Consider the following 243793-nt stretch of genomic DNA (forward strand, 5'->3'; position numbering starts at 1 on the left):
TTATAGCTCATAATCTCTACTGTTACATCAATGTCTAAGCCTGTATAAGGTTATACCTACATCTCAAGCAAGAAATATAGATCTTCGCATAGTTTCCATAAAGAAAGGCAAGATCCAATGAGGCAGTGGGCAAATTGTATACCAGAACACTTGTAGTTGGATTGTGAAAGAATTTCAGGGTCAGATTTGGCAGATCACCTAGTAGGTGTTGGGAGGCACACCAACTTTCAATCCTAGCTAGGGTCAGAGAGCCTGTTCCTAGGTAGCACATATTTCCAAGCCCCATCACTGTTACCTTCCACCTCCTTTTAAAAAAACATTTGCCATAAGTAAAGCCAACAAGACACTCAAGAGAATCCAGGCATAAATGTTTATGCATTTGGCATTATTATACAAGTTTGGGAGAAAACAGAGTCAGAATTTAATTGAGGGTGTTTATATAACACAGCTGTACATGACCAAGTATGTTACCACAACATTCTACATTTAGCTTTCTGGAGCCCAAGGCAGAATTAAGATCTAGAATGGGCCTCTTCTCTGGAAAATCCTTCTCAAGATCTTTTATCTTTATCAAAGAGGATTATTTCCACCTCCATCCCATAGCTCTTATGGGTGCTAGATAACACAGGCCTACTCAAATAGGCTTCAGATATTTGGAATCTAGGCAAATGGGGCCTTAATTATCATTCAGTGGGCTTGAATTTTACTCTACTAATTTTGAGTGAATGAAGAGCATTCAGGAAAACTCTTGCCTGTTTCATTTTTGTGGTTTTCTTCTGTTTCTCCTTTCTGTTTCTTGAGCCCTGCCTTTCTTTTTATAGCAGGCAAGAGATTCACTTAAAGTGAAGGAAGGGAATAGTGAGAGAGACTATTTCTGCCCCAATTTCAACTTCTGGGTTCAGATATACTACCCTATGACCCACCACTTTAACACTAATTTATGCTTTAGCTTCCTAGTGAATAGCCAATTTGTAGCTCATCAAAATACTCTCTCCTCCTCCAAGACATAAACTCTACTATGAAGTTCTCAGCTACTAGTGGCTTAGAGGAGAAACTGCATTTCCCCCAAAATAGGCTCTTGCATACTCAAAACTAAACGGTATACAAATGTCTTGCATTGAGTTCCTAATATTGGCAGAATATTTGTTCTCGTTGTTGTTCTAGATACACGTGTTTGGTGAGTGAGGGGCGACAGAGGTGGAGATGGTGCTGTACGCACCTGGTATAAACTTTCAAGCTGAACGCCACACAGAGAGAAAGTCCTAACAGGGCAGGCCGGGCAGCATTCTGGGGCCTATAACACTGGGTTGGGTAGCGAGTCTGCGGGAGTCTCATCCAGGGCTGGCGGCGTCCAGCCACCCTGGAGGCTCGCTGGCCGGAGGTCCTGGGCGGCACCGGCAGCGGCGCCTGGGCTCAGCACACATCATTCAGGGCTTTGCGGGCAAACTCGGGGAGGACAAAGGGTGCCCGATGTACATCAGAGTTGTAGTATTTCAGCTGCATCTGTTCCACCTGCTTCTGCGTCAGCTGCTGCACGGGCTCCAGGAAGTTGGTGCTTGGATTTTTGCTACACAGTATGAAGCCAGTTTGGCAGCTGGGGTAGGTGGGGATGGTGCAGTAAGCGTAGCCCACCACCGGGAAGAGTGATTTGCAGAACTGCCGCATCACCTTGATGAGGTCCAGGTGCAGCCACTGACACTCGCCCTGGCAGCAGAGGATGCCACCCTCCTTCAGGGCCGTCTTCATGAGCCGGTAACAGGAATCCTTGAAGAGACTCTCAGCAGGGCCCAGGGGGTCTGAGGAGTCAGTGATAATGACAGCGAAAGCATCCTGGTTCTGTTTCATGAACTCAAAACCATTATCCACACGTAGGATGAGCTTTGAGCTCGAGTAGCCAACGGCCATGCCCGGCAGGAACTTCTTGGAGACTTGAACGACATCCTCGTCGATCTCGCACTGGACCACGGACTCCACGGAGGAATGCTTCACCACCTGCCGCAGGACACCCCCATCCCCGCCCCCGACGATCAGCACCTTGCGTGGATTGGGGTGGCTACAGAGGGGCAAGTTGGCTATATCATCTCCTGGTAGGAGAACTCGTCCCTCTCTGTGCACTGGACGACGCCATCCAACACCAGCACGTTGCCGTAGCTCTTACTGCGGAAGACAAGGATATCCTGGTACCGCCAGCGCTGATGGTGTAGCAGCTGCTCCGCCTGCAGCGACAGGGCCTGGCCGGGCCATGGGCTGCACGTCTAGCGGAACCAGATGGCGGCGGGGCCGTCGGGGCTGGGCTCCATGGCTGGCAGGCTGGGGGGCGGGCGGACTCGAGGCCCGGGGAGCGGGATTCCGGTCCGGACTGCAGGCAGCGCGGAGCCGCAGCACAACGGAACCAGCCCCACCCAGCGCCCACGCCTCGCCCTAACACCGCCCGCGCCCTACCGCCGCCGGCGGGGCGGAGCCTGCCGGCAGGGGCGAAACCCGAAACCTCTTTGCAGAGGCCTTTGGTATCTCTTTATCTCCTAGCCATTTCTTATCATTAACATTCTACCCCATGTCTCCAGATCACTGTGTCACTTCTGTATGGCATAATCCCCTCCCAGCACTTCTGGGAACATCCACTAGAGAGCACAAGATGTGCTGTGCCCACTTACCAAGCAAACACATTTAATACAAAATTATAAAAATGATATTTCATTACCAGAAAATACGCGTGTCCTAGAATAAAATTAGTTTTCACTCTGAAGGTGGAAAGCCTTGTGAACTTCCGTTCCCCATTGCATAGCTTGACAAACTCATAGCCAATGTCATGAAGACCAAATAGACCCAGGCCCATTTTGACCTGGATGGAGGACTTTGCCAGGATTTGGGACTCTCAGTGTTAAAACTGGGAAAGTCTCCGGCAAACCAGTAGGTTTGATCACCTGAAGACCAACTAAAAGTACTGGATAGCGCTACTGTCAAGAAAATCAAAGCCTCTTATCTGCTTTCTGCTGGAATGTACCTTTCTCATTAAACTTGAAGTCACTGATGATTTCCTCTCTTACTATATAACATTGTTTCCTACCTGGTGCTACCACCTTCTCCACAAAGACAAAATTCTGTGTCCTCTAGTCATCTTGTTATTGTGGTTGCTGTTTTGACAAAAAAGATATGAATTTCTTTTGAAATTGTCACCTTAAAGACTCTCATGATTGATAGTTTCTGGCATCATGGTACCATAATTCCATTTCCCCCTTCATCTCACCAATGAAAGTAGCTTGGGTTTTGCTGACTACCTCATGACACTTGCACGCGCATTACATTTATCTTGCCATCACAATAACAGATATTGTTCCCATTTCCTGATGAGAAAATAGAGGCTAAGTGCAATCAGGTGACTGGCATTGGTTGTAGAACTAGTCACAGGATAAGCCTACTCCGTCTCATGGCCTTGGCTTTCCATATTAATAATGATTCTCCTTTTTCTAGACTATCTGTCAAATATACCTAACACCCATAATCACAGAAGAAATGTGACCTAAAGCTTGTAGATTAAAAGATCTACTGGAAAATATTTTCTCAGCCCTGTCTTGTGTGTAGCTTAGATAGCTTCATGGTTGACTTTTCTAATTACTCTCATGAGACCATAAAATCCAACTCTCTGACAGAATGCTATTGAGTTGCTTTCTTTTATTTTTACCTTGAATATGCCGTTTGTGTTTTAAATGTTCATGGTAAACATTACTCAGACCGTATATTCCCATAATATTTCAAAAGAAAACCATATTCAAGAGCCTGAAAAATGAGGCGGGGAGAAAGAGCAGTCCTGAATTTTCATTTTACTCAAAGTACCCCTGATCAAAGATTGAATTTCAGGACACCAGACCAAGTAATTTTTCTTCAAAATTGAAGTTAAAATCCTCTTTATTTTTTTTATCCTATTTGCCATGCAAGGAAAAAAATATATATGCCAGTAATCCATAATTCACTTTATTGGAAGAAATTTCTTGGGAATTATAGTCTAGAAATGGCTATAGTCTGGCAATTCTAGAATCTATAATAAAGAAGTCATTTCAAAGGAGTTTTCCAAATAAAACCTTTTCACTTTGAAAAATGGCTCTGCTTTAGTCAAATTCACATAATGAAGGGAAAATAAAAGCCTAAAGTTAATTCTGTAAGAGTATAGGAATACATGCAAGCTTTGATACAAATTAATGGCATGGAATCAAAACACAAGCTTGAACAGTTTATCGGGCAGAATATCTGCAAAGTTAAAATATACACAGAGGCAGTAGTTATGAATGTGAAGAAAAATATCAAAACAAAGATCACTGAAAGACAGACTTATAGTTCAGCTTTAACTGCCCACAGGGAAGTTTTTATTTGAATTCGGTTCATCCTAGACGATTCCAAAATGGGAGTTCACTGAACCCTAACTTACAAAGAGAACTGACAGCCAGTCAGGTACATTTCACTCCAGTCAGTTAGAGCTGATGTTGCCTTCATGGATTTATGGTACTCCCAGGGATCTGTCTGTCTGTCTATCTATACAGCTCACCCCAACTTTAGGGAAATGAGTATAAACAATATAGACTTCCAATCTACAGGTATAATGTATAAATGATTAACAACCTTAACCCCCTCAATTTTATTTCTTATATTGTAATACTTGTGTGGCTCAGATTTACATAACAGAACTATACAACGTTTGTTGTAAGAAACATGCATGTCCCTAACAATTCTCGTAATATGCCTCTTTATTTAACACTGTTGCTTTAAGATTTACAAACTATATGTTGTTCAAACTAGTATCCTATTAAACTGTAACTTTAAAAGTACAAAACATAACTTACCATAATTTATAAATCAATGATAACCATTTGTATGGACAGTGCTTGGTAAACTGAATAAGATAAATAGGTGTTTAAACATCTACCTTTACACCTCTGGTACTTTATGATCAGTTTAGGAGGGAATGATATCACAATCACTTGTGAAATAGTGTCATCAAATCATTAAAGCCATCAGGTTCTAACATTCCCAGAAAAATGGCCTTATTAAAATAGACTGATGAACTACATTGTATCATGAACCTGGGTAGCCCCATTCTACATTTAATTTAACATATCCAAAAATATCATAGAGCTGAAAAGACATTCAAATGAAATAAATATATACTTTCCATTTGATTATTATAGTAATCTATCACATTGAAATAATGCAGTGTGTCCTATCAAAGCAAGGTTCCTGCTGTACTTCAAAGACTATAGCTGAGACAGTAAAATACCATTCATGTTTCACATATATTTCCTATCATCCACTAGGAACATCTATTTTTATAGGTTTACTTATATCTTTGGGGTAGAAGAGAGCAAAGTGGTATTATTAAAGTTGTAAGATTGTAAGAAAAGATTTGATAATTTTAGCACAGTATTGGGAACTATTTATTGGTTCTTTTAAAAATTATATCTCTTCAACTGTTAATGATGCATACTGAACTATTTATGGATGAAATATGATGAACTTGCTTTAAAATATTCCAGGCCAAAAAAAAATGGGTGGGATAGATGAAACAAGATTGGAAAGGTGTTAATAATCGTGTAAATTGGGTGATAGTTACATGGATTCGATTATATTATTCTACTTTTGTGTGTATGTGGAAATTTCTGTAATAAAATTTTTTAAATTATTATTATAATTCATCCTATCTTCATGGGACTTAACTCTAGTAAGTGTGATTTAGTGATGTATATGAACTTCATGTAAAAACACCATGTTTTATTCTTTTCTAAATCCAAACATGAAAAAAACTGACCTGTAAATGACATTCTACCACAAATACAGAACTGCTGAAAGTGTAAAATCAGCAAGATTTTGTGAGACTGATTCTTGAGGTGATTTAACTGATGCCTTTATGTCTCAAAAGTAGTAGGAAAAACAAAGGATCAAATTTAGGCATAGGTTCCCTGATATGAATCAATCAACTATTTAGTTAGAAACACACTAGAGGCTGTAAAACATACAATAAAATAGACAAGACATTGCCCCACCTGCCAAAAAGTTTCCAGATCAGCAGAAGAAACAACATTAGCACACACCAAACAGCAGGTAGTTGAAAGCTGAAATGCATGGTCCAAGTAGTAATTATAAAGGAATTTATCAAAAGGAGAGTTTTGTGAAAGTCCCATATTAAAGATCAGAATTGAAACAATCATTTTAAAATGGATAACATTTGGGGAAGCAGGATAAGGTATTATGCTGCATGTAGAGAGTTCAACACAAGCGAAAACATTAAAAGTCAGCATGCTATGTAGATATTCAAGAGAGCATGAACCCTAGAGCAAGGGACACATGTAAAGGAATAATAATAATGACAACAGTAATAATAATAATAGCAGACATTCTGTGCAAGGCACTATTAATAATACCCCAATTTTGCAAATGAGGGAACAGGCACAGAGAGATTAAAAAATGTGCCCGAGGTCATAGAGTTTATGTAATGATGGAGCAAGGTTTTGAACCCAGTCTAGTTTCAGGATATATGCGCTGACTCCCATGGCATACTACTCAGTAGGAAATAGGACTTGATAGGTAGTTTGGGAGCAGATAATAAAAGTCAGACAGAGGACTTTCCAATTGATGCTAACCATATTGGTGCCTGACAGGCAAATAACATGGGGACAGAATTGTGGCTGCACCATCCATTCATAGAGCTCATTTCTGATCCTAAAGCTGACTTCTCTCCCATCTTTACTTCAAATAACCACTACTTTTATGGACTGTGCAAAATTGTTCGGCCTAGAAGTTGAGAGCTAACTTTTGCTCTCTCAAGTCAAAGAATCATAAAAGCATGGTACTAAGTTTAAGCAACTTGGCTGAAAGCACATAACTGTGTTGGATCAAAGAACTAAAAATCCAAAGACTCTTGGTCTGAACCCCAGACTTCACATACAAATGTACACTTCTTCTCTCAGAACTATAATTCCATAGGCTGAAACTAGAAGTGCATATAACTGGATCCCAGCCATTTGTCTCACATCTAATGACACAATTTGGAAACTATTACACGATAATTCACAGCCTTTTGTGCTTTTGCACATCAAGCACATAAAAATAAGTAGTGCAAATATTTCTCATAATTCTTTCCATTATTATTAAGCTCAATATACAAACCCCACTGTTTAACACTTGGAATAGATCCTGGGACCCAGAATAAAGGTATAGAATCTAAGATTATGATTATTAATAGTCTCCTCTCCTCATACTTTTCCTGTTGCCTCTGACCTTGACACCTGACTTGTTCTCAGACCTGTTTACTGAATTATGATTTTCACTCCTTTATTATCTATGAGAAGTATTAAGCTATCTTACCAAATTTCCCCACCTTTAAGTCCAGAATTAACTCTTGAGGAGTAGAAAGCTTTTACATTGTCATATAGGAATGACTTTCCTGAACTCAGGTCACCAACCATGTTGGTTGGCCCCAGACTTTCCTGGTTTGGGCACTGAAAGTCCTGCATTCAAGGAAAAGCCCTCTGTCCCAGGCAAACCAGAACAGCTGGTCACCCTAGTGTCTGGCACACTGTCTAAAATGTTAGAAAAAGCAGGTGGGCCTGTCTCCATAGAGCTATTTGCGTATCTATGAGTTGTTTGATGAAACAAAAGGAATATGTGCAGGTGAAAAAAAAAATAGAATAAAAAGTGAAACACCCCCTCAGCCTTCTGGAGAGACATGTAATCCTAGCATGAGAACTCCTGCCACTTGGAAGAGAAGTGAGCCTTTTCCCTAAACCTGATATGATCTGTTGATAATCAGCTACAAGAAAGGTAAAAAGACTTCCTAGTAACTCTTCAAGTTGCAGTAATGCTGCTAACGTGCTGTGCTGGGGAAGTAGGATACCAATTTACCTGAAAATCGAACTAGCTCTTAATTAAAACTAATCATACAACACAGAATTTCTACATTGTAGTACACTGGCCCATGACCCAGTTTTCAGGAACTATAACAGTTTAGAAATGTTTTCTTTTATTGCAGCTGAAAACCCAGTATTAGCATTCAAGCAAAATGACTCACATTTATTATTAAGGTATTCTCTGTGAAAGTCACAATTTTACTGAAAGCAAAGCAGGGCAAAAAGAGGAAGCTGGTATTTGAGTAAAACCCCTTCTCCTTAGATCCTTACTGAGTGTGGGCATGGCTTCTCAACACACACTCTAGTCTCAAAAATGCTTGAGAAAGGATCTGCGAGTAAGAGTTCCCCTTCAGAAAACTTTAAGGGACCATTTTCCCCTCTCATAGACACTATGTTTGTGGAACAGCCAGGGATGAAATGAATTTTACGTTAAAAGCATCCAAAGATGTTTTGAAGACACTTCTCTTTTCATCGAAGAGAAGTTGTTTGGAGGACCTAATGATACACAGGAAATGTATTTTAAAATTACATCTCATTTACAAAATATGATATGTGATTAATTATGAATTCTCTTAAGAAGTTCCCCCACCCCACCAAATAGTTTGAATGAGTCTAATGAAAATAAAAATCCTGCCAGTCAGAACTGGATTTTACATTGGAATTAATAATTTATTTTATTTGCTCACTATAATACAGGGAAGATGACAAGAGAAGTTAGTATATTTATAAAGAAAACCAAGCGGAGGTAGTACATTTTATCATTACAGAACTTTCCTATAAAGCAAGCACATTTGAGATTAAAAACTTAAATTATACATCACACTTTTGTAAATGCAGAGCAGAAGGTAAAAACAGAAAACCTGGTTACTTTCAGATTTGTATGTCAAAATGGAGAGTTGATGTGTATTGTTGAGGTTTTGTGAGAGGCCTTAAGCTTAGAGGGCTGAGGTGATGGATAATTTTCTTAAGGGTATACAGAAAATCAACTGCTATACACATTCCCTTGCAAAATTTCACTACAGATATACTGAGAATAGCAGCTGAAAACAAACCCAAGCAAACAAACAACCAGAAAAGCTAGGAAACAAAAAAGTGGAGGGGGTGTGTTGGGGGGGAAGAGTTGCTTTGTTTTTGATAAGTTGGTATTTTCATGTATTTGACAATGAAAGCTATTACTAATAGAACTTAATGTTCCCTTCTTGCACCCTGTGTGCAGAGGGCAGTACTGCTAGATAGGGCAGTATCCTCCATGGGGGAACCTGCCCTGTGGCCCTTCAAGGACAACAGAATCAGGAAAAGAACTTATTGTGCTCGCAGTAGCAAGATAAAGGAAGGCTAGTACATCCAGAAGCTGCTGGATATATGGCCTGGCTTTGTTGTTTTCAGTATGTCATATCGCCAGTTTTGTTTCCCTTGCATGTGTCTTTAACACTGACTTGAAAGTTAGGGACCTGGGTTTTAAGTCTTGGCTCTGACACTAACCGGCTATCTAATCTTAGGCAAGCCGTTTCACCTCTCAGAGTCTTGGACAAGAATAGTCACCAGATGACCCCTATGGGCATCATTCAGTGACTTAAAGTCAAAGTCAAAAGTGAAGGCAATTTTTTGAACAATGTTATCTTAGATCAAATCACCCCAGCTGTTCCGAGGTATACTGAGAGGCCGTATAGAAAAGTATTTACTCATGTGGCTGTAGAACCAAACTGTCCAGATCCAGACCCTTCTTCTTATTACCTGTGTGATCTGTGGCAAATTTCTTCTCTGTGCCCCCAGCTCCTGAACTATGAAAACAAGAATGATAATAGAACCTAGCCCACAGGGTTATTATGAGGATTCACTGAAATAAGTCATATACAACCCTGAGAGCACTGCCTGTTTTACTTCTAATACAGTCAGGAAGAATTACTGAATTAATTAAGCTAGCTCCTCTCCAGTAGAAGATGAGTTCAAGGGCACACATGGACAAGTGAGGCTTTTTTATTTTTTTAACCTCTTTATTGGAGTACAATTGCTTTACAATTGTGTTTTAGTTTCTGCTGTATCACAGCGTGAACCAGCTATACATATACATATATCCCCAAATCCCCTCCTTCTTGCATCTCCCTCCCACCCTCCCTATCCCACCCCTCTAGGTGGTCACAAAGCACCGAGCTGATCTCCCTGTGCCATGTGGCTGCTTCCCACTAGCTATCTCTTTTACATTTGGTAGTATATATATATATGTCCATGCCATTCTCTCACTTCGTCCCAGCTTACCCTTCCCCCTCCCCGTGTCCTCAAGTCCATTCTCTCCTTCAGCATCTTTATTCCTGTCCTGCCCCTAGGTTCGTCAAAACCATTTTTTTTTTGGTTTTTTTTATATTCTATATATATGTGTTAGCATACGGTATTTGTTTTTCTCTTTCTGACTTACTTGACACTGTATGACAGACTCTAGGTCCATCCCCCTCACTACAAATAACTCAAATCCATTTCTTTTTATGGCTGAGTAATATTCCATTGTATACAGATGCCACATCTTCTTTATCCAATCATCTGTCAGTGGACACTTAGGTTGCTTCCATGTACTGGCTATTGTAAATAGTGCTACAATGAACACTGTGGTACATGACTCTTTTTGAATTATGGTTTTCTCAGGGTACATACCCAGTAGTGGGATTGCTGGGTCATATGGTAGTTCTATTTTTAGTTTTTTAAGGAACCTCCATACTGTTCTCCATAGTGGCTGTATCAATTTACATTCCCACCAACAGTGCAAGAGGGTTCCCTTTTCTCCACACCCTCTCCAGCATTTATTGTTGTAGACTTTTTGATGATGGCCATTCTGACCTGTGTGAGGTGATACCTCACTGTGGTTTTGATTTGCATTTCTCTAATGATTAGTGATGTTGACCATCCTTTCATGTGTTTATTGGCAATCTGTATATCTCCTTTGGAGAAATGTCTATTTAGGTCTTCTGCCCATTTTTGGATTGGGTTGTTTGTTTCTTTGATATTGAGCTGCATGAGCTGCTTGTATATTTTGGAGATTAATCCTTTGTCAGTTGCTTCATTTGCAAATATTTTCTCCCATTCTGAGGGTTGTCTTTTCATCTTGTTTATGGTTTCCCTTGCTGTGCAAAAGCTTTTAAGTTGCATTAGGTCCCATTTCTATATTTTTGTTTTTACTTCCATTTCTCTAGGATGTGGGTCAAAAAGGATCTTACTGTGATTTATGTCATAGAGTGTTCTGCCCATGCTTTCCTCTAAGAGGTTTATATTGTCTGGCCTTACATTTTGGTCTTTAATCCATTTTGAGTTTATTTTTGTGTATGGTGTTAGGAAGTGTTCTAATTTCATACTTTTACATGTAGCTGTCTGGTTTTGCCAGCACCACTATTTAAGAGGCTGTCTTTTCTCCATTGTATATTCTTGCCTCCTTTATCAAAGATAAGGTGACCATATGTGCGTGGGTTTATCTCTGGCTTTCTATCCTGTTCCACTGATCTATATTTCTGTTTTTGTGCCAGTATCATACTGTCTTGATTACTGTAGCTTTGTAGTATAGTCTGAAGTCAGGGAGCCTGATTCCTCCAGCTCTGTTTTTCTTTCTCAAGAGTGCTTTGGCTATTTGGGGTCTTTTGTGTTTCCATACAAATTGTGAAACTTTTTGTTCTAGTTCTGTGAAAAATGCCATTGGTAGTTGATAGGGATTGTACTGAACCTGTAGATTGCTTTGGGTAATATAGTCATTTTCACAATGTTGATTCTCCCAATCCAATAACATGGTATATCTCTCCATCTGTTTGTATCATCTTTAATTTCTTTCATCAGTGTCTTATAGTTTTCTGCATACAAGTCTTTTGTCTCCTTAGGTAGATTTATTCCTAGGTATTTTATTCTTTTTGTTGCAGTAGTAAATGGGAGTGTTTCCTTATTTCTCTTTCATATTGTTCATCATTAGTGTATAGGAATGCAAGAGATTTCTATGCATTAATTTTGTATCCTGCTACTTTACCAAATTCATTGATTAGCTCTAGTTGTTTTCTGGTAACATCCTTAGATTATCTATGTATAGTATCATGTCATCTGAAAACAGTGACAGTTTTACTTCTTCTTTTCCAATTTGGATTCCTTTTATTTCTTTTTCTTCTCTGATTGCTGTGACTAAAACTTCCAAAACCATGTTGAATAATAGTGGTGAGAGTGGGCAGCCTTGTCTTGTTCCTCATGTTAGAGGAAATGGTTTCAGTTTTTCACGATTGAGAACGATGTTGGCTGTGGGTTTGTCATATATGGCCTTTATTATGTTGAGGTAAATTCCCTCTATGCCTACTTTCTGGAGGGTTTCTATCATAAATGGGTGTTGAATTTTGTCAAAAGCATTTTCTGCATCTATTGAGATGATCATATAGATTTTATCCTTCAGTTTGTTAATACGGTGTATCACATTGATTGATTTGCATATATTAAAGAAACCTTCCATTCCTGGGATAAACCCCACTTGATCATAATGTATGATCCTTGTAATGTGCTGTTGGATTCTGCTTGCTAGAATTTTGTTGAGGAATTTTGCATCTATGTTCATCAGTGATATTGGCCTATAGTTTTCTTTTCTTGTGACATCTTTGTCTGGTTTTGGTCTCAGGGTGATGGTGGCCTCGTAGAATGAGTTTGGGAGTGCTCCTCCTTCTGCTATATTTTGGAAGAGTTTGAGAAGGATAGGTGTTAGCTCGTCTCTAAATGTTTGATAGAATTCGCTCGTGAAGCCATCTGGTCCTGGGCTTTTGTTTGTTGGAAGATTTTTAATCACAGTTTCAATTTCAGTGCTTGTGATTGTTCTGTTTATAACTTCTATTTCTTCCTGGTTTAGTCTCGGAAGGTTGTGCTTTTCTAAGAATTTGTCCATTTCTTCCAGGTTGTCCATTTTATTGGCATAAGGTTGCTTGTAGTAATCTCATGATCCTTTGTATTTCTGCAGTGTCAGTTGTTACTTCTCCTTTTTCATTTCTAATTCTATTGATTTGAGTCTTCTCCCTTTTTTTCTTGATGAGTCTGGCTAATGGTTTCTCAATTTTGTTTATCTTCTCAAAGAACCAGCTTTTAGTTTTATTGATATTTGCTATCATTTCCTTTATTTCTTTTTCATTTACTTTTGATCTGATCTTTATGATTTCTTTCCTTCTGCTAACTTTGGGGTTTTTTTTATTCTTCTTTCTCTAATTGCTTTAGGTATAAGGTTAGGTTGTTTATTTGAGACGTTTCTTGTTTCTTGAGGTAGGATTATATTGTTATACACTTCCCTCTTAGAACTGCTTTTGCTGCATCCCATAGGTTTTGGTTTGTTGTGTTTTCATTGTCTTTTGTTTCTAGGTATTTTTTTATTCCCTCTTTGATTTCTTTAGTGACCTCTTTGTTATTTAGTAGTGTATTGTTTAGTCTCCATGTGTTTGTATTTTGTACAGTTTTTTCCTATAATTGATATCTAGTCTTATAGCTTTGTACTCGGAAAAGATGTTTGATACGATTTCAGTTTTCTTAAATTTCCCAAGCTTGATTTGTGACCCAAGATATGATCTATCCTGGAGAATGTTCCATGAGCACTTGAGAAGAAAGTGTAGTCTGTTGTCTTTGGATGGAATGTCCTATAAATATCAATTAAGTCCATCTTGTTTAATGTATCATTTAAAGCTTGTTTTTCCTTATTTATTTTCATTTTGGATGATCTGTCCATTGGTGAAAGTGGGATGTTAAAGTCCCCTACTATTATTGTGTTACTGTCGATTTCCCCTTTTATGGCTGTTAGTATTTGCCTTATGTATGGAGGTGCTCCTATGTTGGGTGCATAAATATTTACAATTGTTATACTTCTTCTTGGATTGATCCCTTGATCATTATGTAGTGTCCTTCTCTGTCTGTTGTAATAGTCTTTATTTTAAAGTCTATTTTTTCTGATCTGAGAATTGCTACTCCAGCTTTCTTTTGATTTCCATTTCCATGGAACATCTTTTTCTATACCCTCACTCTCAGTCTGTGTGTGTCCCTAGGTCTGAAGTGAGTCTCTTGAAGGCAGCATAAATTCGGGTCTTGTTTTTCTATCCATTCAGCCAGTGTGTGTCTTTGGGTTGGAGTGTTTAATCCATTTACATTTAAGGTAATTATCGATACGTATGTTCCTATTACCATTTTCTTAATCGTTTTGGGTTTGTTATTGTCTTTTCCTTCTCTTGTGTTTCCTGCCTGGAGAAGTTCCTTTAGCATTCGTTGTAAAGCTGGTTTGGTAGTGCTAAATTCTCTTAGCTTTTGCTTGTCTGTAAAGGTTTTAATTTCTCCATTGAATCTGAATGAGATCCTTGCTGGGTAGAGTAATCTTGGTTGTAAGTTCCTCCCTTTCATCACTTTAAATATGTCCTGCCACTCCCTTCTGGCTTGCAGAGTTTCTGCTGAAAGATCAGCTGTTAACCTTACGGGGATTCCCTCGTATATTATTTGTTGTTTTTCCCTTGCTGCTTTTAATATATTTTCTTTGTATTTAATTTTTGATAGTTTGATTAATATGTGTCTTGGTATGTTTCTCCTTGGATTTATCCTGAATGGATAATCTCCACATCTTACTCCTCCACCATCTTGAAGGTCCTCCCAGGAGTGAGGCTTTTAAATGAAAAAAGATACTTCTTCCTGGCCACACCCACACTCCCAGTTATTTTCTAGCACAGTGATTCTCTCACTCTATCTGGCATCAGAATCGCCTAGACAGCTTATTAAAACACAGGCTCTTGGACCCCAGCCCCAGAGTTTCCGATTCGGTAGGTCTGGGCTGGGGTTGAGAACATACATTTCTAACAAATTTCCAGGTGATATTGATGTCACTGGCCCAGAGAACATATTTTGAGAACCACTGAACTAAATAATATCTCCCTGATTTTTCGTAATCAGAGAACCATCAGGACCTGCATAATTTGGATTGGACACCTGAGGACACCATCTCTTATCCAGTGAACTCAACAGTACAGCTTGCCAGCCAGTGGTATTAAGGTGTCTAAGCACAGTTAAGAACCACTGATCTATAAAATCACACTAATTGTTTGTTACCTTGCCCACTTATATTCCAGCCACACTGGCCTTTTTTTCTACTCTTAAAACCAGCCAAAGACCCTACCTCAAGGTTCTTGTGATTCCTATGGTTTACACTTGGATGTCTGCCCTTCTAGATCTTCATGTATCTATCTGGCTCCTCATCAGTTTAGTTATCACCTCCTCTTTATACAATATATCTATTTATAAAGAAAATCAAGGAGACGGGCTTCCCTGGTGGTGCAGTGGTTGAGAGTCTATCTGCCAATGCAGGGGACGTGGGTTCGAGCCCTGGTCCAGGAGGATCCCGCATGCCACGAAGCAACTAGGCCTGTGCGCTGCAACTACTGAGCCTGTCCTCTAGAGCCACAACTACTGAAGCCCACATGCCTAGAGGCCGTGCTCCACATCAAGAGAAGCCACCGCAAGGGCCCATGCGCAGCAATAGAGACCCAATGCGGCCAAAAATAAATTTTTAAAAATTTTTAAAAATTTAAAAAAAAAGAAAATCAAGGAGAGATCTTATGTTTTCTTACTATAAATTTCATTATAAACATATTTGCTATTAGCAACTTAAATTATAAATTGTACTTTTTCTATATTTATTTATTTGGCTGCATAGGGTCTTAGTTGCAGCACATGTGATCTTCGTTGCGGCCTGCAGGATCTTTCATTGCAGTGTGCGGACTCTTTGTTGTGGCGCCTGGGCTTCTGTCTAGTTGTGGCATGTGGGCTCTCTAGTTGTGGTGTGCAGGCTCTAGAGCGCATGGGCTCAGTAGTTGCGGCGCATGGGCTTAGTAGCTCTGTGGCATGTGGGATCTTAGTTCCCTGAACAAGGATCAAACCCGTGTCCCCTGCATTGGAAGGTAGATTCTTAACCTCTGGACCACCAGGGAAGTCCCATATTGCACTTCTTAAGTATAAAGAACTCCCCACTGCCCTTAGTCATTCTCCAGCTTATCACCTTGTTTTAGTTCCTTGATATTGATTATCCAATCTGTAAGCATATCATTTATTCATTAATGTATTTACCTGCCTATCTCCTTCCCCCATAAAATGTAAACTCCATGAGTTTGGAGATTTTTGTTAACTCTATTCCAAACATCTCAAAGGGTGCTAGGGATATAGTAAGCACTCAATAAATATTTATCAAATGGATAAACAGACCAAGAAAGAATGAGCCATTTGCATTAGAACCGATATTACTGCTCCACCCAGAGTGAAAGTTTCTCTAATTATGATGCCTACCAAACTATAAGAGGCCCAGCTTTCCTTCCAGAAATGATATCATTTTAGTCCTCCTTTATCCTAGGGTGTGAAGACTTAAAAAGGAAACTCGAGAAAAGAATGTTCTGTAAGGGCAGTGTTGTTTTGTACTATTTTTCTAAATATAAGTAAACTAACTTCTTAGAGTGACCTAAAACAAAAAATATGCAGGATTATGCTAGTTGCAATGTTACTTAAGCCAAGAACAGACTGTTACAGGGAGTAGAGAGACCACAAAAGATAACAAACACTAGTTCACAATGTGAACTGTTCTCTTCAACAGTGATGCTGCCTGCTGACAGAGTTTGTTGTTAACAAGTACTCCATTTTACATCCATATTCATCAAAGAACCGAGCCCTGGTCCCACTGGGTGAGCCTGTGAAATGGTTCTCATGGTCAAACACAGTAGGGAAACGCCGCATAGTCTAGCTTCTTCTTAAAGACTCACAAAGCACATGGGAACAGAATAAAGGTTTTGAGAATTCCTACATTCAAAAGCCTTTGAATTTGTTTCATCCCTGTTTCCTAAATTTTGACTGATCCATGTGTACAAAACACACTGTGGGAAAAACAACTTGGTGGTCCCCAGTACTGATTTGGTTGCTTGTTTTGTTTACAGTGAATGACAAACTCCTAGTGGGACGGTTAAATAGTACGCAAGCTCATTAAGACTGTGCCAGGATCTGGACCTTCACTGAATGAACAGTGGCTGGTTCATTTGACAAGATACTTATTATTCAAGTTTCTAGAATAATCTTCTAGCTCTTTAGCCCTCAAATTGCCTAGGGACTTAATGAGTTCCTTCATACCTAGTTTGCAGCTCTTAATCAAAGCCATCAGAGACAAGAAGTTGTTTTTAAAATATCAGAGAATTTGGCACAGCTTTAGGGGAGATATGCATGGAGCAAGGAGAAAGGAAGGCGACATGCCACCAGTCAGCCTGATCAGCTGTGTCACTCCTGAGGTCAATAGGTGACAAATATTGCTGTGAGACCACCCACACAATCAGATAATTGCTCTCCCCCTCCCCCCACCCAGAGAGGGACTTCTAAGGAACCCACAAATGACCAACTTCATGGAGTTTTCTCTTTAGAGAAGAACATGGTTTTCCTGTAAAGAATGCCAAAAGGATTAGTCTTTTGTCACTTGTGTTTATTTCTCAAGAGGCTTTTAAGCCCTTGCAGGTCTACAGCTCAGTGTAACAATAGTGCAGGATGCATTTACTTTTTTTTTTTTTTCAAGGGGAAGTCAGCCTTCAAAACAGTGACATCCTGGACAGTTTCCCGAGAGATTGCAAAACTTACACCTGTGGTACTAATAGACATCAATTTCCCTCTGGTGGTGGACTGCCAACTTAACTCACCAAATAAGCAAGGAGGAGAGCTCTTAAGCCTTTATTCTAGTGGCCATGACATTTGCTTTTAAATAAGTCAAGAAATGCTAAATAATACCTTTTATCAGTGGGAGATCGCTAAACTCTTAGACAATTGTAACGATTATTCTGAATATTGTTGGCACCTGAGGCTTGAGTTCTGGGATTTATGCTAATTTTGCTTGAAGCTAAAGAGAGTCTCTTATCTCAGGTCTGCCGGTGTGGTTCTATTGATGTCTCTAAGGCTTTGTTTCATGCAGAGTCCCACCTTCTATGGGCTAAATTGATGGTTTGGTCATTCCTTCAAATGTCTGAGGGGACTACTTCCTGCTGTACCCTGTCAACTTTAACTACTGATTCAGAGATTTCACTCCTTGTTCCGAACTCTTGTTTTTCATGAATGAACCTGATGTTTCCATACATAGTAAACATTACATCTCCGATGATGAACAGCACTATCATCTCTAAGTTACCTGGTTCCTCTAGTTTATGGAAAGAAAGGTTGCTACAACATTAATTCCCTTAACCAGAAAAGTGTGGATATCTAAATGTTATTAAGACAGGAAGGTTCAGAGGTCCAGTGGTGGATATGAGAGTTCATTCTCATCATTCATGGCAATCAGCATGTACAAGGAAGGTTGCTACAGTGCTTTGGGATTATAAGGTAGGTTCCTGCAATTAAGGAGCTATTGTGAGGGAAAATAATAGTGAGGGGAAGTAAGATCTAGAAACCATAATAAATGGGAGACATAAGACTGTGAAACATGGAGCATTTAAACTGGGCCTCAAAATATAGGTAGAAATGAGGTGTGAAAGGAAAATCAAAATGGAGTCAGTGTTGCTAAGAGAGTTCTCTAAAATGGAGCCAGGAGGCCATTGAGAGTGTGATTTATGCAGGTCTCAGCCCCGATGGAATCTGCACTTTGACCATTTCTTAACATAGGCATCCAGAACATCTGCCCAATGTTCCAGAAACTCAAGATACATATCAGACCCTTACCCTAAAATGAGTCAGGACAGACTATCCCTTAGACACAAATAGTTCCTTTCTTGCATCAGTGTCAATCATTATTCTTGAACAACCTTGTGTGTTTTGCCTTTATAAGCCCCTGACTCTCTCTTCCCTGGAACAGTCTTTTGGTTTTACCTGGATCTGTGTGTGCTGAATTACAATTCTTAAGACCCCCAAGTAAAATTCTTTGCTCTTTGCAGCCTCAACACTGATTATTGCTCAACCGAGGGATTGGATGGTTCAGGTGGAGAGTATTATAAGAGCACAAGCAGTGTCAATGGGAAAGGATCGACAGGAGTGTGTATGCATATGTATCTGTGTGTGTATGTGTGATGCGTAAAGTGTGTGAGTTTGCTTGAAACATAAGTCCACCCAAGGGAGTCACTAGTGACAGGCAAAGCTAGAAAGATGAATTGGAGCCAATTCATGGAGGGCCTTGAATGCCAGACCAAAGAGATTAGGCAGACAATGAAAGTTTCTTAGGAGGAAAGTGATATTATCCATTTAATGAATCTGAAAATGTATCTGGTCGTGATGTGCAGGGAAACTGAAGTTTAATAAAACACTACGACAGGTAGACTACCTAAGTGGTTATTGCAGGGAAAACTATAGGGAAAGAATTGAAATGTAATCCCATAGCAATTAAAATATAACCTGAATACCAACATGCAACATGTCACAATTGCCTCTTCCAGCTTAGCACCCTCTATGTGGAAGACTTATGAAGACCTAAAGCAAAAATATGATGCTTTGCAAGGTTATTTTTTAGAATGCAAAAGTGATTAATCACATGCATAAAAAGTACCATTTCATTTCATAAATTTTACTGCTTGGAACATTAATAATGGAGGGCATATAAAGAACTGAAATTAAGCATCTTTACTACACAATGTTAAAGATGCATGTGGTATCTTCCAAACGTTAAAAAAAATAAAGAAACCATTTTTTTCAGACTTCAAAGCTAGCATTTTTCTGTGACCCAGGTCATGAATAAAAACATAAAAACAGTCCTAAGTACTGCTGTTCCACTTTATTTGATAGAGAAATCTTAGTTAAACTCTAAAGCTTGCTCTTGAAACAAAGAAAAAAATGAAAAGAAAAAGAAAGGCAGGAAATATGTTTCTATTGTGCAGCAAGGCAGCTACACAATGCTGAAGAAAAAAAAGAATGACTTTAATATAAAAGCCTCGGATTCTGGCAAGCTTTGGATTATTCATAATGTTTGGTTTTGAGGGTCATAGATTGAACCATATGTCAGTAACAGCATGCTGAATGCCATTTTTTTCAAGCCTAAACAAAAATCCTCAAAATAATTACTTTCAAGTCTTCTTTGTTCCTTTTGCCTTTTGCTCCTCAGCTTTTGTTTTTTTTTGCTTTTTTTTAAACCAATTAGGTAAATATGAAGTATATGTTGAGTCTAGTCAACAGAAGGTATTTTCAGAACATAGTTCTTAGAAGTGATAATAAACAAGGCAATGTGTGTCAACTGAAAGAAAAAGCACAACGTAAAAGTTGTGAGTTAAGTTTTATTCGGGGACCTTACTGAGAACTATAGCCTGGGAGACAACCTCTCAGGCAGCTCTGAGGAACTGCTCCAAAGAGGTAAGGAAGGAGCCAGGATATATATGAATATTTTTGCTAGGAAAAAAAAAAAAAAAAACATGTAGTTGAACATCAAAAGATTACTGCTAATCACAAAGAAGACTCAAGTTAATGACTTTAGTGATTTTCTATGTATGGGAAGATGCAGGAATCTGGGGGTCATTGAAATTATTCCTTAGATATGCATCTTAACTATCTTGGGGCCAGTATATCCAAAACACAGAATGCTTCCTGTTTTTCTCCATCCTGAACTTCCCTCAGGGTGCACTGTCAGTGGGTGACTGCAGTGGTTCATGACTTGATCCTTGTAGAACCAGAATGGTGGGCAACATTCTTTTCTCTACACATGGTATATAAAAATAACATAAGAAGAGGAAAATAAACATCGTTTTAAAATTCTGGCATCTTTGTATGTTTATTTAACAGCATCCACTTTAAGAATCAAGTATTATCATTGTCTTTTGCTTTCCTGTTATGATTTTCAGCTCAATAAATTCCTGCTTCCTGATTTTGTCATACGAGGAATTCTGCTGCACTCACTCATCAGATCTATTTTTTGGCAGCTGTATCCTGTCTCCATCTCTAAGGGCATATTATCAAATTCTTCAAACTGACTCGGGGTCCCTGGTGACTTTTCAGACAGTTTGGGCAACTCAGTGGGACATTTAACGATTCCAATAACTATACCATAGGAGAACAAATTGTATCCTTATTTTCTGTCTGGAGGTTAGCATTACCAAAGTTATTGTGTATACATTTTCTTCTGTGGATGTTTATATCTTCCATGTTCACTAGATCCCTTTCCCCAAATTATTCCAAGCTCATGGGCTAATGTTCTTTTTCAGTGAAAAAGAAGCAAGATATCCTTCATGAAGGAGCAGGCCCTACCCTTTTTGTTGGGTTTTCCAGTAGTGGGAATGAGTTGTGCTGCATGGTCCCACATGTCTCTGCATATCTATCTAGATGCTAAAACATGAGCTCTCCCACCCAAACAGAAATACTGTTGTTGCATTTCTTATTTTTTTCATACAAATTTGTTCAACAAACATTTGTTGAGCAACTACTGTATACAACAGACTACATGCTATAGAGAGGATACAATGATGAATGGGTCACAGCCCCTTGCCCTCAAGAAACTTCTAGTTTTTCAGGACACAAAGGAGAGGAGTACAAGTTAAGTGTACAAATAACTGCAATACAAGGTAGAATATGATAAGGGCAATAAGGAAATGTTCTAGAGAGGGGCAGATTATAAACAGTGACTGGATCAGGGAAGGATTCAGGAAGAAGTAGCAGTGGAGCTATGGAATTTAATAGAGAGGGTCTCAACAGGCAGAGATAAGGGAGGAAATAATCCTGGTAGAGATAACAGCACTCACAAAGGCGTGGAGGCAGGAAAACACATAGCAAGTTTGGAGAAAGGCAAGTAATCCAGTTTGATGGGTCATAGAGTGGACATCCTTGGAAAGTGAACAATAAAACTGAAAAAGTGGGTGGAGGCCACATCAAGGAGGATATCAGCTAGATGTAGAGGTTCAGAGTTTATTTAGTGCACAAGAGAGAAAGCAATGAAAGCCTTTAAGAAGGAAAATGACTTGCATCTATTTGCACCTTTCCACATTCCAAACAGCACTTGACGCAACCAACAAAAATAAACACCATGTAATAAGATAAAAATGTGTAAAGAGACCAATAGTCAAATGACATCAGGAGTAGTTAGTGCACAAAAAAATGTGTAAAGAAGATCGTGCACAGTTATTAACAGTAGGGCTCACAGTCAGCCTTGGGTTTCCAATTTGCCAGAGTAATGGCAGAGATGTAACATGTGGGCCAAGGACACGATCAAAGCTGTGCTTCATAAAGGTCAATCTAGCAGTGGCATGAAGGATGGATTGGCAGATGTGGACAATGTCAGCAGACGGTAGACTGATTAGGAAGTTATTACAATATCAAGGATCTCAACAAGGTGATAAAAAGAGAGTTTCTTATGGAATTTGGTATTCCCTTAATACAAGTCTGGAAAAGAGGATAAACTATTGCTTTGGTATATCTATGGCCCAGAACATGTTGCCAATGACAAGCCCCAAAGATGTATAAAACTAATTTGGTGCTATTTTCTGTCTGTTAGAGGTGTTTTCCTTAGGGTGTGTATGTTGTGCAATTCATTTCTTTCAAGAGATTCTTCTTTAAGTGTCCCCAGGCGTTTGGCAGGTTCAAGTCCTCCGTGTCCTCTGTGTGCTACAGTGACATCTTTAACTGAGACTGTGTGGCACCTTTCAGAGTGGATTTCCCTTTTGCAGTCTGAACACTGGTAAGGCATTTAAGAGTAAATGTTCACTTAATAACATGTTTCTTTCAAAATAAATAAAGACTGCTTTTTTCTCCTTTGTGTGATTGTTCACTTTCAACATGGTGATATGTGATGCTAGCAGCAGGGAAAAGAGATAGCTTGCAAAGGCAACTGTAGCTCCAAAAAAAAACAAACAAAAAAAAGGGAGTCAAAGTAGTAATGATACAGATTCATTTCATTTTAGAAGGCCTGGCCAAGGCAGCAAGATTTATTTGAATAACAGCAGTTGAGTCCTGCGGTGAGAGTAAGTTATTCCCTGCTGGGTCTAAATTATTCAGAAGCAGGGGTAAGTAGAGAGGGGGAGTAATTATCTCTACCAATGGAACATGCTAACCTTTTCAAGCAAGGTATCATCCTAAGCGCACACAAACACACACACACATACACACACACAGGCGCACACAGATAGGTACGTATATTTCAAAGTGTACTCTATATATTTTCAACCACACTCTTTTCAAAACATACTAAAAAGGACCTCCTCTTATCTTACCTGCACCTTCCTCCATCATTTCACTCTTCTTTCCTTTCTCCCTACCATTTTCCCTCCTGACCAAATAGCCTGCAAAAAGAATTGCTCTCAAATAGCTCTATTATGTCCACAGCTCTTTACTTCTGGTTAGTTACTGCTCAGATGTTTTCATTGTATTTTGTATTATATAATATGAGAAAGAGACAGAGACAGAGAATGAGAGAGAGAAGTTTTGTGTTAGTTATAAAGCGTAATCCTCCAGCAGTGGTTCTCCAACATCAGAATCACCTACAGAGCTTGGTACAACACGATTGCTGGACACACCCCAGAGTTTCTGATTCAATAGAACTGGGTAGGACTTGAAAATGTGAATTTCTAACAAGATCTCAGGTGATGCTGATGCTGGCGGCTTTGAGAACCCCTGCAATGAAATATTATTAATAATGTTAAAGCTGCCCTGAGGCTTCTTTCTAATTCCATACCCCTCTCTCCCCTTAAGAGGTCATTACTCTTCTTATTTTTAAAAATCATTTCCTTTTTAAAAAGTGTCAGAAAGAGAAAAACAAATACCGTATGTTAACACATATATATGGAATCTAAAAAAAAAAAAAAAGGTTATGAAGAACCTAGGGTCAGGACAGGAATAAAGATGCAGACATAGAGAATGGACTTGAGGCACAGGGAGGGGGAAGGGTAAGCTGGGACAAAGTGAGAGAGTGGCATGGACGTATACACACTACCAAATGTAAAACCGATAGCTAGTGGGAAGCAGCTGCATAGCACAGGGAGATCAGCTCGGTGCTTTGTGACCACCTAGAGGGGTGGGATAGGGAGGGTGGGAGGGAGGCTCAAGAGGGAGGGGATATGGGGATATATGTATACATATAGCTGATTCACTTTGTTGTACAGCAGAAACTAACACAGCATTGTAAAGCAACTATACTCCAATAAGGATGTGAAAACAAATAAGAATATAAATATTCCAATTTTGTCACATATATATGTACCCCTAAACTGCAATAAAGAAATAGTGGTATAGTCAGACAATAGAATATTACATAGCAGTGAAAATGAATGAACTAGAGGTACACAGAATAACGTGATGAATCTTAGAAACATAATTCCAGGTGAAAAAATGTTGCTGAAGATTACATGTAGTAATTTAGCATTTTAAAATACTCCAATGCTTTTCATTCCCAGTTCTGGTTGATGATGTCCCCAGAAAAGCCTTTATAGTTTTTCACAAGTATATTGAATATACAACTTCCTTCTAAGGATCTCTATGCAAATCACACCTTCTTATTTAATCTAAATGTTGTAAGGTAGGTAGGAAAAGACATTCCCTTTTATATTTTAACAAATAAATGTGAAGTACAAAAAGGAGTCATCTAATGGGAATGTTGTTGGAAAAATAAAGCCTAAAATTCCATATTCTTGGAGACTTTTATTGAGGGCAATTGACTTTAGGTCCACAAGCAGTAGGAGAGCATAATAAATTTTAAAAGTTCTGGCTGGGATTTAGAAGAGGGAGATTCCAGTCCTGATTCTTCTCCAGACAAGTCAATTCATTCCTCTGGGTTTGATCCCTCATCTACGAAATGGTGAGGTTCATAGTTTAGAAACCATGCTCAAAGGAGCCCTAGGGATTCTTCACAGATGTTTCTGGAACTGCATCGGGCAATGAGGAAGATGTGCAGGTGTAGGGAGCAAGGATGATAATGTTTGAGGCTCAGGACCTTCTTTCCACCTCTTCCATCTGAGCCATTGAACTCTCTGATTTGCATATGCTAGACTTCTAGAAAGAATTCATTTGGAGAACTGGTTCTGCTGATTAAAAAATAAAAGTTTGAAAATCACAGAAGTAAGAGATTTGTAAAGGCCCTTCCAGCTTTACTGGATCCTTCTATTCCAAACCTTTGCCAACTTTCTCAAAGTTATCTGTACCACCACTACTGTCACAAAAACTCCCTTTTATCTCAGCCTTGCTTTTTCCTTTAAAGAAAATAAAATATCAACTCCCTCAACTTTCCATCTCAACACCCCAAAACCTGTTTATTACTCTACACCCTATAGTCTTTAATGCAGTCTCTGAAGAAAGGTCTCACTTCTCAGCTTCAAGACTAATCTTTCCACCCATGTTCTTGACCCCATTCCCTACAATTCTTAAGACCTTGCCTGTTTGTTATTCTCATTCACATTCTCTCTCTCTTTCTCTCTCTCTCTCATTCTCCTCCTCCATCTCCTCTCTTTCTCAGTTTCAAGATATTTCTCACAGGCTACACACATGCTCAAGAATCTCTCCTAAAAATAAACAAAGCATAAATCCTGCCTAGAGCCTGCATCCTCCTCTAGTTACTGGTCCCCTCTCCTTCCCTCTGGAAGAGTCTGGCATTGTTTCCAATTTTTTCCTATTTCATCACTTCTCAATCTACTATAGTTTGCCTTTTGCTCCCACCATTGCAATGAAAATGTTCTGGCAAAATCCTCCACCAATGGTCATCTAACTTCTCTATCTTTGCATCATTTAGTACTTGTTCTATGTCGGCTCAGTACCCTTAGCAACTTCTTTGCCACCTTCCACCTCAGCTGCAGGTGTTGTATGAAAGGCCCTGGTGGCTCTGCCCCAGCCCTCAGGGAACCTCCCCATGTGATGTCATCTATACTATTACACTCTGTTCACTGCCCTTGGTTTGTCGTAATCATTGTCTCACGCCCAGATTCTCTCTCTTTGCCTCACACCTTCAAATTGACCTTTTAGTTGGGATTATCTGAGTCTCTACTATTTCACTTTCATCCTTCGACACTGCTTCTCAGATCACTTTGAGCTCCATGCTCTGCGGTACATGGAACACTTCAGCCCAAACCCACACACACTCGGTGCGGGCATCTAGGAACACAGCATGCTGGTTCCTGGTTTGTTCAGAGGTGATGAGGGGCGTAGATCCAAGGAGCTTGTATTTCTTCTCATGCTGCAAGTTCTTCCTAGGTGATAGTATCCTCTCTCTTGAGTTCAACTACCACCTCTGTGCTGATAATTTTCAGTCTTCTTACTTCAGATTCAGACTTATGTATCACAATTGCAGCAAGATATTGCCACTTGGGGATCCAATAGTTACATCAGACTCAATACGCCCAAACTAAAGTCATCATCTTCCCTCTAATACTTGAGGCTTCTCCTGATTTCCCTATTTCAATGAATGATACTCCCTTCTAACCCATCATTCACATTGATGTCAAAGTTGTCTTGTAATAAAGCAGAATGAAAGAAGTAGAGGTACACAACTGACATAGAGTTGAGATCGTAGATATCTCTATGTCCCCTATTTATGCTGCTCATCCCCGTGAATCCCCATGAATCAAGCTGGAAGTTAAAGTTAAGTAATCAGTGATGTTATTAATTTGTTTTTGCTTACTTCGTGTAATAGTAAAGTAATTCATAAATGTATAACTGAATCACCTGCATGGGTATCTAGAGCATTCAGAACAGAGGAAACAGTAAGTGCAAAGGCCGTGAGGTGGGAAATTAATTAGCAGGTTTGAGGACAGCTAGAAGGTCAGTGTGGCTACTTGATCACATTACCTTCATTTGCATTCATTCCTTCTAGAACTCTTCATTGATGATCTACTATGTTTTAAGCACTGTTCTGGAGAATGGGGATGAAAGCCATGGTCTCTGCCTTCATGGAGCTAACAGAAACTGTAACAAAGTCCTTTTTCTCTACTTAAATTAGAAAAGAGGAAAAAGTATACTGTAGAATTTGGACTCCTGTAATGTACAAGGTCAGCCAGACACTTCCATGAACCTTGTTCTAATGTTTATACATCAAATTCAAGATCCACTCATTCATTAACTTATATATTCAACACAGTCACAGCTACTACAAAGTTTAAAGATGGTTGCCAAAAGGAAAATATAAATAAATACTTAATGCTATTCTAAAATAAAATTGCTACATTATGATAGCAAAGTATGCATATTGGTAACCAAGTTTGGAAAGGTTAAGAAGAAACTGGAGGATGTCTTTTAGAGACCTAAAATTTTTTTATTTTATGATGAAGTACAAACATAATAAAAGAGATAGAAAAGAAGTCCCACAACAAAAAGAACAAGAGGAAAGGGTATTGGAAGTAAGATATTAGACGAACCCCTTCATATTGAGAGTGACAAATATTAGAGTTGGCCATGGAAGCCTCGGTCTCCTGGTTTCCTTAAGAAAAGGCAATTATCTGTCCTGAATGAAATAGACATTGATGTGCATGAAGGAAACATAGATTCATCAGGTTATGCATTCATGCAAACAACATTGATCAACTATGTAGTAAGTACGTGCCACTCTGCCCAGCCTCTGGGGAATAGAAATGATAAGGGAGCTATGCTCACAGTCCTGAAAGCGCTTGTGAGGAGACAAGACAAATACACAAAAAGAATGATCAGATGCAAGAAAAAATCAGTCCAAGAAGGCACTATTCTCCGTCATCTAGCTCTTAACAAATTTTTAGTCAGGTAACGTCCATGAAGGACATTCCATTAATACTACACTTTAGAAAAAAATTAATAAAGGTAATGGGGAGGGGGTTACAGTCAGCATCCCTCACCTCACTTATTCCACATCTAATTCTCTAATCCTTTCCCTTTACTTTGAGTGTATTCCATACAGGGGCCAGAACAGAGAAGTCACCTTTAGGAAGTTTCAATCTATCAGTATGGCTGCGTTCATTCTGAAGAACTTTTTTCTACACGTTATCCAGCAGCTGATGAAATAGATTGAAAATATATAATGTCTCATGGGGTCTAAATTCTGTATGGCCAATATCTATAGTAAGAGTGAATGGCATTCAATATTCTTTGTGAAGAATTCCCAAATAGCTCACCCAGTTGACTGCTACAAACTGATGCAAATAAGGTTGGTAAATAACCTATGTTGTGAGAGGAACTTTCACAATGCCTAAGCTATTCGACATGAGCACAGAAGCACCTGGAATCTACTATATTATAGCTACGTGTTTTGCTTTTCATTCCATGCAGTTATTTCCTCCAGAAAGTCACCTTGCTGGTTATATTTTGTTGAATCTAGATACCCATCTAAGTGGAAGTTTCCAAAGACCACAAAACTGATAGAGGGAAAAGGTGAGGCTGGGTAACAAAGGAAAGCTAGCCAGTGATGAAATTTAAAATATGTCATGGGGTGTGAATTACTATACATAGATAATCAGAAACTGACTGTATCTTCCAAAATCCCTTTCATTCTGGGGCTTCCATAGCAGCTGTATATTTCTGTATCCTCCTCTACTCTGTACCACCAACCATAACTAACCAAAATAATTGTTATAGCCCTTCATTTATATCAGCAGATACCATTATACTAATTATCAAAAAAAATCTGGTGCTAGTTTGATCACAAACTAGTTAGAGTGATTATTTTCCACATTTTGGATATGTTCCTTTTAAGATATTACTATATCCCTAATGTTGGAAGCCTTCATTGATGCATTTTCAAAGTTATTTGAAAGTTATTTAAAAGTCATTTAAAAAGGAATTCATATCTCCATGAACTTACCAATGGCACCAATGATTTACATAATAAACAATATATCAAAGTGTACAAGTCACAGAACTCCTATATAGTGTTTCTACCAAGGAAAAATAACTTCCACACTTTTTATTGGATGCTAAATAGTTTTTCAAATATCCTTTGCCAATATAGAGGCTACCCAAGGACATTGATGAACATGTTGTTCCGATCATTTCTATTAAGCTCCTATAGTATACATAGCCATTTTCTAGACACTATAGAAAATGCAAAACATAAAAGAGAGAGAATGCCTTATTTAGAATGAGATCTAAGATAGACAATGTAAAAGAAAAGAATAAAAATATCTGATAATGCTTTCAAATTGTATGTAAGATGCTTCGGGATGCAAACAAGAGGAGAAATCAACTGGGATAATGATAATTAGGGAAACTCCTTGAAGTAGATGACTGTTGAGCTGGCTTTTTCCTTATTTGAGAAAATCTGGTCCAACCGTTTTTGAAAAAGTAAACTTTCAGCTTGGTGTGATTTGGGAACTGGGTGAAAACAACTGAATCTGTTCTTTTATAAGAAAAAAGAGGGGCAGAAGAGATCCATCACCTCTGCAAGGGGAAGAAAAACTATACTTCATCTTTAGGCACCCGCTCTTCTCCGAAATATGATTCATATCTTCCACCATGAATAGTCTGTTTTGCCTTGCATTGTTCTACTGAATGATGGAGTAAGATGATGAACATTTCATCTGAGGATGCAGAACAGCGACAGGTTAGATTATACATTGAGGTTATTGGGATACAAATGTGATTGCTCAGGGCACCCTTTTCAGGAAAAGAAAACTGATGATCTTTTATATTTCTTGTAGGAAGCAGCAATTTTGAACACATAAGTCTTCGCCAGCCCTAGTCAAAAGACACAGGGTCCCATTATAAAAAAAAAAAAAGTTTCTTGCCCAGTTCTTCTGGGGTCTGTTAACAAAGAAGATTCATCTCTGGCCTCGGCACACTGCTCCACTTTGAAGGTCTTTGAAAAAACGATTCTACGTGATATTCTTGACATTTCACAGAGGAAAAGGTCACGCAGCTGATTCAACCAACTATTTAATAATTAGAGCTGACTTGTTAGTCACTGTAAGATATGATTATGTCCAAAGGAATAGTTACCTTTCTGACAAACAATGACAATCTGCATTTATTTAAAGTCAGAGACATAGATCTGCTGTCCTTGGTATTATAGCAGGATTTTTCTTTGCTCCATCTTTATCCAGAGCCAGATTTCCCAAATTTAGAGAGAAGCTTAGACTCTGAGCCACAACATTATTTTTGAATTGCCAGAAGCTGCCTGTTAATTTTTCCCGTGTTCTTATAAATTCAATTAAAATCTGAAGCTTAGATCAAATTAAAATGACTTGCTTCGTTATCAAACATTCAGCCATCCAGCTGTTCACAATATTAACGTTAATACATTTCATGTACAATAGTATTTTTTAATGTTCTCTGTAGGTTCCCTCACGTCTGTAGTCAATTAATTATTTGTTATGCATGTGTTTACGGCAGCCTGGCTTCCTGTTTCCACTACCTCTTCCTCTCCCACAAAGCCCTAAAACACTTAAATCGTGACATTCATGAATCATAACTAAATGCAATATCCTTTCTTTTCTTTTCTCCGGAAACAGGTCTCATACTAGAAGGGAGTGAAGTCTGACATCTCTAAAAGACTTAAATAGAATTCTTGGCCATTATCAAACTTTATGACCACAGTCCATCTACCAATGTATGTCTATCATGGCAGATAACTGGCATCTTGACAAAAATTGTAGCACCAAATGTGAATAAGGAGATGGCAAGATATGCTGCTTCCTTGAGCTGAAGATTGAAAAGAAGTAGTGGTGATTGAAATAACTGCGAAGCATCGTGTTTTTATTTTCAGAAGGATTAAAAATAAGTGCTTCGACTGAAATCTGAAGATGTATGCCGACCTGGTAGAAAGAGCCATCCCATTCAGTCAGTAACCAGTAATCATTATTAATGCACAGTAAAGTACTATTGCTGAGACAGACCCATGCAGGTAGGAAAATTAATAAAAAATGAATGAAGTTATTACCAACACACAAGCAAAGTAGATTCAGTGATCAGCAAAATTCAATGAGGTGAAAAAAGAGTATCTTGGAATCAGCACAATTTCAGCTGCTTCTCTTCCTCATAGTAATACTTTCCTGGATCACCTGAGTCCTTCTGAACCTGCCATGGAATTTCAGGCTATCTTCATTTATTTAATTATTTTTTTTAACATCTTTATTCGAGTATAATTGCTTTACCATGGTGTATTAGTTTCTGCTTTATAACAAAGTGAATCAGCTATACATATACATATATCCCCATATCTCCTCCCTCTTGCGTCTCCCTCCCACCACCCCTATCCCACCCCTCTAGGTGGTCACAAAGCACCGAGCTGATCTCCCCGTGCTATGCGGCTGCTTCCCACTTGCTATCGGTTTTACATTTGGTAGTGTATATATGTCCATGACACTCTCTCACTTGGTCCCAGCTTACCCTTCCCCCTCCCTGTGCCTCAAGTCCATTCTCTATGTCTGCATCTTTATTCCTGTCCTGCCCCTAGGTTCTTCAGAACCTTTTTTTTTCAGATTCCATATATATGTGTTAGCATACGGTATTTGTTTTTCTCTTTCTGACTTACTTCACTCTGTAGGACAGTCTAGGTCCATCCACCTCACTACAAATAACTCAATTTTGTTCTCTTTTATGGCTGAGTAATATTCCATTGTATATATGTGCTACATCTTCTTTATCCATTCATCTGTCGATGGACACTTAGGTTGCTTCCATGTCCTGGCTATTGTAAATAGAGCTGCAATGAATATTGTGGTACATGACTCTTTTTGAATTATGGTTTTCTCAGGGTATATGCCCAGTAGTGGGATCGCTGGGTCATATGATAGTTCTATTTTTAGTTTTTTAAGGAACCTCCATACTGCTCTCCATAGTGGCTGTATCAATTTACATTCCCACCAACAGTGCAAGAGGGTTCCCTTTTCTCCACACCCTCTCCAGCATTTATTGTTTGTAGATTTTTTGATGATGGCCATTCTGATGGGTGTGAGGTGATACCTAATTGTAGTTTTGATTTGCATTTCTCTAATGATTAGTGATGTTGAGCATCCTTTCATGTGTTTGTTGGCCATCTGTATATCTTCTTTGGAGAAATGTCTATTTAGGTCTTCTGCCCATTTTTGGATTGGGTTGTTTGTTTTTTAGATATTGAGCTTCATGAGCTGCTTGTATATATTGGAGATTAATCCTTTGTCCATTGCTTCATTTGCAAATATTTTCTCCCATTCTGAGGGTTGTCTTTTCGTCTTGTTCATGGTTTCCTTTGCTGTGCAAAAGCTTTTAAATTTCATTAGGTCCCATTTGTTTATTTATTTATTTTTTTCCATTTCTCTAGGAGGTGGGTCAAAAGGATCTTGCTATGATTTATGTCATAGAGTGTTCTGCCTATGTTTTCCTCTAAGAGTTTGATAGTGTCTGGCCTTACATTTAGATCTTTAGTACTTGTTTCAGACTAACATACTATTCCTGTCCCAACAACTACACATCCGCATGTACTTTACTAGCCTCAATCATCACCCCTTTAGCTACATAAATGTTATGTCCATTCTAAAGAATCCATACACACTCATACTCAACAGAGAACAAATAGCATGGGAAGAAACAGGGAAAAAGACATTTCAGACAAGGGGAACAGCATGAGCAGAGACATGAAGCACATGATCAAAAGTGAAGATTACACAAATATTTTAAGGCAATAGGGAGTCAGTGAGTCCATGCTTGGCCTATGAGTATTAAAGATGATTAATATATGTCAAGTGAAAGTAGCATCTTTATCCATACCTAATTGCCCTTTTGTCAATAAATTTTCATAATGCCCCAGTCACAACAGGCAATATCAGTGTTATTCAATTTCTGGTTTCAAAGTTATATAATTAATTACATTAATCTTTTCTTATTTATTAATTGACCCAAGCTTTCTAATATGGTGTCTCTCAAAGTATCAGCTCCAGACACCTACATCAGAAGCCTCACTTGATGCTTGTTAACATGCAGATTCCTGTAACTCAGGCCAGATTTGCTGAATCAAAGTGCCGGCTAGGAATCTGAATTTTGACAAACATCCCTAGCTGATTCTGATGCACAATGAACTCTAACCACGTCATAGCATGACACCTATCTGTGGTGAATTAGACTAGAGTAACTGCTGACAGAAAGTCAGTACATACTGGCTTTTGTCTGCTGAACGCGCTGTCAGTGTTTGCCTAGGCATATTCCTTGGAGCCCTGCTCACTGGAGATGCTCTAGAACAAAATTTCTGTGGTCAAATGCATTTCTGATACCACCAAATTATATGTTTTTATTAGAGAGTCCCAGCGACTATTAACATATTAAAGCTTCCGAGAAGTCCTGCATTAAAGGAAAAACTTTAACCCAGCGCTTCCCAAATTTATTTGACTATGAAACCCTTTATTATCATAAACCTATTACTATACAATAGAATGAGTATGCTAATGTGAGTATACTTCTAAAATAATGCTCTAATGTTTCACTGTTAAATATGGAGTTGGTGTTTATCATATTATTGAATTATTTTCCATTTCCAGTTTATTAAGATTTTAAAAAATCAGGGGTATATTGGGATATATTTAAAAATCAGGGATATAACTGATGGTGGTGAAGGCTCAGTGCACTGATGAAAACTAACATACATTGAAATTCTGTGTGGTTTTTCAATAAATTGTTCAATTTATTAACTTGTTATTTATGATCTAAATATCTTTATAATAAGAAACCCACCAACAAAACTTAGTTGACAAATTGTGAGTCGGAAAACAGGGTAAAATATACCTCAGTTCTCCTGTTAGAATGTTAAAAAAATTTGGTTAGATAACTAAGTGAGAAATCATTTGGAGGCATTAGCAGATCAAACGTAACTTGCAAAGCAGACTTTAGCAGTTGTAGTTCAGATGGTTTTCAATGATTGCCTCGTTATAACGTGGCGTCTCCCTTCTTGTCACACACATGATGCGCTCTCCGTTATCTGACCGTGGGTTCACTGCAGTGTGGATTTATTTGTGAGATTCTGAGCACATCTTCATCACCTCACACCAGACTACTGAACAGCTCCCCCCCCAACCCCAGGACACTGGAAACACACTAAGAACATCTGACTCTGTCGCCTCAGATTTTACCCAATCAGCCTTCCTTCCACCTATTTACAAATTAGAGCCCAGAGAGCAAACTTCCACCTTTATAGAAATGATGTTTCCAGAAGGTACAGTTTACTATATTTATGTGTCAACTCACTTGACCCTACTGAGACCACTTTTACCTGTTTTTCTATCATAACTTCCGTATTCCCTTGGGAACCTCTAACTTCTCTCTAGAGCTTTAAATAAAATCAAGCCCATTTAGGAATGTACAGACATGGAATCTTTTTAAACCTGGGAACAAGTATGATACAAGCAGTAATAATATAAGGTTGAAATCATTTGCTTTAAAGACTGTATCAAATATTATAGAATGTCCCATTGTGAAAAGCAGTTTAGCACAGAATTAGCAATCAAAGCTTTTTGCCAGTCTCCTTAGCAGCTGTTAAAACGTGTCAGAGCCTCAGCATGAGAAAGGCTGCAGCAACTGTAAACTACAGTGGTCCATCTGAAATACATTTATGGTTATGAAAAGCACAGCAAAACATCTGCAAAGAAAAGCAAGCACTAGGAGGTTAGAAGGGCAAGTTAGTAAAGCTTCCCAGAATTATCTCAGGGCCTGTCAGGGAAGGTTAAAAAAGAGGCTTCCCCAGCAGCTGCCAGAGACAGAACTGAAGCTGCCAAGAGTTAAAGGAAGCGAACAAAGTGTAGAGGGACTCAAGGGATTTCTATCTAGGCTCAGTGTGAGGAAATGTAGAGAGGCGCTAACCTCCAAAATAGAGGAATATATGAAGAAATAGAATGGGTTGAGCCTTGTATGATCAACACAGTCTGTACACAAGCAAGAAGATAAATTCCATAAAGTGCAAAGTACTCATTACAGTGATTTCCAAAGAGTACCTTCTCTGCTGCTCCTTTAGATGGGATAAAACTGAATTTCCACTTGTGCTAATAAATTAGGAGCTTGATCAGAAAGATTCAAAACTGCATTTGCAAAAGAAAATAGAACATTTGAGTGGACAGTCAAAGAAGGCAGCATGGAGAATTCCAAGTAATTAATACTCTTAAAGATTGACAAGCATTTGAGTCAAGTTCACAATAAATTCAGAAAAGCATATTCAGGAACTTAAGAAGACATCAACTATTATCAGTGGGTTATTCTGGCCTCCATTTACACTGGCCAAGTGATTTACCCCCTCATTCCTCTTTCTTATAGTCTTCTAAGTCATTCCTAGGTCAAATCTATGTTAAATGGAAATTTATAGAGATTTATGTTAAAAACTTTCACAATAAAATGTAAATCTCTGTTGATTATCTTTCCATCATTAAGTGTTCAGTAGTAACCTTAGACATACTGTAGAAATAATGTACAGAATGTTCAATGCTTTTATTCTCTGAAGAGTTATAAATCTAAGATTGTACTGGGTAGCTGTCATGGTCTTCTAATGTATTACAAGACAGCGTTGGTGATTGCTGTGCATTTAAAAGATTGTTTTTCTACCAAAAAGCTGGATAAATGGATATTAGAGAGCTTACTTAAAGCCACACTCCTTGAAGTCAATAAAACATAGAAATATTTTTAAGTTGCCATATAGTTCATATTACTTTCTACATCTTACTGTTAGATTAAGTGGACTCCTAAGTTGAGTGATAATCTTAATAGGGTGATGATAATATGTTAACATTAGAATAATTATCCAAGAAGAAGTCAGAACAAAGTAAAAACTTTTGTGTTATACATTCTGTGTGTTTATACAGAACATTTCTTCAGGAGGTCCATCCTGTATTGATATAATATATAGCTTTCCTTAACATTAGGACCTCCACACTCCAAATCCCTCCATACCAGGTCAATCTACCATCAACTAAACTTCTCAGAGTCACTGCTATCTCTGCACCTTCATACATGAGGTCCCCCTACTTTAAATATTCTCAGTGCCTCCCCAATCAATCCCCCATCCTCCAATCTCTTTATAAATACTTTAGCTCAATTTTCGTGTCCTTTCTGAAGACTTCTGATGAGTCCCAGTCTATACTTAACTTTCCACAACTTCAAATTCCTCCAGCACTTATTAATAGTTTATATCGCAAGATCACAATCTTGCTCATATGTAGGAATTATTCTTGGGGACTGATGTAAAAAAATAAGGCATGTTCTTACAACTAGATCTCAAATTTCTTCAGGAGAGGGTTCAAACAGTGCAGTTGATCTTCCATAATATCTATTCATTGCTATCATTCAGCCAAAAGGACTTCATGGGCATTTCTTTATGTTCTTAGCACTGTCCAATGTATTACGTGTATAGAAGTGCGTAAAGATTATCGTCCATGCATAGAGTAGCCTGTGAATAAATGTTTCTTGTACAAATGAATACATGCAGTAATGGACTGTGTTTACCCACACTGTGGATCTTTCTTGGATTTGGGCATCTTTCCCCTGCGTTCTAGAATTTCTGTGGCAGGGCCACCTTTCCAAGCATACCCTTTTTAATACATCTTCCAATGCAAAGAGAAATTTGCAACTCTTACCTAAATTTAAGTTCAACAATTATAAGCACTTCAAACTTTGACTCATAAGCCAAATAATAAATAAACTCTGATCTTCAGAGTAGTTTGAAGGAATAGAAGGGGCACTAGGCTAAGAGCCAGGAATCTGGGCTTTATCATTAGTTTGTTGTGTGATATTTGACAGGCCATTTGGCCTCTTTAGACCTGTTTCTCACGTATTCACCCTCCAAATCCTTGTATCTCAAAGTGTGGTCCACCTGCGTGGGCATCACCTAACAGCTTGTTAGAAATGCAGACTCTCAGGCCCTGCCCTAAACTGACTGGATTATGCATTAAAGTCTACATTTTAACTGGCATTTCCCAGTTGATCTGTATACATATTAAAGTTTGAGAGGCACTGCCCTGGATTATGAGATTTTTGAGAACAGAGACTATTGTATTCACCATTATATCCCCTAACATCTATGAATGAGCCTGGCACATAATAGGCATTCAATAATTGGTCCAAAGGATGAATGAAAATATAAAAAGAAAAGGCTAAGATTGGTTGTTTCTCTGGTCTTTTCCAAATCTAATACTCTGTAACTGGAGACCAAGCTTAAAATAGTTGATTTTAACATAGGCACAATGGGAATTAGACTAAATCCTGCTTAGGGGCTAATGTTTCTGAACTATTTTTTCATCTACTAAATGATAAATTATATGCCAACTTATAACAGTATTCTCAATTAAATGAGATGAAAAACTCTGGAGACTAAAGGGCGTGTGTGTGTGTGTGTGTGTGTGTGTGTACCTTCTATAATCAATATTTGTATATATAGTCACTGAGATCCTGGATCTTGGCATTTAAAATGTTCAGTAAGTTTTTAGAAGTGAAAAAAAAAAAGTTTTCCTGGCCAGCTGTTTTTATAGCTCCTGTCTACTAGCTGGCTTTAAATAATAACAACAGAAAGAGAATGTATACCATTATTTACAGGTACTGTCAAACCGTGTGCACTGAATTTCTTGCCCTTCTTCCACTACTTGTCTCTTGCTTTCAGAGAGTTTAAATAATCTCATACCCACTCCTCCTGGGCTTCTGACTGTCACAACTCACATGGCTTTCACTTTTCTCTAAGTATAAATCGCATCAGTTCGTATCTTTTCTAACAAGACTCAGTTACTACAGTCACATTCTAAGTAAAACCAAAAAATGCAGAAATGTTCATATTGCAGTTACATCTTCTAATATGATTCTGCCATTGCAGTTTGAAAATATAGGTTTTATTATTCAATTAACAATAATGCCAAACAGAAAATATCTGTATCTGGAGACACTAGATGTCGGATTTGCAACCTTCTGAAATATATAGGTTTTAATTTATTTCTGCAAAATCCTAATAAATTACCTACTTTAATTCCTAGTTGTTTTTATTGAATAGATTCCCTACAAAAGTGAATGTAAATGTGCTACTAGCATAATTTCTACGACTAATTATCTCCAAAAATCTCCAGCAAATTCTCGTTCCCTGACTTTCTGAACCTTCTAACCCCTTATCATTTCTAAATGAGTGAAGCTCGCATCTTGGGAACACCTGGTGTTATGAGCAGTGATGGCCAGAGAAGCAGAGTAATGGAAATGGAGAAAAAAAAAAAAAAAAAAAAGCCCATATGTGTCCTACACCAAAACACAGTTGCTCCTGCAGGGCATAAGGCACTGCAAGTCAGGATATGACAAGGAGGTAATATTTCTGTAGGATGAGGCTTTACACTTTACATTTCTGTCTCTTTGTGTCCGCCAATAAAATGAAATTATGAAATTAACTACCATGTTCCCTACTACTATTCTAAGAGGTCTTAACATTTGTAATACAAGCGCCTCAACTGTTTATCTCTAATGTTATTATAAAGACTCCCATAATAGACCTTTCTAATTGAATGGTGAGCAAGTGATCACTGATATCAGACTGCTAATAAATCTACCATGGATGAAAACAATAATGCTTTTTTATTTACTAAGATTTTAGCAGAATCTGTGCTAGAATCTATAACAACTAATAGTTAAAACCCTTGCTGGGGGGAAGATATAGCCCAGATTGCCACAAATGGATTTGAAACCTGCTCAAAAGCAAACCAGCTAATTCCACACACAGCATTACTCCCACATTTTTAATCAGTTACTAATGAACATAACCAGAATGATTGAAAAGTCTGTCCCTCCTCTTTTGACACTTGAAACGTTTCTGAGATATACATAAACAAGAAATTAAAAACAAAAAGGAAAAAACAGTGGCTCCAAAAACCCAGTCATTCACCCAAGAAACATTATTAGGTGCCCTGAGTTATTCAAGTAGTTTTCCTGTACTTTTATGTGGTAGGTTAGGTCTCTGTGGCATCCCCACTCCCAGAAGCCAAACCCCCAAACTCAGCAGTAGCCAAAGATCTTAAAAACTGCCTGGTATGCTCTAAAATCTAATTGACCTTGTTTACATACAATCCTGACAAGAGATACAAAACAGTGTATTCATTTCCAAGGGCCGCTGTGAAGAAAAGCACTACTAACTGGGTGGCTTAAAACTACAGAATCTTATTCCCTCACAGTTCTGGAGCCAGAAGTCTGAAATCAAGGTGTTGGCAGTGTCATTCTCCCTCTGCAGCCTCTATGAGTGGATCCTTCCTTGCTCCTTCCACCTTCTGGTGGCCCCAGGCTTTCCTTGGCTTGTGGTAGCATAATTCCAATCTCGGCCTTTGTCTTCACATGGCCGCCTTCTTTGTGCCTGCATGTGTCCAATTACCCTCTTGTCAGGACCCCAGTCATCCATTATGACCTCATCTTAAGTTGATTACATCTGCAAAGACCTTATTTCCAAATAAGGTCACAGTCAGGTACAAGTCACAGGGATTAAGCTTGACATATCTTTTTTTTTCTGGGAGGGGAGGGCCACAATTCAACCCATAACACTGGGCAAAATGATGTCAGGATGCCCCCCTTCAGGTTCTATCTTTCCTTAACTCTTCTACTCAAACATTGAACAAGAAATCAAATTACATTCTATATTATTAATTTTGATATATTTTTTGTAAAACGCTGACTAAATGTGACACAGAGTAAATGCAAGCACAGAGATTCAATTTACTTATTTTTTTAAAATATCACTTTTTAACTATCTTCCAGATCCCACACTGGATAAATACACATCTCGAAACTAGAATCAAGTACACAGTCATTAAAGACCAAAAACCACAGATGTCACAGGCTCCATGTGGCCAATGCCTTTAAGGAGACAGCTGCTCCAATCTGTACCAACTGACACTTCCAGGTGGTGGACGAATGAACCCCCAGAGAAGCTACATTGCTTCAATCTAGCCTCGGGATAACTTATATCACAGAAATCAACTTTTATTATTTTTTTAAAATTTTCCCCCTTAGGTGATCTAGGTGATTCTCAATTGCCTTCCTTCTCCTTAAATTTGTCCTGGGGAAAAGTGAGTAGTACATAACTTCTGTCATTTGGTGAGACTCGAATCTTTATGTGATGAATGAAATCACTGCCCCTACTGTGGGATGACAACCAGTCACAGTGGCAGGATTGTATAGGGGTGTCTTAAGGAAAGTATAATATCTAGGACAAGCTCTATCATAGGCTAGTGATAAACTCTTGTAAAAGAAAATGATGAATCAATTCAACACTGTCAGAAAAATACTTTTCTTAAAGCATTTTTGAAATTTTTTGCTGCTAGACCTGATTAACTTAAATGCAAAAACAAAATAAACAGATGGCAATGACATTTGCCATCCTATAGGGAGGAATGGTGTACCAGGTCCCTTGCATCTAAACCTTTCTGAGCCTTTTAACTCTCGAATCTAGGTATAAAGCTCCCTCAAACTCTGAGATGGATGAGGCTCCTTGGCAGGAGGAAGAAAGGGAGTCCTAGGCCAGCCAATAGCTTACCTGCCTTGCTGGTGTCAAAATTAAGGTGCCTTGCTGGTGTCCCCATGCTGACCTGTACTCTGGTTCTCACCCTATTTTTTGTGTATCAGATTGCAATAGGTGGCCTAGTTCCTATAACTAGATCTTGGTCTTCTGCCTATCTAAGTCTCTGCCTGGATTTCTATACCATTCCTCCAGGTCTAGAATTCTGACTGATCACTGAGTCCTGGCAGAACCTCGGCTCCATCCTAAATCCCAGGTCCTATTGCTGGCTGAATAATGTCTACTTGGGGCTAATTTGCTGCTCTTTGTGTCTGTACTGTCTGTCAGAACCAAGTGGCAGACCTCCTTGGGTCTCATCTTATATTCTCATATCCCATATTCCTGTCCTGCCCTTCTAGCGATCAGTCAGCTATGGGTTCCAGTAAACCTTGGTCTGACCCATTCTAAACTCCAGTTATGAATTGGGATAATAGTTTGTTGAAAGTGATAACTCCAAATAAGCAATCAGTCAAAATATAAGCACCCTGTAGAAATAATAAGTATAGTCACATATTAACTTACTTCAGAGATTAACTGGGATACTTCTGACATTTTCCACTATTTCTTTTGTTGTGTATTTTGAAGGTTTGGGACTTCCATTTCCCCCTAGGTAATCTAGTTCCTTCTTTTTTTTTTTTTTTTGTGAATTTCATTATATTTATTTTTTATACAGCAGGTTCTTATAAGTCATCAGTTTTATACATATCAGTGTATACATGCCAATCCCAATTGCCCAATTCATCACACCAACATCCCGACCCCCCCACTGCTTTCCCCCCTTGGTGTCCATACGTTTGTTCTCTACATCTGTGTCTCAATTTCTGCCCTGCAAACAGGTTCATCTGTACCATTTTTCTAGATTCCACATATATGCGTTAATATACGATATTTGTTTTTCTCTTTCTGACTTATTTCACTCTGTATGACAGTCTCTAGATCCATCCACGTCTCAACAAATGACTCAATTTCGTTCCTTTTTATGGCTGAGTAATATTCCATTGTATATATGTACCACTTATTCTTTATCCATTCGTCTGTCGATGGGCATTTAGGTTGCTTCCATGACCTGGCTATTGTAAATAGTGCTGCAATGAACATTGGAGTGCATGTGTCTTTTTGAATTTTGGTTTTCTCTGGGTATATGCCCAGTAGTGGGATTGCTAGATCATATGGTAATTCTATTTTTATTTGTGTAAGGAACCTCCAAACCGTTCACCAGAGTGGCTGTATCAATTTACATTCCCACCAACAGTGCAAGATGGTTCCCTTTTCTCCACACCCTCTCCAGCATTTGTTGTTTGTAGATTTTCTGATGATGGCCATTCTAACTGGTGTGAGGTGATACCTCATTGTAGTTTTGATTTGCATTTCTCTAATAATGAGTGATGTTGAGCAGCTTTTCATGTGCTTCTTGGCCATCTGTATGTCTTCTTTGGAGAAGTGTCTATTCAGGTCTTCTGCCCATTTTTGGACTGGGTTGTTTGTTTTTTTAATATTGAGCTGCATGAGCTGTTTTTATATTTTGGAGATTAATCCTTTGTCCACTGATTTGTTTGCAAATATTTTCTCCCATTCTGAGGGTTGTCTTTTCGTCTTGGTTATGGTTTCCTTTGTTGTGCAAAAGCTTTTAAGTTTCATTAGGTCCCATTTGCTTATTTTTGTTTTTATTTCCATTACTCTAGGAGGTGGATCAAAAAAGATCTTGCTGTGATTTATGTCAAAGAGTGTTCTTCCTATGTTTTCCTCTAAGAGGTTTATAGTGTCCGGTCTTACATTTAGGTCTCTAATCCATTTTGAGTTTATTTTTGTGTATGGTGTTAGGGAGTGTTCTAATTTCATTCTTTTACATGTAGCTGTCCAGTTTTCCCAGCACCACTTATTGAAGAGACTGTCTTTTCTCCATTGTAAATCCTTGCCTCCTTTGTCATAGATTAGTTGACCATAGGTGTGTGGGTTTACCTCAGGGCTTTCTATCTTGTTCCATTGACCTATGTTTCTGTTTTTGTGCCAGTGCCATACTGTCTTGATTACTGTAGCTTTGTAGTATAGTCTGAAGTCAGGGAGTCTGATTCCTCCAGCTCCGTTTTTTTCCCTCAAGACTGCTTTGGCTATTCGGGGTCTTTTGTGTCTCCATACAAATTTTAAGATTTTTTGTTCTAGTTCTGTAAGAAATGCCATTGGTAATTTGATAGGGATTGCATTGAATCTGTAGATTGCTTTGGGTAGTATAGTCATTTTCACAATATTGATTCCTCCAATCAAAGAACATGGTATATCTCTCCATCTGTTGGTATCATCTTTAATTTCTTTCTCAGTGTCTTATAGTTTTCTGCATACAGGTCTTTTGTCTCCCTAGGTAGGTTTATTCCTAGGTATTTTATTCTTTTTGTTGCAGTGGTAAATGGGAGTGTTTCCATAATATCTCTTTTAGATGTTTCATCGTTAGTGTATAGGAATGCAAGAGATTTCTGTGCATTAATTTTGTATCCTGCAACTTTACCAAATTCATTGATTAGCTCTAGTAGTTTTCTGGTGGCATCTTTAGGATTCTCTACGTATAGTATCATGTCATCTGCAAACAGTGACAGCTTTACTTCTTCTTTTCCAATTTGTATTCCTTTTATTTCTTTTTCTTCTCTGATTGCCGTGGCTAGGACTTCCAAAACTATGTTGAATAATAGTGGTGAGAGTGGACATCCTTGTCTCGTTCCTGATCTTAGAGGAAATGCTTTCAGTTTTTCACCACTGAGAATGATGTTTGCTGTGGGTTTGTCATATATGGCCTTTATTATGTTGAGGTAGGTTCCCTCTATGCCCACTTTCTGGAGAGTTTTTATCATAAATGGGTGTTGAATTTTGTCAAAAGCTTTTTCTGCATCTATTGAGATGATCATATGGTTTTTCTTCTTCAATTTGTGAATATGGTGTATCACATTAATTGATTTGCATATATTGAAGAATCCTTGCATCCCTGGGATAAATCCCACTTGATCATGGTGCATGATCTTTCTAATGTGTTCTTGGATTCTGTTTGCTAGTATTTTCTTGAGGATTTTACCATCTATATTCATCAGTGATATTGTTCTGTAATTTTCATTTTTTGTAGAATCTTTGTCTGGTTTTGGTATCAGGGTGATGCTGGCCTCATAGAATGAGTTTGGAAGTGTTCCTTCCTCTGCAATTTTTTGGAAGAGTTTGAGAAGGATGGGTGTTAGCTCTTCTCTAAATGTTTGATAGAATTCACCTGTGAAGCCATCTGGTACTGGATTTTGTTTGTTGGAAGATTTTTAATCACAGTTTCAATTTCATTGCTTGTGATTGGTCTGTTCATATTTTCTATTTCTTCCTGGTTCAGTCTTGGAAGGTTATACCTTTCTAAGACTTTGTCCATTTCTTCCAGGTTGTCCATTTTATTGGCATAGAGTTGCTTGTAGTAGTCTCTTAGGATGCTTTGTATTTCTGTGGTGTCTGTTGTAACTTCTCCCTTCTCATTTCTAATTTTATTGATTTGAGTCCTCTCCCTCTTTTTCTTGATGAGTCTGGCTAATGCTTTATCAATTTTGTTTATCTTCTCAAAGAACCAGCTTTTAGTTTTATTGATCTTTGCTATTGTTTTCTTTGTTTCTGTTTCATTTATTTCTGCTCTGATCTTTATGATTTCTTTCCTTCTGCTGACTCTGGGTTTTGTTTGTTCTTCTTTCTCTAGTTCCTTTAGGTGTAAGGGTAGATTGTTTATTTGAGATTTTTCTTGTTTCTTGAGGTAGGATTGTATAGCTATAAACTTCCCTCTTAGAACTGCTTTTGCTGCATCCCATAGGTTTTGGATCGTAGTGTTTTCATTGTCATTTCTCTCTAGGTATCTTTTGATTTCCTCTTTGATTTCTTCAGTGATCTCTTGGTTATTTAGTAACGTATTGTTTAGCCTCCATGTGTTTGTGTGTTTTACGTTTTTTCCCTGTAATTGATTTGTAATCTCATAGCGTTGTGGTCAGAAAAGATGCTTGATATGATTTCAATTTTCTTAAATTTACTGAGGCTTGATTTGTGACCCAAGATGTGATCTATCCTGGAGAATGTTCCGTGCATACTTGAGAAGAAAGTGTAATCTGCTGTTTTGGGACAGAATGTCCTATAAATATCAATTAAATCTAGCTGGTCTATTGTGTCATTGAAAGCTTCTGTTTCCTTATTTATTTTCATTTTGGATAATTTGTCCATTGGTGTAAGTGAGGTGTTAAAGTCCCCCACTATTATTGTGTTACTGTCGATTTCCTCTTTTATACCTGTTAGCAGTTGCCTTATGTATTGAGGTGCTCCTATGTTGGGTGCATATATATTTATAATTGTTATATCTTCTTCTTGGATTGATCCCTTGATCATTATGTAGTGTCCTTCCTTGTCTCTTGTAACATTCTTTATTTTAAAGTCTATTTTATCTGATATGAGTATTGCTACTCCAGCTTTCTTTTGATTTCCGTTTGCATGGAATATCTTTTTCCATCCCCTCACTTTCAGTCTGAATGTGTCCCGAGGTCTGAAGTGGGTCTCTTGTAGACAGCATATATATGGGTCTTGTTTTTGTATCCATTCAGCAAGCCTGTGTCTTTTGGTTGGAGCATTTAATTCATTCACATTTAAGGTAATTATCGATATGTATGTTCCTATGACCATTTTCTTGATTGTTTTGGGTTTGTTTTTGTAGGTCCTTTTCTTCTCTTGTGTTTCCCACTTAGAGAAGTTCCTTTAGCATTTGTTGTAGAGCTGGTTTGGTGGTGCTGAATTCTCTTAACTTTTGCTTGTCTGTAAAGCTTTTGATTTCTGCATCGAATCTGAATGAGACCCTTGTGGGGTAATCTTGGCTGTAGGTTCTTCCCTTTCATCACTTTGAGTATATCATGTCACTCCCTTCTGGCTTGTAGAGTTTCTGCTGAGAAATCAGCTGTTAACCTTATGGGAGTTCCCTTGTATGTTATTTGTCATTTTTCCCTTGCTGCTTTCAATAATTTTTCTTTGTCTTTAATTTTTGCCCATTTGATTACTATGTGTCTTGGCGTGTTTCTCCTTGGGTTTATCCTGTATGGGACTCTCTGCACTTCTCGGACTTGGGTGGCTATTTCCTTTCCCATGTGAGGGAAGTTTTTGACTATAATCTCTTCAAATATTTTCTTGAGTCCTTTCTCTCTCTCTTCTCCTTCTGGGACCCCTATAATGCAAATGTTGTTGCGCTTAATGTTGTCCCAGAGGTCTCTTACGCTGTCTTCATTTCTTTTCATTCTTTTTTCTTTAGTCTGTTCCGCAGCAGTGAATTCCACCATTCTGTCTTCCAGGTCACTTATCCGTTCTTCTGCCTCAGTTATTCTGCTATTGATTCCTTCTAGTGTAGTTTTCACTTCAGTTATTGTATTGTTCATCTCTGTTTGTTTGTTCTGTAATTCTTCTAGGTCTTTGTTAAACATTTCTTGCATCTTCTTGATCTTCGCCTCAATTCTTTTTCCGAGGTCCTGGATCATCTTCACTATCATTATTCTGAATTCTTTTTCTGGAAGGTTGCCTATCTCCACTTCATTTAGTTGTTTTTCTGTGGTTTTATCTTCTTCCTTCATCTGGTACCTAGCCCTCTGCCTTTTCACCTTGTCTATCTTTCTTGAATGTGGTTTTTGTTCCACAGGCTGCATGATTGTAGTTCTTCTTGCTTCTGCTTAGGGCATGTTTTAATTGTTCTCTTTTGACCCTGCCATCCCACTTCCAGTAATCTATCCTGGAGAAAGGGCTGTAAACTCCAGAATTCCACAGTCCAGAGGCCTCTAGTTCCTTCTTAATTCCTTCTTTCTTCTTTTTTTTCTACCAATGGGTATAGGACCAATCCTCTGTCTATCTGTTTATTAGGACTCTTCATTTCAAAAATTGTTTCAAGCTTAAATCTTCATGGGCTTTCTCTGATTTTATACAGGGTTTCATACTGATGTTGGGAACTTTTAAAATTTGATTATAGCTCTCTGACCCATCAGATAAAGGAGCATTTGCTTAATAAGAAACCCCCTGTTGTGGACTGAATTATATCCATCCAAATGTCATATGTTGAAGTCCTATCCCCTGGTACCTCAGAATGTGATTATTTTTGGAAATAGGGCCTCTAAAGAGGCAATTAAGGTTAATGAGGTCATAAGGATGGGGCCCTAATCCAAATAGGATTGTTGTCCTTATAAGAAGAGTAAGGGACACCAGGGATGTGCACTCAGAGAAAAGGCCATGTGAGGACACAATGAGAAGACAGCCATTTGCCAGCCAAGGAGAGAAGCCTCAGGAGAGTGAACCCTGCCAACTCCTCAGTCTTGGACTTCTATCCTCCAGAACTGTGAGAAAGTAAAAATCTGTTGTTTAAGTCTCTTAGTTGGTGGGGTTTTGTTATGGCAACCCTAGCACACTAACACACACCCTTTAAAGTCACAGCCCTCAAATCAAGAACAAAAAGAAAAGAGGACGATCTTTGACACTTTGTAATATCTTGTTCTTGATATTTGTTGCTTTCTTAGAAAGTAAGCCATGGGCTTCTACAATTTGTGTTAAGAATAATATATTTTAACAATCTTTTTCAACCCCTAGTTATAGCTAGAATTTTTAGAAAGTTGATTAATAGTCAGAAAACCTGATTGTAACCTGTCTAGCCAATTTACCAGTCATGAGATATTGTTCAGGTCATTTAAGCTCTCTGAACCTTGCTTTATTTATCTAGATAAAGGAGATAACAAGCGCTGTCTTGATCACCACAAGAAGCATTGTGAGGATCAAAAGTGAAAGGGTATGAAAGTATTCTGAGGTTGCAGAGGTCTATAAAAATATAAGGTCTTTGTTTTAGTAAAGGGCAAGGATTGCTGAACATTTATAAAGAGACCTTTTTGTCCCCTCTCAACTTCACCTAATGTTGAAGGATAACTATAAGGTAATGTACTGTATACCCAACAAAAACTGCAGGGGAGAAAAGACGTAAGAAGCACATAGTCTTGATATACTTTGGTAATTAAAAGTACCAACTTTGGGGGAGGGGGAGGGATAAACTAGGAGTTTGGGATTAGCAGATACAAACTACTGTATATAAAATAGATAAACAACAAGGTTGTACTGTATAGCACAGGGAACTATATTCAATATCTTGTAATAAACTGTAATGGAAAAAATCTGAAAAAGTATCTATATATATGTATATATATATATGAATCACTTTGCTGTACATGGGAAACTAACACAACATTGTAAATCAACTATACCTCAAGAAAAAAATAGAAATAAAAGTAACAGTTTGGACCCAGAAAAACTTGAGTTTAAGCTCTGCTCTGTCACTTTCTTTCTGACTAATGCAATTCTTCCAACCTTAGTTTCCTCATCTGTAAAATGAAGAAAATAGTGTTTACCTCATAGGTTATTTACCACAGTAACTGAGATAAAAAATGAATGTAAAGGATGTAACAAAATATTAGTAAAATATACGGTAAGCACTGAATAAATGTTTTTATCATTATTGCTGATAATATTGTTATTGTTATTAAAAGCCTAGCACTATATTTTAACACCCTGAACCCTCACGGATAAGTCTTGCAGAATAACTACAGAAACGCAAAACCTAGAAAGTGATCATGGAAAGGAAGCTGGTTCAAAAGGAAAAAACACATGTGGTTTTAATTTTCCTGAAAGAGAAGCCAAAGTCTGAGTTGACAGTGTCAAGCCAAATTGAATGACACAACCCAAATTTGGATTCTACATGGGTAGGGCCAGGTGGCCAGGCATAGACTGCAGTGAATCTGATCAGATGGTCACAGGTCAGCATTTAAGCGTTGAGGTTCAAACTGGGTTTAAATAAGGAAACAGCAGAATTGAGGCCAGGAGATGAGGAATAGGAGAACAGATGGGGTGGTTCACACAAAAGCATAGCTAGGGTAGGACAGAACAGTTGCCTGTCTGATGGCCTGCTCTCTGTGCTGATTCAAGCATCCTTGTGAGTTCCAGTGATTAAGGACTAGCAGGTGTGCACAGTATCTGTGAACGAGGCAGTGACCTCCAGGTAATGGTGACTACAGAAAGGTTCTTGATCAACAAGAATTCCTAAGAGTTCTGAAAGTCCCCTTAGCTATTTTTCCATGTGTATGTGAGTCTGAAAAATTATCTTGTAGATGTCTAGGTAGTGTGTTGATCAGACAAAGTGATAGGAACTGGCCTGAGGTTCTAGACTTTCCTCATTTTGATCTTGGTATATGGTATCTATGCTAACTGTACCCATCATGCAGGTTACAGGTATTCTTTTCTGTTTATGTTAGGATTGGCTAGGGGAGAGAATATGCTGGAAAGGAAGAGAGAGGCCTTGATGAAAATAACGAGTAACATATAGAGTGTTTATCATATGTTGTTCTAAATGCTTTACACATGATTATCTCATTTAATCCTCCCAACATCCCTGTGAGGTAGGTATTGTTTATTGTCCTTATTTTCCAGATGGTGACCCAAGGCATGGTGGGGCTTAGTGACTACTAAGTAGTGAATCCAGGATTCATAACTAGCCAGTTGATCCCCAATTTCCCTCCACCAATATTGAGCATCTAGTAAGTGCCTCAATCAATGTTTCTCCAATCAATGAATAAATAAATGTTGAGTGTTAGAAAAGGTTGTAGTTGTATGTGTACACCCTGATCGCCTTAGTTTGCAAGTACACTGGCTGTAAAGAAAACGTTTTCTATGGTTCTTGTACCTACCACTTTCTCCCCTACAGTCAGTGCTTGCAGATCATTGGTACTGATGATGGAAATAAGAATTGGATTTGATGTCTAACAGACAATTACACCTACCATGTCCACAGCAGCAATCTTTATTTTATTCCCCAAACCTGCTCTACCTTCAGTCTTTCTGATCTCAATTAACCCTGTTGACTTTATCTTCAAAATATTTCCAAATCTGACCACTTCTCACTACTCCCCCTCCCACCACCAGTGATCTCCTGACCACCCTGCTTCTGTCCTGGCCTCTTTTCAGCAGCCATTATTATTTAATTAATAATTTAAGTCAGATCATGTCATTGCCCTGTTCACCTCAATGGCTCCCATCTCACTATGAGTAGAAGACAAGGGCCTTACAAATGGCCTCCAAGGCTCTACAGGACTATCTCTCTGACCGCATCCTCTGAATGCCTATTCTGCCCATGCTCACTCCCCTCCAGCCGCACTGGACTCTGCACTCCTTCTCTAACTCATGAGGAATGCTCTCTACATAAGGCCTGCATCTCTGTCTGAAATTTTTCTTCCATCATACCTGTATGGCTCACTCCTCACCTCCTCTAAGTCCTTTCTTGTATGTCACCTCAGTTCAATATATCCTGACCACCCTGTTTACACTCTCAACCTCTATATATCTGAAAAAAACCCCACTAACATGCTAATTCAAAAAGATACATGCACCCGAATGTTCATAGCAGCACTATTTATAATAGCCAGGACATGGACGCAACCTAAATGCCCATCAACAGATGAATGGTTAAAGGAGATGTGGTATATATATACAATGGAATATTACTCAACCATAAAAAAGAATGAAATTTTGCCATTGGCAGAAACATGGATGGACTTGGAGGGCATTTTGCTAAGTGAAATAAGTCAGACAGAGAAAGATAAATACTATATGATATCACTTATATGTGGAATCTAAAAAATAGTGAATATAACATAAAAGAAGCAGACTCACAGATATAGAGAACAAACTAGTGGCTACCAGTGGTGGGGGAACCACAATATAAGGGTGGGGGAGTGGGAGGTACAAACTATTGGGTGTAAGATAGGCTACAAGAATGTATTGTACAACACAGGGAATATAACCAATATTTTGTAATAACTGCATATGGAAAATAACCTTTAAAATTGTATAAAGATTAAAAACTTAAAGTAAAAAAAACCAAAAAATAAAGAAAATAAAATCTCACCCTCACCCCTGTACTTCAGATCCCCTTAGCCTGATTTATTTATTTTTTCTAATACCCTTAGCTGTAGAACATATAATAAAATGCACTGATACATTCTGTTCACTGTCTCCCTCCACTAGAATGTTAACTCCGTAATGGCAAGTATTTTTATCTGGTTTGTACACCGATGTATCCAAAGCACCTAGGATGGAGCCAGGCACCGAGTTAGCAGTCAATAAATATATGTTTATGAAATTAGATAGGAGATTCTCATGTGCAATATTGATGAACAGGCCTCAAATTAAAGAAAATCTATGTGGTTGCATTTAAAGCAATATTTCAAGATAATTCAAGTCAACGATAAGCTGCTTAAGCAGGCAAAACTCACCTCCAAACCCCCTAGTATAGGGTATATTCTAACTGTACTGGTATATTCTAATTATATTCAATAAGCACAAATGCATATATGTGGAGTCTAGAAAAACAGTACAGATGAATTGGTTTGCAAGGCAGAAATAGAGACACAGATGTAGAGAACAAACATATGGACACCAAGGTGGGGGGGGGATGAACTGGGAGATTGGCATTGACATATATACACTAATATGTATAAAACAGATAACTAATAAGAACCTGCTGTATAAAAATAAGAGAAATGCAAATCAAAACTACAGTGAGGTATCACCTCACACAGGTCAGAATGGCCATCATCAAAAAGTCTACAACAATAAATGCTGGAGAGGGTGTGGAGAAAAGGGAACCCTCTTGCACTGTTGGTGGGAATGTAAATTGATACAGCCACTATGGAGAACAGTATGGAGGTTCCTTAAAAAACTAAAAATAGAATTACCATATGATCTAGCAATCCCACTACTGGGCATATACCCAGAGAAAACCATAATTCAAAAAGACACATGCACCCCAATGTTCATTGCAGCACTATTTACAATAGCCAGGTCATGGAAGCAAGCTAAATGCCCATCAACAGACGAATGGATAAAGAATAAGTGGTACATATATACAATGGAATATTACTCAGCCATAAAAATGAACGAAATTGAGTCATTTGTTGAGACGTGGATGGATCTAGAGACTGTCATACAGAGTGAAGTAAGTCAGAAAGAGAAAAACAAATATCGTATATTAATGCATGTATGTGGAACCTAGAAAAATGGTACAGATGAACCGGTTTGCAGGGCAGAAGTTGAGACACAGATGTAGAGAACAAACGTATGGACACCAAGGGGGGAAAACCGCGGTGGGGTGGGGATGGTGGTGTGCTGAATTGGGCGATTGGGATTGACATGTATACACTGATGTGTATGAAACTGATGACTGATAAGAACCTGCAGTACAAAAAAACAAACAAACAAAAAAAAGCAACTAATACTAAACTTTCCTTGGGTTATTTGTATGGAAATATGTTCATATAAATGTTTCAGACATTACATGAAATTTCTAAAAATCTTATATGTTCTGGTATAATGTTGTAAGTCATAATTCTAGTTATTACTTTAAAATGTATATCTCAGAAATAACTGAATTTCCTTGTCAATTGCATTATTATGAACTCTCATCAAATCTTTAACCGTGGTCATTTTTAAGTCTTTTGTCATTTACAGACAGTTCTGGGTGTACTCTGATGCTTTTGCAAAAATGTTCCTATTAAAGGGTTTCATCTTCAAGGAATTCATGGAAAAGACTCTGACAAGTACAGGTTTCTGGTTACTGACTGTACTGCTGAACTGAATGAATAAGCATTTTCAGAACTCTAATGGAAAACTGATGAATTCATTAAAGTGCTAACAAAAGATCAAGATGAAAAAAAAATTAATTACATGGGACTGAGTGAACTGTTGAGGATGATTATAATTTTTGTGACTTTCTGTTTGAATAAAAAAAAAAAATCCCACAAGGACTCAGAGGCAAAAAATATACAAATCAATTTTCACTGCAAAGTAAAGGAGCTGTTACAGTGGAGGATTACTGGACTGAATGTCAATATTATGACATAGTATGAGTGTGTTTCGTGTTTGGTAATTGCAATTATTGTTGCTTTTGTTGTGGTCATCCATTTACAATGCTTGGTGTCAGTTTATTTATCTCTTGTAAAAATAAAATACAGTGTGTGTGTGTGAAAGAAATAAAAATAAAAATTAATTAATTAATTTAATTAAATTAAAACCAAAAAAAAAAGCACAAAGCAGACCCACCATCCAGAACAAACTGTAAATCAGCACACAAAAAAGTCAACATAAAACAGTACTTCTAAAAGTCTGCCCTGCAAATGAGCAAATGAAAATGGACCGTTCCAAATGTTAACAGCAAAACGGATACATTCATGAAAACCAACACATTTGCTAAACCCATAAAAACATTCTTTTACTTTGAGATTTTGTGTTTATTTTTTCATTGTTGGTAAAAAAAAACTAGATCATATCCTTCAATAGGTGAAAGGATAAATAAACTGTGGTACATCCAGACAATGGAATATTTTTCAGCATTAAAAAGAAATGAGCTATCAAACCATGAAAAGACATGGAGGAAACTAAAAGCATGTTGCTAAGTGAAAGAGGCCATTCTGAAAAGGCTACATATTGTATGACTGCAACTCTAAGACATTCTGCAAAAGACAAAACTATGGAAACTAAAAAAAAAACAGTGGTTGCCAGGGATTAGGGGGAAGGGATGAATAGAAAGAACACAGGATTTTTAAGGTGGTGAAAATACTCTGTGTGATACTACAATGGTGGCTACATGTCATTGTATATTTGTCCAAACCCATAGAATGTATAATAACACCAAGAGTGAACCCTAATGTAAACTGTGGACTTTGGGTGATAACGACATGTCAGTGTAGGTTCATCAATTGTAACAAATGTGGGGGAGTATATGGGAAAGGTCTGTACTTTCTCCTCAATTTTGCTATGAACCTAAAACAGCACTAAAAAAATTAAAGTCTGATTTAAAAAATGAGAAGCTAAAAGGCATAATATGTTCCATAAATTTCCATCTGTCATGAGTTTAAAAAATACCATTTATTATTACAGAAGTAGTATATATGCATTGTAGAATATATAGAAAATGCAAGTTAGCAAAAACTTAAAAACTAAGTCTTCACATTGCCAACTCCAGAGATCCCCTATGTTAACTCTAGTGCATATGCTTCTTAACTTTCTTTAAGCGTGTATATATACAATACATGGGCTTATATATTTTTGACCAAAACAACATTACTGTATACTGTTTAACACCTGCTTTTCATAAGTCAATGATCTTCATCTTTCCATTTCATTAAGATTTCATCTCATCTAATACCCAAGCTACATTGAAATCCCCCCACCCCACCAAGTGAATGAAGAATGGCATTTCTAGGTAGTTTGTCAAGACCAGTATCCAATCCAGGACAATATACTGAAAAATCACTTTTAAAGTAATAGTAACCCAAACTTCTTTAATTGTATTATTTTATTATTAAAGAAATGCAAATCAAAACTACAATGAGATATCACCTCATACAGATCAGAATGGCCATCATTAAAAAGTCTACAAATAATAAATGCTGCAGAGGGTGTGGAGAAAAAGGGACCCTCCTACACTGTTGATGGGAATGTAAATTGGTATAGCCACTATGGAGAACAGTATGGAGGTTCCTTAAAAAAACTAAAAATAGAGTTACCATATGATCCAGCAATCCCACTCCTGGGCATATATCCAGACAAAACTCTAAACCAAAAAGATACATGCACCCCAATGTTCACAACAGCACTAGTTACAATAGCCAAGACATGGAAGCAACCTAAATGTCCACTGACAGAGGAATGGATAAAGAAGATGTGGTACACATATACAATGGAATACTACTCACTCATAAAAAAAGAATGAAATAATACCTTTTGCAGCAACATGAATGGACCTAGAGATTATCATGCTAAGTGAAGTAAATCAGAAAAAGACAAATATCATATGATATCACTTATATACGGAATCTAAAATATGATACAAATGAATTTATTTACAAAACAGAAATAGACTCACAGACACAGAAAACAAACTTATGGTTACCAAAGGGGAAGGGGGGGAAAGGGATAAATTAGTAGTTTGGGATTAACATATTCACACTACTATATATAAAATAGATAAACAACAAGGTTCTACTGTATAGCACAGGGGACTATATTCAATATCTTGTAATAACCTATAATGGAAAAGAATCTGAAAAAGGATAGATAGATGATAGATAGATAGATAGATAGATGATAGCACTTTGCTGTACACCTGAAACTAACACAACATTGTAAATCAACTATACTTCAATTTTCTAAAAAAAGGAAAAAAAATATTTCCAACTATGGAAACACTCTCTTATCTGAAAATATTTATTTTTATTGCATTTGTCTGAATGTGATTTAAACTTTATTCAGTATAAACTCATCAGTGATTTGTTGAATAAAATTGTAGAATACATATTAAAATGTATAAGATATTCAAATATAAAAATGGGAGAAAACATTTAATTATAAGAAATGCTTTAGCTCATTGGAACTGTTCAAAATATACACAGTACCTTGAGACAACTCATTTTGGCTGAGTTTTTATTAGTGTGGTCATTACTCATTTGAAACTGATTTTTTTAATTGGCTTTTCTCTTTTTACTATATAATAAACTGCTCATATTCTGTGGCATTTTTTTAAGCTTTTTTAGTCAAAAAATGAATCTTATTTCTGTTACTCTTAGTGACAACAAAGGGTTATGTGATAAAATGACAAAGAGCCTAGAACTGATGGAAAATATAAATCACTTGTATTCAACAAATCTTTTTCGTCAGTATCCTTTAAATTTGAATATATATTTTCCTTAAAAACAATTAATGGTAGACTTACCATGGTGATTTTCTAAATGAATCCTCTTTCTGAATATAAAGTACAAGCACATAACATTTATAAACTTAATAAATCCATCCATCTGTACAGGCTTTAATGTGTCCTTGTGTGTTTGAGATTTGAGCATTATGTGAAGAGAACTGAAAACTCTCATTCAGCATAATGTTTTTAAAAATTCTGGAAATATGGTCTTGACATCTTTGTCAAACTAGAGGCATATCCCCAAAGATAAAAGTAACATGTGGTCAGTTTAAAGTGTTATTTACTGGAAAAGAGTCTGGCAATTTCTTATAAAACTAAAAATGTGACTATCATACAACTCAGCAATCACATCCCTTGGCATTTATCCCACAAAACTGAAAACCTATTTTTACACATAAAGTCTGTACACGAATGTTCATAGCTTAATTCATAATCATCAAAAAGTGGAAACCACCCAAATGTGCTCCACTGGGTGATTGTATAAACAAACTTTGGTTCCTCCATACAATGGAATACTATCAGCAATAAAAAGAAACAAACTACTGATACACAAAACAACCTGAATGCATCTCCAGAGAATCATACTGAGTGAAAATAGGCAATCCTAAAAGGCTATGTGCTATAGGATTCCCTTTGTACAATATTCTTGAAATGACAAAATTATACAGATGGAAAGCAGACTAGTGGTTGCCAGGATTTAGGGACAGGGCACGGTATGGGGAAAGTAGGAATTGTTACAAACAGGAGAGATTCATGTGGCAATGGAACAGTTTTATATCTTGTCTGTGACAGTGAATACAGGAACCTATCCATGGGATACAACTGTGTAGAAATAATACACACACACAAATGAGTAAAAGTGAAACTGGGGAAATCTGAATAATATCAACGGACTGTATCATGCCAAAATCCTGATTGTGATATTTTACTATAGTTTTACAAGATGTTACTATTCTACGAAACTGAGTAAAGTATACATGAGCTCTCTCTGTATTACTTCTTACAACCCCATGTGAATCTACAGTTATCTCAAAATATTCACAAGTGAATATTTACAACAAACTTTTTTCCACAACTGAAAAAACAAAAACAAAACAAAAGAAAAAGAAAAAAACGTGTCATTTATTGTCTCATGAATTTGCTTTAAACAAGCTTTCTGGGTAGACTAGAAGGGACCATTACATTCTGTATGAATAACTATATTCATTCCCTCAACCTCAAAGAATACATGAAAGTGAAAAGAATTTTTTTTTAATGACAAGAATAAAGTCAACCTTGATTTTATTTTTTATCTTCTTTAGGGATATTGGGAAAAAGAAAGTTACTTGGCTATACATTCTTTGAAATACAATTATTCAACTTACTCTTTTCATATGAATATTGCTTAGGTAGTCAGAGCTGGACCCACTTAGGGCCTGTGAACCAAGGGGAAATCAGAGTAGAGGTAATTGGTCTCAATTAATGTTGATTGAGGGAGAAATAAAATAGCACCCTCCCCTGGATGATCCTGCAAGGGTGACGGTATGAGCAAAGAACATTCTGGGAAAAGAAGAGTTCAGGCAGGCATGTCAGGAGGATCACTGGGCAGGCCCACCTCCTGGTCTTTACTTCTTCTGGAAAGTTGTGTCTCATAACCTCACTATATCAGACACATCCAGCTTAGATCAGTTCTCCTTCAACCAGTCATGCTTGGCTCTGCTTCCAGATCTTTACTTTGCCTAGAGTTTCTGTTCTCATTCCCCTTGCCTCCACCCTCATAGAAGCCTGAAGTGGAGACAGAGTATTTCTTCTAGAAAGTTCTGTGCTCATACTCTCACTTTATCAGAAATACCCAGGGAAACAAGCTTACCTCAGATCTCTTTCAACCAACAATGTTGCAAACTGCTCCCAGATATTTACTTTTGCCAGAATATTCTGTCCTTTTCCCAGCCCCAATACAGAAACCTTCTGCGAAGTGAGCTATTTAATTCATCGTTATCTAATCATGTTCTGAGCTGACCCAATGACCTTTACTTCTTCCAAATAGCTTTGTCTTTATCCCCTCACCCACTGTCACAGAAATCTCACTGGAGGAACTTAGTTGATTCAACCAATCACATTCTGTCTCCACCTTCTGACCTTTACATTTTCAGGAAACATCTGTCCTCATACCCTTACTGTATCAGGAACACCCAGGGTAGCAAGCTTACTTTAGTTTTCCTTCAAATAATATTTGGATCTGCTCCCAGACCTTTACTTCTTCCAGAAAGTTCTGTTTTTACCTCCCTCCTCACAAACTCACCCTTACAAAACCCCAGAGGAGGGATTTTAGTTCATTTCTCCTTCAACCAATCACTTGACTATACCTCCTGACCTTGATTTCTTCCAGAAAGTTCTGTTCTCATAACTTCACAATATCAGCAACCCCCAGGGTAAGGACTTTAGTTCAGTTCTCCTTCCATTAATCATGTTCTGACCCCCTCTTGTACTTTCATTTTCCCTAGAATATTCCCATCCTCATTCTCTCCACACTGGAAGTTTCTGTGAGGATGGGTGAATGAAGGTATAACAGTCTGGGAAAAGTACAAATCTGGGATGGTGTATGAACATGATTGCTTGAAGGAGAATTGAAATAAGTTCCCACTTCTTGGGGTTTCTTTGAATATGTCTGGGGTGGGCAGGGATTGAAGCAGATCTTTCTGGAAGGATTAAAGGTCAGAAGGAAGTCTCAGAACATAACTGGAAGAGGCAGGACTGAAAAAGTCCCCACTCCTGGGGTTTCTTTTAGATTGGTTAACATAAGAACTGAACACTCTAGGTCAGGTAAAGCTCTGGGGAGCAGAACATGATTGGTTGAACTGAACTAGAATTTCTACCCAGGGTGTTTCTGATATAGTGATGGTATGAGGATGAAATTTATGATGTCAGAATGTGACTGATGGAAGGAGTACTGAACTATGTTTCCTCCCGTGGGATTTTTGAAAGGGTCTATACTGGGGTGAAGAGTAATCAGAGAACTTGCTGGAAGAAAGACTCGCTCAGAATGTGATTTAATGGAAAAGAACTGAATAAGCCCACACCCCTGGGTATTTCTATGAGGATAGGTTTGAGAACAGAATATCCTGGCAAAAGTGATTGTCTTGGAGCAGATCTGAACGTTTTGGGTTTAAGGAAAATGGAACTAAGAACCTTCCTCTAGATGTTCCTGATATAGTGCCATTATGATCACAGAACTTTCTAGAAGAAGGAAATGCCAGGAGGTGGGTCAGAATGTGATTAGTTGAAAGACAACTGAACTAGGTTCCCTCCTCTGGGGGTTCTGTTAGGGTTTTTTGTGTGTCTGTGTGTGTAGCGGGGAGGAAGGGGTATAATGACAGAACTCTCTTAAAGAAGTAAAGTCAGGGGTGGGCTTAGTACATGATTGGATGAGGAAGAACTGAGTAAATCCATTCTTTTGGGAGTGTTCTATGAGGGTTGGGGGATAAGAACACAACTTTCTTGAAAAGAGCTATGTAATAGAAGACAGAGCCAATCAGAGATCATCACTACAAGGGGACAAACATTATTATATATGATAATGAGCTTCAAAGTTATAAATAGATTGGGGGACCAACTCCTTTAATTTTGTGAATTTTCTTGGTCTATTGTTTCAAAGTTGGCTCCCTTTGTTGACTTCTGATTTTTTTTTTTTTTTTTTTTTATGGCTGTGTTGGGTCTTCGTTTCTGTGCGATGGCTTTCTCTAGTTGTGGCAAGTGGGGGCCACTCTTCATCGCGGTGTGCGGACCCCTCACTGTCGCGGCCTCTCTTGTTGCGGAGCATAGGCTCCAGATGCGCAGGCTCAGTAATTGTGGCCCACGGTCTCAGCTGCTCCGCGGCATGTGGGATCTTCCCAGACCAGGGCTCGAACCCGTGTCCCCTGCATTGGCAGGCAGACCCTCAACCACTGCGCCACCAGGGAAGCCCCGACTTCTGATTTTAACCGCATTATGGGACCAGTTTCAATATACTTTCTTGCTCCTCTGCTTCGCTTTTCTGTCTTTATAGTTTTAAAATATTGACTATGTACATTAAGCCTCCACAATAAAGTACGTGGGGTTCAGACTCTTCTTAAACTAGACAGTCAAGTGATTTATGGAGGCCGTGTCCAAGAAGGTGTTCTTGCAGGGATGGAAATGGAAATAGGGCAGTAAAGGAAAAAATGGGAATGGAACTAGGTTTAGGGGAAGGATTCAGTTTGGGTTTGGACAAAGAAACTGTCAAAAAAAACAAAGCTCAAAATCAAAACCACAATGAGATATCACCTCACACCGGTCACAATGGCCATCATTTAGAAGTCTACAAATAATAAATGCTGGAGAGGGTGTGGAGAAACGGAACCCTCCTACACTGTTGGTGGGAATGTATTTAAACTGGTGCAGCCACTATGGAAAACAGTATGGAGGTTCTTTAAAAAACTAAAAATAGAGTTACCATATGATCCAGTAATCCCACTCCTGGATATATGTCCAAAGGGAACTCTAATTTGAAAAGATACATGTACCCCAAAGTTCATAGAAGCATTATTTACACTAGCCAAGACATGGAAGCAACCTAAATGTCCATTGAGAGATGAATGGATAAAGAAGATGTGGTATATATATACAGTGGAATATTACTCAGCCATAAAAAAAAGTATGAAATAATGCCATTTCCAGCAACATGGATGGACCTGGAGATTATCATATTAAGTGAAGTAAGTCAGACAGAGAAAGACAAATACCATATGATATCACTTATATGTGGAATCTAAAATGTGATACAGGGACTTCCCTGGTAGCACAGTGGTTAAGAATCTGCCTGCCAATACAGGGGACTGAGGTTCAATCCCTGGTCCGGGAAGATCCCACATGCCACGGAGCAACTAAGCCTGTGCACCGCAACTACTGAGCCTGCGCTCTAGAGCCCCTGAGCCACAACTACTGAGCTTGCGTAGCCTGCATGCCTAGAGCCCGTGCTCTGCAACAAGAGAAGCCACCACAATGAGAAGCCTGTGCACCGCAATGAAGAGTAGCCCCCCACTTGCCACAACTAGAGAAAGCCCGCACACAGCAACAAAAACCCAACGCAGCCAAAAATAAATAAATAAATTAATTAATTAATTGTGATACAAATTAACTTATTTACAAAACAGAAATATACTCACAGACATAGAAAACAAACTTATGGTTACCAAAGGGGAAAGGGGGGAAGGGATAAATTAGGAGTTTGGGATTAGCAAATACAAATTACTATATATAAAATAAACAAGGGCCTACTGTATAGCACGGGGAACTATATTCAGTATCTTGTAATAACCTATAATGGAAAAGAATATAAATATATATACCTGAAACTAACACAACATTGTAAACCAACTATACTTCAATTAAAAAAAAAATACACACAAACATACACACACACACACACACACACACACACACACACACACACACAAAGCTCAGGGGAAAATTGAGGCTCCAGATGAATATCAAGATTAATTCCACTGATATTTGATTCTGGTCAAAAGAATTATGTGGTCTGATCCATACAAATAAATATATATCCGAAGTACGACAAGAAAAAGTGTCACCATTAAAATTAATTCCTGTAATATTGGATCCTGGAAGAATTAAACAGTGGTCTGAACCATATGAGGAAAGTCTTACCTGAAAGCAGACAGCAAAAACCAAAGCCATCAAAATTAATTCCAGTGTTATTGGATTCTGGATGAGTTAATCTTGGGGTTATAATTTAAATAAATGAATACCTCTCTGAAGGAGGAGAAGAAAAATATTCACTTCCATAATTATATCCAAAGATGTTGGTTTCATGACTAGTTGTTTGTGTTGTCGAATCTACGTAAGTAAAAGTTTCCCTGAAACGAGGGGGACATATGCCACAACTAAAATTAATTTCAGTGATACTGAATCCTGGACAAATTAGTCATGGGGTCTGATCCATATAACTAAATGTCTATCTGAAGAAGGAGGGGCAAACTACTATCAAATGAATTCCAGTGGTATTAGATTCCAGACAAGTTAGTCATGAGTATAGTCTCTATAAGTAATCATATCTGAAGGGGGAGGGGAGAAGTCACCCCCAACATTAAATCCAAAGATGTTTGTTTCTAGACTAGGTAGTTGTGTTGTTTGATCCATATACGTAAATGCATCTCTGAAGGAGTACAGAGGACACTCCAGATGTCTATTGAAAAAACTCTGTGGCCACGACTGGTACTGGTTTTTGTCCTGAAGTACAATTGTGAAGAAAAATGCATAGGAGTGTGAGTCTCCTACTGCGAAGAAAACACCAGGGCATGAGAGAAGCAAGTTATAATAGACAGATGTGGTACAAGTCTCGTCTCAAAGGGGGCAGGAAACTTGAGAATAGTGACCAACAAACCAGTTATTCTGGGCTATAGTGAGAAATAAAGTGGGCTACTAAAGTGGGTGGGAAACTCCAAATATGGTGGTTAGCAACCAAGAAATCTGTCAGGAGATAGGATACTTGAACTATAATTAGAAAGCAAATTCACTATCTTAGTGGAAAGGAAAGTGAACAACTGTATAGCCAGGGAATCTATATCATGGACAAGCAACCAGAAAATTCACAGTGGAAAGGAACAAGGACAGCTAGGAGAGAGAAGGGAATTCCAGGTAGTCAGAAATTATTGAACAGGACTTGAAGTGAATAGATATATGTGCAGAAAGTGGTCAGCCAACCATGATCTGCAAGGTCTGCATATAGAGGCAGAGGTCCTGAAGACCGGACTACTGGCCTCTCCAGAGAAGTTCCAGTGAGTTCTGGAACCCTACTCCCTGCCCCCACCGCCAGGTGAAAGCAGCAACAGAAGGACTGGATGCTGAAGACTTTCCACAAATGAGCAAGATATCAAAATGTAAGTTGAATTTATTATAACGATCTTAGTGAGTATTTGGAGGGAATCAGGAGTCGCGTTTCATTGTTCTAAGCAGTTAGCTCCCGTGAGCTGGCAGTTGCAATGCACTAAAGGAAAGAAATCAGAGTGCCCTCAGTCATGCCATGCTCTAGACTTTTCTCATGGTGGTAGGAGGATGGGGTTTGAATATTAATAATGCAAACTAACAGGAAGCATTTTCAATCCAGAGAATTTTTTTCCTACTGGAAGCATTTTTTGTATTCAATAATTTTCTATAAATGACATTGCTAAGCATATAGAGGGTAAATATTGTTATTTCCTATGGTGACTTGTTAAGACCAGGGTGAAAATCTGACCCTGAAATTTATCTGAAAGTGAATTCTAGTTTAACACACTTCTTTGTTGAGCATTTCTTTATATAGCAAGTCAATGATTTTCCACCGCTTTAGAGAGCAATTTCTAGTTGTGTCTACATACATGTGCTAGAAAAATATCTCACAAAGAGCAGATTCTTGGAATAGTAGTGATAGTATATGTAGTTAAAATTTATATTTAAAAAAATTTCTTAAAGTGCCACTTTATCTTAACTTTAATCCTAGAGCACTTTTCAACTACAGTTAACTCTTTGTGAAGAGCACTTAAGCTTTACCTTCTAACTCCAACAGGAGAGAGTGCTACTCAAAGTCAATTTATTAAAGACTCAGATATAGAGCTTGAAGAAAATGGAGCTATGGCTGTCATCCTCCGGGGGAACAGGCTCAAAGTTTTAAGTGATGCACTTAAGGACACACTAAAGAAAATTAGCAAAACTGGGACAAACCTAAATCTCACTTTCAGGTCAATTCTCTTTCTGTTATCCATATGGATTGAACTTTAAAGGACAACTATAAGATTACAAACTTAAACTTTAGAAGATGTTAAGAATTTCCTGGATAGCATTGTTGCTTTCGTTAGCTTTGGTATCCCATAAGCATGGATGTTAACTGGTTTAAGGATGAAGTTGGAAACTTAAACTTTAGCAAGATATTAGACATTTTCTGGATAGAGGTGCAGGATTTTGCTGGATTTGCTCTCCTGTAGGCACTGGTGTCCTGGCAGGTTTTGGCTGGGTCTTTGTGTTTGCTGTTTTCTTCAAGGATTCTCTACTGCTGACTCTGTTGAAAGCATTTTTGGAATGAAAATAATATAATGTATAGACTTTTCTCCAAAATAATCTAGTGAGCAGGAGGATTGGACAGGTGTATAAATAAAACAAGATTGGCCACGTGTTGATAATTGTTGAGGTTGCATGATTAGTACCTGGAGGTCCATTATACTACTATATCTACTTCTGTATATACCTGAAATTTTCCATTATCAAAAGTTTAAAAAATATTATTTATATTATAAAAGACAAGCCTGATGGGTAATAGGAGCTAGCTAGTAATAAAGTAATGAAGCTAAGGGCTTTTTTTTGAAAGTCAGGCTGGATATAAAATCTTTGGCTCACATATCTTTCTTTAGCTATACTGAGTATGTTACTGCTTTTTCTGCTGGCATAAACTTTGCTATCAAAGTCTGACTATAATCTGATTTCCTTTCATTTATGAATGATCTTGATCCTTTTAGCTGAAAGGGTTTTGTTTCTTTTCCCCTTAAAGTCCAAGAAGTTTACTAGAATATGTCTCTCTGTTGGTTGATCTGGGTCAATTTCCTCAGAAATTTGTGAGATTTGTGCTCTTTTTTTTTTTATTGGAGTATAGTTGCTTTACAATATTGTGTTAGTTTATACTGTACAGGGAAATTTGTACTCTTTTAATATGCACTTTTAAATATTATTTCAGGGAATTTTTCTTGCATTATGCTTTTGAGAATTTGTTTTGCTTTGTAACCACAATTTTCTTCTTTGGGGATTGAGAACCTGTGGAAAGTAAAAAAGATTTCAAACAGCTGCTGAGGACATCATCACAGGGATGAGTGAAGAATTGCCAAGTAGTATTGAAGGCCCAATTGAGATTAAATGGCATAAATTTGTAATGGAGCCAATTGGCACTGTTCTCCAACTTTCTGTGGCAGAACTTAAAACAATCAAACAAAACAGATTTTTGGGTTTTCCAGTGCTATCTATTGGCAAGGCACAGATAGAGTGTAAGGTCAAGAGGATGAGGTAGGAGTTGAAATGTAGTTGAAATTAATTATCAAAATGTCAATTGTACAAATAAGACAGAAATACACCCTAGAATTTCTAGGACAGCTCCAATTATATGCTACTTTTTTCAATAAAGAGAATTTAAATGTATGACTAAAGATAATTTAATTCTTACTCTTTTGTAAGAATGTTTACAACACTATCAAATCAGAAAAAAAAGTAATGCTGATAAACCATGTGTCCCCAATTTTTATTTGGATAGAAATATTCCATATCTGTATGTCTTTGGTCATAAAAAATACACAAGGATTGTGTTGTGCAGCAATAATATCGATGAAAATAGTGCTTGAGAAAAAAAGACCCTTTAATTTGAAACCCATTTTTATCAGTCATGCAAAGCAGTGTCAGTAAGTTTCAGAGTCTTACTAATATTATTTCTGCTAAATTCTAGGCTTGTGGAGCTGAAGGTACCACCAACGGAGGAAATGAGGAAAGTTGATATTTGTCCATAGATTCCCTTTCTGAAATGGAAATCCATCAACGTTTGTATTTTCTGCATTTACACCCAGCTTAAGGTAATTCTAGACAACACTGTAACGATGAAAAAGATATCATTTTTTTGGTCTCTCTTTCCTTGTAGGAGTGGTAAAAATGCCCATTGATCAAATCCCTTCTTATTCTCCTTTAAGTTTCTCAGTGTTTCCTGCTCTTTACCTGTGATCCTGTCATATTTGACTTCACGTATGCTCATTGATTGGTAGGCTTTCTTGATCACTTTCCCTTATCTTCCTATTAATTGTTAAGGGGCAATGAATGAATAGAGCAAATGTTTATCTCCACATGGTGGTGGCCTCAATTCTTTTAAAGCTAGATATACAAGTCCCATTCATAAATCTCAAGAAATTCTGTGGTCAACTTTAGAATCTCACATGAGGTTTTATTACCTCTAGCTAACCTCTCTTTCCTCTTTTTGTCTCTAAAAAGCCCATCCTTCTTTCTTAGTGCCCTCCCTTGAAATCGTCTGGTCTATACCCATTTTATCATCTTTGTCCCACTTCTGTTCGCCCTAATATGATGAAATGTAGCTGGGATGCACTGGGATCAGCTAGTCAGGATCTTAGCATGAGCTTCTTGATCATTTACCCAGCTTGCAGCCCTTATAACAATCTCTTGTAAAATCTCACCCATTTCCTGTTTCCAACTACCTTTGCAGGACCAAGGCAATGTTACAGGTGCTGGGTCCTTCTTCATGACAGTGCTGCAGATGCCTACACTGAGATTACTCATTGTAATGGGTTGAATAATATCCTTCCCAAATTTCTATCCACCCAGAACCTCAGAATGTAATCTTATTTTGAAATAGGGTGCTTGAAGATGTAATTAAATTATGGATTGAGATGAGATCATAGTGGGATTGAGGTGGGCTCTAGATCCAATCAAAGTGTCATTATAATAGATAGAAAAGAACACACAGAGACACACAGAGGAGAAGGCCATGTGAAGATGGAGGCAGAGATCGGAGTTATGCTATCACAAACCAGGAAGTGCTAGGGGCCACCAGAAGCTGGAAGAGCCACCAAGTTTGGGGTAATTTGTTATGGTAGCCCTAGGAAACTGCACCAAAAATACCACATCGTATTACTGCCAAGACTGTTGGCACCAATGCTGCTGATTCTTTGACTTTGAATGTCTCAAGGAGATTTATTCTTTTAACTGTAGCCTCCTTGCTAAAAGATTCAGACTTAAGACTCTTGGGCCTGACCTAGAATATTATCTGATATCCACCATGTTATACTTCGAGTCTCCTTCCACTCTGTTCTCCAACACTGGTATATTTCCAGAGTTGAACTTGTTCATCTTGATTCTTCCCATATAACTCTTTATCAGAAAAATCCTTAGACTCTAGCGTAATATAAATGGATCTCTTGCTTTGTTGTTGGATCTCAACAACTCTGAAAATGTTCAAAATGTGCATGATATTCTTGCTATATTCTTCCCTTCTTCGTTACTTCTGAATACAACTTGCCCTGTCTATTTAAAGAGTCTATCTCTACCCAATAATGAGCCCTTCTTAGAAAGATGGAGAAATTGACACTCCTTCAGGTAATTCTAACTCAATACCAAGGCATGGGGAAAATGAAAAGGTGGAGCCATCTGGTTCTTGCTCATCAGTTCACATAGCTTGCCACTGTTAGTTGCTACTGTCCCTATCCGGTGGCCCATGGTAGGCAATGGGGTCCAGAAGAGAGCTGCTGTTCAGTGCCTACTTAGGCCACGGTAATCTTTCTACTGCTTCTATGCCACATTTGAGGCATGAGTATAATTTATGAGGTAGCTTATGGTCCCATATTGGACAACACAACCACAGCCACTTCCTCTCTGGAGTCATTAGACATCACCATCCACACCCCAAAGCATCAGGGTGGAGGACCCCTCTCTTCTTTGTTCTTATTATCTAATACTTCTTCCTTTTCATTTCTTCCCTCTGCAAGCTAAGGGGAATATCAAGACTGCAGGGAATGCCTCTTTCTCCTCACCACTCACTTACCCTTATGGCTTCATCTAATTCCACAGACTTCTCCATAGCGCCTGGCTGGGGAGCATGTGGAGGTGTGGTTAACAGAATCGTTTAAATATTTGTTAGAAAGCCTTAAGATAAGAAAAAATTCCACCATGAAATGCAGTCTTCCCCCTAAGCATAGCAGAAGGACAGGTACTTCCCTGTCTCTTATCTGTTGCCTAAGGAACATTCTGATTCCAAGGCTGGGGAGGGTCCTTTCTAGCACCCTGAAACACAGACCTACTGTGATCTTGACTGGATAGCACTGTGCGACAGCCTCAAGGGAAGTACTGGGCAGAATACTGGGTAATGAGGAAAATAAAAAAGGAGGGATGGTGTTTTATTGTATAATAAGACAAACCAAGGCTATCTGCTTAAGTTGCTCCCAGTTTTGTAATCATCAGTCATTGTAAATGAATCCAGTGTTAGCACAGAATTCCTGAACAGGAATCAAGAGCTCCTATGGCTCAGGGATAAAAATACCTTGGAATCTTGCTAGGGATACATAAAGAAGGACAGGAGATTGGCACCGTACAAGATACTAGACAGCTTTGAGAGTGGCCTGTTACTATTGTGGGCTACTCTCCTCTTTTGAGGGAGTAGAGTAGCCTATACCTGGAAGTGATTCCCAATAAGATTTAAAAAAAAAAAAAAAAAAAAAAGACACATTCTGATTTCAGGATAAGCCTGGAGTAGTGGGTTAAGTAATCAGTTCCCGTTAATACATTGGAACCACAAAGGCAAATATATGAAATCTGCCTTTGGGTGGGGTGGGCAGTGCTGCCATGAATGTTTCCTGTTATACAATGATGAAGTTGGCAGGACTGTCCTTTGTGATAATATGCAGCAATCACAAAATTCACATCTGGATTTAACACTTTTACATAGCGTAAGCTAAAAAGGAGGTCCATACTTTTTCTCCTACTTTGTAAGAAGATTCTTTTTTTTTTTTTAACTGTTTCTTCAACTTCATGGTTGGTTTTATTTTTTTTTTAATTTAATTTTTATTTTATATTGGGGTATAGTTGATTTACAATGTTATGTTAGTTTCAGGTGTACAGCAAAGTGGTTCAGTTATACATATACATATATCCATTCTTTTTCAGATTCTTTTCCCTTATAGGTTATTACAGAATATTGAGTGGAGTTCCCCGTGCTCTACAGTAGGTCCCTGTTGATTATCTATCTTATATACAGTAGTGTGTATATGTTAATCCCAAACTCCTAATTTATCCCTCCCCCTCAACCTTTTCCCTTTGGTAACCATAAATCTGTGTGTCTGTTTCTGTTTTGTAAAAAAGGAATAGAAGGTAGAGATCAATCCACTTATATTGAGACTTAGGTAAAAGAAACTCAGGCTCACATGTGTCCAGGTCCCCACAGAAGAATAAGGCATAGACCAAACTTCTATCTCAAAATAAAGTTCATGTCCCTTGAGTTTCTTCTGTGTATACATCCTTTCTGATTCTCATGAGTCAGATATGATAATATTCCTTTCATAAATTTAGGATAATAAAACACTAGCTTCCTACTGAACAGTCCTAAGGCACTTTATATTTGGGGTTCTGTGCAGTCTTAATATGTGACTTAAGAGCATATTAATCCACATGTGTTAGAATCTTTCCAGATTTCTTACTACTATGGTTACATTCATATCAACAGTGGGCTTCAGGAATGATCCTATTCTCCAAGATTTCTTTGATTATGATTCTCTAGCACAGCCTTCCTCCTAGATTATTCCCAGAATGGCCTTGAGTCATTCAACTTTACGATGTGCTGCTCCTTTTGCAGTCACTCCACATCCTAGGCAAATAGAGAAACACCCTGGTCCTCACCTGAAATTTCCTCTTCAACCTCTCCTACCCTCAATCCTGGAAAGTCTCCCAAATGCAAGTCATTTTGATTTATGTTTTGGTATTTCCTAGAATGATTGTCAGAGGGAATAAATTGGAATTGGGAATTACTTTCTTACTTGCTCCTATCTTATAAACTTTTGTGAAATGTGTGGAAGGCGTGCTGGTAAATAGCAATTCACAACCTACTGCTGGTATTCCTGTGCCAGGTATTTAAAGTGGCTAGAGATAGTCCCAAATCCTGCCACACTTCCTCCACGCCCGTCAAATTAGGATAATTCCAGTAGCCGGTTCACTTTAATTTCTACAACATCTTATAGAAATTCCAACCTGACAGTTAAGATACTAATTATCTTCCTAAAAGCCATTCTCTCCCCTCTTCTTCCTGAACAATAGAACTTGATTTTTTCAGGAAGTAGGCAGAGATCTCTTAATCTCGGGGTAGAGAGACCCCTAACCCAGCCCCAGGGGATAAACTAATTGCTCCAGTCACTTGAATTCTGTTTTCTTCCACAAGTGATTTGTCTAGGATTGGGCCCAGAGTTGAGTAACTTCTGACCACTGGGATATAAATGGGAGTCCGGTGGGCTGTTTCTGGGAAGTATTTTGCTTGCTGGTAAAGGGGACAGGGCATAAGAAGAGGGCTTGCTGACACTGTCTCTTCCCCCTTCTTCCAGCCATAAACTAAAAAGACAAGCCTGCAGCTCTGTCAGCCATCTTACAACCATGAGATGACAATCATGAGGATAAAAAGCCAATAGAACAGGAATGAAAAGAAAGAGTTTGGCAGAAAAAGACAAATACCACATCATATTCTCTCTTATATGTGGAATCCAAAAAAAAAAAAAAAAGCTGAACTCATAAAAACAGAGAGTGGAATGGTGGTTACTAGGGGTTGCGGGATGGGGGACTGGGAAAGATGTTGTTCAAGGGTACTCCCTTGCAACTAGTAGATAAATAGGTCCTGAAGATCTAGTATACAGTATAGGGATTACAGACAACAAACATATACTATAAGCATTAAACTTGCTAAGAAACTAGATCTTAATTGTTCCCACCACTAAAAGAAATAATTATGTGACACAACAGAATGGCAATCATATTGCAATATAAATGTATCAAATCAATATGTTGTATGCCTTAAAATTACACAGTGTTATATGTCAATTATATCCCAACAACAACAAAACAGAATCTGGGTCTTTGTTGAGCAGCTGAACCAATACTAGCAACTGCTTACCTGTAGACCAGCAGATCTCAAACTACTGTTCTCAGAACCCTTTCCAATTATACTCCCTATTGAGGAATGTTAATTTCTTACTTTTGATAAATGTGCTGTGGTTATGTAAGATGTTAATATTAGGGGAAGCTGGATAAGGGGTATACAGGAACTCTTTTATCTCTGCAACTCTTCTTTAAATCTATTTCAAAGTAAAAAGCTTAAAAAAAATTATTGAGGACCCCCAAAAAGCTTTCACTTCGGTGAAATATATCTATTGATATCTATCATGTTATAAATAAAAATGGAGTTTTAAAACAAATTTTAACTATTAATTTATTTAAACACTAAAAATAATATCTATTGCACATGACATAAGTAACATATTTTCATGAATGTTATATTTTCTGAAACAAAAGTAAATTTAGTGACAAGAGTAGCAATGTTTTATATGTCTGCAAAGTCCTTTAATGTCCGGCATGATAGAAGACAGCTGGAATCTCATCTTCTGCATTCAATCTGTTATGATATATAGTTCTGGTTCGATTATATGAAGAAAATCTAGGCTCACACATGCATTTCGTTTGAAAAAAAAAAAGTATTTCGATGGCCTTTCCAGATAATTGTAGACATTTCTCTTTGATACTTCACTGAAATTCAAGAAGTAGTAGCTCAAAAAAAAGTGAGTTGCAACACGGAATCAGAAACCATATCAATGAGCTTTTCATGCTCCCGCACATTAAAATCTATTTGTCTATGCTGCATTTTAATGGATCTTTTACCCACTCATGATTTTGTAACATGATGTATTCACTTGTCATTTGGAAAATAACTGGTTCACTGAGTTTTATACAGGACTTCCAAGTGGTGACACATTTCATTACAGAATATGAAAAAAATCATGTTTTTTTCTTAATACCACCATTGATCTCATCAGAAAAGTCTTTATGTTGGGAAGCTGACAAGCTCATGATGGCAGATACAAGTTTTCCAAAACTCTAATTTTCACTTGAAAGCACAAATGTTATTATTGGTAACAAATACTTTGAGTTGTTTTCCTTAAAATGACAGGCTCACTTTGTTCATTTTCAAGAAAATATCTGCCAAATACCCAAGTCTGTGTAACCATACTTTACCTGTCAGTCATTCCATCAAGTAAAAATGATGCTTCTTTAAAAGAGCAGCCAACTCAGCTCATTATTCGATTGTACAAACTCTTTTTCTGGAGACAACCATTCAACTCCAGTACTTAGCAGAAGTACTTCATGCAAACTCCCCATTTCATTCCGTAGAATATTAAGAAGATGAATACTCAGGGGTTGAGAGTCAATAAAATTCGCATTCTTTACTGCTTCTTCAAGAGCCTTCTAAAGTGAAACTGGCTTTTTTTTTTCTTCAAGTGCATGGCAATGAAGACTATAACGGCTAGTACTAGTACAGTTTGGTACCACTCCGTTGATCTGTGCTAAGAAGTTAGCAGTTTTAGCTTCTGTTGCTTTAGCACCAACAGTGCAAATGTCAGCAGAGTGGAAAAGGCAAATAATATCTCAGAATTATTATTAAAATTGCTTTGATCTTGCAGAAACCTGAAAGGTCTCAGGAACCCACAGGGGTCCCTGGGCCACACCTTGAGAACTATAGTTAGACTTATGTGGGAAAAATAAACCCTTATTTGCTTTATCCTCTCTTAATTAGGTTTTCTGTTAACGGCAACTGAAAACAACATATAATATATTCTTGGTTATTACTTTGAATTCAAAGCATCCATGCTTTCACTTCTTTTTCTTTTTTATCTTTATGTCTGTTTTACATGACTTTTTTTCAACTTTTTATTTTATATTGGAGTGTAGTTGATTAACAATGTTGTGTTAGTTTCAGGTGTACAGCAAAGTGATTCAGTTATACATATACATGTACCTATTCTTTTTGAAAGTCTTTTCCCATTTAGGTTGTTTCGTAATATTGAGCAGAGTTCCCTGTGCTATACAGTAGGTCCTTGTTGGTTATCTATTTTATTTTATTTCACTTTATTTTATTTTATTTTGTTTTTTTGGACTTGCCACATGGCATGCAGGATCCTAGTTCCCCAACCAGGGATCGAACCCACGCCCCCTGCAGTGGAAGTGCAGAGTCTTAACCCCTGCACTGCTAGGGAAGTCCCCGGTTAGCCATTTTACAATTTTTTTAAAAAATTAATTAATTAATTTATTTATGACTGTGTTGGGTCTTCGTTTCTGTGCGAGGGCTTTCTTTAGTTGCGGCAAGTGCGGGCCACTCTTCATCGCGGTGCGCGGGCCCCTCACTATCGCAGCCTCTCTTGTTGCGGAATACAGGCTCAGTAATTGTGGCTCACGGGCGCAGTTGCTCCGTGGCATGTGGGATCCTCCCAGACCAGGGCTCGAACCCATGTCCCCTGCATTGGCAGGCAGACTCTCCACCACTGCGCCACCAGGGAAGCCCCTATCCATTTTAAATATAGCAGTGTGTACATGTCAATCCCAAACTCCCTAACTATCCCTCCCCCCGACCCTTTCCCCCTGGTAACCATAAGTTCGCTCTCTAAGTCTGTCTTTCTCTTCTTCTTGAGGCAAAAAGGTTACCTTTTTGAGTTGAGTCTCTTCTTGTGTGGAGCCAGAGATAGTTCACTCCTCAACATCCTGTGGCTTTTTCCTGACTGGTCCATGAAGGCTATACTTCTCTAAGTATTGGAACAATGCTAAGCAACTCTCACACTGCATGTGGTCAGACAGCTTTGAAATATTTCCCATGACTTAATTTCTGGAATAGGAATCTTAAATGATTAAATTACTGAGCAGTAATTCTACTCATTTCCATAGCTGTAATTAGAAAATCTTCCTTGGCATTATTGCTGCCTCAGTCTAGAGAAGCTGCTTGTCCCAAGAGAGTTGAGTCAGAAACAGGGACAAGCCATTGCCAAAGGTGTGGCACTGGAGACCTTGGCAACAGGTACATGGCACTTTTCAAGATGAAGGAGAAAGAGAAAAGACCTAGGAATAAAGATAAGCTTCTGGGAATTCCCTGGTGGTCCAGTGGTTAGGACTCCACGCTCTCACTGCCGAGGGCCCAGGTTCAATCCCTGGTCGATCCCACAAGCCACGCAGCAAAAAAAAAGAAAAAAAGAGATAAGCTGCTCCCTGCTTCTATTTTGGGGACATATGAAGCAAGAATGTTGGTTCCATTCTAATTTATTTTATAGTTTGGTAGTGGTAAAGAAAGTCACTTAGTATTCTAAATCCTCCTTCACTGCAATATGTAATTATAACACTTTACATTTGAATATGTTGTATGCAATAAAACCAGTAAGTAACATAGGGAAGGGTTTTGAGAGATTTGAGAACAGAAAAATAAATTTGACCAGAGTTTAGCCACAGGCTAAAGGTTAGGAAAAAACTTTTAAAAAAGACTGATGTGTTAGTAATGGACAAATTGTATTTTATTTATGTATGTATGTATGTATTTATTTATTTATTTTTGGCCACACCGTGCAGCATGTGGGATCTTAGTTCCCCAACCAGGGATCGAACCTGAACCCCCTGCACTGGAAGCACGGAGTCTTAACCACTGGACCACCAGGGAAGTCCCGAGAAATCATATTTTTTAAAATGCCTAAATTTAATTGCATATATTTTTATCTAAAAGATATCATTTCTTAAGCCAGTCACAGAAAGACAAGTCCTGCATGATTCCACTTATATGAAGTAGTTTTTTAAAAATTTTATTGAAGTATAGTTCATGTACAATGTTGTGTTAGTTTCAGGTGTACAGCAAAGTGATTCAGTTATACATATACATATATCCACTCTTTTTTAGATTCTTTTCCCATAGAGGTCATTACAGAGTATTGAGTAGAGTTCCCTGTGCTATACAGTAGGTCCTTATTAGTTATCTATTTTATATATAGTTGTGTGTATATGTCAATCAGAATCTCCCAATTTATCCCTCCTCCCCCTTTTTCTCCCCTGTAAACCATAAGATTGTTTTCTACATCTGTAATATGAAGTATTTAAAATAGTCGAATTCATAGAATCAAAGAGTGGAATGGTGATTGCCAGGGACTGGTGGGAGGGAGAAATGGGGAATTACTAATCCATGGGTATAAAGGTTCAGTAAGCAAGATGAATAAACTCTAGAGATCTGCTATACAGCATTGTACCTATAGTCAACAATAGTATTGTACACTTAAAAATTTGCTGAGTGTAGATCTTATGTTGTGTTCTTACCACAATAAAATATGATTTTTAAATAAATAAATAAATATGTAAAATAAAAGATATAATTTCTTACTAGGAGTATAAGGGGACTTCCTGAACTAATAAAGGGCATCTATGAAAAATGCACAGCTAATATCACATTTAATGGTGAAATACTGGATGCTTTCATCCTAAGATCAGGAACAAGACAAGGATGTCCATTCTTGCCACTTGTACTTAACATTGTACTGGAGGTTGTAGCCAGGGCAATAAAATAAGAAAAATAAATAAAAGGCACTCATATTGGAAGAAAAGGAGAAAAACTATCTTTACTCATATATGACATGATCTCATATGTAGAAAATCCTAAGGAGTCTATTTTTTTTTTAAACTGTTAGAACTATTAGATCAGCAAGACTGCAGGAAACAAGATTAATATTTAAAAAATCAATTGTACTTCTATACACTTGCAGTGAAAAATCTGAAATGAAATGAAGAAAATGATTGAATTTACAATAGCATCAAAAACAATAAACTACTTAGGAATAAACTTAACAAAATAAATTCAAAATTTAAACTCTGAAAACTACAAAACACTGTTTAAAGAAACTACAGAAGATGTAAATAAATTGAAAAACATCTCTTGATCTTTGATTGGAAGACTTAATATTGTGAAAATGTGATACTCCCCAAATTGATCTACATATTCTATGCAATTCCTATCAGAATCCCAGCTGGCTTCTTTGTAGAAATTTATAAACTGATTCTAAAATTCATATGAAATTGCAAGGGACTCAGAATAGCCAAAATAATCTTGAAAAAGAAGAAAAAATGTTGGAGGACTCATACTTCCCACTATCAAAACTGCTATGAAACAACAGTAATCAAAACATTGTGGTACTGGTATAAGGACAGACATAGATGAATGGAATGAAATTGAGTGTCCAGAAATAAATCCATGTGTCTATGGTCAACTTATTTTCAATAAGGAAGCCAAAACCATTCAATCAGGAAAAAAATATTTTTAACAAATGGTGCTGGGACAAATGGATATCACATGCAAAAGAATGAAGTCAGAACCCTATCTCATACCATATACAAAAATTAATTCAAAATGGATCAGCAACCTAAATATAAGAGCTAAAACCATAGAACTCTTAGAAGAAAACACAAGGGTAAGTCTTGATGTCCTTGGATTTGGCAATAGATTCTTAGATATGAAATGTAAAGCACAATCAAGAAAAGAAAAAATAGATAAATTATACTTCACCAAAATTAAAAACTTCTGCATCAAAGAACATTATCAAGAAAGTGAAAAGACAGCCTATAGAAGGGGAGAAAATATTTGCAAATCATATATCTGATAAGGGTCTAGTATCCAGAATATATAAAGAACTCTTACAAATCAACAGAAGACAACCCAATTGAAAATGGGCAAATGACTTAAAGTAAACGTTTCTCCAAGTAAGGTGTACAAATGGCCAATAAGTACATGAAAAGATCCTCATCATCATTAGTCATTAGGGAGATTCAAATCAAAGCCACAATGAAGTGCTTGTTCACAGCCAGTAGGATGGCTGTAATTGAAAAAACAGACAGTAGCAAGTATTGGCAAGGATGTAAGGAAATTGGAATCCTTAGACATTGCTCCTGGGAATTTAAAATGGTTTAGCTGCTGCAGAAAAGTTTTTTTTCCCTCAAAAATTTAAACATAGAATTACTGTATGACCCTGAAATTCCATCCTTGGTTATATACCCAAAAGATTCAAAGCAGGTATTCAAACAAGTACATGTATTCTTATGTTCATTGCAGCACTATTCACAATAGCCAAAAAGTGGAAACAGCCCAAATATCCATCAATGGATGAATGGATAAACCAATTGCGGTGTATCCATATAATGAAATATTCATCCATAAAAAGGAATGAAGTACTGACACATGCTGCAATATGGATGAACCTTGAAAACATTATGCTAAGTGAAAGAAGCCAGTCACAAAAGACCACATATTATATGATTTCATTTATATTAAATGTCCAGAATAGGCAAATCTGGAGAAACAGTAGATTAGTGGTCACTTAGGGCTGGGGAGAATGAGAGGACAGAGGTGAAAGCTAAAGGGTATAGGGTTTTTTTGAGGTGATGAAAATGTTCTAAAATTGACTATGGTGACAATTGCACATCTCTGTCATTATACTAAAAAAGATTAGCACATACACTTTCAAAAGGGTGAAGTATATGGTTTGTGAATTATGCCTCAATAACACTATAAAATAAAAACGATATATTTTCCAGAAAAATACAAAAATGCAGTTCATATTTACTTTCTATTTCCTTAATGTCTCTCAAGCAAAACAGATTTTTTATCACTGTATTTGAGAGCCACTTCTCTACCAATTCTTGTCAGCCTCCTTGTGCTTACCATCCTAATACAGAGAGCTAAGAAACTAGGAAACTACTCATGAAAAGAGCACTTGGCAATGCTCATTACCAAAAGTATTTGAACTTGGGACAGAGTTGACAGCATTGAATAATCACAATACAGTGTGATAAGGGTTATAATGGTTGTATATAGTAAGATAGAAGTTGGATAGGTAGATTGAGAAAAAGGCATTGAAGATCACTATCTGATCAATGAGTCACAGAGGGCAAACATCATGGTTTGTATGGGAAGATTTCTGGGAGTTTCCATGGACTGAGTTAGTACAAGCAGTGGGGTTGGAGGTGGCCAGTATATATGGACTAAGAGAAACGACCAAGATAACTAGAAACAGGAATCACTAGGTGATCTAATTGCAGGAAGTGATTTTCTTTCTTTCAGTGAATCTTACACTTGCCAGCATCTTAAAGAGGCTGCTTGTCATTTGAAAAGAAAATTATGGGAGTCCCAATTTTAATCTGTGTGTGATTCACAAAGAATAGACGTATCTAGCACACTAGTCGAATGAACCCAATAAGTGTATGAGTTCTGAGGAGCCTCTTGGAAGAACTCTTCCTCAGGGAAGAAGGATCTGGGAGTACAGTCTTAGTCCTCTAAGGGGTGCAGTGATATTGAGCAGAAGATAGTGACTGTCATTTGTGTTGATCTCCTGATCCCAGCCCGAATATGACTCATAGTTAAGTCCTAAATTCTTAAGTCATTGGGGGTACAGGCAGAATTGCATGGGTTCCCTTATTAACAGAGAATAATGCTAGAGACATATAAGAACAAGGAATAGCAGCAGGTAGTCTGGTGGAGGTGCTGCTGCATTCGGTGGAAGCCAGCTTGATCTGGAATACACGAGGGATCCCTAGAAACCTTCCAGAAACACTTAGGGGAGGACCTTTGAAGAAACCGGAAGTCATGTGTCATGTAGATGGGGGCGTGAACAAATTGTTGGAGGTATTACTGTTTATGTCATACCCACAGGCTGGTGAGGACTGAAGAAATGGGAAACATGGAGAAAGCTCCTAATCCTTCTGGAACAGTTAAACGCGATCTTAAGGTGGAAGTGACCGTTGACCCATGCTTTGAAGGAGTACAACGTGTTTACCACACTGAGAGAGGGTCCGAAGGGCATTTCAGATTAAAGCAGAGGAGATGTACAAATACACAGATGCTCATTATGCCTATTCATGAGGAGTTGTTTTCATGGACCAAATGTTTTCCACTTTGTGGCTACACGTGTACATACTTAGTGAGGATCCTGCCATTTGACCACAGTCACCACTGAGAGCAGCTCAACTATTTCCTATAACTGTTGGAATTATTAAAATATTAGAATTAAAAGGAACCACAGATGCCATCTACTGTCACTCTCCCTCCCTGTCAAGTGCAAGGGATAATTGCAAAGCTATTAGCAAATTCCAAGGCTCGATAATCACCTTGCATGTATATACAACATCTGCTTTGTCATGTAAATTTAGAGGAGCTAAAAATTCCTATAAGGTTTAGAAGGCTGAAGGGATGCTAAAAATCTGGTCAGCAGGTCATTAAGTGTTTCTTTTGTTAATCGAATGGTCTAGTAATTCGACACACAATGGAAGGCAGAAAATTACCTCTAATTCTTTGAGGATCAGATAGCATTTATACTTATGAGACAAAAGAAAATGGCAGTGAGAGTGTTAATGCTTAATTGTTCGTGGATCACATTGTTTAACTCTAGCATCTAAATGTCATGATAGTGCTTACAAACTGAACATTGTGATTCTAATTTAAATTATTTTTGTGTCACTTTACAATATTTATTTCTTTCACTTTGTCTCAAATAAGTGGCTGCATTTATTCATCAGGAAATATACAAAGCAGAATTCACTTTATATCTTTCAAATAACCTAGAGTAAGCCCTGAATACAGTACCAAAAGTGATTTCTTTGAAAACCCAGGTCAAAAAAAAAAAAAAGTGCAACTCTAAAATTCAGTAAACAGATTACAATAAAAACGTAACATTTCCATAGCTTTTGCTTTCCAATACAACTGTGGCATTTTTTCAGAGACTATAAATGAAAACATTGGTAACATATACAAAACTTTAATGTAGTCGACCCTTGAACAATTGGGGGTTAGGAGCACTGACCCTCCACGTAATTGAAAATCCACATATAACTTTATAGTTGGCCTCTGTTTCCGAGGTTCTGCTTCTGGGGATCCAACCAAAGGTGGATGGTGTGGTACTGTAGAAAAAAATCCACATATAAGTGGACCCACACAGTTCAAACCCATGTTGTTGAAGGGTCAACCGTACTTATATATGAAGGTATGTGCATTATATTTAACCTTTCCATTGTGAGATGATCAAAACCACATTGTTATCAAAATTAAACACTAGGGGAGGGTGGAAGGAAGAAAAAAAAATTAAACACCAAAAAAAGTTCTGTGCCAAAGCTAAAATAGTCTCTAATATTTCATTTTTAGTAACTTTAACTTAAACAATGCATAGGTTCATAGTGTCATATTACCCAGATACTCTTTCATTATTGTCAGGCATTATAAGCAGTAAGATTACTTAAAATAAAATCTGTGTATTATGCACATTGCAGTAAAACTCTTAATTAGCACCACCTACACAAAGAATTGTTGGAGATGTAAAGTGTAAGGCCTTCCCCTTGAAGGATCTAGGATCTAGAAGAAAGGAGATACAAAATATTCAACATATGACAGTACCCCTGTGTCAAATGAGTGTGACAGTCAACAACAGCTATAAGAGTTCAGAGGAGGGCCTGAGATTCCTAGGTACATATGGCTTTGCAAGGCTAGAATTTCTAAAGTTTTCTTTGTGCTGGGCAGTTTGGCTGCAATTAGAGCTGAGATACTATTTGTTAGACTGTAGTGTACGGGTGATTGCCTCCTAAACCTGGGATGGTTAATTATATCAATTGCAATTGTTTCATACTACCATATATAACCATATATATTTCCAATGACAGTATTTTCAAAAAGTATATATATATTTGGAGCAAAGTTTAACCTTTTTTTTTTGGCTGTGTGACATGTGGGATCCTAGTTCCCTGAGCAGGGATCAAACCCGTGCCCCCTGCATTGGAAGCGTGGAGTCTTAACCACTGAACTGCCAGAGAAGTCCTGGAGCAAAGTTTAAAGAAATTAAAATACCTAAATATCATATAGTCTTAATTTCTTAACAGCTGCACATCATTTTTTCTCTCTGCTCTTTTTGGCACAAGGATTATCTTGAGCTGGTTATTTTTAAGAAACAGTAGACACAGGAAAAGCTCTGAAAACCGAGTAGAAGTTACTCTTTTGTAAGAGAGATTTACATTTATAAGGAAGATCTCCATTTGTAAGGGTGTCTCCCTCTCTGTACCAGGAAGAGGATGACTAAATCCCTAGAAACTCATCAACGGAGAAGGCAAGGCCTTAAATCTGTATAACAACCTTACCCTTGTTAACTGTGTTTTCCTGGTCACTTCCCTTAACTGGTTCCCCACCCTCAGCACCTTCTTTTGTCTTTAGCTTAAGATGGCATTTAAGGTGATGGCCTTGGTCATTTTGGAGAGTTACTCAGTTTTCCCATGTCTCTCCCATGTATACAAGAGGTATACAGGTTATTAGACTTCTGTTTGTTTTTCTCCTGTTAATCTGTCTTTTTATTACAGGGGTGTCTCATCCAAGAACTAGAAGGGTAAAGGGAAAATTGTTTTTCCTCCCCCACAGTACTTTTCTTGAAAAACTGGTTTTCTCTTAGTTCCATACAACAATTCATTGATTCACTAACCAGCCCCTCTCAGTCTCTTTGAAAACAAGCAGGACCCTGTGAGTCTTCCCAGTACAAAAGCATTTTCATGTCCCCCAATCCTTGTTTGAAGGAAAAAGGCTTTCAGCCTCTTAGACCTTCCCTGAGTTCCAAAGGGCAGTTATAATTAGAGGAGTGAGGGAATGCAGAAAAAAACAATAGTGCAGCAATGGAGCAGGGTCCTGGTTCCTCCTGGGGGATGTGCATAATTATCTGATACATATCTCTGAGTTCTTCTACAGGAACTAAGGCCCCCACCCAGGTGGAGGATGGTAACTTCAGGCTGAGCATAAGCCATGGACCCCAGACTGATTGGAACCAGAAGGCTGATGATTGAGATTCCTGGAACACCACCCTGTTACCTCCCCACCAACCAATCAGAAGAAAGTCACATATCTTGCAGCCCTCCCCCCCAAATTTTGCCTATAAAAACTGTTCCTTAAAAACCATCTGAGAATTCAGGCCTTTTGAGTACAAGCCACCCGTTCTCCTTGCTTGGCCCTGCAATAAACCTTTCTCTGCTCCAAACTCCAACATTTGGTTTGTTTGGCTTCACTGTGCGTCTGGCACACAAACCTGAGTTCGACTACATCTTTGTTTGTAGGAAAAAAATCTGCCTGTTATTTAAATAAATATGGCTTGACAGACACAATAAGAAAAATGATAACCAGATACAATCTTATCCTTTTATCTGTAATAACTGTGTTCTTCCAATCATAAGGAAGTTATTTTTCTTTTACTTCATTAATTCAACAAGCATTTACTGAGCACTTACTATGCACCTGGCACTATACTAGATACCAAGGATACAAAAAGGAAAAGGAAAAAAGTCTCCTTGATCATGTATGCAAATAATTGCAACAGAATGGGGATAAACAGAAGTGTTCAAACACCATACTATGGCCTCCAAGGCCCTTGCTTACCTTTCTAATCTCATCTTGGTCACTATGTTCCTGCCTCACTGGCCTTCTCTTTATTTCAAATACACTAAGTTCCTTTTCACCTCAGGCCTTTGCACTTATTTCCTCTTCCTGCACTGTTTTTTCCCCACATTCATCAGCTGGCTAAGTCCTATTCACCCTGTAGTAATCAATGTGAATATCATTTCCTCACAAAAACTTTAACTATCCCCTCAGATGAGGTTTTTTTCCTGTTGTATACTCTCAGTACCCCCTGTAATTTTAAGTTTTAGCTCTTGCAAACTAAAGAACGTCGCTCCACATCTGGTTCTACAAGAATGAAGTCACTAGCCACTGCAGTCACTGACCTTCAACACACACTGAAAGGAGTTCAGGGTGGAGATCAAGAATGAGACACCCTCCACTTTGCAAAAATCTGGCAGAACCGGCCTTCAGATAGTTAGATATTTTCAGGAGAAAATTTTATGAACCCAATTTCTTGCATCTTCTCATACCTAGAAAAGCTCTAAAATTATTAATGGAGACATCTACTCCTTGTGACTAGAAGCAACCTTCTACCAGGATGTGTGTGCTTGATTGCACATATCCCCTTCTCCAAAATCACTTATATACTGGCCTCCCCCCTCTACCTCTTCAGAGCAGTTCCTCAGAGCTATCTGAGAGTCTGTCTCCCGGGCTAAAGTCCTCAGTAAGCCCCAAATACACCTGAATTCACAGCTCTCATGTTGTGCCTTTTATTTTCAGTCTACACCCAAATCTCATTGTAATTAAATAATTATCCATGTAATTGGTTATTGTCTGTATCTTCCACTAAACTATATTATAAGCTTGATGAAGGCAGAACTACATCAGTGTTGTTCAGTAGTATATTCCTAATGGCCAGCACAGTGCCTGGAATATAGAAGTTTCTCAATGAACATTTGTGGAAGGAAGAGAGAACTAAAGGAGAAAGGAAGATGGAGAGGAAGGGAAGGAGGGAGGGAGGAAGGAAGGAAGGAAGGAAGGAAGACAAGAAGACTGAATGTGCATTAAGAAGAGAGTGGCTTATCCCTGTTAATGGGAGTCAGAGGCGCTAATTTTTGAGGTTTCTCTTTTCATCAGAGTTACTTATTCTTAGTTTCTTAATCACCCCCTTTCTTTTTTTTTTAAATTTTTATTGAAGTATAGTTGATTTACAATGTTGTGTTAATTTCTGCTGTAGAGCAAAGTGACTCAGTTATATGCATATATACATTCTTTTTATATTCTTTTCCATTATGGTTTATCCCAGGATATTGAATATAGTTCCCTGTGCTATACAGTAGGACATTGTTTTTTATCCATTTTATATATAATAGTTTGCATCTACTAATCCCAAACTCTCAATCCATCTCTCCCCCATTCTCTCTCCCCCTTGGCAACCACAAATCTGTTCTCTATGTCAGTGAGTCTGTTTCTGTTTCGTAGATAGGTTCATTTGTGGCATACTTTAGATTCCACATATAAGTGATATCATATGGTATTTGTCTTTCTCTTTCTGACTTACTTCACTTAGTATGATAATCTCTAGTTGCTGCAAATGGCATTATTTAATTCTTTTTTTATGGCTGAGTAGTATTCCATTTGTGTGTGTGTGTGTGTGTGTGTGTGTGTGTGTGTGTGTATACCACATCTTCTTTATCCATTCATCTGTCAATGGACATTTAGGTTGTTTTCATGTCTTGGCTATTGTGAATAGTGCTGCTATGAACATAGAGGTGCATGTATCTTTTTGAATTATGGTTTTGTCCAGATATATGCCCAGGAGTGTTTATCACCCTCTTTCTAATAACTTGTATCTCTACATTCCAGACCAGGAAGCTGTGCAAGCACCAACCACTTTCTGACAATGACTGTACCACTAGCATGAAGTTTTAAAGTGACCTCAATACAATACAACCCCAGTGGTTTTAATATGGGGCCTGCTGAATGCAGTTCCATACTCATCCCAAACTCCTTCCCTCTTTAGCTAAATCTTTTGTGTTATATCTGCATCTGTGTCTGTACCTCTATCTTGGTGATGCAGAAGTGGAAAAGAAACTTCAAAAATTAGATCCTTTAGGTCATTTGTAAAGCACTTTTTCACACAATCTGCCCTCCATTCCCACAGGTAATTATGAATTGATGGTAGAAAGTTATTGCCATCAGTCTTAGAGAGATTAATATGAGCAAAACTAACAGTTCCCTTCTCTCCTACTTAATGACTGCAGTCAGAGGTTTTTTACATTAATATAAAAGAGAAGGCAGACAAGATGAAATCAGTCTCTTTAGAAGCTTCAACAGCAATCTAGTCTCTTTCAAATATGAAACAGCAACTCCCCTCTCCATACTTCAAAAAATTAATATAGCATTTGAAATTATCTTTTCATTCTACTTTTATTATAATGCTCCAATTTTAAGTTACTATAGTAACCACTTTGGATTTGAGTGAAAAATTCATTATTGTCACTTTAATTGTTTGGTTTTTGTTTTCTACTCTAGCTACATTGGAGTTTAAAAATGGAAAATAGACTTATCTTGTACTATTCTCTAAATATTATGGAGCACAAAGACAATTCAGACAATGATTCTGTATGACTATTATTGGAACTATCTGTTTATATACCAATCATTGATGTCTGTTTTAGAAACATCAGATACTGTACTAAGGTAGACCTTTGTTCGGTATAATTAAATAAAAGAGTGTTAATAACTAATATTCAACACTCCACTAAAAAGCATACAACATGCAACTACTTCTGTGATACTTAATTATTAAAGAACATTTATTTGTTACTTATATTGAGGAATATAAAGATGGTGGTCATGATATTTACATCATAACACAATGTGTGCATTAGGAGAGAGGACCCCATAATGGATTAGTCTGATTTTGTCATAATATTCATCAAAATTACCAATTAATGTAATTTAAGTTGTCCATGTCTGATTTTTTTTTAATTTCCTAAGCGCCTAATTATCTTCAACTGTTTTACTGATTATTGCCCTTAATAAACTATTTGTGGACTTTGGGTCCAACATCTTAGCAAGGCAGCAGTGGTAGCAGCTGCTCTCTGAGTTTCGCTATGCTGTCCAAGGATGACAAAAAGAAGAAAGATGCCAGAAAGTCGGATAAGAAAGACTAAGACCCAGGAAACAAATCTAGGGGCAAGGCCAAAAAGAAGACGTGGTCTAAAGGCAAAGTTCGAGAGAAGCTCAATAATGTAGGCTTGTTTGACAAAGCAACATATGACAAACTCTGTAAGGAAGTTCCCAACTGTAAGCTTATAATCCCAGCTGTGGTCTCTGGGAAACAAGATTTGTGGTTCCTTGACCAGGGTAGCCCTTCAGGAGCTCCTTAGTAAAGGACTTCTTAAACTGGTTTCAAAGTACAGAGCTCAAGTAATTTACACCAGAAACACGAAGGGTGGAGATGCCCCAGCTGCTGGTGAAGATGCAGAACAGGTCCCACCAACTGTCCATTTTGAAAAATAAAACTGTATTAAATCAAAAACAATCATTTGTGGAGATTCCACAAGGCTTGTAATAAGTGCTTTCCTCCTTCTGGCTGTGTTTTGGGGGCTCTACAAGTCGGAGATCACATCAAACCAAATTCACTGACCATCTATGCTATCTGTTCCTAGGGTACAAATCTGTATGAGGGCAGATGTTCTCAGGTTTATTTTATCCCCCTTCCTTTCCCTTTTCCTGCTCTGCTTAGGTCCAGAGAAGCCTTCTCTCTGGGCCTGTGGGGTTGGTAGGATCAGGAGGTGACCGATTAGTTGTGGTTCATCTTAATCCTCACCCTTACCCCTCCAATGTCTTCAAGGCAAAAGCAACTTCGGCACTCAAATAATCCTCTAGCCTCTTTGGTCAAGCTTCCCCTCAAAATGGGTCTGCTAGGGCTGCATAATCTTTACAACCCTCAGTGTTTTTTTTTTTTTAGGGTTAGTTTTGTAATGCAGATTTATTTAATATTTATTTATTTATCTATTTATTTTTGGCCACACCAAGCGGCTTGAGGGATCTCAGTTCCCCGACCAGGGATTGAACCCAGGCCACGGCAGTGAAAACCTGGAATCCTAACCACTAGGCCACCAGGGAACTCCCACAACTCCTCAGTGCTTTTAAGGTGATTTACTCAGAGTTGTTTTCAGCCAGAGAGTTTGAGTCGAATAACCCACTACCTAACCTGCCCTTATGAGGAATAGCTATTACATTTTTATTGTATGAAATTATGCATTTATGTTTAACAACTGTGATACTTGCTTTTAGGAACTTCACAGTGCAAAAAGATGAAGGAAATGTAGTCCCACAGTTTTTATTTGTTTTGAGAGATTAGTAACCATATGGAAGACTGCTCTGTTGTAGACTTTTTGGGGAAAAAGTTGTGAGATTTTTGATGGGTTGTCCCATTAATGTTATAAAACTGAAGAGCCCATTTTGCTTGATGACACTTGTTCTTTCCTCAAGGGGTAACTTCAATTGGTTGGCCAATAAATTGCATCCTTGCCTTGAAGAAATAACCACCAAAGGAAAATCACTCCTAGCTGGTTTCCCAACCACCTCCACCTGGTCCTGAGCTGCCCTGTAGTGGCCAAGGTCCAGCCTCGTGAGGGGAAGCTGTGAGGGCAGCTAGCTGATTCAGACTGTAGAGACAGCATTTAGTCAACAGCCTTGTCTCTCATACCCTGATGCCTTCGAACTCCAACGTGTGTCTGTGAAAATGAAGGCAGATTCCTGACTCTGGCTACGGATAAGTGGATAAGCTTGGGCCAAGTTTGTGACTTCATAACTTTTTAACAACAGCTCCATTTATGGCTCAGTGCTTAACTAGCCAGAACAATGGATTTGATTCCTGAAAGGCCAAATCAGTAACATTGGACACCACAGCTTTGAGGGCAGGATTATGGTGAAAGTGGTATTTTAGATCTTACAGAGGAAAACTAAGTTCACATTTACTAAAGACACAATTTAGGTATTAACATACTTCCTAATATACACTTAAAACTTGTCTAAATTACCCAAGATTAACCAAAAGGAAGTATAGAAATGCATTGTAAATATGAAAAAACACTAAACTTAAAATCACAATATCATGCTATTCTTCTTTTAGCATATTAAAATAGAGGTCATCTGAAATTCATTGAGTATTAACTCATTGTTTTTGCATAAACATAAATAGCACATTTTACCTAAGACACTGGAGTTTTTATGAAAATAATTAGTCCATTAAAATTGGTTCAGTGCCTTTAGAAATGAATAGGCTGAAATGCAAAGCAAGATCTATTTATCCAAGAACAAATTGAACCAAGATTTTAATTTATTTGATAGTAAAACAAAATTGTTAATCTTCTATTAAAAATTATTTGTATTTGTATAATATCCCATGGTTTATAAAGTACTTACACACTCAACATCTTATTTAATCCTCTCAACAGCCCTGTGAGGTAAGCATTATCACCATTTTACAGATTAAAAAACAAACTCAAGACTCATTTAGAATATAGGTCTTCCTAAGTTCACAGAGTGAATCAGTGGCAAATAAGTCTTAAATTCAGTCATCTGACTTACAATCCAGTGCTTTTACCACTAAGTTCACAATTTACGTTTTTCTCATCATTGTAGAATCATTACTAGTTTCATCCTAGGAAAAAGACCAATCCTTACAACTCTAGGCCATGTGTGCAGATAAACAATGAAAAAGGACAAATTTCATGAACTTTCAGTTCAGGTTTGTCAATCAAAAGATTCTGTAACTACAGACAGAGGCATTCCCCAATGATGAACTCAATGCCTAGAAAATACTCTCCAAGTCTGAATGAACAATCTTTCAACTGTTTAATAAGGGAATTTCACCTTCTAACAAAAAGATTTTTTCCCTCCTTACGAGTAAAGTTAAATCCTAACTCAAGGCCAAATAAATAGTTAAATTATTTTTCTCATCCTTTAACCTAGAAGTCGCTTTTCTTAGCTAAATTCATGGAAGCAGTCTACATATTTTAAGAATTTTCATTTAGTGTTACATCGACTTCCACCTTTACTTTATGGTTGAAACTTTGAACAAGTGCCAATAAATCATGACTGAGATGAAACTGAGCAAGATCCTTAGAAGCAGAATAATCAACACATATGCATTTGAGAGACCTGTAAATGCCCCTTCAATTCTGTATGTATTAAATTTATATTCATTCTGCCTAAAATTATTTAAGACTTGCATTTGATATAATTCCTAAGTCATTAGTGCTTAAGATATCATACCATTTTTGAGGAAATATGTAAACATTATGTAAATATTGATCTATAAACTACACATATTTGTAAGAACTTCTCAATACAGTTAATAATTCTGTTAAATCCCAGTGCTTCTATTTTTTTATACAAACTATAACTTTCCAGTGACATAGATCTCTATTCTCAATATATTCATTAACAATTTGAGACATTTCATATTTGTAAATTAAAAGTTAATTTTACAGTACATATTCCAAGTTAGCAGGCCAAAAGGAATATTCTTCTCTAATTGACATTGAAACAAATGATTAGCATGCTACAGTACTTGTCCAACTCTTTTATATTCATTAATTATTCAGGATTAATTCTGCGAAAATCCAGAGAATGCTTATGATGATGAGTTTTTAAGATACACAACTGTTCTAGGAGATAAGAAGTGTTCATGAATTTATCATGTGTTGAAATATACTATGAAGATCTCGACTGCTAGAAATGTCTCCTACCTTTTTAAAAATACAATTACTAAATATTGGTGGAGAACACACATTAACATTTGCCGATTAAAACTGAATTACAATTTTCTGAACTATTAAGATTTATTAACCTTGTGCAAGGTTATATACAAATTATTCAGATGCTTTTTATTTGTGAAGTACTTTATATACATTACTTACTTCACATGCATTGTCTTATCTGGTCCTGTCAACAATCCTGGGAGATAGGGGGAGCAGTTAGTAAGCCCACTATAAGGGATGAGAAGACATGCCCATACTAGAAGCCAAGCAGAGGAAGTATCAACTCTATGCCAGGTACAGTACTAGATACTGAGGATATAATGAACAAGCTGCATAATCAGAAAGCTTCTGATCTAGCAGAGAAGACACACAAGCATTAAGAATGAGCTGTGGTGAACACTCTAATGGGGAAATCAAAGATGCTACGGAAGCTCAGAAAAGGGCAACCTAACTTCACCTTAGAGGAGTCAGGAAAGTGTCCTTGAAAGAAGATATATTTGGCAGGCACAAAATCAGAAACTTCCTTGCAAGATATGCTCATTGGTTTGTATCTTATTGTGAAGGCTGTGGGAGCAGTGGGAGAAAAATGAGGGGAAATGCTGGAAACATAGGTCTGAGATAGAAAAAAATTTTTTTTAATTATACTAGCACTCATTAACCACTTAATGGGGGGGGGCAGGAATTGTGGTGAATCTATTTCTGCAATCTATATTTTATTAAATCTTCACATTAACCCTAGGAGTTAGTTACTAATGGTATTGATATTGGTATTAGTGTTACTATTATTATTTCTAATAGCAGTAGTAATAGTCTAAGTAGTTGACGATTACTTAAATACCACATAACAAGACACTATACAGCAAACATGGTAAAATCCCATTTTATATAAAATGAAAGAGAAAATGTCACGCAAATGGCTAATGCTCAAAAAAGTAATGAGGTGATTGTTATGGATTGATCTGTGTCTCCCCCAAATTCATGTGTTGAAGCACTAACTCCCACTGTGACTGTATTTGGAGATAAGGCCTTTAAGGAGGTAAATGAGGTCCTAGGGCCTCATCCAGTCTGACTGGTGTCCTTCAAAGAAAAGGAAGAAACACCAGGGATATGGATGCACAAAGAAAAGGCCATGTGAGGACATGAGAAGATGGCCATCCACAAGCCCAGGAGAGAGGTCTCAGGAGAAACCAAACCTGCTGACATCTTGATCTTGGACTTCTAGCCTCCAGAACAGTAAGAAATACATTTCTGTCGTTTAAGACACCCGGTCTGTGGGATTTTGTTATGGTGGCCTGTTGCGCTGCACCCCGCAGTCCTGCAATCCTTGCAACTGCTCAGTTGTGAGACCGAAGGAAGAACCCAGAGCCAGTGACAGAGACATCAGTGATTTGTTGGACAGGGTATCTTACAAGTCAGAGGCAAAGGTCCTGGAGCCACACCCCACACCCCACCCTGTATGGGTGTACGGCCAAGGGCAGGTGGGACACAGCAGCAATCTTTGCTACACAGGGGCGGGGAGGAGGAGACTATCAGTTACAGGGGCCATGACTTCAGAAGAGCTCCCTCCTTGCCAGGGCGACTGGGGCAAGGGCTGCTGTTTTCCTGTTGATGACAGAATATACTGGAGCCTTTCTGGTCCCAGGGCTAGAAAAATTGTTAGCTGGGGGTTGGGCCAATCACACAGGTAGTTACTGATTAAAACTTTCAGCTTAGGAGGGGGAGGCAATCATGCTCAGAAGGGTGAGGCAGGGCCAGGTAGAGTAAGGGATGCACAGAGAGCAAGAGAGCAGCCATTTTATGGGGCTTAAACATACCTGGCCCGAGCAGACCAATACAGTTATACTATTTATTTTCAACCAAGTCATCATATTGACCAAACTACTTATAGCAAAAAGAAATTGTTTTGGTTTTGGGTAACATTTTGCTTATTTGTTTGCTTTGGTTTTGTATTTTCTAGTGAGAGGAGGGTGGATACTCTGCCCTAAGCTTCAGTAGAGTGTGATCCCACTGGTGCAGTTGTGGGAGCAAAGGGAACCAGACCTCTGTCCAAGGCAAGACAGCATAGTAAAGCAAGGGACCATCAGATCCTGGTTGGCACCAGGGTGGGGGATAGACATTGGTCATTGGCAAGAATCAGATCTGAGTTCCATATAGGAGGCACAAGATGGAGGGAGTAGGTTGAGAAGGTAAAGTTTGGTGAGATTGCCTGAAGCAAAAACCTACATAGGGGATATTTTATAAAGAATCAGCTATTGAGCCTGTGGGCTAGTAGAGGCCTTAAAAAAAATTGTCTGGAAAAAAACATGAGAACCCTTTCTGAGGAAGGAAGGAAGGAAGGGAGGAAGGAAGGGAGGAAGGGAGAAAGGAAGGAAGGGAGGAAGGAAGGGAGGAAGGGAGGAAGGAAGGAAGGGTTATTGTGATAACACATTTGAATTATCTATCCATAATTATTAGCTATCAACTGAAATGTAAAGAAAAGCTAAGACTGTTACTCATTACTTCACATTCTGCCCCAAGCTGCCACAGACAATATTTCAGATACTCTTACTTAACTGCATATTTATCCAACCAGAATGCCCCCTGCATCTCAGACCCATCTCCAGTTATATTATATAGTTACATCATTGGTCTTGATATTTTTTTGTCCATTGTTTTTTTCTTTTGTGATAAGGGCATAAGTACGGGGATTAAAACCCCAGGTTCTGTAACCAAACTGCATGGATTCAGATCCAGAATCTATTAATACTTTTATTTAGCTGTGTAACCTTGGAAAAGTTACTTAAACTCTCTGTGCCTCAGTTTCTGAGCAAAGGTTGTTGTGAGGTTTAAAGGAGTTAATACATATAAAACACTTATATTCATGCCAGAGACATGGTAATGCTCTATAACTCTTGGCTCTTATGATTGTTAATTGTGACATTAAACTGTGAAAGAAAGTTTAGCAAAGGAAGACTGGCATTGCTCAACCACATTCTATTTTACTAGAAGGCTTTATTTTTTTTTCAGGGATAAAACATAATCTAGTATGAGTTTGTTTCTATTTTTTTCATTTTAATAATATAATGAATATTGCATCCTAATTATAAAGCATAAAAAACATAGAAATAAAAAATATAATACATAGTGGGCTTCCCTGGTGGCGCAGTGGTTGAGAATCTGCCTGCTAATGCAGGGGACACGGGTTCGCGCCCTGGTTTGGGAAGATCCCACATGCCGCGGAGCAACTGGGCCCGTGAGCCACAACTACTGAGCCTGCGCGTCTGGAGACTGTGCTCCGCAACAAGAGAGGCCGCGATAGTGAGAGGCCCGCGCACCGCGTTGAAGAGTGGCCCCCGCCTGCCACAACTAGAGAAAGCCCTAGCACAGAAACGAAGACCCAACATAGCAATCAATCAATCAATCAATAAATCTTTAAAAAATATATATATATATAATACATAGTAATATAACTATAAATAGCTAATATAAAATTATAGAATATTTTGAAATACTATCAAGGATTTTTTAAAAATTAAAATAGTAGCTCCTATACTCAAAATAACCACTGTAATTTTTTTCAATTTTCCATGAATTCTTAAAACTATTGTACAAATTTTAAATCGTAAGAAGATATAAGTAATTTTTTAAATTTGCAATGCAATAGGAAGCTTTTCTGTCATAAAATATGATTTGTGAATGTAATTTTTTTTAAACATCTTTATTGGAGTATAAGTGCTTTACAGTGTTGTGTTAGTTTCTGCTGTATAACAAAGTGAATCAGCTGTATGCATACGTATATCCCCATATCTCCTCCCTTTTGCGTCTCCCTCCCACCCTCCTTACCTCACCCTTGTAGGTGGTCACAAAGCACCGAGCTGATCTCCCTGTGCCATGCAGCTGCTTCCCACTAGCTATCTGTTTTACATTTGGTAGTGTATATATGTCCATGCCACTCTCTCACTTCGTCCAAGCTTACCCTTCCCCCTCCCCGTGTCATCAAGTCCATTCTTTACACCTGTGTCTTTATTCCTGTCCTGCCCCTAGGTTCATCATAACCACTTTTTATTTTTAGATTCCATAAATATGTGTTAGCATACGGTATTTGTTTTTCACTTTCTGACTTACTTCACTCTGTATGACAAACTCTAGGTCCATCCACCTCACTACAAATAACTCAATTTTGTTTCTTTTTATGGCTCAGTAATATTCCATTGTATATAGGTGCCACATCTTCTTTATCCTTTCATTTGTCAATGGACACTTAGGTTGCTTCCATGTCCTGGCTATTGTAAATAGAGCTACAATGAACATTGTGGTACGTGACTCTTTTTGAATTATGGTTTTCTCAGGGTATATGCCCAGTAGGGGGATTGCTGGGTCATATGGTAGTTCTATTTTTAGTTTTTTAAGGAACCTCCATACTGTTCTCCATAGTGGCTGTATCAATTTACATTCCCACCAACAGTGCAAGAGGGTTCCCTTTTCTCCACACCCTCTCCAGCATTTGTTGTTTGCAGATTTTTTGATGATGGCCATTCTGACCGGTGTGAGGTGACACCTCATTGTAGTTTTGATTTGCATTTCTCTAATGATTAGTGATGTTGAGCAGCTTATCATGTGTTTGTTGGCAATCTGTATATCGTCTTTGAAGAAATATCTATTTAGGTCTTCTGCCCATCTTTGGATTGGGTTGTTTGTTTTTCTGATATTGAGCTACATGAGCTGCTTGTATATTTTGGAGATTAATCCTCTGTCAGTTGCTTCGTGTGCAAATATTTTCTCCCATTCTGAGGATTGTCTCTTCGTCTTTTTATGGTTGCCTTTGCTGTGCAAAGCTTTTAAGGTACATTAGGTCCCATTTGGTTATTTTTGTTTTTCATTTTATTTCCATTTCTCTAGGAGTGGGTCAAAAAGGATCTTGCTGTGATTTATGTCATAGAGTGTTCTACCTGTTTTCCTCTAAGAGTTTTATAGTGTCTGGCCTTACATTTAGGTCTTTAATCCATTTTGAGTTTATTTTTGTGTATGGTGTTAGGGAGTGTTCTAATTTCATTCTTTTACATGTAGCTGTCCAGTTTTCCCAGCACCACTTATTGAAGAGGCTGTCTTTTCTCCACTGTATACTCTTGCCTCCTTTATCAAAGATGAGGTGCCCATATGTATGTGGGTTTATCTCTGGGATTTCTATCCCACTCCATTGATCAATATTTCTGTGTTTGTGCCAGTACCATACTGTCTTGATTACTATAGCTTTGTAGTATAGTCTGAAGTCAGGGAGCCTGTTTCCTCCTATTCCGTTTTTCTTTCTCAAGATTGTTTTGGTTATTCGGGGTCTTCTTGGTATCCCTACAAATTGTGCAATTTTTTGTTCTTGTTTTGTGAAAAATGCCATTGGTAGCTTAATAGGGATTGCATTGAATCTGTAGATTGCTTAGGGTAGTATAGTCATTATCACAATGTTGATTCTTCCAATCCAAGAACATGGTATATCTCTCCAACTGTTTGTATCATCTTTAATTCTTTCATCAGTGTCTTATAGTTTTCTGCATACAGGTCTTTTGTCTCCTTAGGTAGGTTTATTCCTAGGTATTTTATTCTTTTTGTTGCAATGTTAAATGGCAGTGTTTCCTTAATTTCTCTTTCAGATTTTTCTTCATTAGTGTATCGGAATAAAAGAGATTTCTGTGCATTAATTTTATATCCTACTACTCTACCGAATTCACTGATTAGCTCTAGTAGTTTTCTGTAGCATCTTTAGGTTTCTCTAATGTAAAGTATCATGTCATCTGCAAACAGTGACAGTTTTATTTCTTTTCTGATTTGGATTCCTTTTATATCTTTTTTTTCTCTGACTGCTGTGGCTAAAACGTCAAAAACTATGTTGAATAATAGTGGTGAGAGTGGGCAACCTTGTCTTGTTCCTGATCTTATGGGAAATGGTTTCAGTTTTTCACCATTAACAACAATGTTGGCTGTGGGTTTGTCATATATGGCCTTTATTATGTTGAGGTAGATTCTCTCTATGTCTACTTTCTGGAGAGTTTTTATCATAAATGGGTGTTGAATTTTGTCAAAAGTTTTTTCTGCATCTACTGAGATGATCATATGGTTTTTCTTCTTCAATTTGTTAATATGGTGTATCACATTGATTGATTTGTGTATATTGAAGAAGCCTTGCATCCCTGGGATAAATCCCACTTGATCATGGTGTATGATCCTTTTAATGTGATGTTGGATTCTATTTGCTAGTATTTTGTTGAGGATTTTTGCACCTATGTTCATCGGAGGTACTGGCCTGTAGTTTTCTTTGTGACATCTTTGTCTGGTTTTGGTATCAGGGTGATGGCGGCCTCATAGGATGAGTTTGGGAGTGTTCCTCCCTCTGCTACATTTTGGAAGAGTTTGAGAAGGATAGGTGTTAGCTCGTCTCGAAATGTTTGATAGAACTCGCCTGTGAAGCCATCTGGTCCTGGGCTTTGTTTGTTGGAAGATTTTTAATCACAGTTTTAATTTCAGAGCTTGTGATTGGTCCGTTTATATTTTCTATTTCTTCCTGGTTCAGTCTCAGAAGGTTGTGCTTTTCTAAGAATTTGTCCATTTCTTCTAGGTTGTCCATTTTATTGGCATATAGTTGCTTGTAGTAATCTCTGATGATTCTTTGTATTTCTGCAGTGTCAGTTGTTACTTCTTTTTCATTTCTACTTCTATTGATTTGAGTCTTCTCCCTTTTTTTCTTGATGAGTCTGGCTAATGGTTTATCAATTTTTTTTTATCTTCTCAAAGAACCAGCTTTTAGTTTCATTGATCTTTGCTATTGCTTCCTTCATTTCTTTTTCATTTATTTCCAATCTGATCTTTATGATTTCTTTCCTTCTGCTAACTTTGGGGGTTTTTTGTTCTTCTTTCTCTAATTGTTTTAGGTGTAAGGTTAGGCCGTTTATTTGAGATTTTTCTTGTTTCTTGAGGTAAGATTGTATTGCTATCAGCTTCCCTCTTAGAACTGCTTTTGCTGCATCCCATAGGTTTTGGGTTGTCGTGTTTTCATTGTCATTTGTTTCTAGGTATTTTCTGATTTCCTCTTTGATTTCCTTGTGATCTATTTGTTATTTAGTAATGTATTGTTTAGCCTCCATGTGTTTGTATTTTTTACAGTTCTTTTCCTGTAATTGATAACTAGTCTCATAGAGTGTGGTTGGAAAATATACTTGATACAATTTCAATTTTCTTAAATTTACCAAGGCTTGATTTGTGACCCAAGATATGGTCTATCCTGTAGAATGTTCCATGAGTGCTTGAGAAGAAAGTGGATTCTGTTGTTTTTGGATGGAATGTCCTGCAAATATCAGTTAAGTCCATCTTGTTTAGTGTGTCATTTAAAGCTTGGGATTCCTTATTTATTTTCATTTTGGACGATCTGTCCATTGGTGAAAGTGGGGTGTTAAAGTCCCCTACTATGATTGTGTTACTGTCAATTTCCCCTTTTATGGCTCTTAGCATTTGCCTTATGTACTGAGGTGCTCCTATGTTGGGTGCATATATATTTAGAATTGTTATATCTTCTTCTTGGATTGATCCCTTGATCATTATGGAGTATCCTTCCTTGTCTCTTGTAACATTCTTTATTTTAAAGTCTATTTTATCTGATATGAGTATTGCTACTCCAGCTTTCTTTTGATTTCCATTTGCATGAAATACCTTTTTCCATCTCCTCACTTTCAGTCTGTATGTGTCCCTAGGTCTGAAGTGGGTCTCTTGTAGACAGCATATATATGGGTCTTGTTTTTGTATCCATTCAGCAAGCCTGTGTCTTTTGGTTGGAGCATTTAATCCATTCACATTTAAGGTAATTATCGATATGTATGTTCCTATGACCATTTTCTTAATTGTTATGGGTTTGTTTTTGTAGGTCCTTTTCTTCTCTTCTGTTTACCACTTAGAGAAGTTCCTTTAGTATTTGTTGTAGAGCTGGTTTTGTGGTGCTGAATTCTCTTAGCTTTTGCTTGTCTGTAAAGCTTTTGATTTCTCCATTGAATCTGCATGAGATCCTTGCTGGGTAGAGTAATCTTGATTGTAGGTTCTTCCCTTTCATCACTTTAAGTATACCATGCCACTCCTTTCTGGCTTGTAGAGTTTCTGCTGAGAAATCAGCTGTTAACCTTATGGGAGTTCCCTTGTATGTTATTTGTTGTTTTTCCCTTGCCGCTTTCAATCATTTTTCTTTGTCTTTAATTTTTGCCAATTTGATTACTATGTGTCTCAGCGTGTTTCTCCTTGAGTTTATCCTGTATGGGACTTGCTGCGCTTCCTGGACTTGGGTGGCTATTTCCTTTCCCATGTTAGGGAAGTTTTCGACTATAATCTCTTCAAATATTTTCTCGGGTCCTTTCTCTCTCTCTTCGCCTTCTGGGACCCCTATATTGCGAATGTTGTTGTGTTTAATATTGTCCCAGAGGTCTCTTAGGCTGTCTTCATTTCTTTTCGTTCTTTTTTCTTTAGTCTGTTCTGCAGCAGTGAATTCCACCATTCTGTCTTCCAGGTCACTTATCTGTTCTTCTGCCTCAGTTATTCTGCTATTGATTCCTTCTAGTGTAGTTTTCATTTCAGTTATTGTATTTTTCATCTCTGTTTGTTTGTTCTTTAATTCTTCTAGGTCTTTGTTAAACATTTCTTGCATCTTCTCAATCTTTGCCTCCATTGTTTTTCCGAGGTCCTGGATCATCTTCACTATCATTATTCTGAATTCTTTTTCTGGAAGGTTGCCTATCTCCACTTCATTTAGTTGTTTTTCTGGGGTTTTATCTTGTTCCTTCATCTGGTACCTAGCCCTCTGCCTTTTCATCTTGTCTATCTTTCTGTGAATGTGGTTTTTTTTTCCACAGGCAGCAGGATTGTAGTACTTCTTGCTTCTGCTGTCTGCCCTCTGGTGGATGAGGCTATCTAAGAGGCTTGTGCAAGTTACCTTATGGGAGGGACTGGTGGTGGGTAGAGCTGACTCTGCACTTCCTGGACCTGATTGACTATTTCCTTTCCCATGTTAGGGAAGTTTTTGACTATAATCTCTTCAAATATTTTTTCAGCCCGTTTTTTTTTTCTCTTCTTCTTCTGGGACCCCTATTATTCGAATGTTGGTGTGTCTAATATTGTCCCAGAGGTCTCTGAGACTGTCCTCAATTCTTTTCATTCTTTTTTCTTTACTCTGCTCCCTGGCTGTTATTTCCACCATTTTATCTTCCAGCTCACTTAAGCATTCTTCTGCCTCAGTTATTCTGTTATTGATTCCTTCTAGAGTATTTTTAATTTCAGTAATTTTGTTGTTCATCACTGTTTGTTTGCTCTTTAGTTCTTCTAGACCCTTGTTAAATGTTTCTTGTATTTTCTCCATTCTGTTTCTGAGATTTTGAATCATCTTTACTATCATTACCCTGAATTCTTTTTCAGGTAGGTTGCCTATTTCATCTTTATTTACTTGGTCTTGTAGGTTTTTACCTTGCTCCTTCATCTGTAACATATTTTTTTGTCGTTTCTTTTCTTTTTTTTTTTTTGATGGGTGGTGCTGTATTCCTTTCTTACTGGTTTTTTGGCCTGAGACGTCCAGCACTGGAGTTTGCAGGCAGTTGGATAGAGCTGGGTCTTGGTGCTGAGATGAGGACCTCCAGGAGGCCTCACTCCGATTGATATTCCCTGGGGTCTGAGGTTCTCTGTTAGCCCAGCGGTTTGGACTTGGAGCTCCCAGCACAGGAGCTCGGGCCCAATCTCTGGCCTGGGAACCAAGATCCTGCAAGTTTCATGGCCTGGTTAAAAAAAAAAAAAAAAAAGGAAGAAAGAAAGAAAAAAGAAGCAGTATAATATCAAAGAATAAAAAACAAAATAAAATTAGAAAGATAAAAAATATAGTAGGAAAAATAAAACTATAATTGAAACAACTGCACCAAGATAAAATAAAACCACAACAGAAAAAAGAAAAAAAAAAAAAAGGAGGGGGTAACAAGCCAAAAGGAGAGATCACTAACAAAATATAAAGAATAAAATAAAATTAGAAAAATAAAAGATTTATTAGGAAAAATAAAAATATAAAAGAATCAAGAATAATGAATCAACAAGGTGAAACAGAACCCCAATCTAAAAGAGGAAAAAAGGGGACTTCCCTGGTGGTGCAGTGATTAAGAATCCACCTGCCAATGCAGGGGACACGGGTTCAAACCCTTGTCCAGGAGGATCCCACATGCCATGGAGCAACTAATCCTGTGAGCCACAACTACTGAGCCTGCTCTCTAGAGTCCGCAAGCCACAACTACTGAGCCCACGTGCCACAACTACTGAAGCTCGCGCGCCTAGAGCCTGTGCTCCACAATAGGAGAAGCCACCACAATGAGGAGCCTGCGCACCGCAACGAAGAGTAGCCCCTGCTTGCTGCAACTAGAGAAAGTCTGTGTGCAGCAATGAAGACCCAATGCAACCAAAAATAAATAAATAAATAAAATTGATTCTTTAAAGAAATAAAAAATAAATAAAGAGGAAAAAAGAAAAGTAAAAAAAGCTTTGGCTATGGGGGTGGAGTTTAGGCGGGGGGTGGAACTTAGGCAGAGGTGGGGTTTAGGGTGGGGCGGGACCTAGGCAGGTGGGGGTGACGTTTTAGTTTGAGGTGGGGCCTAGGTGGGGCGACGTTCAAGCGTGGGGCGGGGCTTTTGCTTAGGACCTGCGCAGAAGGGGAGAGGCAGCATGTCAAAAGGAGGGCCTCTGGGGTGTGGAGTTCTGGAGTTTGGAGGTAGGGCCCTGAGTGAGGATGTGTGGGTGGGGTTTAGGCCCAGCTTTTTAGAGGGGGTCTCCAAGTGTAGGGGTAGGGCCCTGGGTGGGGGTGTAGGGGCAGGGCTTGGATTCTGCATAGCAGGAGGGAGGCTCCAAGGGCAGAGGATTAGGCCTGGGAGCCCAACAGGCTCCCCGGTGCCTAAGTGGACAGGGAAAGCACTGGTCCTGTTCCCTTTCATTCCTTCGTTCCCCTCCCCAACCGTCTCTCCCAGGTTCTCTCCCCTTCGCTGCTGGACCCCTAACCATAGGTGGGTCCCGCTGGGTGTAGGAACTCCTTCCCTCCCCCAGCCACCCCTCAGGGATGCCAGTCCTTGAGGTTCGCTCTTTCCCTTTGCTCCCACTTCCCTCCTTCCCACTCCCTCAGGACCCATGTGGCTGGAGGGGGCCTCAGTGGGCAGAAGACCAGGCCCAGGATCTCAGCAGATTTCTGGGGCCCCAAGTGGGCAGAGGAAACCTGGCCACACTCCCTTTTGGTCCTCTGTCCTCCCAGTGGTTCCCCAATTTCCCCCTTTGGGTGTGGGATCCCTTCCCCTCCCCCAGCCAACCTTCAGGGGCGCCAGTCCCGTCCCACCTCCACTTCTCCTCCCCCTTCACTCCCCCCCATGCCCCTCGTCCTACCCAGTCACTGGGGGTTCCTCCCGTCCCCTTAGGTGTCCATGATCCCCCACCAGTGCCTGGTAGGTGCCCTAGTTGTGAGGCGATGTGAATTCTGCATCCTCCTAGTACACCATCTTGACTCTGCCCCCCATGAATGTAATTTTAATTATTGTATAACATTCTATTGAATAAATGTACCACTACTTAGCCATTCATATTTTTAGGCATTTAGGCCGCATCCTCCTCCTCCTTCTCTTCCTCTTCCTTCTTTTCCTTCTTTGCTATTGTAGTTAACACTTAGATATGAATCCTGGTACCAAAATACAAATAAATATTTCAATAAATGAAAGGATGGATAGATAGGTAGATAGGTAGGTAGGTAGATAGATGATAGATAAATCTGCTTTGAACATCTTTAATACTAATATTTGTCATCATCTCTGATTATTACCTTAAGAAGAATTCCTAGAAATAGAATTCCTGGATCAAAAGTTTTAATATTATATTATCATTTTCCACCAAATATGTTGGGCCGATTCACCCACAGCATACAAGGGCTCTTATTTCCCTGCTTTACTAGTAACAGTGTATATTTCACTTCTTCATCTTTGCTAATTTTTATGGGCAAAAAGCATATGACATTGTTTTTTTAATTTGATTTTTTGATGACTAGTCAAATTCAAATATATGCATTGACCCTTTGTACCTACTTTATGGACTATCTTTTAATAACTTTAGATCACCTTTCATTTATTTATTATGTTTTATATGTATACACACATATTCAAGTTTGTATGTTATAAACAAAACCATATCATACACAGCTGTAGCTTTAATGAAGTTTTCCTTTTTTCTTCTTTCTCATTTTGCTTTACATACACCTATATCACCTTCACCCCCGTAGCCTACGTTAATAACTTAGCATGTATCCTTCCAGAGTTTTCTCCATGCTCATATAATCAAGCACCATAAGAGAGAGACAGAAAAAGACAAAGTGTGTGTGTGTGTGTGTGTGTGTGTGTGTGTAAGAGAGAAAGAAGAAGAAAGGAGAGGGAGAGAGGAGAGAGGAAGGGGAGAGGGAGGAGAATTGTTGGAACCATGAACACTAGAGCCAAAATGTCCATGTTGAAATCACATTTCTGCCATTTACTAGCTGTGTGAACTTGGACAAGTGACTTTACCTCTCTATACCTCAGTGTCCTCATTGGTAAAACAGGTATCATAGTAATACCCACCTAAATACATACATGTAAATTCCTTATAAGATTTCTGGCACATTGTATGTGTAGTATAAATATTAACCATCATTATATACAAGAGTTTGGGGTCATCATTTGTTTTACAAAAATGGTATTGTAACATACAAATCCTTTTGGAAGGAGGATCTCGTTTTCCTGATATGTGAGACATAATAATTAATATATTTCATTAAGTCTTAAAATGCATTTGATTGAAAGATGCATTATTACTTTATGCCCCACTAAGAAAGAAAAAGTGTTACCAGTTAAATACGACACAATGTTTTCTTATTATTTAGAGTCTTCATTCTTATTGAAAGAGTTCTTTGAGACATATTTATACATAAAATTTTATCGTATATTATTCTTGTGCATATGTTTTAAAAAACTATAAAAGAACTAAATTGGTTACAGTATTCCCTAAAAAAAAAAAAAAAAAAAAACTTTCCCACATGAGTCCAATTCTTCTGCACACTCTCAAGTCAGAGTTATTATCACCCATGGATTTGCACACATTTTTTTCTGTGTCATCCAGAACATTGGTGGTGAGGCATTTCTTTAAAAAGGGCTTTACTATCATCACCGGGATTTTATTTGAAGCCATGTACACCCATTCTGCAATTCTTGATGCTGGAGTCTTCTTGATCATATCAGAAAGTGTCAATACAAGGTTTTCAAAAAATAGGGGAATTCCCTGGCGGTCCAGTGGTTAGGACTCTGCACTTTCACTGCCAAGGGTCCAGATTCAATCCCTGGTCGGGGAACTAAGATCCCATAAGCTGCGCGGCACAGCCAAAACAAAAACAGAAACAAAAAACAGTTCAGGACTCATATTCTTTTCTCCAATGATTTGCTTGAGTGAAACATTGAGGGATCGTGACACTTTTCCAGCCATGGTATCGGGAGCAACAACCATATTTGTGCCAGTGCAGTGGGGGTAACTATGGCATGACTATTACCTGGCCCACAGCAACTACAGAATGTCATCAATTCTAAGGCACATCCTAATTTTAGAAATGAAAAACTGAGAGAAAAAATGTGTTTTGAACTAATGGGATATGGTAACCCATTATTTTGATTAAAAAGAAATTTTCCCTGACTGCCACCGAGCTTAGCATATTTACATTTTGCAGGGAGGATTTAGTCTTCTGTGATTTGCTTTTTTATATCCTTCATTTTTCTATTGGGGTATTTTCTTTTTCTTGTCATTTTGTAATAGTTCTTATATATATGATAGATATTAACTCTTAGTGATCATCAGTACCAGAATTTTCCCAAATCTATAATTTGTCTTTTGACTTACTGAATTTTTTCTCATACCAAATATTTTCATTTTTATATGGTCAAATACATTGCTTTTTTTAAATATAACTTTGGGTTCTCCTGCCTTGCCAATGTCTTTGTGATTTCTAAGCTGTAAACATAGTCTCTTTATTTTTCTTCCATGATTTTTATTTTTATTTGTTTATACTTAGTATTTAACTCATCTATCTGTTTTTGTGGTGTTTTTTTAATACAATTTGAGAAAGGAGTCTAACATTATTTTCTTCTATGTAGATAGCCAGTTGTCCCAGAACCATTTATCAAATATTTCATCCTTTTCCCACTGAACTTGAAATAACATTTTTGTAATATATTATCTTTTCATATACTTTAGGATCTATTATTTGGTAAATTTTATTCTTCAATTTATCTTGAATTTACTCTTGTGCAAATGGTTATTCAGGTGTTTAGAATTATTTATTGAATAATTATGCCTTCCCCACTGATTTGAAATGCTGTGTCTGTTCCATTCATCTTTCAACTTTGGCACTAGCATCACCCCATTTCAATTTTTGTAGCTCTATAATATGTTTTTATATCTGGTAGACAAATCAACTCCTTCCATTTTTTTTATTCTTCTTTATCAGAATTTAATTGGATATCTTCTCATGTTTATTCTTTCAGATGAACTATCAGATGCTCTGGTCACATCACATCTCTCTCCCCATACACATAGATACTAAATAAATAATAAATACAATGAAGTGGTTTTGATTGAGAGTGTGTTGCATGAATAGATGGATCTCTCCATAAAGATATACTTTCTATAATATGTTCCTCCATTTACTAAAGTGTTCTTTTATGTCTTTAGTAGAGTTCTGTAGTTGTCTTAATTTGGTGGTGCACATGTTTTTGTTAGCTTTATTATTGGGGGATTTTTTTTGGTTAGTATTGTGATTTTTTCCTTCATTTTATTGTCAAATGGATTATTGTTAAAATATTTAAAAATATTTATTTTAGTATATTAATGTCATAGTTTTGTACTTCATTTTCCTGGAGTTTGCATATAGAGAATTACACCACTTATGAATAATAAAATTTTTCTATTTTTTATTTATATTTGGTTTGTATATTTATATTTTAGAAACTCATTGACAAACATGTCCATATTATGTTAAATAATAGAGATAGTGGTGAACAATCCTATTCGTTTTGAATTTTAATAGGAATGCTTCTGGTATTTCCTCATTAAGTATGATGCTAGTTTGACTTACATTAGTTTTTTATCATGTGAAGAAATTCTCCTTCTATTTCTATTTTACCAGGGGTTTTCTTTAGGAATGTCTGTCGAATTCCTCCCCCCAAAAGATATTTAAGCATCTGTTGAAATATTTTTCTTCTTTGATTTATTTTGAATTACTATTAGTTTCTTAATATTGAGCCATCTATGAATTAATGGTATAACATTTACTTAATCAGCAAATATTAGTCTTTGAATATATCACTGGATTCAATTTGCTTTGTCATTTAGGATTTTTGCACCAATAGTTACAATTGGTATTGGACAGTTATTTGCTATTTTTGTGCTGTCAAATTTTGGCACCAGATTTATACTAGCTTTGTAGAATAATTTGTGGAACTTCCTTTCTTTCTCTATGATCTTTTATTTGGAAGACTGAAATAACTTACTATGAAATTGTCTTGGCAGGTGGCTTTCTACAAGGGGTTTTCTGTGAACAAGTCTCAATTTTAATAAAGTTTTCTACCTCTACTTGGGTTGATTTTAATAATTAATATTGCCCTAAATATTCATGCATTATGTTGAGATTTTCAGATTTTTTAATACTTTTTTTAAAAGTATATTTCTACCTGTAGTTATATCACGTACTTGCTATCTACTATTGCATATTTATGCTTTCTTTTTTTCTTGTTTGGCCTTGTTAAAAGTTTGTCCATTTTATTGCTGTCTTTGAAGAAAATAGCTCTGTAATTGTTCATCAATAAAACTGTATATTTTTTATTTAATAGACTTTTATTTTTAATTCATTTATCCAATTTTTCTCAGTTTTCCTTTTCTTTCTGTTCTTTTTGAGGGTAAGGGAGATTGCTCTTTTTTCCAACCTCTTGAGATGAATGTTATTTTCATTCTGTCCTGTTTAATAATAAATGCATTTAAAACTAGTAAGTTTCCTCTGAATACAGATTTGGCTTCAGAAATTTTGATAGTATTGTTTTCACTGGCAATATTTTCTGAATGGTGACTTAAGCTAAGCTTGATTTTCTCGTAGATCCAATAGTTATAGGAGAGTGATTTTTAGTAGCTTAATGGTTTGATTTTTTCAATTTATAACTCTGCTATTAATATCTGGTTTTATGCATTTTTGTCAAAGAATGATTTATATAATTTCCAATTTGGGGAAAGTAGTAAGATCCTTTATGACCGATTTTGGTAAGTGTTCTGTAGACACTTGAAAAAAAAAGAAAAGAAGTGTATTTTCTGTAGTATAAATGTGTGTCAAATTGATAGTATTATTAATCTTATTACTTTCTTCTATTTCTATTTAATTTGTCAAATATTATGAGAGACATGCTAAAATCTCTCCTGATGGTTGCGCTTTTGTCAACTTTCCCTTATAGTCAACAACTTTTGCATTATATATATTTTGATGTTGTCTTATTTAATACTTAAGCATTGTTTTATCCATAAAAATCGGTTTTCTCAATGTAGTTTTATCCTCTTTGCTTTTAATTCTACTTTGCCTGGTGTTGAAGTTGTGAATCTTTCTTTTCTCTCATTTTCATTTGCCTGGTATAGCTTTGCTCTTCACTTTATTTTTAACCTTTCTCTGATCTATTCTTAAAATATTGGTCTTGTATTAAGGGGGTTTAATCCATTCACATTTATCATGATAAGTGATATATTTGGTCTTAATTTTGGCATGCTATTTGATACTTTCAGTGTTTAATATGTCCAGATTTAATATGGTCATTGCTTTTTAAATTTGTTTCCTCATTTCTCCAGTTTTCCTGGTGCTTGTTTTCTGTCTTTCTCTTTTTAATCTAGTGATATGGAAGTTGTATATGGTAGTATTATTATGTGATGTTCTAGTAAATTGGTCTCCCCAAAAAGCTGTGATTTGTAGTGTTTTTGTAGTATTTGCCAATTGCTGATTTTGATGGTGTAAATACTCCCACTATGGCCAATTTCAAGTCACCAACATGATGTAACTGAATACAGAGATAGCTCCAGCCCACTACTGGATTTATGCTACAAATGCTTATGTTTACATGTTAAAAGTTGACCTCTATATCTCCACAAACATCAAAAATATGTGTGAATTGATCTCCTCTATACAGGATGTCTTAATATGTGTTTATTCCATCACCACCAATCCCCACCAACACTCATGTTTTATTAAAATAATCTGATCTCTTGAACTGAGATTATTCAGTCCTTTTTATTATGTAATTTATCCTTTAGTAGTTATTTGAAATTACTGTCATTTTATAACCATACCAATAATAATTATTTATTATTTATATAATAGCTGTGTGGTTTTCTAATTAAAGCACTCATAACCACATTTTATGATATTCATGGGGAATGATTCAAATGATATTCAGTTCCCTTATTTTTCTGGATATTTTAAATTCTGCTCTTGGATTAAGCTAGGCTATCAGGATGGTATGTCTAAGGCCTTTGCTACCTTAGCCCTTCAGAAATAACCTTCACCAAGTCAAATGTGTGTTAACATCAGGGTAATTTTCAAAGAACACAAAAAACAATAAGAATTTCACTACAAATTTTGATGTAGATGGAAATGGTTGTCCACTGTATCTCTCAGTATTCCTAACAGAAACCTCCATGTGTGTGGAATTTTGTTTAGAATCCAACTGGTACTTTAAAAACTTTTTTGAGGATCATGAAAATGACTATGTTTCTTTATTCCTTTTGATTTCCAGGAATCTCAGACCTAAATTTGAAGCTCAACTTCAGGAGTTATGCAAATTCTCATGGCCTGATTTTCCCCAATCTTGACTTTCTGTTCATGATTTTATTTTGGCCCTGATAGTTCCTATTTATATTTTCTCATTACTTTATTGTATGTGCTCCTCAACAGGCTGCTTTACATTCCTTGCAAACAAGGAGAGTAAAAAATAATAATAATAATAATAATTTCTCTATAGAAATTCTATCATTTTGTTTTGTGGTTCCTGATCATTAAAATGGAATTTAATGCTGTTTTTATTTCTTCAAGGTCCTTATATGAGTCAAAAGTTACCAAAAAAAATTTGTTTTGGATTATTGGTATTTGGGTGCTTGTCCATCAGCTGATTTCTTCAGTATATCAGTGGTCAAAAAGAGACAAAAGAGGCTCTTCATCCCTTATGTAATGTGTTTCTTTGACTGCTTCAAATAAAATTGGAATTTAGATTAATTTTGGTTTTGTTTTCATGCTGATGTTATAGTAGTTTGCCTGATAAACTACACTGAATTAAAACTTTATAGCTGGTACTGAAAGTCTTGTTTTTAGTGATTTGAGTAGTGGTACAATGTATTAGAATGATCTCGGGAATAAGAGTTAGGAGTCTTGTTCCCAGTTCTAGTTAAGGTTCAGCTACAAATTTGCCTTTTGATTTGTGGTAAATCACTTTACCTGAGTCTTAAAATTAAGGGATAAAATGATATGCATTTTAAGGTCTCATCCAGTTCTAATGTCTTATTATTTGAATTATGAAAAAATAGCTCGTGAATACTTACTGATAAAATATGTTCATTATACCTTTATTGTATCTACAGTATTCCACCTTTGGCCATGCCTTAAATTTATATGACTAAGTGTGCATATTAATATAGTGAAAATAAGAAGCAATAAAAAACGAACATCTCATTCATGCATGCATAATTCTTGTTCTTATGACATTTTTGAAATCCACGGTATTACTACAAGTACTCTTTTTCCTGTTTCCATAATGACAAAATAACATTAATAATACATGCCTGGAATATTAACTATGTTGTGCTAATGAAAAGTTTAACGGCTTAAAAAATGCTAACAAATAACTCATGATTGTGTTTTCTGAGTAGTTCATTCACCTTTGCTGCTGAGATCATCCCTGAAATGCTATGGGATCCTAATGGTTTGACTCCTACTTATAAGATTATCATTCCTACAATAAACAAAAGGAAAAGACAACCTATGGACTAGGAGAAAATATTTGCAAATGATGTGACCAACAAGGGCTTAATTTCCAAAATATATAAATAGCTCATACAACTCAACAGCACAAAACAAACAACCCAATTGAAAAATGGGCAGAAGATCTAAATAGACATTTCTCCAAAGAAGACATACAGATAGCCAGCAGGCCCATGAAAAGATGCTTAACATCGCTAATTATTAGAGAAATGCAAATCAAAACTACAATGAGGTACCACCTCACACCAGTCAGAATGGCCATCATTAAAAAATCCACAAATAGAACTACCGTATGACCCAGCAATCCCACTACTGGGCATATACTCCGAGAAAACCATAATTCAAAAAGAGTCATGTACCACAATGTTCACTGCAGCACTATTTACAATAGCCAGGACATGGAAGCAACCTAAATGTCCATCAATAGAGGAATGGATAAAGAAGATGTGGTACGTATATACAACAGAATACTACTCATCCATAAGAAGGAACAAAATTGTGCCATATGCAGAGATGTGGATGGAGCTAGAGTTTATCATACAGAGTGAAGTAAGTCAGAAAGAGAAAAATACCGTATGCTAACACACATACATGGAATCTAAAAAAACGGTACTGATGAACCTAGTGGCAGGGCAGGAATAAAGATGCACACATAGAGAACAGACTTGAGGACACAGGGGGGACGTGGAAGCTGGGACAAAGTGAGAGAGTAGTGTTGACATATATACACTACCAAATGTAAAATGGATGGCTAGTGGGAAGCTGCTGCATAGCACAGGGAGATCAGCTCGATGCACTGTGATGACCTAGAGGGGTGGGATAGGGAGGGTGGGATGGAGGCTCAAGAGGGAGGGGATATGGGGATATATGTATACATATAGCTGATTCACTTTGTTGTACAGCAGAAACTAACACAACATTGTAAAGTAATTATACTCCAATATTTTTTTAAAAAGTGAAAAGAAGAGGCAAGGGACAGAAATCAGAACTCACAGAGATTGAACCAGGTATATTGGACTCCTCCTCGCAATCCCTGCCCCCTCCCCACTTTCTGTTTGACGTCATCAATCCTCAGTATCCCCATCTGTAAAATGGAAATTGCAGTAGTAGCTACTGCGTATGGTTACCATGAAATCTAAGTAAAGTGGTTAACACAGAAAAAAAAAATCCACAAATAATGGACAGGATGTGGAGAAAAGGGAACCTTCCTACACTATTGGTGGGAATGTAAATTGGTGCAACCACTATGGAAAACAGTATGGAGGTTCCTCAAAAAACCAAAAATAGAGTTGCCATATGATCCAGCAATCCCAATCCTGAGCCTATATCCAGAGAAAACTATAATTCAAAAAGGATACATGCACCCCTATGTTCACAGCAGCACTATTCACAATAGCCAAGACATGGAAACAATCTAAATGTCCATCGACAGATGAATGGATAAAGAAGATGAGGTACATATATACAATGGAATATTACTCAGTCATAAAAAAGAATGAAATAATGCCATTTGCAACAACATGGATGGACCTAGAGATTATCATACTAAGTGAAGTAAGTCATAAAGTGAAAGACAAATACCATATGATATCACTTATGTGTGGAATCTAAAATATGGCACAAATGAACTTATCAACGAAACAGAAACAGACTCACAGACATAGAGAACAGACTTGTGGCTGCCAAGGGGCATGGGGGTGGGGGAGGGATGGACTGAGAGTTTCGGATTAGCAGATGCAAACTATTATATATAGAATGGATAAACAACAAGGTCCTACTGCACAGCACAGGGAACTAAATTCAATATCCTGTGATAAACCATAATGGAAAAGTATGAAAAAAATGTATATGCATGTATAACTGAATCACTTTGCTGTACAGCAGAGATTAACAAAACATTGTAAATCAACTATACTTCAATAAAATAGAATTTTTTAAAAAAAGATTATTATTCCTGGGACTACGTCATAGAAAAGCAGGCTTGTAGAGTTGGAAGGGTCCTTAGAGTTTATTGTTTCTTATATTGAAGACAGTTGCATCCTTTCACTAAGTACAGTGTCAGAAATGCTCATATGACAAAAAGTACTTTCCTACCATACATAAAATGTGAATGGAATTTGAAAACAAAGGTTTTCCATTAATACTGTCATATCAGTACCCTATCCTGGGGCCTACCGCAAGGAAAGAAATTACATTACTTCTAAGATCAGTGATAGAATGATAAGTCAATTTATTTCTTCTTTACTGCCCATTTAGGTAGCCAGCCACCAAGGTGGTCCCCAGTGTTGCTTACCTTCTGGTATTCACACTCCCCTCCCAGATTGTACCAGAGTTGGTCTGTATGACCAGTAGTATATCGCAGAAGTAATAGTATGCAGCTTTCAAGATCAGGTTACAAAAGACTATGACTTTTGTCTTAGCCACTTCCTCCTCAGAGCACTCATGCTGGGGAAGCCATGGATACATCCAGGTGGCAAGGAACTGTAACCTTCTACCAACAGCCATGTGACTGAGCCATCTTGGAAGAGAATCCTATAGCCCTAGTCAAGTCTTCAGAAGCTGCAGCCGTGACCAACGATTTGACCGCAACCTCCTGAGAGATCCTGAGCAAGCACCCAGCTGAGCTGCTTCCAAATTCCTGAACCCCTGAACCTGTAGGAGATAATATCCTTGTTGTTTTCACCTCATAAGTTTTAGACTGATGCACAATAATAAATAACTAATACAGCATAGTCTACTTTAATATTAAATGATAGGTTAAAAATTATTTTTCAGAGTGTTCCTTCCCAGGTCTTTCACAACCTATCTACACATTGAAAGACATTAAGCCCATTCTCCAGAAAATGTAATTGTTTCTAACTAATTTTGCAAATAAAATTGCTATGTCCTGTAATCGACTCAGAATTTTCAACAAATAAATGGCATGGGGGAGAAAAGGGTGAGGGGAAATTTTTATTGATTAAAATAGATCAAAGAGACATATCAACAACTTCAATGTGACCTTGATTGGATCCTGATTCAAACAAACCAATGGTAAAAAGACATGTTTGAGGTCATTGTGGAAAAGTAAACACAAACATATTAGATGATATTAACAAATTATTGTTACTTTTCTTGGGATGATAATGATATTGTGATTATAATTTTTAAAGTCTTTTCTGTTAAAGATATATTATGAAGCATATATGGTTGAAATGATATCATAGCTGAAATTTGTTTTGACATGCTCCAACACAAACAAGCAGAATGAAATGTTGGTGGAGAAGGGATAAATAAATCAAGCATAGCAGAATAGTGATAACAATTGAAGTTAGGTGATGGATACATGAGGATTCATTATACTAATATTTCTAACTTTTCTATCTGAAGATTTCTATAATAAGTTTTTTAAATATTGAGCATCTTATACTTTATTTAAAAGTAATATGAGAATATGAATATGACATTGTAATGTTTGTTGTTGGAAAATATGATACAGTTCAAAAGGTTCTCCAAATAAAAACTTATTTTAAGCTATTTCAAGAGTAAACAATTTTACAGTGGTTATCCAAAGTCCAGGAAGTTTTCTTTTATACGCTAAATAATTGTAATAATTTATTTAAAAAAAAAATAAGTAAAAGTAAAATTACAAATAGTCAAAAAAAAATTTTAAAGACTTCAGGTGAAGTGGCACAGGTCACAATTTGATGTATCTCCAATGCGCCAAACACATTGCAATTCTAGATAAAATACAGAAAAATAACACTAAGACACAACTAAGCTTAAAAGCAAAAACAAGACTGGGGATTAACCAAGATGGCGGAGTAGAAGGACGTGCTCTCACTCCCTCTTGCGAGAGCACCAGAATCACAACTGGCTGCTGGACAATCATTGACAGGAAGACCCTGGACTTCACCAAGGAGGATACCCCACGTCCAAGGACAGAGGAGAAGCCACAGTGAGACGGTAGGAGGGGCGCAATCAGAGTAAAATCTAATCCCATAACTGCTGGGTGGGTGACTCACAGACTGGCAAACGCTTATACCACAGAAGTCCACCCACTGGAGTGAAGGTTCTGAGCCCCACGTCAGGCTTCCCAACCTGGGGGTCCGGCAACGGGAGGAGGAATTCCTAGAGAATCAGACTTTGAAGCCTAGTGGGAATTGATTGCAGGACTTCGACAGGACTGGGGGAAACAGAGACCCCACTCTTGGAGGGCACACACAAAGTAGTGTGTGCATCGGAACCCAGGGGAAGAAGCAGTGACCCTGGGGGAGACTGAACCAGACCTACCTGCTGGTGTTGGGGGGTCTCCTGCAGAGGCGGGGCGTGGCTCTGTTTCACTGTGGGGACAAGGACTCTGGCAGCGGAGGTTCTGGGAAGTGCTCTTTGGCGTGAGCCCTCCCAGAGTCTGCCATTAACCCCACCAAAGAGCCCAGGTAGGCTCCAGTGTTGGGTTGCCTCAGGCAAAAAAACCAACAGGGAGGGAACCCAGCCCCACCCATCAACAGTCAAGTGGATTAAAGTTTTACTGAGCTCTGACCGCCACAGCAACAGTCAGCTCTACCCACCACCAGAGCCTCCCATCAAGCCTCTTAGATAGCCTCAACCACCAGAGGGCAGACAGCAGAAGCAAGAAAAACTACAATCCTGCAGCCTGTGGACCAAAAACCACAGTTAGAGAAAGATAGACAAGATGAAAAGGCAGAGGGCTATGTACCGGATGAAGGAACAAGATAAAACCCCAGAAAAACAACTAAACGAAGTGGAGATAGGCAACCTTCCAGAGAAAGAATTCAGAATAATGATAGTGAAGATGATCCAGGACCTCGGAAAAACAATGGAGGCAAAGATTGAGAAGATGCAAGAAATGATTAACAAAGACCTAGAAGAATTAAAGAACAAACAAACAGAGATGACCAATACAATAACTGAAATGAAAACTACACTAGAAGGAATCAATAGCAGAATAACTGAGGCAGAAGAACGGATAAGTGACCTGGAAGACAGAATGGTGGAATTCACTGCTGCGGAACAGACTAAAGAAAAAAGAATGAAAAGAAATGAAGACAGCCTAAGAGACCTCTGGGACAACATTAAACGCAACAACATTCGCATTATAGGGGTCCCAGAAGGAGAAGAGAGAGAGAAAGGACCCGAGAAAATATTTGAAGAGATTATAGTCGAAAACTTCCCTAACATGGGAAAGGAAATAGCCACCCAAGTCCAGGAAGCGCAGAGAGTCCCATACAGGATAAACCCAAGGAGAAACATGCCAAGACACATAGTAATCAAAATGGCAAAAATTAAAGACAAAGAAAAATTATTGAAAGCAGCAAGGGAAAAATGACAAATAACATACAAGGGAACTCCCATAAGGTTAACAGCTGATTTCGCAGCTGAAACTCTGCAAGCCAGAAGGGAGTGGCATGATATACTTAAAGTGATGAAAGAGAAGAACCTACAACCAAGATTACTCTACCCGGCAAGGATCTCATTTAGATTTGATGGAGAAATCAAAAGCTTTACAGACAAGCAAAAGCTAAGAGAATTCAGCACCACCAAACCAGCTCTACAACAAATGCTAAAGGAACTTCTCTAAGTGGGAAACACAAGAGAAGAAAAGGACCTACAAAAACAAACCCAAAACAATTAAGAAAATGGTCATAGGAACATACATATCGATAATTACCTTAAACGTGAATGGATTAAATGCCCCAACCAAAAGACATAGACTGGCTGAATGGATACAAAAACAAGACCCATATATATGCTGTCTACAGGAGACCCACTTTAGACCTAGGGACACATACAGACTGAAAGTGAGGGGATGGAAAAAGATATTCCATGCAAATGGAAATCAAAAGAAAGCTGGAGTAGCTATACTCATATCAGATAAAATAGACTTTAAAATAAAGAATGTTACAAGAGACAAGGAAGGACTACATAATGATCAGGGGATCAATCCAAGAAGAAGATATAACAATTATAAATATATATGCACCCAACATAGGAGCACCTCAATACATAAGGCAACTGCTAACAGCTATAAAAGAGGAAATCGACAGTAACACAATAATAGTGGGGGACTTTAACACCTCACTTACACCAATGGACAGATCATCCAAAAGGAAAATAAATAAGGAAACAGAAGCTTTAAATGACACAATAGACCAGATAGATTTAATTGATATATATAGGACATTCCATCTAAAAACAGCAGATTACACGTTCTTCTCAAGTGCGCACGGAACATTCTCCAGGATAGATCACATCTTGGGTCACAAATCAAGCCTCAGTAGATTTAAGAAAATTGAAATCATATCAAGCATCTTTTCTGACCACAACGCTATGAGATTAGAAATGAATTACAGGGAAAAAAACGTAAAAAAGACAAACACATGGAGGCTAAACAATACGTTACTAAATAACCAAGAGGTCACTGAAGAAATCAAACAGGAAATAAAAAAATACCTAGAGACAAATGACAATGAAAACACGACGACCCAAAACCTATGGGATGCAGCGAAAGCAGTTCTAAGAGGGAAGTTTATAGCTATACAAGCCTACCTAAAGAAACAAGAAAAATCTCAAGTAAACAATCTAACCTTACACCTAAAGAAACTAGAGAAAGAAGAACAAACAAAACCCAAAGTTAGCAGAAGGAAAGAAATCATAAAGATCAGAGCAGAAATAAATGAAATAGAAACAAAGAAAACAAGAGCAAAGATCAATAAAACTAAAAGCTGGTTCTTTGAGAAGATAAACAAAATTGATAAGCCAGACTCATCAAGAAAAAGAGGGAGAGGACTCAAATCAATAAAATCAGAAATGAAAAAGGAGAAGTTACAACAGACACCGCAGAAATACAAAGCATCCTAAGAGACTACTACAAGCAACTTTATGCCAATAAAATGGACAACCTGGAAGAAATGGACAAATTTTTAGTAAGGTATAACCTTCCAAGACTGAACCAGGAAGAAACAGAAAATATGAACAGACCAATCACAAGTAATGAAATTGAAACTGTGATTAAAAATCTTCCAACAAACAAAAGTCCAGGACCAGATGGCTTCACAGGTGAATTCTATCAAACATTTAGAGAACAGCTAACACCTATCCTTCTCAAACTCTTCCAAAAAATTGCAGAGGAAGGAACACTCCCAAACTCATTCTATGAGGCCACCATCACCCTGATACCAAAACCAGACAAAGACACTACAAAAAAAGAAAATTACAGACCAATATCACTGATGAATATAGATGCAAAAATCCTCCACAAAATATTAGCAAACAGAATCCAACAACACATTAAAAGGATCATACACCACGATCAAGTGGGATTTATCCCAGGGATGCAAGGATTCTTCAATATACACAAATCAATCAATGTGATACACCATATTCACAAATTGAAGAATAAAAACCATATGATCATCTCAATAGATGCAGAAAAAGCTTTTGACAAAATTCAACACCCATTTATGATAAAAACTCTCCAGAAAGTGGGCATAGAGGGAACCTACCTCAACATAATAAAGGCCATATATGACAAACCCACAGCAAACATCATTCTCAATGGTGAAAAACTGAAAGCACTTCCTCTAAGATCAGAAACGAGACAAGGATGGCCACTCTCACCACTATTATTCAACATAGTTCTGGAAGTCCTAGCCACGGCAATCAGAGAAGAAAAAGAAATAAAAGGAATACAAATTGGAAAAGAAGAAGTAAAACTGTCACTGTTTGCGGATGACATGATACTATACATAGAGAATCCTAAAGCTGCCACCAGAAAACTGCTAGAGCTAATTAATGAATATGGTAACGTTGCAGGATACAAAATTAATGCACAGAAATCTCTTGCATTCCTATACACTAATGATGAAAAATCTGAAAGAGAAATTATGGAAACACTCCCATTTACCATTGCAACAAAAAGAATAAAATACCTAGGAATAAACCTACCTAGGGAGACAAAAGACCTGTATGCAGAAAACTATAAGACACTGATGAAAGAGATTAAAGATGATACCAACAGATGGAGAGATATACCATGTTCCTGGATTGGAAGACTCAACATTGTGAAAATGACTATACTACCCAAAGCAATCTACAGATTCAATGCAATCCCTATCAAATTACCAATGGCATTTTTTACGGAGCTAGAACAAATCATCTTAAAATTTGTATGGAGACACAAAAGACTCCGAATAGCCAAAGCAGTCTTGAGGCAAAAAAATGGAGCTGGAGGAATCAGACTCCCTGACTTCAGACTATACTACAAAGCTACAGTAATCAACACAATATGGTACTGGCACAAAAACAGAAACATAGATCAATGGAACAAGATAGAAAGCCCAGAGATTAACCCACGCACCTATGGTCAACTAATCTATGACAAAGGAGGCAAAGATATACAATGGAGAAAAGACAGTCTCTTCAATAAGTGGTGCTGGGAAAACTGGACAGCTACATGTAAAAGAATGAAATTAGAATACTCCCTAACACCATACACAAAAATAAACTCAAAATGGATTAGAGACCTAAATATAAGACTGGACACTATAAAACTCTTAGAGGAAAACATAGGAAGAACACTCTTTGACATAAATCACAGCAAGATCTTTTTTGATCCACCTCCTAATGGAAATCAAAACAAAAATAAACAAATGGGACCTAATGAAACTTCAAAGCTTTTGCACAGCAAAGGAAACCATAAACAAGACGAAAAGACAACCCTCAGAATGGAAGAAAATATTTGCAAACGAATCAATGGACAAAGGATTAATCTCCAAAATATATAAACAGCTCATTCAGCTCAATATTAAAGAAACAAACACCCCAATCCAAAAATGGGCAGAAGACCTAAATAGACATTTCTCCAAAGAAGACATACAGACGGCCACGAAGCACATGAAAAGATGCTCAACATCACTAATTATTAGAGAAATGCAAATCAAAACTACAATGAGGTATCACCTCACTCCTGTTAGAATGGGCATCATCAGAAAATCTACAAACAACAAATGCTGGAGAGGGTGTGGAGAAAAGGGAACCCTCTTGCACTGTTGGTGGGAATGTAAATTGATACAGCCACTATGGAGAACAATATGGAGGCTCCTTAAAAAACTAAAAATAGAATTACCATATGACCCAGCAATCCCACTACTGGGCATATACCCAGAGAAAACCGTAATTCAAAAAGACATATGCACCCGAATGTTCATTGCAGCACTATTTACAATAGCCAGGTCATGGAAGCAACCTAAATGCCCATCAACAGACAAATGGATAAAGAAGAGGTGGTACATATATACAATGGAATATTACTCAGCCATAAAAAGGAACGAAATTGAGTCATTTGTTGAGAAGTGGATGGATCTAGAGACTGTCATACAGAGTGAAGTAAGTCAGAAAGAGAAAAACAAATATCGTATATTAATGCATGTATGTGGAACCTAGAAAAATGGTATAGATGAGCCGGTTTGCAGGGCAGAAATTGAGACACAGATGTAGAGAATGGACATATGGACACCAAGGGGGGAAAACTGCGTTGGGGTGGGGATGGTGGTGGGCTGAATTGGGCGATTGGGATTGACATGTATACACTGATGTGTATAAAATTGATGCCTAATAAGAACCTGCAGTATAAACAAACAAACAAACAAAACAACTAATACTAACCTTTCATTGGGTTATTTGTATGGAAATATGTTAATATAAATGTTTCAGACATTACATGAAATTTCTAAAAATCTTATATTTGTATTTGTATGGAAACATGTATGGAAATACGTTAATATAAATGTTTCAGACATTATATGAAATCTCTAAAAATCTTATATTTGTATTTGTATGGAAATATGTATGGAAATATGTTAATATAAATGTTTCAGACATTACATGAAATTTCTAAAAATCTTATATGTTCTGGTATAATGTTATAAGTAATAATCCTAGTTATTACTTTAAAATGTATATCTCAAAAATAACTAATTTTCTTGTCAACTGCATTATTATGAACTTTCATCAAATCTTTAACAGTGGTCATTTTTAAGTCTTTTGTCATTGACAGACAGTTCTGGGTGTACTCTGATGCTTTTGCAAATATGTTCCTATAAAAGGCTTTCATCTTCAAGAAATTCATGGAAAAGACTCTGACAAGTACAGGTATCTGGTAACTGACTGTACTGCTGAACTGAATGAATAAGCATTTTCAGAACTCTAATGAAAAACTGATGAACTCATAAAAGTGCTAACAAAAGATCAAGATAAAAAAAAATTAATTACATGGGACTGAGTGAACTGATGAGGATGAGTATAATTTTTGTGACTTTCTGTCTGAATTAAAATTAAAAAAAAAAAAATCCCACAAGGACTCAGAGGCAAAGAATATAGAAATCAATTTTCACTGCAAAGTAAAGGAGCTGTTACAGTGGAGGATTACTGGACTGAATGTCAATATTATGACATAGTATGAGTGTGTTTCATGTTTGGTAATTGCAATCATTGTTGCTTTTGTTGTGGTCATCCATGTACTATGCTTGGTGTCAGTCTATTTATCTCGTGTAAAAATAAAATACAGTGTGTGTGTGTGTGAAAAAAAAAAAAACTAAAAAAAAAAAAAAAAAGCAAAAACAAACAAATAAACAAAAACCATCTCTGTGGACCAGAAATTAAATAGAAATGAAAAGTGATAGGGAGTCCTGGAGCCACTGGCCTGCTGGTCCTAGGTCTTAGAAGCAAAGTAGGGATGGCTACGAGTTTACCTCCAATGGGGTAACATGGGTTAAAAGTGCTATAGAAATAAGAAAGGAAGTGAGCAAGGTTTATTGTTTAAATCCGGGATCTAGGATGGATTTATCATGATCTAGAAAGAAGGCTAGAAAAAATAAACTGCCTGCAGATAGAGCTCAAAAGAAGCTGCAAGTCTAGTGAGGTGAGGAGCAAATATGGCTGAATATTTGTCTATCCAAAAGACTTTTTCTTTTTACCAAGTAATTTTAGAGACGAGTTTGATAAATATTTTGAGGATGTTCAGAATACTAAAAATAATAATCATCATCATCATCAAGATTTCATATTGATTTAAAAAATACCCCAGCAAATTATGGAAAAAACCAAGTGGAAATGAAACATGAATAGGCAGATGTGGAAAAGAACCAACCAGAAATTCTAGAAATGAAACATCTAAACTTTAAAAACAAAAGAAACCCGATAAGTAGGATAAACAGTTGGATAATTAGTGAATTGGAAAGTGATACTGAAAATTTTACCTGGAATGAGACACAAAGACACAAAAAGAAGAAAATTGTGGCCAAGATATAGAGAATAGATTGGAAGACCACAGCATCCCTTTAATGGAAGTTCCAGAAGAAAAAAAAAAGTAAGGAGAGAATGATATAGAATCAATATTTGTAGAACTTATGATTAAGGTTTTTCCAAAATCTAAAGACACAAATCTTTAGATCTAAAGTATACTCTGAGTACTAAGATAAGTATAAATAAATCTGCATCTAGACACATAGTGATAAAAAAACAGCATAACACCAAATACAAAAATAAGATCATAAAAGCTACCAGTAAAAAAGACAGATTATCTGAAATGGGAACAAAAATTAGACTGAGCAGCTTCTTGTTTTTTTAGCAATATTAAGTACTAGGAAAAAAATAAAGTAATATTTTCAATGTGTTAAGAGTAAAGTGTTATTCCCCCTTAAGCTACCATTCAAGAGTGATAGCAAAGGAGGGAAGAAAAGGAGGAAAAAAGGAAAGGAGACAAGGAGGGAAGGAGGGAGAAAAAAAGAAGAAAGTCAGAAAGAAAGAAAGAAAGAAAAAGAAAGGAAGGAAGGAAGGAAAAAAGAAAGAAAGAAAGAAAGAGAAAAACAGAATCCAGAAGGAAAGCATTAGATAGAAAAAAACAAAGCTAAACAAAGACGTTGTCAGTAAAACAAATTACTTTTATATTATAAAAAAGAAATATCAACTGTCTTTAAGTTTTAGAAAAAAGCTTGATACAACAATAGCAAAAATGCACTTTAAAGTCCTTATTGTTGTCAAAAGGAAGAGAAAACCTGAATAACCTGTTAGAAAAAATATGTATTTTGAAAAATTTAAGGTCCAACTTACATTTCTACAAGTGTGGCAGACTAGATAACCTGCAAATTCCCCAACCACAAAACAGCTAGAAATGCTGGAATAATAAGATTTAACTGACATCCGTTTAAAAGCATAGCTGTGCTCTAATGAAAGGAAAGGAAATCACCAGTGGCAAAGAATGAAGAGGAAGCTGAAAGCCAGAGAAATAAGTTTCTGAGCTGATACTGCAGGAGTGTTGAGGAAAGTTGCTGGTCACAACAATTTAGAAGTTTGGATTTTAAAGTCCAAGTAGGGATAGGACATCAAACCTAGAGTATACATGAAGTGTGGAATTGAAATTGAGAAATTCCTCACAAAGAATGGGTCTCCAATGGCTACAATTTGAATAAAAGGAAGAAGTAGAAAAATGTAAACAACTGGCACAAGGAGAAAACAAAGACAGTTGTCTGTATTGTCTTGCTTGCTTTGTGGGGAGAGGGGTAGGCAGGGAGTCTCCTTTAAGAATTCCTAACCACAGGCCTGCCTTTAAACGATGAGTTTGTGGTTTGAACTTACATTACCTGTTTGACCTAATTTAAAGGAATTAGCTCATGTGATTATGAAGGTTGCCAAGTCCAAAATCTCCAGAGTGGGCAGGTAGGTTGGAGCCTCAGTGGAGAGCTAATGCTGCAGTTCAAGTCCAAAGGCCAATTGGCTGAAGACCCAGAAAAGAGCCAGGGTTACAGTTCAAGTCTAATGGTCATCTGCTGCAGAACTCCCTCTAGCTCAGGGGAGATGAGTGTATCTTCTATTCAGGCCTTCAACTGATTGGATAAGGCCCACTCATTATGGAGGGTAACCTGCCTTACCCTTAAATCCATTGATTTAAATGTTAATCTCATCTAAAAACACCTTCACAGAAACATCCAGAATGTTTGACTACATATCTGGGCACTGTGGCCCAGCCAAAATGACACATAAAATTAACCACTACAGTTAGCTAACTCAACAGCCATCTCTTGCTTTGTTCTCCCTTGCCTCTTACCCACAAACACTAGAGATGCTAGAGAAACTATATGCTTGCTTTTCCAGTCTCTGGGAATGGCTATATGACCCAGATCTGGTCACCGAGACTTAACTAGAAGTTGGTTATGGCAAAGGGAGTGGTTTCTTTATGGGGTAACAAAAAATGTTCTAAAATTATGGTTGCAGAATTCTGTAACACTTAAAATAGGTGAGTTGTATTATATCTGAATCATATCTCAATAAAGCTGTCACCAAAAAATATTTGTTTCTTCATATCATTTTCCACTTTCTTTACACTATGATAAAGGTATAGAAATCCCTGCTCAAAGAAAGGAAGAAAGAAAGAAGGAAAGAAAGAAAAGAAGAAAAGTCACCTCTGCCAACTCCTTTCAGGCCCTTGAGAGAGCAGAAATCTAAACCAGGCTATTTCCAGCTTTCTGTGTAATAGTGACTAACCCAACCATACAGTAGATCAGATTTGATTGCCCTGTATTTTTTTACACTTTACTGCCTAGCTCCTAGCTGAAATAATCTCTGACGCCCCTACCAATATGCTTGGCAAGTAACCCACTCTTAAGACAAAGAAAATCCTCTTTATTAAAAAAAAAGGGGGGGGGGTGGTCAATGGGCAAAAGGAAAGAAAGCCACCTGGCTTTGCCTTTCTTTGTGACAAATATATATTAGTAAAATGAGGTTCCTTCAATCCTTACACAGGTTCCAAAGATAGACATGTACAAAGCAATTTTAAAGATACAACAATAGATTTCAGAGAAATTCATTCTCCAGACTGGCCACTTTGGACTATGCTTCAAGAGTTACTAAAAGTGCATGTGTGACAGGCAGCTTCTAAAATGGCCCCCAGTGATCTCCACCTCTTGATATTCACAACTACTGTAGTTCCTTCCCCTTGGGTGTAAGCTGAATTTACCCACTTTCCTTCAACAAATAAAATATGCCAGAAGTGATGGGATGTCACTTCTAAGTCACAAAAAGACTACGGCTTCCATCTTGGGCTCCTTCTTTCACTCTTTTACTCTAAGGGAAGGCAGCTTTGTGAGTTGTGCTGTGGAGAGGCCAACGAGGCAATGACCCTGAAGCCTGCCAACAGCCATGTGAGTGAGCTTGGAAATGGACTCTTTCCCAGTTGAGCCTTGAGATGATGGCATCCCAAGCAGACACTGTGATGGCAGCCTTATAAGAGACATTGAGCCAGAGACACTCAAGTGAGCTGCACACGGACTCCTGACCCACAGAAACTGAGATAATATGTGTCTGTTGTTGTAAGGCTCTGAGGTTTGAGGTAATTTGTTAGGCACTAATAGATAACTGATATAGATGTAAAATAAATAACACCTCCCATCCAATTAGCTACAAAATAAACTATTAAGATCCTTGAAGTATAGTTGATTTACAATGTTGTGTTAATTACTGCTGTACAGCAAAGTGATTCAGTCATACATATATATATATATTCTTTTTCATATTCCTTTCCATTATGCTTTATCACAGGATATGGAATATAGTTCCCTGTGCTATACAGTAGGACCTTGTTGTTTATCCATCCTATATATAATAGTTTGCATCTGCTAATCCCAAACTCCCAGTCCTTCCCTCCCCCACGGCAACCACATGTCTGTTCTCTACGTGAGTCTGTTTCTGTTTCGTAGATAGGTTCATTTGTGCCATATTTTAGATTCCACATATAAGTGATATCATATGGTATTTGTCTTTCTTTTTCTGACTTACTTCACTCAGTATGACAATCTCTAGGTCCATCCATGTTGCTGCAAATGGCATTATTTCATTCTTGTTTATGGCTGAGTAATACTGCATTGTATTTATATACCACATAAGATCCCATACTTTTAAAGTTGAGTCAACGCAAAGGAAGTGGGGGTGGGAACTAGCTTACTTTAAGGATTTGGGGGATGTACTGTTACTTTCTGAACAACTGTAAATGTTTAGAAACCAAAAAAAGAGAGGTGTTTAACTCAGCCCTTTTTCCTCTCTTCCAGTTTTGGGGATGATCACCAGCCAATTATGAGCTCCTTACTGACTGATGACTAAAACATCCAATACAACCTTATCCCATGACAACCTTAATTTCCTCACATTTTCCAGGACTAGCCCATCACATTCCAGGGAATGCCCTGGAAAATACTGGCATTTTACTATGTTCGTCTCCATCCCTTTCAACAGAGGCAGTACAGAGCTGAGCCACAGTTTCTTTACTCTTATTACAACAATTTTCTTCCTTTTTCATACTTTATACTGTATAAAGCCATTTATGTAATGTTGGATATTGTTCTTAGAATTAAGCACTTTTGAACACCATATACACAAATCCTACCTTCCATAAAAGGGTCTGTGAACCTATGGGTACATAAATGTTAAAATTTCACTACATTGTAATAAGTAGAAAAAAAAGCCATCTCGTGTGGTGAAAAAGACCAAATTTTTAAGTATTTTTCAAAATACATGTTTTCTACCTTTAGGCACATCAATAAGAAATTAAGATACAAATGATAGTACATATCATGTAAAATACTCATGAAAAATTGACCATAGTCAACTACATTACATAACAGTGCATCATAAATATTGGCCTTCAGTTTCAGACCAAGAAGTGATTTCTTTCACATGCCTTAAGTTTTTGATACCATGGTTATATACACTACTGAATTCTAATTCCCCTTAATCTGTAGTTAAACCTTAAAGTTGTAAGTGGAGGAACTTTGGAAATTTTTCCTCAATTAAAAATTATGCTGAGCACAAATTATTAGAAAATTTAAAGTATAAGTGACATTTTATTAACACATAGGCTTAAAAGCTCTCACCCACAGCTGATTTTGTTCAGTTTCATCTGCTTTCCTTTTTTCCTTATTATCTCAATAAAATGGAGGAAAATGAGTGGTAGCACCTAAATTAATACAGAGTTTAAATTTGGGGAGCAGCAAATGAGCAGGCAGGGTACATAGTATAGGCTTAATGTGCTTGGTACAGCTTACTTAAGGAGAGTGATTATTGGACTCACAGACACAGCAAACCAAAGGGGAAATGGAGGGGGAGGAATAAATTAGGAGTATGGATTAACAGATACACACTACTACATATAAAATAGATAAACAACAAGGACCTACTGTATAGCACAGGGAATTATACTCAATATTTTGTAATAACCTATAATGGAAAAGAATCTGAAAAAGAATACATATATATATTATATATGTATAAATGTATAACTGAATCACTTTGCTGTATACCTGAAACTAACACAACATTGTAAATCAACTAGACTTCAATAAAATAAATAAAGATTAAAATTTTTTAAAAAATGAAGACTGGTTATTGTATGTCCAGGAATCCCTTTCATCCAGCTAGAGTTCTAGAACAGATGGCAATGTATTATAACTTATTGATGTATGCAGATACATCAACTATATAATTTATTATGTGCATCAGTCCCCTTTACACACTCCTTTACAAACCCATCCGTGATGGGAGCAGAATGGTGACGTTTACCCTGTAGTTTTACACAAGTCTGATGATCTTAGCATTGCTGTTTCACCCTCTCCCTCAGTTTGACATGCATACAACTAAGGGAGTGATTTTTCCGTTATTAAGAATTATATATAAACTGAATTTCTTTGGTACTGTAGATACTCCTAGTGAATTATGCATGGGTCTTCCAAGAAAGTTATAATTCTATCATTCCAAATACATTGTTCAACCAGGAGACCTGGACTGATTTAAAAGTATGCTGTGATTGTAAACCACTTTGGTATTCTTTGGGATGAAGCACAATGTATAATAATGTTATATCATATGAGAACGGGTAGGAACAAGAATGACAGAACATATGAGGTGTTAATCATTTAATATTATTTCTAAATTATTCAAAGTGATTCCCAAGACAAATGTTATCTTCATTTTGACATCAAATCCATGTTAACTTGACAGGTAGAAAGCAATTGCTGCTTTATATTTTCCCTGCCTTTTTTCTTTAGATTCACTAGGCAATAGTAAGTTTGCTTATTTACAAAAGACAGAACTGCATCAATAGATATCATCCATGAAATAAAACTCAGATCGTACCCCAGGGAAACAGATTTTCCCCAGATACTCTTAAAATCCCCAAAGTGGTCAACCAACTGTTCTACCCTGTCTGTCTTTTGCATGGACAGAAATTGCTTTCTTTCTTGAATTCAACAGAGATTTGGCTTTTTCTAAGGCAGCCCTCAGGGGCATTCTGAAAGCTTTCTCTAGATGGTATCATTTATTTATCTGTCACAAAGAAACTCAAGCAAAAAGCCACGCTGTAAGTAACAGCTAGAATTACATCTGAAGTCCTTCTCCCCTTATGCTCAGGTCAAGGCCTGGCTGTTTAGTTCTCAACCAGAGAGTAAGTCATTGTTACTATTCGGTAGAGGGAAGCGAAGTGGGGGAAAGTGAAGCAACTCTTTTAGGGAACAAAAAAGATATCAGTGAAACTCAATAATCTGCCTTCTTCAGTTGGGGAGCAGCCTTTATCTTCCCTTTCAAGAATAGATACGGAAGTGCTTATCTTTTCCTTCAATCAAATCGATGAATATTTTCCTCATGTTGCTAATGAGAAGTCTGAAGACACTTCCAAATGAGTTTTGACATCATCTTTACGATTAAAGGAAATACGTTTAAATAAAAGTTGGGAAGATTGCAGCAAAAAAATCATCAAAACAAAATTTAGCATTTCAGCTTAGGAGGCATTTCCTATTAGTAGACTGAAGATTGTATTTTTAAAGTCCTGCCTATTATAAAAACCACCAACTTCTGTGAAAAGTTTTATTTCAAAGACTTGGTGGGGCTTCAAAGAACATGCACCCAGCACAACACAGGCAATCGATCTACTGGATGACTCAGTGAATTAACACCAGATTTTAGTGTTTCAAGAATTCATTAAGTGATACTTTGCCTCAATCATGTGTGTAAATCTGTATCTCTCTGCAAATGAATATACACTGATGGCGTATGTCTGTACAAGTGAATTATACATGAACTATAAAGAATTAATAAGCAGAAACCTCAATTAGAATTGGGAGATCAGAAGGGGGAGCTCTCATGCCCTGTGATGATAGCAGAGCCCAAAAGGAAGAGGAAAGACTCCCCTTCTTTCCTCGCAAGGGCTCAGCCAATGAAAAGCCGTGGACTCTTTGTTTACTACAGCCCTCCCAATTTCCTTCTCCTCTTTATAAAAAATGTTCTCTTTCTTTGCCCTGCGGGGACTTGCACGTGGCTTCCCATGGTTGCAGACCCTGAATGGCAATTTTCTGCTGATCCTATCTTTGCCGGAAAGATATCTGGCAGTCTATTTGTTTCTGGTCAACATTTTGGTGCCCTTTACAGGCACCAGAGAAGACTCCTTATGGCTCCAGAGCAGGTGAGCAAACACATATGGTACCCACAATTGAGCCCCTTGTCGCTCACTGCTTTTCTTGCCAACCCTAAAGTTTGAAGGTACATCTTTCTCCTAGATCTGAGCTTATGCCCCCTTTGCATTTGAAGCTCCCCGGCCTTTACTCGGGATCCATTTTTGTCTTTCTGGTTAAGGCCTTGCTCTGTATGCAAGAACTCACTTGGCACTTCAGTCTGATTTGGGGTCAGACTGTTTGACTAAAGCTGGCCAGCCTTTGACCCTCTCAGGAACAGGGGTTGTTTCTCTGAAACAGTGCTGGGTTTTTCAGCCTTTGGCCTAGTCCTTTGGATACTGGCTTTAAAAAAAAAATTTTTTTTTTTTTTAAAAAGCCTTTGGCCTGGCTCTGGGACCAAGCTATCTCCTTAAGACTAGCTGGGATTGGCTTGCAAACTATTTGAATTGAACCCTTTGTTGTGTAAGCCATTTAAGCTGTTTGAAAATTGTTCTTTAGAGGAAAAATCTCTAGGAAATGGGATCACAGTTATCTAAGTATTTTGAGGGCGCCTCCCTACAGGTACCTCAAGCAATTTTATGTTTAAAAACCTGGGTCCGGGGCTTTCCTGATGGCGCAGTGGTTGAGAATCTGCCTGCCAATGCAGGGGACACGGGTTCGAGCCCTGGTCTGGGAAGATCCCACATGCCGCAGAGCAACTAGGCCTGTGAGCCACAACTACTGAGCCTGCGCGTCTGGAGCCTGTGCTCCGCAACAAGAGAGGCCGCGACAGTGAGAGGCCCGCGCACCGCGATGAGGAGTGGCCCCCGCTTGCCGCAGCTAGAGAAAGCCCTCGCACAGAAACGAAGACCCAACACAGCCAAAGATAAATAAATTAATTTAAAAAAAACAAAACACCTGGGTCCTTCCTCATGCATATTTCTAAGTAAATGGACCAACCTGACCAAAGGCAATTTAGAATATCAATGGCCACTATGGGGAACTCTCAAATCCCCAGACTTAATTTCCCTAAAACCAAAGAGCACTACAATAGCTCCAAACTTCCCAGAACTGAGTGGAATGCTTATTTCAACTGGTATTTTGAGACTAAAATTGCCTCTCTGCAAAATAAGATTTTAAGATTAGCTGAGGCAAACAGATGATTAAAGAAAGATAAAATGGCTCCCGACGCCTCAGGCTCTTCTTCCTTGGCTTCTTTGTTTCAGATTTCACCTCCTTCCCTTCTACGCCACCAAAATTCTTATCTTCAACTTGAGCAAACGAGGGCTCCTCAAAGAAACCAAAACCCTCCTAGATTCTGCTATTATTGCAAAGAGCCAGGACATTGGAAAAGAGATTGTTAACAAATTTAAGAGTTTTAGGCACCTTCATTCACCTAGACAGTAATGCCTCAGGGTTGTACCGAAAGTCCTTATTTCTCGAAAATCCTGAAGGCTGATCTGAATGATATAAAGTTCCCTAGGGGTTCTGCTTTGTTGTAATATGTGGATGATTTGCTTCTTTGCTCTCTTTCTCAAGCCTCCTTACAGGAGGACACATCCACATGCTAAAGCTTTTAGCCTTAAGGGACATAGAGTCACCAAAGAAAACTGCAGTTTTCCCAAACCCAGGTTTGATATTTAGGATATCAGGATAAGGGCTACAGCTAGATCCAGAGAGTTTCCTAAGTTTCCCAAAACTAAGCACCAATTGCAAGGTTTTCTCAGCCTAGTTGGTTATTGCCAAAATTGGATTCCAAATTTCTCTCTTATGGCCAAACCTTTATATGTTTTACTAAACAGTTAAAATTGTAACCCAATTTTAGGGGAAAAACCAGATGACATAGCCTTCAACGCCTTAAAGGAGAGTTTGAAGAACCCACCTGCCCTTGGACATCCCAATGATCAGATTCCCTTTTTCCTTTTTGTATATGAAAGGGAAGGGAATGCACTTGGGGTACTCACCCAAAAACATGAGGACCACCACCGACCCATAGAGTATTATAGCCAGAAACTGGGCCCTGTGGCACAGGGATACCCCCCTTGCATTAGAGTCATTACGGCCACTGTCCTTTCAGTTAAGGCCACTGAAAAAATCATTGTGGGATCCCCTTTAACCATTTTTGTACCTCATGTAGTAGGAGCTCTCCTGATTTCTCATCACAGTCAACGTTTCTCAGTCAGCTGCCTCACCTCCTATGAAGTCCTTTTGTTAACTGCTCCTCACATAACTCTTTTAGGTTGTAATAACCTTAACCTGGATGCTCTTCTCCTCTCTGTCACCAGCAAAGTCCCTTAGGACAGCTTAAGGCTGACAGACCACCTCCTGACTCCTCCTAAGGATCCACAGGAAATTCCACTGGGTAATGTTGACTTCTCATGGTTCACTGATGATTCTTATTTAAATGGTGACAATGGCAAATATTGTGCTAGGTGTGGTATTACAAATCCTTTTGAAGTTGTTGAGGCAACATCTTTACCTATGATTACTTTGACGCAGAAGGCTTAATTATAAGCTCTTACATGGGCTTGTGTTTTAGCCAAGGACAAAATTGCCAATATTTACACTGATAGCAGATATGCTTTTGGAGTAGCCTGTGGTTTTGGAATGTCGTGGAAACAACATTGGCTTCCTTACTTCCAGAAGAAATAAAATTTAAAATGGCCCCTATATTTGGGAATTATTGAATGCAATATTTTACTTGCAGCTTTAGCTTTTTTTAAAGATTTGGGGGCATTCTATACTTGACTCTCTGGAAGCTAAGGGAAATTACCGTGCTGATATTTGTGCTAAAGGGACCAATAGCAGCCAAACCTCTGTCATGGTCCAAAGGGATATTTCATAAAATTGATACTGACATTTAGAAGAGTGATACTGGAAAGTAACAGATCCCAAACATGGAACTGGTTGATTGCAACTGAAACGTGCGACACTGGATTCTCCTGTCTCCAGCCATGAAATTGGCAAACTCTTAGTTTGCAGTAGTTTATTAAACTGCCCCTGTTGCATCTTAGGACTCAGACCTTGGGCTTACCAAAGTTTAGGGGCTTGATATAAATACTTCAAGATATTGGATTTCATTGCCTACTGCCTTTGTCCTTGAATAACTGCCTATTCAAGGAGGGTAAAATGTATGGTCCAAGCTGGTATGTCTGAAAGAGGACAGGGGAGAAAATAGAGATACTTTCAGCTTATGACCAGAAATACAAAATGGCTGACAGATAATCATTAATCTTACCAGGTCGGAAGTACTATATGTATACTCTGCTCCAAGCTAAACATAGTGTGAACAAGTTTTGGGGAATAGCAGATATAGCAGGAGATAAGACCACTACTGATCCCCTAGTTCCCTACCAGAGACCTTATCCTGTGAGTTCCCTGTGTGACAGAGAGCACAATTATCTGCATTTTAAAGAACAGTCTATTAGGATTCTGCCTTGGGCAAGGAGCACATTAACTGCACCCCCATCATACCCTAACCTACTATAACTTGTTCCAAGAAAGAACAAGATGCCATTTAACTAAGGGCTGTGTCAATGGGCATAGCATCTTGGTTTGTTGCGTAAAGGCAGAAATTCTGAGGCCCAGATTCAAGGTCTATGACTCTGAGAGAAATGTGCCTTTGGTTACCAGACCATGAAACCGACCAGATGTAAACTGGCAAAAAGCCAATTAAGATTTTAAAAGGATTGATAGTCTGCCTGAAAATAAGCCAAAACAGTGGAGAGCAGTGCCAAGAGGAAGAAAGACATTCTAATGATATTGGCGGAACCCCTTGAATTTCCCAGTTAAATGAATGAACATATTCCTTTTTTTTTTTTTTAAGGCTGTTTGATGTGGATTTCCATCACTTACAACTAAGAGTCCTGACTAACACAAGGCTAAAGTGAATGGGAAGAAAATTAAACTGTATTGAGAAGTTATGATACGCCAGAAACTGTGCTAGGTGCTGTCCAATATTCTTATTTAATGTTCACAATAACCCTGGAAGGTATTGAGTATCTTCCCTTATTTTGTGTAAAGGAAATTGAGGCTTAGAGACTTAAGTACACATTAAATACCCATGGCCACATTGTTAGTAGGTGGTGGATTCAGGATTTAATCTAAGTCCGTTTCATGCTAAAATTCATACTATTTTTACTAAACCACACTCCTCCTCAATAAAACGAGGATCATAATAGTGCTTGCCTCATAGGGTCATTATAAATACTTGGAATATTGTCGGGCACATAGTAAGTGCTAAATAGTTAAACAAAATGCATAAAGATAAAATAAATAAATAGACAAACAGTGGATCAAGGCATTCCTCCTTGACATCAGAATTTAATATAATCCACGAATGACATGCAGTTTGATCCTGGCAAATCCTATGATGTCTAATGGCCTTGATTATTTGAAATCTGTAATCAGAAGACGGTTATAGTCACTCACCAGCTTAAAAAAGAATAATTATAATTGCTGTAAACTTTTAAAATATAAAAGCTACCAAAGTCAAAGTAGATTTGGTTATTTTTTTCAGGAAAGCTAAAATAATTAAAATACATTTACTATAAAAACACTATTTGGACATTATAATTCTTTCAGGGCCCCAAGCTGGGAATTTTTAGCATGAATATTATAAATTAAGAAACATTAAATGCAGGACTCCTGTAATGAGATTTCTCACTTAATATGCAATACTACACATAGGACTTGAACTTACTCCTATCTTGACTAGAATCTGCTTGAAAATTTAAGTAACAACAACTTTGCTCTGTGCAGAGTTTCAAGGTATAAAATAAATTATTCATAATGAGTTAATTATCATCTCAGTGTGCCATCACTCCTATTTTTAAAATGATATTCAAAAGATTAAATCCTCAGGAATTTAATCATAATTTGCATACACTAGTTTTGAAAATAAGTAACAGTCTCTCGATCAATGCAAAATTACAAAATCTCCCAGATGAAAGATAACCTTCACACCATAATACAGATAGAAAAATAACTTTCCTGTCAGAAAAGCTAACGACCACCCTCCATTGCTTGAGGACATTTTACAGTTTATTTTAATAAATTGTCTCACATTCCCCTTTCCTATGAAAAGAGGAAAAATTATATCTCTAATTCTATGTGGGCCTTTGATTTTCAGCACATGGAGGACTGGGCTTCAATAATTGAATCCATGCCTCTGCTCTTTTCCCTTGAATATATAGGTGCTTGATCATCACTGAATCTCTTAAACACAAAATAGTGACTGACACATAGTGCCCCCGTCCAAATTTCTTAGACTTGCATAGATGAGAAACTACCAGGTCATCACAGGAATTATTATTTTCTCCCTGAAGCCACTGTGAAACACAATGGCTGAACAGTATAAACTCAGGCATCTCTGTTTCCTCCAGACCCCAAAGCTAGCCTTTGTGATAACCAACCCCCGACACGTAAAACAAGAAACAAGGACCAAACATTACCTAATAGCAGACACAACATCCCTTCCACTTTGAAAATAATCAATAGATATAAAAACTTTATGATTTCTCATATTTAGTTTACTACCAGATTATATTTTGGTCTAGTACTTCTTCCTGCACAGAAATCCATATAACTAACATATTGAGAATTAACATATAGAATTAAACCATTTCACTTTACAAGCATATTTATTGTTTGGTTGAACATGTTACAGACCACAATTAAGTCTAGTTCTTACAATTTATTGCTTAACTTAATAAATGTGTTTTCCCCAAATTTATTACAAACTCCAAGTGTTAGTGTCTGAAGACGCTATGTAACACTTCTGTATTCCCATTGTATAATTTATCCCAGCATTGACACCGTATTCTGCACTGCTTCTTCAAAAACAAAACATGTTTGCTATGATTCTAACAAAATAGTGTCTAGACATCAAAAGAAAAGTTTTCTCTAATCTTTCCACCTTTTCAAATACTCAGAGAATTTACTGGAGAGGCAGAGAAGAAAACGAGATCAAAGTTTTAACATTTTTTAAAACTATATGTTCCCATTTCTTGACAGATAAAGAGACAATGAATAAGATCTGCATCCTGTGATCAATAGAAATGTAGAGGTTTGAGTTTTATTATTTTTCTCTTGCTTGCCTTTAAAAAATAAATAGCACTTGCCAATGACTTCATTACACCCAGCACTTCAAGGTAAACATAACAGAATTCTACTTTTCTGGCACACTGTGATGGCATGGTCTTCTTGGTAAGTAAAAGATGACATTGAATTAAACAACTTATTTCTTTATAGGAACTCAATTATAGCCTTCTCTGGTATTTTCCCGAATCAAATCCAGGGCTACATCTTGTGTTAAAATTCTCATATACTCCCTTGGCACAGAGGTAAAGAAAGGCTTCTCTGCCTCCCTCTTTGATTTTCCTCTTCAACCAGGTTAAAATCCAATCCAGGATTTTTAACAAACACAGCTGTATATAAAAAACAACTGCTAGAAGACAACAGAATTCTTGACTTGAATAACAATTTAAAAAAAAAACAAAACTGCTCGAATACCCAAATGCTGCCAAGTTCTCCACAATCTTCTGAAGCCACTCTTTTCATGTAATATCCAATTATAAAATGATGTAAATCACCATTACTTATACAATGAAAAGTCCACCCTCCCTAAAATCCAAGGATTCCTGGGGTGGGGGTTGGTGACTGCAGACATGAAATCTCATCCCCAAATACATCCCTGACTGATTCTCGATCCCCTTATCATCATATGTCTGAAAGCTGCTGACCTCTTATCTCCCCTACTTTGTGGCCCTCCATCCCCCCCGCCCCATCTAGCACTCTTCCTCCTTAATTCCCCAAAGTGCCACTAACACATGGAGTATGGAGTTCAAGGAAGTCATGTGGAATCAAACGAAGCCAAAACGAGGTGTGGAATTAAACTGGAGAAATAAATGAATGTATGCAGCAAAACAGAAACAGACTCACAGATATAGAAAACTAGTAGTTACCAGCTGAGGGAGGGAAGCGAGGAGGGACAAAGGTAGGGGATTAAGAGATACAAACTACTATGTATAAAATAAATAAGCTACAAGGATGTATTGTACAGCACAAGGAATATAGCCAATATTTTATAATAACTTTAAATTGAGTATAATCTATAAAACTTTTGAATCACCATGTTGTATACCTGAAGCTAATATAATACTGTAAATCAACTATGCTTCAATTTAAAAAAAATTTTAATTAAAAAAATAATAAAATGTTGCACCAAGAAAAAAAAAAAAACCAAACAGGAGAAATGTCAAACCAATAAGCCCAAAAGTGACAATGAAGACAGAGGTGTAGCTCAGAAAATATAAGAGAGATGGTCTCTGCCTTCACGGAATATATATACAGTCTATTGGGGCATTTTGAAACATACTTGAGCACCACTTACGCTTAAGCTGGGGCCTTTGTTATACACTTAATGTCTTTCCACGATGGTGTTTTTTCCTTTAATGAACCCAATGATCAGAGATCTGTCAAAGTAAATAGGAAGCCAGAGAGTAACCAGGTAGCTAGTGGTGTGTTTTATAATTGGCCAGGTGATTGAAGACCTGTCTTGAGTGAATAACTGGACCAGAAGTGGCCAGGGAGAGATAATGTTTTCAGAGGATCTGACTGAGGGGGAGCTGTATTTTCCATTGTCTTAATAGTTGCCAATCATCTGTCAGTAAGTAATCTTCTGTCAGTAAGAAGAGAGTTTGTTCAGCCCGTTCAGTGCACCTGTGTGATCATATTCTAATTCCCAGTCAGAGTTCACTTGCTCTAGAGGAAGCCATTTCCAAATGAAGTGTTACTGTTTCATCCTCCTGGTTTTATTCCTTGGTTTTTAGAGCCAAAGAAGTGCTGCTCAAAGGGTAAAATTTTCTGAAATATCCAGTGAGCTGAAAATTCAAATAAGTGCTGGATCCTAATTATAAATAGAAAGAGTGGTAAAGAAAGTACATCTGAACAGTGGATAATAGAAATATGTAATCAGAGTTGGGAATAGAGATGTAGAAATAGGCGAGACTATCAAAAAGAATCTTCCAGGCACCCTTGTAATCTACTTAGATATTTCAGTATTTGACCTTGAAACAACTTCTGGCAAGTTGGATGGCATAATTTCCTAGAATATCATAGTGAATAAATCCATTAGCCCAGTGACCCTCACTTGGCATTTTCAAAGAAATTTACTGCCGGTAGTGATAAGGTTTCGAACACTAAAAGCTGCCTGGCTGATGAAAATCCTGTTTGAAAAAAAAAAAAATCTAGGCAGATTTCACACAGGAGTTCCACCAAATACACTCATACACCCATACTGTTAAAGTGCATTAAGGTCTCAGGATATCATGGGTATTACAAATTCTATTTCTTCTATGAAATTATTTTTAATCCATCAAAAATGTTTTGAGACCTACTATGTACAAGGCATATGCTAGGTGCTTAGGGGAGCATAGAGAGGAATAAGAGAGTCCCTTCTTCCTTCTAGTAACAGATAAGACAATTAGGCAAATAACTAAATACTAGAGATACAAATACCCTACTGGGAGAGCTCAGGGAAAGAAGCAATTGATTCTTTTTTTTAATTAATTAATTAATTTACTTATTTATTTATTTTTAGCTGCGTTGGGTCTTTGTTGCTGCGTGCGGCCTTTCTCTAGTTGCGGCGAGTGGGGGCTTCTCTTCATTGCGGTGCGCGGGCTTCTCATTGTGGTAGCTTTTCTTGTTGTGGAGCAAGGGCTCTAGGCTCACGGACTTCAGTAGTTGTGGCTCATGGGCTCAGTAGTTGTGGCTTGTGGGCTCTAGAGCATAGGCTCAGTAGTTGTGGTGCACGGGCCCAGTTGCTCCGCGGCATGTGGGATCTTCCCAGACCAGGAATCGAACCCGTGTGCCCTGCATTGGCAGGCGGATTCTTAACCACTGTGCCACCAGGGAAGTCCCAAAGCAATTGATTCTGACCAACAGAATTAGGGGAGGCTTAATTGAGGTGAGAACTGATTCATAGAAACCAAATTAAGCCACATCCTTTGTGGAATCAAACTTGAAACCACATTCTTTAACTGGATTTAATACACGGTGGGAAACCTGTTTAAAGATTATTTATCCTACAAAGGGAGAAATGTTATTAATGAAACAAAAGAGTTTTCGGCCATGTCATCACCAATGACACAACCTAAAATGCTATCACTGAATAATATCTGTCCTCATGGGAACTGCAGTGTGTTACAAAAGTATATTTAATTCAAGAAGGACAACGTCATGACTCTTAGTTGTAGAAAGACATTTTGAACAGTGGCTAACAGAGCAGGAGGACATAAATATTCTGTCGCTAGAAAGATATGCTGTAGAGTAGAACAGGAGTAGTTAGCTTGGCTTAAACATGCCTGTGATGTACTCTTCTCCCAAGACTATCAATTATTTTGCTCTTATTCTACAAATACCTAGTAGGCCTTTGATTACTAATGTACAGTTCTCCCTCGGTATCCACAGGGGATTGGGGACCCCCACCCCCACTCCACGGTTACCAAAATCAGAGGATGCTCAAGTCCCTTATATAAAATAGCATAGTGGGACTTCCCTGGTGGTCAGTGGTTAAGAATCCGCCTGCCAATGCAGGGGACACAGGTTCGATCCCTGGTCTGGAAAGATCCCACATGCCGCGGAGCAACTAAGCCCGTGTGCCACAACTACTGAGCCTGTGCTCTAGAGCCCGCGAGCCACAACTACTGAGCCCACGTGCCACAACTACTGAAGCCCGCACACCTAGAGCCTGTGCTCCACAACAACAGAAGCCACCGCAATGAGAAGCCCACGCAGCAACGAAGACCCAATGCAGCCAAAAATAAATAAATAAAATAAATAAATTTATAAAAAAAAATAGCATAGTATTTGCATATAACTTATGCACATCCTCCTGTACACTTTAAATCATCTCTAGATTACTTATAATAGCTAATACAATGTAAATGCTATGTAAATAGTTGTAAATACAATGTAAAAGCTATGTAAATACTTGCCAGTGTGCAGCAAATTCAAGTTTTGCTTTTTGGAACTTTCTGGAATTTTTTTCTCTGAATATTTTTCATCCACGGTTGGTTGAATCCACAGATTTGGAAACTGTGGATAAGGAGGTATAACTGTAAGCATGCATTTTAATCCCAGAAAGGAAACTGCTTGAAGAACAGCACTAATCTTTGAACTCCTTGAGGGCAGGGACTATATGCTGGTTAGCATAGATCAATATGGCAGTGCTTGATGAGCCCTTAGGTAAACTGACAAAATTGCAAATTCCCAAAACTGTCAAAAACCACAATTCTAAGTACCAGCAAAGCAAAATGGACTCTTAATTGTCAGTTAACTCTTACACATCCTACCAGACTTGCAAATTTAAATATTATAGCCATATTTTTCAAAATAAAAGAAAGCCAGTAGAAAAATTATGGAAGAATCCACATAAAGTAACCTGATATATACCATGGGCCTATATTTTCAGTTTAACCACAAGTATTTGATATCAGAATGAAGTGGAAAGCTAGATGATCAAGGATCTATTTAAAATTTTTAAAAATCATATCAGAAATATTTTAATAATAAATATGATGAGAGAATGCAGAACATTTTTCGAGTAGGTCAAAACTAGAGCACAAATGAATTTAGGGACAAAAATCTAATGAAATGAGTATATCTTGACTTGGTTAAATTTATTTGAAGTCTTTTGTAGTTCAAGTATTTAGAAATACTTCCTGTTTAGTAAAATTTTAATCCATTTATTCATTTGAGAACTGTTTACTAAACAGCTACTTAGTACTAGGCATTGGGTGTACAGTAGTGACCAAGACAGGCACTGTCCATCTTTTTGAAGCCAGGGCCAGCTTATCCATTAGGCATGGTGAACACAGTGCCTAGGACCCACAATACTTTTTAGGGGTCTACAAAATATTTTAATTTCCTTTAGGATGAGAAGGAAAAAAATGAATATAATCCTGGCTGGATTATATTAGTCTTTATACTAATGCAGTCATAAAATATAATTTTAATATTTGTTATGGAGAAAGAGGCCCACAAAGGCAAAAGTTGCTAGGATGGGCCTATGGGGAGTTTACATTCTATTAAAAGAGACTGGCTAATAATTACATAAAGTAGAAGACAGTGTAAAAAGTGCTGAGATCAGGGTAAATGCAGGGCGCGAGGGGAACCCATCTTGAGAGGTCATGGAAAGTTTCTCAAAAGCCTCAATAGAAACATGAAAGATGATAAGAGTAGGAAAGGAAATGCACAGGAGCAAGAATATGCATAGATCTGAGCAGTGCGCTCTGCACTCCTGGGGATCTGTCTCTTGCTTCAACAGTGTTTGGACGGAACAGACCCAGGGACAGACCCCTCCTCCAGCCTTCGATCACCCTCCAACCCTTTTTCCAGTCGCAACCTTCAGAACCAGCAACTCAGCTATCCTCGGCCTCCAGGACAAGCCAACATTATTTTTTGAACTTAGCTCCTTATTACCCTTCAACCATGAGCTCCCAGATTCATCAGAATTACTCCATTGAGGTGGAGGCCGCAATCAACCGCCTAACCAACATGCATCTGTGTGCCTCCTGCACTTACCTCTCTCTGGGCTCCTATTTCCACCAGGACGATGTGGCTCTGGAGGGCCTGGGCCACTTTTTCCATGAATTGGCCAAGGAGAAGCTCAAGGGTGCCCAGCATCTCTTGAAAATGCAAAACCAGCACGGCGGCCGTGCCTTCCTCCAAGACATGCAGAAGCCTCCCGAAATGAGCGGAGTAAAACCCAGGATGCTATGGAAGCCATCCTGCTCGTGGAGAAGAACCGGAACCAGGCGCTCTTGGATCTGCATGCCCTGGGTTCTGCCTGCGCAGACCCCCAGCTCTGTGACTTCCTAGAGAGCTACTTCCTAGATGAGCAGGTGAAACTCATCCAGAAGATGGACGACCACCTGACTAACCTCCACAGGCTGGCTGGTCCCCAGGCTGGGTGAGTATCTCTTCGAAAGGCTCACCCTCAAGCACAACTAGGAGCCTAGCGGCCTTTGAGGAGCCCCTCTGGTGTCAGGGCTTCTGCCTGAAGCCCCTCTCTGCAGCCACCAGTCAGCTTTTTAACCACCCCGGAGCCCTCTCCCAAGCCTTGGACCAAATGGGAACAATAAAGCTTTTTGCAGAAAAAAAAAAAAATGTGCACAGGTCTGAAAGTAAGAGAGGTGACGGTGAGTGGGAAGAAGGCCAAGTACCTCCATATGTTTAGAGCAGTGGTTCTCAACTCAGGGCACTCTTGCCTCCCACAAGACATTTGGTAATTCCTGGAGACATTTTTGGCTGTCACAACAGGAAGGGGATGTTACTGGCATCTAGTGGGTAGAGGGCAGGATGCTGCTAAACATCTTACAATGCACAGGACAGCCCTCCACCACAAAGAATGATCCTGCCCCAAATGTCAACAGTATGAAGGCTGGGAAACTGTTAAAGAATTAGAACTGGAGATTTTAAAATTTTAGTCTTTGCCAATTTGATAGCTAGAGATAGTATCTTGTTGCTTAGATTTACATTTCCTTGGTTACTAGTGAGCATAAATGTTTAAAATGTTTAAATATATTTATTAGCTATGTATTTCTTCTATAATACATTTTCTGTTTGTGCCCTTTGGAGATTTTTCAACTGGTTACTGATTTGTTGCTTAGTGTCCTGGAAGAACTCTTTATATATTACAGATAGAAACCTGGGTGTCATTTATGTTGCAATTATTTTTCCTACCTTATCATTTTCCTTGATGTTTTATTTTTTTCTGTGCAGTTTTAACTTTTACGCAGTCAAATCCATTATTCTCGTCTTTTCACATTTTCTGCTTTTATGTTATAAAAGCTGTTTTCAACCCAAATTGCATAAACTGATTACTTTAATAAAATGTGATAAACAATATAGTAGAATGGTATGTCCCATACCAATAGTGTGGAGGCACACAAAAAATAGCCAATTAAAATGGGCGGAAGGAGCAGAATTAATTTATTTTTATTACGCTATGTATCCTAAGTGCCTAGAAAAGTGCCTGGCACATAATAGGCTACCAAGAAATATTCGTTAAATGTTGAATAAGTGGTATTTAATTGGTGATATAGTTGCAGTTTATGAAACAGTATAAAATATTCATACTTGCAAACGTTTTTTGTGGAATTGGATAATGAGTAGAAGAGATCATATGCTTTTGCTTTTCTCCTAGTTTATCCCTTTCAAAGCTATGTCTGAATTTAGGGCTTCCAGGCTCTCAAAGTCATCCTAGGAAAATGCATCAGGCTTAGGGCTGATCCAGATGACTTTGAAGATATCCACACATCTCCAGATCCTCTTCTCAACCCAAATTGACTTTTGTTTTTGTTTTGAAAGGAAAGTATTATTATCCTTTCCCCCAGATACACACACATACACACATACATTTATTTTTTTTTAAATAGGACAGATACATTTTATAAATTTATTTATTTATTTATTTATCTATTTTTGGCTGTGTTGGGTCTTCGTTTCTGTGCGAGGGCTTTCTCCAGTTGCGGCGAGCAGGGGCCACTCTTCATTGTGGTGCGCGGGCCTCTCAGTATCGCAGCCTCTCTTGGTGCGGAGCACAGGCTCCAGACGCGCAGGCTCAGTAATTGTGGCTCACGGGCCCAGTCTCTCCGCGGCATGTGGGATCTTCCCAGACCAGGGCTCGAACCCGTGTCCCCTGCATTGGCAGGCAGATTCTCAACCACTGCGCCACCAGGGAAGCCCCACACATACATTTTAAGTAAAAAGTGAAAGCTCCTCTGAACCCCATCCCACTTCCCAGAGGTTAGATGCATCCTTCCATTTTTAAAATGTATTTGTGATAGGCATGAATTTGTTCCTGATTGCGTTGGTACAAGAAATAGCACATTTATTGGTTCTGTTTTTTAAATTAAGTCCAACTTAGTTCTGAGCTCTCATATTCCTAGTTGACAGGGCACTCACTCACTATCAGTCATTCTTGGAGCTTCCACCCCTATCAGCTTTTATAGGAATCTCAGAGCTTACTAAGTCACAAGAAAATGAGAGAGAATGGCTAATCCTTAATATCTGGTGGACACCATCATTACTGATGATTCTGCTACCCAATGATGCCATTGAATTCTGATTCTCTGCCATCTGCCAGGTGCCAGTGCTCTGTAGAATATATGGCAGGAAGCAAGATGACAGACCTGCCTTTCAGCCATGGTTTCTCCATGCCTCCACTGACTCTACGATTTACCCCAGGGGATCCTCACTGTCCTCTCAATGCAAGACCGAGGATCTTTTTTGATCAGTCCCCAGCATGTACCTCCCACCAACAGTAGTATTGCCACCTCCCTGACCACAGTCTTAAGGAACCTCTTCCTATCCAGCAACAATCACTCACCAAATTGACAGCAAGTATAAACTTCTATCCACCCTTGCCCTGTAGGGCAACTCAAGACTTTACCAACAAAGACCTGGACAGGTGTTATTGTTTGGGTTTTCTTGGAGTGGTTGTGGTTTGTGTGTTTTCCTGCTAGGGCTGCTCCTCATAAAGAAAGAAAAGAAGGAAGGAAGGAAGGAAAGAAGGGAGGGAAGGAGGAAGGGAGGAAGGAAGGAAAGATAGATGGATAGATGGATGGATGGATGGATGGATGGATGGATGGATGGATGGATGGATGGATGAAGGGAAGGAAGAAGGAAACAGCTGTTAACTTTACTTACCCTTCCACCTACCATCCCCCAGAAAAAGACTGATTCCTAGAAAAGCAAAATAGGTTTAAGACTCCAGGAGTTGTACTCAATGTGAGGAAGATCTTAGGAAGACTCTGAAATAAAGAGCATCTTTAATAATCCTCATGTAACACATTTAAAATCTATTCAAAGGAAAGAACTCAGAAGGTAGCAAAATATTTCCATCCACTAGGTCCTCTAGATATAAAGCTCACTAATTTTAACAGGTCATCACACCCGTTTCTCTTTCCTCCCGCACATTGGCAGTGACCCAGATGCTTTTTGATTGCTGAATAGGATAAGATCGTGTGACCTGCCAGGAGGTTTTTAATCAATGAAAAAAGAGCAGCAGGCACAAATGTCTGGAGTTTATCAAACACTGGAGCAGCAACTTAAGATTTGATCAGAGTGGATTTCCACTTAAAATGACAACATCAAGCTACTGTATTATTGGAAAACCATCACAAGTTAGGAAGAAACAGAGCATGGACTACTTTAGGGAGAATATAGTTTAGAGTCCTTTAGCAATAAGTGTAAAAAAGTTGTTTTATATTATCTTCCCAAAGCTTTGCTTTTCTGAAAATACTCAGTTGCAGTCCTCTTTAACATGAATTAAAATATTTTTCCAGAATGTTCTGACACTAATTTTTTTAATCAAACATTGGGATAGTTTTGCAACCCTAGAGTATCAGTTCCATGATCACACTGCCATTTATTTTATCTTTTTTCAAATATTTATTTACTTATTTAGCTGCATCAGGTCTTAGTTGCGGCACGTGGGATCTTCCTTGCTGTGTGCGGGATCTTATAGTTGCAGCATGCAGGATCTTTAGTTGCGGCATTTGGGATCTAGTTCCCTGACCAGGGATCAAACCCGGGCCCCCTGCATTGAGAGCACAGAGTCTTAACCACTGGACCACCAGGGAAGTCCCCACACTGCCATTTAGATTGTCCGACGTTGAGCATTGCACCAAAAGTTAGAATGGAAAAGCTGTGGGAAATATTCCACCACCTTAAGGGAAAAGAGGCCTTATTTATATTAGTTAGCATGTTACAAAGATTGTGTAAAAGAAGTTGTCAAACACTAGATGATGTATAAATAATCAGTCTTCACATCTTTGAAGGAGCTGAAAGAATGTCACCAAACACACCAAACACACACACACACACACTCAAATCTCTCTGAGAAATAAGTACTTGCCAATACCCATGTGCAATCACAGCAACATTCTTTTCCCTGTTTAGAAGTGGGAGCAGACTACCTCAAGACCTATTTTTTTCTTATTTTTCTCTTTTTTTCAATGGAAGTATAGTTGATTTACAATTTTGTGTTAGCTTCAGGTGTACAGCAAAGTGATTCAGATATACATATATATCTTCTTTTTCAGATTCTTTTCCATAATAGGTTATTACAAGATATTGAATATAGTTCCCTGTGCTATACAGTAGGACCTGTTTATCTATTTTATATATAGTAGTGTGTGTCTGTTAATCCCACACTCCAATTTATCCTTCCCTCCTCTCCCCTTTCCCCTTTGGTAACCATAAGTTTGTTTTCTATGTCTGTGAGCTCCAGACCTACTCGTAAGGGCAATTACTGACACATAGATGAGCTCCCTTACCCCGTTTTCACTAAATAGTTATAAGTTTTAGTAAGTTAAGTTAATTTTAGTAAGTTAATTCATCACTCTGGATCTTTGTCTCCCCATCTAGAAAATGGGGATAATAATAAACTACCCTATCTACTAGTCCATGAAGCTTATGAAAGGCTGAAATAAGATGATGTATATACGAGTTATTCACAAAATATGAAGCTTTGTTTTCACCTATTTCACATTCATTTAGCCAGGAAGTGTACTAGGTGCTCAAGAGATAAAAATGAAATCAACAGAGTCACTGTTCTCATGGGTCTTTATAACACAAGGTGTTCAATCGGCAGACCTATTTCAGCCCCTAATATTATGGTAGTCACTGTGCTAAGTGAGGGGGTTAATGAAGATGAAAACCAATGTTAAATACTGATCCAGCTCTTTTGACTTGAACAGTCGTGTTCCCCATATGTGTGGGTAACTGAGAAAGAAATTAGCATGCTTTTTACTCCATTATCCGTTCTACAGTTAAAAAAAACCAGAAATCTTTATTACAATAGATTAAGCACCAACATTAAAGAATGAAGCAGATAGTCATCCAAGGCAACTTTTTAAAAAGACATTAACTCCTAAGTTCAGTTTGTTATTTTTCTCACTAATGGTGAACAAGCGCTGGTTAGGGCAAATCCATATTTTCGGCATTGTAGTCCTCAAAATCAAAATATCTGTTTATGTTGGAAAAACATCTTAGAATTGCTCTTATTAATTACATAATTTAATCTTACTTGAAATATTCAAGCAAAATAAACTTAAAATTCCCACTAGAAACATACAAGATTCACCAAAGGAAACTTCTGCTTTAAGCACTTAACTGACATGAGATATTGTTGTGTATGAGCTCTTTTTGTTTTTTTAATAAAGTATCAAGTTTTCCCAAGATAACATCCCATGGGAGCTGGGAAATTTATTTTTAAAGCGTATAATTTTTTTTCTTTAATATGCTGCTATAATTCTAGGACAGCAGTCTCTCTCTGGGAGTCTCCATCATTTCGAATGGGGCTTGGAAACAAGCTGGTTCAGAGGCTGAATGACAAATATTATGAATTTTGAACAAATCTAAACCTGCCATTCTCCTCAGCTCGGATGCTCAAGAAATCATTTAAAACATTTGATAACCATGTCATTGCACACCTTGAGAGGTGTTTTGATTTCAGGGATTACAATTACCTGAGAAACACAGAACCATTTGCCTTGCAGAAGCTATTTAGATTTGAAGACCTCTTCGTCACAGCCCTGAAACTTCATCTTACAACATCTCCCGACGTGAGCTGACTATTATGCAGTTTGGATCTGCATTGAAAGCTGCAGGCGTGTTTTACTGACAAGTCTTGCAGATAGCATTAGTATGATAGGCTATGGCACATACAGGAACTTTTGAGAAGAGAGGTTAAATCCTAGAGGGAAAAGAGTTTGGGGAACAAGTGATTTAGTAACAGGAAGAAATCAGTTAGCCAGCAAAGCAGCAGGACTGAACAGGTATTTAGCTCTTTAGGGAAACATGTAACTATGTATCAAGGTCAAGGAAAAGCATGAGATCAATTACAGTAGATATTTACAGACACTTAATATTTGATGATGCTGATATTTAAAGAGAAAGGACAAGGAATTCATTGTTTCTGTGTGCCATTAATTTATAAATATTCTGCATTTAAAAATAAACTTTTTCACAGAAATGATGTCCTTTTATCATCTTTCTTTTTTGAAACGTATTTTTTGTTTTCAGTAATTGAACTATATCAGAGCACACCATTTAAAATGCTTCTTCATTTAACCCCAAAGTAATTAAATCAGCAAAACGCATGTATGATGAATAACTTTTATCAATCAATGTCAGCATTTCAAATGTTTGAAATTGTTCGGTAATATCCAGGATAATGATTTCAGAAATACAGGGGAGGCATCATGATTCTTAATGTGTATTATGACATTTAGGAAATGTTAAGGAGAAAAAAATGAGAAAGAAAAAAAGGAAAATGAGCTATTAAATGCATGCATGTCAATTTCATGAAGTGGTTCAAGATTAGCATTTTATTCAGAATAAACTAATTTTATTATTATTTTATAATCCTCAGACCAATAGACCAGTCTCCACTTCAGAAATGTTCAGATAACATTCTTCTAATTTAAAGTTTACCTATCTGAAGAATAATATTTGTAACAATTACAAGTTTCATCTAATTTACCTTGCTTACAAGTAATAGCCTCAAAATATTTCTTGCCTTCAGTGGCTTGTTTCTTCCAAGACTTTAGTTATCAAAGTTTTAAATTGTTCCTTGGGATACGTGAGGATAATTAGATCACTGCCCTCAAAATCTGCATTCAATGGCAGTGATTTTATTTCAAGTTTTGAAAGAAGTAAAACAATAATTATCTCATTAGAAGTTCATTGGATAGAACTTTATCAAAAAAACACTTGTTTCAGGGGCCATTTTATCTTTTATTAGAAGCCTAATAGATTCATTCTAAAATCCAAAAAGCATAAATCCCTTTCCAAATTCTCAAGTATGTTTGTAAGAAAAAAGGTTTCTTTATGTCGAATTGGTTTCAACTATTAAATCCTTATTTTAGAAAATTCCCTCCTCTGTCTTTTATATACAATTACATATTGTAAAGATGATATATACAGTAATCTTTGTATATATTTGTGTATCATCTTTGTATACATTGTGTTATTATTATAAATTTGGGATGTCAAGGATATTGTCAGTCTTTAAGGTGCTTTGCTGATCTCTTGAATAATAAAGTGAAACAGGCTTATATTATTTCATTATCATCCCCTTTCTTTCTATTACTGTACTTAACATGAATCATTCATTCAATAACCTTTTTTGCTAAACATTGTGGGTAACACAAAAGAAGTGTAATGTATAGTCTTTACCCTCAAAGACACACACATCTTCTAGGAAGTCAAGACACATACACCGTTATGTGTCTTGGAGAAAAAGGAGAAAAAATAAAGATTAAGTGCCAATACAGCAGGAATTACAATAGAAATTTTAAAAAAGATGAGATTCATCTTCACTGAAGTGCATGTAGAAGGTTTCACAGAGGTTATAGGACTGGGTCTTAAAGGATATTGGATTAAGTTGAAATGAAGGGAAAGGGTATGCACAAGGAAGAGTACAGAAACAAAAGAATGAACATGACCAGGAGACAGTGAATGGAGACTGACTAACATAAGTGGGAAGATCTTGATGAGCAGTAGGGAAAGATAAGTTGGAAATAAATTTTGGAGGGACTCAAATACTAAAGGGGAGATTTGGGGCTTGGCTAACCGTGGGAATTGGGTAGGAAGGGTGAGTACGAAAGGCCTAGGGAAGGAAGCATCAATAGGGCTTTCGTCCGTTCATTCTAACAAGCATTTGTTGAGTACTGTTTAGTTGGTAGAATATTTGGGGGACTAAAGATTCCAAAATGGCTTCAAGCCTTTGAGATTTCAAAAGCAAGTGTTTATAGTTAACAGAAACTTTACGATACTCTCTGGTCCCTTTAAAAATAAGATTCTAGCCCCCAGAAGTTGCTTGAGCCACATAAGAAGGAGGGGGAAACAGATGAACCAAATTTGTGTAATTAGTTCCTGAACTGACCTTCTATTCCATTGTGCTTTTCCTTGCTTTAGAATCCTTCAGTTTCCAAACCTTTCTGTCTCCAGCTCCCTTCCTGCCTCACCTCTCCAACTTCCCAGACCCTAGCTAGTTATTTTCTTTCTAGATGCTGTTCCAACTTGGAGGTTTAGATCACTTTAGGCAAAGCCTAAGACATCTTTCCTTTTCTGGTTTGCACTGGGAAAAACTGGCTCGGAGAAAAATTAGGAAGTTCAGGAAGAAAAACAATTGGGGTAGGAGAAAGATGATCAATTTGACTATGATTCTATTGACTTGGTAATGATGGTGGGATTCACTATCATATGTGTGATTCCTGATAGACAGTTGGAAATATCAAATTGGAAATTAAGGTAGGAAACAAGGTTGGAATGCAGATTTGGGAGTCTTCACCAATGGCAATTTAAGGTCTCAAAAAGGCACTGAAGAGTGTGCCCTTCTTCTTACCCCACAGTGGGCATCAGTGCTGAGGAGACAGGTCTATGGTGTTATTCATGGTCAACTGATATCAATGTGTTGAGTCTTATTAAGTCCTTGCAACATCCCTGAGGTAGGAAGGTGAGACAGATTATATATCATTTCCCATTAGGATTTGTTTTCTAATTAGATTACGAATTTTATTCATATTAAGATTTACATACATATTTATCCCAGACTGATTTCTTCTAAGGCCCTACACACATAGACCAATCCTTTATTGCCATGACTGGTCTAATTATTCCTAAAATTAGCCGACACTGCTGTCTTTCCTATCAGCATGTGCAGTCTTGTTCTCACAAATAACTGTGATTAGAAAAATTGCATATGTTAAAAGAAGGCCAGCTTGAGGAAATTTGGTGTATAACACACAGATCCTCTAGTCAGCTAAAAATAAAGCAAATATGTAAGGGAAAGCTTTAAAGAGAAAAAGGCTTGTTATTCTTTGAAGAATATGTTTTGAAACCATTGGTAACTGTGCCTGGAAAAACAATAGACTGTGAAAAAAACCTGCCTTTTTATTCTTTATTTACTAATTTTCTACTGAACATACTACACTGTATTCAAGCTCTTCTCTTTCTTCTAAATCATTTTGTTATATACCATCAAGAGGAGTCATAAATATAAATCCCAGAGGATGGAAGAACATTCACTAACTATAAGACATCGGTGGGAAATTAGAAATATAGAGGATTCTTATTCACTCCTTTGGATCACTGGATCATAGAATTGAAAGGAATTTGAAAAAAAATTAGTTTAGGCACCTTTGTTTTAAAGAAGAAACCCCAACGCAGAGAGATTGTGAAAAGCTTAAGGTCCTACAGCTGGTAAATGGTAGAGTGCTCATTCCGTGGCACCACACTGCTGATACTAATCCCTACACCTTGACTAAATGAATGAATCCAAAAGTAAAATTTGAGTTCCTACTATATGGTATGTGTTGAAGGGGAAGATAAAGTTTAAAAGAAAAGGGTTTTACCCTCAGAATGGGAGAAAATATTTGCAAATGAAGCAACCGACAAGGGATTAATCTCCAAAATATACAAACAGCTCAGGCAGCTCAATATCAAAAAAACAAACAACCCAGTCAAAAAATGGGTGGAAGATCTAGATAGACATTTCTCCAAAGAAGACATACAGATGGCCATGATGCACATGAAAAGATGCTCAACATCACTAATAATTAGAGAAATGCAAATCAAAACTACAATGAGGGCTTCCCTGGTGGCGCAGTGGTTGAGAATCTGCCTGCCAATGCAGGGTAGACGAGTTCGAGCCCTGGTCTGGGAAGATCCCACATGCCATGGAGCAACTAGGCCCGTGAGCCACAACTACTGAGCCTGCGCGTCTGGAGCCTGTGCTCCGCAACAAGAGACACTGCAATAGTGAGAGGCCCGCGCACCGCGATGAAGAGTGGCCCCCGCTTGCCGCAACTGGAGAAAGCCCTCGCACAGAAATGAAGACCCAACACAGCCAAAATAAATTAAAAAAAACTACAATGAGGTATCACCTCACACCCATCAGAATGGCCATCATCAAAAAATCTACAAACAATAAATGCTGGACAGGGTGTGGAGAAAAGGGAACCCTCTTGCACTGTTGGTGGGAATGTAAACTGGTACAGCCACTATGGAGAACAGTATGGAGGTCCCTTAAAAAACTAGAAATAGGGCTGCCGTATGATCCAGCAATCCCACTACTGGGCATATGCCCTGAGAAAACCATAATTCAAAAAGATACATTCACCCAATGTTCATTGCAGCACTATTTACAATAGCTAAGACATGGAAGCAACTTAAATGTCCACCAACAGATGAATGGATAAAGAAGATGTGGCATATATATACAATGGAATATTACTCAGCCATAAAAAAGGAACAAAATAATGCCATTTGCAGCAACATGGATGGACCTAGAGATTCTCATACGGAGTAAAGTAAGTCAGACAGAGAAAGACAAATAGCATATTATATCGCTTATATGTGGAATCTAAAAAAAAGGCTACAAATGAACTTACTTACAAAACAGAAGTAGAGTCACAGATGTAGAAAACAAAATTATGGTTACCAGGGGGTAAAGGGGGGAGGGATAAACTGGGAGATTGGAACTGACATATACACACTACTATATATAAAATAGATAACTAATGAGGACCTACTGTATAGCACAGGGAATGCTACTCAATATTCTGTAATGGCCTATATGGGAAAAGAATCTAAAAAAGAGTGGATATATGTATATGTACAACTGATTCACTTTGCTGTACACCTGAAACTAATATAACATTGTAAATCAACTATACTCCAAATAAAATTTTTTAAAAATGACAACAACAAGAAAATTTTATAAAAAGGGTTTTACCAACATATATGTCCATGGACAGATGAATGGATAAAGAAGATGTGGTATATATATATATATATATATATATATATATATATATATATATATATATGTATATAGGAGGTAGTGTCAGGGCATTAGGGACAGTGTCAGTTGCTGAGATGGGAATAGTCTCAGGGTCTTAGTTAGGGAGAGTGTCAGTGCCTGAGTTGGGAATAGTCTCAGGGTCTTTTTTGGGGACAGCATCAGGGCATGAGTTAAAAGTTGTGTGAAGGCCTTAGTTAGGGAGAGTGTCAGTGCCTGTGTTGGGAGTAGTATCAGGCCCTTCGTTAGGGACAGTGTCAGGGTCTGAGGTGGAAGTAGTCTCTGGGCCTTAGTTAGGTAGCGTGTCAGTGCCTAAGTAAGTAGTAGTGTGAGGGCCTTAGTTAGGGACAGTGTCAATGCCTGTGTTGGGAATAGTGTCAGAGCCTTAGTTAGGGACAGCGTCAGTGCCTGAGTTGGGAGTAGTGTCAGGGCCTTACTTAGGGACAGCGTCAGTGCCTGAGTTAGGAGTAGTGTGATGGCCGTAGTTAAGGACACTCTCAGTTCCAGAGTTGGGGGTAGTGGCAGCCCTTTGTTAGGGACTGTGCCAGGGCCTGAGTTAAGAGTAGTGTCAAGTCCTTAGTTAGGGACAGTGTTAGTGCCTGAGTTTTGAGTAATGTCAAGGCCTTAGGGACAATGTCAGTGCCTAGTTTGGGAGTAGTGTCAGGGCCTTAGTTAGGGACAGTGTCAGTGCCTGAGTTGGGAGTACTGTCAGGGCGTATTTCAGGACAGTCTCAGTGCCTATGTTGGGATTAGTGTCAGGGCCTTTGTTAGGAACAATGTCAGTGCCTGAGTTGGGAGTTGTGTCAGGACATTAGTAAGGGACAGTGTCAGTGCCTGAGTTAGGAGAAGTGTCAGGGCTGTAGTTAGGGATAGTGTCAGTGCCTGAGTTGGAGGTAGTATCAGGGCCTTAGGAACAGTGTCGGTGGCTGAGATGGGAGTAGTGTCAGGGCCTTAGTTAGGGACAGTGTCAGTGCCTGAGTTGGGAGTAGTGTCAGGGCCTTAGTTAGGGACAGTGTCAGTGCCTGAGTTGGGAGTAGTGTCAGGGCCTTAGTTAGGGACAGTGACAGTGCCTAAGTTGGGAGTAATGTCAGGGCCTTAGTTCGGGACAGTGTCAGTGCCTGAGTTGGGAGTAATATCAGTGCCTTAGTTAGGGACAGTGTCAGGGCCTGAATTGGGAGTAGTCTCTGGGCCGTAGTTAGGAACAGTGTCAGTGACTGAGTTGGGAGTACTCTCAGGGTCTTAGTTAAGGACAGTGTCAGGGCATGAGTTAAGTATTTTGTCAAAGCCTTAGTTACGGAGAGTGTCAGTTGTTGAGTTAAGTGAAGTGTAATGGCCTTATTTAGTGACAGTGACAGTGCCTGAGTTAGGAGTGGAGTCAGGGCCTTATTTACGGTAGTGTCAGTGCCTGAGTTAGGAGTAGTGTCAGGGCCTTAGTTAGGGACAGTGTCAGTGCCTGAGTTGGGAGTAGTGTCAGGACCTTAATTAGGGAGAGTGTCAGTGCCTGAGTTGGGAGTAGTGCCAGTGCCTTAGTTAGAGACAGCACCAGTGCCTGAGTTGGGAGTAGTGTCAGGGCCATAGTTAGGGATGGTGTCAGTTGCTGAGATGGAAGTAGTGTCAGGCCCTTAGTTACGGACAGTGGCAGGGCCTGAGTTGGGATTAGTTTCAGGGTCTTTATTATGGACTTTGTCAGGGCCTGAGTTAAGAGTAGTGTCAAGGCCTTAATTTGGGAGAGTGTCACTGTCTGAGTTGGGAGTAGTGTCAGACCCTTAGTTAAGGGACAGTAGCAGTGTCTGAGTTAGGAATAGTGCCGGAGCCTAAGTTACGGACAGTGCCAGGGCCTGAGTTAGGAGTAGTCTGAGACCGGTAGTTAGTAACAGTGTAAGGGCCTGAGTTGTGAGTAGTTTCAGGGCCTTAGTTAGCGAAAGTGTCAATGCCGGAATTGGGAGTAATGTCAGGGCTTACTTAGGGAGAGTGTCAGTGCCTGAGGTGGAAGTAGTATCAGGGCCTTAGTTAAGGACAGTGTCAGTGCCTGAGTTCGGAGTACTGTCAGGGCATATTTAGGGACAGTCTCAGTGCCTATTTTGGGAGTAGTGTCCCGGCCTTAGTTAGTGACATTGTCAGTGCCTGAGTAAGGAGTAGTGTCCGGGCCTTAGTTAGGGACAGTGTCAGTTGCTTAGTTAGGAGTAGTGTCACGGCCTAAGTTAGGGCCAGTGTCAGTGCCTGAGTCAGGAGTAGAGTCAGGGCCTAAGTTAGGGACAGTGTCATTGCTTGAGATAGGAGTAGTGTCAGGGCCTTAGTTAGGAGGAGCATCAGTGCCTTCGTTAGGTATTGTATCAGCGCCTCAGTTAGGAATAGTTTCAGGGCCTTATTTAGGGACAGTGTTAGTGCCTGAGTTAGGAGTTGTGTCGGCCTTAGTTAGGGACCTTTTCTGGGCCTGAGTTAGGAGTAATGTCAGGGCCTTCCTTAAGTATTGTGTCAGCGCCTGAGTTAGGAATAGTGTCAGGGCCTTAGTTAGGGACATTGTCAGGGCATGATTTAGGAGTTGTGTTAGGGCGTGAGCTATGAATAGTGTCAGGGCCTTAGTTAGTGACAGTGTCAGTGCTGAGTTTGGAGTAGTATCAGGGCCTTAGTTAGAGACAGTGTCAGGGCCTGAGTTAGGTGTATGTCAGGGCCTTAGTTAGGGACAGTGTCAGTGCCTGATTTAGGAGTAGTGTCAGAGGCTTTGTTAGGGACAGTGTCAGGGCCTGAGTTAAGAGTAGTGTCACAGCTTGAGTTAGGACCAGTGTCAGGGCCTTAGTTAAGTCCAACATCAGCGCCTATGATAGGAATCAGATCAGGACCTGTGTTACAGGTAATGTCAGGGCCTTATTTAAGAACAGTGTCAGGGCCTGAGTCCAGTATATATATATATATATATATATAAATGGAATACTACTCAGTCATAAGAAAGAATGAAATAATGCCATTTGCAGCAACATGGATGGACCTGGAGATTATCATACTAAGTGAAGTAAGTCAGAAAGAGAAAGACAAACACCATATGATATCACTTATATGAGGAATCTAAAATATGACACAAATAAACTTATCTATGAAACAGAAACAGACTCACACACATAGAGAACAGACTTGTGGTTGCCAAGGTGGGGGGTGGGGGGTGCGGGAGGGATGGATTGGGAGTTTGGGATTAGCAGATGCAAACTATTATCTAGAGAATGGATAAACAACAAGGTCCTACTATATAGCACAGGGAACTATATTCAATATTCTGTAATAAACCATATTGGAAAAGAATATGGAAAAGAATATATATATATATATATATATATATATATATATATATATATCTGAATCACTTTGCTATACACCATAAACTAACACAACATTGTAAATCAACTATACTTCAATAAAATAAATTTTAAAAAATTAAAAGGGTTTTAAATTTGAAGACACTGACCCTGTTGCCAGGAGCTTTGAAATTGATGTGAGGTCAGCACACAAGAGAGTGTTAACAAGTACTATCAGAATGAATCTATAATCAAATGTTCAATGGTGGCAGGGCATTGACTGGGAAGAGAAATTGGAATTGGAAAGAGCAGAGTAGAGAAGCATCTATTATGCTCCAAAGCTACAAGACAGGTCTCTGCGGAGTCATTCTTTGACAAGGCCATGTGTCACCACCAACATACCAGGAGTAAAAAGGCACTCTGTAGTCACCTTTGTCACAGGGTACATATAGAAAAGTTGATGAAAGTTAAAATTTGCTGAGGAATTTTAAATCCTTGCCCTCCAAATAAGCTGTATTTTTTCTTACTGTGAAATTACTAAAATTCCTGCCAAAGCATTAAAAAGCAGTTTCCTCCACTTTAAGATCTTCCATCTCACTAACATATGATAAATATTATAGTCTCCTTTTTATGGCAAACAGCACGTAACTCCAGAAAAATGTAGAGTAAGCTCTGAGCAGAAGTCCTCATTGAAGTAGAAGCATTCAGTGCCCCAAATTGCTTTAAATTAATGGTTACTACCAAAAGGCTAAGATACAAATTTATACTTAGCAAATGGTTTGAGGCATCCAAAAGAGAAAAACAAAAAAATGGGCAAGTAATATTACTCTTTGGTTTTACTCATTTACAATAATATCATTATACTGCAGATACTAAACCCACAAATGTATATAACCTGTTTCAAGGAAAAATTACATCATCTATAGAGGAATTTTAAAATGCATGTTTCATTGCCATTGGATCAGTTTTTAGTATAAATATATACTTTTTTGTCTCTACTTTTTTGTATGCATTTTTCACTGCTGGGTTTCCCCAGGGCCTGTAATTACACTGACACATAGTAGGCACTCAATAAATATCTGTTGCATTTTTCTAGATCAGGCCCTTTTCTCTCTCTAAATGTAATAACATTTAACCTCAATTGTTGCTTAGGCCACAAGGGCTACACAAAGAGACTAACGACAATTTGAAAACATACTTTCAAAGTCATTGCATAAACAATGCTAAAATTAGATACAGTTCTGTGAAAAAAAAGCCATTTCTCTTCTTCCTTTGGAAAAATTAAGGACTAAAACTGGGGAGATCTTTCAGAGTCTCAGTGTGAGTTCGAATAACAAAAAAAGAAAAGAGAATGAAAAAGAAAAAAAGCAAGTCAGTGCGACACAGAATAAGAGGATCAGAAACTACTTTTATCACTAAAAAAAAGTGAATAAATGGAGCAAAAATAGGGTAAATAGTGTACCCCAACAACAGAAAACTGAAATTGTATAAGGCTGCTGCCAGCTGATATTCCTTACCTACCTGGCTTGAAACAAATTAGAGGCAGAAGAGTTAAATGAGTTGGTGTTACAGAACCAAACTTGGGTCTGCTTACCCGTGCACAGTAAAGCCAATCTACTGACACCGGGTTGTGATGAAGGAAAGTGCAGCATTTATTGCAGGGCACCAAGCAAGGAGTCCAGGGCAGCTAGCGCTCAGAAAACCCAAACTCCCCAATGGATTTCAGGAAAGCATTTTTAAAGGCCAGGTGAGGGAGGGGAGTCTCAGGGTGTGTGATCAGTTCATGCACAATTCTCTGATTGGTTGATGGTGAGGTAACAGGGCAGTGTCACGGGGTTAACATTATCAATCCTTAGGCTCCAGTAGGCCTAGGGGGCTACGTGCTCAAGGTCACTGTGTAGTTAGCCTCTTCCATTTGGTGGGGGTTTTAGCATCTGTAAAATAACCCAGGAAATGTACATCAGATACTGTTATCTAGGTATAACAGTAAGGAGAAGAGCTAAAGCAGAGGCTGTGGGGAGCAGTCTGTCCCAGGAAGGTCCCATAGGGTCCTGCTTGGTTACACTGGCTTTGGAGTCAGACCAGGATATGCATTCCAGTTGTGCATCTTAACAAAAGTGAGACTTTCAGGGTTACTGTGACATTAGAGACAATTTCAATAAATAGCAGCTCTCAATAAGTATAGCTTTTTCAGTTTTTAAAGTTATAATTAGTGTTTCGATTGTGGGCAACCATGCTGAATTTAGTCCTAATAAGGCAATTTTTCTGCCTAAAACAAATACCCACACCATTGGCACTATGAACATGCCAGTAAAACCTTGTTGGAATATTTTTAAGCAAAAATTTTTATCACACTAATAATATCCCTCGAGTCAGTCCAGACAAAAATTGTTGCTAAAGTCCAATCAATTGTTAAAAAAATAAACATGAAATGACTGCCTACTACGTGACATGCTATGCCAGGCACTGAGGCTACCACAATGAGTAAAGCTTAATCCTTTCCCTTAGGGGAGTGAGTGGAAGAAGAGTGCTGTAAACATTTATAAAAGGGGTAATGAGGAGGTCCATTGTTTTCAACTCAATATGTCATGTGGCAGAAAAAAACTTGGGATCAGAAATGGGTCTAAATATCCTTGGTCCCACTTCCCATAACCCTGCTAACCACAACTGGAGATTTCAAGTAGGTCACTACTAAAATGTGGGCCATCTAAACTCACTGAAAACAATCACAGTTAGAAAGAAAACAGAGTCCATATATCAAATCATGAAATCAATCACTCTTGAAAAAGTAAGAGCTAACAGAAATTTAACATTTTATAGAGTATACAATTTACCAAGCACTTTCCTTTCTATAATCTCATTCGACCCTTAGCTCATAAATTCATGAGCTAAGCAGCTATTCTTTGGCACATTTTATAGGTAAGGAAACTGAGGTTTCAAAAAGTAAAGCAAAGAATTTGAATCGGTGTGACACGCTGAAAAATAAGAACAGGTGCTCTTGAGGCCTGGAAAAAGAAATGCCCAAAAGGTAGAAATCAGGTGGAATCAAATTAAAAAAAGGAAGGGAAGAAGGGAGAGAGACAGAGGGAGAGAAAGAAAGCAAGGAGGGAAGGAAGGAAGGAAAGAGGGAGGGAGGAAGGGGAAGAAGGAAGGAAGGAGAAAGAAAGAAAGAAAGAAAGAAAGGAAGAAAGAAAGAAAGAAAGAAAGAGAGAGAGAGAGAGAAAGAAAGAAAGAAAGAAAGAAAGAAAGAAAGAAAGAAAGAAAGAAAGAAAAAGAAAGAAAGAAGGAAAGAAAGAGAGAAAGAAAGAAAGAAGGAAAGAAAGAGAGAAAGAAAGAAAGAAAAAGAAAGAAAGGAAGGAAGGAAGGAAGGAAGCAAGAAAGGAAGGAAGGAAGGAAAGGAAAGCCACAATGCAAAGGTGCACAGGAGAAGGGGCTACTGAAAAGTGAGGAGACCCTCTAAAGTGCTTCCAGCATAGAGATGGCTGAGACCGTGGGGCAACGAAAATGATATAGGTGAGCCCTACAGAAGAAGCAGTCAGAAAGTGTGACTCCACTGTAACACCTGTATCATGATCTTGGACCAGACAGAAAAAAATAAAGTTGCCTATACTTCCCATCTCTATTTCCTCTCCTTCATGCCCTTAGACCACTCTAATCACCTTCTAGCCCTTCTGTCAACGCCACCAACAGTGCTCTCATCGAGGTGACTAATGAACTCCAAATTACTAAATCCAGTAGTTAATCTCAGTCCTCACCTTACTTGACTTGTGGTATGGTCTGAATGTTTGTGTCCCCCAAATCCATATGTTGAAATCCTAATGCCCAATGTGATGATATTAGGAGATGGGGCTTCTGGGAAGTGCTTAGGTCATGAGGGTGAAACCCCCATGAATGGAATTAGTGTCCTTATAAAGGAGGCCCTGCAGAGCTCCCCTAGCCCCTTCCACCACGTGAGGACACAGCAAGAAGTTGGCAGTCTGAGACCCAGAAGAGGGCCCTCACCCAACCATGCTGACACCCTAATCTTGGACTTCCAGCCTCTAGAACTTTGAGAAATAAATTTCTGTTGTTTATAAGACTGCTAATCTGTGGTATTTTGTTATGACAGCCCAAATAGACTAAGAGAATTTATCAGGAAAATTGAACACAATAATTGACATCCCTTCCTCCATATCTGAGAGACAGTTCAAACTCAAGATATTCAAACTTCAACTCCTGGGCTTCTCCCCAAAGCTACTCTACCTGAAGCCTTCTTCATCTCAGTGAATGGCAATTTCATCTTTCCAGTTGTTCAGGCCAATAAAAACCTTGAAATTATTTTTCAAAAAATTCTTTATTGAAATAAGTGTATTTATGAGCTTCCCTGGTGGCACAGTGGTTAAGAATCCACCTGCCAATGCAGGGGACACAGGTTAGAGCCCTGGTCCGGGAAGATCCCACATGCTGTGGAGCAACTAAACCTGTGCACCGCAACTACTGAGCCTGCACTCTAGAGCCCGCAAGCCACAACTATTGAGTCTGTGTGTCACAACTACTGAAGCCCGCGTGCCTAGAGCCCGTGCTCTGCAACAAGAGAAGCCACCGCAATGGGAAGCCTGCACACTGCAACGAAGAGTAGCCCCCACTTGCTGCAACTAGAGGAAGCCCACACGCAGCAATAAAGACCCAATGCATTCAAAAATAAATAAATTAATTAAATTTTTAAAAAATAGAAAAGAAATAAGTGTATTTATTAGCCATCTAAAGTTTAAGAATTTTCACAAATCGAGCAATTGCATGTAACCAACCTGAGATCAAGAAACAGAACCGAGAGTTCGCTGAGTGGCCTAGAGGTTAGGATTCCAGGCTTTCACTGCCATGACCTGGGTTCAAACCCTGATCAGGGAACTGAGATCCTACAAGCTGTGTGGGAAAGAAAGAAAGGAAGGAAGGAAGGAAGGAAGGAAGGAAGGAAGGAAGGAAGGAAGGAAGGAAGGAAGGAAGGAAGGAAGAGAGAGAGAGAGACAGAGAGGGAGGGAGGGAGGGAGGGATGAAGGAAGGAAGGAAGGAAGAAAGAAAGAAAGGAAGGAAGGAAGGAAGGAAGGAAGGAAGAGAGAGAAAGAAAGAAAGAAAGAAAGAAGAGAAAGAGAGAAAGAAAGGAGAGAGAGAGAAAGAAAGAAAGAAAGAAAGAAGAGAAAGAGAGAAAGGAGAGAGAGAGAAAGAGAGAGAGAGAGAGAAAGAAAGAAAGAAAGAAAGAAAGAAAGAAAGAAAGAAAGGAAGGAAGGAAGGAAGAGAAGGAAGGAAGGAAGAAAGAAAGAAAGAGAGAGAGAGAAAGAAAGAAAGAGAGAAAGAACGAAAGAGAGAAGAGAAAGAAAGAAAGAAAGAAGGAGAGAGAGAGAGAGAGAAAGAAAGAAAGAAAGAAAGAAAGAAAGGAAGGAAGAGACGGAAGGAAGGAAGGAAGGAAGAAAGAAAGAAAGAAAGAAAGAAAGAAAGAGAAAGAAAGGGAGAGAGAGAAAGAAAAAAAGAGAGAAAGAAAGAGAGAAAGAGAAAGAGAGAGAGAAAGAAAGAAAGAGAAAGAAAGAGAGAGAAAGTGAGAAAGAGAAAGAGAGAAAGAAAGAAAGGAAGAGAGAGAGAAAGAGGAAGGAAAGAAAGAGAGAGAGAAAGAAAGAAGGAAGGAAAGAAGGAAAGAAAGAATGAAGGAAAGAAAGAAAGAAGAAAGAAAGAAAGAAAGAAAGATTGATTCAAGATGGTGGAGTAGAAGGACGTGCTCTCACTCCCACTTGCAAGAGCACCGGAATAACAACTAACTGCTGAACAATCATTGACAGGAAGACACTGGAACTCACCAAAAAAGATACCCCACATCCAAAGACAAAGGAGGGGCCACAGTGAGATGGTAGGAGGGGCACAATCACAATAAAATCAAATCCCATAACTGCTGGGTGGGTGACTCACAAACTGGCAAACACTTATACCACAGATGTCCACCCACTGGAGTGAAGGTTCTGAGCCCCACGTCAGGTTCCCAACCTGGGGGTCCGGCAACGGGAGGAGGAATTCCTAGAGAATCAGACTTTGAAGGCTAGAGGGATTTGATTGCAGGACTTCAACAGGACTCGGGGGAAACAGAGACTCTCCACTGTTGGAGGGCATACACAAAGTAGTGTGCGCATCAGAACCCAGGGGAAGGAGCAGTGACCCCAGGGGAGACTGAACCAGACCTACCTGCTAGTGTTGGAGGGTCTCCTGCAGAGGCAGAGGGTGGCTGTGGCTCACTGCGGGGACAAGGACACTGGTAACAGAAGTTCTGGGAAGTATTCCTTGGCATGAGCCCTCCTAGAGTCCGCCATTAGCCCCACCAAAGAGCCAGGTAGGCTCCAGTGCTGGGTCATCTCAAGCCAAACAACCAACAGGGAGGGAACCCAGCCCCACCCATCAGCAAATAAGTGGATTAAAGTTGTACTGAACTCTGCCCACCAGAGCAACACCTAGCTCTACCAACCACCAGTCCCTCCCATCAGGAAGCTGGCACAAGCCTCTTAGATAGCCTCATCCACCAGAGGGCAGACAGCAGAAGCAAGAAGAACTATAATTCTGCAGCCTGTGGAACGAAAACCACATTCACACAAAGATGGACAAAATGAAAAGGCAGAGACTATGTACCAGATGAAGGAACAAGATAAAACCCCAGAAAAACAACTAAATGAAGTGGAGATAGGCAACCTTCCAGAAAAAGAATTCAGAATAATGATAGTGAAGATGATCCAGGACCTCGGAAAAAGAATGGAGGCAAAGATTGAGAAGATGCAAGAAATGTTTAACAAAGACCTAGAAGAATTAAAGAACAAAAAAACAGAGATGAACAATACAATAACTGAAATGAAAAATACACTAGAATGAATCAATAGCAGAATAACTGAGGCAGACAGACAGATAAGTGAACTGGAAGACAGAAGGGTGGAATTCACTGCTGCAGAACAGAATAAAGAAAAAAGAACGAAAAGAAATGAAGACAGCCTAAGAGACCTCTGGGACAACATTAAACGCAACAACATTCGCATTATAGGGGTCCCAGAAGGAGAAGAGAGAGAGAAACAACCCGAGAAAATATTTGAAGAGATTATAGTCGAAAACTTCCCTAACATGGGAAAGGAAATGGCCACCCAAGTCCAGAAAGTGTAGAGAGTCCCAGGCAGGATAAACCCAAAGGGAAACACACCAAGACACATCATAACCAAATTGACAAAAATTAAAGACAAAGAAAAATTACTGAAAGCAACAAGGGAAAAATGACAATATACAAGTGAACTCCCATAAAGTTAACAGCTGATTTCTCAACAGAAATTCTACAAGTCAGAAGGGAATGGCATGACATATTTAAAGTGATGAAAGGGAAGAAGCTACAACCAAAATTACTCTACCCAGCAAGGATCTCATAGAGATTCAAGGGAGAAATCAAAAGCTTTACAGACAAGCAAAAGCTAAGAGAATTCAGCACCACCAAACCAGCTCTACAACAAATGCTAAGGGAACTTCTCTAAGTGGGAAACACAAGAGAAGATAAGGACCTACAAAAACAAACCCATAACAATTAGGAAAATGGTCATAGGAACATACATATCGCTAATTACCATAAACGTGAATGGATTAAATGCTCCAACCAAAAGACACAGGCTCGCTGAATGCATACAAAAACAAGACCCATATATATGCTGTCTACAAGAGACCCACTTCAGACCTAGAGACACATACAGACTGAAAGTGAGGGGATGAAAAAATATATTCCATGCAAATGGAAATCAAAAGAAAGCTGGAGTAGCAATACTCATATCAGATAAAATAGACTTTAAAATAAAGAATGTTACAAGAGACAAGGAAGGACACTACATAATGATCAAGGGATCAATCCAAGAAGAGGATATAACAATTATAAACATATACGCGGGCTTCCCTGGTGGCACACTGGTTGAGAATCTGCCTGCCAATGCAGGGCACACAAGTTCGAGCCCTGGTCTGGGAAGATCCCACATGCCGCAGAGCAGCTGGGCCCGAGAGCCACAATTGCTGAGCCTGCGTGCCTGGAGCCTGCGCATCTGGAGCCTGTGCTCCGCAACAAGAGAGGCTGCGACAGCGAGAGGCCCGTGCACCGTGATAAAGAGTGGCCCCCGCTCGCCACAACTAGAGAAAGCCCTCGCACAGAAACGAAGACCCAACCATAAATAAATAAATAAATAAATAATTTTAAAAAAACAAAACAAAACAAAACATATATGCATCCAACATAGGAGCACACCAATACATAAGGCAACTGCTAACAGTCATAAAAGAGGAAATCGACAGTACACAATAATAGTGGTGGGCTTTAACACCTCACTTACATCAATGGACAGATCATCCAGACAGAAAATTAATAAAGAAACACAAGCTTTAAATGACACAATAGACCATATAGGTTTAATTGATATTTATAGGACATTCCATCCCAAAACAGCAGAATACACTTTCTTCTCAAGTGTGCATGAAACATTCTCCAGGATAGATCACATCTTGGGTCACAAATCAAGTCTCGGTAAATTTACGAAAACTGAAATCATATCAAGCATCTTTTCCGACCACAACACTATGAGATTAGAAATCACTTATAGGGAAAAAAACGTAAAAAACACAAACACATGGAGGCTAAACCCATGTACAGAAATTGAGACACAGATGTAAAGAACAAACATATGGACACCAAGGAGGGGAAAGTGGGGCGTGGGGTGGGATGAACTGGGAGATTGGGATTGACATATATACACTAATATATATAAAATAGATAACTAATAAGAACATGCTGTTTAAAAAATAAATAAAATTAAATTTAAAAATTTTTAAAAAGAGAGAAAGAAAGAAAACTTTAATAATACCCCAGAAGCCTTCCTTAGACTGCTCCCTTCTAGTCACTAGTGCCCCTTCAATAAAACAAGTGTCTCTCAGAATGTAGTGCAGAACAAGAAAGAAAAGTTAGGAGACACAGATTATATATCCAGGTGTTCCAGCATTTGTCTACAATCAGTGCCAAGAGAAAAAGAAGAGATTTTTATTTTTTTATGTATTTATTTTTTTGATGTGGACCATTTGTAAAGTCTTTATTGAATTTGTTACAATATTGTTTCTGTTTGTTTTTTGGGCTTTTTTTTTTTTTATGTTTTGATTTTTTGGCTCTGAGGCATGTGGGATCTTAGTTCCCCAGCCAGAGATCGAACCCGCATCCCCTGCATTGGAAGGCGAAGTCTTAACCACTGAACCACCAGGGAAGTCCCAGAAGAGATTTGCAAAAAGTAGATAGGAAGGAGAAGAGACAAAACAATAATAAAGAAAATTTCTCAGAACTATAAGAAAGACATGAGTTCTCAGATTTAAGAGGCCCATCAGTTGTCAAGCAGTGTTACCAAAAGTGGGGGTCCAACTGCTTGCCACTCAAAAGCCAATAAAGAGGCAAGGTTGATGGAAAGGAAAGTTTGCTTTATTTCAGATGCCGGCAACTGGTGGGGAGGGGCGGACTCCTGTCCAAAGGCCAACTCCTCCCCCCGCCCCGATCAGTAGGCAAGAGCTTTTATAGGTGAAGGGAGGGGGGTACATGGAGAAACAGCACAGTCAGCTCTGACAGTCTTTTTTTTTTTCTGTCTTTTTTTGGCTGTTCTGCGTGGCTTGTGGGATCCTAGTTCCCGAACCAGTGATTGAACCCTGGCCCTTGGCAGTGAGAGTGCAGAGTCCTAACCAATGGACTGCCGGGAAATTCCCGTCTTGAGAGTCATCTTGAAATTGGTCCTGCAGTGGTCTGACCAGCGTCATCTTGATTGTTTTAGATATTGTTAATCTTCAGTTCCAGGGTCGGTTTGTTCCCATTTCCTTGAGGCCAGTTCTCAGAATTGTGGCAGCTTATGTCATGGCTACAGTCTGGTCATCATGTAGTTAACTTTTTCCACCTGGTAGGGGTTTCAGTATAAGCTCAAAGGATATGGCTCAGAATATTATCTATAGTCCTTGAGAAGGAACTAAATGTCCTTAACTATGTTTAATGACTAAACTATTATTATTTAGTCTTGTTGGACTGTTTTCCTTTGTTTCTGCATTTTCTCACTTCTCTGATTAAACTTATTCTTTGGTTAAAGTTTTTCCACAGCCAAAAGGCAGGCGGAGGACATGGTGGTGGGGGGAATGACCATAGGGCCCTGCTCCATTTAAGCAGGATGTATGGATAAAGAACCGCTCCTAGACACACTGTGGTGAAATTCTAGAATAAAAAGAAAAAACAAAACCCAAAACCTCTTAGTTTCCAGAGAGTAAAACATTGCCCTAAAGGAGCAATAATTAATGACACCTGAATCAATGACCAATGATATCTAAATTGTCATAGGCAACATTGTGAAGGAAGAAGATGGGACAATGTTAAAAATCAAGAAAAGATTTTCCTTAATGTTCTGATCATGTTTATATTTATGCACATTATTGAAAAAAATTATTAAAAAGTCTGCATTCCAAAACAAAAATAGTCCACAATCCCATCACCTAACTGGGTCAATGCTTTCCTTTAGCCAGGTTTTCTTCCAGTCCTTGTTTATATGCATTTTCAAATTTCACATATTTGCAGTAGTATTAAAGGTAGAAATTCTATTCTACAGGCTTCGTTTATAATATATCATGGAAATTGTTCTAGTTGGTAGCCTTTCTTTATTTCTCACCTTCCCCCATCTCTTCCCCTTCCCTCCCAAACCCTTCTTCATGGTAACATTACCACTCCTTCTTTGTTATTTTTTCAAAATTTCTCAAATTTTCTTGCTTATTTTCTCTACCTCTTAAAAGCTAGAATCAGCCTGTCAAACGTCTTTAAAAATTTCTCTTGGGCTTTAATTGGAACTCCATAGGATTTACAGATTAATTTGATGAGGACTGCCTTCTTTAGAAAATTGAGACTTTCCATCTAGGGACATGGCATATCTCTCCACTTGTTCCAGTTATCTTTTGTGTGGAGAAACTACTAGTGTCACTCTCACAGACATTTGGGACAACAGTTTGGCCATGTCTATCACAGGACAAATGCACCCATCCTATGACCCACCAATTCCTTTTCATCAACTCTGGAGAAATATCCATACTTGAACATGTCCTATGGTATTCTCTATATAGGGAAAAAAAAAAAAAAGGAAATAACCTAAATATCCATCAATAGGGGAATGGATAAAGAACATATTTCCATCCACATGGAATACATACATGCTTATGTAAAGCATACATGCATACACACAAAACACACATATTTCTACCACTCATCAGCTTTATAATCTCGAATTCACCTGATACTTACTTAACTTCATTGTTATTTTTCTGATGTGTATAATTTGAATAGGATTGTAGAGAGGGTTAAATGGATTAATACTTGTGAAGTCCTTAAAGCAGTGGCTGGTACAAAGTAATTGCACTCAATGCTAGCTATTATTATTATTATTATTATTATTAGTCTTAGTTAAATTCAACAAATATTCATTAACTAGCCACCATGCGTCAGACACTCCATTAGCCATTGGTGATACAGAGATGACGAAGAATCAGTCCCCATCATTGAAGATGCTGACACAATGTGGAACAAATAGACATATACGCCGGTGATGGGAATACGATGTGGTAAGCACTTTTAAAGAATAATTGCGGGGTGCTCTGAGCATACAGAGGAGACTCAGTCAACACGGGATGGGGAGGGAAGGGTGGAAGAGTGGGGGCACTTTTGATATGGAAAATTCTAATGACAACTTTCTTCCCATCCCCTGTCGTCATTAAAGGAGACAAAGTCCTTGGTAGATTATTTACTCCTTTCCAAGCCTAAAAGTGACCCACCACAATTTATGTTACCACAAGATTTTCTGATTACCACTCAAGCTTGGCAACCAAGAGTAACCATGATGAGACACGACAGGGTTGTTCGGCAGGACAAGTTGGGAAACAACTATAAATCTTGCTGTCAACCGTGCAGGGAATCTACTTTATTTTGCAGGGTGCCAGCCTTTCAAAACATAATTTCCACTTTCAGAGAGCATTTTATGGTAAGTTTCCAAAGATTGTGTTGCACAACAAATATCTAAATCCCCTGCCAAGGATTCAAGATTGTATGAACTCAAGATAAACATAAGTCAGCATTGCATCGCTATTTTTTAAAAAAGCAGGGTGGGGTGGGGGACATGGCAATGACTTGTATTAACTAGAGTAGGAACTATTAGGTAAGTTTCCAACTATAGACCACAATCTTACAAGATTCACACTGAATATTCAACAGAGAGACAGAAAATCTGATACTGACTAAAAGACCAGCCTATAAGACTGCAGTGGATTAAAGGAATAAAGAATGCTTTCCAGCTAATTCAGTAAGAACTGCTCACTCCAGGTCAACCAAAAGTAAGAGATTTCCTGCTCATAAGAGCTCATGGTCTAGAATAAAAACAAAGTGCAAACACAGAAAATAGGATGCTATCAAGTCTTTTACAATATGAACTTTAAGTATAGGCTTGAGCAAGTGGGATTTTAGCTAGATTTTTAACAAGGATTACACATCCCTCGTGAAAAACTTGTCATGGCTTCTTATTGCCGACAGGATAAATCCGTTTTTCTTACCTTGTCCCACACACTATATCCCAATGGTAATCCTCTGGTCCAGCTAGAATGGCTTAGCAGTATGCCTCAAATTTCGCATCTGGAATACTTTTCTGTACAAATCCTAACCATCTCCATGTTAATCCCATCTCTTCCATGAAACCTTCGTGGCTACAGCACTTTATGCCGTCTTCCTTCGAATACTCTGACCACTTATCTGCAGTCTGTCTGCAGTCTGATATCTCTTGCTAACCTCCACCTCTACCACAAGAACTTGGTCATGAATGAGGAAAATTTACAAAATAGATCAGAACAGAAACACGCAAAGTCCCCTATTATGGTCAGAATGACTCACAGGCCTCCTATACGTGACTGCATCCTAATTGAATAAGTTTATGTCTCTAAGGAAAGCAAGGGTCGATCACTAAAGGGATAACAAACCTCAAAAGCTAGAGCTTTGTCCAAATAGCACCTTCCTGGGGAGAGGGAGGCTTGGGCCCTGGACTTGAATATTTTTATTCCTTAAGGAATATTCCTTATCCCATCCTTCATGGGGAGAGGGTACAGGGACATTCAGCCAATAGACTTCACATATTTCTAACCCCACTGGTGCCAGCATTTCCTACCTACTAAAAGAGAAACTTCAGTGGAAAGTGCCCTACAATCTGCATTGTTTAAAAAGTCAGCTTTATTTCAGGATAATTTACGTACTGTAAAAATCACTCCTTTTAGGGGTATAGTTCTATGAGTTTTGACAAATGCATATGGATGTATAACCACCACCACAATCTAGATATAGATGACTTTACTTCTTATGTAAGTTTGTCGACAAGGAGGAAAATGCACTGTTCCTAAAGACGTGCCTGAAACAATTATTTTTCAGTAAAAATAGATAATACGGTAGTGTTAGCTTGCCTAGAATGAGTCCATTTGCAATGTACTAATTCCTGAAAATAAGAGAAAGAAAATTGTCCTCTAGGACCTAAATTATATCAACACAACGTATCAGATCAGAATGACAAAAAGTTACCTTAAAGAGACAGAATATTTCACAGGCCTGAAGTCTTGTTGACCAAAACCTGATTGCAGATTTTGTATTAATCTGGTGTCTCGAGGGACTTCCCTGGTGGCACAGTGGTTAAGACTCCATGCTCCCAATACAGGGGGCCGGGGTTCGATCCCTGGTCAGGGAACTGGATCCCACATGAATGCTGCAACTGAGAGTTTGCATGCCACAACTGAGGAGCCCATGTGCCTCAACTAAGAAGCCCACGAGCCACAACTTGGGAACGCGCCTGTCACAACTAAGACCCAGTGCAAGCAAATAAGTAAGTAAAATAAATATAAAAAAAAGAAAAGTAACTGAAAAAAAAATCTAGTGTGTCAAGCAAGGGAGGTTGGTTCAGTCAGACATTTTTTAGACAAGTGCTACTCAAAGTATGGTGCTTGAGCTGGTGCCCTTATATGAACTGTTTGTTATGGCTCCATGATGAGATAACTACTAAAACTAAGAGTAGCAATTAGAAACTTACAGCAATTTGACAAAGTGATTTTATATTGGTTGAATTTAATACTAAAAACTTTGGGCTTGTATTTTGTATGTCTTTGTTTCATGTTTCTAATGATTTATTTTTATTGTATTTTTTCAAAGTCCATGATAAATTGGAGAAAAAAAAAAACCTGCTTCTTTCTTACACAGATTGAGAAGCACTTCCTACAGGTACCTACTAAATGTTGACCACTCCGTTAGCCCTTAATCGTTGACTGCCTTAAATCAAAGGTCAGCAAACTTTTTCCATAAAGAGTCAGATACTATATCTTCGGCTTTGCAGGCCATGCAGTTTCAGTCACAACGGTACAACTTGGGCAAAAGTAGCCCTAGACAATCTGCAAATGAATGAGCTTGTTTACGATTCAATAAAACTTTATTACAATGGACACAGGCTGGATTTGGTCCATGGACTTTAGTTTGCCAAACCCTGCCTTATACTATCATTTAATTTTGTCATATTAGATAGCAAATTCTTCATCAGGAGGAGACCTGGAGCTTATCTTTTTTTTTTCATTACAAGCAGTGACTCCAAGTTCCAGAAACCACTTTTGAAATTAATGGAAAAAAATGGTGAATAATAAACTGGAGGTGTGGAAGAGAGTATTCCAGATAGTGGGGACAGAAAAAATAGAGTTAGGAACATAAGTGAAGATAAATCAACCAAAGCTAAGAACACTGAGAATAATTTCAACACTACCATCAATGATACAAAGTGGTTTTTTTGTTTGTTTGGTTTTGGTTTTTTGATATATTTTTTTTTTTTTGGTACTACTGCCTCATTGGGTTTGGGGGGGGGTTGTTTGTTTAATTTCTTTTTATAACCATTTTTTTAATTGAAGTATAGTTAACTTACAATGTTGTGTTACCTTCTGGTGTACAGCAAAGTGATTCAGCTTTATATACATATATGTGTGTGTGTATATATATATATATTCTTTATTTTTTTAAACATCATTATTGGAGTATAATTGCTTTACAATGGCGTGTGAGTTTCTGCTTTATAACAAAGTGAATCAGCTATACATATACATATGTCCCCATATCTTCTCCCTCTTGCGTCTCCCTCCCACCCTCCCAATCCCACCCCTCTAGGTGGTCACAAAGCACCGAGCTGATCTCCCTGTGCTATGTGGCTGCTTCCCACTAGCTATCTATTTTACATTTGGTAGTGTATATATGTCCATGCCACTCTCTCACTTCGTCCCAGCTTACTGTTCCCCCTCCCTATGTCCTCAAGTCCATTCTCTACATCTGCATCTTTATTCCTGTCCTGCCCCTAGGTTCTTCAAAACCATTTGTTTTGTCTTGTTTTTTTTTTAGATTCCATATATATGTGTTAGCATACGGTATTCATTCTTCTCTTTCTGACTTACTTCACTCTGTATGACAGACTCTAGGTGAATCCACCTCACGACAAACAACTCAATTTTGTTTCTTTTTATGGCTGAGTAATATATGTACCACAAATTCTTTATCCATTCATCAGTCGATGGACACTTAGGTTGCTTACATGTACTGATTATTGTAAATAGAGCTGCAATGAACATTGGGTACATGACTCTTTTTGAATTATGTTTTCTCAGGGTATATGCCCAGTAGTGGGACTGCTGGGTTGTATGGTAGTTCTATTTTTAGTTTTTTAAGGAACCTCCATACTGTTCTCCATAGTGGCTGTATCAATTTACATTCCCACCAACAGTGCAAGAGGTTTCCCTTTTCTCCACACCGTCTCCAGCATTTATTGTTTGTAGATTTCTTGATGATGGCCATTCTGACTGGTGTGAGGTGATACCTCATTGTAGTTTTGATCTGCATTTCTCTAATGATTAGTGATGTTGAGCATCCTTTCATGTGTTTGTTGGCAATCTGTATATCTTCTTCGGAGAAATGTTTATTTAGGTCTTCTGCCCATTACTGGATTGGGTTCTTTGTTTTTTTGATATTGAGCTGCATGAGCTGCTTGTAAATTTTGGAGATTCATCCTTTGTCAGTTGCTTCATTTGCAAATATTTCCCCCCATTCTGAGGGTTGTCTTTTAGTCTGGTTTATGGTTTCCTTTGTTGTGCAGGAGCTTTTAAGTTTCATTAGGTCCAATTTGTTAATTTTTGTTTTTATTTCCATTTCTCTAGGAGGTGGGTCCAAAAGGATCTTGCTGTGATTTATGTCATAGAGTGTTCTACCTGTTTTCCTCTAAGAGTTTGATAGTGTCTGGCCTTACATTTAGGTCTTTAATCCATTTTGAGTTTATTTTGGTGTATGGTGTTAGGGAGTGTTCTAATTTCATTCTTTTACATGTAGCTGTCCAGTTTTCCCAGCACCACTTATTGAACAGGCTATCTTTTTTCCATTGTATATTCTTTCCTCCTTTATCAAAAATAAGGTGACCATATGTGCATGGGTTTATCTATGGGCTTTCTATCCTGTTCCATTGATCTATATTTCTGTTTTTGGGCCAGTACCATACTGTCTTGATTACTGTAGCTTTGTAGTATAGTCTGAAGTCAGGTAGCCTGATTCCTCCAGCTCCGTTTTTGTTTCTCAAGATTGCTTTGGCTATTCGGGGTCTTTTGTGTTTCCATAAAAATTGTGAAATTTTTTGTTCTAGTTCTGTGAAAAATGCCATTGGTGGTTTGATAGGGATTGCATTGAATCTGTAGATTGCTTTGGGTAGTAGAGTCATTTTCACAATACTGATTTTTCCAATCTAAGAACATGGTATATCTCTCCATCTGTTTGTATCATCTTTAATTTCTTTCATTACTGTCTAATAGTTTTCTGCATACACGTCTTTTGTCTCCTTAGGTAGGTTTATTCCTAGGTATTTTATTCTTTTTTTTCAAATGGTAAATGAGAGTGTTTCCTTAATTTCTCTTTCAGATTTTTCATAATTCGTGTACAGGAATGCAAGAGATTTCTGTGCATTAGTTTTGTATCCTGCTACTTTACCAAATTCATTGATTAGCTCTAGTAGTTTTCTGGTAGCATCTTTAGGATTCTCTATGTATAGTATCGTCATCTGCAAACAGTGACAGCTTTACTTCTTCTTTTCCGACTTGGATTCCTTTTATTTCTTTTTCTTCTCTAACTGCTGTGGCAAAAACTTCCAAAACTGTGTTGAATAATAGTGGTGAGAGGGCTTCCCTGGTGGTGCAGTGGTTGAGAATCTGCCTGCCAATGCAGGGGACACGGGTTCAAGCCCTGGTCTGGGAAGATCCCACATGCCGTGGAGCAGCTGGGCCCGTGAGCCACAACTACTGAGCCTGCACGTCTGGAGCCTGTGCTCCACAACAAGACAGGCTGCGATAGTGAGGGGCCCGCGCACCGCGATGAAGAGTGGCCCCCGCTTGCCACAACTAGAGAAAGCCCTCGCACAGAAACAAAGACCCAACGCAGCCATAAATTAATTAATTAATTAATTAATTTAAAAAAAATATTGGTGAGAGTGGACAACCTTGTCTTGTTCCTGATCTTAGAGGAAAGGGTTTCAGTTTTTCACCATTGAGAACGATGTTGGCTGTGGGTTTGTCAAATATGGCTTTTATTATGTTGAGGAAAGTTCCCTCTATGCCTACTTTTGGAGGTTTTTTTTCATAAATGGGTGTTGAATTTTGTCGAAAGCTTTCTCTGAATCTATTGAGATGAGCATACGGTTTTTCTCCTTCAATTTGTTAATATGGTTTAACACACTGTTTGCTTTCAGTATATTAAAGAATCCTTACACTCCTGGGATAAACCCCACTTGATCATGATGTATGATCCTTTTAATGTGATGTTGGATTCTGTTTGCTAGTATTTTGTTGAGGATTTTTGCATCTAAGTTCATCAGTGATATTGGACTGTAGTTTTCCTTCCTTGTGATATCTTTCTCTGGTTTTGGCATCAGGGTGATGGTGGCCTCGTAGAATGAGTTTGGGAGTGTTCCTCCCTCTGCTATATTTTGGAAGAGTTTGAGAAGGAGAAGTGTTAGCTCTTCTCTAAATGTTTGATAGAAATCGTCTGTGAAGCCACCGGGTCCTGGGCTTTTGTTTGTTGGAAGATTTTTAATCACAGTCTCAATTTCAGTGCATGTGATTGGTCTGTTTATATTGTCTATTTCTTCCTGGTTCAGTCTCAGAAGGTTGTGCTTTTCTAAGAATGTGTCCATTTCTTCCAGGTTGTCCATTTTATTGGCATATAGTTGCTTGTAATAATCTCTCATGATCCTTTGTATTTCTGCAGTGTCAGTTGTTACTTCTCTTTTTTTCATTTCTAATTCTATTGATCTGAGCCTTCTCCCTTTTCTTGATGAATCTGGCTAATGGTTTATCAATTTTGTTTATTTTCTCAACGAACCAGCTTTTAGGTTTATTGATATTTGCTCTTGTTTCCTTCATTTCTTTTTCATTTATTTCTTATCTGATCTTTATGATTTCTTCCTTCTGCTAACTTTGGGGGTTTTTTGTTCTTCTTTTTCTAATTGCTTTTGGTGTAAGGTTAGGCTGTTTATTTCAGATTTTTCTTGTTTCTTGAGGTAAGATTGTATTGTTATAACTTCCCTCTTAGAACTGCTTTTGCTGCATCCCATAGGTTTTGGGTCATCGTGTTTTCATTGTCATTTGTTTCTAGGTATTTTTTGATTTCCTGTTTGATTTCTTCAGTGATCTCTTGGTTGTTTAGTAGTGTATTGTTTAGCCTCCATGTGTCTGTATTTTTTACAGATTTTTTTCCTGTAACTGATATCTAGTCTCATAGCGTTGTGGTCGGAAAAGATACTTGATATGATTTCAGTTTTCTTAAATTTACCAAGGCTTGATTTGTGACCCAAGATATGATCTATTCTGGAGAATGTTCCATGTGCATTTGAGAAGAAAGTGTATTCTGTTGTTTTTGGATGGAATGTCCTATAAATATCAATGAAGTCCATCTTGTTCAATGTATCATTTAAAGCTTGTGTTTCCTTATTTATTTTCATTTTGGATGATCTGTCCATTGGTGAAAGTGGGGTGTTAATGTCCCCTACTCTGATCATGTTACTGTCAATTTCCCCTTTTATGGCTCTTAGTATTTGCCTTATGTATTGAGGTGCTCCTATGTTGGGTGCATAAATATGTACAATTGTTATATCATCTTCTTGGATTGATCCCTTGATTATTATGTAGTGTCCTTCTTTGTCTCTTGTAATAGTCTTTATTTTAAAGTCTATTTTGTCTGATATGAGAATTGCTACTCCAGCTTTCTTTTGATTTCCATTTGCATGGAATATCTTTTTCCATCCCCTCACTTTCAGTCTGTATGTGTCCCTAGGTCTGAAGTGGGTCTGTTGTAGACAGCATATATATGGGTCTTGTTTTTGTATCCATTCAGCCAGTCTATGTCTTTTGGTTGGAGCATTTAATCCATTTACATTTAAGGTAGTTATCGATATGTATGCTCCTATTACCAGTTTCTTAATTATTTTGGGTTTGTTATTGTAGGTCTTTTCCTTCTCTTGTGTTTTCCGCCTAGAGAAGTTCCTTTAGCATTTGTTGTAAAGCTGGTTTGGTGGTGCTGATTCTCTTAGCTTGTCTGTAGAGGTTTTAATTTCTCTGTCGAATCTGAATGAGATCTTTGCTGGGTAGAGTAATCTTGGTTGTAGGTTTTTCCCTTTCATCAGTTTAAATATGTCCTGCCACTCCCTTCTGGCTTGCAGAGTTCCTGGTGAAAGATCAGCTGTTAACCTTATGGGGATTCCCTTGTGTGTTATTTGTTGTTTTTCCCTTGCGGCTTTTAATATTTTTTCTTTGTATTTAATTTTTGATAGTTTGATTAATATGTGTCTTGGCATGTTTCTCCATGGATTTATCCTTTATGGGACTCTCTGCGCTTCGTGGACTTGATTGACTACTTCCTTTCCCATATTAGGGAAGTTTTCAACTATAATCTCTTCAAATATTTTCTCAGTCCTTTTCTTTTTCTCTTTTCCTTCTGGGACTGCTATAATTCGAATGTTGGTGCGTTTAATGTTGTCCCAGAAGTCTCTGAGACTGTCCTCAATTCTTTTCATTCTTTTTTCTTTATTCTGCTCTGCAGTAGTTATTTCCACTATTTTATCTTCCAGGTCACTTATTCGTTCTTCTGCCTCCATTATTCTGCTATTGATTCCTTCTAGGGAATTTTAAATTTCATTTACTGTGTTGTTCATCACTGTTTGTTTGCTCTTTAGTTCTTCTAGGTCCTTGTGAAACGTTTCTCGTATTTTCTCCATTCTATTTCCAAGATGTTGGGTCATCTTTACTATCATTACCCTGAATTCTTTTTCAGGTAGACTGCCTATTTCCTCTTCATTTGTTTGGTCTGGTGGGTTTTTACCTTGCTCCTTCATCTGCTGTGTGTTTCTCTGTCTTCTCATTTTGCTTAACTCACTGTGTTTGGGGTCTCCTTTTCACAGTCTGCAGGTTCGTAGTTCCCGTTGTTTTTGCTGTCTGCCCCCAGGGGGTAAGTTTGGTTCAGTGGGTTGTGTAGGCTTCCTGGTGGAAGGGACTGGTGCCTGTGTTCTGGTGGATGAGGCTGGATTTTGTCTTTCTGGTGGGCAGGACCATGCCCGGTGGTGTGTTTTGGGGTGTCTGTGACGTTGTTATGATTTTAGGCAGCCTCTCTGCTAATGGGTGGGGTTGTGTTCCTGTCTTCCTAGTTGTTTGGCATAGGGTGTCCAGCACTGTACCTTGCTGATCACTGAGTGGAGCTGGGTCTTAGCCTTGAGATGGAGATCTCTGGGAGAGCTTTCGCCATTTGATATTATGTGGAGCCAGGAGGTCTCTGGTGGACCAATGTCCTGAACTCGGCTCTCCCACCTCAGAGGCACAGGCCTGACACCTGGCCGGAGCACGAAACCCTGTCAGCCACATGGCTCAGAAGAAAAGGGAGAAAAAAAGAAAGAAAGAAAAAAATAAAATAAAATAAAGTTATTAAAAAATTAAAAATAAAAAAATTTTAATTATTAAAAATAAAAAAAATTAAAAGTAATTTAAAAAATGAAAGAAAGAAAGAGGAGAGCAACCAAACCAAAAAACAAATCCACCAATGATAACAAGTGCTAAAATCTATACTAAAACAACAACAACAACAACAACAACAACAAAAACGGATAGACAGAACCCTAGGAGAAATGGTAAAAGCAAAGCTATACAGACAAAATCACATGAAGTCCGCGGCCTCAATTTTGGGATGATTCGTTGTCTATTCAGGTATTCCAGATATGCAGGGTACATCCAGTTGATTGTGGAGATTTAATCCACTGCTCCTGAGGCTGCTGGGAGAGATTTCCCTTTCTCTTCTTTGTCCGCACAGCTCCTGGGGTTCAGCTTTGGATTTGGCACTGCCTCTGTGTATAGATTGCCTGAGGCCGTCTGTTCTTCTCTCAGACAGGATGGGTTTAAGTAACAGCTGATTAGGGGGCTCTGGCTCACTCAGGCTCAGGGGAGGGAGGGGTACGGAATGTGGGGCGAGCCTGCAGCGGCAGAGGCCAGCGTGACGTTGCAGCAGCCTGAGGTGTGCCGTGTGTTCTCCTGGGGAAGTTGTCTCTGGGTCAGGGGACCCTGGCAGTGGCGGGCTGCACAGGCTCCCAGGAGGGCAGGTGTGGAGAGTGACCTGTGCTTGCACACAGGCTTCTTGGTGGCTGCAGCAGCAGCCTTAGCGTTTCATGCCCGTCTCTGGGGTCCGTGCTGATAGCTGCAGCTCGCGCCTGTCTCTGGACCTCGTTTAGGTGGCGCTCTGAATCTCTTCTCCTTGCGCACTCCGAAACAATGGTCTCTTGCCTCTTAGGCAGGTCCAGAGTTTTTCCCGGACTCCCTCCCGGCTAGCTGTGGTGCACTAGCCCCCTTCAGGCTGTGTTCACACAGCCAACCCCAGTCCTCTCCCTGGGGTCTGACCTCCGAAGCCCGAGCCTCAGCTCCCAGCCCCAACCTGCCCTGGCGGGTGAGCAGACAAACCTCTCAGGCTGGTGAGTGCTGGTTGGCACCGATCCTCTGTGCGGGAATCTCTCTGCTTTGCCCTCTGTACCCCTATTCCTGTGCTCTCCTCCGTGGCTCTGAAGCCTCCCCCCCGCCAACGCCCCCCGACCCATCTCCCCCATGAAGGGGCTTCCTAGTGTGTGGAAACTTTTCCTCCTTCACAGCTCCCTCCCAGAGGTGTATGTCCCATCCCTATTCTTTTGTCTCTGTTTTTTCTTTTTTCTTTTGCCCTACCCAGGTACGTGGGGAGTTTCTTGCCTTTTGGGAAGTCTGAGGTCTTCTGCCAGCGTTCAGTAGGTGTTCTGTAGGAGTTGTTCCGCATGTAGATGTATTTCTGATGTGTTTGTGGGGAGAAAGGTGATCTCCACGTCTTACTCCTCTGTCACCTTGAAGGTCTCCCCCTCTATATTCTTATATATATATATATATTCCTTTTCAGATTCTTTTCCATTATAGGTTATTACAAGACATCGAATATGGTTCCCTGTGCTACACAGTAGGATGTTGTTGGTTATCTATTTTATACATAATAGTGTGCATATGTTAACCCCAAAACGTTTTTAAAAAAAGTTCCAGGCCAATTCCTTTGGTATCTTCACTGAATATAGAAAAGAGGAAACAAATTGGCATTTTACCAGAAAGGTTTTAGATGACACATAAAGTAGAGCCTCTGGTAAACTTTCAGCTGGGTTACCAAAGGGACTTGCTCAGCTGGGGAATCTCTGAAAATAATATTAATAGAAAGTAGTGTGAACTGTTTGAAGAGATTGTGATGGTTGTCCAAGAAATGTCCTGGATAATTCCTCAAGGTTGTTTTCATTTTCAAGCTCATGAATTCACCAGGCAACCCATTTTTCTCTGGGTATAAGCTCCACGCCTCTAATAAAAAAGTTCTAAAAGGGAAGCATAATATTTTGTTTAAACATAATTGATACTTCAAATTATATCATATATACTAATTATATATTTTCATGCTTGGTAAAAACAGACTAAAATAAAGATTTTAAGAAAATTATTCACTGTAATGGGTAACTAAGGTTTAATCCAAATTTGATGGCTTTAGCCTTAGGTCATATAAATTTCCATTTGGCCATTAATGATTAAAGAGTTAGAGGAAGGAGAATAGGTTATAAATATTGCAGAGGTGGAATATGAAGAATGTTAAATAAGAGAATTGCCATTCTTCGTTACAGCAACAAAATTGTCATGCAAAGTCACATTCACTTAGCCAATATTTATTGAGTACCAACTATGTGCCAAGAATTTTGACCCACAGGATGAATCAAACGCAACCCCTGCCTTCAAGGTAGAGTGTAAAACATGATGAATGAAATAGTCCAACGGATGTGTCCAATCTTACCGCAATTTGTCAGACTATATTGGTGTTTTCCAAAAGCTGTCAAATGTGTCTTTCAAAAATTACTCAGGTAACTTTATTTACACATTTTATTGTCACTGTATCTCCTCAGAGTAGAAGAGCCGTTGTCTTTGCCGAAGATAAAAACAGGCTTTTGGAGCAACAGAGAGTTAATTAGGCTGAGATTGCCCTAAAAGCATGTCTAGTGGAAGAAATGTAAGACAGAGTAAAATGAAAAAGTCTCAGACCTAAGAAACTCATTCCAATATGTTCTGATCTATACTTAATATAGAATCAGTCCACAGTTATTTAAAAAATCATTTTAAGATTCATAAAAGCCTCACTTCTTATAGCAAAATTCTTGGCAGTTGAAATATTTACAAATGTAAAGTGAGTCATGTTGTGAAAGAACTAGCTGCAGCTTCCTTAATTAAATCAATTGTATATTGATTTGTACATTAAAGCTCAAATGTAAAGTATATGATAAGGTCACTCCTTTTGGGTACTTAATGGCTTTATTAACCATGAAAATCACCATTAAAAAGAACCTTTTAAAGGACAATTTAATATGACAGTTTTGATTTTTGTAACCACGTGTTGCATTAAGCTCACCTTTCACAAATAGGAGCACTCTGGTCTGCTCCTTAGATAGCAATGCTGAATGCAAATATGGTTAACCCAGTGTAGCATACATCTGCATCTGCCAGGTCTCTAGATGAAACTCAGACTCACTAAGATTTTCTGTCTGATGCAATACTTGTCATACGTGAGGCCCAGAAGCCAGATATAATACATCTTTTCGACATTCCCACTCAAGAGCTGGTCTAAATCTTCTCACCAAAGCCTGAGGGCCTTGACTGATTCGTCAACAACAGCATCCTTGCATGGTCTCTGTGTTTGGTACTCACAATCTTAACCTTGTTCAGATTAAATTTTTCCTCTGGTTTATGATCTTGGCATTTGTTCTATGGCCCTAGTATATTCATCCCATCTCCTGGGCCTTAAGTATGATCACATTGTTTTGCTCTGTCTTGCCTGATACTTTGATTCTAGTGAATTACTTTACTTCCCTAACCTAAACCTCAGTCTCTGGGTGACATATGTTCCAATTGCTGCCCTGTGGTATGCTGGTCAGAATCTTAATGATAAAGTTTATATTCATTTTTTTATTTAACAAACAGGTATTTGTCTGTGCAAAGCACCCTCTCTTAGCTTTGGCAATACAAAGATGAATGAGACAAAATCCTTGTCTTCAAGGAGCTTACAGTCTAGGGAAGGATACAGAGAAGTTAATCAACAATTGTAATAGAATGTGTTAGAAAAGTATCATGTCAAGGGAGCCATGCAAACACAATGGAGGATATAAAGGAAGGTCTCCTGGAAGAGGTGATATTTAAGCTGAGGCTTAAAGGCCAGGTAGGAGTTAGCAAGGCAGAGAAAATGGTTAAGTGAGAAGGCAGGAAGACTGGTCCAAACAGAGGGAACAACATAGGTAAGTAAAAGCCAGCATGACAGATTATAGGAACTATAAGTAGTTTATTGTGGCTGAAACATATCTGTGGCAAAGTAGTGAAATGTGAGGGTGATTGGAGCCAGATCATGAAAAGCCTTGTTGTGCTATATTCTTCTCTAGTAGGCAATAGGAACCCACCGAAGGGGATTTACCAGAGGAGTGTTGTGATCAGATGTATGTTTCAGGTTAATCTCCAGGGTTGTGGAAGATGGATTAGAGACAGGTGAAAGAGGGTGAACAGAGAGGAGACTTACTGTAATCCAGATAATATGCAATGAGGGACCAAAATAAGATGGTTGAAGAGGAATGGAAAGGGGGGGGGAATGAAAGTGAGAGTAAGAGATGTAGTATTTGATCATACAGAATTTGACAAATCACTGGGCACAGGATAAAAAAGTCTACACTAATCCTGCAGTTACAAATGTGAGGTATTAAGAGAAGAAACTGTTTGTAGTTGAAAGTTTGATGTAGAAGATGACGCCTTCTTTAACGATGCCGAGTGTGTGGTGCATATAGGTGTCTAAGTGGAGATAATCCACAGGCAGGGGAGAATGCCATTCTGTAGCTCAAGATAAAAGTTACGGTTGGGATATATATGAGGGCTGTCTACATAGAAGTGATAGCTAATAGGCATGTGTATATGAAGAAAATCTGGAAAGGTTTCCAAAGGAAACAAAATGAAATTTTAGATAAGGCTAGAGTTTCCAGTAGGTTTAGCATTGTTGGTATCATGGCATGTACAGTGTCAGAAGCAAAGTCATTATCTTACCTTTTCCTTTCTAAAAAAGTTTCAACTAATTCTTTCCAAAGTACTTCCTCTTACCTAGTTTCCTGTGGCCCTCTTCACAAGTGCTCTTTGAGTTACATGAGTCAAGTATTATCCCCTTTATAAGAACTTCCTGGTAATCCCAGCACCTTTGTCCTTTCCCCCAGGCGGACTCTTGATCCCAGTCAAACCTAAAGACCTTTGCCCTACTGTCACCCATGTCCTAGCATGACACTCATTTTATAAGTGGAAGGACCAGGGCACTAGGTGTTCAGGTGTTTGCCGAGGCCACACAGCCAAACTGGACCGGAAGAAAGTAAAGACCTCAGGACTGTTAACTTCATCTCTAGGGCTCTTCGCACTACATTTTATGATGAACTTCCCTGGAATTCATCTATTTTACAAAGCAAAGCAAAGAATCCTTATGATATTGAACTTGAATATACACGTATATTTTAAAAAATATGTATATACATATGAGAAAAAGGTGGAAAATTTAAACATCTCATAACTAATATTTATTTTTGCTCTTTACTAATCAAGTATCACTCTAAACTTTAAATCAGTTCCCATAGGAAAATCTTTTTCTCTTCCTCTCTCACCTAAATAAGAATGCACATTAGAAAAATATGATGAAGCTCCTAGCATTAAAGAACTTTAAAATTTCTATTAAAGTGACATAATATTACTCTAAAAATAGCCAGGGAGTTTTCACAAAGACCCAGAAGGCAAAAATTACAAAAGAGAGAATTGTGTCTGAAAACTAAGGAGGTAAGATTTTTGCAGACTGTAGAAAGTACCTGCAAGAAAGAGGAGAGTAAGATACCTTCTAGCAAACTGAAAATTGTTTAACCCTCTAAGAGTTAAAACTATAAAATCAAGTCCTAATGGACCAGGTCATAGACAGGCAAAGAGAAGCTAAAGAAAGAATGGCACCCAGATTAGAGCAAAACTAACAAAATACATGAAAATGTCTGAGGAAAGAATGGGTCCATGAGAAAGCAGGCTGTCAGACAGGAGTATAGGAAGAGAATGACAATAGCCTTGGCAATACTCATCCTGGCACTGCTCAGGGAACAGTGTCCAGGCCATAGGGTTCTTTAGGTCCTTTCGCAGGTATATGCCTATTCCAGAAATGGACCAATTGATCCTTCAGAAGTAATTGTCAGTACTTATTAATTTCATCCCACTATTACTCCTTGCTTGCTCCTCAAACAGTCCTCCTGTTTGGTAGGGCTTCCTATGAGGAGAGAACACTTTGGTCATGCCAACATTAGCATTCCATCCACTATGAGAGTTGTATAATTTTTGTTGTCAATCAATTTTTTGGCATTCTGGATTACTGCTTGTGAATTTAGTCAATATGAGTTCATCTTTGGACCATAGAGCTAATCTCAAGGTATAGACAAATCAAGTTTCTGAGGCTACCCTGTCAATTTTCCAACACCAACCTTGGACAGTGCCTTTTATTCACACTTGAAGGGGAAGAGATGTACATAATCAATAACTCAGTAATGGGTATATGGTCTACCTGAGAAGTCTGGGTAAGTAATAGAATCTTTGTTTGCCATTGATAGAAATGCGATGCTAAGAAGCGGGAATGGTTTTAGATGGAAAGTTAAAAAAAAAAAAATCACTGTTTAGTATTAATGTGTCTTTGGGCTAAATCCAATGACCAGATGTAGTACTTCACCTCATACCTAATCTACCTCAGATATACATGTTCTGATAGTGCAATCACAAATATATGTATGTAGCACTATATGGATTATGTAGGTGCATACACTCTTTCTCTTTTTTTTAAATTGAAGTATAGTTGATTTACAATATTGTGTTAGTTTCAGGTGTACAGCAAAATGATTCAGATATATATATATATATATATATATATATATATATATATATATATATACATATATTCTTTTTCAGATTCTTTTCCATTATAGGTTATTACAAGATATTGAATGTAGTTCCCTGTGCTATACCACAGGTCCTTTTTGTTTATCTATTTTATATATGGTAGTGTGCATCTGTTAATCCCATACTCCCAATTTATCCCTCCTCCCTTTCCCCTTTGGTAATTGTAAGTTTGTTTTCTATGTCTGTGAGTCTGTTTCTCTTTTGTAAATAAGTTCATTTGCATTTTTTTAGATTTCCCATATAAGTTCCCATATAAGTGATATCATATTAATATTTGTCTTTTCTGTCTAACTTACTTCACTTAGTATGATAATCTCTAGGTCAATCCATGTTGCTGCAAATGACATTATTTCATTTCATTTTTTATGGTTGAGTAGTATTCCTCTGTGTGTGTGTGTGTGTGTGTGTGTGTGTGTGTGTGTGTGTGTGTGTGTGTAATATATCACATCTTCTTTATCCATTCATCAGTTGATGGACACTTAGGTTGCTTCCATGACCTGGCTATTGTAAATAGTGCTGCTATGAACATTGGGGTGCATGTATCTTTTCAAATTAAAGTTTCCATTTTTTCTGGGTACATGCCCAGAAGTGGGATTGCTGGATCATATGGCAACTCTGTTTTCAATTTTTAAAGGAATCTCCGTACAGTTTTCCATAGTGGCTCTACCAATTTACACTCCCACCAACAGTGTCACCCTCTTTATCTCTTTCTCCCTTTCTTTCTGAAAAGTAGATGAGTGGAACAAACAGAATTTTGCAGTTAGATCTGGGTTGGAATCTCAGTTCTACTACTTCTCAGTTTATTTTCTCTGTCCCTCAGCTTCTTCATCTCTAAAATGTAGATAATAATAATACATATCTCATAGAATTGTTGTGAAAATTAAATAATGTGTGGAAGTACTTAAATTTGAGTTCTATTCCTATTCTTTTTCATGCCTTGGCCTCTTCAATGTGTGTTAAAAATCAACACACACACACACAATTATATTCCACATGACTATAAGCTTCATGAGAGCAGATAACAGCTGATTTATGTTTACCACTCTATCCCTAGTGTGTGGTTTTTAGGGGATCCTCAAATCTATTTTGAATTATAAAACCAGATTGGTTAAGAAAGTGGGGTTTTGTTTAAATAATGAATTTCCCAATCAGTTCAGAGATTTCTCTTGATTAAAAAACAAAAACAACAACAACAACAAAAACTACCATATACACTAAATTCCTTATCAGGTGTCACTTCTGTAGACTCTATTTTATGATATTTGATTAATCAGTGTAAAATCTAAGTGACTTTTTAAAGTGTTTATTTTTGTCTGAAATTTCAGATAGGCAACTGTATTAATTTAGTAGGGCTGCCACAACAAAGTACCACAAACTGAGTGGCTTGAACAACAGAAATGTATTGATTTATTGTGTCACAGTTCTGGAGGCTAGAAATTCAAGAGCAAGGTGTCAGCACGGTTGCTTTCTTCTGAGAGCTATGAGTAAGGATTTTTTTCAGGCCTCTCTTCTTGGCTCTTAGATGATCATCTTCACCTGTGTCTCTTCACATCATCTTCCCTCTGTGTGTGTCTGCCTCTGTGTCCAACTTTCCCCTTTTTATAAAAACACCAGTCATATTGGGTTAGGGCCCACCCTAATGACCTCATCTTAACTAATTCCAATTGTAATAACCCTGTGTCCAAATAAGGTCATATTCTGAGGTCCTGGGGGTGAAGACTTTAACATGTGAATTATTGGGGGGGACATAATTCAACCCATAACAGCAACTTCTGAGTGATTTTTCTTTTCTTTTTTAAAAAAATTTATTTATTTATTTATTTATTTATTTATTTATTTATTTATTTTTGGCTGCGTTGGATCTTCGTTTCTGTGTGGGGGCCTTCTCTAGTTGCAGCGAGCGGGGGCTACTCTTCATTGCGGTGCATGGGCTTCTTATTGCGGTGGCTTCTCTTTGTTGTGGAGCACAGGCTCTCGGCATGCGGGCTCAGTAGTTGTGGCTTGTGGGCTCCAGAGCGCAGGCTCAGTAGTTGTGGTGCACGGGCTTTGTTGCTCCATGGCATGTGGGACCTTCCCAGACCAGGGATCGAACCCATGTCCCCTGCATTGGCAGGCAAATTCTTAACCACTGTGCCACCAGGGAAGTCTCCTGAGTGATTTTTCTTTAAGGCTTCTGGGCATAGCCTCTCCCTGGACTGCTTTCTTATTACTGCATATAGAGGAAAATACTTGACATTTACTGAATTAACACGTTAGGATGTTCTGACTATTCTCAAATAATCTTAAAATGCAAATAGTAGAGTGAGTTACTTCACTTGGACGGTATCTAGCTATCTACACACATGTGTATCTTAATAGGCTTTGTTGTTTTCTACTCTTAAGAGTGTTTTGTGTGTTGGAGAAGGAGGACAAGGAGGGATGGCTACCAACTAGGATAAGATTTTAGTGAATTTTGAAAAGCTTGTATGTGAGGATATGTCAAAGAAATGAAAATATATTTCAAGAGAAATGCAGGGGACTGTAAAAACATGAAAATATGTTCATGAATTTGGGAATAGGTGGACTTCAGAGGAATATCAAGGAATTTATGCACATAGGACAAGATTAAGCCTCAGTCATGATTATGTATTTCCACTAAAAAAATCAAAGTGCAGTGGTTCCAATCATTTCAGTCATCTTCACAATGGATTTGGATGCAGGTGAATTGATCCAAATATTGTTCTTTAAAAGGGTTAAAGTAATTGCTTTTTTAAAGCTGGCAAAGAATTCCGTTGACTGAAATAGAAAGGGTTTTTTTGAACATCTGTTCTGTTTCCCATCAGATCATCCAGATCAAAATAAGGAAAGGGTTTTCTTTGCTTGATTTGGGGGAATAAAGGTGAACTGGTGCAATGGTCTTCTGAAGTATAGATTTTTTATAACCATGCCTCCTTTCCCATCAGTGTACGGGGAGCATTTATGTGTTTGGTATTCTAGAAATTGTCATCCTTATGTTGAACTTGACTTCTAAGAATCTGGAGTGCTTTGTAAAATTGCACTTTTGTCTCAAATGTAAAGCAGTATGTTACAGAGGAATGAGTTTTGGACAAGGAGAAGAAAACTCTAGATTCTAGTTCCAGCTCTGCCTTGTGGCTTTGGGAAAGTCACACGGAGCTCTTGCTCTGCCTCAGCAAACTAAAGGGTTCAATCAGATGCTAGCTGAGGTCTCCTTCAACTCAGAGGGTGTATAATTTTGTCATATATAATTATTATCACTCTAGTACAATATTTTCACTCAAATGCAAAGTATATCAACAAAAGCAGAACTTTTTGCTTTGCTGGATGTAGAATGTGGGAATAGAGACTATCCACTTGGAGAATCTCTTCCATCAGCTTTTCAGTCTGATTATTTTCATATTGTACTTCGTAAGATGCCCTCACATAAGATGCTACAAGCTTTTAAATATGTTGTTTATTCCAAAAGATTAAACTTTCTTTGTTATGTCAACATTACTACAATACAGCTAGATGCCATGTAATTTTATTTTACATAAATCTTGGCAGGAATTACCTTGGTGCTTTTGTCTTGGCTAAGAACCAGGTACATTCATACTGGATCTATACCAACTGCTCTTTTTGTTTTAAAACTTTACAGGGGTCCTATATAATTGATTTTCCCACCTATCTAATTACCCTTGATGATATTATAATTCTTTTAAATAATTAAATGGGCTATGACTAATTTTCATACTGATAACAAAATTTTAACTTGATCCTGAAAGTTTAATATTGGCAATGCGATACTTGGAATGTAAATGCATTTAGCCCACATTCTAAGTGTTTCATTTTGTGACACTTATATTGAATAATAAGGTGTTCAATATAATACAACATTTGTAAATCTAGCTCCTTAATGAAGATGGGGCCATACATTGATTAGTTTATGAGCAGGGTTTAATTTTTGAGATACAATATTTGAAACTGAAGATTAAATTTTTATATTTTAATTCATGGAGAAATCCATTCTATTACTATAGATCTTATTTTATCTTAATCTGATATCCAAAATAAAACATTTTCATTTTGTTTTCTTTGTTGTCTAATATGATAAGCGATGACCTCTTTGAAATGGAGTTTTGTTTTCATTTCTTAATGTGTTTACTTTATATTCCGTTTGTTTTAGCGGCACTCAAATATTTTGTCATATTTAAAAATAATCCTTTAATTGGACAGGTTTAGTTTATTACAACATTTTCTGCAATTCAAATTACTTGAAACTACATGAACTCAATCTATTTCTGTTTATGTAATCTGTAAACTAAACAAAATCTATACAACTTTCTCCATCAGAGCAGAAAATAATGACCAAAAAAATCATTTCCTACATTTTGGCACAAATTCTTTGTGTCCTCCCTCCCTTCCCCTTTATAGAACATTATTATAATGTGTGTAGTTTTTTGCCTTTTAGAAGCAAGTTACCACTTCAGAATTTTTTTTTTTACCTCATTTCTAGTATGTCTCAGGCCTTTAAGTCATAAGACCAAGGTTTAAGATGTTTTGTGAAACTGCAGAAGTCACAATCCATATTTTACCTGCTTTTCTCATCAGTAAAATGGTGATAATTATCGTTTCCTCACGTACCTCATAGAGTTTTTGTGAGGTTCTAATGATATACACAAGGGCTTTGAACATATATAGTTAGAATGCTGTGCAAATATATGGGGTGATATTGTTGTTCTCATTACTGTCATTGATATTATTATTCAGTTTAAGACGCCTGGGAAAGGAGAGTAACTTTACTAGAAAATAATTCTGTCTAATTTTACTCCTGTGTCACAGTGAAATATTTCAACATATAATAATATCTAAGGATTCTGAGCTTCCTATATATTAGTTACAAGATTTTTGGAGCATGAAGTAAACTAAAAGAGGGTAAATCATAATATGGATAGGCTTAGAGGAGAACCAAGCCAAGCCTTCGGTGGCGGAAGAGAGGAAACTAATTAAGGACAAAATGGGAAAAGAACTCAATTATGAGACTGGTCCTCTCAGGAGAGCCAAGCAATTCACTGCAGTATCCACATGCAGACAACTCTGAGGAAGTCCAACTAAGGAAGGGGTCACAGCAATAAGAATCTAGGTGACAAGTTGTATTTCAAGTTGAGAATGTGGTCCTATTATGGCTCTGGACAGTCTATAGATAACAGGACACCTCCAGAAATCTTTCTCTTTACCATGCTTTAATATAGATTCAGGGATTGCCTCCTCCAAGAAGTCTTCCCTGATCATCATCCATACTGTGTTTGAGCCATTCTTCTATGCTTCTATACTTTGTGCTGACCTATAACACACACTAGAATTATTCAGCCATTCATTCAACAAGTATTTATTAAGCACCCATTGTATACCAGGCCTTGTATTAGGAATGGGGGATTCAATAGTGAACAAAACAAGGTCCCGGCCCTCATAGTGCTTACATTCTAATGAGGGGAAAGGATACGGATAATAAAAATAAACAAGTAAATACAAAGTATGTCATGGTGATAAGTACTATTAGCGAGAATAATGCAGGATATTGGGGATAGAGTGTGGGGAAAATGCTAATTTTTTTGAAGAGACAAAGGAGTAACTTTATTTGTTCTTTTTTTTCCTTTTTTTAAATTGAAGTATAGTTAACTTACAATGTTATGTTAGTTTCAAGTGTACAGCAAAGTGATTCAGTTACACATATGTATATATTCTTTTTCAGATTGTTTTCAATTATAGGTTATTACAAGATATTGAGTATAGTTCCCTGTGCTATACAGTAGGTCCTTGTTGTTTATTTTATATATAGTAGTGTGTAAATGTTAATCCCAAACTCCTAATTTATCTCCCTCCCCCCCCCACCCCCACCTTCCTGGTATCAGCCTTTGGTAACCATAAGTTTGTTTTCTATGTCTGTGAGTCTGTTTCTGTTTTGTAAATAAGTTCAGTTACAGTAGAACATGCTACTTTTACGCTTTGTACTTTTATGTAATCTTTTTAAAGTTAACTTTATCTTTGTTAATAAATATTCTTCTAAAACATTAATTTTATGTTTGCATATACATTCCCTCATATGAGTGTATGTAGCATACCTATATAACTATTCCCTCATTGTTGTTGGTCATTTAGCTTTTCTCTATTGTAAACAATATTGAGAAGAACATAAAAGTTATACTTTGGAGCACACTCTTGATGATTTCCATAGGATAAGTTCCTGGAAGTGGAAGGGTTATTACTCAGCTGTTGCCACACCAAGTAAGTCTGAGTCATCTCCAATCCTCTGGACACTGACATTGGCATTGGCGTTGATAGCCATTTTCTGTACTGGAGCTTGGCTACTCCCCCGATCCTGGACCCATCCATTCCCGTTTCTCTTTTTTTTCCACTGACCCACAAGAAAAGGGATCAACAAACTTAATGGTGGAAGCCACGAAGGTTATGATACTATCAGATGAAATTCCCTAAAACTTAAGGACGCTTTGTCTAACTCTAAAGGTAATTTTGCTTTAAATCCTAAAATTTCCACTGCAGGTATGGATGTGTCAACCTTAAAGCTGACTGTAAAAGTCTCCAGCTTTACTTCAGCTCCCTTTAGCCTAGTGCAGAACAAACTGAGGTTTTGAACCTCCTCCTTGACCTTCACCTCCCAGAATGTGTGACTTCCCTTGTACCTCATTTCTACCAGACCTCAACCTTCCTCAACTCTAGTCTCCTGGCTGAATTCCTACCTCTGGTCCATAAGCGATACCTTGACTATGATTTCTTTTTTATCTACCATTAACGAGTGATTAACCTAGGTACTTTCCAAGTATTGATGAATATGAGCCTGGCCTTGGTGCTGGAACCCAGAATCGGATAACACAGCATTTCTCTTTTTCTCTTTATTCACTACCACCTCCTCCTTACTGATCAAAATTGTGCAGAATTGCTGTAGGGGATTCAGAACATCTCAACACACTAAGTGTGTGTTTGCCCCCAAAGCTCCAAGAAATGGTTGGGAAATGATGTGCAGATTAAAGAATATAATAATAGTCAGTTTAGCTATTTATTGGCAGTTTTTTAAAGAACAAACAACTTGATGATTAAGGAGGTCAAGCTAATGATTAAAATGGTTTGAGGGCAAAGTTTGTGTTTTTCATTTGTCCATGACTATTTTCTTTTGTAAACACAAATGATTACAAATTATCTCTAAATAAACTATTCTATTTTTCTAAGACAGTTTGAGTAACTCTAACTTAAGACTTTTGGGGAACTAGCAGTCACGTTAGCATAAAAGACTACTGACAGGAAATAAAAAGAAGAGTCAAGTGAAAATATTTAATTATCAATTGGATTTTAAACACACGGACCTCAGGAATTCCCTGGCGGTCCTGGTGGTTAGGACTCCACACTTTCACTGCCGAGGGCCTAGGTTCGATCCCTGGTCAGGGAACTACAATCCCACGTGTGTGATGTGGCCAAAAAAAAAAAAAAATGGACCTCATTGCACAGACTAGTTCATTTTTACCAACTCAACCTTAAGAACTAGATTTTATGAAGTCACACCAAAAATGCAAGATCTTCCAGGCACAGGAACTTCAGAACTCTGGAGGAAATATGTCTACCTTAGAAAACACATAGTCATTTTTCTTGATGTGAATTTCAGTAGCTGATGCTACCATTTTCTTTTTCTGGTTTGAATTAAATACACAAAGCTACCCATTTCAACTGGTTTTCTCAAGGTGCTAATGGGCAAATTGGAAGCCACAAAGCCACCCAAGGATGTGGCTTTCCTACCATCTGTGTATCTTCTCCCATCATCACTGCTTTCATCACGTGATGTTCTTCAAACAACCAGACCACGCTGTGCACCACAAGTTCACATTTTCACTTTCAGTCTCCCAGATTGAGAACAAAAGTTACTGGTTCATGAGTTACCTTGTGTGCATCTTTTATTATTTTCCTACTTTCACGGATCAACAAAGGAAATAAACAACTTTAATAAGGATGTGAGATTTAGCTGACCTGGAAAACAACATACTACACAGCATGAACAAAGTCAGTAGGAATAACAGATCTTCCTAGAGATGATAAGTGGTGTCTTCCCACCTATAAATCATAGGTCACACAATCCAATCTCCTCTGTTCCTTGAATGATGGATTTCACAGGGTGTTGTCCATCATATAATCTATATACTACTATTTCTTTCACTTTCACCTGAAAATGGAGCTGGCAAGACCATCTGAATTCGGTATTGAGAAAAGTGGACACAGAAAACACACTGAGAGAATCAAGTTGTTGCATTCACATTAGCTGAGAAGCATTTTAGAATTTCCTTAAGTGATTGTTATATATTCATTCTTGATCGAATGTGACAGGTTTCCACTGAAGGAAAGACAGACCAAACTGGGGATGACCAAAGATCAAGAAACGAGACTGATTCATAAGGAAATAACAGAGATCCAAACAGCAAGCCACAGAAGGTAGTGCAGAGAGATGGACAGGTGGTGTCAGGAAGAGCCAGTGGGTGATAATAGATAAGATCCTTAAAAGCACAGGAAGTATGACATTAGCAATGTACGAATTAGGAATTATATTCTGCTATTAGTACTAGACACCTAAAAAATACTGGTTTACATGAGTTTTTTTCCTTTCATGTAATTAAAAATCTGGAGATTTTTATACCAGGACTTGTATGGCAGCTTCCAATGTCATCAGAGAACCAGTTTCCATTACTGTCTTCATTTGTCATCCCTAGGATGTGTGACCCTTATCCTCATGGTTACATAATGGCTGCTGAAACTCCAGCCATTACATCTGCCTTCATATAGGAAGACAAGACAAAGTCGGGAAGGACACAGCAAACTCTTTAAAGGAGACTTTCAAGAAGTCCTGACTACTTCTGTTTATATATCTGCTTAGAGCAATCCCATCTTTAAAGAAGAACAGGATATACTTTTTTATCTTGACACATTGACATCCTTGGCAGCAACCAGCAGTCTCTACAACAGTCTAATGCAATATTCAGTGGGTGACCTTGCCTTCAGTGACTCAAGGACCTAGGCTCCTTCCATCTTGCAAGTTATTTTCAGTGCATGGCTTCAGTGGTTACCACAGAGGGGAAATGATAGGGTAGAGATGGCACCACTGCTGGGCAACAGAAAGTAGGAACCCCACCATAGATACAGGTTCAAAGAGCAGGACACTACTCCATGAAAAAACTAGAGGAGTGTTTTCATACCTTGGCTGCAAATTAGAATTATTAGACACATTGGAGCTTTTAATAAATATTATCGTCTAGGCCTAAGCCAAGTGGAGTAGGAATGGGCATCAGTACTTTTTCATATCTTCCCCAGTGATTCTAGGGTTTGGCCAGATTTGAGAACCATGTTCTTAGAAGGATACAGCTGGACCTCAGACCCAGGAGAACTGAATGCTAGACAAAGATGGAAGGTACAGAGTTAATTCACCTCATACACAAATTCATGGAACTATACAGCAAGACAAACTTGATTCTTAATTCTGAGACCTTGAGGCTTGGTCTACTTAGCTTTATCCTAATGTCTGAGATGAGGCTAATGTAAATAGGAGTTATATGGTCCCAGCAGTGAAGTTTAGAGGACTTGCAGCCAGGGAGCCAATCACATCATAAAAAAAAACCAACCTCCCAGAATCTTTGGAGTATATGCTACATAAGGGATAGACTTAACTTCGCTTATTAGTATATCTCAGTGCCTGGAACAGAGCCTGGCACAGAGCCGGTATGCAGCAAATATTTTTTGAATTAATAAACTAAAAAGTATTTAGAGAGGCTATTCTATGTACTCAGAATGGTGATTTAAAAATTTTTTGGTTTGTATAGAAGAGTATAAAAATGATAATTGCCCTCATATGATGAGAGAGAGAGAGAAAGAGAAGGAGCAAGTCACAATTCAACACATAGAGCCACAGAAATCAGACAAAGTGACAGAAATCAGAGAAGTGGGTGCCTGCTGCTAGGGGATGAATTGATGACAAAGGAGCATAGCGAATTTGGGGCATTAATGTCCTATATCTTAATTGTGGTGGTGTGTTCATTTTTCACACTCATCAAACTATAAACTTAAAATGGATGTATTTTATTGTATGTAAAGTATATCTTGTATTAGTCCTCGAATACTGCATAACATTATCCCAAATCTAGTGGCTTAAAACAACACTCATTTATTAGCTCACAATTCTGTAGATCATAAATCTGGGTACCATACTGAGTGAGTTCTCTGCACAGATTCTCCTCAGGCTAAAATCAAGGTGTCAGCTGGGCTGTGTTCTCATGTGGGTCTCAGGATCCTCTTCTAAGTTCACAGGGTTGTGGCATCATTTGGTTCCCTGTGACTGTATGGCCCAAGTCCCAGTTTCCTTGCCTGCTGTAAATCCGGGGATGCTCTAATTTAGAGCTCATGTCATTTGCTGCATGGAACCCTCCATCTTTAAATCCAGTGATGAATGAATGTCTTTTGCATCAAATCCCTGTCATGCTTCAAATCGCTTTTTCTAGGAAGAGTCCAGTTCCTTTTAAGGGTTCCTGTGAGTATTCAATTACATCTGCAAAATCGCTTTTGCTATAAAATATGACATAATCACAGGAGTGATGTCTCACACATTCACAGGTTCCACACAGACTTAAGGGGAGGAGATTGTAAAAGAGTCGTTGGGATCATCTTGGAATTCTGCCTACCACATACCCCAATAATATTTATTACAAAAGTACACAGGAAATTAAGGAGACTTGAATGTTTGCCTTTAACCACTCACTCCCATGGCTACATCTTGGAGCCGATCATCATCCGGAATTGCTCCACTTTTGAACTCTTACTCAACTTCTGAGATATGAAATGTGGATAGAGATACTAATTGTCAATAGAAATGGAGCGACGACATGATCGGCAGAGCCAGGTGACAGAAAGGCTGAACTACTCCTTAAGCATGAATTTTACTATCATTACAGTTGACACATTTGCTTCTTTTTCATTCTACTGGGATCACATTCCACTTGTCAGAAGAGTGTGCGTAGGAGGTGGGATTTACCAGCACTCCCTTAACTACTTCTTACGCTGACACCAGAGACTGATCACTGGTGAATTCCTTTCAGTTGTCAAGAAGTTCTCTCTCTCTGTGTATGTGTGTGTGCATGCACATGCAATGATTGCAAAAAGATGCATTTCCGGATTTATGACCCAATGTTAATGCAGGTCCTGCTTATTTGGGCAGGGAAAAAATAAATACTGTATAATATTTATTGCATATCTTCACGGATTTTAAAAATCAACATTTGGGAAATTTTTCTAACACTGTGCTTGTCACTCAGCTACTTTTAATTTATGCTTAGCAAACACTATACAAAAGAAGGTACTACATTATTTCATGGAAGTTATTGGGGAGTATGTGTTATGGATCTCTGTTCACAGTGGGTGTCTATTTTAGGAAAATGATTCACTTTTATATTTATACCTATGAGAGATTAATCGCTTTTCAGTATTTTTATTGGAAAGAATGATAAAACATAAGTACACTTGAATTTTCACAACTTAAAAACTTCAAATTCATCACTAAATATATTTAAATCTTTAGGAATATTTTTCCCTCAAAACACATGATGATGAGCTAATTCCAGATGCTTTAGGTTAAATTACTGTAGCATTTTTACTTAGTAAATTACATGGCAACTTTTAGATGCTATCATACTTTAAGACATAAATCTTGATAAGTGATTTGTGCTTTTTATATATGCCTACATTTTATCAAATATAATTAGACTGTGTCCAAATTTGAATATGATGTTAAAACTTAGGATAAGTGACATGCCTTTCCCACTAGCATATTATTCAAATGTTATAGGCTTCCTGCTTTTCTGGTCAGAATGATAGATAATGACTTTGTACAAGCTAATTTGAAATTGGATCCTTAAGTTTCATTCATTTAATTACAAAGCAGCATTATAAAATCCCTACCAAAATAGTTCACATAGCAGTCTGCAGTGAGGAAGCTTTTATGTGAAAGCACATTGTATAAGCTTGGTCAGTCGCCAGAAGTGGTAGGATTTTGCTGAGCAAGTCATGGCATTATTAGAGGATGCTGGCATAAACAGAAATGCAGATCAGTAAATGAAATGGAGGATAGAAAGAAACCAATAAAGATGGTGTATAAAAAAGTTGAATGTGGCTTATTAGAATATGTGCTTAATAGTTCAGTGTGAGTAGAGACCTGAGGAAATGACCTTTCATTTTAGCATAAAAGAAATGTAATTATAATTTATTCCAACTGTGCTCTTTTGGAATAATATAGGATCATTTAGACTTGGCCATGAAAATGGCTTTATTGATAGGCTGGTGCCAATGATAAATTAACTCTTCATAATACCAATATGTTGACTAGTAGAGAACTTATAGAAATGAAGAGAAGACTCTTTAAGAAGAGCTGTGTCCTCCAGGAGAATAAAATAATGAGGAACCTATTCTAGTGAAAACAATCCAGTTTTTTATGATGATATTTATATCTATTGCAAAACTCAGGCTTTACAGAAATAGTATGCAGTCAAATTTTCTTTTAAAAGATAAAAAGAATCCTACAACTTACCGATTCAATTAAAATAATATTATTTCATTTTCACAGAGAATTCATCTACTGAGATGTTATAATCAGATACTTTGAATGAAACAGGCTTCATCCCTACATAACTGGATACATAATAGATCACATATGTTAGTCATAAGCACTGATGGAAAGAGAGATGGCTGCGGTCCCAAATCATGCTAAGTGAAACATCAGACAGAGAAAGACAAATACTGTATGATATCACTCATATGTGGAATCTAAAAAATACAACAGACTAGTGAATATAACAAAAGAGAAGCAGACACAGATATAGAGAACAAACTAGTGGTTACCAGTGGGGAGAGTGGGGGAGGAGCAATATAGGGGTGGGAAGTGGGAGGTACAAACTATTGGGTGTAAGATAGGCTCAAGCATGTATTGTACAACTCGGGGAATATCACCAATAGTTTGTGATAACTGTAAATGGAAAGCAACTTTTAAAAACTGAATAAATTTTAAAAAATTAAATTTAAAAAAATCTTCAGATTCCATCATGATGCCTGCTCCTCTGTGAGTTTCCTGAGGAGTATATAAAAACACATAGGAGACACTGGACAAACACACACTTCATTCTATCTAGAGCTATGGCCTCAAATCTTTATATGGTCTCAGGTTAAACTGGGCTGGACCACATGTAAATGAAGATGACTCCTTATCTACCTGACCTCCATCCTAGCCTAGGGCCCAGACTAGAATTAAGAAGAGTGATTGGGGGTTTCCCTGGTGGCGCAGTGGTTGAGAATCTGCCTGCCAATGCAGGGCACACGGGTTCGAGCCCTGGTCTGGGAAGATCCCACATGCCGCGGAGCGACTAGGCCCGCGAGCCACAATCGCTGAGCCTGCGCGTCTGGAGCCTGTGCTCCGCAACAAGAGAGGCCGCGACAGTGAGAGGCCCGCGCACCGCGATGAAGAGTGGCCCCCGCTCGCCGCAACTAGAGAAAGCCCTCGCACAGAAACGAAGACCCAACACAGCCATAAATAAATAAATAAACAAAAAAAAAGAAGAGTAACTGGTCTTGACCCCTCCCTTTTCTCCACCCTCAGGTCTTACACTCTGATAGTGAGAAGACTGATAAAGAGAAAATCTTCCTCCAAAAACCTAGAGTTGAGCTTGCTTAAACAGTCTTCTGTGCTCCAGACACTAATCCTATGCTCACTTGGCTTTACATAAAAAGGAATGGGGGGGGGGGGCTCCCGACATGGAGGTGTCTCATCTTACCACACCTTTCACGTGTGAGCACACCTGACAGGTTTACTTCATTGTTTCCAGCACCCAAAACTCAAATTATGTGTCCTTTACCCTCGTTAGAAGAGTTGTTCCTTCTAGAAGATGGTGTTGTGGGGGGGAATATTCAATCTTTCCCAACAGTTAGAGTGTGCTACTAAAAATAATTAGGACTAAAAGTGAAGAATAATTAGACACTTCTTGTTGGAGTTACTCTTCTTAATTCAGGGACACAAATCCTATCTAACACTTCATTGACCTGGTACATATAAAGAAGCAGGAACTGAAATTTTTAAGTTCTATCTTGATTTTCATCACCTAGTTGTTTCTAATGAAATCATTAAATAATTTTTTTGGGTATAGAAATACATACACATGATACATATTTGGAAAAATGTCAGTTTGTTAATTATTCTGTCTAGCTTTTGAAGATCTAGTTCTGCAGCCAATTTAGTATTCAAGATAAACACATTATATAAACAACTTATAAAGAAGAAAGACTATGATAAATATTTTAAGAGATGTAGAGAGGTTATAAAATACATGTTAGAAAGAGGAGCTATTATTCTGAGGGAGAAGGACTTGCCAAATGGAAGAGGTAGGATTTAAAGAGAGACTTGAAATATATGTAATCTCTCAACAGCTGAATTTCAGAAATATAGTCTAATCCAGTTAGAAAATTGTTAGAAATTATTAGAAATACAAATTATCAAGCCCCACCCCAGATGTAATGAATTGTGAACTCTAGTGATAGGACCCCGCAATCTGTAATTTATCAACTCTCCATGTGATTCTGATGCATGCTACAGTTGGAAGACCACTGAACTAATCAATCAATAAGCCTATATCTATTGATTGGCTTATGTACAAGGTGCTAAATAGACACTTGAGGAATAGAAGTAATTGTAAGATACAGTACTTATTATTTAAAACATTCCAATAGAATTAGAATTGTCATCTTAGGCAACTATAAAAGAAACCTAAGAGCACAAAGTCTTTGATAAGGCCCAAGGGACTCATAGTGACAGGTAGAGATTACAGAGACCTTCTACCTGAGTGAAGAGTTTCAACATGTACAGAGGGGGATTGTAGTAATAAACATCTCCTCCCCTTTGTCAACATGGACATTATCATTTCCCTGGTCCAGATGGCAATCAGTTTTGAGAAATCAGGAAAGATACCATATCAGGAAGCCAGAAATAAGGAAAAATAGAGCTAAAAATCAGAATACAATCCAGTTCATAAACCAGTATTCAGGAAACCATAAAACAAGTAAACACAAATGGCCACTTTATTTATCCTGCTTTGAGTTTTTTAAGCTTCTTGGATGTGTAAATTTATAGTTTTCATCAATTTTGGAAAACATTTGGCCATTATTTCTTCAAACATTTTTTTCTCCCCCATCACCCTCTTTGGACTCCAATTACAAGTATGCTAGACTGCTTGGCATTGTCACTGCTTGATATGGTCACTGAGCTCCCTTTGGCTTTTTTTAGTCTTTTTCTTTCTCTTTGTGCTTCAGTTTGCATAGTTTCTATTACTATGTTTTCAAGTTCACTGATCTTTTCTTCTGCAATATCTAATGCTGTTAATTCCATCCAATGAAATTTTCATTTCAGATACTGTATTTTTCATCCATAGAAGCTCCATTTGGTCTTTTTTACCTCTTCCATTTCTCTTCTCATTATAGTTATGTTTTCCTCCTTAAATATATGGAACCTATATATTAAACATGTTTACATATCCTAGTTTGCAAATTCTATCATCTCTCATTTCAGCATCTGTGTTTTCCTTCTGCTTATCAGTCACATTTTCATGCTTCTTCATATGTCTAGTAATTATTTTACTGAATGCCAGGCATTGTTAATTTTATGTTGTTGAGGACTAGATTTTATAGTAGTCCTTTAAAGAGTGTAGAACTTTATTCTAGCAGACAGTTACGTAACATGAAGATCATTTTAATGCTTTTGAGGCTTGTTTTTAAGCTTCTTTTAGCTCCACTACTAAGGTATGATCTTCTGAGATCACTAGTAAATGCCCTGAGTATTCAGCAATGCCTTCCTTTCTGGCCAGTTGGAATCAAAATGATTTCCAGCCCTGTGTGAACTCTTGAAACTGTTTGGTTTACAGCTTCCTGGTAATTCTTCTTTTCCTAACAATTTTTCTTTGCCCAACCTGGTGGAGTTTCACCCTACATATGCACAGACCGGTTTAGCCAAAGACTTAAGGAGATTCCTGTGTAGATTTGTGGAGCCATTTCTCTCTGTAGCTCCCCCTCCAGTAATCAACCTCATAAATTCTAGTTGCATTGGCCTCCCTAAATTCTGATGTCCTCCACTCAGTGAAATTGTTTCCTTGTGCTACTGTCTGGAAAGTGTCTCCATCAGAAAGTCAAGATGGTTGTAGGGCTCACCTCATTTATTTCCCTCCTCTCAGGGACTAAAATACTGCACAGCCTACTGTCCAAAGTCTGAAAACAGTTCTTTCACATATTTTGTGCATCTTTCTAGTTGTTTATGGCAGGGAGGCAAGTCCCACAGGAGATATGGGTGGAAGCAGAAGTTCACAAAATGTCCACTGTAAAAACGTAAGAAAAATATAGCCACAGACAAAAGGGTCTTAAGGATGGGGAGATGAGACAGTTGTGCTGACATATATTTGGTAAACATCTTTTGGAGTAGACTGTTTCCTACTGAACCCTGGTTGGTTTTAAAGGTGTCCTGACCCCAAGTGATTGGACTTTCCATACACACTGACATTAAAAAATAATTGCTGTAGATATGAAGTGCTTCTGAAGGAATGACTAATTTATTCTCCTTATCAACAAGTCAGATAAAATGCAGCATTCGTATCATCTAGTAGATTTCTCCATTCTTTTCAAGAGTGGCCTTTTTATTTTATTTTATTTTTATTTTATTTTTATTTATTTATTTATTTAGTTTTGGCTGTGTTGGGTCTTCGCTTCTGTGCGAGGGCTTTCTCTAGTTGCGGCGAGCGGGGGCCACTCTTCATCGCGGTGCGCGGGCCTCTCACTATCGCGGCCTCTCTTGTTGCGGAGCACAGGCTCCAGATGCGCAGGCTCAGTAGCTGTGGCTCACGGGCCCAGTTGCTCCGCGGCATGTGGGATCTTCCCAGACCAGGGCTCGAACCCATGTCCCCTGCATTGGCAGGCAGATTCTCAACCACTGTGCCACCAGGGAAGCCCTGGCCTTTTTATTATATGAGTAATGTATGCTTTATTATTTAAAAATCCAAGCAATTCAGAAATATACAAAACAGAGTAAAAATAAAATCTCTCCACTCTACCTCATTCACTGTTAACAGTTTGGTGTATATATCTATATCTCCATATCACAAAAGTAGATTTCTCTAGCACTGTCCAGTCCCACTGAAGAACCAGGAACAGGACTTTTCCTGCTATAACACCATCACCTCTCTGTTTTGGAAGACTTACCAGAGTCTTGGGCTATTGTCAAAAAGAAGCATTCACAAGACACAGTTGGGATGGGACCCAGAAAAGCTCAGGGTCTACTTCTGCTGCCTGAGCAGCAGTGAGGACCACAGGCAGATCTTAAAGGGAAGTTCTAGCTCACATTTAAGAGGTGACATGATTCCTTGGCAGAGTTATATACTCTCTTGACTAGTGATATATGTTTGCTGGTACTGATTCAGCTTTTATTTGGATCCCTGACAGTGACTACCAACAGAATACTTGGTGCCCCTCAGTCTCTGCTATCGTCCATGTCCCCCAAGGTCCCAGTTTTTGTCTCTAGATTATGATCACTTCCAAGGACTTTTTCTTTACCCTCACAAACACACTCCCTCCTATTCTAATCTAATCTCCTCCCAGGACTGGGGAGGAGTGGGTAGACAGCGTCCTTTCTTCTTCTATTTGCTTTGTAAGCTTTGTACCGTCACCAACTCTATGTTCTGCTTTCCAGAGGGCCTTTCCTTTTGTTTCTCTACAGACAGTTTAGAAGTTAAAAACAAAATAAGATAAAACAGCAAAGAGTATATATTAACTTTTTCCCTTTTAATTCTTGCTATAACTATGCTAATTTACCTCCAAGCCATACAAGTGACTATGACAAGGGAAAGGGCCAGGAAGTTCAGGAAGTGAAAGAAAGGAAGAAACAGTACAAGGATGAAGTTCAAGGTCATATTCTGCATCCTTACAGGCCACTACATATAGAAATGCTTCATAATATTAACATATTATTATACTGTGTAAATTACCATAATATAGTGAACCAGTCTCTTCATTTTTATATAGGAAAATTTTTATTTGATAAATATAATTTTTTAAAACCAGTCTCTTATTGATGCACACAATTAAAGAAAAACACTGCTTTGAACAGCACTTGTTTGTTTATTTCTGTACGAAAATTCCTGAAAGTAGAAAATCTGGATCAAAGGGTATGTACTATTTAAATTTAAAAGATAATATCAAATTGCCTTTCAGAAAGATTTACCAATCTATACTTTTATAAGTGTATATGAGATTGTCAGTACTAGTTATTAACAATCATATCAATATTTGCCAATCTAATAGGTCTAAATTAGATTTAAAAATCTAATTTTTAAAAATTCTATTCTTATGATGAACATGTTGAAGATATTTTCATATGTGTAGGAGTTATTTGTACTTCTTCCATGAAGTGTCAGTTTATATCCTTTGTGCATATTTGATTTGGTATTCTTTTACTTAGTGATTTGTAGTAGCTCTATATGTGTACAGATATTAACACTTGAGATGTTATACATTACCTATATATTGAACATATTTTTTTCTAGTTTGATATTGGTATTTTAGCATTATTTACAAAGGGTTTTGTTTTCTTGCTATGCAGGGATTAATCCATTCAACAAATATTTATTGAACCCCTACTATGCGCCAACCACTAGTCTGAGTTATAGGGATACAGTGGTGATAAAGACAGACAAGGTCCTTGCAGTCAGGGTGCTTACATTCTAATAAAGAAGCAGGAAAGTAAGTAAACAACAGATGTACAGACTGTAGCTGTATGATAGTGAAAATAAACTGGTTGACAAAGAGTATATGGGAGAAAATGGTCAGCTGAGATCTTTCCAAGGAAATGACATTTGAGGTAAGACCTGAAAGATGAAAATGAGACAAATGGGTAAAGCATATAGGCAGTGGAGAGGAGCTTTGGGGTTAGGGAAAAGTTGGGGTCGGGGTGGGGGGGACAGCAATCCAAAGGACCAAAGGCAGGAAAGGGTGTAGTGTGTTCAAGGACAAAAAGAAAAGCATGATCACTGAGCCTAGTGAGGAACAGGGAAAACGTTATGAATGAGGTTGTAGAGGAGGGGAGAGGCCAAATGAGACAAGATCTTATTTTATTCCAAGAGCGAGAGCCACCGAAGAGTTTTAGGTATGGAACGGCATGATTTGATTTATGTTCTTAAAGCTCATTTGTTTTAGTTATGCAGAGAATAAACTGGCAAAGAGAAAAAGTACAAAGAGAAAGAATAGTTAAGCAACTATTGCACAAGTCTAGACCAGAGATGATAGTGGCTTAGACTATAGTGTTAGCCATGGAGAGGAAATAAAGTGAGAAGAGCAATTCTTAGGCAATCCAATTTGCTCTTCTATCCCCTCTCCCCACACACATCTTCATCTAGTTTTCACTCATCCTTTCTAGTGTCAAGAAACAAGGTACCTCATCTCTTTTGTAAAACCAACCTCTCAAGATACAGCAAAAAATACTTATTCAAGAAGCCTTTCTTGGATAAACAACAAGGTCCTACTGTATAGCACAGGGAACTAGAATCAACGACCTGTGATAAACCATAACAGAAAAGAATATAAAAAAGAATGTATATATGTATAACTGAATCACTTTGCTGTACAGCAGAAATTAACACATTGTAAATCAACTATACTTCAATAAAAAAATAAAATAAAATAAAATATACTGAGGGAAAATTAAATTAAATTAAATTAAAAATAAAAGAAGCCTTTGTTGAACCTTTGACTGTGCTAAGAGTCACTAATGTGTGCAAACCTCTACCAAAGCACTTAACATTATGTCTTAATTATATTCATTCGTCTTTCTTTTAATTTGACCATCGGCTCCATGAGGTAGGTGATTATGCCTTATTCATCTATATAACAGAGCACCTGTGTCAGTATCTGATACCTAGTAGGTACTTCATTATTAATTATACTTCAATTGATGGAGTGGGTATTACATTTTACCTAAGGCATATATGGAAATACTAATTTATTTTAATCTGTTGATGTTATACTTTATTGCTAAGAAATGCTAAACATCATCTGAGCCTTCAGTGAGCTATAGTCTTTTTGCTGGTGGAGGGTCTTGCTTCGATGTTGATGGCTGCTGACTGATCAGGGTGGTGGTTGCTGAAGGCTGGGGTGGCCGTGGACATTTCTTAAAATAAGACAACAATGAAGTTTGCCACATGGATTGATTCTTCCTTTCATGAATTATTCTCTGTAACATGCAGTGATATTTTATAGCATTTTACCCACAGTAGAACTTCTTTCAATCCTCTCAAACCCTCCTACTGCTTTATCAACTAAGTTTATGTTGTATTCTAAATCCTTTGTTGTCATTTCAACCAAATTCACAGCATCCTCACCAGGAGTAGGTTCCATCTCAAGAAACCACTTTCTTTGCTCATCCGTAAGAAGCAACTCCTAACCTGTTAGTTCTATCGTGAGATTGCAGCAATTCAGTCACATCTTCACGCTCCACTTCTATTCTAGTTCTCTTGCTATTTCCACATCCGCAGTTACTTCCTCCACTGAAGTCTTGAACCCCTCAAAGTCATCCATGAGGGTTGGAATCAGCTTCTTCCAAACTCCTGTGAACACGGATATTTTGACCTCTTCCCATGAATCATGAATGTTCTTAATGACATCTAGGATGGTAAATCCTTTCCAGAAGGTTTTCAATTTACTTTGCCCAGATCCATCAGAGGAATCACTATCTATGGCAGCTATAGCCTTATGAAATATATTTCTTTTTTTTTTTTTTGTAATATATCTATCTACCTATCTATTTATTTATTTTTGGCTGCATCAGGTCTTCGTTGCTGCCCACGGGCTTTTCTATGGTTGCGGCGAGCGGGGGCTACTCTTCATTGCGGTGCGTGGGCTTCTCATTGTGGTGGCTTCTCTTGTGGAGCACGGGCTCTAGGCGCACGGGCTTCAGGAGTTGTGGCATGCAGGCTTCAGTAGTTGTGGCTCATGTGTTCTAGAGCGCAGGCTCAGTAGTTGTGGTGCACAGGCTTAGTTGCTCCGCGGTATGTGGGATCTTCCTGGACCAGGGCTCGAACCCGTGTCCCCTGCATTGGCAGGCAGATTCTTAACCACTGTGCCACCAGGGAAGTACCACGAAATGTATTTCGTAAACAATAAGACTTGAAAGTTGAAATTACTTCTTGATCCATGGGCTGCAGAATGGATGTTGTGTTCGAAGCATGAAAAAAACATTGATCTCATTGTACATCTTCACCAGAGCTCTTGGGTGATGAGGTGCACTGTCAATGAGCAGTAATATTTTGAAAGGAATCTTTTTTCTGAGCAGTAGGTCTCAACAGTGGGCTTAAAATATTCAGTAAACAATGTGGTAAACAGATGTGCTGTCATCCAGACCTTGTTGTTCCATTTATAGAACACAGAGTAGATTTAGCATTTCTCAAGGGCCCTAAGATTTTCAAAGTGGTAAATGAACACTGGCTTCAACTAAAGTCACCAGCTGCATTAGCCCCTAACAAGAGAGTCAGCCTGTCCTTTGAAGCTTTGAGGCCAGACATTGACTTCTCCTCTCTAGCTATGAAAGTCCTAGATGGCATCTTCTTCCAATATAAGGATGTTCTGTCTACACTGAAAATCTGTTTTTTAGTGTAGCCACCTTCATGAATTATCTTATATATCTTCTGGATAACTTGCTGCAGCTTCTACATCAGCACTTACTGCTTCACCTTGCACTTTGATGTTAGGGAGATAGCTTCTTTCCTTCAACCTCATGAACCAACATCTGCTAGCCTCAAACTTTTCTTCTGCAACTTCCTTACCTCTGTCAGCCTTTATAGAATTGAAGGGAGTTAAGGCCTTACTCTGGATTAGGCTTTGCCTTAAGGGAATATTGTGGCTTGATCTTCTGTATAGACCATTAAAATTTTCTCCATTTCAGCAATAAGGCTGTTTCACTTTCTTATCATTCATGTGATAAGCACAAATAGCTTTAATCTCCTTCAGGAACTTTTCCTTTGCATTCACAACCTGGCTAACTTTTGGGTGCAAGAGACCTAGCCTTTGGTCTACCTCGGCTTTCAACATGCCTTCCTCACTTAGCTTATTCATTTCTAGCTTTTGATTTAAAGTGAGAGATTTTCAACTCTTACTTTCACATGACACTTATAGACGCCATTGTAGGATTATTCATTGGTCTAATTTCAACATTGTTGTGTCTTAGGGAATAGGAGACCCAAGGAGATGGAGAGAGACAGGGGAACGGCCAGTTGGTACAGCAGTCAGAACACACACAATGTTTATTGGTTAAAGTTCACCATCTTATAGGGGTGCAGTTAGTGGTGCCCCAAAACAATTACAATAGTAACATCAAAGATCACTGATCATAGATCACCATAACGAATATAATAATGATAAAAAAGTTTGAAATATTGTGAGAATTACCGAAATTCTCACACAGAGACATGAAATGAGCAACTCTTGTTGGAAAAATGGTGCCAATAGACTTGCTCAATGCAGGGTTTGCCACAAACCTTCAACTTAAAAAAAAGTGCTGTATCTGCAAAGAGTAATAAAGCAAAGCACAATAAAACAAGGTATGCCTGCAGTTATGTTTTAGTTTTATCTACAGTTATTGCTCTTCTCAAGTTGTATATAATTTTTTTAAATTATTTTTTAAATGTACAAAACTAAAACACAAGCACATGCATGTAAAATGCAAACAATTTAGGTAATACAGAGAGTAAAAAAGTGAGTTTCTCTTTTCTTCTCCCTGAGATAACAACTTCTGGCAGCCATTTCTCTATGCATTTACATAGAGAATGTGTATATACATAGATTACATGTAGTTTTGTCTTTACAAAAAGTGTTATCCTAAACATATTACTTGATTTCTTTTTACTTAATAATATCGATAACCAGGTCATATTTCCATACCATTATATAGAGAGACACCACATTTTTTAAGGGCTTTGTGATGGTCCATTGTATGGATTAGCATAATGTACTTAGCCAGTAGTCTCTTGATGGATATTTAGGTTTCCAATTTCTTGCTATTACATATTATAATGCAATGAATATTCTTGTACCCCATATTTCCATATTTTTAATCTATTTGATAGTTAGAGGCTAATGATGATATGTTAAGCTTTTGTAATCCTGTTTCTGTTCATTTCTCCACTTATTTTTAACATCAGCATCAAGTGCTTAATGAATTTTGATATTACTTTTTAGTGCACAAAATTCAGGACTAAAATACCTTCATTTTGGATATTTTTATATATTTATTTATTTGGCTGTGCCGGGTCTTTGTTGCAGCACATGGAATCTTCGTTGCCGTGTGCGGGATCTTTAGCTGTGGCATATGAACCCTTAGTTGCAGCATGGGGGATCTAGTTCCCCGACCAGGGATCAAGCCCGGGCCCCCTGCACTGGGAGCGTGGAGTCTTAGCCCCTGGACCACTAGGGAAGTCCCCATTTTGGATTTTTTAAATGAATATAAACTTATTTTGCCCCACTAAATGCTTTTTCTTAAATTATATTTTATCCAATACCAATATTGACAGCAGTTTTCTTTTTGGATGTGACTGTCATACATACATTCAATCACACATTTCTTTTTGGCATTTCTAGATGGCTGAGTTTTGGGAGTCTCTCTCATAAACAACACATGGTTGAATGGGCTGTCCCTTTATTCAGTATCAGAATTCTCATCCTTCATGAACCTGTCTCCCTGAAGTTGAAAGGAAGGGTTAGATCAGTAAAACAGCCCCATTCTCAAAAGAAGGCTGTAAGGAGTAGACATACCACCTCTTATTATTTAAATGAGCCAAAATAAAAGTTTTAAAATCAGTTGGCTCTAGCAATCCCACTCCTGGGCTTATATCCAGAGAAAACTATAATTCAAAAAGATACATGCACCCCTATGTTCATAGCAGCACTATTCACAATAGCCAAGACATGGAAACAACCTAAGTGTCCATCGACAGATGAATGGATAAAGAAGATGTGGTACATATATACCATGGAATATTACTGAGCCATCAAAAGGAATGAAATAATGTCATTTGCAGCAACATGGATGAACCTAGAGATTATCATACTAAGTGAAGTAAGTCAGAAAGAGGAAGACAAATACCATATGATATCACTTACATGTGGAATCTAAAATATGACACAAATGAACCTATCTACAAAACAGAAACAGACTCACAGACATAGAGAACAGTCTTGCGGTTGCCAAGGGGTGGGGAGGGATGGATTGGGAGTTTGGGATTGGCGAATGCAAACTATTATATATAGAATGGATAAACAACAAGGTCCTACTGTATAGCACAGGGAACTACAGTCAATATCCTGTGACAATCATAATGGAAAAGAATATGAAAAAGAATATAACTGAACCACTTTGCTGTACAACAGAAATTAATACAACATTGTAAATCAACTATACTTCAATAAAATACAGTTTTGAAAAGTCAGTTGGCCAAATTGCAGGAAATAGCAGTAACATAGATTGAATCTGATCAGGCTTGGTGCTTTAGTAACTCCTTTCCCACCCACAGGTAAGGTCATAGATGCCCCACAAAGGTTACTGCCTCTAAATGCTAACACAGAGAGGTGATATTTCCTAGACACTTTTCCTCATCTTGCTTCTCAGCATGTTTGCTCTACCTTGGCAGCCTTCTGATTGCAGTCACACTGCTTAACTCCTGCTTCCTTACCTCTCTTCCCTGCTCCTTTGACTTGGCTCTCTATATGAAATATCTGGCCCCTCCACCAACTTGGGACCTATGAGAAATTTCAGTTTCAGCTATTACTCAGTACTATTCCTGAACTTCTCCATCTTTTGGATGCTATTTTATATCTTGTGGGTATGTCTGGCTCCTTCACTAGGCTGAAAGCACCTGTGTCTTACCCACTTTTGTAATCCCCACCTGGCCTAGTAGAGTACTTTACATGTGCAGGCATTCAATAATGTAAAATAAAGAAGGAAATAATAAAACAAACTATGAGAAAAAAGACAATCAAAAAAGGGGGAAAAGATGACTCTTTAAGAACTGTGTTTACATAAAATTGAGATGTGATCAATTGAATGAGGATTTGTCTAGATTGGTTGGTTTTGGTAGTGATAGTAAAATAATTGTAAATATCTATAATATGTGTGTGACCTTAATCGTTTCTTTAGACTCTTCTAACGAAGCTAGGGAGGGGAGGGTCCAATGATAGTATAATCCAATCAATCTCTCACCCTCCAATAGTTGCATCTCTGGGATCCATTCTCCCTTCCAGTTCAAGGGGGTGGAGCAGAATCAAGGAATGTGGTTCACATGGTTTATGAATGGCTAGTGATGGTTTTTCTCCTCCTTATGGCATTTGTCATCTCTGCCTCTGCTGCTCCAGACCTGTGCCCTAGCAGAAACTACTGCTTCTCTCATACCTCTGGATGTCAGCCACGATGCTGTAGCCTTAGTTGCTTTTCCATTCCATTCCGACAGTCATTTCTGCCCTTACTTGTACATCAGTGTATTACTAAGCCACAAATAGCACTGCCTTGTGCTTTCAAGTTCTTAGGATGACTCTAATGCTAGAGCTCTTTTATTTGAACTGTTATCTATCAGCGCCACCCCCGACACTGAGCCTTCAGCACAGCACAGCCCCACGCGTGTTCTACTCAACCACCCTTTCCTCTCTAACACAGACCATTTTTTTTCCTAATCAAAGAAGTTTACCTCAATAATAACTTCCCTCAAAGTTGGTTCTTTCCCATCTATTAAACTGAATTCTTATTCAAAGGAGGGCTCTTATTCTCCCAAAACTCAGGGAGTGGTATTATTGTTTGGGGCAGATGTTAATTTCAACTTACCCAGTTATTATAACTCATATCAGAGCCCTTAAACCCTCATTTAAGTAAACCCCTGATGGGTCTGTCCTCCTGGGCATCTAGATATGCCTGGACATGTTTCCATCCACAGTGAGTACTTCTACAACCTAGCCTCTCACTTGAAGACTCCTGATACACTTGAGTAGTTTTTATAATTAAAAAATAATAAATGAACTTGTGAGAACCAAATGAGAGCAAGCCTGTGAAAGTGCTTTGCAAATGCAGTGTATTATAATTAGTTCCTTACTGTTTATTTGTTTAATAGAAATCCATGTCCATGGTGGAAGTGAAGGCATCAAATAGCAAAGGTTTAAAAAATAAAATAAAAGACAGAACTGATTAACTGTGGGAGAAATCAAATTGACAAACACATGAAAATTAATTCAAAATCTATGTATAAATAGAATTTCTGTGGCCCTATTTGAACGTAGTAGACACTTGCCAAATGAACAGAGATAAAAGTTAGAAGATGGTCCGGGAGTACCTAAAAGTAGTCTTACGCAGGCTGCATATGTTAGGCAACAGAAATCTAAATGAAACTATACAGCATGGAGAATTACAAAGCTTGACTCCAGAGGTCAACTGCTTGGGTTTAAATCTGAGCCCTGCCACTTAGGAGCTCTAGGTGAATTTTGACAAATTACTTAATCTTAATTTCTCATCTATAATAAATTAGAGATGTCATAGTACCATCTCCCCCAAGTATTACATGAGTCAATACATATAAAGCAACATGAATAAATTTTACAATTCATCTACTCATGCCATTGTTTTTCATGGAAGTAAATTGGGCTAGAGTTTACCCAAATTTTCACTAAAGTGGAAATTTGGGGACTTGTTTTTTCAGTTAGGTAGAATTTGGTAAATGTTATCTGTAATTGAAATGAAAATTATTTAGTTTTAAGCAAAAGTTAAGGAGTAATCTAGAATATTCAAGTGGCTTAAACAATCCCCTTTTATAAAACTAGTTTGTTTGCCCTTTTGCTCACAATATGGGCAAAGGGACACACTATCATAGGACAAGATCAAGAAATAACAGTTGATATTAAAATGATTAAAATTCTCATTTACTCAAAACGAGTGCTATAAATAGAGATTACTCTCACAATTGCTGTAGAAAACATAATTAATATTCATGTGTAGATACAGTTTTATTTACAAATATCAAATAGTTTACAGTGTACTTTGTTTTAAACTACTGCCATAAATGGAAAACAGTTTTACTACCACTATAGAGTTGCATTCATAATCATATGTAGAAATAGCTGAAGCTCTGAATATTAGTGAATGTATCAAGCAATTCGTCCTAAAGTACAGCCTTATAAAAGGAAATTACTTTCATAACCATTTGAGAGCTTAATTACTAATCAAACATAGATACAGTTTTAGTTACAAATGTTAGAGTTTATTGTGTAATACTTGAAAATAACTGCACTCTAAAAGCATTTATTTTCAACAATTCTTGAAAACCAAATGCTTAACATAAACCACAAAATGTTCACCATAACAATACTTTCAAAAAGCTGTTTACTAAAACATGAATTTGGAGCAATAATAAAAAAAAAAATGATTTGGATACCAGCAATGCTTATATTCTCTCCCAGAAAGGCATGGAAGTGAGTCAATCACATTCCCATTGGTCTAAAAGAAGGGCTGTCTGCCAGAGTCCTGACTCATAAGCAGCCTGTTGGCCATATTTAGACGTGGAGCCTGTAGTTGATTAGCTGTGCTCTGACAATAAATATCCTATCATTGCTGCCCAGGAAAATCACCACAGTATAGAGAATTTCTAAGACTATACCATAATTCATGTTAACCAAGATAGACTGTGTATACATGAACACCCTTAATATGAAGATCTGGTTTCATGATATATATCCTCGTGGAATTTAGTTAAGCAGATAATTAATAGCTGATCCTCACTCTAGTCAACTCAACAATTTCGAGGCTGATTATCCAGTTTCTGGGGTTATCCATGTCCTGCTTTTTCTCCTACCACTTCCTTTGGCTGACAGCCTTTTGACCACTTCACTGTTCATTAGCACCTGCAAAGGATAACTGAAAGCAGATGAACTCAAACCACTCACTTATGCTTCTCATTAGCAGCTCTACTGAGGGTTCTGTCCAGGAGGTGGTTGCAAATATTAGGTAAAATTAGGTTTCCAGATTATCAGTGGATTTCAATTATCCACGTTGCTTCCGCCCCTCATGACCCTGCATAATCTAGAGTTGGCCATCTCTACATTATTTGCCTGGCCAGATGGAGAAAAAAGTGGATCTTTAACGAGAAAATTAAAGATACTGGCTATTTCTTCTCTCATTTCTATTGAGAGTTTTCTCCCTAGTCCCTTTTTTGTATAGCTAATGCAAAAGCACACAAGGTTCTGCGAGAATGCATACTAATTGTTATTTGTTTAAATTATTACTGTAATTGGTAAAACCCTGAAAGTCATCTTATGAACATGCGGGTATTTAGCCACATTTCTCACATTGGAAGGGCTTTTTGTGAGTGTTTTAAATACTTAACTTGGCAACTCATACTAATCTCAATCAGAAATACTGTAGCCAGGGAGTGCCAGTAATAATATGCTGTTAAAGGTTTATCCTATGATGCATGAACAAGGGTGTGTCTCTAGGGAAAACAAGACTTGTTTATCTTTCTAAAGCATGAAATACTTTAGTCTCTTGTAATCTTTGTTGTTCTATGCATTTGAACGTTTTTATTATAAAAGTAGTATTAGAAAATATTAGAAAATAGAGATAACCATAGAAACTGTCCATAATCCCACCATTGAAACCAGTTACCATTTTGTGGTATACACTTGCAGAACTTTTCTTATCAAAAATAGATTAACCCCACAGCTCTTCAAGTGGGGTCATATGTAATATTGTTTTCTAACTTGTTTTTTTTACTCATATGTCAGGCAGGTTTTACTGTACTAATATGTACACTTCAACAATATTCTCTGAATTGGCTGCATAGTATTCCATTGAGTGAATGTGCATAAATTTTTAAAATACTCTATATTTGGCTATTTAAACAGTCTCCAATTTTTATTATAACAAAAGCCCTGAGAAACACTCTGGGATGTAAATCTTTGTGCACATCCTTAATATTACCTCAAGAGAAATTAGTAGAAGTGGAATTCTGGATCAAAGGATATGGGTGTGCCTCCAAATATTTGTTTGCTTAACAAATGCCATAATATTAGCCATACTGAGTTTGTACAGATTTTTTACAAGAACGAAATCAGTAATACACTCCTTAAGATTTCACTTTCAGAAAGTAGTGTAACTTCTGAGTTGTGTGTGTGTGTAGCCTTTTTAGTTTAATATGGTGTGGCTGGTTGTCACTCTGATCTTGTTTTTGCTAGTGGTTTCCACCTTGTACACATATGTATATTTAATTTACAGTTTACTGGTATCAATCAATTTAAGAGGACCAATAGGCACCCAAAATACTTAATTTCTCTTGGTGAATTATCACAGTAAAACACTAAATGAGTTTATCTTAATGTGCTCATTAATCTACTATAATAAAATCTATTCTGTCCTTGATAGATATTCTGAAGATTCTTTGTACTGCATCATATTCAATCTCAGAAGTAAAACCAAAAAACAACCCCCCAAATCCCCACTCACAGTTTTGTTGACTTAAACAAGCAACAATGAAATGATTAGTATCCACCACCACTGCCATCCTGCCCCTGTCAAGAAAGAAACATATTATCTGAAAATGTACTGAAATCCCCAACCTATTTTTTTTTTCTAACATCCCCAATCTTTCAACTACCAAGCCTTTTCCATCTCAGTAAATATCTCCATCTTTCCATTTGCTCAGGGCAAAAACACTGTCATGATCCTTGATTCACACGCCATGTCCGATCCATCAAGAAATCCCATTGGCTCTACCTTCAAAACATACCCTCAGTCTGATCAGTTCTCAAAGCCTCCACTGCTATCACTCAGGTCCAAACCACCATCATCTGTGTTTTGGATTACTGTAGTAGTGTCTTACCTGGTCTCCCTGCTTTGGCCTTTTTACTCCTACAGTTTATTCTTCACACAGCATCCTAGGAGATTCTTTTAAAATCTATGTCAGATCAAGTCACTCCTCTCCTCAAAACTTTCCAATGGCATCCCACCTCACTTTGAGTCAAAGCCAAAACCCTTACAACGGACAACAGGACCCTACAGAATATATCACCCCTTCACCCTTCAGTATTCTCTGGACCCCTCTCCTGTTGCTCTCTCCTTTTCTCAGTTCACTTCAATGGTCTCCATTCTATTTGTCTAAAAAGCAGCAGCCATAGAGAACTTGTACTTTAAGATAGAGTCCACATGTCTATAGAAATAGTAGTCGATAAACAATCCACTGTAATGAGCTCAGTGTGCTTTGTACCCCTCACTCATCCACTCGGTAACATCCCATACTCATTTCTTAAACTTCACTTAGTCAGCAAATAGTTATTGAGAGCCTATTATATTCCAGACACTGTTGTATATGCATTCATCAGTAAACAAAACGTACAAAACTTTCTACCTTAGTAGTTTCCATTCTGTAGGGGGAGGGTGGGAGGGGAACATGATAAGTCAGTTGTGAAGTATGTTAGGAAGTGATAACGCATGTGTGTGTGGGTAGTTGTACTGCTGCCCCTTGCCACAATGTCGTATTTGAATTTGACATGTTTCTTGGGTTGTGTTTTGGATAGGTCATAGATTCTATCTACGTGCAATATCCTGGCTTATGACATGGTTCTCACATGTATTGGCTATTATATGTGGTGCTCTTCGTGCACTTTCCAGCATGACCTGTTCCTTGAATTTACTTTTACTCATTCCATTGCTTTAACAGGTAATGCATTTACCTCCCTGCCCTCCAGGCCATTGGTAGAAATTATGGCTGACATCTTAAGAATTTGTTGGTGATCTTCTACCACAACCACTTCTTCCCTTCTATTTGGTCTTCTCTCTTGTTTATGCCTCAGGCCTGCCAGTGGCAGTCAGTGACACCCATAATGCATTCCTTCACCCCAAAAGTTTGAAGGAAACTGCCATAGTCAGAAATGAATTATTGACCTGTAAAAAATTAGACATGGTGAGTTAACTGGTTATTTTCCTAGCAATATGTCCAATTCTAGTTAGAACCAGTGTATTTAGGTTTATATTAGTCCATCACTGACCCTGAATATGTACAAATATCCAGGATACTTCTGGGCTTCCTTGATTTCTCAATCTGAGATTTTGTTTGACTATGGGATAAGGCTTTGGGTTATCCCTAAGGGTTTCAGGCAAAACTGAATTTCTTAATCTACTGAACAGCCTGACTATTCAGATAGGCAGAATTTAATTGACACCTATTTAGGAGATTCTACCTGGAGATGAGTTATGGAAAAATATAGCTCCACTAGAAACTTTTCACTTTTCTCTCTTCAAAACTCTGATTTTCTTCTAGCCCAGCCATGCTTACAGGGGTTTTAAGAGGATTAATTAGTGCTTGAAAAGCACCTTTATACATGAAAAGTAGCTAAGTACTAATATAATCTTTTAAACTCTGGATGTTTGCCTTTTTTTATTCATACTGCAGTTCTAATTTCATACATTTTCCATAATGTCACCAGATTGTAGGTGAGCTCCCAAAATAGACAGTTACTAGGACTAAAACTGTTGTATGACCCAATATGCAAAATAGCTCTGGGAAAGGAATGCTGAAATTGACTTGATTGTAGCAATGGCCTATTCTTTTAAAAGGATTCCTGTTTATTCAATGTCATCACAAACAGCTTTTCAGGGATTTGGAAATGGGAGCATTTTGTATCTGGTGTAGAGCAAAAAAAGCTATTTATGTAACAGTCAACGCAGATTAGTTAGAATGCCATGGAAAGTTTGTTTCAAAACTCAGACTTGGAATTTGAGTTTAGCAATAGATTAGATTAATTTTCATGAAAATCTTGGTATTGTAAGTCTCTTCCTCCTTTCTTAAACTTTTCATTACATTCTCACAAATAAAGCTTAACAGGTTGTGATGAGATATTTCTCTTCCAAGACTGATTAAAAAAATATATTCATTTGGATTTATAACCAAGTGTCTATGATAAAAACAAGTCAGAATATTAAGTCTACAGGCAATACAGGAATACCATTGAATTGTAATGACTTTCTATCCTATTTCACCTTTCCATGTATCTTGCAAAAAAAAAAGAAAAAAAATGGTAAAAGCTAATAATCTGAGCTGAAGCTTCCAAGTTTTGAAACAGGCAGGTTACTGAAAGGTGGCTGAAAGAGCATGTGGGTGTATCATTGTTTTTAACTCTGAACAAGTTCAAACTTCGGTAGCTGTTCTATAATTAGTACCTAGACTCTATAATAAAGAAAGGTTTGACAAACAACAAGGTCTTACTGTATAGCACAGGGAAGTATATTCAATATCCTGTGATAACCCATAATGGAAAAGAATATGAAAAAGAACATATATATGTATAACTGAATCACTTTGCTGTACAGCAGAAATTAACACAACATTGTAAATCAACTATACTTCAATAAAATTTTAAAAAAAGAAAGAAAGATTTCTTAGTTTGTTGCATCTACCTGACAGAATGAGGATCTACTGTTCTCCATAATTTAGATAATGATTACTTAATGGTCTTCTGGACTAGCTCTATGCATTACAATGTTAAGGACGTCAAAAATTTAACTACCTTGTCATGTTAATTATTAATTTTGCAAGCCTTACTTTAGGAAATAATGCTTTATTTGTTTTTGCCCTTTTAGGAATTCTGTAGTATAGTCTCTGAAAAATTAAGTGAAGAAAATTGATAGATTATATCACAAACAAAGATGTGTACATTAAATTCTGATGTCATTTTTGAAACTACTGTTACATAAAAAAATGAGTTGAAAATTTATACCATAAAGTGTCTTATGAGTATATGCTTTCAAAGATATCAGTTGCATTTAGTTAAAGCAACCATAATGAATACAGGACGAAAGCTAGAATACTGGACAAACTATTATTAATGAAAAAAGTCAGAGAAGTATCATCTATGATATTCAATAGATAAACTAAATGGCTAACTTCTAGAAAAAAAAGTGCTTCTATGAAAACAGTACTATCCTCACATCCTTTCGTGCTTACATTTTAAATTCAGTAAATAAAGGGTGAGCATGCGCTACTTTAGCTATGGATTATAAAGGGTTTAAGATGTGGAAGGCTAAGAGTAAGAATGAATGACCAAATTTCAGTGTGTATAAAAGGTTAATAGAGAGGTGCTACAGTCCTATGTATGATTGGTGGGGTTGCAGTTCCACCAATTTATTAAGAACCAGAGAAGGATGAATATTAGAGTTAGTCAAGATGGGGGGGTGGGCGGAATTACAAAACACTCCTGGGGAACTAAGCAAATGTTATCATTGGGCAACAGATGAACAGTGACAGATACAATTTAATATCTCTGCATACAAGTCAATGCACATTGGAAAAAATTAAACTGCTTGCATACCCTGAAAGATTCTGAATTAGTTCATACATCCTGAGAGGGGTGGAAAACCCTTAAATGTCCAACACAGACAATTCAGTGAGATTGTCTGCTCAGTGTTCAGCTGTGGTCAAATGCTAAGCAAAATATTAAAGCATTTTGAAACAAGTGAAGAATTATTCAAAAGATATAATGATACACCACATACATATACCTAAGGTTTGTGAGCACAACACGCACAAAATAATACATACGTACATGCAGTAGTTATTTGGCCTTGTTTAGAGCAAACAAATATCTTTCAATTTTATTTTGGTATCATGAAACATAATTAAGGATATACTTAGTATTTCGCTATCCCTTGGTGTCATAAAATAAACTAAGAAAATATACAGAACCACAAATGTTTAGCATTAAGTATGTCTGGAAGAGAGTATGTAATCATAATAGAAGGTAGTATGGGATAGTGACCGTGAGCATAGGCTTTGAAATCAGACACACCAAAGTTCCAATCCCACTGCATCTATAAAATGGCAATCCTTAGCACATGAGATTGACCCATTATGTAGTTTACTAATTCCCAATAAGTGAGTGTTTGAAAAAATGTAGACTTCCTGTCATAGATATTCTGATAGCTTTTCTAGATCTCAGTAGGTCCAACTGAACTGCTTATACATTTCTTTAATAAATGGTTTTACTGAAATATAACAATATGCATTCCAAAAAGTATACAAACCACACGCATACAGCTGGATGAATTTTCACATAATGAAAAGACCTGTGTGGGAGTTCCCTGGTGCTCTAATGGTTAGCGTTCAGCACTTTCACTGCTGTGGCCGGGGTTTAATCCCTGGTTGGGGAACTGAGATCCTGTAAGCCATGCAGTGTGGTCAGAAAAAAAAAAAGACCTGTGTAACCATCACCCAACTCAAATAGAACATTATCAAACTCAGTCTCCCTCATTCCCCTTCCCACTCATTATCTCCCTCCTATCCAAAGCTAATCACTATTTATTATCATAGATTAGGTTTGTGTTTTTGAACTTCATATGATTGTAATCAAAGAGTATGTAGTCTTTTGTGTCTGACAGCTTTCACTCAACATTTTTTGTGATACTCCTCCACATTGCTGCCTGTGGTAGTTGTTTGTTCGTTTTCATAGCTGTGAAGCATTGAATTATCTGAATATACCTTAGTTTATGTATCCATTCTCCTGTTGATAAACATTTATTTTCTGGCTGTCATATGATGCTGCTGTGAAATTTCTTGTACATGCAACTGGTGAATCTATGTATTTATGTTGAGTGTGGAATTCCTGGGTCGTAAGTTAAGCGCATATTCAGCTTTAATGAAGACAGAGAAGCAGTTTTCCAAAGTGGTTGTACCAATGTACTCTTCTATCAGCAGTGTATAAGAATCCCTGCTGCTCCACATCCCAGCCAACACTTAATTTTGAAAGTTGTTTCTTTTTTTAATTTTAGTAATTCTGGTGGGTATCATCATTTGCTATTAAAGCATGTTATTTAGTGCTAAAAAGAAATGAGCTATTAAGCCATGAAAAGACTGGATGAATCTTAAATGTATATTACTAAGTAAAAAGAAGTCTATCTGAAAAGATTACATACCATTTGATTCCAACTCTGACATTCTGGAAAAGGCAAAACTATGGAGACTGTAAAAAGATCAGTGGTTGCCGGGTGTTAGGGTGGAGGGAGGGATGAATGGGCAGAGCACAGAGAATTTTTAGGGCGGTGAAACTATTCTGTATGACACTATAATGGTAGATACATGTCATTATACATTTGTCAAAACCCATGGAATGTACAACACCAAGAGTGAAGCTAACGTAAACTATGGGCTTTGGGTGAAAATGATGTGTTGATGTAGGTTCCTCATTTGTAATAAATATACCACCCTGGTGGACGATGTTGATAGAAGGGGAGGCTGTGTGTCGGGGGGCAGGTAGAGGGTATATGGGAACTCCCCATACTTTCTCCGCAGTTTTGCTGTGAACCTAAAACTGCTCTAAAAAATAAAGTCTATTAAAAAAAGTAAAGTAAAAGCTAATGGTTCCTGGGGGGATACACTAAGGAAGTGGCCACTGTGGGCTTTATCATAAGAACACAGAAAGGCTGAGAACTGCAGAAATTTTTAAAAGCGTGCAAGCTTTTACTCATACCCATCAACTTCTCAATTAAAATGATGTTTTTATTGTCTTCATTATGTAGGAATGGGAGGAAAAAATGGGAATACATTTCAGGGCCTCTATTTATTTCCTACTGAGTGGGGTAGGGCTGGTCCTTCTGTAGGTAGTCACCTACCTGGTAGAATATGAGAGATGCTTAATGGCTACATTTGACCTAAAATCTCACCTGCTATCCTGTCATGGAATCACCTTCTTCCTCTCCTGGATTGAAATGTATCCTGCCTGCTCCTCATTTTAAACACATCTAGTATGTTGCTCATCACCAAATGACACATAGAAGGTGTTCAATAATGGTTTGTTGAATAAATTAGTCATTGATTCTGATTTTTTTTAAATAGGATAAACACCCCCCCACCATATAAAAGAAAAGTTGAGTTCTCTCTTTTTTACTTCTTGAACTTGTCAAATTCTTAAAGCCCAACTATCTCCCAACTTTCTTTTAAACTACTCTGTTTATTTTGCTTCTTACAAAGGCAAATAACATGACTTTGAAACAAAGAGACTGTTTCAAAGGGGTTTGACAGTTGCAGTCCAGTTGACTTTGAACTCATTGATGGTGCAGTTAGGAATGCTCATTCTCAGATGGGCTGATTTCCACATTTGGGGTATAAAATGTATATATAAATGAAAATTATTCATACCTTTTATTGACTGTTTCTCCTGGTAGAAATGTCAGATGGCACTCTAGAGCCTTTAGATATAATGAAAAGTAAAGTAGAAGCTATTTCTATGCATCCAGCTTTATTTCTTGTTCTTTTCCTTTCTGTTATACTCCTCTTAAGGCATTATTGCCTCTTCCTGTAACTTCCTGCTTCCAAGCAAAGTGGCAACAGTGAAGATCTTCTGTCACTACCTCACCACCTGGTCCGGCCCCAAATCACTATAATGCCTTCGCAGACAGACACCTATTTCATTCCTAGCTTTCTGATTGGTGAGCCTTGGATTTTGTACTGATATATAACTAATCTGCTTTGGAATTAAAATAGTTTTGGATTCTGCAAAGTACTCTAGGAAATGAAAGGTGGAAACAGTAATTGAGGTAAATCAAAAAAAGGATCACACATTTGTATGAAAACCATCTGTGATGAGGTTGTGGTAGGGAAAAAGAAAAGTTAAAAGTGAAATGAGCCTTTGTCCTTCTGAGTATGAGATGAATGTAAAGTGGGATCAGGAAAAAAATTCCCCTTGGAGTGTTTTATTATCCAATCCCAGAGTGTGGGATTTAAACTTCCCCTCACTATTGAGCACTGTGTCAGAAAGATGTGAATTAAACATATAACTAAAAATACACTTGATGCCTAGGTATCTAGGCCTTGAAATGATAATTTAGCAAATACTATCCTAGCGTCTGACTACTCCAAGGAGTGTTTTCCAAACTTACTTACGAGCATGGTCCCCCCAAAAATACATTTTATAAAGCAACCCTTTCTTTTTCAGTTTTTCCTTTGACATGCCAATAAAGCTCAAGTGACCATAGTCAACAACTTCCTAATCCATATTTCTAGCTCGTAAGAACCTAGTTATTCCACAATATCTGGTTTTCTCCCATCACACCAATATCCTCTCTTGTATTAGAAGCAGTCTTCCACTGTTTAAGAATAGCAGCAGGGGGAATAGGTTAGGACTTGGCACTTTCACTGCCATGGCCTGGTATCAATTCCTGGTCTGGGAACTGAGATCCCGCAAGCCTCGAGGTGCGGCCAAATACAAACAAATAAACAAAGCAGCAGAACATCTGTAGCAAGAGTAGTTTTTCTAAGTCTTTTAAGTGCCCCTTTAAATCCATTTAATTCAGAAGGCAGTAGCAATAAGCCAAATCCTACCAAGATGAAATGAATGATTACAGTTCTCTCGTTACTTTTGTCCAAATATGGGCTCTTGGTTTATGCAAACAAGTACAGAAGTTTAGGCACAACCAACCCTTTCTAGTCATGGTTACTAGACTTTGGACATCACTATTTTCACTGTGAGACAGCTACACGGGCTGATAACAAGTGCCAACCTACTCTGCCCTTCAGCTCGACCAAACCAAAGAGAAGACATATAGATGGAAAAGAATGCAGGCAGTTTTGATTCCCTTTGCCACTGCTAGGGCTTTTTATGTGAGTACTCTTTAGGCTAAATTGAAAGAGCACAGACATTGTGAAAAGATTTTAATGGAAGTATCAAGTAAAACTCAAAATTGTCTCATTACTTAGCAGTGCCTGGAGCCTGCATCTTCCTGCCACCATTATCACAATAAACTCATAAAGGTGTAAAACTATGCAGAGCTATGTCAGACACATTAAAATAACATCTGTTAAATGTGTCTTATGGCACATTTCTTTCCCTCTTATTCTTTTCCATTCATCATTTTCTCCTTACCGAGTTGAACTGGGCTGAAATAGGAAACAAAGAAACAAACAAAAAACATTACTATGGTTCCTGTAGTATAGCTGTTTTGGTGTTGTTATCTTTGTTTTCATATTTTGTTTCTGTTTCTAACAGTGTAAGAAATATTAAAGAACAGCCTAAACATTGTATTGTATGAAGGTAAAATACCATTACCTCTATCTCAATCTACTTAGGAATTTTCTGAAAACACTAAGTTTATATAAATGTCATCTTTAAGAGTTGAGGCTGTATTATCACTGCTCCTGAGAGATACTTTTACAATTGGAAAAACATACTTAAATTCTCTCTGGTTATCAGAGATATCAGAGTTTGGATCATTACTTAACCATCTCCTCCTGTAGTGCCAATCTTGGTGAACCATCTGGTCACCCAAGACAGAAACCTGAGAATCATCCTTGTGAGATGTTCTCCATTTCAAATTCATACATCCAATCTATATTGATTCTACCTCCTTGATATATTTCAAGTCTCTTCTAGAGACCTATAATTAATAACTCCAATCTGGTCTATCAATTTCCATTTCTACTACCTTAGCTTTGGTTTTTAATCACTGGATGATTATAAATCTCCTATCTAGTCTGCCTGCCATCAGTCTCTCCTCTCCCAAATGTTCCTAAATATTCTAATAAAATGTTCTCTCTAAAATGCAAATGTTAAGTCATTAAAAAATCCATAAGAGATTCTCTATTGCCTTTACAACGAAGCCCACACTCCTTAATATGGGTTACAAGGAACTGGTCTTTACCTCTCCAACTTCATCTCTGGTCCCCTTCCCTTCATAACTCCAACTAGTTTGGTTTCCTTACAGTCTCTTCATCTTGAAAGCTTCTCACTCCACACCTTTGTATGTGCCATTATTTCCTATGCCTGGCAAATTTCTCTTGAACTCTCTACTACCAAGCTCCAGTGCTCTTTTTATTACTTAGAATTGTGTTTAACAGTACATAATAGAGAAGTGGCTACAATGGCTTAAACAAAAACCCAAAGGAAATAGAAGTTGTATGGTATCATCAGGGACCAAGACTCCTATTATCTTTTTATTTTACCATTATTATAAGGAGGCTCTTGTACTCATGGCTGTGAGATGATGATTCCATCTCTAGGTTTCATATCTGCATTCCAAGCATGAAGAAAAGGAAGAGTGAAGAACCTGTCAGTTAAGTTCATTTTCATTGGGAAAAAATGATTTTCAACAAAGCCCCGTCCAAGAGGCTTTCACTTACATGGTCACTCATACCTAGAATGGGGTATGAATGGGTAGGCAGTTTTTAACTAGACACAATGCTGCCTCAAAAAATCAGGGTTCTATTTGTATGCGGGAAGGGGAGAATGGATAATGTCTGCCACATCCTTTTACCTGGCTACCTCTTACAAAATTCGGATCAAGTTTCACCTTCTCTTGGAAGGTTTTTATGACACCACAAGTTTGGACTCAGTGTTATCCTGTGTTCCCAGACTAGTGCCTGTAAAATAGAAGGCACTCCATACATTTGGTTGATTGAATGACTTCATGAAAGTTACGTCTATTCCTTGTGCTTTTGGCATGCCATATTGTAATCATTACTTTAGATGCTTGCTCCTTCATGAACCTATACATTTTCTAAGACCAATGGCTGTGTTTTATTCACCTCAGTATTCCACAGTATCTGAAATACAGTAAGTTAATAAATGTTTGTGGAATGAATATGTAACAGAAGACATTTTAAGATGAGATTTTATAAGCAAGTTGCACTATTCAGAACGATATAAAGATTAAGTTTTCCTCTGTGTTGGGAAATGGCAGCAGGCATCTATCTAAATAAAGTTATCACAGGAATATACTAATCTTAGTATCTAGCTTAGAACCCCAACAGCTAACTAATCCCAGTAGCTGAAGCCATTCTATTTCTGCCCATGGGTTCAACTTCATCTCCAATTCTGGAACCATAATCTCAATGATCAGTACTGCCACCTTCATTTTAGATCTCATTCTGACCTCCTGCCTTATCATAACCAATCTTAGCTTCATTCCTAACCTAGAATTCATGTCCAAAATTTATCTTTGTGAATAGGTTCTGTCTGCATTAAACCTTATCTTCATGACTTGTTCCTTGCCATCTGTTACAAGACCTCTCTTATACCAATTGTTGGCCTGTCTGGATCTCAACATATCACCTGGGCTATGTTTAACTGTCTGGACCTTTTCCTAACGACTGCTGCTTGGAACTTTCCAGATTGCCTGCCTCTCTGGCTGCTTGACACCTGTAAGTCTATCTAGGTTCTCAGCCCCATCCTTCCCCTCTCTGGCCCATTCTGTCAGTTCAACCAAAGGCTGGTTCTGACACTTGAAGTGGGGCTGGATTCACCTAAGAAGCACTTTATCAGAGAAGACCTGGAATCAAAAAGGGAAGCAGATATTTGATAAGAATTCTGAGAAATATTCACATAGTTGAATGAAACCAAACTCTTTATTAAATACCTAATTGTCTCAACTAATTCGCATAATGTTTTCTGTTTCTTAAAAGTCTTAGGAATATTGCTTATATGTGGAATCTAGAAACATGGTACAGATGAACTTATTTGCAAAGCAGAAATAAGAGTCACAGATGTAGAAAATAAACATGGTTTCCAAGGGGGGGAGGGGGTGGGATGAACTGGGAGATTGGGATTGACATATATACACTACTATATATAAAATAAATAACTAATAAGGACCTACTGTATAGCACAGGGAACTCTACTCAATACTCTGTAATGACCCGTACGGGAAAAGAATCTAATAAAGAGTGGATATATGTATATGTATAACTGATTCACTTTGCTGTACAGCAGAAACTAACATAACATTGTAAAGCAACTATACTCCAATAAAAATTTTTTTAAAAAGTCTTAGGAAGTCAACAACTGCATTTTTCTTTTTCATGTAAGTGGTGGTTACCATCAACCTTTCTATTTCAGATTTATGGTTGTAGCTGCAGGACACTGTAAGTTTAGTGTTTTTCACAACAGAGTTATCTTGTTTTCTCATGGCAATTATTAGTTAAGTGGAGGTGTCAGGAAGAAGGCAAAAAAAAACCTAGCATATCTGCTTTTTATGAAATATCACTATATGTAAAGTTGAATCCTCTCCTTTACAAAGAATGGTTCTACCTCTATGCCCAGTTGTCTACATAGGGGACAATTCCTCCTTACTCCTAGTATACTTATACACAGATTCACCTGAAATAATATGTATAGAGGTAAGTAGCAGATAATTCATGTCTGCACAAATATTGTGGAAGTGGGCAGATTCATTCAAGTTTCTATGACTCATACATTAGGGCCTATAGTCACTAGTTTCATTATTACAAAGCAGAAGGACGAGTCCTTCTCTTCAACTCTTGTGAATGAGACCTGCTAATTTTCTTAGTCTTCTACCCATTTTGCTAAAAGTGGTTCAGCTATCATCAACTCTAAATATCACAGCTTAAGGGTGCATAATATAAATAGCAAGTGCTGGGGCAGATTTGCCAAAATCGTACCATCCCTTATCTCATGCTGCTCTGTGCCTTAGAACTACAACTTAGCACAAGTGGAGTGGACGTGCACAATCCCGTCATTCCCATCTCAGTACGCTCATGTAAGTTCAATTGTTTTTTATTGAAGTATAGTTGATGGGCAATATTATATAAGTTACAGGTATACAATAATGTGATTCACAATTTTTAGAGGTTATACTCCATTTATAGTTATTATAAAAATATTGGCTATATTCCCCATGTTGTACAATATATCCTTATAGCTTATTTTATACCTAATATATAATACTCTTAATCCCCTACCCCTATATTGCCCCTTCACCACGCCCCCCACTGGTAAAAACTAGTTTGTTCTCTATATCTGTGAGTCTGCTTCTTTTTTTGTTATATTCACTAGTTTGTTGTATTTTTTAGATTCCACATGTAAGTGATATCATATAGTATTTGTCTTTCTCTCTCTGAATAATATCATTTAGCATAATGTCCTCCAAGTCCATCCATGTTGCTGCAAATGTCAGCAACAGCCTAAATGTCCATCAACAGATGAATGGATAAAGAAGATGTGATACACACACACACACACACACACACACACACACACACACACACACACACACACTAGAATACTACTTAGCCATTAAAAATGTTCAGTCTTTATTGAGAAACTGCTACGAGCATGGTCTTGTGCTAGATAGAGGACTATAAAGAAGTCTGAGACAAGATGCCTGCCTTCAGGAAGCTTACCATCTAGTTGACTGGAAGAGGAGACAGAAGTCTGAGTAATATGTTAACAGTCAAAAGCTTAAATCACAACAGAAAATCACAGTATATGTGAAATCTCAAACTCAGTTTAACTGCCAGTAGGAGTTATACCCTCTGTGCCCCCCACTAACAGAAAAGCAACCAGCCCTACCTTACATGGTTTTTCATAGAAGAAGGACACTTAATAGGAAATCAGATGATTTCGCAAAATATACTGCATGACAAATACAAACATTTCCTTCATTTTTCAAATATCACAGAAAAAATATTCCTCCCTCACTTAAGAAAAAAAGTCTAAGTGCTTTGTCAAATAGTGTCTACATTGTACACCTTGTTCTTGCATTTCGAATGCATTCCTAACATAATTTAACAATGAATAATAATTTATGAGTCAATGCTGATACTGTTACAGAGGAAACTAGTTAAGCCCTGAGAGAAATAAACAAGAAAATGGGTTTGAGAAGTCAAAGGAAAAATTCTTATATTTCAGATCTCTCCTATACTTCTCATCCATATTCTCCAACTTAAAAAAGAAGCTGTGTCTGCCAATTGGTGGTCTGACCTTAGACCAAGTTTAATTAATTAGTGGTCTTCTCTAGCTGTCATCTGGCCTCATTTACCTAGGCTGTAACCACAGGCCAGTACATTACTGAAGCGGAGACCCCAACCATGACCTTTTTGGTCTACTGAGCTGCAGTGACTCAACAGCTCATCTGATCTACCTCTTCCTTCTACTGTGCCCCAAACTGCATCGCTCCTGCCAACTTTCACTTCCCAGACTTAGTTCAGTATTTTTCAAAGTGTGGTTTGCAGACTAGTGCACTATAACTAACTATGGTGTTTGTAAAAATGCCGATTCCAGCACCCTCTTCTCAGAGATTCTGATGAAGTAGTTATGGAATGGGGACTGAGCATACGCTTTTTCACATGTTCCCCTTTGTGAAACTCATGCTCACTAAATTGAGAATGCTAATACAACTAGGGAATAGGACCTAAGGCCTGTAAGACCCAACTAGTGTAGTCAATGGCCAAGATGGAAATAATTCAGTTTGCTGATAACACATTTCATGTGAATGAGGATCACTCAGGAAGCTTGTTAGATATACATATTTCTGGGTCCTACCTCCAAAACCAAAGGAGTTATAATCACAAGATGGGCTTGGACATCTGTATGTTTAAAGGGCTCCCCTAGGTTATTCAGATGTATTTTATCAGTTGAGATCCACTGCACTAGATCAATTGCTTCAAGGTATCCAGCAGCTGGCAGAGTGAAAGAGGTTACTTACAGAAGGGCCAGGCACCCGTTCCTCATTATTGGAATATACCTGTTTTAAAGGACAAAGCTACACACATTTAAGTGCTTAAGGGATACTTTACACTAAATGTGGTTGGAGTAAGCACTGCAGGTTTTGGGGATGGAGGGAAGCAAAGGTTTGCAATACTATGGAAGAAAGGAGGAAATTAAAAGTGGTACAGTGAGAGGTAGGTGATGACAGGTCCTGAGATAGACAAGTGTTTCTTCATCTGGCCTCACCCCCTTTTTATTCACAGCAAATCACCCTCCCACCCTGCATCATGAAGGGCTGAGGGCTGAGTCCTTAAGGAAGAAGCAAGCACCCACATGGAGATAGTAGGGTTCTGTCCTCAGCCATTTGAGCTAGTCCTATCAGTTCTGTAAAAATCAGCAGAATACCCTCTCCCTAGCTGGAGGAGCAAAGTAGGACAGCATGAATAGACACAGAGCCATCTCATTTTGCCACCTGTATTCTCATACCATCTACTGTTACTCTGTGCTCATCAGCTGGAGTAACCCATCTAGGCTGGTAGGTACCGTGCTCAGCTGGAAAAAGAGAACACTTCATCCCATCCCACTGCCTATAGCTTATGACTGTCTATTAATTCCCTCTGTCTTTTTCCTCTGGGTCTGCAAGGATGTCTTAGGAGTAGAGGTGACAATCAAGTAGAAGGGCGAAACTGATTTAAATCTACTACTGAGAGTCATGATCCCTTAACACAGGGTTCCAGAGTCTAACTGAAAAGGAACTCAGGGTTAAAAGGAAGCATATAAGAACTCTTCCCACAGAGCCTATTTCAGTCCGTCTCCTGGAACACATCATAGTCTACCTCCAGGCTTTAGAGCACCAAACTCTTTCCAAATGTCTAGATCCATAATCCAATCACCTCCTGGATATCATCTAAATGTTGCACTAGCATCTCTAATGTCGACTGAAAAAAAAATGCAGAACCTAAAAGTTGAGAATTATGTTTTATTCGGCAGATCTTCTGAGGACTTAAGCCCAGAAGACAGCCTCAGATCGCTCTGAGGAAGTGCTCCAAAGAGGTAAGGGAGGAGCCAGGATACATAGGAGTTTTGCAACAAAAACAGGTAGTTGGAACATCAAAAGATTACTGTGAATTAAAGAAAACCTGATACCTCAAGTTAATGAATTTAGCGCTCCTCTAGGTATGGGAAGATGCAAGAGTCTGGGCTCATTGAAATCATTCCTTTGATATGCACCTTAACAACCTAGGGCCAGTACCTGCTTTTCTCCATCCTGAATCCCATCAGGGTACACAGCTGGGACAGCTGCAATGGCTGAGGGCTTGATGACTGCAACATCCTTTGTTTACTGATATGGCAGGTGACATTTTTCATCCACACTAACACTGCATATCAAAAACTAAACCTATCTCCTCCAAAGCAATTTCTGGTAATGACATTACCATCCTTCCAATTAGAAACCTACAGGTTGTCTTCAGTTTCTCCCTTGACTTTATCCTCTACCTTCAATCAAGACTTTGGACCGTTACTGATCCAAGTAGTAATGACTAGGACACTGCAAAACAGAGAGGAAGGGATGTTTAGGAGATAGCTGATAGGACTCACCTCTTGGAACGCACAATAGCAACAGTATCCTTCACATCTTCACTACCCGGCTTCCGGCTTCCGGTTTCTGTCCTCCTAATGCTTCCCACTCACAGACTTGTTACTCCCCTGTCCACAAACCCTCAGTTGCTCCCCAGTCTTACCTTCAACCCCTCTTCCTGCATAGAAAATGATTTTTTAGCTTTCTCCCACTACTCCTCTACTTGTAATTTGAACTTTAGCCAAATCATACCATTCCTCTTTTCCTGAACACATATCTTGTTTACCAGTGCCCTTCCCATTGTTTGAAAATTTCTTCCCCCCTCCATCTGTTAAAACCCTTATTCATCCTTCAGGGTCCAGCTCCAAGGCTACCTCCTCCGGCCTCCAATTGAATGCATTCTTCCCTTCTCTGAACTAAGAAGCACTTTATTTCTTAATGCTGCTCATCACCTTCTGCCTTACACACCCTTCCCCCACCTAGGGGCTGAAATGCTTGTATTTCTACCACAATTCCGAGCAGTGCCTTTCCCATAGTAATCACTTTAAAATTGTGTTAAATGAATGAATTTCCCCTTTTTCAACTTCTAGGGAGATTTCCGTAGAAACCTACTTTTATTAATAATAGAGAAGCTTTCCTTCCAGCCCATGCCTTGATCTCTTTCTCTGTCTGTGCTTGTCTGTCTCTGTCCTCAGGTCTAGCTCCGTCTCTGCTGCTTTCTCTATCTTTGTCTCTCTCTGTGTCTCCCCACCCTTCCCCTTCCTCTATCTGGCACTGTCAACCTGCCTTTCTGTCTCTTTTTCATGGTCATTTCCTTTTTATTGTTGATGTGTCTTTAACATTTTCCCTGCATTGTCTTCCTCTGTCTGTTCATTTGTTTCTCTGACACCCTGCCCCCTTCTAACCTGGAAGTCAATCTCTGAAGCGCTTTCAAAGCCTCGCTTAAACTGTAACTCAAAGTTGAGTGTTATTGGGTCTTTTCAAGTTGGAACTCAGACGGAAGACTAAAGTCTGAAAACCCTGTAACTCCGAGGCAAATCAACTTTTCAGGGACAGGTGATATCAGGGCCTATGGAAAAGGGTCTAAATAGAAATCCTCAGACATTCTGAATGCCTAATATACATGATAAGGCATTAAGATATAAAAGGTGGCCCACAACAGCTAATCACAATAACAGTGCTAATTTCTCTAATTCTGGCTTCAAAGATAAGGACATGTCAGAAAGCAAACAAAAAGTTCTAGAAAATCATTGACCACTTTGGCACCTTGCCCAGGAGACTCTAAGGATTCATATATAAGTATGAATGAATTGAAACGAAAGACACTTGATAATAATAATACCAATTCTCTTTTTCAGTGTCTAATGTGAGACAAATGTCTTGTACACATTAATTTATTTAATCCCCAAACATTTTATGGAGATGGAAACCGAGGTTGAGGGTGGTTAATTAACTTCATGATCAGTCATCCTTAAGGAGGAGAGCTAGGATTTGAACCCAGGTGTTGTCTGATTCCAAAGCCTGGGCTCTTAAGCTCTCTAGTTTTTTTCAAACTTGTCAGGTTTTAGGAATGCCCTGAGTGGTCATTAACCCTTCAGATTCCTTAACCCCACCCTACATTTACCAAATTGCAGGGCAAGGGCCTGTGAGTCTGTTTGTCTAACGAATGACCCAGGTGATTCTTATTTTGGGAAAAAGTGCACTCCACTAAATAGCTTCCCTAGCCATGGTCGAGGAGAGTTCCATTTCCCTGGTAGCTCCTAGCACCCCTTGCCCCACTCTCCTCCATTCAGTGCCTGTCCTAGTCTCTCCCCAGAGAACTGAAAGAACACTTAGATTCTTCATTCAACCTTTTTTTTTTTTTTTAGTGGACATCTATTTTTTTTTTTACTTTTTAAAATTTCACCTGTCTTCAATCTATGGCTTGAGTCAGAAGTACCCACCCTGGTGACATCTGAATTTTGACTTGAATTTTGATCAAAGTCAATAAGGAAATGGAGCTTTATTGATGGAATGAAAGTGAGTAGTAGAGTATGCTGTATTTATGTGGGGGGAGGGGAAATGAAGGGGTTGGAATCTTCCTGATACTCTTAAAATCAAACCATGTAGATGATTATTTCACCTTTTTAAAGCTCAACCTTTATTGTAAGAAAGGTTTTCACTTTTAATTAGTAAATGGACCTGATAACTAACACCAAGAAAATGTACAGGTTGAAAATACAAAATAACAAGGACTTACTATGTACTAATTGTCAGGCCCTATGCTCAATGATTTACATGATTTTCTCATTGAATACTCCCAAAAAACTTAAGTAGCTGCTTTAGTTATCCGCATTTTACAGAGGAGAATGAGGCTCAGAGAAATTACTTGTCCAAGATCTAAGATTCCAACCCAGGTTTGTTTGACTGCAGTTTGTACCCTTAACTCAGCTGCACAGACTCTACTACAAATAGGTCTAAGGAAGGTTTAGGAAATTGGCTGATTGTAGATCCCTAACGAGATATGAAAGGACATTTTAGGATATTCAGGGTGTTTTGAAAAACATTTTGAGGTTATTGCTTTGTAATGAAAGCACAGGGTACTTCCACCAAAATATCCCTTGGTATCTTGGAGAGAGTCACTGATTTGATCCAATAAGGCATTGCCTGTGTTCTTACCTTCTTAGGTTTACCAGCAACTAATTCCTTTAGTCAGTTAGGATGCCATTAGGAGCAATTGTTTCAAATTCACTATGAATTCAGAACCCTTTTTCTGAATCCTCAGAACCTCAAATTTCTCAAATTTATAGACTTTTTAACATATTATAAAATATGTAAAAAATACATATTTTTCAAAGTTTTCCTTTATGGTGGTCAAAGATTCCTCCAAAGTGATGAGGGAGGAAGCATAAAGATATTCTTTTTCCTTCCTTGAATTCTCCCCTGTTCCTGAAATTTTTCTCTCCATTATGCAAAGAAGGATAATAGTGATGTAGAATATAATAAAAATACCTCTCAACTGGAAGTACAAGATATTTGATATATATGTATAAGCAGCATGTCAATAATTCTTTTCATCTCATAAAGCCTTACCAAAATTATATATTCTTAAATAAAACCTAACGGCTTTCAAATATCTGAGTACTTATAACCTCCAATTTTAGAATCCTTTTATTCTACCAAAACTGTACAAATAAGAATAAATCAGAACTTTTAAAAAACTTCAGCTTTCAAAAATCAGGTGATCATCAAAATGGCTAAATTTACTGCATGAATCATTAACTGAGTTAAACAAATTAGTGACTTGCATAAGGGAAGAAGAACACTTTTTTTACACAGGTCTGATGTTGACTTTTTGCAAAACTGTTTTTATTTTTAACAAAGCAATATACAAAGTAGGTATAAATTTAATCAGTAAAGAATGACTGCCCCTTTTCCCACAGTTCCATTACTGATAGGCAACCATTTTTGAATGTTTTGGGTTTCAGTTCTTCTGTTAACTCATATGCTAAAGCTAGTAACACATTTTCTATTTTAAAAATCCCATATACCCATCATTCAGCTACACAAATTATGAACATTTTGCCAATATTGCTTCATCTAGACCCTTCTTTCTCTTTTTTTCCTAGAGCTTCTTATAGTTTCAGGTTTTATCTCCTTAGCTAACCAGTCCTTGGGGCAGGGGTCAAGTGTAACTTTTAGCTCCAATATTCAGCTCCTCTCTTCCTTGCTCAATGCCTGGAAACTCTATGCCTTTGTTCTGTTGTTTGCAAAGGAAACAATTTAGGTTGCTGGGAACACAGGAGATAAGGTGGAATTTGTAACACTGGGCTACCTTTTTCCTAAATGGCATTTGTTAGTTTTATGTTTTTTATATAACTGACATACAATGAATTGCACATATTTAAACGTGTACAGGGACTTCCCTGGTGGTCCAGTGGTTAAGAATCCGCCTACCAATGCAACGGACTAGGGTTCGATCCCTGGTCGGGGAACTGAGATCCCACATGCCATGGGGCAACTAAGCCCGCGCTCTGCAACTACTGAGCCCGCGCACTCTGGAGCCCACGTGCCACAACTAGAGAGAAGCCCGCGCACCGAAATGAAGAGCCCGTGCACCGCAACAAAAAGATCCCGCATGCTGAAACGAAGATTCCCTCATGCCTCAACTAAGACCCAATGTAGCCAAATGAATAAATAAATAAAGCTACATTACACCCACCATGATTCTGAAAAAAAAAAGTGTACAATTTCGCAACTTCCTAAATATGTATACAGCCATGAAACCATCGCCACAAAGTAAGGAACACATCCCTTACCCCAAAATGTTTTCTCATATCCTCTGCCTCTCCCCACACCCCTTCCTCAATCTGGAAACCACTGATCTGCTTTTGACACTATAGATGACATTTTCTAGAGTTCTAAATAAATGGAATCATACGATATGTACTCTTTTTGTCTGGCTTCTTTCACTAAGCATAATTATTTTGAGATTTATCCACATTGTGTGGATCCATAGTTCTTTTATTTTGGTTGCTGAGTAGTTATCCATTGATAGATGAATATACAACAATTAGTTTATCCATTCACTTCTAGAAGGACATTTGGATTGTTTGCAGTTTTGACATATTACAAATAAAGCTGTTATGAACATGTATAAGTCTTTGTACAAACACATGCTTTCTTTTCTCTTGGGTAGATATATGGGAGTGGGATGGCTGAATTGTGCAGTAGGCATGTGCAGAACTTCAAGAAACTGCCAAACTGTTTTCCCAAAATGGTTGTACCATTTCATATTTATACATTCAGTGTATGAGAGTTTCAATTCCTCTACCTCCTTGCACTTGTTGTTATCAATCTTTTTAGTTTTAATCATTCCAAAAGGCACAAAGCAATATCTCATTGTGGTTTATTTTGCATTTTCCAGATGACTAATATTATTATGCAGCTCTGAATGTACTTAAACACTCATATCTTTTTTGGTGAAGCTTCTGTTCAAATTATTTTCCCATCATCTCAAGTGTCTCAAGACCACCCTCACATTTGCTAATTTACTAGAAGGACTCACAAGACTCAGCAACAGGTTTTACTCGTGGCTAACATCTGTTACAGAACAAGTTTATAGAGCATGAGCAACAGGAACAAGATATCTACTGGGTGGAGTCCACAGTGGTTAGGCACAGGCTTTCCAAGTTCTTTCGCATCTGGGGTCCCAGAGGACAAACTTTTTCTCTGGCTGTGAACTATAGGGACATCTGTGAAGACTCTCTGTGCAGGGAAGCCCATTGAAGTCTCAGAGTCCAAGGCTTTTATCAACGGCTGGACACATGGACACATCCTGCTACGCAACCAGCTATGGCAACCAGAACTCAGGACCCCAACGATGAAGTCAGGTGTACATAATCAACTTGATGTTTGTGTAAAGCAATCCAGACAAGACAGTATAACAAGGTCCACTGTTTCAGGTATACACGATAAAATCCTTAATCGTTAACATAAAGAACCATCCAGATACCACATTCGCAAAGGGTGTCCAATATTCAGTAATGGCTCCAAGTTCTCCTGGAGATGTGTGAGGAGTGAGTAATAAGACCTGCTATGCTAACTCTTTTCTCACACCCATTTTATTATCAGGTTGTTTACTTATTATTGAATTTTAGGAGTTCTTTATATATTCTGTATACATTCGTTTATCAAATATATGCTTTGCAAAGATTTTCTCCCAGTGCTTGGTTTGTCCTTTTATCCTCCTAACAGTATCATTTGAATAGCATGAATTTTTAATGTTGATGAAGTCCAATTTATCAGTTTGTTGTTTTATGTATTGTGTTTTGGGTATCATAGCTAAGAAATCTTTGCCAAAGCCAAGATTTAAAATATTTTTCCTATGTTTTCTTCTAGCATTTTTATAGTTTTAGACTTTCACACTTAGGTCTATGATCCATTTTGAGTTAATTTTTGTATATGGTTTGACCTGGAGTATTTTAAAGCAAATATTTGACATTGTATCTTTTCACCCATAAATACTTTGGTATGTATCTCTACAAGATTGAGGAGAATTTTTAAAAACATAATCCCAATACCTTTATCATAATTACTTAATAACATCCAGTACCCAATCTGTGTTCAAATTTTCCCAACTATCCCCAAAATATCTTTTTGTTTATTTAAATTAGTATCTAAACAAAATCAGCATATTGCATTATGTTGGCATGTTTCTTAAGTCTCTAATAATCTATAATAGTTCCCTTATCACATTTTCCCATGCCATTTATTTTTTCTTAATAATCCAGGTCACTTGTGCTAAGGAATCTCCCACATTCTGGACTTGGCTCATTGTATCCTTGTGCTATTTTTAACATATTGCTCTGCCATTTCCTAATTTATCGATCTTAGACACTATTTATCTACTCCATGCTATGAAAGATGAGGATTTGGCTAACATATTACTCTGTACTTCCCTCTTTCTAATTATCTTTTCAACATCTTTAGGAATGGAATAAACATGGAAGATTTTTTTTGAAGAATCAATATATATATACTTACTTGCTTTTTACCAAGTAATATCTTTATTTACTCTTGGCTCTACCATAAACTACCATATACTATAATAAACTATCTTTTATCCAATGTAGTAGCAGTGAGGGAGTGGAGAATAGAGTTTCGAGAAATATCTCAGAAAAAGGTCTGACAGTATTAAATGAGGGAAGGAGGGGGGAAGGAATGCGAATGATTGCTTAATTTCTGCCTTCAACAACTGAGTACATGCTGGTGCCATTCAGAAGAATAGAAGAGGAGGAACAGGTTTGGGGAAGAGGTTGGGGACACAAGAAGAAAACTAATTCAGTTTTTGATACTGAGACACGGGATATCTATAAACAATCAAGTAAAGATGCCCAGTAGACCAATGGAAGTATGGATCTGGAGATTCAGAGTGATACATGAGCTAGAGTTACTGATTTGAAAGTCATTAGTTTAAGGGATGATAGTTGAATCCATGGGCACAGATGATATTGCCCAAGGAATGTGTGAAGAGTAAGGAAAGAGGAAGACAAACAACAAAACCCTAAGGAACATTAAGATTTAAGGAGACAGAAGCAGTTGTTACCATGTATGATAAGTACCATAATAAACATATGCATGAGATACCCTAGTGACTCAAAATAAGATTGATCAACTGGGTAGGGAGAAGTTAAAAAGGTTTTACTTTGGTTTGGATATTGATGGATGTATAGAAGTGTGCTAATGGGATGAGGGTCAGGAAAGAAGACAAACTCACCTATTTTACAAGGAAAACAGAGGACTTCAAATGAGAGTTCTCTCAACTATCTCCCACTATGATACACACCTGTCTAGAGTTGTGTTCCTCTAAGTGTGGTCAACAATTCACTTGCATAAGAATCACAGAGGGGCTTTATCGAATTGAATATTATTGGGTTCCACCTTAGACCTACTGAATCAGAATCATTGGGGTGGGGTGCATGAGGAATCCGCATTTTAAACAAGTTCTCTATAAGTGATTCTGAAGTAGATGGTTTGCGTGCTAAATTTTGTACAAACTAGGGTGTGACCATGGGAACATTTGGCTAAAGTGGAATGGAGAGAAAAGGCTTTGGGGTTGATGAAATCTAAGAATTGCGATCTTCAAGTTGCTACTCTCTTCTTGCCAGTTTTAGCAGGAAGGCCTAGTGGGAAAATGGGGAATAGGGAGATTTTGCAAAAGTATAATGACACCATCTGTTTTCCGTCATTAGAAAGGAAAAATGAGCCAGATAAGACTAAGAGGAAAGCAGTTTTCCTCTGAGCTGGTCCTAAGTCAAATACAGGCACCCTGATGAAAAAGAAATCAAAAATTGATTTGGTTGATTGAATGTGGTCCTCAACACAATAACAACAGCCAACAAAAACAACACACTCATGAATTCCCCTGATTTTGTTTTCACATTTTACTGGTTACCTGGCACTTTATACTCAGCTCTTCCTAGTGAATTCATCTTACCTGAAGTCACTAAATGTTTAGTTTTTCATTTGATGAGTAATTCCAGGGATAAAAATTTCCATGTTTCCCATAATTTTTATCCTGAAAAGAGGAAATCTCAAGTCGAGCCATTGTCTACTGTTCAATCAGAAAATATTTCTATCTATGTCTCCATAAAAAAGGTAACTATATGTTTGGAAACACACAATTTGAAGTTCATTGTGAAATAGATTACTCTTGAGAATTAATTTGTGTCCTTATGAAATCCCAGGGGTGTACTCGCAAACTAAATTTGATGGCCTATGAATATTCTGCTATGGCTAGAAATATTATTCTTCTGAGAAATTGGCTAATAGGTTTTGTTATTTTGTCAAAGCAGCTATCTACATGGGTCTCCAGAGTTGGGTGTATCTTGCTGGAAATACACTTTAACTTCAAAAGATTGTAACATATTACTTTGTTTTTTGGAAAGCTGTGACTATTTCTATTCATTCCTTGTAATTTTTCTAGAAAGCAAATCACATCATAAAACAATTGCCTCCTTTGAAAAGACTACTATACAAGGCCCTTTCCTGTGATAAAATTAAGTCAATTCTGGTTCTGAAATTAAACCTGAAGAATAATAAGATTTCATAAGCGAACTAACTTTTCTCTTTGTTGATCCACTAATTCCATTTATCACTCATAGTTTTCTAAGATACATTTCCTGGCTCACATACTGTGCTAGTAAGTCAGTAAGGCAGGAGTAGCAGATGATAGCCCCTGGTTACACAGAAGTTAGAAGATGCTTTAGAGAATATAAGATGTGTGATGGGGAAATAAACTGTTACTTCTACTGTGATTCCACCCAGGAACTGAGGGATTATGTTGTTAAAAAAAAGAACCATGAAACCTAGAGAGAGAATAAGGAATTGTCAGTGTATGTGTGCAAATTTATGTAAAGGAAAGATACTAGAGAAAATAAATAAATACTGGGTTACTATAAAGGTATATGTTCTGTAGAGGAGAAGAAGCTCTAATGTAGTGTATATAAAATATTCCCACAGAACCATGAGATTTCCTTCTTTTTTTAAATTCCATACTTACCAAACCAATCTTTTAGTTACTGCATTAGTTTGCTAGCTATTGTATTAGTTGCTAGGGCTGCCTTAACCAAGTGCCACTGACTGGTGGATTAAAAGGAAATTTATTTTCTCACAATCCTGGAGGCTAGAAATCTGAGATCAAAGCATCGGTAAGGTCGGTTTCTTCTCAGGCCTCTCTCCTCAGCTGGAATATAGCCGTCTTCTCTCTGTGTTCACATGGTCTTCCCTCTGTGTGTCTCTCTGTCCTAATCTCTTTTTATAAAAGCATGGGTCATATTGGATTAGGGCCCACCCTAATGACTTCATTTCATTTTATCTACCTTTTTAAAGACCCTATCTTCAAATACAGTTATAGTCTGAGATACCAGGGGTTAAGACTTCAATATATGATGACACAAATGAACTTACTTACGAAACAGAAACAGACTCACAGACATAGAAAACAAACTTACGGTTTCCAAAGGGGAAAGGGAGTGGGAGAGGGATAAATTAGAAGGTTGGGATTAGCAGATACAAACTACTATATATAAAATAGATAAACAACAAGGTCCTACTGTATAGCACAGGGAACTATATTCAATATCCTATAATAAACCATAATGGAAAATAATATGAAAAAGAATATGTATATATATGTATAACTGAATCACTTTGCTGTACACCAGAAACTAACACACTATTATAAATCAACTATACTTCAATTAAAAAAAAAGACTTCAATATATGAATTTTGGGAGGATAAGCAATTCAGCCCATTAACAGTTATTATTTCAGGTTTCCACACATATTAATACAAAGAAAGGTCCCTGTAAATATATATCATCTAATATAAATTTAAAAATTGGTTTTTTGGCAAAATCTAGTTGACTGTGAGTTACCTTTCTAAAGGTATGACCTGCCTGGGGGATCGATGTTCATTTCTGCATGCCTACTCTGTTCCAGGCACTGGCATAGGTCCTAGAGCTGGAAAGACAAACACATTTCTTGTTCTTGAGGAGTTTGCAGTCTGGAGGAGGGGAATCAATATAAACAAGCAAGTACAATAAAATGTGCTAAATATTATTACAGAGGAGATGCAATGTTGAGGAGCAAATTCAGCTAGACCCATGGTGACCCAACCAAGAAAAAGGAATATATTAAGCTCTAGAATACTGCCTAATTAATACTATTGCATAAAGTATTAGAGCTTATTATTTTCAAGACAATTTATTCATCTATTTAATTTTTGCCTAAAGTCTTAAGACCCATTCCATATAGATACTTTTTAATAAAAACTTTGTAAAGTGCTGTTTATATTTGTAGCAAAAACTCAGCAGAATTATGTTCATTTCTTGTCATAATATGGTGGTCATGACCTTGCAGAGTGTGTTACACAAATTAAAAATCTATTTTGATAAGATATTATAAGCTAAGCCACCACTGAACACAAGGATATATGTAAGAACTCTGAAATTCAAGGACAGTTTTTAAAAAATAAATAAACTATACATTAATTGTTTGCCAAGAACTAGAACAATCCCTAATGATGTATAAGAACCAGGGTACAGGGGCTTCCCTGGTGGCGCAGTGGTTAAGAATCCGCCTGCCAATGCAGGGGACACAGGTTCGAGCCCTGGTCTGGGAAGATCCCACATACTGCAGAGCAACTAAGCCTGCAAGCCACAACTACTGAGCCCGAGTGCCACAACTACTGAAGCCCACGTACCTACAGCCCGTGCTCCACAATAAGAGAAGCCACGGCAATGAGAAGCCCGCGCACCGCAACGAAGAGTAGCCCCCGCTCGCCGCAACTAGAGAAAGCCTGTGCAGCAACGAAGACCCAACACAGCCAAAAATAAAAATAAAAGTTATAAAAAAAAAAAGAACCAGGGTACAGAAGTAGTGAAATAACTCGACTTATTATCAAGCACTGTATCACTTAGCAGATACCTATTTTATAAAAGTTATCCTGAAGTTATGATACACTTCAAGAAACATCCAATGCTGTCTAAATTATTTTTCATAATACCACCATTTTCCTGATAACCAAGGATAAATTGATCACAGATCTCTACATATACCAGTGAATCTTCGTTATAGATCTATTTTCTCTTTAGTCCTTCAAAGATGCTATTACAAGTGGAAGAAGAAGGTTTTAGGTCAGCAAATACCACTAAGAAAAGGTCAGAGAATCCTCTTTGGAGTCATGTATTTAAAATGGTACTTTAATATGAGTCTAACAAATAAAAAGAAATATGGCATGACAAATGCTAACAAATTAAGGACGAAGTTGTCAAGGGCTGATAAACCCATTCCATGAAGAAACCAATTTTTTCTTCCTATTGATTTCTTCTTCCTTGGCTTTCTTGAAATAAAATACATAGCTATGTGATTTAGCTTTGAAATATGTAAAATGAGAAAGTTGAACTAAATTAATTTTACGGTCCTTGTCAAGAACTTTGAAGACTCTGAGATTTTACCCTATGTACAAGTTAACAAGTTTGGCACAGTTTCATAGATGCTGGCAAAAGACGCTGGGGTCAGAGACAAAGGACAGTTTATTAACACCAACAATAGCATTTGCTAGAGTATCTGCACTTGTACCAGGTCCCTGAGCACCATTTCCCATAGGGTGATGCAGAGAGGGCTGGAAAGATACCTGCCCATGCAATAGGGTACATCTTAAGAGAGGAATCCTGAATTTGTCACCTTATAATGGGTAGTCATCTCAGGAGGAAAATACTATCTCTTTTCCATGGCTATTCACGCTACAAAAATTCTTTTTAAAAAAATTGAGATATAATTCACATACCATAACCCTTCAAAGTGTACAATTCAGTGGTTATGAGTATATTCACAAAGTTGTACAACCAGTCACTCCCCATCCCCCTCCCCCAACCACCAATGTACTTTTGTCTCTGGATTTGCCTATTCTGGACATTTCATATAAATGGAATCATACAATATGTAACCTTTTTGTGACAGGCTTCTTTCACTTAGCATAATGTCTTCAAGGTTTATACATGTTATAACATGAAACAGCTCTTCATTTTTTATGGCTAAATAATATCTATTGTATGGATATAACACATCTTGTTTATCCACTCGTAAGCTGATGGGTATTTGGGTTGTTTCCATCTTTTGACTATTATGAATAATAGTGGCACAAATATTCATGTACCAGTTTTTGTGAGGACATATATTTTTAACTTTCTTGAATATACAACTAAGAGTGAAATTGTAGTGTCACATGGCAACTCTATGTTCAACTCTTTTAGAAACTGCCAAACTGTTTTCCAAAGCAGCTGTACCATTTTATATTCCTACCAGCTATGTATGAGGGTTCCAATTTCTCCACATCCTTGCCAACACTTGTTATTTTCTGTCTTCTTGATTATAGCCATCATAGTGAGTGTGAAGTGGTATCTCATTGTGGTTATTATTTGCATTTCCTTAATGCCTAATGATATTGAGCATCTTTTCATGTGCTTATTGGCCATTTTCATATCTTCTTCTGAGAAATGTTTATTCGAACGCTTTGCCCTTTTTTACATTGGATTGTTTGTCTTTTTATTGTTGAGTTGTAAGAGGTTTTTACATATTCTAGATACTAGATCCTTATCAGATATATGATTTGCAAATACTTTCTTGATGGTGTCCTCTGAAGCACGGAAGTGTTTAATTTTAATGAAGTTCCGTTTTTTGTTTTGTTTTGTTTTATTATACATAAGGAACCAAAGTCAGAAATATTTACACCTATGTTTTCTTCTAAGAGTTTTATAGATTTAGTTTCTCCACTTAGGTCTTTGGTCCATTTTGAATTAATTGTTGTATATGATGTGAAGTGGGGATCCAACTTCTTTCTTTTTCATGTGTATACCCAGTTGACTCAGTGCTATTTGTTGAAAAAACTACTATTTTCCATTGAAAAGTTCTCTTGTCAAAAATCAATTGACCAGGGAATTCCCTGGCAGTCCAGTGGTTGGGAGTCAGTGCTTTCACTGCTGGGGGGACCAGGTTCGATCCCTGGTCAGGGAACTAAGATCCTGCAAGCCATGCAGCATGGCCAAAAAAAAAAAAAAAAATCAATTAACCGTAAGTGATTGGTTTATTTCTGATTTATTTTTATAAGAGTACTACACAGTCTTGATTACTATAGCTTTCTACTAAATTTTGAAATCAGGAAGTTGACAAAATCCAACACTCTCTAGCCACTTTTTTTTTTTTTTTTTGGCTGAACCGTGGGGCTTGTGGGATTTTAGTTCCTCTACCAGGGATTGAACCCGCACCCTCGGCAATGAAAATGCAGAGTCTTAACCACTGGACTGCCAGGGAATTCCCTCTCTAAACACTTCTATTCAACATTATCACTAGTGGTTTTAGCTTGTGCTACCCAGCGTGAAAGAGAAATTAAATACATCCAGATTGCAAAGGATTAAGTAAAACTGTCTTTATATGCAGAAGACATGATTGTTTATATTGAAAATTCAATAGAATTTACAAAAAAGCTACTAGAATTCATAAGTGAGTTTAGCCAAGTTGCAAGATATAAGACCAGTATATAAAAATCAATTGTATTTTTATATACTTGCAATGACCTATAGGAAGCTAAAATATTTAAAAGTACCATTTATAGTAGACCAAAAACTATAAAACATTTAGGAACAGATCTGACAAAAGAAGTGAAACCTTTAAACTGAAAACAGAAACCATTACTGAGAGAAATTAGAAAAGACCTAAATAAATGGCGAAAGATACCTTTTTCATGGATTGAAGGACTAAATTTTGTAAGGATGCCAATGCTTCCCAAATATATCTGTAGAATCAATGCATTCCTACAAAGACCCAGAAAGCTTTTTTTAAAAAGAAATTTACAAGCTGATTGTAAAATTCATATAGAAATGCAAGCAACTTTGAAAGAGAAGAGCAAAGTTAGAGGGTTAATACTATCTAATTTCAAAACATATTATAGAACTACAGCAATAAAAACAGTGTGGTATTTATCTAAGATAGACAAATAGATGAATAGAATATAAACGGTCAAGAAATAAACCCACACATATATAGACAACTGATCTTTTACAAAGGTGTGAGAAAAGTGCAAGGTGGATAGAAGATGGTTTTTCAGCAAATGGTAGTGGACCAATTGGATGTCCATGTACAAAAACAAAAATAAAACCAGAATTTCAATCCCTTGCACCATTACAAAATTTAACTCAGAGGAGGGATCATAGACTTAAATGTAACACTTAAAACTATAAACTTTCTATAAGAAAACATAGGAGAAAAATTTCGTGAACTTGGGTTATGCAAAGATTTTTTAGATATCATACCCAGTGTGCAGTCAATAAAATAAAAATCAGTAAATTGTGATTTCATCAAAATTAAAACCTCTGCTTTTCAAAAGACACTGTTAATAGAATGAGAAAACAAGCCACAGATTTGGGAGAAAATATTTGCAAAGCATATATCTGTTATAAGACTTTCATTGAGAATACAAGAAGAATGTCAAAACTCAATACTGAGAAAACCATCAACCCAATTAAAAATAAATATTGGAGCAGATACTTCAGACATTTAGATAGGAAATAAACAGTGAAAGGATGCTCAATATTACTAGTCATGAGAGAAATACAAATTAAAACCACGAGATACCACCATGCATCTATCAGAATGGCTAAATTAAAAGACAGTGGCATTAGCAAGTAATGCCAAGGACACAGGACAACTGGAACTCTTATTCATTGCTGTTGGGAATGTAAAATTATACAATTTCCTTGGAAAACACTTTGGCAGTTTCTTTTTTCTTTTTTTTAATCCAGTTTTATTGAGATATAATTGACATACAGCGCTGTATAAATTCATGGTATATAGCATAATGACTTGACTTACATACATCATGAAATCATTACCACTATAAGTTTAATGATCATCCATCATCTCATACAGATATAAAATAAAAAGAAAAAAGTATCTTTTCCTTGTGATGCGAACTCTTAGGATTTATTCTCTTAACAACTTTCGTATATAACATACAGCAGTGTTAATTATATTAATCATGTTGTACATCTTTTTTTGGATATGTAAAAAAATATTTTTATTTGTGACACATTTTTAACAGCTCTACTGAGGCATCATTGATATAAAATAAATTGTCTATATCTAAAAGTACAATTTGATACCTCTGACATATTCATATCCTCATGAAATCATCACCATGATCAAGATTATTAACACACACCTCAGTCCCAGAAGATTCCTAAGTCCCTCTCTGATCCGTCCCTCTTGCCCCTACAGTCTCCCTCCCCTGATGCCCAGGCAACCATTGATTCCTTTCTGTCATTATAGATTATTTTGCATTCCCAAGAATACTATATAATGAAAATGGAATCATAAACTATGCACTATTTTCTTTTTCACTTGGTATAATTATTTTGAGACTTATCTATTTTTTTCCATATCAATTGTTCATCCTCTTACTGCAGAGTCATTCTACTGTATGGATGCACCCTAATCATGGCAGTTTTTTAACAAGTTAGATATACAGCTACCATATGACCCAGCCAATTCCACGCCTAGGTATTTTCTTGAAAGAAATGAAAGCCTGTGTATACATGAAGACATACTTGAATACACAAACTGTGGTATATCCATACAGTGGAATACTACTCAGCAATAAGAATCCAACAGCTTGGTTGAATCTCAAAATAAAGATGCCGAGTGAAATAAGCCAGAGGAAAAATGAGTATATACTATAATGATTGCATTTATATGAAACTGTATAAAAATGCAGTTTTTTTTGTCACTAATCTACAGTGACAGAAAGCAGATCATCGTTTGCCTGGGGACAAGCTTGGAGTGTGAAGGAGGAGCTACACAGGCGCAGGAGGAAACTCTTTTGGGCTGATGGATATGTTCATGTTCTTGACTGAGCTGATAGTTGCACAAGGTTATATACATATGTCGTTTTTAAAGTATTTAATTGTGGTAAGAACATTTAACAGGAGATCTACCCTCTTAACAGATTTTCAAGTGTACAATACAGTATTATCTATAGGCATGACGTTGTACAGCAGATCTCTAGAGCCTATTCATCTTGCATAACTGAATTATATCTGTTGATTAGCAATTCCCCTTTCCCTCCCTGCCCTAACCCCTGGCAACCACCATTCTATTCTTCACGTCTATGAATTTGACTATTTTGGATACAAATTTTATCAACTCATACACTTTAATATGTGTAGTTTGTTATCTGTCAATTACACCTCAATAAAGAGTTCAGGGAATTGCACATAACTGTGAGAAGTAATAATTGTAGTTAACGGTTAATGAGTACTTACTATGTGCCAAGTACTGCACTAAGCATTTTCTATGCATTAATTAATCTCATTCTGAAAGCACCCTATGATGGAAGTATTATTCTTAACCCCATTTTATTTATGAGGAAACTAAGGCATAGTAAAGTTAAATTACTTGGCCAAGGTCATAATGTCTCATAAAAGGTGGAGTAAACCATAATGTGTACTTCCTCTCATGATGATAGCTGAAATGTATTCAGCACTTTATGTAGCAGACCCTGAGTCAATCATTTGACATGCACTATCTCATTTCAGCCTCATCAGCACTATGAAGTAGGTACTGATTTACAGAGGAGGAAACTGGCACAGTGGAATGAAGCAACATGCTCCAAATTATATAGTAAGTAGTGGAGGAGTGGAGATTTGAACGAAGGATCTTCATCCATCAGGTGAGTCCCAGGATAAAATAGGTTGAGAACTATTCTGTTAAGAAGTTGGACCTGTGGACCAACATGCAGATGGATCTGATACTTGCCTGATCAGACAGGTCACTCTTTGCCTGATGCTGAACACAGTCGTTTGTTGCGTGGATCCCTCACTGTTTTGGTCCACCTGTCTGACTAGATACTCAGGTACTGACTACAGCTTGCATTACAGTGGAGCCTGCCAAGCCTTACTACCTGACTGACTGCCTCCTTGCCCTTCCCCACCACCCCCAAGCCACGCTGTACAGATAAATTGGTTCTCCCAGATCCTTGACCTTAAATACCTGGGTCTCTACCACTCCTAGTTAGTTTCCTCTCCTTACAGACTTGTGTTACTGATAACCATAAAGCCTCCTAGCAGAGTATATCCAAGTTATGACAAAGACTAGGTCACAAACCATCTTACTCAGATTTAAATGTATCTCCTTTCTTAGAGATCCACTGATTTCTGTTCACATTAGAAATTCCATGCACAGCTGAGAGCTGTTAATGTGGAATAAGGTGGTTTCATAAGCCATATTCCCTGCTGAAATATCAAGGGCCTGGATTACAGTAATGTCTTGTTTCCTTCATGTGTAAACTCAGATAATTTTTGAATATAAATATATCCCATCTCCTTGATCCCATCGCCACCCCCTGGAGCTGCTTGTTCTCTCTGGTAGTACAATATTGAGTGTCAGGGGCATCAGAGTTTTCCTAAACTATCAGAAGCAACCAATTTGCCTCTTCTGCTCATCTACCACTGCTGTGCTTTGCTCTACTCCTGACAGCTCCTGCTGGTTTGGATTTGATCCTTTTCTTCTACCATTTACTCCTGACTCTGTTCTCACCCTTCGTTCAACATTTGGTCTCTCATTCCATTCCATTTATTGCTATATTTTAAACATGCAGTTTAGCACTTTGAAAACATCTGAATGGAAGTGTTGTTCTTGGGATGGCAGTCGGAGAGGTACAATTCAGGATTCCACCTCCTTCATTCAATTCCATCTCCCTTGCTGGTACCTTGTTGTCCTCTCTCCTCTGTCCTATAACCCTCCTGCTCATGATTTGTTTTCTTTTACCGCAGTGGTTCTCAAACTTGAGCATGCATCAGAATCACCTGGAGGGCTCGTTAAACACGGATTGCTGGATTACACCATACAGCTTCTGATCCAGTAGGTCTGGGTTCGTGCTCGAGAATTATTTTTATAATTTTTATTTTTATTTATTTATGGCTGTGTTGGGTCTTCGTTTCTGTGCGAGGGCTTTCTCTAGTTGTGGCGAGCGGGGGCCACTCTTCATCGCGGTGCGCGGGCCTCTCACTATCGCGGCCTCTCTTGTTGCGGAGCACAGGCTCCAGACGCGCAGGCTCAGTAATTGCGGCTCACGGGCCCAGTTGCTCCGCGGCATGTGGGATCTTCCCAGACCAGGGCACGAACCCGTGTCCCCTGCATCGGCAGGCAGATTCTCAACCACTGCGCCACCAGGGAAGCCCGGTGCTCGAGAATTTTTAGTTCTAACAAGCTTCCAGCTGATGCTGATGCTGTTGCTCTGGAGACTATACTTTGAGAACCACTGTTCTAGATCAACACTGTTCATACAGATCACCGTTCTATCTCTACGGCTTGTCCACTAGGCCCTTTCTTGTGAACTGCCTTGATGTGCAAAGCTGGCAGGTGTGGCTAAGAATCCTGACCTCTGAGGCCCACGTGGTAAACTCTCTGGATATGCCACTATCACCCAGAGGCAAGTCTTTAAATCAGAGCCCATGATCTTGGGTTACTCTAAAGGTAGAAACTCACTGTGCTCTCTAGAGGTAAGAACTCAGAATGAAGATGTAAGATTTATGTGCTAAAGCTTCTGAAACGTATTTCTAAAATGTAGCTTGCTGTCCAAATTAAGCTAGTTCAGCTTTCTAGAAGTAACTGAGAGGAAGAATAAATTTAGAAAATGAGGTGCAACCTACTCCTCAATAACCAAAATGAATGTGGTCTCTCATATTCATACTCATTCTCTCTGTCATTATTAATTTGGATATGTTTGTATGTGTATACATTAACAGGACAAATTAAGGATTACCTATGTGTCTATCTGTGTGCTTTGTGTATGTTTTTTAATATATAAAGATACATCTAGGCATTTTTTAACTTAATGTAATTTACATGATATAAACCTCTAGAACTTAGAGCAGGCTTCCAGCACACAAATAAAATATGGCAGGCAGTCTCCTTTCTGATACTTTCTGAGTACTGCTCCCCCTGGCTATTAGCTTCAATTTGACTCCTTGGACCTAGCCTCCACCTTACATAGCCCCTCTACCCTGTGTCTGGTCACAAGCCAACTCCAGCAGAGACTTTCATGGAGCAGTAAGGAGGTTAGAACTACTACATCTGGCAGGAGGGGGAAGATAATGAACTAAGCTGAATAAAGGAGAGAAAGGAGGGAAGAGAGAAAAAGGAGGAATTAAAGAGAGAAAGAGGGCTTCCCTGGTGGCGCAGTAGTTGAGAATCTGCCTGCCAATGCAGGGGACACGGGTTCGAGCCCTGGTCTGGGAAGATCCCACATGCCGCGGAGCAACTAGGCCCGTGAGCCACAACTACTGAGCCTGCGCGTCTGGAGCCTGTGCTCCGCAACAAGAAAG

The 243793-nt window shown here is 37.9% G+C and overlaps 2 long non-coding RNA genes and 3 pseudogenes across 5 annotated transcripts; 3 read left to right on the plus strand and 2 right to left on the minus strand.

Annotated features, from left to right (window-relative positions):
- Positions 1 to 1413: 1413 nt before the first annotated feature.
- On the minus strand, positions 1414 to 9419 carry LOC309653072 (spermidine synthase pseudogene; annotated as a pseudogene). The gene has a single exon. The product of its transcript is annotated as a spermidine synthase pseudogene (transcript).
- A 69578-nt stretch (positions 9420 to 78997) lies between these two features.
- On the plus strand, positions 78998 to 86597 carry LOC309653103 (small ribosomal subunit protein eS25 pseudogene; annotated as a pseudogene). Its single transcript has one exon. The product of its transcript is annotated as a small ribosomal subunit protein eS25 pseudogene (transcript).
- Positions 86598 to 92066: 5469 nt separating this feature from the next.
- LOC309653122 lies at positions 92067 to 243073 on the plus strand. Its single transcript, XR_014258995.1, has 2 exons — positions 92067 to 93380; positions 242351 to 243073. It is a non-coding gene; the product is annotated as an uncharacterized lncRNA (long non-coding RNA).
- LOC309653098 (ferritin light chain pseudogene) lies at positions 134568 to 139989 on the plus strand (annotated as a pseudogene). The gene has a single exon. The product of its transcript is annotated as a ferritin light chain pseudogene (transcript).
- LOC309653123 lies at positions 183383 to 208289 on the minus strand. The gene is made up of 2 exons (XR_014258996.1): positions 196251 to 208289; positions 183383 to 195929 (listed from the first exon to the last, which is right to left on the minus strand). It is a non-coding gene; the product is annotated as an uncharacterized lncRNA (long non-coding RNA).
- Positions 243074 to 243793: the final 720 nt, after the last annotated feature.

The sequence above is a fragment of the Balaenoptera physalus genome (genome assembly GCF_965194825.1).
Source record: "Balaenoptera physalus genome assembly, chromosome: X".
In the NCBI taxonomy this organism is placed as follows: Eukaryota; Metazoa; Chordata; class Mammalia; order Artiodactyla; family Balaenopteridae; genus Balaenoptera; species Balaenoptera physalus.